At 30.9% G+C, this 288358-nt stretch overlaps 6 protein-coding genes and 3 long non-coding RNA genes across 15 annotated transcripts; 3 read left to right on the top strand and 6 right to left on the bottom strand.

The window, feature by feature from the left end:
- Positions 1-7965: 7965 nt before the first annotated feature.
- Positions 7966-11928, top strand: LOC121129143 (A disintegrin and metalloproteinase with thrombospondin motifs adt-1). The gene is made up of 18 exons (XM_040724825.2): positions 7966-8163; positions 8224-8555; positions 8630-9114; positions 9173-9343; positions 9414-9489; positions 9560-9831; positions 9904-10077; positions 10151-10315; positions 10374-10449; positions 10505-10593; positions 10654-10729; positions 10784-10857; positions 10929-11004; positions 11062-11156; positions 11230-11311; positions 11368-11465; positions 11515-11721; positions 11809-11928. Exons 1-18 carry the CDS (start codon positions 8038-8040, stop codon positions 11820-11822), a joined length of 2688 nt encoding a protein of 895 aa, XP_040580759.1. The 5' UTR covers positions 7966-8037; the 3' UTR covers positions 11823-11928.
- Positions 11929-21037: 9109 nt separating this feature from the next.
- LOC121129134 (glutathione S-transferase 1) lies at positions 21038-24731 on the bottom strand. The gene is made up of 4 exons (XM_040724817.2): positions 24004-24731; positions 21624-21824; positions 21404-21561; positions 21038-21336 (listed from the first exon to the last, which is right to left on the bottom strand). The coding sequence occupies exons 1-4, from the start codon at positions 24142-24144 to the stop codon at positions 21180-21182; spliced, it is 657 nt and encodes a 218-aa protein (XP_040580751.1). The 5' UTR covers positions 24145-24731; the 3' UTR covers positions 21038-21179.
- Positions 24732-39499: 14768 nt separating this feature from the next.
- On the bottom strand, positions 39500-41404 carry LOC121129124 (glutathione S-transferase 1). 2 transcript variants are annotated; one of them, XM_071893090.1, is made up of 5 exons: positions 41264-41297; positions 40644-41137; positions 40055-40255; positions 39834-39991; positions 39500-39764 (listed from the first exon to the last, which is right to left on the bottom strand). In XM_071893090.1, exons 2-5 carry the CDS (start codon positions 40782-40784, stop codon positions 39608-39610), a joined length of 657 nt encoding a protein of 218 aa, XP_071749191.1. In that variant the 5' UTR covers positions 40785-41137; positions 41264-41297; the 3' UTR covers positions 39500-39607. The 2 variants fall into 2 exon arrangements, with proteins under 2 accessions (XP_071749191.1, XP_040580738.1); XM_040724804.2 differs by having other exon boundaries at positions 40644-41404.
- Positions 41405-45301: 3897 nt separating this feature from the next.
- On the bottom strand, positions 45302-48883 carry LOC139907088 (uncharacterized). Its single transcript, XR_011783415.1, has 3 exons — positions 46252-48883; positions 46056-46200; positions 45302-45993 (listed from the first exon to the last, which is right to left on the bottom strand). It is a non-coding gene; the product is annotated as an uncharacterized lncRNA (long non-coding RNA).
- A 21090-nt stretch (positions 48884-69973) lies between these two features.
- Positions 69974-70511, top strand: LOC121129117 (uncharacterized). The gene is made up of 2 exons (XR_005868349.2): positions 69974-70115; positions 70212-70511. It is a non-coding gene; the product is annotated as an uncharacterized lncRNA (long non-coding RNA).
- Positions 70512-72175: 1664 nt separating this feature from the next.
- Positions 72176-74231, bottom strand: LOC121129103 (glutathione S-transferase 1). 2 transcript variants are annotated; one of them, XR_005868347.2, is made up of 5 exons: positions 73967-74231; positions 73693-73893; positions 73481-73641; positions 72425-72636; positions 72176-72370 (listed from the first exon to the last, which is right to left on the bottom strand). XR_005868347.2 is itself a non-coding variant. In XM_040724784.2 (4 exons), the coding sequence occupies exons 1-4, from the start codon at positions 74102-74104 to the stop codon at positions 72483-72485; spliced, it is 654 nt and encodes a 217-aa protein (XP_040580718.1). In that variant the 5' UTR covers positions 74105-74222; the 3' UTR covers positions 72176-72482. The 2 variants fall into 2 exon arrangements, 1 of the variants encoding a protein (XP_040580718.1); XM_040724784.2 differs by having other exon boundaries at positions 72176-72636; positions 73967-74222.
- A 5466-nt stretch (positions 74232-79697) lies between these two features.
- LOC121129082 (carbohydrate sulfotransferase 4) lies at positions 79698-231228 on the top strand. Of its 3 annotated transcripts, XM_071893118.1 has the most exons (9): positions 79698-80002; positions 94838-94847; positions 96219-96373; positions 96454-96668; positions 96736-96928; positions 97489-97671; positions 227782-227976; positions 230651-230739; positions 230797-231228. In XM_071893118.1, exons 1-9 carry the CDS (start codon positions 79869-79871, stop codon positions 231036-231038), a joined length of 1416 nt encoding a protein of 471 aa, XP_071749219.1. In that variant the 5' UTR covers positions 79698-79868; the 3' UTR covers positions 231039-231228. The 3 variants fall into 3 exon arrangements, with proteins under 3 accessions (XP_071749219.1, XP_071749221.1, XP_040580691.1); XM_071893120.1 differs by lacking the exon at positions 94838-94847; XM_040724757.2 differs by lacking the exons at positions 227782-227976; positions 230651-230739; positions 230797-231228 and adding an exon at positions 111367-111814 and having other exon boundaries at positions 79699-80002.
- LOC121129072 (uncharacterized) lies at positions 122376-130871 on the bottom strand. 3 transcript variants are annotated; one of them, XR_005868342.2, is made up of 3 exons: positions 126399-130871; positions 125694-126344; positions 122376-122743 (listed from the first exon to the last, which is right to left on the bottom strand). It is a non-coding gene; the product is annotated as an uncharacterized lncRNA (long non-coding RNA). The 3 variants fall into 3 exon arrangements; XR_011783419.1 differs by lacking the exon at positions 122376-122743 and having other exon boundaries at positions 124699-126344; positions 126399-129518; positions 129654-130723; XR_011783421.1 differs by lacking the exon at positions 122376-122743 and having other exon boundaries at positions 124699-126344; positions 126399-129518; positions 130026-130723.
- A 3061-nt stretch (positions 231229-234289) lies between the features above and the next one.
- Positions 234290-236586, bottom strand: LOC121129055 (uncharacterized). The gene is made up of 2 exons (XM_040724723.2): positions 236448-236586; positions 234290-236342 (listed from the first exon to the last, which is right to left on the bottom strand). Exon 2 carries the CDS (start codon positions 235943-235945, stop codon positions 235067-235069), a length of 879 nt encoding a protein of 292 aa, XP_040580657.1. The 5' UTR covers positions 235946-236342; positions 236448-236586; the 3' UTR covers positions 234290-235066.
- Positions 236587-288358: the final 51772 nt, after the last annotated feature.

Genomic DNA, 288358 nt, shown 5'->3' with positions numbered 1-288358 from the left:
TTAACTCTGATCTCACAAAGATTGCATGTATATACACTTATCCATTGCTAATCATCCTACGTTCAAAAAATTTATTGAGAAATACACGGCTAAACCTATCCCTTCCCAAGGAACCATCATTAAATTAATGGAGGATTTTGGTACTGATGTCATTTATAGAAATACATATAAAAATGTTTTAAGTCATCCAAACCAAATGACGATCAAGTTATGAGTAAAAAGTATAAAATATTTACTAATTTCGAAATGGGCCTCTGAATTTTGTACTATCTAACAGTAAGTATTCAATTTTTTTTAAATCTAACCATAAAATATGATTCTATTTTAGCTAAACATATCAAGACTAATAATACACAACTCATTAAATGGCAAAAACAACTGCTTAAATGGTCAAACAACGGGGGTAGTAGCTTTAGATGGTTCGCAACTAGTTTGTCTGAGACTAATTTCTTCACTTAAAGACTTGGATATGATCATTAGGTTTTCCAATATTACATAGTCAATAAATATTAATTTTTTATCACTTAATGATTAGCTATGTTTCATAAGCTCCAAGAAATGGTGTTCAGAAAACACATAAAAGGCAAAAACAACTGTTTAAATGATCACAACAACGGGGGTAGTTACATTGGGTGTAGCATTATAATTAGCAATTGTGTATATCCTTCATGATAATAGTATGTTGTTATACAAGCATAAATAACGGGGGGGAATCTTTTTTCATGCCCTTAATAAGGAGTAATATCGCCGGACATTACTACATAATTAGCTTTTGCTCTAAATCTTTACAATGGATTTTATTTCTAACATTTTTTTTATTAATATATTTAATATCTAATATTATAATCTTGTCATTTACTTTATTATTAATAATTATTAAGATCTCCTCGTTAGAGAAAAATCTATCCTGTGCACAATTGTATATAACAACTTCAACATTCTTCTTGATTCTTTTTGATTAAACTCCCCCCCCCGTCTGGCTTGTGTTTAGCAACTTAATGTTATGACATATTTATCTGATTTCGGATGTCAGAACAAGAAAATATTATTTGGATCAATCTATTATTTCAATATTCTGTATTTATAATTTATTGTTATTATTAGTTATATGATTAATTTAAAATATGATGAATTGTTTAATTTTGTATATTTAGCATAAATGTATATTTTTTAGTATGTAGATTATATTTAATTTAAGCCTTTTTTTAAAACTTGGAACTTCAAATATATTTTGAAATACTCTTCTTTGTCGTTTCATTAGTTATTATTATGAGAATATGGTTCTTAATTAATTACAATTTCATGGAGTGTGATGTTTTCAAATCTACTGTAACGGATAAAAAACGTCAAAGTCAATTATACGTAGTATATCTTCATTAAACATTTTGCTAATAAATACTTTTGTTATACCCTCAAAAATCATAATAAAGCAGGCATATGATAATCACATCAGTATTTTAAACAATGATACCATAAGTCTTTCTCCCCCCCCCCTTCTCCTTGCACGCGTTTTTCTCTAAAATATTATCAACTTTAACTATATGTTATAACACACCCCGAAACAAAAGTTGTCCAGGTGAACAACTGGGTCCCAAGGTAGGTCAAATTCCTTCGTCGCAGATTCTTGAAGCATCAAACAACTCTTTTAATATGCAAAAATACAAATCGGCCCTTACGTTGTACAGTTAAAGTACTGTACATCAAACAGTTTAAACTCCACCACCGCCACGTTTCTAAGCCTCAAGGACCCCTTAGAATACCCCCAGTTCTACAAGTTGTGTAGATGATCTCCTGGGCCACGGGGTAGGTTAAATTCTTCAGCCGCTGCTTCCTTAAGCATCCAGAAACACTTCTAATATCCAAAAAATACATCCTGGCCCTCAGTTTGTACAGTTGAATTGCTGGACCCCAAGGTAGTTTAAACTCTACCGCTGTTGCGTTTCTAAGCACCAATGGTCCCTTCTTATATGCTATGACATATCCCTGGACCACAGTTTGTACACCATCTACTTCTGTGCAAGTACTTTGTGCTTTTTTGTGCAATATGGTGTTAAATAGCAACATGTTATTCTTTAAAGTGTAGATTAGGATACCCCAACAGTCCATAGGAAGACCATGTTTTTGTCAAAGGTTACCTATAAAAAATGAAATTCTCCTTCATAGTTGAATTAAGGCTATACCTATATATCATTTAATTACATTATTATTTAGTGATTAAGATTTACCTTATTCTCTTTCAATTATAGTTATGTTAACTTTGAAAAAATGTATCAATACCAAAAGTTTATGTTATTGTACTTATTGGAAAGATTAAGAACAGACTAAAAATTTACGATTATGTTGCAAAAATTTTAAGCAGAAGGACTATAAATTTAAATGAACGTATTCTATCATGCCGTATTTGAAAGAAAGATGCAGTTCCATTAATATTTGAGGGTGTTCCAGCAATCTTACTAAAAAAAAGTCAAGTTTCAATAACTACTTTTTCAAGTTTGGCTCTTACATAAGTAAAAAAAAAGTAATTTTTAACTAATGCAAACGTTCATAGGTCTTTTTGAGCAGGTAATATTGTTTCCAATAATCTTTGCAGTTTTCAAAATGTAAAGAATTGCCACCTAAAAGCAGGAGTAACCTATTATGAAATAAATAAATTAGCATCCTTATTAGATATTAAAAAAAATCGATAGTCCTTGTTTACAGTCTGATACTCATCTTATAATATACGAACATAGTTGTTGCTTTATAAAATCCCCCAATTTATCAAACCTCTTCAAATATTTGATGAATTGTAATTTAGATTATGTAATCTTGTACAACTATAACCGAAGACAAATTTAAATATATACGTCAATTTGAAAAAATTGAAACTCTTTGAAATTTAGGAAAATTACTTGAATCTAAGCTTGAGCAGCTTATAGCAATTCTAAATACCATAGAAAATGAAGAAGATACTTTACAAAAAAAAAATTTTAGCTTTTCATTTGAATAATATATCATGTAATCAGGTTTGCTAGAATTTTCAATTTGATGTATCGTACCGACTACTCAGCAAGACAGACATATTTTGACGTCATAGAAAATAGAAAAGTACCAAATGCAAATTCACAAAAGACCAAATTAAGAACTGGGACTATGTTGTGGACCAAGAGAGAGAAGTTTGATATCTATGGAGTAATATTATTTACTTTATTTTTGAGTACTTTATTTACGTTTTTTTAATAAATATATTTAATATTATAATAATTATTATTATTATAATATTAATACCTATTCGCCAATAGGAAAAATGTATAATGTATTCTCGCTATGAAACTCTCAGTTGTGCAGTTGACATTTGTGATTCTTCTAACAACATAATTTATCATCATTTTTCAAAGGATCCCTCAAGGAGAAAAATTCGGAAAGGGGTTGTCATCAAAAGGACCCCTTCGGAAAATACCCTAGAATTTGTGATAACCATTTTGAAGGCTGCTTATAAAAGGGATTTAAAAGGTGAATTACTGTGCCTACTTTAAAAAAAAAATTGAAAGAAGATGCTATTCCTTCCAGAGGTCTCATACATGGAGCAGAATTTGAGAAAGTTAAAGGAAATGAAAATAATTAAGATTGCGTACCATTTTGAAGAAGATTCTAATCAAATATGTTTGGGTACATGTGACAAATCATCCTGAACCAATGTAAAATCAACCCAATCACTTCTGGTAGAAAAAATTAATGCATATAATCAAGTATGTGTATCCCAGATTATAAAAATTAATAGGACTTCTAATAGCAGAAAAGATCTTCTTATTTAAGAACTCGACTTACTAAGGAAACAGAATGCACATCTACACGAAGAAGTGAAAATCCTCCAATCGAAAAATAGATTGCTAAAATCCAAATCTAATTTTAAGGACGCGATGAAAGGAGTACTTGAAAAGAGGTTTCCTAAATCTCAATGCAAAATCATTATGAGTGGAAAATGAAATGAGGAGGATATCAAAAGCATACCTTTACATTCAAAATATCAATGATATTCTTCAAAATTCCCTATTTATGAGATCTCCGTTATTTTTTTTATAACATTTTGATTAATTCGGTTCATATCTATATAGATAAATTATTCATGATGTTTTGGATGTCAAGCTTTTCATACTTGAAAAAATTGTTGGAATTTTAAATTTAAATACAGGGATATGCTCTTCCACATGCACATTTCTCAAGTCACGGTCAGAGTCACTTCCTTCAGAACATCGAAAAGTAACAATATTTTGATGAAGTATGTTTTTGTGGACGCTTCGAGTTTATTGGGAGCAAGTTTTATGGACAAGATCTTCAAGGCACTTCTACAAGAACAATCATAATGATAAAGACCACGTTGTCGAAGCTGCATTTTAATTTTTCCATTTCGTTGGAAAAAAATTAATCAATGAAGCCAACAGTACCATACATATGGCAATGAAAGATCTTCATCGCATGGTCTAATTACTAAATTAAATTCAGAATCTTAAATTTTCTACTTCAATAAAGTATTAGTTTTAGAATACTTATATTCAATTAAATCAATGATCACAATGCATATCATGAAAGTTTTGAACCATATATAATTCTAGAAGTGGTTTGCTTCTAACAATACTTGTACATAGTCGTTATTTGAATTTATCTATGTCTCCTTATCACTTAAAACGCTCACTATACGAGGGTTGTTTAAAAGTCCCTGCAAAGTCTGAGAGATGGCGGGTATCGAGATTATGTTTAGCTAGTAGCATCTCTTGGACAAACACCCATCAACTTTGAGCCAGATCGCTCAATTTCTTTCTTTTTGGCATTTGTTTGAATCGAGGAATCGGCCGGAAAGATTATGGCGACGGTCTTTTGGATTCACTAGGATTAATCCTCATTGACAATCTGGAAAAAGAGAAAACTATTACAGATGCATATTATTCATTGAAAACCGAGAAGCACAATAAACACTCACGATCAGCCCACAAAAAAAGTCATTTTCCATCACGACAATCCACGAGCTCACACCTCAGCAGCTGTTGTCCCAAAATTAATGGAAATAGGGTTCCAACAGTAATAGCAGTCCCTCACAGCTTAACTCTTCTGTCAATTATTACCATATCATAGATTTTATCAATGATTTCCGGAGTAGTAACCTCAATAGGGCGTCCAGAACGTTCAGCGTGATTTGTGCCATATAGCCACTCCAAAAACTTTGAAATCCCATATAAACTGTTTTAATTGAAGGCAAAGAGCCTGCATAATGTTTATCAAGCATCTTTTTATTCTCTTGAGGCGTTTTGCCTTCCATAAATGAATGTTTAATCAAAACACGACATTATTTTTCGTACATTTTTTGAAAATAACTCCACTTCCTCGATTCAAAATAATACCAAACAGAAAGAAACCGACCGATCTGGTTGAAAGTTGATACGTGTTCTTCCAAGAGCACTCAGACAGTCTTCTTCATTCATCGCTGCAGTCCATTATGGAAAAATGATCCTCTTGAAAAAATAGACTTAGCTTCATACGCTTCACTACTACGTGAAAGATCCTCAATGGGTTTATATGCCTATAATATAATGAAAAACTTTTGAAATTGTAGAATCAAGAATTTTTATTATTGAGACATAACCGTAGAAGATGGGGTGGGGACTTCAATTCTTTGAGGTAAAGGAACATTGATGGATTTGTTAGATGATAACCTAACCCAGGAGTTGAATATCCTTCACTTTCATAGCACAAATATGGATTAATAAAATCCCAAACCACAGAGTAGATGAGGAGAATGACTGAATAGAAGTAGACACCATCAGCTAACAGGCACTATCATAGAGACGTAAGATGAAGTCAAATTCTGTATTAAGTGCCCTTTTTATATGTCCCAGACTAAAACTAAAGGACTCAAGGGACGGAGGGACAGAAAAAATATCACCAACATCGACATAAATATAACTACGGGGAAGAAAAAAGCTTCTCATCAACGTATTCAGGGAGTACTATCTGTATATATATAATAGAATTTGTATTTGCATGTCCTTTAAGGGTGCCCCCCACATCGTTGGACCTAGAAGGCTGAACTATGGGTCCATAATTTGAAACTGGTCAGGCTAAAACAGGGGTACAGATTTTCTTAAGGGGGCCGGGGGGTTATATAAGGGGTGCTTATTCTATTCCCAAAAAACAAAAATTGTTTTTTTAGCACAAGGAAACTAGATTGCGTTATAAATAAAAAAGGGACTTGCGTCTAAGAAAAAAAAATACGAATAAGGACGTTTTTAAATATATTTAAAATCAAAAAAGTTATGGGAAAAAAAACAAACAAAAGATATCAGTGAAAATTGCACGTTTGTTTTTTCTCAGGTGTGAAAAATGTATTTCCAATTGATTATTGGAAATTCTTTTTGGAACAATAAATTTGACTGATAAAAATTAATGTTTTACTAAAATATCTTTCATTTTCTGAGAAAAAAAATCTTTTTTTTTTCTCTTTTTTTTTATCAACGTCAATTTTCAATTTTAAGAAGAACACCAAAAAACGATGCATTTTGTACATACAATTTTAAACCTTTAACTTCAAAAGATTTCGATATTTTTAATTTATGGAACATTTTATTAAATAATTTTGCGCTCCCCCCCCCCATTTCCAAAAATGAAACAATTATTGATGGTTATTTTTTCGATGAAATTATTCTCCATAACTTTTTTGGTTTTGAAGGACCAAAAAAATCTTGGTAGGTTTGGATCTTCTTTAAAATGCCAATGAATACTATTTACTACTTTTTTCAAAATTAGTGCAAGACAGTGTTTACCTATTTTTTCGTAAATTTCGATTTGGTTATCTTTTTACAAAACTAAAAGAAATTGTATAATATACCTTTTCCCTTTTCTCTATCTTTGTTTCTATATCATTTCTTTTTCCCTCTGTGTTTCTATATCATTTCTTTTTCTCTCTCTTTGTTTCTATATCATTTATCTTTCTCTCTCTTTGTTTCTTTATCATTTTTTTTTCTATCTCTTATTATGACATCAATTCAAAAATGAGTTTTTTCCTTGAAATATTGTCGTGGTCTTATCTTAAAGTGACAACGATATAGAACCTTCATGGAAAAGTTCTTTTAAAAAAAATTACAATTAATCCTTTCAGCTATCAAATGCAATACTAATAAGCGTTTTGAATCTATTCGTCTTGAAGCTATGAGCCTCTGAATAAAAATTATCAATTTTCCACTTTAAACAAAGATAACTCGAGTTATCAGTATGATGCAGACATTTTCAAAATGGTTTTAGAATTTTTGAACACTCGGTTTCTAAATATATATCAACATAACTAATCCCTATCTTCCAAACTGAAGGCTTCAAACAGCTTTGAACATTAAAAAAGCCAAAAATAAAAAAAAATGTAGGTCTTTTCTGAAGGCCACAAGGCTATGAGAAAAAAAAAAGGTCATATTTGGAATTAAGAGATCAAACTCTATTAAATAGAGCATATACTATTTTTGTACCATTTTTGCTGTTAACAGTGTAATCATAACTTCCCAAGCAATGCTGTATCGCCAATACTAGTTACAATGTTAATTCATTATCTCACTCAGTTTTTAATAAGTTTGGATTGCATATCAAATGTTCAAATTTGAGGAAAAGGATCCAGTCTTTGATCATTAGTGTCCTAAAATAGTAAATCATCCAGGGAAGAATTGACAATATGGATCCTTGATATTACATTATTAAACTGCATTAAAATATACTTTGAACTTCAGCTTTATTTCTTAATTTTTGTAGTAATTTCTTAAATATAAATATTTCTTTTCAAAATGTAAATAAATGTTTATGTATAATGAACGCATTATTCAAAGTCGTAAATATTACACGCAAAGTCCTGAATAAACAAATTAAAAGAAAAAAAATGAAATATGTGAGTGGCTTGTAATTTTCAAAAAAGGCGACCAATAAATCTTCCAAACATTTTTTAAAAATCAGTTTCATTAGAAAAACATAACTATATAAGGGGATTGAAAACCTTAATTCTATGCAGATCAACAAGAGTAATCAAAGATGAGGAACTTTATAGTTTGGATTTCCCTTGTGGCATTGAGTATACTACCATATATTAAAGCAACAGGAAGAATTACTCCCTTGAGCCGTCCTGGAGCAACAGCATGTCTTGCAGAAAACCTAAGAGTAAGAAATCGATAGATTTATTTAATCTCAAGAAAATATTAAAAAATAATTTTTAAATAGTTAACAGATCGATACATTTGCGATTCGGAAGGAAATGTCATCTGTGTTGATGGATGGTCTTATCCATCTAAACTCTGTAGTGAACCTATCTGTGATATGAATGGAAGAGGATGCGTTAATGGAAAATGCATCCATCCAAATGTATGCGCATGTGAAGTTGGATGGGATGGCCCTAACTGTGATGAATGTATTCCTCTTGGTGGTTGTAAGCATGGAAGCTGTAACAAACCTATGGAATGTAACTGCCGTCCTGGCTGGACTGGAGGACAATGTAATAAACCCAAATGTGATGGATGTGTCAATGGATGCTGCCATGAACCTTACAAATGCATGTATGTAGTATTATTATTTCTAGTGGTCATGAATCCAAACTCATGATTGTATTTACGTGTTCCTTTATTTATAGTTGTGATTTTGGATGGAAAGGACCCAACTGCACAGAATGTACAACATTGTCTAACTGCAAAAATGGACGTTGCATTACTCATCCCTTCCAATGCGAATGCATCGATGGATGGACTGGTCTCGATTGCTCTAAACCTATCTGTCGTGACTCTTGCCACCCTGTCAATGGATATTGTCGTTCTCCAGGAGAATGTATCTGTAGAAATGGCTGGACTGGAAGAGACTGCAATGAATGCGTTCCTTATCCAGGATGTAAAGGAACATGTGTCAACAACGTTCCCTGGACTTGTACTGATATTGATACAATTCCTCCTGGAAACACTGATGAATGGAGTGCATGGGGTAGATGGTCAACCTGTAGTAGAACTTGTGGAGATGGAACACAAACCAGAGCCAGAACATGTGCTGATCATAATGGTGTTAGCGGAAATTGTAGAGGAAGTTCCACTGAATCTAGACGATGCAGCATTAGTAACTGCAAAATCGGTAAACACTTACATTTATTGACTATAAATCATGCAGTAATACCATTGATTATATTTAGATGGACACTGGGCTGAATGGACAAGATGGGCTCCTTGTAGTGCCTCATGTGGAACTGGAAGCAAAACACGATTTAGATCATGTTCCAATCCTATTCCTAGATATGGAGGAAAACCTTGCGCTGGACTTGATCGTGAGAATCTCAAATGTTTTACTAAACATTGTGCAATTGGTAAGACACTATTAAAAGAATTACTCAGATGTATGCTGGTTTAAATAATTAAAAATTCATCTATTTGTAGATGGTAAATGGTCCAGCTGGCAATCATGGGGACAATGTAGTGCCTCTTGCGGAAATGGACAAAGGCAAAGAGCCAGGTAACATAGAAAAAATCTCATTCATTTCTGAAAAGTTGACTTAAAAAATAAATGATTTGATATTCTGTAGAGAATGTAACTCACCTTCTCCAGCCCATGGAGGATTGTCTTGTTTTGGAAATTCTGTAGATAACCAAGTATGTAATGTAAGAGAATGTCCCATTGATGCATCATGGTCTCTCTGGACCCAATGGACATCATGCACTAAAACTTGTGGAGAAGGACGAAGAGAAAGACAACGTAATTGTGATGGAGCACTCTTTGGAGGAAGGCCATGCACAGGCAATTCAACTGTGGAAAGAGATGTAATTCCTTGCTGGATTCAAGTAGTCTGTTCCCTTGGTAAGTATTGACCCAACAGAAATAAACATTTGTGTATACTTACTTGATATGACTTAATCTTTCAATGATTAGATGGACATTGGTCTTCATGGGCCCAGTGGTCAACATGTAGTACTACATGTGGTGCTGGAAATAGACAGAGGCGAAGAGATTGTAACAACCCTGCTCCCAAATTTGGAGGCAGAAGATGTGCTGGAGCTGACTTTGAAAATGGACCATGCAGTGCTAATCAAAATTGCCCAATTGGTGAGAATTCCCTTTTTTTATATTATGTTTAAAGGTAATAACTATCACTTGATCCAACTTTATTTCAATTCAGATGGAAAATGGAACGCCTGGAATCAATGGACAACATGTAGTGCCACATGCAATGGTGGAACTCAAACCAGAGGAAGGACATGCATTGAACCACAATTTGGTGGCAAGTCCTGCTCTGGAAGTTCCAATGACGATAGAGCTTGTGGTGCCATCAAATGTCCCATTGGTAAGTCATAAAACATGATGAAATACGTCAAAGTCATATTAATCTTGTTAACTCTCAGACGCTTCTTGGTCAATTTGGACAAGTTGGAGCACATGTACCAAAACTTGTGGAGGTGGATCAAGAAGAAGATCAAGGTAAACACTACATATTTGCATTGTGTCTAATTTTCCTTTTTCTTTTATTATTCAGAACTTGCACTCCAGCTCAAAACGGTGGTCAACCCTGTATTGGAACCGCTACAGATGAATCAACTTGTAACACCCAGGAATGTATCGTTAGTAAGTAGATTCCTAATAATTAACTTGACATAGTATTCAATTTGTAACTCCATTTCCTAGTTGGCTCATGGGCTCAATGGGGCCGTTGGTCAACTTGCAGTAAATCATGTGATGGAGGCTCTAGATCAAGATCAAGGTAATTAATCAACAAGTAAAGCTCTACATAGTTATTATTCCTAAAATTCAATAGACCCTGCTCTAACAACAACTGTGTTGGAAATGGATCTGAGAATGGAAGATGCAATGCTAGGCCCTGTGGAGTTGGTAATACTAACTTATATATTTTTTAAATTGATAAAACCACAAATCATATTCAACTATTTAATTTTAACAAGATGGAATGTGGGGTCAATGGCAATTTTGGGGATCTTGTAGTGTAAGCTGCGGCAATGGTGTACAAAGCAGGAGAAGGTATTTTGTATTTATAATTATTTTTTGCAAGTTCTTTGTTTCAATCCTTTTCCATAGGCAATGTGACTCACCAAGACCATCCAGTGGAGGAAGAAATTGTAGGGGATCATCCGTGGAGAGTAACACTTGTATTAAACCTTCATGCATTCAAGGTTAGTAACTAAATAATGTTTAGGTACTGTACAATGTACTTACATCTATGTCCTTCTTGGTTTGTCTCTCTAGTTATTGATGGAAACTGGGGCCAATGGATTCAATGGAGTGGATGCAGTGCAACATGTGGACATGCCACTAGGTCTAGATCCAGGTACATAAAATTAGGCTTAAATTCAATTCCTGGTCTATTACTCCTTTTTTTTTTAGGCAATGCGACTCACCTTCTCCAATGAACGGCGGTAGCTTCTGCTCAGGAGATAATAATCAAATATCTTCTTGCCCCAATACACGTCCCTGCCCAATTGGTATGCGTCAAACATATGTTTTTTACTTCATTACAATTTTTATTTTTAGATGGAGGTTTTACTGAATGGACTCAATGGTCAAAATGTACAGTAGATTGCTTGGGTGATCGTGGAGACCAAGTGAGAAGAAGATTCTGTAGCAATCCAGTACCACAAAACGGTGGCTTACCTTGCCGAGGAGAGACTAAGGTTAAACAGTTCTGTACTGGAACCATCGCTAAACAAATCAATAATCCATCTGAAATTTGTTTCTATAGTAAGTAATAAAACAATTAAAATAAATTATTTATGTATATATGATATTATCTAACCTAACTCCCCTTTTCACTTCCTGTTTTTTCAGTTGGACAAAAATAGTTAAACATATCTTGCTTTAAAAATGTTTAAAAATTAGAAGATTGTATTATTAATTTTATAATTTATCAATTATGTATAAATAAAGAGTATTGTTTAATTTTCATAATTGTGTTCATTTATCTTCCTTCTGGAGATCTGGGAACCCCTAATTTTTAATTTTTGTTACAATTGAGGTTAAAATAATTGATATATAAACGAACATTTACTAGACTCCAGTATAAGGGTGCCTACAATTAGTTATATCTTTTCCCACAGCTATTCTTGTTTTATCAATTTAAGTCTTCAAAATGCTTATAAATCAAAAAATTGATTGTCTAATAGATTACTAAAAATATTAAAGGTCATACATAATTAAGATAAGGATCAACAAGAGTTGCATTTTTCAAGAATCTTTTGTTCTAATAACTCCTTGTTGTTTTGACTAAAACTCGCTAAATTTTAGCATACCATACCTAAATATATTTGGTATAACTTTAATAAATAAAAAAGTTATACACAATAGTTTATTCGCAAAATATATTGAAATGCGACACGTCAAATGTTTCTACTATCCTTGTAGCCAGAGACGGTTACAATAGTTTAAAGATTAAAGTCAGAAATCACAAAAACTAACATGTGATAATGCAAAAACATATAAAATACTAAATAAAAATAGAAAATAGTAGAAAAATGGCAACAGTTCTTGCAATTTTCCCCTTATTACTAAATGCTAGAATATCTTAAATTTGTCCAAAATTAGTGAGTTTTGAATTTTGATTAAATTATAGCAACTGATAGAAAAATAATCAATAGTTTTAATAGAAAGTGCACATTCTTTGGCATAGCCCTGGATACCTCACAGCACCTATTTTACGACTGCTGTATGTAAACCATACCTACATACGTGTGAATGAGAAAATTGTATTCTATGTGGGGTCAAGCCCTGATGAGAATCGTTCTCCTATAAATACTGATTTACTTGAAACAGTAATTTCCATTAAAACTAATGAGTCTGAACAATGGCCAAAAAATAAAAGAAAACAAATAAAGTTCAATGTCTAAGACAACAACTTAGGCTTCTACTTAATTTCTAATTTTCTTCCTAAATTTCTTAATAATAAAGTGTTTTTACAAGGCTTCTTGGAGATAGATTAACTCAAAAGTCTCAAGAAATCATTTTTCTTAATATTATGATATAATTTTTTGTCTGTTTCTTAGAGATGTATAAGGATACATACATCTCTTTCTACCTATATACCATCAACATGTCATGCATTTTGTCTTGGAGTTTAATTCGTTCTAAAGGGGTTATAGTTCATTTGTATATTTATATTAATTTATAAAGTTTACACATCCTTCCTATTCTGAGCCAGCATTGGACCTCAACCATCTTCATTCCACCAATATCTGCATCTTCAATCTATAAATAGGGCACTTTTCTTTTCTTTTTCTTCTGCTATATAATAGGGAATTTTCTTGTAATAAGAAGCAAACTCTCTAATTGAGCGGACACTTTTTGCCCATTTGTCAGTGAACCTTTGACGATGGAGGAAAGTGAAAAGTATTATAATAATATATCATAACAATACAGTAGAGCCAAATAAAATTGGAAATGACGTCAACTTGAAATGGGAGACTGTCACATACAACAAGTGAGATAAGAGGGTAAGGACCAATCCCACTATGGGAAAACAAAGTTCCAAAATAATTCAAAACAAAAATAACAAACTTAGTGTAAGAAAACCTAACTCCATGGAAATCAGATATCAGAAAGGGCAACTCTCTGCACATGAAAAAACTGAAAATCAAGGCCCTCAATGTAAAAAAGTGGGAGGGAGGGTCATTCTAACGAAACTCATCCATCCAAAAGGCTTCAAAATTCAAAGCAAGAGTCTGCTGAGCAACAAAAGGTTCATAATAGAAGCCTAAGCGTAAATTTATGTATGCAGAAATTGCCAAGAAGGCCACAGAAATCACCATTGTAAAAAAAAAAAAAAAAATGGTGATCATATCTCCCTTGTTGAGTGGAACAAGAAGGTAATGGAAATACTGAACACAGAATATATACGTCTCTTATCCAGCCCAGAATCCTCCACAAAATTGTTACCTAACTATGAAGGTCGCCGCTACACGAACAAAAGAGCGGTGATCTATGTCAGTGATGACGCTTCGGAACAATAGGTCCAAAAGGTTATCTTGAACGATATAACTCTCATGCCAGCCTCATGGGGAGAGGTGGAGAAAATGAAAGAGGAAAAAAATTCCAAGAAATGGCTTACTGGCATCATCAGATTGTCACAGGGAACATTGGCAATGACATACTTGCTCAGATCATTGCATATCAATGTAACTCCCTTGGTGTTAGAGGTAAGGTCGAACTGACCAAATCTGAAATAACACAGTTAGAAAAATCCTACACCTTGATGTGAATCTAGCAGCATTTGAATATATGCAAGCTATTGACTTCACCAGAAATGTGGCTTCCACAGGAAAGGTGCGCTTCAGGATCCTTGTAACGTGCCCGTAGCTCAAGAAAGTGAGGAAACTGTCTAAAAGAAGATAGACCAAGATCAAAATTTTGAACCCTGTGTTGATAACTCTAACATACACAAAACAAATACTATTGTTTATGGTAGGGCTAGTAGTTGTACGGAGTAAGTTGTAAATGTTTGTATTGATGCTGGCACTACTAAAAATAATTGTTAAGATAATCCAAAGGCCAAGGAAACTGGCAGTATTAGAGAAACTGCCACTGAGGACCACAGAATGCCAGCTGAGCCAGCAGAAGAACAGCTAAATCAAGCAGGAGGTGTTAAAGACTCTGGAAATAATTCAACTATTTACTAAAAAAGTCGTGATGGCAAAAAGCAGTCCAAAATAGATATGTTCTTCGATTTGGCTGCCAAAAACCTATTATTGGATAAACCTAAACAAAAATGATTAACTACTCTTATATCAATACAGTAAAGCAACTAATTCTTAATTCAAACTCAGAAAATCTCAAATAACCTTAATAGCAGAACCATACCTCAGTAACAGATCAATTTAAGCCTAGCTCTAATTTGGTATACTATCCACTATAAACATGGGTCAAACCCAAGATCATGCATTCGAACTGCTAATCACTATTTTGCATGGCGAGTTCCAGAATTCTCTGGCAAACATTTTTGCACAGTATGTTTAAAAACAAACGAGTCAATAACGTATATTTGTGCAACGGGTGGTAGTCCTCGAGGGACTACACCGTCTTGACCGAATTTAAAGAAGGTGCAGTCCAAGTTGTAGATCCTTCTATTAATAAATGATAAACATCCTAGTACCCTTGTCAATGGGATGCAGGATGCTATAAATTTGGTTCTTGAATGGGGGAACACAAATGGTCTCACTTTAACCAATCAAAATCAAGTGCTATAGTCTTCCCAAAAACATATAAATGAAGATCTAAATACTTTCCAAAATTATAATATTAAATATTTAACAGAAATGAAGTACTTAGGTATGGTATTTGATCAAGGACTCACTTGGACCAAACGCCTGAAAGAAAAGGCGGCGAAGTGTTCTTGTTTATGGAACACGGCAAAGGCAGTCATAGGGCAAAAGTAGGTGTTTACCTCAGATAAAATTCTCTGGCTCTACGAAGCCATGATCAGACCCATAATCACTAATGGATGTCTTGTATGGGGACACACCGTTATTTTGCAAAGAAAGGTGGAATAAAGAAATTGACTACTATTAAGAGAAAAACACTCTTTGGAATGACTCATACCCTCCGATCAAGACTAACAATAGGAATAGAGACAGTGTTGGGCATCACCCCCCTTTACCTCTCCATATAAGTGAAAGCAACAAAGTATAGATGGAGAACAATGCATTTTCTCCGGGGCACCAGGATGGCATCAGTGACCTTCCAAGGCGCCGTGGGCAACGTTTCCCTTGCGATAAAATACTGGATCAAGTTGAATTGAATAAAGTAAGTGACTATATCACGGGCAATTGTATGTGGGTCGACAACCGTCAAGTTGAACACCCTGATACAATTATCTATACAGATGGATCCAAAGATGAGAAAGGCAACGTAGGTGCGGGATAGACAATCCCTCGAGGTGACATGTCAATTCATCAATCATCAGCATCATTAAATAACAAAGCTTTGGTCTTCAAAGCCGAAATTATCGCCATCACACAATCAGTGATAATAGCTCTTCTTCACCAAGACACTCCATCAAAAAACGTAATAATTCGATCAGATTCTCAATCGGCAATTGCTGCTATTCTAAATCCGTTTACAAAAAGTGATACAGTTAAGAAGTGCAAAGAAATATTAAACATCAGAAAATGCGAAATAAACATATTTCTCGATTGGTGCAAAGGCCATTCAGGATATTTCAAGGAACGAATTTGTAGACTATCTTGCAAAGACTGGTACTGAAAGTTAAAATCGTTTGTGCCAGAGCGCCTTCTAGCTACATACAGAAGGTGGTGAGTGACTTCTTCTTCGAAGTTTGGTACAACAGATTTTTAAATATTTGAATTCTTTTTCCAAAAAAAAAAATGATTTGGTTTTAAGTAACGGCGAATTTTTTAAATTTTTTCAAAAAATCTAATTTTTGAAATTTCAAGTCTAGAGCTATTTTCATGATCGAGGAAACGGGACTTTTGCAACCATTCTATGTAATGTTTCCCTAGTTTATCTACTTTGCATCAAATGTATGACGCAATTTAAAGCTTTTTATAGATTGTCTGTCATTCATTGGAACATGTTTTTTTGTGAGTGTGATGTGAATACAAATGAGTTTTTTATTAGAATAAAGCAAAACGGATGATATTGCGACTTATTACTCCATTTTACATTCTAATAATCACATGGAAATAGTGAAACAGATGAAAGCATGTATGAAAATCAATGTAGAAGTTTTTGTACATTTTTGGGACAACCGATTCCAAGAAAACTAGACCACCTCTTGAATATTTCCTCAGTAGTTTGAGGACAGGAATATATCAACCTATTTGAACGTTTAATTGTCTCTAATCAAACAAGTTTATCAAACTTTGTCCATTCAATTTAAACCAACTTTTCTTGGAAACTCCGTTTTTGCTCTATCATAATCCAAGTTCTTTCATTTGTTTTTTTATCCTGAAAGTTAACTTAACCTATACAAAACCGGAAATTTCATATATTTAGAGAAAAAGTACCCCGTACACACTGGATAGGATGTAAAAAGAGGACATGTTTAGGTAAATGATGGCTTTTAGTGCTCAATATATAGCAACAAAACTTTTTTTTTATATTACAGTTATCGATCCCTCCATTCTCAAAGACCGTGCGCAGAGCCTGAGTTGAGAAAAGGTGCTGCAGTGAGTAAGAGGGGTACAACAGCATCTTCTGACAAGGAGATCTTAACTGAAGGGGGAATTAGATTTCATTTAATAATGTATATTTCAAATTAGGGAGAGATGAATGTATCTTTGGAGATTCTGAATGTGTGTACTGGAGGTAAAAAGGTTAAAAACCACTGCAGTAGATTATAATGTCTTTTAATTCATGTGATACGAAAAGCCCATATAAGAATGATTTTGAATTATGCAAATAGGAGAGCATTGATATTTATGAGACAATGACCTACACCCCAAATATTTCAATTTCTCAGATATCATAATAAACACGTAGGTATAAATAAAAGTTCATAAAAAATAATAAAAAGTTATTTGGGTCGTTAAGGACTTTATTCTTCTGATCCCGGAAGAGGCCTGCCACTATCATATGTGACTGCAACTCTGCTCTGCCTCTCTAATTGTGTCTGTTTTAAACCTCTTATCTGAACAAGTGAAGCCATCCAGCCATGGAGGAAAGTTTGAACCGAGATATATGTATGGTATTAGTAAATTAAGGCCATTGTTAATATCAGCTACCCGTTATGCTATTTCAAAATAAGAGGGTTCTCCTCTTCGTAGTTTTAATTAATTTTCTTCCCCAAAATCATATTAGTGCAATGAAAATATTTTAATTATATTTAGATTCATATATATATATATTGCCTTTTTAAATATAGTGTCTTCTTCTTCTCATAGCTACGAGTATATATAATTTGGGAACAGGACATCAACTCCTGAGCAACTACCCCTATCCTGTTACCCCCTAGCATATCCTTTGCTATCACTATTAATGGGGAGTACAGTTAGGAAATGAGAGAGGGACAAAATCATAAATGAATTTTGTTTCAGTCCTTATTTATTCGGTACAGTCCTGTCTTAGGACGTGTCTTATCAGTCCTTGGAGCCGGTCCTTCGGACTGTCAGTACTAGAACCGATTACAAAAAAAATTAAAGAAATAAAGTTGAGTGATGTCATTATAAGCTTTAGGACTGAACTGGACGGGACTCCAGTTTTCAGTTCTAAATGAATATCAAAAATAAATTTTTAAATTGATTAATTATATCAAATTTGAAATATATGTATTATTTCAACATCAGAAAGAGCCAAAAATAATCATACTAAATCTTCTCAAGTAATATCAACCCCATATTTGTAATTAAAAGTTTCAAGATACTAACAAAGTTACATATCATGCATATCTCATATTTGATTGAGATAAATTAAAACTTGATATTATGAGCATTAGAACAGACGGATAACGTAAAATAACAAATTTTGTTCACTCCCACCACTCCCCCGCCTTCCCCATGATTAAGACCCTAGAAAGTCATAAGTATTAATTGAAAATTGTATTATCACTAGTGGGGGTATATAGTATTCGAGACATGCGAATCAATTTAGACTTGAGTTCATAATTTGAAGACTTTACGGCTCGACCTGATTTCACTATCAATGACTCACAGTAATAAGATGACGTCAAGAGAAGTCTGATGATACATCACTAATACATACGTCATTAATGACGTGTGTACCGTTATTTAAAGATTAAAAGTTATTTAAAGAAACAAACAGAAACGGTGCTTTATATTCGATGCTGTATGCACACGCCTGCAATATATGATTACTACGACTATTGTGTTCTTTCTGTTCAAAAATATGTATATGATATACATGAGGAATCACTATATAAAGTTCACTCTGGGTAAACTTTCGGTGTTATATGCGCACGCCTGGAATATTTCATTAATACGACTACGTTGTTATTTCTTCGATCAAAATATTTTCTTGATATGTATCAAGAGGCACTATATACAGTGGTCTCCATTAATGTTTTTCATACCGACAGACATAAATACAAACGAACTTTGCTTCATTATTATGAATATATATATTATAATATCTGTCCCACTCCATATTTAGCTATGGTATAGGCAGAATTACACCGTTTTAGATCCTCAATTCTATTCAGAGTCAGTGACGTCGGAACCATGGAGGCCACATGGTCATTGGCTTTGGAAGAATTTTTATGGTCATCACAATAAAAATATGTCATATTTCATATTAAAAAAAATTAAATGTCATAATACTGGAAAAAAAATTCCAAATTTAGTCTCTTCCCAAAAATTTGAACTTTTAAAAGTTTGTTGTCTCTTCGAAAAAAAATTATTTGTCAAATTTGGCATTTATAAATAAACAAAAATACCTTGAAGAAGTTGTCAATAAAGCCCCAAAGCCGTGCCCCTCCCACACCCAAAAAAAGCAATGACTTAGCCATTTTATAATTGGTACCCAGACTTCCAAAAACATTTTGTAGCCAATACTCCGAGTCCAAAAAGGACTTACTCTTTTAATTCTGCGACAATTCTTAATTGTTACTCCTCATATTTCATGTACTAGGGATTACTTTATACTTTGATGTTCTCTCTTCAATAATAAAAAATAATTATGACAGTTATGAAATATAAAAAAGTTTTATTCAGGTTGTAACTACAAAAAGGCTTGCGCTCTTCTAATGCCATTTTTTTTAAATTATCCCTATGGTTATATTATTAGTAAACTGGAAAGTTATGAAAAGTTTCCTGCTATTAATTGAAGGATTTTATGAGTCATACCAGGGAAAATTGGCTAATTACTAACTACCGGATTCAAGTTTAGCTGTTATATTGGTCCCGATCTATATTTTTAGGTTTCCTTTCTTTTAACTCTTAGGTTTCAAGGTTTAGAGATACATTAAAGATAGATAAACATTTTATTAATTTGTATTTAAGACCATGGTTGTAAATTTTTAAGGATTTTCGGTATATAAAAAACCTAAGAAACCAAAAATTAACCTAAATTTGAGAGGAAAATCGCTTAGCTGTCATGACGTTTCATTAAATTAGGTGTGAGATTAAGGAAATAAACAATCGGCCCACTCAATAATTAGCAATGACTTTGGCAGGAATTACTTCGTTTTTTATCCTCCGTTCTACTCTGAAGACGGGTTACCACATCTATCTAGATTTTGTAAATATATGTGTATAAGCATGGAATGGACCAATAGACTATATATTTTTAAGGTCTTTCCATATTATAATCTTCAATAAAATTGTTGAGGTAATAATATTTCATTTCAAAATCTAGAGATTTTGTGATTTAAAATGAACTTTGTTTAGAGAGGAAAAAATGCCACAAAAATTAAATTAAGGTGCTTCCAAACTTAATTTTTGTGGTATTTTCTCTACTCCAAACAAGTTTCATTTTGAATCACAAAACTTCTTTATTTTGATATGAAGAATTGTTAAGGTTTAAAGATTATAATATGGAAAGGTCTTAAAAATATTTAGTCTATTGGACCGTTCCATACTCATACACGTATATTGACAAAATCTCGATAGATGTGACAGCTCGCCTTAAGTCCAACAGGGACTTATAGCTGAAACTCCCCTTACAAATCCTTAGCGTTAGTCTCACTTATTCTTGGGCACAAACACTCATGGTTACACATTATACTTAGATGTTCTCTCCACAAAAATGATTGAATGATGATAACACCTGTAGAAAAAGAAAAAAAAAACCCTGTTTTTTTGGATACAAAAATAAATTGCACTCTAAAAAATTTAAAAAGATTTACAGCACTATTTATAAAACTTCATTGAAGCTTTTTGACGGTCCACATTCGACCCTTAGTTTACAAATTCTAGCAATAAAGGCTTGTGCAAATTTAAAGATATGAATTTTAAATTTTTAAACCTATTAAGATACACAAACTGCAATTATTTATTCCATAAAGTACCACTCCAAATTTGTTGGATCAAGGTTTTTATTGTAATGTTCCGATATGTAAGTATTATCATAATAAATTACTATACTTTTACTATAATAAGGGTTTTTTTGTCTTTGTTTAATTACAATTCACATCGAGGATATACATACTACTGCATCAAATATAGGTACAAAAATATGTTGATGCATAATAAGATATTTATTAACTTATCGTATTTTGAAGATTTACTCTAGAAAGATTAGGCTTTTGTTTTGGACCTGTAAAAATCTCCCATTGCTTTTACTCCCTTTCCGTTGCACGTCTCATAATTTGGAATAAGTGCTACGCATTTGGTGAACCATGCTTCCAATTCTTTGTAAGGAAGTAAATCGACAAGATCAGCTTCCTTTATAGAACTGTATCAAGAGAAAAAACATGAAATTACAATTGTTAAATCACAGTTTAAGCAAATATTATTATTACCTGTATGTAGCCACCCAAGCGATATCAGCAATGGTCATCTCTTCGGTACCAGCAGCAAATCCAGTCTCTTTTATCATGTCATTGGCCCATGCTAGAACTTTTTTGAGTTTTTCGAATTTTTCTGCAGGAACATCCGCATTGTGGAAGACTTTTGGGTGCTGCAAAAAAAAATTCGTCGTTGCCAAAAGTATGTCGAAAGACAACAATTTGATTAACATACCACACAATCTCTAAAAGCTTTTAAAAATACTCCCATATCAAAGTATAACCGTTGGTTAACACGAGCATGGACAAAGGGGCAAGTTGGGTAAAGTTTGCCACTTTTGTCAAATTCTGAGGCCAAGAATCCAGCAATAGCTCTACTCTCGTTCATTACAAGACCCTTATACTTAAGTACTGGGATGTTGTGTTGAGGATTCAACTATAAAAAAATATTAAAAAAATATATATAAAAGTGGAACTCAAAATATTTTTATTGAGAGATACCTTCATGACCTGAATGATGACACATTTAGTGTACAGAGGGGAGTTTTACTTATTGTGTGTAAATTGCCTATTGATATTATGAATCACAAAAATTTATTCAGATTTCAATTAACATAGCTTGAGTTTAACGATACAATTCTGTCATTGGTATCAAATAAATACAGTATCCTGTTTATAGATAACAACCGTCCAATAAGTACCGATATTAAACTATAACCATGCCAGTACAGATAAAATCTCTTACTAAAAAACCAAGGATATTATATCAATGATTTTTTAACATAGAGGGGACCACAATAAAATTATCATAATTGTTTTTAGAGGCTTTTGTTGTTTGTTCTAAAATAAATAAATTATATAAACTTTTTCTATCACTTTTTTTTCTTTCTTTTTTTTAGTGGACTATTTTTATAAACTGAACAAAAACCTTGTTTTATTTTCTTTGGTTCCAATAGCTCTTATACAAGACTCTATAAAATTTGTGTTTAAAAAAATAGTTTTCCTCAATTTTCAGACATATGCGCTAAAATAAGGGTATGATTTGGTAAATTGTAGAATTTTGTCTATAAGATAGCAAATTTAAAAAAAAAAATCAATAGACTGATATAAACATTGTTTAACATATTCCTTATTGGATTTGCAAAATTATGCTTCCCAATCATAATGAATAATATACAAAATATGAAATGTGGAAGAAACATCATGACGTCATTTATAAAAAAAAAAAACATTGAATAGAAGCTGTAAACTCATACTCATATAATACGGAAGAATGTTCGTATGTTATATTTTTTTACTATAATGTAAAATTAAAATTACTATATTAGATACATATATATATAAAATAATTTATTAATAATTTGAATTCCCTTTCTAAAAAGAATGAAAGATTTTGTTGGAATATAAACAGTCAAATACACGTAAACAGGTAAATGGGGCCTGGTATAAGATTTGACATCCACTTACAAGTACAAGAACAACGGGCTTCATTTTTTAAGGACAAATGAGAAATGATATCAAGCTTTGCCCAAGAAAAAGAGTAATAACTCAGTGCGTATCCAACAAATAAAAGTCAATTAGATATCAATGAAATTCTACACTCAATACATATCGCAGAAACTTAATAAAAGTCCTTCATGAAGTTATTTTTTATTTTTTGGTATCCATTATTATTATGTAGGTATGTTAACAAAAAATCAAGAAACATTATTTTGTGCTTTTTATCAAATAATTATGTAATTTAATCTGAAAAATGCAACAACAATGCACTCTTGTTGGATATAGACGGAGTAAATTGTAATTTTTGTATGGGAAAAAATTAAAACTTTTTATTACACACAATTGTCACATTTTTTATGATTAGTTTTGCTTGTTTAGTCTATTTGATCACTAGATAAGCAAACTTAAAAATATTGTCATAATAAACATAATAACGCCTCCTTTTTAATACTAAATTTACTAATAAATTGGGCATTTGGATTTCCTGGATTGGATAATAAATATATTATGAATACATTTTTTCAGTTAATTGATAAAAGACTAAGATTTACAAGAGAAATTTCCAAAATATTCGTCAGATTAATCATTGAGGCTCGGAAATGAAAAAAATCAAAGCAATCAAGAGAAGAATTTAAAGACAAATTAATGACAAAATGGAGTAATTTTTTTTTGAAAAAACATAGCTATTCGAAAAAAATTTAAAATATACTTTTTTAGAAAAAAATTTCAATAGTCTATTCACCAAAAATTGAATTTTCGGTAAAAAAAATCCAAAATGAAATTTCAAATGTTAAATATTTTGAAAAAACTTTTTAAATATTAAATTTTTTGAAAAAGATTTCAAAAATTCATAGCTATTGTCAAAAAATTTCAAATATTATTTTGATTTTCGAAAAAGATTTCAAAAATTAATAGCTACTCACTAAAAAAAGAAATTTTTTTGAAAAAAATAAAATAAAATTTAAATAAATCCCCTCCTGCCCACCCCCTGGAGACGCCCTTCCATAATTACTTACTCCGCATATGAATGATCTTGTGCTGGGACCTTCTACTTTTTAACATACTTATATTATGTAAATGAATGTCTAGGGATCAAATCTCAATCTAATACTTACTTCAAGAAATTCAGGTGTCATGTTACCTCCATTTAAGATATCAACATTCTTAACTTCATAAGGAACACCAACAACTTCAGCGGTCATTACAGCGATCCGATAAGGAGCCGACATGTCCATTCCATAAATTTCAACACTCATTTTGGGTATACAAGTATGTATGCGAGAGCTTCCTTGATGGGGGTATTAATGTATTCCGAACTGAAGATATACTGAAATCTATTAGGCCCTGATTATATATAGAAAGAGGGTAGTGCAATAGTATTTTTTTCTCGGTAGCCGTCTTCTTCTTAACCTAACTGACGCTTTGAAAGTTGTGAGTAGTTACTCGTGGTATTTCTCTCATGACTCATGAGGCGGCGTGTGTCATACCATTCAATTTCTACAATTAAATTTCAATTATAATATTTTTTGGAAAAAAATTTCAAATGTTAAATTTTTCGAAAAAAAATTCAAAAATCCCGAGCTGTTCAAAAAAAACTTAAATTTTTGGGGAAAAATTTTGAGAAATTTTTTTCGTATATTAAATTTTTCGGAGAAGAATTTCAAAAATCCATAGCTAGTGACAAAAAATTAAATTTTTGGGAAAAAAATTTAAATAAATTAAAAAAAAAGAAATTGAATATTACATTTTTTTGTAAGAATAAAAAATTTCTTAATTTGGAGGCTACAGCCCCTCCCCTGCGGACACCCCTGTTTATATACATAAATGTACTCCAGGGTATCTAGCCCATAACTAACTCTAGTTTCATTCCTCCTCAAATCTGTGTGTATACGTAAAATACATATCTTATTTATCTATAAAATATGAAAATGCATGAAAAGAATGTTTGAGAGTGATAGACACATGTTGGGAGAATGATTTTATTTGCAGATGTAGTGATATGACAGGAGCAGAACTCGTAAATTACCCTGCGAGTTTTATTAAGGAAATAAAAAACGACATACAAAACTCGGCTCTTTGGCATAATAAGCTGAGAGTTACTCGGAGCTCGTCATAACTTTGGATTCTCTATTTTTCTTTTTTGAGCTCATTATAACATGTAAATCTTTCTAAACTGACTTATTTTCTCTATAAAAATTAGAATGTGTGTTTTCCCAGAGACAACACATGGTCTATGTATAAACAGGTTGAGGTTGCAAAGGTTACTCTTAATCACATTTTATTTGAAAAGTAATCTTTTTTTGATTTTTTTTAGGCCAGGAGGAGTCATCGACATTGCTTGGAATTAAGGAATTTTTAAGCACACGCTCAAAAAATCATTCAAAAAACTTGCCTATATTAATATAAATTAATGAATATTTCTAAATGCATGAGGAAGGGGCAACTATTAAACATAAATTTGAATGGTCAAAATTGATTTACAATCCACTACCAACTAATTCGTTTGGCATATCCCTTGAAATTGAAGTTTAAACATAATTCCCATTCCTCTAGCTCTTGCAGTATTTCAGTACTAGAGTATTATTTTAGTAACTATCATTATGTTCTTCGATTAAATAGTAGTTACCTCTTAGAGTAAACTATTTTTAAGTGAATCTTGGAAAATTAATTAGGAAAACAATTTTTATATTACAAGTTTCGATAATTTTTTAAAAAATATGATTTTTTTTTGTCTGACGAGTTTTTAGCAGCAAAATTGTTAAGGTGAATAACGACTAATTCAGGGGAGTAACGAGTAAAGCTCGTAATTCCTCGAGTTTTTTAGAAACTCGAAAAATTCAGCTCGCGGCACATCACTATGTAGATAATACTCTATGTAGATAATATGTTTTTGTCAGGCGACTCATCCATATGATGAATTATCTAGTTTTACGCAAAGAGTCAGATTTTAAGTTGTGTAGCGGTAATGAATCTTCAAGCTGTACATAAGTTATTTCGAATAAACTTTTTTAGCAGTCCAAATGTCCTTTTTTAATTATGATGAAAATGATATTAATTAATTTTGAATTCAATTGTGCGATTTGGCTTGGTTCTTTGAAAAGTTATAAATTTATGATTTCCGCAAGATTTATTTTTTCTTTTCTTTCAAAACAGTATTTTTCGATAATTTCTCTCATTTTTGGGAGGAGGAGGCTACATATTGTTTCTCCTAAAATAAAGTCAATGTAAGTTTACTATTCTTTGCATAATGCTTTGTAATTTATATTATTTAAATATTTTAATTAGCCCTCTGTAGAATGTGCAAATTATAGATAATTAATATCAAAATATCTCGCTAAAAAGTAATGTATCTATAAAAATTTGTACAGCTGAACATAATGGGAGGTGCCTTTTTTATTAATGCAAGGAATAAGAACAAGTCTTGTTAGGTCTGAGTTGAATGGAACTGCAAGTAATCCCAAATTTCACCAAAAAAACTCAAATTCGTCAATTAATTCTGTTTTGAATTAATAGAATATGGATGTGCCTCGCACAGAAAGTATCTGTTATCTTGTTCAAAATTTGTTTCTAAGTTGTTCAGAGATATTTCATATGGTTAATGCCTTTAAATTCTCAGAATTAGTTTCTTCCAGGATCGTATGTTTTTGACTAAAAATAATCCGTAATTCATACTGCAAAGATCTCATGTATCTTTACCCCGTGAGCTTTACTGGAAGAAGTTATCTTCATTATGGAATTCATTTCTGGTCGGGGCAGATTCCACTTATAGGTGATAATGAGCCAGTTAATTTTAATACTTTCTTCAAGAATAAGGACGAACTTCTGAAAGACTCTTGAATTGTGTCCAAGGGCAGCTGGGTACGTTTCGGGAGCTTCATTCAGAGAGATTTTTCTCAGAACAAGCTCAAGTTACAGGACATCATGCGTTCATATACAAACGTGTGCGTGAAAAGTTTATTTGAAATAGATACCTGAAACTGTGAAAAAGTTAATAATGTCTATTACATGTTAAACCCCAATAGAAGTGTTGTTGTTGGCAATTGTATAATATATCATTATCCCTATTGTAACAAAATACCAACAATATGATTATTTTATAACCATCCTTGAATGGAAATTTTTAAGTAACTATCTGTATTTATTAGTACATATTAGTTTTATAACATATTTATCATAATTAAAATTGCTTTTTAAAACATCCTTTCTCGAACGATTGAAAAAAACACGTGAACTTTTTAAATTTTCGATCCACACTAAAATACTGAAGAACACTTAAACTTTCTTCATGTGAGCAAATGCGTTTCTCGGTTTTGTGTCACCGGGTCAAATGAAATTGTGAAGATCTAAAAGAAGTTTATCTTTTTGCACTGTTGTACATCTGGTAACTAATGTGATTCGCTGAGCCTGTCGCTTACTTCGAAAACGGTGATACTTATGGAAAGACAAATGGTGAATTCAAAGCTGGTAAAAACTTCAAAGAATCGACTTACTCTCGATTGTGTGTATTTGTCTATGACGATGCCTTTTATTGTGATCAAAGCTTTTTTTTAAATCCCTCTTAATGGATTAATGGAGAAAAATACAACATATATATCAATAAAAAATACACCACATAAATTAATTAAATTCATTTAAAATAAATAAAAACCACACAAGAAAAATAAAATATTTGAACAATAATTCAGACTCGAAGTTTTGTCGATAGATAAAAATTGTTCCGATGAATTAATAAGTAAAATGATTATTCCATGAATACTTGTATAATGCATAACTAATCAACTTATAAAGATAAACTTTGCGTGAAATTCAATACTTTTTCCGGTAAAATACTTCTTTAAAATTAAATTCACTTATTGCGACCTAGGGCACTTTTCTTGAGATATGGTATTTCAGGGATACCCTCTTCACCGCTATTGTCTAGAACATTGCAAATTGTTTGAACGCTATCCTTAGTGTAACATTTTGGCTGTCCGGCAAGAAGCCGTACATTTTAAAAATTCATTTTTTGTTGTATCAAATAATAGAGGATATTAAGCTTAGTAATTTTTAGGATTTGTATTTAAGTTTATTACATCTAGGTAACTAGTTAGACGCCTATTTAGAAATTATTTTGTAGGAAAAATTTTCTGTCTTGACCTTTTTGTCTTTTTTTACGATCTTCTAAGATGATATCAACTGGTTTGAATCAAACAAGTCACGTATAGGGACATTTTCTGAATATGCAAAGCAGAAATTTGTCTTAAATGAAACCGATTTTTTCATTTGTTTCTTCAGAGTTGAGATGCTGGTTTGCTTGATTTATTGTAAATAAAAATTGTTCGATCCGTATTTGATGTGAAGGAATCTTTTATTTTCAATGTATAATCTTAAAAGGGTGGAGTCACTAATAAACCAATCTCGCATCTTGCACTGTTCCAGGATGTTTAAAAAAAATTAGGTACATAATGTGGCCCCTTTTGTACAATATGACAAATCTGGACAAAGTATTATTGATCTCTGCTCAAATATTAATATAAATATTCATATACGTCTGGTACACTTTCTTTGATATCCACATATATTAAGGTGTACGTTTTACATGAACAGTTTGAAATTTGAGAGCTGTATAAGATTTTGGCCCTTTTGTTTTCGTTTCATAGTATTCAAATATTATTTTTGAAACAAATAAACAAACGAATCCCAGAAAACCAAGATAATTATTTATTCATATTTGTATGTTGTCAAAAGTTACTTCATGAGTTTCTACTTACAAAACCGACTACATAATAAAGTCAAAAAAATTAAAAAATAAGTTTTTCTTTTCTTATGCTTTAATTATAATAACATTTTTTTCTTTTTTTAATTCGGCCTCATTTTAAAGTACTTCCAGAACGCTGGAACTTTGACCGGATGGAGGGTAAATCTTTTTGATGGCACAGGAAAAAAAATTTAGGAGGTCATTACCAACACCTAAACACATCTCATGATCCATTTTAATTTTGTATTGGGTCAACTTAAAAAGATAGCGAACACTCTACTGTTTAGTATAGGTCCCATACTGTTTTTAGATATTCTATCGTCTTTTTTTTCAAATGTAGCACTCATAAAAATTTGGAGTTCATCCGGACTGGGATTTTGCAAACGTAGTCTTCTTTTGATGGAACGATTTGGAACAATAATAACCACGTTCATGGGTTTAGATCTTATGATCAGGTTGAAGGAGAGCTGAAGGGAATGCTTCAGAATCGCTATTGCAGGGTGAGTAGTTGCATTGCAGTTTAAAGAATCATTTATATTATTAAGGGCCCAATTCCTCCGGATTTCCCTAGATAAGGTGATTTTTACCTCTGTATTTCCCTAGATAAGTGGATTTTTACCTCCGTATTTCCTTGAAGTAGTCAACTCGCTCTCATTATCTTCCAATATATCTTCTTGATCTTCGTTTCTGGTAGCAGACTTTCCTAGGCGTTTGATTGGTAGTGTACACGAAGTTTCCCTTACAAGCAACATACAGAGACTTCTTCTAGGAAAATTGACCTGAAATACTCTCTTATACCATTAGAAAAAAAGAAGTTTCCAATGAAGCATCATATCTATCATACCTGAACCACCTCCCCAATCACCTATGTCCTATGTATTTTGGTACATTTACGAAATCAATTTCCATGTTATTCCATTTCATGGCACACTCCTCGTTATAAGATAGACATCTTATAATGCGGGTTATGCTTAGAACTATCGTTGTATTACAATATTTGATTGTGTCAAGTGTTTCGAGCCTATGTTTTCTAATGGATAAAATCATTCATTCTATTTTATTGCCTATTTTTTGGGCATTTTTTGAGTGTCGTTTACTATAGTGATGATATTTCCTAATATTGTTGCCTCTTTTACCAGACAGGACTCCTCAAAAAGTTTCTCTGACACATCCGTATTCATCATCACTTGAGTCTTTTCGTCATTAATTTTCAAACCTGATCTTTCTTCAAATGATTTAAAGACTCTGCTGAGGTATTTCCAATACGACTTCATTGACTATTCACTCATTACGATCGTCACTTCATCTGCAAATAATAGATTTGGAACCTTTTTTACTCCTTTTTTTTTTGTTCCCACTGGATGTTTATCTATATTCGTTTATAGAGTGATGATCATTGTGGAGAAGAGAGATGGGCGGATAGGATCGCCTTGGCGTGTGCCTATCTCAATATATATTTCTGTTTCACCATCAATATATATCACTGATCTCGCTCATCTGGCATTTTATTGATTGCATCTATAAATACAGGAGGAAATCTCAAAAATTTAATTTATCTTCACTATGCCACATACTCGAAGGAATGGAATACTACCTGGAAATCCAATAAAGCAATGGCCCGGGACTTACATGGCGCATTTGTTTCCACTATTGCTGCTTTGGGGGACATAACGACATCATCCATTCTCCTATTCTGAACACAAATAGTGTTTCATGAAGAATTTTATATAAGACTGGTCTCAGTCTTTCTGTTAGGATCCCAGAGTGCCGGTGATAGGTTTTGATCTCCCTTACGGACCAGCTGTCAACCTCCACAACATGTTGGCCGAGGTATCTTTTGTAAAATAAAATTGCCTCTCTTGTGACAATTTCTTACCATTTCCGAAATCCACTTTTTCTGGGGAAATAATATAAATTAAACCTCTTATTTCGACGAAGACGAATGAAAGGAAACAAAGGATTTTGGTTCATTTATTCATTTTTCAGAGCATTATTATAACAGACAACACTTACTAACAAAAGAACATAGACTGGTCAAAGGAACCTTCTGTGTGTGTCTTGCATGACTACCTCTTTTTAGCCTGGTCAGGCTAAGACGGTGACTTAAAAGGGGGGCTTATTCTATTCGCAAAACACGGAAAATGTTTTGTAGAGATCTAGAAGACTAGATAGGGTCTTGAGTTATAAATTAAAAAATAATTGGGGTCTCCAAAAACAACTATACAAATAATTACGTATTCTAAATTTATTCAAAATCAAACAAGTTATGAACAAAAAACGAAAACGAAGAAAATTTCAATTTCGTTTGTTTCAGGTGAGAAATATGAAATTCTAATGAAATATTGGATTCCTAAAAAAATAAAATTTGTAGAAATTTGTCTAGAGATTCGTTGGCATATGAATTTGACTAATAATTATTGATGTATAACTGAAATATCTGTCCTTTTTTGAATAATTTTTCATTCTTTTTTTTCATCAAACGTCAATTTTCAATTTTTAAGAAGAAATACTAGAAACCGATGCATTTTGAACATTAAATTTTAAACCCTACATTAAACAAATATTATATTTTCAATTTCCAGAACATTTTCTTAAATAATTTTTGTAATATTTGCAAAAATGAACCAGTTATTGGTTCAATATATATATACGACAATATATATTCGTATATAAAATAGAGTAAGTGTCTGTCTGTATGCCCATTATGGATGCCCACCCCACTAGACCTAGGAAGTTGAAATTTTACAATGGTGCCCCTTGTGAACTTGGTCAGGCTAACACGGGAGTGAAGATTTTTGAAAAGGTCATATAAGGGGCTTATTCTACATACATCCGAAACACAAAATTTGTTTTTAGGCTCAAGGAGACTAGATAAAAGGTTAAGTTATAATTCAAAAAGTGACTAGCATCTCAAAAACAATTATACGAATAAGTGCATTTCTAAATTTATTCAAAATCAAAAAAATTATGTACAAAAAAAATAAATTGGTGAAAATTGCTGTTTTGTTTTTTTCAGTTGCAAAAAAATGGATTTCCAGTAGAATATTGGATTCGTAGACAAAATAAAGTATGTGGAAATTTGTATAGAGATTCGTTTGCATATAAATACACATAAAAATTGAAGTTTTACTAAAATATCGGTTATTTTCTGAATAACTTTTTATTTGTTTTCAATCATTTTTCCACTTTTTGTCTCTTTTTTTTTCATCAAACATCAATTTTCAATTTTTTAGAAAAAATACCACAATTTTTTTTTAAAATTCTAACATTATAACAAAATAATAGTTTCAATTTCCAGAACATTTTATCAAAATAATTTCTGTAATATTTACAAAAATAAACCAGCTATCGTGAGTTATTTTTTTGATAAAATTATTTTCTATGACTTTTTGTTTTTACAAGTACGAAAAAAATCTTAGTAGGTTTTTAGTTCTCTTTATAATGGCAATAAATAGTATAGACTATTTTTTTTGCAAAATTATAGCAAAAAAAGTTTTTTGTGGGACGAAACCTTCATCCATTGTTGTAGACAACGGCTCCAATAGACAAATTTAAGTACCCAAAAATGTAAGAAAGTAAATAAATATGTTATTTCAAAAAATTTTATTTTTTACGTAAATAATAGCAATATTACTTGCATGATTTATTAGAACATTTGGGACGAGTATTTGCCTTGATCTGATCTCAGATTCATCGGATATCCAAAGTTAACAAACTATTTTGAAAATGTCTCAATAATTCATCCACATATACGAGGGAAGATTTTCCCTTTTACATGAACAAATCTGTAGACATGTATTCAAATATTAGTTGTGGTATATCGCCAGGTTTCAAACTCTCCTGGCATGATGAGAGAGATTTTCTTTGACAAGTTTCACAGTTCTCAATAAACATGTCAATTATGTTGTTCATCCCAGGTCAGAATATGGACTCTTTCACTCTTCCTTTGGTTTTAGTCATTCTTTTTTTGTTGTTGCAAGAATGTCATTTTGGCACGCTTTAGGGTCGACAATCTGTGTTCCTTTCAATACTAAAACGTTTTCGATCATGTTCTTAAATAATCTTATGTAATGATTTTATACACTTCCTTTTTGTTTTAGACCACATCCACGAATTGCATGAGTTCTCTATAGTCTTCATCCGCTGTATCTATAATTGCGGATCTCCTCAATTATTGGATTGACGAAACCAATATTTCGGATTTTATCTTGTATGACCACAACTCTAATCATTGCTAATCTAATGGTCCCTTTCATTACACTCTCTAATAATTATTCTTCTCTTCCAGGATTATCTACTGGATCCCCTGATAAAAGCATTTGCAATAATATGGTACTTTCCTTTCTTCCATGACACTTTAAACTGGTTATGCTGATGGCACATTCTAATCTTCTGTACTTTGGCGTTTTCGATTAGGTTTAAACAATAGTTATAAAATAGTGGAGAGAGAATAATGATCGGCTATTACTTCGAAGTACGGTAGTCCACTGAGTTAGATATGCCACTTTTTTTAGCCCATTTAATGACAAGGGCTTCTAACTCGACATCTTGATTATGTTTATGCGATAAATCTCGAACCATATTCAATTAGTTCCCATCTTTCTCCATGCTGTTCAAATAAATTGAATCCGATACCTTTGGTTCTTGAATGTCCACCTCCTTTTCACTCCCAGGAGATGGACAATATTATAGATATTTTACTTAAGCCACCAATCATAGTACTGTTTGAATTCTTTCTTTGTCTACAACAAGTCTCTAAACCATTCGGCTAATGTCCTCAATTTTGATGTAAAAGATGTTAATTGATTAGCCATGCCCATAAATCATCTCAGTTCGGTTCTGTTTGTAGGATTTGGAAATTTGCGAATAGCATTCAATTTATTTTTGTAAACGGCAATTCCATTCGTATTGATTTTGTAACCGAATAAATCAATTTCTCCTTTTGCAAATTGAAATTTCTGTATACTTAATGGGATTTCAAATTCTTTACATATGTTTAGGATTCTTCTTACTCCCTTAATATGATTCTCAAGATTTTTGTCGTCAACGAGGATATGATCAACTACATTGTTAACATTTTGGGTGCCTTCTAGTGCCATGTCACACCGACTATTGTACGCGTCTCCTGTAGAAATAAATCTTATATTACCTTTCTAAAAGTAATATCTTCCGTATGGAGTTATAAAAGTTGTTAATTTCTGGCTTTTCTTTTCTAGGGCATCCGCTAATAACCATGCACAGGGTCAAATTATGTAAAAAACTGGGTTGATTTCAGAAACAGCTACCATTCTGTATACGTACAATAACTATGGGGTGGCACCACTCTATTATTTCATCATCTACTTTCACGATCACATCTTTTTTGACAAAATCATTCAGCATATTTTTCACCTGTCCACGATAGCAAAATGTTATTTGTCCTGCACTATGCAGTATAAATGGCTTCGTATTTTCCAATAGTTATATTTTCGTTACTGGGAAATTCATTTCTTTTAATTTATATTCAAATGAGAACACACTTGAAAATTCTTCTAATAACTGATTTTCCTCTTCCTTAATTTTACTGTCCATTATTGATCCTAAATTCTTTATAAATATTTATAACTAAAGTTGAGTTAAATATTTTACTTTTTAGTTAACAATTAATTATGTTAGATGTTAAACTAATCTATGGGAGTCTTCCGATAATGATTTACTATTTAGTCTGTAAGTCATGCAACCTGTCCTTTAAGGGAGCAGAAGAGCTTTTTAATCATGCAAAGACTCATTTTGAATGCAATAAATATTCTTCAAAAGCTTTGTCAATCTCTTCCGATAATTTCCCTGCAAGGATTGTAAGGCTTTACTGCCAATTGTCGGAAACCTAGTTGAAAATTATTATCATCATGTTTTGGAGGAGTATTCTTCCTGTCAGGAGGTTCCTGAGGAAGATGAATACTAATACTATGAAGTTGAGGAAGGAGGTCTGTCGGTAGCATATTTTCCTTCGAAGACGTCCTTTGTAAAATGAGGGTCAAATTTAAGAGACTTGTGTTCTCCTATCCTCTGGGAATTCAATTAATATTTAGAAATTCATACTGATGCTTCAAGTGTCCCGGTTTGGCATCTCCTTCTCAGATGGGAGGTTCGAGCAAAGAAAATGGTCACCAGAAGATATAAAATTACGCATCAATATGCCTAAATCCATAACTTTTCCTCATGGGATTTTATAAGTAGTGTACACGAAGATCCTCTTATAGACTACATATAAAGTATTCTCCAAAGAAAATTGACCTTAAATGTGCTCTTGTACCAGGAGCTTCTGATACATGATGTGACCGTATAATGTTTTAATATAAATCCAAATTACTAAAGAATATATTAAATAGTCATGAACGATATATCTAAGTTAATAAAAACTAAAGGAACACACCATAACCAACACTCCAGTCATAATTTAGAATACTAGAACTATTAGAATATAATATATTCTTCTTTTAACACTTGTGACTCAACTCTAGAATTATGGAATATATTCTTGATAGCTAGAGTTGAGTCACAAGTGTAGAATATATTCTATTCTACTAATTCCAGTATTATAAATAACTATTAAATATGGCTGAAGTTGTTTATTTTCTTGAAGGTAGAAATATAAACAAAAATACTGCCCGTGGCGGACAAAAAAGTAAATTATCACCAAAACATTTTTCACTTTTTTATTGTTTTCGTCCTCAGTTCGCTATTTTGTTCAATGCTAGTAGTCAAGGAAGTGGATGATAAAGCTGTTTCGCTCACGACTTTTATAATTTGACAGAAGTAATCAGGCCCATTTTATTGAGGTAACATAAGTACAAAAAAATATTGGTAGTATAAGCTTAACAAAATTTGGATGATTAACGATATGGAATGGAATATTGCAGGAATATTTTGGTTATACCTTCTGTAAAATTGAATATTCATAATTGGAATTAATTATATGACTTGTATACAGTTTCAAATTCCTTTCGTGAATTTGGGTTTTAGTGTGTTCTACTTTGAACATCTTTTGGACTATAGTTCCATAATTACAAAAATGGGATGCCAAAAATCTAGAATCCTCGTCGTAACTTCATATATTTTTACATAAATTATCAGCAATCAAATAATATTTATCAATTAATTTACCCTTTAAAAGCTATTATATAAATATTAAATAATTTTGAAATACAATATTGTTAATTAATTTTACATTTATTTTAATTTTAAACAAATTATACTTTCTTCAAAGGAAAAATAACTATTATGGGACTTGTAAGTACAATGAAAAGTGCCTTTGAATAAACAATTGATTTTTTCTTTTTAATATATGTATGTATATATATGACATTATATGATGACAATTTTTTTTATTTTAACATGCGTAAAGGAAGATTACAAACTATCAAATTAACCTAAGATCTATTTTTAGCTAGTACAGTAAACAATTTCATTTATGTTTATATGAAACTCGAGTAAATATGTGATATGAATAAAAAATTCAATAACGTTTTTATAATTTTGTTAGTCTCAACCAAGACAACGGAAATTATTTATGATGCACTTCATAATATTGAATCTGATTCTTGGCAATAACAATTCTACAATTAGGAAGAACTAAATTATTAATGATATCAACGCAAATTATGTAATAAAAACGTATCAATTACTTAGGATTCGATAGATAAACATTAAATAGCAGTTTCTTGTGCATAAAATCAACTTTCTCCATACCTTTGTTTAGAGCATTACCATTATACTTGAATTACTATGTATATGGATGAGTGGAAATTTTATAAGTCAACGTAATCTTAGAAGCTCACCTTTTTCTATTAATAATAACGCAGGAAAAATACTTTAGTAGTCCCTCATAAATACACTGAAATATGACATAAATAAATAGTTGTATTTGAATTTTAAACTGGGAGGGAGCTACAAGTCTTCCATTGGAATATTTTGGATTTAAAAAATTAATTTAAACTTTTATAAACAATATAAATATAATTGATCCTTATAAATCTTCTAAATTCATTTTTTACATTTATTTTTATAATAGTATTTTTTATAAAAAAATAGATGCCATCAACATGAATAGTTCTATTTTATAAATTGGAAAAGTTGCTTGAAAAGATGTTAAAGAGCATAAGAAGCCTCTTTTCATCGATTTCCTAGCAAAAATGGAGAGCTTTGAAAGTTGTAATTTGTGTATTGTTTTATAATAATATTGAATAATTAAATTATTAAAAAAAACTTTATTATATAATAGCTATCAAACACAACCAACAAGAAATTTTAACAATATACTTCAGTTTAAAAAAATTGTATTATAAAAGTATAAAAAGTAATCATCACCATATTATACACAAATTTTCTTACTTGGTTAGGTTTTGCTGTTTAAAATCAAATAATTAGAGACTATTTAAATAGTAGGTTTATAGTTGAATTAATATAATATTGACGATTTTAAAATGGTACTACGCTTCGTTTAATTGGACTCTATCCCGTTGTTTTGATCGTTTATAATAGGTATCCATATTTCTCAGTAGTTGGATTCTGAATTGACATCTAATTTTCTTTAAATATTGATGAAGCAACTTTCTTAATAACTATATGAAGTTCAAGCAAGCAATGAAATTGGCCAGTCACAGTGTCCATTATTTTAGATAAAGATTTCAGAAACCCTAAATCTGAAATGGAATAATCACCTTACTACAATACTTCAAAATAAGGAGCTCACAAATACCATAATCTGATAACCCTCAGTAATGGATTTTTCGTTTTTCCTTAAGCTTTAATTCTATAATATTTGAAAAAGTTGAAATGCCAAATTTATATTATTAGGAGATTATTAATCAAGACTCATAAAATATATTGATATGAGGCTTATGCCGAGTCAATGATGGGATCAACAGCAAAGGAAACGATAAAAAGAGTTGCCCTATGAACGTTGCATTTAAAAATGTTTTGGAGTCATGGCTAAAGAATAAAAGTAAGGTTTGGAATGAATGGGATAAGAAAAATGACTTAGGAGGAGTCATTGACAGGCTTATTTCATTTGTGGCGAGGAAAACCATCCCCCGGCCACCGGAAAATCCCTATAACTTTATAAGGCTATATATGAATAGAATATCTTCGTACGCTTATGCTGATAACTCTTCCTCGAAAACAGCAACGTGTTTGATAATTTATATAGATATCGTAGATATAATCCTAAATGTTGAAGTTGTAGTAAGTAAATAAGGGAAAACTGATTATCCTGAAATGTATCCGCCAACATAGATTATTATATCCTTTCTTGATGAAATTTAAGGTTAAAAGGACACATCTAAATTAATGAGAGATCAGATCAGTGTTTTTCGTATTCCTCTCATTAAAGTCCTTCCCTAAGGAGGGTGATATCCTCCACCGTTATAACTAAGGAAATACACAATGAAGTAGATACTTATCCACCTCGTTATTTGAGGTAAAAAATAATGACTCCCGAAGACTTGCTGCAGTTCAGGAACTGATTCCTTTACTTGTTACGAGTCACACATATGTAATTAATGGCATTATTAAAAGTCCTAAGTATCACGAAAGTAATAGACAATATCCTTTGAATAACTAGCTTTAGAGGTTTGTTTCATACGGGAATGTTCTGAGTTTTCTTTCTTTCTTTCGATCTCTCTCTGGGCTGGTCACAGCTGACATGACGGCAGCTAAGCTGCTCTACTCTCAAACATTCTTCAAATTGTTAATTTTTGGTTTCTTTTTTTTAACATACCGGCGGGACATAAAATATTCATCACTAAGTACATAGAAGTATTTTTTGAATATTTTTTTAATTTGTCCATTTTGAATATGATTACTGATTTCCCTTTCCCTCATTAGCCCAAGCAACGCCGTTTAATCCTTAGCTAGTTTATATATAATCATAAAATAACATGGGCGGGATAAAGAAATATCAAAGATTGCGTGACCATAAATTATAAACTTTGCGTAGGACATTGTGTTGTATTTTAAATAATGATTAGAGGGGTGTTACGACACATTACCAAAAACCTTACGAAATAGAAACCTTACTTTTTTCTTGGTTAATTATATTTACTACTCCATAGCCTCTCAAACTGTTGAGGAACCACTAAGAAACCTGGAGTATTTAATAAAATGAATGAGGAATAGGTGAAAAAATTTCAATTATTATTCGTATAAAAAACCTGAAACCTCTTCGATAGAGTGAGGGACAAGGGATATAGATGACTGATCAAAGATATTTATTATTTTATTCGGTAAAATGATTTTTGACAATGTGTCCGCGCACGGATTAGAGAATATTTTAATCTCTTTTAAGACATTATGGACTTTTTAATATTTGTAAGTGTATCTGTTTTAATTACTGTTATAGCATTTTTTTGCAAAATACATCTATATCATATATCTCAAGAGGATTTTTATTCATGCACATTATACTTAAATGTTCTATTCTCAAGAATTATTTATTAAAAAACACTTTTAGTTGTATTCAAAAACTTCTGCGCTAGAAAATGCTTCGGCTTACCAAAACTTTACTTATTTATATGACACTCCCATCCACGCTTTTTGACGGAAAACATGTGCCCCTTAGTATACACTCTCCAGCATTAAAGGCTCGTACAAATTTGGGGGTATTAGTTTTTAATCCCAAAGCCTATTAATAAGATATAAAATTTCAATTATTAATTACAAATAGTATCACCCCAGGTTTGTAGGAACTATTTAAGTTGTAGCGTTGTTATTTTAACGATTCCAATATGTGAATATTATCATAATAAATTACATTACTTTCACTACAAAAAAGAGTAGTTAATTGTCACTGTTTAACTACATTTCCAATCCAGGACATCAAATATAGACAACAAAAATATTTTAATATATTAAAAATATTTATTAACTTATCATAATTCGAAAATTTATTAAAAACTTGTTATTTCATACAAGTAATAAATAATATTGCATTTACAGTAAAAAGATTATTCTTTCCTTTTGGATTTGTAAAAATCTCCAAATCCTTTGGCTCCCTTTCCATTGCACGTCTCATAATTTGGAATAAGTGCTACACATTTGGTAAACCATGCGTCCAATTCTTTGTAAGGAACTAAGTCAATCACATCAGCTTCCTTTATAGAACTGTATCAAGAGAAAAAAAACATGAAATTACAATTGTTAAATCACAGTTTAAGCAAATAATATTATTACCTGTATGTAGCCACCCAAGCGATATCAGCAATTGTCATCTCTTCGGTACCAGCAGCAAATCCTGTCTCTTTTACCATATCATTGGCCCATCCTAAAACTTCTTTGAGTTTGTCGTATTTTTCTGCAGGAACATCAGCATTGGCAAACATTATTGGGTACTATAAAAAAAATTCGTCGTTAACAAAAGAGTGTAGAGAAAACAAAGGCTTTGATTAGCTTACCACACACTCTCCAAAGGCCTTATAAAAAACTCCCATATCGAAGTATAACCGTTGATTAACTCGAGCATGGGCCATGGGACAGGTTGGGTAAAGTTTGCCACTTTTATCAAATTCTGAGGCCAAGAATCCAGCAATAGCTCTACTCTCGTTCATTACAAAATCCTTATACTTAAGTACTGGGATGTTGTGTTGAGGATTCAACTGAAAAAAATGGATATAAGTTCAACACCATATTTCCAAATACAAAATTTTTATTGAGAGATAACCCTTCATGGCCTAGAATAATGACACATTTAGTGTTCAGATGACAGTTTTACTTCATTTATAAAAATTGCCTAGCGATAAATGATTTTAAATCACAAAAATTAATTCCTATTTCAATTAACATAGCCTTAATCTTAAGGTAGCAAATAATTAAAAAAATACATCATTAGTTTTACAGATAACAACCGGTAGAGAAATATATAAAAAATTTAATCATCTCAGTACACGTAAATCCTGTTACTGGACAACCACGAACGTTACATCAATAATTCTTAAACTTTTTAAATTATGTTTGTGAATGCCTACGGATCAATTTAATACTCACTTCAAGAAATTCAGGTGTCTTGCTACCTCCATTAAAGATATCAACATCCTTAACTTCATAAGGAGCTCCAACAACTTCAGCAGTCATTGTAGCGATCCTATGAGGAGCTGATATATCCATTCCATAAATTTCAACGCTCATCTTAGATATACTTTATGGTGCGAGAGAGCTTCCTTGTCAGGGTATTGATAACTTCGGAACTAAAGCTAGACTGAATTACATGAGGCCCTGACTTGTGGCTTTATATATAGAAAGAGGGTAGTGTAATAGAAATCTTTCTCAGTTGCCGGCTTCTCTTTCACCTGGCTGATGTTATATGCTGTGACTCACTCCCTACTTGTTATTTGTGCATTATATAGTATTTCTCTCATGAGGCGTGTATTGCATACAATTTCTTCTTTTAATCTAAAGTAATCAATAATCACTAATCTCCAGGTTCAGACTCTGAAGAAGGTATGAATACTCTCTTTAAAAAATATATCCATATGAGGTACCTACAAATTTATTATTTATAAATTTGACCTTGATCACAAAGAAGTAATGAGCAATATTGCATTAATAATATAAGGCTCATGGCTCGGACATCTAAAAATTGACATCCCCAATGGTTATATTTATACCTATAAATGACCTCCACAGTATCCAGTCCCAACCAAACTACTGTTTAATTCCTCCTCAAATCTGTGTATAAACCTAAAATGTATAACTTTTTTCTATACATTATATATGATATGTAGCTATATGAAAAGTTTGTTTGAGAAGGCTGTACATGTTAGGTGGAATGTTTTTATTGGCCAATTATGTATCCCTTGTTTTTTGCCTGGCGTCTCATTCATTTGATGCAATATGTATGCTAACACAAAGAGTAAGTTGTGTAGTGGTCATGAACCATCAAGCTATGTTGGCAGGTAAAACCATAGAAGACTAGAGTTATCTGGAAAGGAATGTGAGAAAGAGCGCGTTTTTTTTCCAGCAAAAGGTGGCCAAGTATATTTTGAAAACGTGCTATAGAAAGTTGTGCAGTTGAGACCTGGATTGAATTATTTATATATTTAATAATTATTATGAAAGGCGTCCGCAGGATTATATATATATTCTTTTTTTTTTTCGGGGGGGGAGAGAGGTAGGGGCTGGATCATAAGAATTATATTTTTTTTCAAAAATGCATAGCTATTCACAGACAATTAATTTTTTTGTAAAAATGTTTAAAATTTTTTTTTTTTTTTGGGGAAAAAAATCAAAAATTCTCAACTATTAACAAAAATTTTAATTTTAAAAATTAAACTTCAAATGTTTAATATTCATTCAATTTTTGGAAAAAAAAATCGAATATTAAATTTTTTGCTCTGCTGCATAATTTGGTCGTATAAAAATGTTTTATTCCTATTTTTGTATAAATTTTTTTCATTTTCACCAAATCAAATTCTAGAAAAGAGCAAAAATTTTTGATTTGGGGGGGGTTAAGGCCACAATAACAGTGAAAATAGATTTCCACTGAAGGATCCTGAAATTATGGCTAAATGACAAGCAAATATCTATATAGACAAAACCTCCAGAACTAAATTATATTTATCCACACAAACGCAGCAATGGAAAAACAGTTTTCCTCATCATCGATGCAGTGCACAGCTTTAAACTAAAACTATATATATTTTCTTTCAGAGAAATGATTACCATAGTTGTTTGTCCCAACATATACGTCCCAGGATAGCCATTTCTACGCCTAACTTCGCTCATATATGATAAATATATTACAAAAATTCAACCCTCTGAGTTACTTGTCATTTGAAAAAAGTGGAACATGATTCCAGACTGGCAGAGATAATCTGCTTCTCTTTTCTCGATATTTTGATCTGCAAAGCATATTCTATTCTGCTATTACATATAAATAGTTATTCGGAGCTTCTAGGTGATTATATGTTTTACAAAATATATAAGAAGCCTCATAACTTCTGTAGACTTATGTTGGAATATCTTAATGTCATTGAATTTCCCAAAACTTATTAAGTCGGGAATCCTTCCCTAAACAGCCAAATTGCTTGTCACCCTATTTGAATATTACTTTCGCAAATAAATTATTAAATGTTTGTCATACTGGCTAATGATAAGTTGTTTTTTTTACTGAAAAAAATCGTTAAATGTAACAATATAATAATACAATTGTTTTAGTATTGATTGAAAAAATAATAAAATATTAACGATATTATATTTATAAACGTAGTTTATAAATGTTCAACTATTTTTTATTTTTCTTAGAGCAAAATACAAGTACTGGCTAGAGTTTTCCACATATATGTGACGTTAATAAAATGGGCTTGCTTACTTCTGTCAAATTATAAAAGTCGTGAGCAACACATTTTTATTATCCAGCACCTTGAATTCTGAACACTACGTGTGATGGAATTTACAAATGAGCTTCTTCACTTCTCAGCAAAATCATACTTGTGCTGTTCAATATTATGACTTATGAGCTAGAATATCATACTCAAACTGTATGACAGTTCTGTTCAGACAAGAACTGAAGCTATGCTAAATAGAAAAATAAAAAGCTTTTGAATTATTTACTCGTGTCTTATATAAAAAAGTATCTCTTATATGGGAAATATATCAATATTATAACAATTACTTCGTACAAGTTATTATGCTATATTAAATAATATAAGTATTTGATTTAATAACATCAATATGCATTCGTAATACAAAATCATATAATAATACAGTATTACAGGTAATGCATGTTTAGGGCATCTTTTGTGAAGGCGTCTTTTTTCATTCCTTTCCAATAAAGTCTTTCCGTTCCTTGGTGCAACAGATTTATAGGTACATATGTGTAGGTCTTACCAGGGAATTTGTGTATCTATTTTATAAATAAAAAGTACATAAGTTATTTCAAATAAATTTTTTGTAGTCCAAATATCCTTTCTTAATTATGATAATAATAATTAACATTGAATTCAAAATATGTACTGGGTGGCCGAAATTAGAGTTTATTCACTTTAACAAGTACTGTTTAGAGTTATTGTTAACCAAGTAAAAAACATTGTACTGTAGATTGTGAGCCACACTGCAAATTAAGTGCTAGAACGGGAGAATACAATTTTGATCACTTTTGGCATTCATGTCAGGGGCGTCCGCGGGGGAGGGGCTTTAACTTGACCCCCAAATGTAATCTTGTAGATGCCCCTGCCTCTTCATATGATGTTAACCTCCTTGGCTTTGCAATGTAGAGTATGGTCGAGATGGAAGCCGATGTAAAACACAGGCTCAGCAAGGATCCTTGGTGGCAACCACGGAGGCAAACATTACGGAAGACGATGTTCGTACTAACCACAAGTCAGTGAGTAGGCGTCTCCGCCATGTTGTTACGAACAAGAGCAAGCGCATTGATCGGTCTGTTGCTGAACAATATTTAATCTGTCATAAGTTTTAATACATATTCCAATATATCATAATCTGTGAGGAGTTAATTTTTGTTTGATGGGTAGGGATGTAAATCCTAGCATATTGGGCATGAAAAAAAAATCAAAAATGAACATGGTGACCCTGAAATAAATTGAAGAATGTTTTAGAGGAGAGCAGCTGAGCTGTCTTGATGTTTTATCGTATTAGCTTACGAGAAGCTGTATTAGTAAGGAAATAAACACATGTCCGTATCAAGCCAGTTCATAGGCAGGAAATACTCTGTTTTCGATCCTTAATTATACTTTGGGTCCAAAAAGGACTTAGCCCATATTATAACTTCTCAAGTAACCCTCCACTTTACTCTCCATCATTCATGAGTAGTGGTGAAAATCCTGTTTACAATGGGCATGTTAAAAAAAGAAACCGAAAATCAACATGATAACACTGTTAATTTCAAAAACATTTCCGAAGAGAGAAAGAAGAAGGCTCAAGGAGTTTTCCTAGATTTGCTACAATCAGCTGTGACAAGAGAGGAAGGAGAAAATGATATAAACAAGGATATGTTCTAGAATAAATCCGATACCGATCCTCAAATCTACTCTGAATCCAACAAAGACTTGTAATTATAGCTCTGTAACAAATCTTTAGGGTTACGCTCCGTCTTTTATGAGCACACACGAATGTTCGATCAGGTTTTAAAACTATTTAAAAAAGGATGTTCGCTACTCAGGAATTAAATAATAATGACAACTTCTAAGGAAAAAAAAATCCATTCTTCAGATTACTAATTCCAAAATAACGGGCAAGCTAAAAATTACACCGGATTTACATCTCTGCTCATGAGCACACAAACACCCAAGCGTGGTTATACTTTATATTTATACGTTATTTCCCCAAGTCTTAATTAATAAAGATAACGGCTTGAGAAAATGAAAAACTCTATTTAAGTTGCCATCAATAACAAAACTTGCTCAACTTGCTCCCTAAAAAAATACTTTGGACTTAGAGCCTATTGGTGAAGCACTAATTCAGACAAGTCTGTATCATAGAGGGAGTACCCAAGGTTAATAGAAATACAAGGTTATGTCATCATCAAAATTGATAATCCTATGGAGAAAAACGCGGAAAGATATACTACGCATAATTGACTTAGACGTTTTTTATCCGTTACATTTGATTTGAATACGTCACACTCCATGAAATTGTAATTCATTATGAACCATATTCTCAGAATAATAACTAATGAAACGACAAAGTAGAGTATTCCAAAATATATTTGAAGTTCCAAGTTTAAAAAAAAAGGCTTAAATTAAATATAATCTACATACTAAAAAATAAACCATCATACATTTATGCTAAATATACAAAATTAAACAATTGTAATCATATAACTAATAATAACAATAAATTATAAATACAGAATATGGAAATAGTAGATTGATCCAAATAATATTTTCTTTTTTGACATGAATTGAGTTGAATATGTCATAACTTTAAGTTGTTAAACACTAGACTGAGTGGAGTTTAATCAAAAAGATCATCACCCTTTTTTCCTAATGTGGAAGTTGCTATATACAATTGTGCACAGGACAGATATATTTCTACCGATGAGATCTAACTAATTATTAATAATAAAGTAAATGTCAAAATCATAAAATCAGGCAATAAATATACTAATAAAAAAAATGTTAGAATTAAATCCATCGTAAAGATTTAGAGCAAAAGCTTTTATGTAGTAATGTCCGGCAATATTACTCCTTATTAAAAGCATCAAAAAAGATTCCCCCACCCCCGTTATTTATGCCTGTATAACAACATACAATTGCTAATTATAATGCTACACCCAATGTTACTACCCCTCGATTGTTGTGACCATTTAAGCAGTTGTTTTTGCCTTTTATGAGTTTCCTGAACGCAATTTCTTGGAGCTTATCAACAATAGCTAATCCTAAAGTGATAAAAAAGTAATATTTATTGACTATGTAATATTGGAAAACCTAATTATCATACCCAAGTCTTTAAGTGAAGAAACTAGTATCAGACAAACTAGTTGTAAACCATCCAAAGCTACTACCCCCGTTGTTGTGACCATTTAAGCAATTGTTTTTGCCATTTAATGAGTTGTGTATCATAATTATTTTCTTGATAATTTTAGCTAAAATAGAATCGTATTTTATGGTTAGATTAAAAAAAATTGAATACTTACTGTTAGATAGTACAAAATTCAGAGTTCCATTTCGAAATTAGTAAATATTTTATACTTTTTAATGATAATTTGATCTTCATTTGGTGTGGATCACTCAAAACGTTATTTTAGGAATTTTATTCAGTTCTCTATCGACTCTCACTATCTAATATTATATATACCAGTAATCTGGCTTCCCAGAATTTTCAATTTGATGTACCATGCCGAATGCTCGGCAAGACAGACAAATTTTGACGTCATGCGCATACAGTATAGCAACGGTATATTAACAGCATATAATACTATTGATTAATAGTAACAATATATATATATTTGACATTACTATTAAAAAGCGTGGTGGAAGTAAAACATCAGTCGGAAAAGCGTTATGGTATAACCTTGCATTTCTATGAAACTTGGCTGTACCTACGTGATTGATTGTAAGGAATGATTGAATACACTTGAGGCGTCGTTATTACAAATAAAACGCCATAGTCATAGTATACAATATATATTTTGAAACTACATACAAATATGCATGTAGAATGGTTGAATACATCTTAGGCGTCATTATTACACATAAAATGCCATACACATTTGCAAACTACATAGCTAAGTACTTGTATAAGTAATGAAATAATTTTCTATGCTGCATAATTAGGACTATTGAACAAGAAGCTCATTATCATCTATTAAAGAATTTCGTTATAAGTATGCAAAAAAGGACGCACTCTTTATTGAGCTTTATTGACTATTGTGAATATACGAATGTAGTTGTGTAGTTCAAACGATTATTTTCTTATTGATTTTGAGTTCCAAACTGAACTTGACAATAATAATGATTATTAATCAATAGAGCGTATTCAATGACTTTATAAATTGAATCATAATTAAAGGAGACGCCATTTTGGGGGCTCAAAGCTGATATTTTTACTATATAAAATGAACGAATTTCTAATAAACCTTGATAAAACTCCATAAATGGAAAAACGACTGAAAACCTGAATTGAATACTAGTTGATGTCAATGGTAAACACTGATATTTGAATTAAATCAAATCTACTGGATATCCCTAAAAGTGATCAGATTTTTTGGGTCAATTAAGGACAAGAAAAGTCGGATAGTCTGAGAAAAACTCAGACTTATTCTTTTCATTATAATAGTTAATTTTTATCTACAACACGAAAATAAGACTGTATAACAATGAAATAAAATAATCTGGATACATTTTAGCGTAAGATACAAAATAAACTGGGCAATTAATGAAAAGGGGTATACTTTCTTATATAACTTGGTTGTTTAGCCTCCCAAAATGGACGACATCAAAATTATGACGTCATGTAAAAACACTCTATATCTGCCAGATGGCGAATGTGTACAAATTTGTCATAATAAACAAATAACAATGACAAAATACTAATAAACGCAAGATTGCGCTACTATTTTCTGGTATCTAAAGGCTCATGCCTCATTATTACTAAGTATAAATGACTGGCGCTAGGTAATTTTGCTCAAGTAGGTTTCACCTTAATATATAAATAAATGAGATTTATAATTATTGCTCATTTTTGTTATTTTTGGTTATAATTGATGTTCCTTTGGAATTTTCAATGATAATATGTTATTTGTATTGCTATTAAAGACATTAAATCCTTGTTTTCTGTTGAAATAATGACGGAATTATGCCTCAAAATTTCAATTCATACGCAACAAAATCACATTATCTTTTGAATTCGAACCAAAAACAAAATAGGTAATAAAGTTAGTATAATAAGAAAATCAAAAATAAACAAACGATTCGAACGGAACATGTGCTAATCACTTCTTTGTTAGTAATTATCACTGTACATCATATATTATTCTGAAAAAAAAGAGTCTCATAGATTGACGAACAAGCATGATTTGAGACAATAGCATAATTCTATCATTATTCAACAGGAAACAACATTTAATGGATTTTATAGTGATAATAAATACTACATTGTTTTTATTTTTTTTAAATGTTTCTTTCATTGGTTAGGTGAAATTCACTGATTAAGTATAAGTAAAAATTGTAGTAGTACCATCTAACCTAGAAATCTTATGTGAAATACATCTACGTAAAGTGTAGTTCTTTTTCTAAGAATGACCTGGGCGCACATAGAGTTGAAAAGAATAATTTATCCCGAGCGCGTTGTCCATGAGCTAGGTCGATTACATTTTTTCATTAAAAAATTCAAATAGAACATCAATTTTAACCAAAAATAAACAAAAGCCAAGCCTTCCTTAGTCTTTTATTAATAATTTAGCTCATAAGTTCATGTGCTAGGAAATATTTACAATTTTTTTCAAAAATAATGTTTCATTCACCAGGAATTGTATATACATATTATATGTAGCTATCAACAAAATATTTTTTAAGACCTGATAGAATAAGGCACGGGTTCCTAACCTTTGGCAACTGAAGACAGACTTGCGATTGTCAAAACATTTCCAAATAACACCTTCCCAAATAAAGGATTATACAATAAATAATATAATGGGCTGTGGATATGTGTTGTGCCACTGCCAGCTGGAATGACCAAGGTTGTGTCATTATCGGTCTTGTGGTTCTAGCAGTTCCGGTGCTTGAACTGCTGGAATCAGAACTGACAAAGTCGAACGGAGACCGCAATATATGGCTTATCGGTCTTGGTTCTTGTGCTTTTGTTTTTATACAGAATACAAAGAGAAAATATAATATATATTATAGTTTCAAAAATAAAATTAGCTTCAATTAGGTTTATGCATTTTTTGGTGCATTTACATACGTCGCCAGGGTGAAACAGTTGTATCTGAGTTCGAAATAGCCAGACGATGTAAATAAAAGAGGGAAGAGGTGGGGTAGATTATGGATTCAGGTCCGCTACTAAACTTGTCGGGGCCCTATAATATGATAATTATAATATTTATTAAGCCAGGGTTTCCTAAACTTTACTATGACAAGCATTTCCTACACTAATTCATTTTTTAGCTGAGGGCCCCTTTATACGAAACATGTGTAGTATGCATGTGTTGACTGAAAGCAATCCCCAATTCACCATCTTCCTACGCTTCCCCCTAGCCTCCCTTCATGGCCCCCACGATTTTTATCAGCAACCTTATTTTTTGGAGCCCTTGCCGGAACTTGGGTCATAACGAAATCTGAGTATAAGGTAGCTGCGGCCCTGTTTGTATTGAACATAATTTCATGGGCACGAATTTTCTAGCAAGACCCCTTGTTATAAGTGCATTTTATCAAACTAAGCCTGTATAAAAAAGAAACGAGACCGGAACTGAGACCAAAACCGATTATATGAAAGAACCGATATCGGGACCGATAGAACTACTGAACCTGAACCGGACACAACCTTGGTAATGACCAAAGAACATATTCTGCTTACCCTCAGTGAGACACTTGAGCTTTTCTTTCCGAAAAAATGAGATCAAGTCGATGTATAATGAGTGAGAGACTAACAAGCTGAGTAGCATTCGAATTTGCTTACAGTTTGTTCCTTGTTTTTGATTTTGTAACATACACAATGGACATCCCTGACTCATTTATATGTAGGTCGTGGTGAAAGGCAGCATCAATTTGATTGACCGTCTTGACAGAGAGGGACATCGACTGGCCGCCAGTATCTAGAATGAAGCAAGGTTTTCTTGTGTGAGCTGAAACTTCAAACTGCTATCTGCAGATAGTTCCATCAGTTTATTTTCCAACATGGGGGGGGGGGAGGCTGGGATTAATAAAAGGGAGGACGGATCCCTTATTTTGATAATCTACAAATGGATCCGAAAGATGAGTGTGGAACAGCTGCTGCTATTTTAACAACATATAGTCTCTACGTCACTAAAACAACAAAAAGGTATTTCATAATTAGAAAAATGCAGGATTCAATGACATTATCACACAATCGTAAATAAAAATTGTGGCATTTTTAAAGAGTGATTTAGAGCTGAAGCAAAGTGAAAGAATCGTAAACTTCATGTTGTACTCCGGGATGTGAATCAGGCTATTCTAATTAATGTAAATATAATCATATTGTTTTTCACCGGCTTCTCTTTAAAAATGAAGAACTTCTTCATAGTTGGGTTTGTGCTATAAATAGAAAAAACCATGAAGCGAACAAGAATTCACAATTATGTAGCAAGCATTTAAAAAAAAGGACTATAAGGAAGGGAGGACTGATTCCAATCCTCATAGGAAGGATGAAACGACTCTTCGTCGTCGTTTAAGCCTCATGCTATTACATTCCCTATTAATAAAATCCCGTCCAGATCCGAGAAGTACAACTTCAACTGCAGATTCGAGGTCAAATTATTTACTTCTTTAACTTGTTTAGTATTTTGAAATGGATTATTTACAGCTCAAGAATTCTTGGAATTGATGTGTCCCTCATATTAGGTCATTTCTATTGTTTCTTTCAAATATATAGTAAGCCTTTTATACAACATTCAATTATATATTTCCTGGTATCAGGGTTATACTATGCTGCGTGTACGACTGATGTTTGACCTCCACCACGCATTTTTAATATTGACTTCATAGTATTCTCAAAATCTGTTTTTCAGCAGTCGGTATGATACATTAAACTGAAAATTCTAGTAATAGTGACGTCATAAACTATGAATAGTTGCCTCAAAATCTGCCTGTCTTGCCTAGCAGTATGTAAAACACATCAGATTGAAAATTCTAGCGTGCATTTCCTTTGAAGTAGTCTGTAAATATGCCTGACAAACGAGAAAAAAAAGACAAAAAGACTAACATGCTTCATAAGAGATTAGAGTCTACTCCTTCCTGGAAAGGCGATTCAAGGATCGAAACAATGAAGAGATCTATTCACGATGTGTAAGTAATTTAAATATTTCAAAATATTTAGAAATTACTTTTATTGAATTGGTATGAAGTGTGGCATTATGATATTAATTATTATTGTTTATTACGGGGTATTAATTCATTATCATGGTATTTCAATGGAAAATAATTTAAAATAATGTTTTCTTTTTTACTAATAACCACCCATAAAAAATAGAATCACTCAAAAAATAAAAAAACGAACCAAAATCCTTGGATACGCATATTTAAAAAATAAAACATGGAATATTTTTTATAATATAAGCTTGATATTCCTTATCACTGTAAATGATGAAGAAGTTATAATCATAGTAGCGTTTTATTGCTAACACAAAAATCTCCGATATATTTTGTTGGCAGCTGTCGGTTCCTTCCTCTGACTCAATACGTCATGGCTATTTCATAATTTATTATTTTTGATAAATAAACGAAGTAATAAGTTATTCATAATTATGTTCCCTTTCCAAATGGACAGGAATACAATTTCTTGTTTATCCTTCGTCTCATATATTGGCCATTTTATTATTTCGATTCAAAAACATGGGACTGAGGGACACCATACAAATATTTAAATATTAATTGAAAATTTGTAAGTCTAAAGAGTATAGCAGAGGTGGGAAAAAGTGCTTATACTGCCAGTCCAAGTCGAATCTTAAGTCTTTGATCACAAGGGCAACAACTCCTTGAATATTTCTATTGAGTTCTCAAATTTATTTTCTGTTAATAAATAGTTGTAATATAGAACCTATAGTATTAATTCTTTTTTTGAATTCAATATTTACTAGCTACGAGCTCAAGTCGAGTCGCCAGACTTTGTTATCGAGTTCGAGTCAAGTATAAGAGTCTTTGATTGTGAAATAAAGTCGAGTCTCAAGTCAAATTCCCACCTCTAGAGAATAGTAAAGTAAAAATAAATGACTACTTTATTTCCTATTGTTATAATTATGCTGAGTACTGAGTCAGATATAAATTTTCATCCACCAGGACATTTCTATACTTCGTCTCACTTGATACGTCATGGCTATTTCATAATTTATTCTTTTTGATTAATAAACAAAGTGATAACTGATAAGATAACTTATGTTCCGTTTCCAAAAGGGTAGAAATACAATTTCTTGTTGATCCTTCGATGTTTATACGAGGCGTGTTCAAAAAGTAAGGTGACTTTTCAAATTTCGCGGCTAACATAAATTTGGTATGGTCGATTTTTTAATTTTTTTACGTTAGTACACAGGCCACAAACATATATACTGTTTCAGTTATAAAATATGTTTTGTTTCTTTGTGAGAGGCATAACATTTAGAACTATTTTGCGTGTTCGGTGATTTTTTACTATTGAAAAACATGGATCAAAGAATTTGAATCAAATTTTGAATAAAAAGTGAAACTAACTGCTACAAAACACTTCTTATGCTGACAATGGCATACGGTGAAACTGTTCTGAGTAAAAAAAAATGTTTAGTAGTAGTATAAACTCTTCAAGATGGCAGGGAAGATGCAAATGACGAGCCTCAAACGTCAAAGTTTTGGTAACTACTTTTTTTTTTACTACCGTGGCGTAGTGCATAAGGAGTTCTTACAATATGGCCGTACGGACAATAAAGAGTATTCTCTTGAAGTTATGCACAGCTGGCGAGCAACAATACGCAAGGTCAGTACAGAAAGGTCCTTATAAGAAGGACTTCGAGAATTGGAAAAAACATTGGTACAAGTACATTCTATCTGAGGGGGATTACTTTATTGAGAACAACATAAATATTGATGAATAAGTCAATATTTCCCCTTAAAATACCAAGTCACTTTACTTTTGAAAGACAAGATTTGGCCATCTTATTATTTGCATGAATAAATTTTTTCTTTCAAATAGAAAAAAGGATATAGCTACGTTTTTAATTAAATATTACTAGTAATATTATAATGCAGTATTGAATAAATTACTGAGTAGGATTTAATATTATGAAATATATTTATGTAATTCATTTTAATTTTTCTGAATAAATAATATACTAGTCTGGGACATAAAAAATATATTTCTTTATCTATGGTCTGGGAGTATTTAAGAGTACTTAGCAGTTGGCCTTATTTGGCTTGAGGCTGACCAGATGATTTCGGACATTTTTTCTGCTTCTTTTCGGAAGAAAGGTTGTGTGATACAATTAAGCTAATGACGTGAGAATTGGGTAACTACCAACTAATTTTGGTATAGTTTTTTTTCTTTTTCTTTTTGGAGGAGAGGTGGTGGCATGCTAGAATAAAGGTAACAGGATGTCCATGGTTCAGATGCTGTTTTCTTTTGACAACTACATAATTATAAAATGAAGAGTTATAGTTTATCCTTTTTTTCCCTTTATTCCTTTCTTTTTATGTCTCAAGTTGACCCATCTTACTTGCCTAGATGCTCATTGTCTATGACTTCAAACACTAATATCCTCCTGCATACTTAACCGATTAACAAGTTTAAGTTCTTAAATTATCCTCAAGTAATGATAATTTAATAAAACAAAAGTATTTTAATACTTCAAGCCAATAACTTGAATGTTACTCAACATGAAAAAATTACTCCGAGGCTTTAAAAATTGTATCACAGATTAGGATAGGTAGGTATACCCACCTCACTAAAAGAGCCATAGCTAATACATCACTTATTTGGATTATTCCACTAAAGTACTGAATCTCAACTCCAAGAAACTTGCTATAAAATGAAGGTGTATCAACTAGCTCCCCTATGAATGATGAGCTCATTCCTTCACTGTTGAGTCAATTAAAGACTGAGACCCTCCATATATTAAACTTCTTGCAAAAAGAAATACATAAAGGGAAATAAAGTGTGTTATGTAATTGAACGATACATTTCATAATTTAACGTCATGAATGAGAAATTAAGTAAATTATCTCAAATTAAGGTGGGGAGAATATTTGCGTTTTGAAATTTTGTAAACAAAGTGTAGAGGAGAGTGAAGATACAGATTACAGAGGAGACATGTTACACTGACAATAAGCTCAAAATGTAAACCACACTTTTAGATTATACAATTGAATGTCTGCCTTTGTTTATCAAATCACATAAAACCCAGGTGTTGCCTAATCCCTAGAGCTATAAATAATTTCGACATTGACATTTTTGACACAAAAAGTAAACATTTTAAGTAAGTGTTTATGGAGATATATTTCTATTATAAAAAATGAGATTTTAATTTTCTTTTCTTTAATATCATAGTCTGGCATGTTTTTCAATTAATTAACATGGTTCTACTATATTATTAGTTTCAATATTCAGTTCACATCATTTATTCTGATTTCAACACTAGGCGGAGACTTCTTACACACCATTTTCATTATATAAATATATTATATTATATTTTATTTTTTTGTGTAATTTAATGTCATACTTTAATTATCAATAACAGGAAATAGTGAAAAAAAATATTTTTTTAAATTTTATTATTAACTATGCTTTATTTCTATTAATGTTTTCTTTGTTTTTCTTAAATATGTCATTATAAGTATTTACTTTATGCTGACAAACTGTAATAAAAATAAATGCTTGAATATAACAAATGGTAGTTTTTACGTGTTTCCTCCCGTTGTAACATGTCTAATTCTACACTGTACCATGTCTCCTCCTACCATGTATCAATTCTCCTCCTGGTGTATCAAGTATCCTACTTTTGGTTAGTTTCAAAAACACCAATAAATTGCTATTAATTATCGCAGTACATAAAAAAACAACTTTGGAATGATTTATCTTAGGTAATTACCTAAGTAATGTTGCCTGGGCGTTGAATAATCTTTTAAATTGTGAAACTTATGACAGTTTAAAAAAAATAATGTTTTTTTGTAACAAGTATCCTGACACTCACCCATAATCAAAATGTGAAACACATTTTGAGTTTTTGGTTAATTGAATAGTATGGATTGCACATATCAGAGGGATTTCACGTTTCACAATTTCATGATTATTTTGATGTAGTCCTTTTTGGGGGGATAAACAAACAAGTTTTATATGAATGAAAACCAACTATTGCATGTCAAAATGGGAAAGATTTAAACCGTACATTCTATGCAAACTTTTAGCGCTCAATTGTGTTGTTTTATTATATGGATGACTCTGTCATGTATTAAGAATGAGTTATACAATCTTATATTCGTATTGTAGATAAAAAACAAGAATTATAATGGAAAGAACAAAATATTTTTCTTTAATTATCCTACTTTTCTTGCAGTGTTAACTCCGTCAAGCCTGACAGGACGAACACATTTCGTAAACGAAACTTTTTTTCATGACAAAGACGAGACGAAGATGAAAATCTAACAAAAATCTTGAAAAAGACAAGACGACGAAGATGAAACTGACGAAGACGAAGTTCTGAAGAAGACAAAACTCTAACGAAGACGAAATAAAAGATAACTACGACGAAACAATGACGATGTCTTACGAGGATTATATTATGAAACTGACGAAACTCTGACAAAAATTAATTACTTACGATTATGAACCCAAAAAATATCAATGATGCTGATGGTTCGAGCAACATGCCCACATGGTCTTATAACAAACTCATAACACAAAGCTTTACTTAAAGTGTATTAAATTTCATTAATAATAAAGTGTTTGTGTAATGTGTCTGTATGTGTTAACGTCAATGTGCAAAATTCCCGATCAATTTATAAAATTTCATATAGAATGGTCAATGGTCATTTTAACTTCATTTAAATTGTCAGGTGAAATGATTGTGGTTAATTTGATTATTAATCAATTCAATGTTAAACAATTTGGTCTTTAAGAATTTGATTATGATACAATTAAATTGCTATCAATTTGATAGTCTGGTATATTTTCATTGAAATTGATATAGTCTCCACATAATCAAACGATTGTATGATAAGAAATTGTCACGAGAGACTCAACTCTATTTTTCAAAATATACCTAGGCCAACAGGCTGTGCAGGTGGACAGCTGGTCCCTAAGAGGGATCAAAACCTATCCCTCTCACTATCATTGGTATCAAGAAAACCTTCTAATGTATTATTATACACCCCGGTTGTACAAGTGAAACACTGGTCCAAAAAGTGCCTCATTATCCACCACTTCCCTGAGTATCAAGGACACCTTTTGATATCTTATAATACACCCGACCCACGGGCTGTCCAAAATTAGCGCACGTTCAAAAAGTGGATCACAGCCACCGCTTCCCTGAGCATCAAAGACCCCTTTCTATATCCTATAATTCCCCCCAACTCATGAGTTGTGCAAGTGAACACCGTTCGAAAAGGTTATTCGCAGAACTTTTGAACTTTTTTTTGGCATTATACTTAGTGGTACCTGTAAAGGTATGTATAACTTTGGTGTTGGTTTATGACCGACCAGCAACTCCTCTGCGGCCAGAGGTTCACGTGTTTTTTAATACTAAAACGTAAGCCAAAAAGGTGAGCAATTTGAATGAACGTTATAAAATTTGTCATATCAGGATGACTACATCAACAAGTAAAGATCTAATAAAAATTAACATTAGAATTGTTGACCCTATTTCATAATATTCGAACTACCCAGTTATATATTTCATATAAATATTATTATTTTGTTCAAAATAGATATAAACAATTTTTGTATAAACTGCATATGAATTCATAATTAGCAGGTGAACAAATGATATGAATATTTCTTACAAAGTTTTTCCAATCATTGGTACCGATATTTTTATAGTCTGTTCGCTTTTTTTGTAAAATCATTACGTCTCAAAGGATAGTGTACTCAATTTAGATAACACTATCCAGCAAAATCATACTTTTTTTATGCACTAGAACAGCATATGCTCAACTAAGTTCAGTTTGAAATCTTGATTCTAAATGTGGTCTTATTTTTTCTCTCATATCCTTGTGGCTTTCAGAAAATGGCCATACATTTTTTGTTATTTTTGGCTATTTTTAATGTTCAAAGCTGTTTTAAGCCCTTGGTGTGAAGATAAGGATAACTTATGTTAATATATTTTATAACTGAATGCTACATTGGATAGCTGAAAGTATGAACTTTAATTTTAAAAAAAGAGCCTCCCAAAAACGTTCTATATCGTTGTAGATTTGAGATAGGGCCCCAGCTAGAAGGATTAGATACAAGGAGAGAGAAAAAGGATTTGCTCCAATAGATCAATAGATTCTCAAATAAGAGTTTCCTTTGAAATTACAATGATTTGGTTGTGGGTTATGAACCTACTCCGGGCCAAATGGACATATTTTTTTGTACTTTAAAACCCTATTTTTCAAATATTATTATATTACTTAGAAAACATAAATCAAACTAGAAAAATTGTTTTCAATGCAGAGGAAATTCTGACAAGGACGAAACTATGACAAAGACGAAAATCTGACAAAAATCATGACAAAGACGAGACGAAATAAAAGATAGCTATGACAAAACAATGACAATGTCTGACAAAGACAATATTATGACGAAAACGAAACTATGACGAAGACGAAAGCTTTCGAAATGATGACGAAGACGAGACGAAACGGAAAATTGCTGATGAAATTAGTACTGTTTTCTTGTCCATAATTGATCTAAAAAAGGGACAAATCTGATCATTTTTAGGGATTTTCAGTACATATTACTTTGATTTAATTCAATTATCAGTATTTACCATTGACATCAAGTATTATTAAATGGAGTAGTTAAGTCGTTTTTATTTATTTATTCATAAAGCCATTTAATGGAGTTTTATGAAGATGTATGTATTGGAAATTTTATGTAGTAAACATATCAACTTTCAGCTCCCAAAATGGAGTTTCTTTCAATTATTATGCAATTTATGATGTCAATGAAAATGGTCCAGAATAAAAATTATGTAAAAAATTGAATCATTAATTTTATAAGAAAAAAATAAATTAAAAGATATTTCCTTTGCCTAATTTGACTGGTAAATGGGGGTTGTTTAGTATAAAAGATATTAAATACATTATTCTTGTATCTAGTTATTCTCTTTATTATGTAAATATGAGTTACATCATGGACTATACCAATTATGAATAGTATTATATAATTAATAGGAAAAATACACACATTCAGAGACAATTACTACGTCTATTTTTTTTTTTATTCCTTAATCAAAAAACCACAGGATGTTTTGTAATATACCGAGTCATGCGAAATGGATGTACCACTCATCAACGTGAGCAAACTTTTGCTCCTTCCGAGTCTCAGTTAAGTCAGACGTGATAAGTTACTTAAAGGCATTTATTAAGCACACAATGACAGATATTATTTATGAATTTGACATCCATTTCTCTCAATGACTGCCTTCAATATTTTTCATTGCTTTGGTTAACTCACTTTCGGATTCATACAAATTCCACTGCTTTTGCTCTGCGTAAGCACTCTAAGTATTTTATCCCTTTAAAAGTACCTCATTTAGATAAGTATAAATTGCTTGAGAGCGCTAATATCATAAAACTGTAAGCATGGGCTCGTTTGGTCAAATAAATTACTCTTGTTAAGATTAGAAAAGGAAAACGGTTGTTACGTTTCCTTTTTCTTCTTTTTTTCTTCATTATTTATTAATAATTATTGTACAACATCTCGCACCAGGCTCTAATAAAGACTTTAGCTTGCCACTTACCTGAGTGCAATATTGAGTATAATTAATTTTATTAGTCAAGTGTCTTAATGATGTTTCCCCTCCGCCTGGATTGCAATTCATTTTGATCCTTTCTTCATTTTCTGTTCAAGGGATCTCATCTCTGTGTGCCTCACTCGGTGGATCTCATCCATCTTTAGAAAGATGATTTTAATCTTTATTATATTTGATGTTTAAGATTATTTTGAAGTAAGTTTTTTGTTTTTGAAGTTTTGAATAAAATAGATATAAAATATATAACTGTTTAGTTCGAATATTATTAAATAGGATCAACGATTCTTATGTAAATTTTTATTAGATCTGGACTTGTTGCTGTAGTACCCAAATTTTATCATGTTCATTCAAATTGCTCACCTTTTTCCCTTACATTTTAATATTAATAACACATGAAACTATGGTTGCAGAGGAGCCGCATGACGATAATAAACAACATATAAAAAAGTTTTATATACTTAAACATAGTCCTCTAAGTATAATAGCAAAATAGTTAAGCCATTGAGTAATTTAAAATAACTAGGGTCCTTGATGGTCTGGAAAGAGACAGCGGTGCGATTTTTGATGCAATTATTATTTTTTAGTTTATTGTTAGAAATATTTTAGAAAATGTGGGGACGCATAAGAGTACATGTATGATTAAACAAAAAATGCAATTTCTTTGTTTTCAATCATATCATTCTTGTGAGTCATATTTAAATTTTTGTTTTTGTTTATTGTTAGAAATCCTTAAAATTTTTGATTTTTAAAGGGTCTTTGATGCTTAGGGAGGCAGTGGCGGTGGGTAATAACCCACTTTTTGATCATAAATGAGTTTGATTGTCCGAATAAAGTTGAAATTCGAATGAAAATGCACACGACTATCAAATTGTTTGCAATAAAATTGGATCTTTATCAACAAATCCTTAATGATCTAATTGCTTGCAATGAATTGTTTAAAAATCAAATTTTCCAAAATTACTTTACGTGACAATGTAAATGACAGTAAATTGACCACTCTATTGGAAATTTTATAGATTGCCCGGGCATTGTGCAAAATACCCGTTAGAGCAGGGATTTTACATCTGGCCCAGGCATTTGCACATTATCCTCTCTAACGGGTATTTTGCACATTGTCCGGGCAATCTATAAAATGCCCGATTTTCCACATTGCCCATAACATATATATATATAATTTACATTTGTCACTAATAATTTGTTGAAATTATTAATTTTTTTTTTGATATTCTATGTATAACTTCTAATAAATATTTTTTGTATTTGTTAATCGTTATTTCAGTTGTCTTCTAACTTACCAATACTTTTTAACTTAATATAATAAATAAACTTAATAATACTTTAATTAATCAATTTACTAGTAATCTACTAGTACGGCTAAGGTGTTCGCCATTAGTTCTTGATTACTTATTCTATAACATATTATATTAGCGACTTGATGAGTTTCAGGAAGTTAATCAAGTATTCGTGAATTTAAAAATTTCGACTACTTTTTATAAACTCTATTCTAGTGTGTTACGTGCAACAGCTGAAGTAAAATGCATTTTTTTTCTCCCTTTTCCTTAATTTAGTAACTCTATCTATCTCTATGGGGTACCTTAGGGTACCATTTGAATTTGTTTAGTAAAACTTTGAGTATATTCCTTGCACGTGAATACTTAGTTATTTTTTGAAATGAAGGTCTAACAAAAATATTCATTATTCTAATAAAAATTTGTGAAGTTTGATAATGATGAAGTCATATAGTAAGGATTGTTCTATATGACAGTTTTTACGTCTGATTCTTCAGATTTATGAGGAGATCGGACCAAATGTTGGAACCTATAGATCCCTAGTGTTCTCAGAAATCTATTTTTGATTTAAAATACATCTTTATGGTTTCACTATGTGTGATTTAATTACAATTTTTGAATTTGTTTGATTTCCTAATTATTTGAATGAAAGATCAAATGCTATCAATTTTCTAAGCTTAATATTACCACCATGAAAACAATAACATTGATAACCAATATAAATTATAAAAAAAGAAAAATAGACAAACTTACTTCTCAATTGAAACATAAATATAATCTGGGGCATAATTGACTCGCTAACGTAATTGATGTGTCTAAAAATGCAATAACAAAAAAGAAAAGAAAAAGAGAAAAAGGTTATGTATGGTGACCAACCACTCATTCACACCGTCCCTCCCCGAATCTGTCCTCTTTTAACATCATGTCTGAGTAAATTCACGGAATGTTCGATTTTTTGGTCAAGCAATAGTTTAATAGTAAAACTAAACCCTTTTTTGTATACAAAGAAACAGGATCCACTGATATGCGACAAATATTTTGTCCATATACTTAAATATTACTGTATAAACCAGCGTTTCTCAATCTTTTTTAAACTCAGGGTATCTTTCAAAAGTACATAAAATCTCAAGGCAACCCAGGCTAAGTTATGATTAAAAATGACACTGTCTTACTGGTATCTACCCTAACGACCTTATGTGCTGACTCAGATCTAGTGGACGAAGGCTCGTATCCAGTACGCTTAGGCTCTATTTCAAACTCAATCATGTACAGTTCTTGTGGGGTTTTCTTCTTAGAAAACGGTCCATGATTATGTTTTTTGTCCCTTGCTTTTTTTGAAAATCCGATGAATTTTCGTGGATAATGATAACACAATATGCTGATCAGTGAAGTCATGCTGACCTCAAATTTTTGTCTAAAACGAATTTTCGATTTAACTTTTTATATTTAAAAATACTATATTTATTGACTTTTTAATTAGATATCAAAATACGTATTTTTTGACAGCACCCCGGAGACAGTAAGGAGGCACCTCAGTTTGCCGCGGTAAATATATTATAACACTGCAATAAATATAACCAATTAACTCTTTTAATTGAATTAACCAGGTTAATTCTGCTTACCAAATACTAAGTATTATACGCCATGAAGGAAAATGATAAAGTGACGTTATCTGTGACATCTTGTATGGGAAAATATTTCTGGTAGTTCATGATTCTATTCAAGTCAACAATTACGTTTCACCACCTGTTTTATAGCTTTTGATCATCAGACCCTAAGTAATATTGATTTAATTTAATAAAATTATTTAGTTACATATATCGGATTCAGGCCGTTAACAAATGACTAATTATATTTTTGTGTCAATTGTATTTAATTTTTAATTTGTGGTGGATACCTATTTTTATCAAAATTCTTCATTTTTTTTAAATAATCAAAATTTACAAAACACAAACAAAAAGAGGTCAATAATTTTTTTATCTGAGTGTGTGGATAGTCAATAGAACTACTTTAATTATTCTCAAAACTCCTACAAAACACCCACAGATGATGTTCAAATTCAAAGATCTACAAAATATAAATGATAACTATTTTACGTAACTAATTTATTTGAGGAGTATTGAGTTGTTGTTTTTTTATCATATATATATACAATGTCTATGGTTGTAAATCCAAGACATTTTTTTGCGTGAGAGTTTTATTGTTGTTGGAAATCTGACCAGTGTTTTTATCTTCCAAAGCTGTTATCATCAGTAATTAATTGTTTTTATCTTCCAAAGCTGTTATCATCAGTAATTAATTTTTAAAGATAATTTTTTTAGTATTGAGTGTAACATTGAGGATTTATAGGGGAGTTATAATTAATGCAAGTCCCTGTTGGACTAGTAGCAGAATGGAGGATCAAAAACAGAGTAATTCCTGCCTAAGTCCTTGCTTAATACAAAGTGAGTCTTGTGTTTATTTCCATAATCTCACAGCTAATTTAATGAAACGTCATTGAAGCTAAACTGATCTCCTCTAAAATATTCTTCAAACTGTTAGGATTACCATTTTGATTTTCGGTTTCTTTATTTTTACACTAAAAATGCTAACGAATTACAACCTTCCCCCCCCCTCATCACAACGAGCCTGAATGCAAGGTTGAGGCCGAATTGTCTAGCGACATTCCTTATTTTAAGTGCCTGTTACCTAACTGTTCCTGTATTAAAAGAACCGAGACCAAAGTCCGGAACTGAGGCCAATAAAGCTGAACCAAGACCGTTGAAATGAAAGAACCGAGACCGGGACCTGTAGAAACGCTGACCCTGAACCGGGTACAACCTTGCCTGAATGTGGTGCCTAATATTTGTATTCGCTTGCCACATTTTAGAAAGAAATGTTCATCTCCACCTTGGGAAATCATGCAGTATTCTCATCCAAGACGTTACTGAAAGAACTATCCACCAGAGATGAGAGTATTTAATGTTTTCGAGGCTGAGTCAAGTAGCGAGTCTTTCACCTCGAGTACTAGTAGTCGAGTTTGAAGTTGGAGTTAAATGAGACTTAAGCGCAGTTTGAATATATGTGGGTATGTTCAGGTATGTCCGCAGGACTTTTATATTTTGAGGAGATTGGAGGGGGGATGGGGGCACACATTGTTATTTTATTAAAGACCTTGATGGAAGTTTTACCTCATAAAAGTTAAATAAATGTAATTATATATTTAGCCCCATGTGGACACCCCTGATATTTGCTACCCATCAAATGCCTCTAAGAACATAGGCAACAGCTGAATGCAAGAAGGACTGAGAGGTTGGTGGATATACAAAAAATCAAAGCTATAAACCCAGTGGCGAAACGATAACCACCGTGTTATATTTTTCCTTATTTAATCAGGTACGATAATTTTGTAAGAGCAACTGAGTGTGCCATTAATTACTATTTAAATATTACTAAGTTTGACGCCCTAATTAATTCAAATAACAAGATTATTTCTTTGAAGGGGAGAAACAGTTGCATAAAGTCATTTTTAATAGGTTTTAAAGGATATCTCCTCAAGCAAATAAGTAAATTTCCTCACCTTTTTATGATATAGGATTGAAAAAAATAACTTTGTATCCCATTTACTCAAGTCCCTCCGACCCAAAACCACTCAAACCACATTCCCACTATAAGTCATCACTAAAACTTATAAAAAATTGTTATTAAAATAATTGTTGTGAATTTTACTCTATATTTGGTTGTCAGCTTGTTTCTGCTTCTTTTCCCCATATCAGTGTTCTAAACGTTGGTTGCTTGAATTTGAATTTGCACAACCTTAAATTGTTTACAATTCTTCATGCATGATTGAATGATAAATTTATAGTTGGCAAGAATTGGCTACTACAAATTGGTCTTGGGGCTTTTTTCTCTCTTTTTTTTGAGGGAAGGTTGGAAGATAAAATTAAAGAAACGACGTGGTATGTTTCAAAAATTAAAAATAAAATTATGGATTATTTATCTTACATAAAGAAATGGAAATGTCAATTCAGTAAAATATATCTATTTTAAAAACACATGCTTCAGGTTATAAAATAAACGGATGCGATATAAATTATAATAAATATAACATGTGAACAAAGGTAAGTATTTAATTTTTATGTTATACCTGAATATTTTTACAAGAGTGGACTTCATTAATAAGTATCAAATATTTAGTAGTAGTTTTTTAAATAAATAAATAATAAATCGACATCCATATAACAATTTTGTAATAATCGCATTCCTTTATGATGATTCTTGATTTTATTTCCACTTTATGCTACTAGCATTAAACATTCCAGGAAATGTTTTTAAAAAAAAACATTTTTTATCATCACTCAAGCATATAGCTAAGGTAATTATTATGGTTCCTTATTACGTTAGTTCTAAGCTACTTAATACTAATAGTCACATGCAAAGAAAAATACAATACATTTTTTTGTCCTTTTGTTACCTCACAAAAACAAAAATACTCTATTTATTTTGTTGTAAACTGTCGATTCCCTATTCTCACTGGATGGTATTTCATATATATATATACAGGGGTATCCAAAAGTCTTAAACTAATTAGAATTGGCGTGCAAAATTTTGGCGGTAAATTATACTACCTGCAATCTGATATAATTATAGGACCATTAAAGATATTTTTGTTAGTCAAGATCCATCATCTAAGAAAAGCAGTAGAGAGTCTTTATGGAGCTGGAAAATCATCCCTTCAAATTTAACAGATTTTGAGACTGTTAAATATAACGTTAAAAAGATTCGAGAGACTGGAATAATTAATGGTAAACCAAGAAGTGGACGCCCAAGCTCCACTCAGAACACGAATAACGTCCAGAAAGTGAAATTAAAAACATACAGAAACCTCACAAGATCAACGTGCAATGACTTCGATGAATCGAATCATCCATAAGGACCTAGGGATAGTTTTTCTGAACTTTCGTTACGGTCAGAATATGTTGGAAGATGCACGGATGAAACATATTCAAAGAAGTTAAACGTTATTAGAACTTTGCACGCGAAGAGGAAATATTGACTTTTCGGATTAGAAAGAAATGGGACCTGGATCAAAAATCCAACCGTCAAAACGACTAAATTTTGACCTCATCCTCAAAAAATGTATTCATAGACTAAAGAACAATTCCGAAACGGGCTAATAGTCGATCCCTTTTGGTTTGGCAGGGATTTCAAGTAAAGGAGATAAGCTTCTTTTGTTGGTTTTTATTCCCGAGGGCCTCCTACATTTCATATGCTTTGGTGCCTGTGGTCCTTCCGTGATTTAAAGAAAATTTATCTAAAACAATTAAGGTGCCCTTTCAGCAAGATGGAGCTCAAATATATACCAGCGTTCAATCGCAAGAGTGGTTTAAAGCAAATATTCTTTTTTGGGACAAATTAAATATTAATAATAAAGGAAAAATATCAAACTTATAGAATATAAAAATGATTAAATAAAAACAAATCAACACTAGAAATTAAGGAACAATAAATAAAAGGTTGTATTTCAAAGGGTTTAGTTGACAGTTTTCGTAGACCAAAATTAGAAATTGGTAAAATAAGGTGTCTTATTTGGCATAAATAAACAAAAAAAGTATATCTAGTAAATATATATTAGAACCTTATCAAAGTATGATATTTTAGTAATCAAAGTGATGATAAATATTAAAATAAATATGCGTAATATGTGGTACCAAAAGAGAATATATGACATGGTTGAAAATTTGATCCCGGTTTCATTGTCAAAAGTATGAAAAAAATAATTAAGGTACAAAATAAACATTGAGAATTGTTTAATAAGTGTTTTCTAGGGTAAAAATGTCTGTAAATTATGATTTTTAAGCTTCAATCCTGTATTTTGTGTTGTTTAGCCAAGAAATTTGAATTTGGGATCAATTTTGGCCAAAAATGGCAGTTTTTGAGTGACAAAATTTTGAAATCCATTTTTGTAGACCTCTAGAATCTACAATGTACATTAAAAAAATACTATTTATGTTCTAATGATAGATAGTGGTCAGGACTTTAAAATACGAGTGTTCGTTCAGTTGTTTCTTCCATAACTTTTGTGCAATGGCTGTTTAAAAAATATGTTTTGAGTGACAATCAGAATCGAAAATTCATACTTTACGCCTACTCCCTAATTTATAGACGTGTTAAAAAAATACCGTCGGTCATTAAAATGGATGGCATATAAAAATGTTTAGGGTTAGATTCCTGAAAATTTTATGTTTTTTACCTGAAGTAGTATATTTTAGGCTGATGTGTTTATTTTTCTCCTACCAGCTGTAATACTTCCGATTTTTTTTTATTATTTACGCATTTAAAATTTTATGCAAAATTTTGCATTACAAGAGGCTTCAACCAATATACGGAATGAGCAATATTCGTGAAAACTTAATCGATTATACCCAAGTTGAGTCAAATTTTGTTTTTTACGAAGCAACAGAAACTCCATTTTTGTGTTAAATATCCATATTTCGGAACGTGTAATTTGTTGCAATCATATGAGCAGCAGCTACTTGATATTGACTAAATCATGTCCAGTTTGTGACAAAAGAACTACAAGCTCTCCAAATTACAGGTATTTGACTAATTGATTTATTTGTAGAACTTGAAAATGCTGAAGAGATGTTTTTATTTCCGTCAGATTTACCATTACAAAAATGAGTATATCTAAAAACCATTGCATATTTTGTAGTTCAGACTTCAGATTTGAAGTCTACATAAAATTTTGGCTAATAAAACATATATTACTCATACGAATTCGATACTTGACATCTTCCCAATTTTGGCAGTGAAACCGGAGGTCGAATCTCAAGCCATGTCATACATTCTTTGGCAACATATTTGGAATTAAAATAATCATAACATGAGGCAAGTTGGAGAGATATAGCTGAAATATTGTTGCAAAATATATGCTTCATTAACAATTCTTAATACAATAAAAATCCTTTAACTGGATTCAAATCAATAATTTTATTGAAACAACAACAAAATTTCCTTTTTTTCGACATTTTACAGATTTTCGAATCAAAACGCGTCCATAAAGGAACATTTTTTTTGGACGTTTGATGGTAATTTTCTTGATTAGAGGAATAAAATGCAAAATAAAAATTTCCGGCGATACCAAATTCCCAATTTTTGTCATTTCGCTACAGTCTAATGTATATATATATATTGGCAATTTTATTATTTTTGGCTATCATATACAATTAGAAATGTTAAATATCAATAAAATATTAATAAGCATTTTTATAGTACAGAATCGAATAAAATACAATGTAGGATTATAATATTATGAAATATGTTTCTAAAATTCATAATTAAAAATTGTGGATAAGTGATATGATAATGATGGACTGGGAGTACTGAAGGGATAAATAGCAGTTGGCATATTTGACATATTTAGCTAATTACCTATTGATTTCGGACCTTTTTCGGGAAAAGTAAATAATATAATTTGCAATGTCAATAGAAGTACAAGATTATACCATAACGCGTGTACGACTGATGTTTGACTTCCACCACGCTTTTCAATAGAGACGGCATATAATATGATAAGTTGCGTGTTTGTTCAAAATCTGTCTGCCATAACCAGAAGTCAGTATGATAAATCAAATTAAAAATTTTACCAATAGTGACGTTATAAATTATGATTGGTTGCGTTTTTTGTCAAAATCTACCTGTCTTGCCCAGCACTCGGTACGATACATCAAATTGAATATTTTAACATGCCAGATTACATGATGGTCTAACCTTGTATTTCTATTATCCTTGATAATTTGTATACTATTAGTGATAATCATGCAAAGTAATGGGAGTTTTCAAATACAGGAATTTTTCAAAGACCAATAACAGGAACCGATATAACCCTAATCTAAATTAATGTTAAAATTAAAGAATATACCCCGGGCCTGGAGTAGTAGAAGTCTTACAAGTGCAATACCATTGTTTTTGATATAGTTTTGGCCAGTTCTAATATTTTATCATCAAAATATTTATGACTTTGATACCTTTACGTTATATTTTTTGCAATAAAGATTTTACTTAAGGCTTATTATGCCCTAATGATATTTGCACTTATATTATAGTAAGTCAATGTGACCCAAAAGTTTGATTTTGACACAACAAAAAAGTGACTAATTAGTGGTTTTTTGTAATGAGCCAACAATTCGATATTTGAAGTTTTAAATTAGGTCCTCAATCCAAAACTAATAACGAATTTTAGTGAGATATGAGTGTAGTTTACTTATAGAGTGTTTTCACCGACGTCATAAATGTACAGATAGTGCTATCGAATAGAGAGTATGTACTAAATTTTATATCTAAAAAAATCTCCATCTAGGTGGAACTGTCTATTAATTGTGACGTCATGTGAAATTTGATAATCAGGTTGTTTGAATTACACAAGTTGTTAATGTTATTGTATCACACAACATTTCCCCCGAAAGGAAGGCCCAAAATCGCAATTAGTAGTCAGCCAATTCTTCCCAAATATGTAATTACTATTCAATAATCGTTGGGAAATTGTTCACAGCTCAGCAAGAGCTAATTTGAATTCAACCAATCACGTTCAGAACATTGATTAGAAGAAAAGTCGACAGCTGCCAACAAAATATGTACTATGTATTTTTTTGTGTTATCGAGGTAACGTTTCTCTATTCAGAACAAAATATATAAATAAAATTTAATTTTGATGGCAGTGCACCAGGTTGAAAATGATTATGAGAAAAAAAATACAGGCTCAAAAATTGGGCTATGAAAAATACTTCTCAAATGCTTCGGGGAAATATAGACATTTGTAAAAGAGGCTAATTCTCTCTTAAAAACTCGCAGTTTATAACTGTAAACAAATCATTCCTACTGCTAAAGCTGCTCCTGCACTCTATTTTCCTGCGGCTCCAATAAGTAACTCCAAAACCTCGATAATCAAACTATCCAAGGGAAATTTTATCCTTCAAATACCTCTTAATATCAACTGCCCTCCCGAAGCAGCCAATAATAGATCCAATCCAAGGAGTTTACAAGTGAGCAAAAAACCTACAATATCCCTTCAAAAACCCAAAATGGTGAAGCAGCCCTTTTTTTATTATAAAGCTTTGGTAGAATAATTTGGCTGCTATACGAAGAAATTGGGTAGATATGTCTTTGGTTTGAAGAACAAATTTGGACTATTCAATGTTAAACCATACTCATTATTTTTTGTCATATCAGCTGAGCTAATTGAATTGATTAAATTATTGGCCAAACAATATCCCGAAAAGAAGGCTGTAAGACAAGATGGTGGAAGGAAGGTGTCGCTTAGCTTCTGCATTCTGATTGGCTGAGATGAGTGACGTCCCAAATGTTGTATTCACCACCTTAGATAAAGATTCAGTTCTTTTAATGATTAAGTTATTTTGGTGAATCACTGCAGTGTTACCAGGTGGGCTTAACAAAATCAGCTAGATGTAATCCTAAAATTGGCTAAAAATCAGATAGTTTCAACAAAAACAGCTGAAAAATCGCCTAAATATTTTTTTATACTCAAAGAATGTGCATTAATGCAGAAACGTCTTCTATTGGTTATGTTATTTGTAGAGCGAAAATTGGCCAAAAATCAGCTATTATTTCCACCCATCAGCTAGATGATATTTTTTCCATCTAAACAAGTTAAAAATTAGCTAGATCTAGCTGGAAATTTCACAGGGTGGCAACTATGTGAATCAGTTCTTCTTTTTTAAGACAGTTCAGTTGGTGACTTTGCTGTCGTTCGTGTTCCCGAATTAGAGTCCACTTAAAGTATCAAGCTAATGAACTACCGTGCGATACTTGAATATATTCATATTTCATTATAAAGTCAAAGTGGGTAGAAATATTTGATTGAGGTTGAGTGACATATTATATAAATGGGAAACTGACGGAATAAACAAAGGTATCACAAATGCAACTGAGTTGGTTTAAAGCTTTAAGTCGGTTCTGTACGACACCTTAGTTTTCACTCGGAAGTGAAAACAATCATATTAATAAAACAATGTGAGTTGATAATTTATCAAGGTAGTTAAGGATATAACTCTCTTCAATGTCATGGTCTGGTCAAGTGTTTCACTCGGTGGATCCTGCAATGGAAAGATCGTTAGTTGTGTAGGTACCTCTTCATATCAGGGTCTCTGATAGTGACTTACTTCTGATCTCGTAAATAATCTTACCTATATATAAATTCCTTCTGATCTTCCACAGAATCATCGTATACTTCTACATATAAGAACTAAGGAGTTCCATAAAGTAAAAGAATAATCGACTGAGAACCCCAATGAGGAGCAGAGATAGTTCTCATCCTCCACCCACAGCTCCTTCTTTGAAATTATTCAAGGGCAACTCTGCTTCGTCTCCTACACTAACAAAACTATTCCATTAATAAGAGTCCTTCATTGTCCTGGATATATATAACACAGAAATCACTCATCTCTATCACATTTATAACAATTCCATTAATAAGTTGGACTTCGTGATATATGTTTATACGGATAATTATATAAGCTGGACACTTCAAACTCACACCTGATTGCTTGATTACTACTGAGTCACTTCTAGACTAGTAAAGATAATGTGCTTCTCTTTTCTTGATATTTTGGTCTGCAAAGCATATTCTATTCTGCTATTACATATAAATCTTCCTTTACTTCAACTTGAAGTCCTTTGTAATTAAGTATGAAGTTATGGCATTTGTGTAATTTATATGAAATAATTGTTGTTTCTTAGTATAATGAATTCGAACCGTTTGATATGTTCTAATTTAAAATATATTAAAATTGAATTAAATGCACTCATTTTACACTACTGAATGCAAAAATGCAGTACAAATTACATAAATTGGGAGGAAACTAATTTTGAATCTTAAACTATATATAGAAGATACAATTATGCTATAATATATGTATAAGGGCAAAACTTCCTAGGGCATAAATTGCTAGGGCGAAACTGCCCAGGGCGTAACATCCTAGAACCCATATAAACAGTTATTCGGAGCATTTAAATGATGATGTGTTTTACAAAATATATAAGACACCTCATAACTTCTGTAGACTTGTGTTGAAATATCTTAATACCCTTAAAATTCCCAAACTTATTGAGCTGGGAATCCTTCTCTAAACAGCCAAATTGTTTTTCACCATATAGTAATATTACTCTTGCAAAGATCTTAACACGAATAAATAAATTATTAAATATTTTCTATACTAGATAATTAAAAGTTGTTTAACTCAAAACAATAGTTAAAATGTAACAATATAATAATACGATTGTTTTAGTATTGATTGAAAAATAATTAAGTATCAATGATATTTTTCAAAATTTACATTCCATATTTATGAGTTCTCTGTTATTTCATTTTTTTATCTTATTGATTAATTTGGTTTTATATTGGACATGCAAATGCTATTTTGTTATTTTGATTGTGGTCAGGCAAATAGAAATTTCTTAATCCTTCCTATTATTAGTTGTAGAACTATTATTGGTCTGTATTACATACTATTGCAAACCATATGAAAGTTATTCAAATATTTACTAAAATATATATCTCTTTCTTGAGAGAAAAGTAAAAATCACAAGGTAACAGAGGCTTATTCAATTCATCATCTTCAGTTCTGTAAGCAAGATAAACTCTATATCAATATAAATAACAAATTAAGATCTAGTGGTAAGTTTATTTTTTTCACATGAGCGTTTTATATTTAGAAAAAATAATATCCACTTATTTTTAATATATAATTGATTTCTTAGCTATACATAATATTAACATAATGGTGTTTACCTCATATCTAAAGAAAATTGAAAAATATTCACAAATGATTAGATTTAGTTGTTCAAAGTTGCAACTACAATGGTAATAGTTGTCGATCGTATTATATTCATAAACGTAGATAGATGTTTACATATCTAAAGAAAAGCCCATTTTCTAAAAAAAAAAAAATAAGATTCCAAATTAACTTTAAATTTTTAAAAAGAGTCCTACAAAATTATCTTTATCCCTACCCCTACTCACGCTATAACTTGCCCTAATGGTAAGTTATTAACATTATCCCTACCAGATTGGAATTTGGCCTCCATGCAATCCTTTTTACATAGAACCCCCTAATATTTAAGGACGGACCTGATCTCAACATTGAAAAATAATCGTGCAATTTACCCAGAAACTACCGTAGTCAGAATGTAATGCATATTTATTCAAATGAAATGTTTGGTGGCCAAGAAGTAAAAATATTTATAAATCTGTAAAAGAGAAACTATCAAATTACCATCGTTAATTCTTCCAATTCGTTGTATTTGCCAAATATTCTTACTTCATATTTAAAATTAATAATTTCCATGAATAATTAACTATATCCATACTTGGTTTGCTATAAATAAATTATTAAAAACATTTGCCTCTTTTAAATGTCACTAGGTATTACATGAATGTATGTATAGGACTCGAAAAATCTATAAATTATCTACATAGAATATATTCTTCTAAAATCCTTTTGCTTTGTAGAGTTCTCCAAATTTAGAAGCACCTTTTTGATTGATTTGATCATAATTGGGAATGAGTAGTGAACATCTTTGAGCCCAATCATTCAAATCCTTGTAGTTATGGAGAGAAATGATATCACAGGCTTTTATTGTGCTAGAATATATTTAATGAAAAAAAAAAAAGATATTATAAATATTTGTATACAAATTTGGCATACTAGTTGTAACTTGTACAACGAAAAAATATATAATAATTATTCAATATTCAATACTCGTATATATTCATGGTATATATATATTTTTTTTATATAAAGATTTATAATTGACAAGTATGTATTCTATGACATATCATAAAATTCAAATGTCTACAGTTGTATTACTCGTTTCTACATAATAATCAAGTAACTTGAAAATAATAAAAATTACATCAATTAATGATCGATTTTGTAATATAGAATAAGGCGTTCTGGGAAGTACAATTTGTAATTTGTACAGTCTGCTTGTAAAAATAACAACTTGCGCCCAACATATAATAGGGTTTCTCTCTTGGGATCTCATTTTTTGATATTTTTTTCGAGGTTTTACACATAAGCGAATTTATTTTCTCGGGAAATACCAGATTTAATTATTCCATAATATAAGTTTAATTTAATTATATAATAATCCACCAAAAATTATCTTCTTCATATTTTACTATATGATAACTTTTTTTGCAGGATTGGATGCTGGACTCACGGGCCCTAAAAAACACCCAATCACTATTATTGATACTGATAAAAATGAAAAACATGATAATTGAGAATATATATTTACGTAGTACTAGTTTAAAATGTATTATTTCTTCATAAAATATAAAAAGAAATAATTTAATTTCATATATTTATAATTTACTAACAGGAGCCTTATATTTACCGGAATCCTCCTAAAAAACAGCTTGCCGAGAAATGAGAAACCCTGAGATAATATACAATATACCTACATATACATACTTTTAATACCTATAAGTAGCTAAAAATGATATATCTGCGATTGTTATATACTCTGTGTTTGCAACAAATCCAGTTTCTATCAACATATCATTTGCCCAACCCAAAGCTTTTTCCATAAGTTTAATTTTTTCCTTCGAAGCTTCCATCTTGTCGCCAAAAAATCTTTTAATCTAAAAGAAGGATCGTAGCTAATTGATATTGTGTAATGAGTTACAAATTACCACAATATTGAATAAACTCTTGTAAAATACCCCATTGTCAAAATGGAGTCTTTGATTGATTCGTGAGTTGACTTTAGGATCTTTTGGGTATAATTTTCCAGATTTGTCGAATTGTGATGCAATATACCCAGAAATAGCACGACTTTCGTTCAAAATGAAGTCTCCATGCTGCATAACAGGGACGTTGTGCTGAGAATTGAGCTATAATGATAAGAGTGTACATTATCTAATTAGTAATTCAAAGAGTATGTTTCAATGAGCAGATTCATTTTACAGCAAGGAATTCACGTTTTTGGGTTTCACCCTTAAATGGATCCACTTGGACGAAGTCATAAGTTGCTTTAGACAGTTCTGCAGTCATTGCAACAGCCCGGAATGGAGCTGAATAATCAATTCCGTAAAGTCGGAACATAGTTGAAAACAAGCTTGGATCAATTTAATAATTGATTGACTAAAATAAAACGTTTTTTGGATTCGCACAACGTTCACATAGTACTCAAATCCAATCTTATATTATTTCATCATAGAGAAACAGCGCCATCTCTATATTTATATGATACTACATACTGAATAATATTCAATGAGTTTTCATCATAAAGAAGTTGATATACAAGAATATATTACATAATAATTATATTCTCTATGTTAATAATATAAAAATATTAATATTACTACATTTAATCAATTAACAAACTGAACGCATTGCTTGATCTTTGAGAGGAAGTTTATTTTCTGAAATTGTTCTAGGTATAAAGCTATTGACTATTGTAGACATAAACATAGAATTACGGAATTTTGAGATATAACATAAAAATTAGAATTTTATTTAACAAATACTTGAAAGGTTGCGTGGTAACCTTGTGAAACATTCTCTTGCGTGATAGTTTAGATGTATCTCATTGGTGTAGAATTAAGAATATATAGTATTTTATGTTTAATATATATACATATATATATCGTGTCATTCCAAATCAAACTAAGTATTTTTATATGCCTTTGGCGTAATAGCCATTACTGTAGATCAGAGTGACCAAGGTTAATTCTTGAGAGTGACGAAGTTTTAATTGATAGAGCTGCAGTAGTGGATTATGAGTCAGCTGTTGTCGGGGGCAAAGTTATGTTATGAATTGTATCTTGTTAGCTATTAATATTTATCATTTACTAGTTATTAGTAACAACAAACATACTTAGATATCACATGAATGGTTAATGCCATGCTTATTCAAATTCGTCAGATCATAGATAATTTTTTTTTTTGAATAATTTACGTTTGAAACAAGGACTAAAAGGAAAAAATCTAAAATAGTTAATTAAAAAAAGTTGTAGCACATAACATTACAATTTAAAATAAACAAAAATATTTTTATCCAGTCTTAAAAAAAATTACGGATTTTTTTGAATTAGAAAAGTTGTTAATATTATGTGTATAGAAATCAATGATTAAATATCGCATAGATGGTTAATGCTAGTAGCTTTTTACAATTTTGTTCAATTTTGTTTTGTTTTGATATATTTGGGTTTAATAATTTGTGAATAAAAATTAAATATTTAAAAAAGAAGAAGTTAAATTTGTTTCTCTTTAAAATGATTGTGGTAAAGTGGTTGTGGAAAAAAACGTTGGGGTAATAATGTTGCATGTAATATAGTTGTATGCATTATCATTATGATACAAAAACCAATTAGTTCTATTGATATCTGGAGTGAACCAAGCTTCAATCACTTAACCTCATGTAGGGGGATTGTGTTATAAAAACATTTTTATTTCAGTTCAAAAATGTTGTCTTGGTGGAAGACATATTAATTGTAGTACGTGACTTCACATAGATTTTCTGATGCTGTTTAAATAAAAATGGAATAATATTGTATATGTGAATTAGGTTTTGCCTTTGATTTTTAAGCACAAAAACTACACATCCCCTTACATGAGGATAAGTGATTGACCCTTGTTTCACTCCAGATATTACTAGAATTCATAGCAAAAACGTTGTGCGTAATATCATCGTGAAGCAATTTCTTTGTAAGAAATATTGTGTGCAATTTTGTTGCAATTTATATTATACTAGCAAAGGGTTACCCGGCGTTGCTCTGCCCTAGGAGGGAGAGGGAAATCACATTGAAAATGGTCAAATTTATTGAGAAAATTAAAATAATATTAAGAAAATACTTCTGTATACTAATAATTATAATATGAATATTTCGTTGATGTCGAGAAAGATCCTGAGAATTCTAATTCTCTTGGATTCTTGACACTATATCAATCCGGTGGAGTAAGGTAATCCACAAAGTCTCATCATTGCACCCCCCTCAAAAAAAAAAAAATATTATTGCCTCTTGTAAACTTAGTATTATTATTATGAATATATATATATATATATAAAGTGTTATATATTTCAAATAACCTACCAACCTATATTGCCTAGATGAGGAGTCTATTTTTTTATTTTCTTCAAAAAATTCCCAGATCGAAATTCGCAAAAAAAAATTATAAAAAACTTTTTTCCAGTAATTTTGGGAAGAAATAGTTAATAGCATTTATTCGAATTGTAAAAGAAACACAAACCTAGCAATATTTTTTTCGTACTTGCAAAAATAAAAAAGTTTTGAAAAATACTGTCGTCGAAAAAATTATACTCGATAACTGGTTCATTTTTTCAAATATTGCTTAAAATTATGTTATGAAATGTTCCAGAAATTGAAAATACTTCGCTATCAAACAATCCGTTTGCATTTATTTGTGCAAAAAGCATCGTATTTTGGCATTTTTTCTAAGAAAATTGAAAATGGACGTTTGATGAAAAAATGTAAAAAAAGAGAGGAAAAGGCCAAATCCGTTTGATATCTTCAAAGTTATTGTATTATTATAAAAATATAAAGTATTGTATAACCACTTCATGTTTTTTTTGTTTATAATAATAAATTTGATTGATTTACTCCCCTTGACTATATCTGATATGAAATGCTGCAACGACAGTGCCCTTAAGCAATCTATAGTTATCTATGGTATTAGCTCCAAAACGGTACATAAACTACTTTTTTATTTGACTTAATCACTATAGCATCTGGGAACGTTATTAATATTTTATTTAAAATGTCATACATTTTAAATAAACTTATTTTGCACAAAAAAGTTGGACTTATAGCATTAAGCCCTTGACTGATCATTTAGGTGACTAGCTTGAAAAAGGATAGGAATGAGTCTTAGTGAGTACTTCTTCTAGGCTTTTTGAGCAGCTATCGCTTAAGAAATATCGAGTAATCACAAACTTTTTACTTATTAAATTTGTAAATTTGAGTTGTAATTGTAAGCAGGGGGATCCGCAAGGGGAGGGCTGAATGGGCCGCAGCCCTCCAAAATTAAGAAATTTTTTATTCTTACTAGAAAATGTAATATTTGATTTTTTTTCCAAAAATTGAGTATATTAGAAATTTTATAAATTTTTTTTGTAAAAAATTTAATTCTTTATAAATAGGTGTGGATTTTTGAAATTTTTATCCGAAAAAATTTATATTTGAAATTTAATTTTAGAATTTTGTTTCCAAAAAATTTCTCTTTTTTCTGAACAGCTCTAGATTTCTAAAAAAAAATTCCAAAAAATTTCTGTTTTTTCATATCAGCTCTAGATTTTTGAAAGTTTTCCCCCAAAAATTATATTTGAAATTTAGTTTTTGAAATTTTTTTTCAAAAAATTGGATTTTTTGTGAACAGCTCTAGATTCACAATTTACTTAGTAGATTCACACATTACTTGTATTCCTTTTAGTATGATGGACATGGGATAATTCTGCGTAATATCACTTTTCTAAGAATTTGTAAATAGATCTTCCCTTTTAGTTTTAAACGAGTCAGTTCATTTATTTATTTAACTATATATATATATATATATTTGTCACATATATTGTGGTGCTCAATATAAAGGGAACAGCTGTAACAACGGTTGCAATTTTCCACATATTATTTATTTTAAGTATTTAAGCTTGACAGCAAGTATGTTGGTTAGCCAGAGAAGTGAATAAAATAAATTTTTTAAAAGAATTTCTCCGATCTTGATTAAAACTTATCATATCTTAATCTACTATTATACCTTGAAATGTTTAATTATTTATTGAGCAAAAAATATTATTTATACTAAATTTCTCAATTTCTAACTCAAAATCAATATTTTTAACTGATAGTTAATCGTCCCTAGCTACTGGGGCACTAGAAACATTTAACTAGTCGCATTTAAATGTAATCTGCAGAAAAAACTACTTACTATTATAACCTTTAAATAAAGTCAAACAATATAAAACATATTAAGGTATGCTTTCTTAAAATTTGGTGAGTCTAAGCCAAACCAATTTTGAGTAATTGAGCGTAAAACGAAAAAGTCGAAGTACAGCACCCGTTCTCCCAGCTACCTTACTATACCTGAAGTTTAATCTTTTAAGTGACGTATTTGAGAATCAAAATTTTGTTATTATTGCATTTTAAAGGGTTTTTATACTGATATATAAGGATGGGCAAAACGTTGAGAAAAACAACCGTTTACAGATTAGAAAAGGAAAAAAATGTTGGTGCTATTCATACTAGTATTACCATATGGCTTTTTATGACAGGGTAAAAATAAAAATTTGTAAGTAAAAATATGTATATGATGAAATTAAGATTATGTAATCGGATATGTGAGGGAGCCAGATTCTGATAACAACCTACTAGAAGGAAGGAGAAACTGAAGCAAAATGGACTATTGAATAATCCCTCTTGGATCTTGAAAGGAATGATTTTCTATTTATGCAAAAGGCTGATGCTGGTGATGATGAAATACCTCCATCTAACAAGACTCTTGAAGAATTTCAAATCTGCTACAACTACTAATGTGGACGTTGAACGATCTTTTTGGTATGTTTAAAACCCCCAATACGGATCCAAGGCAAAAATTAATGGAAGAAAATCTTAATTTATGGATATAATATATAGCCAATATTATGAATAAATATTGGCAAAATATAATAGGAAACTAATCATTTTTTTGTGATGGGATGACTTGAATTTGTTACTCGACCCTTATAATCTTATGAATATTGTAATAAAATTATTATTTTAAAAAAATGCTAGAAAACTGAAAAAGTACAAATTGAACACAAAATAAACGTGAACAAATACATGCGGTCGGTGTAGATTTATTATTTTAGGCAAATAAGTTTTGTAAAGGGATCTAGGAAAGCTCAGACTTTCAAAATAGGCCATTGGAAAGTTTGCTGTTGGATTTTTCCCCTTGGAAAAAGCTCGCCAGGCAGAGGTATCACCTTTGTTTAATTAATGTAAATATTATTTACATTAATTAAAAGAAGGCGATTTATTATATAAATTGTACTTCTTAGAAATTTATAACAAAATGGTATTCTTTTAAATATTAAAGAATTGGCATCGAAATTGTTAACTTCTACTAAAATCGTATCGGAATTGGCATTGGATTTTCTTGTTTGAATTTCCCATCACTTTTTGTTTTAAATGATCCTTATAAAACCTTATAACTCTCTAAATAAAAATTCCTCAATTTTGATTATCTGGGTGCTCCTTTTTTAAAATTGAAGGCTCTTTTTTAGCTCATTTTAGCCATACAAATTGCTCAAAATCCTAAGTCTACTAATTACAAACAAAAATAGATTTTTTACTAAGAAAATCCTTTAAATCGAATTTGAATGCAAATGAAAAATCTCTTAATCAATATTCCATATGATGTAAAAATTATGGTAGTCTCATCAAAGCAGTCCTTAACTTAAATGCATCTCTTTAATCGAGATTCTACAGTTATTGTTGGTGTGTCCAACTCAAACACACTCTGAGAAATTAAGCAAAAAAAAAAAAAAAACAGAAATGTGTAACAACATTTACTCGTCTCCCCTACGTCTGTACTGCTTTTTGTATAGCCATGAACACTTGTTGTCAAATAAAATCCAAGTTTTGTATCTTTAACAAGTAGATTTTCTGCTTTTTTCCCTTTCTTTACTTCTTTTTGTATGTACTTATTTATTTAAAGCAGTAATGTATATACACTTGTTCCTTCCCTTGACTTCTTGAAGAATTATTCTAACTTTGTACATCATATATTATATTCTATGATGAATTAAGATACTCACAACTGATTTTTCTTTATAAACTGTTTTATACACAGAGAGAGAAGGATAAGTTGAGCTATGAAGAAAAAAATCATTTTCGTGTGTTTCAATGTGCTTGCCATTTACGTATTTTTCGATCAACTTACATATTTGAGTCAACAAATATCCAGACCTGATTCATCCATGAGCCTTCCAACAAATACAAGAAACGAGTAAGAAACATCTTAAAAATTTTCCTTTTTATAAACGTACATCTCTGCTTTAGTGTATTTTGTTGTCAGGTGTTCATGATTCTGTTTCTTTTCCTCTTATTATCCCCTTTTTGCTTGGTTCAGTTAGAAAAGTGGTTCTCCCCAAATGGGGGTATGTGTAACCCTTGGGGTACTTGAAATTTCCCAAGGGTTTACATAACTCAGGGGTGTCTGCAGGAGGTGGGATGGAGGGCCTGTAGCCACCCTCCAAATGAAGGATCTTTTGTTTTTTAAGAAGATTTAATAAATAAATAATTAATATTTGAAATTTTATTTATTTTTCTTTGAACAGCTATGAATTTCAAAAAATTTCTTTAAAAATTTAATATTTGAAAATTTTTATCTTAAAATGATATATTTGAAACTTTTTACTCAAAAATTTCATAGTTTTTGTAAACAGCTGTGGATTTTGAACTTTTTTCGCAAAAAAATTAATTTTTTGTGAATAAATATGGATTTTTGAAATTTCTTAGAATTTTAGGATTTCTTATCAAAAAAATTCAAAAAACCAAGCCCCCTCCCCCTCCAACAAACTATAATCTTGTGGTCACCCCTGTCATTAAAGCTAAAAATACTTTGTGCCTGGTAAGGGGGTATTTGGGTGAAATAAATATTTAGAAGTTAGACATCACTAAAAATAGGTTGATAATCCCTGAGTTAGAATACGCTCTTGTGAATGTCCCGTGAACAGCCCCCACAATTATTATTTTAGGGAAAATTCCTTAATTTACCTAGAATTGGCTTACTACCAACTGATTTTGGACCTTGTTTTCGTGTCTTTTCGGAGGAAAAGTTGCAAGATACATAAAAGTAACGGCGTGGCATATAGTTAGAGTTACCAATTGTCTTCTCCCCCCCCCCTTCTGGTCATAATTTTTTTTTTTATAAATGTTCGGGGAAGTTTTGTAAAGTCATGAAATGTCCGATTTTATTGGAGACACAGTCCATTATTTTTAGTTTCATATAAATTAAAATTAAATAGAAGCACAAGAATAAAAATTTAATTATAATTTTTTTTGATAATATTACTCCATTTAAAACCGACACTGAACAGTTCTTCCTTTTTGGAAAACTAAATAAATAGAAACATATGTTTATTGATTTCAATTGACATATAATTATGTAATTCCTCCTCTTCTTGACGTTATGCAAGTGTTTTTATTTGAAGAATGTGATTATGAGCAAATTGACATAGGAGTGTCTTTTTTCAAACTATGAATATGTTTCAGGGAGAAAATATCAAAACCTGCTAACAAGATTTGATAACGTAACATGCAATATATTTAATTTTTACTATTTATGACCTACAAATGATTGGTTGAACTAGTATTTGCACTTGTTAAACTGTGAACGATTACATATTATAATTATTGAATAATTGTTCAACTACCAACTGATTTGGTCTTTAGTAATCCAGAAAATTTTACTCAATCTTTATTGTTATAATCAAACGAGTTAAAATACATATATGATAAGTACTTTTGAACGTAAATTTCTCAGTCCACCCTACAATCAAGTCATAGAATTGATTTTAAGATTTTGTCGGCACCTGTTATCCTTGTCTTAGATAAATTTTTTTTTCATATTTGAGTAGCTGAGATAAAATGGAAAAAAAAATTGGGAGTATGCATTTCAAACTTTTGGGAAAAAAATTTCTGTTATATGTCTTGGGACACCCTACGGACACCCCTTGGTATATCAATTTGATCGCGGCTTAGTAATGTTAGTAAGATGCCCGTTTAAAAAAATAAGATTAATTTTACTGGAAGAAAAACTTGACAGCCGTTGTAATGAATTTATCTTATCGTGGGTTTTTTACCTAATGTAAAAACCAGAGGGGCACACTTTGTTTTGCCCATGGTTAATAGAAATGCAAAGTTGGACCATCATGTAATCGGGCTTCCTAGAATTTTCAATTTGATTTATCGTACCAACTGCTAGGTAAGAAAGACAAGTTTTGATAAAACACGCAACCACTCATACACTATGACGTTAATATTAAAAAGCGTAATGGAAGTAATCAGTCGTTGTCACATTATGGTATAACCTTGTATTTCAATTAAGTATTAACCTTGGCGTCGCCCTCTTTTTTTAGAGTAGCTGATGCATTCACTCATTAAATCTATGTGGGAGTACTCTTTATAGTTAAGATTAATAGAAATACAAGGTTATACATTAATGCTTTCCCGTCTGATGTAGGACTTTCACCACACTGTTTAATAGTGACGTCATAGAGTATAACTATTATCAAGAGTAGGTAATTATTGGTGTTGAGACTCTGTCCAGCAATAACTTTTTTTTCGGTTCAGTTTTAATTGATCTTTTCTAGACCGATTTCGATCGACTTTTCGGTCCAGACCACAGACAAACTTTATGGACCGATTTTTTTTTCGGTCTCACTTTATAGCCCGATTTTTTTAGTCTTACTCCATGGACAGATTTTTTTTGCTCTCATGTACCATAAGAGACCAAATTTCTTTTTTTTATAGGTCAACCGTTATTTATTTTTTTTAAATCTCAAAAGTACTCTATATTTAAAAAAAAATATATATACTGTATACCGATAATATAAACTTATTCATTCGATTATAGAAGCAAATCAGTTGAGTAATACGTAATAAACTAGACGTAGAAGTAATAAGAATCCGTTTCCTCTCAAATTAGTTTGTTTCGTAGACTTTTATGTTCTCCAAGAGTTATGAACAAAGGAAGATGGAGGAGATCGAAGGAAGATACTTCTAACATGATCATCCATCTCAGGAGAGGCTCGAATACTGAATTCCATATTCCACGAGAGACGAAGGGATTAAAATTCATCTGAGCTATCTTTGTTTAAACTTCGTATGACGTCATTGAACTTGAAAATACATATGATAAAAAATATAATGTTCTCAGACCAGTCTAGGATTTTTAGACCGAACCTCAACATTAGTAATTATCACATTCCTTGACTGTTACTGTTAGAGTACTGCTGTTATACTCTATGACGTCAAAATCTGTCTGTCTTGCCTAGAGTTGTGTTTGTACCCAAGAATGAATATATTAATCCATGGTCTTCGCCAACCCAACGGGTAAAATGAATTTAAGAAGAGGTGACTTCGGACGTGGTATAATTATTTAAAAAGAATAAATTGTATAGTTTTCTAATATACAACTCCTAAATACTATAAGAGGTAAGACACAGGGATGTGACCCGACCCACGGGTTAAAAAGGAGTTACCATGTAAAGTATTAACTTGATTGTACGAAATTTTAACAAAGGTACCCAATATTGATATGAAAGGATTGATAACAACTAGGTCGATGCAGTCGGTACGATACATCAAATTGAAAATGATAGCAAGCCCGATTACATTATTGTCTAACCTTGTATTTCTATTAACCTTGAGTGTATTAAGCATTCCCTTACTACAAAAATTACCAACAATATACTTTCAGTTCCTTACTTTTTTCTAAATCCATTACATAAAATATCGGAGCAATATCAAAATTTTGAAGAATGTCCTTCGATAAAGATACAATATTGGAGATATTAGATATTTTACCCGGTATATAGGTTTTATGATTTCGATCAGATATGTCAGCCCTTGTCTAGAAAGATATCAATCATGATTTGAAACTAATAAACCTATAGAAATGTCTCAAAATAACTTGGAAAATAAGATTAATTTCTATTAAATTAAAAAATATATTTAATATACCAAAAAAAAAAATACTTATCAACATTCTTCAGCTTATTTTTTCCCGACAAAATTTTTTATGAACACAGAGAGCATTTTTCCAACAATTATGTTTGCTTTGTTAAGAAAACTATGACCAAATGGGCATTCTTCTATGATAATACATTTATTAAGTCGTTTTTCTTCATTACACGGAGTAAAAGTAGCAAACAATAAAGATTCATTGCTTTCTGAATTTATAATTAATTTCCAGAGGAAGTGGTTTTCCAAATGTCTTCAAAGAAATTATTTACAAATAGAACTAGTATATGAAGTGTGTTCAAAAAGTGAGGTGACTTTTCAAATTTCGTTGGCAACTGACATTTTTGTTTGTAAGAGGCATACTGGTTAGAAGTATTTTTCGTGTTCATCGATTTTTACTATTGAAAAATATGGATCAAATAATTTATTTGAAGTTTTGTGTAAAAAATGAAATTAAGTGCTCCAAAACAGTTAAAATGTTGACAGTGGCACACGGTGAAACATTTCTGAGTGAAAATAAAAGAAAAAATGTTTACAAGTGGTACATACTCTTCCAAGATGGACGGGAAGATGCTAAGGACGACCCTCGCTGTGGACGCGTAAGCACGTCAACTACCGATTAAAACGTTGAACTAGTGAAGAAAATTGTTTCTGAAAACCCTCAAATCACATATCGTTTGGCTCGTGCCATAATTTTTTTCGAAAGTTTTGGGCATGAGATGAGTGTTAGTAATGTTTTACTTAATTTTGAGATTTTTTGCCCACAAACAACACCAGTAACATGTTTCAGCCTTCATATTCACCGAATTTGGACCAATGTAACTTTTTCTTGTTCTTAAATTGATTAGACCTATGAAAAGACGGAGATTTGTAACGATTGAGAAGATAAAGACTGTATTGGTGGAGGAGCCCAAGACTATACCGAAAAGTGCATTTGAGAATGCTTCGTGGATTGGAAAAAGCGTTGGGACAAGGGTATTGTATCTGAGGGGGATAACTTTGAAGGGGACAACATAAATATTATTTTTTTACATAACCTGGATAATTTGTTTTACATCCCGGCCACATATAACGATTTGGCATTCCCACAAAAATGAAGCCTTACAGTTTAATAAATTTTAAGATTAAAACAGCTCTTTTTTTAAAATAATATATTAACTTATTCATTTATATTACATTCAACGGAGTAACTATAAAAATGCATAAAAAGAAGAAGGAAAGAAGGATAATATATAATACATAGAAAAATATTTCTCAAGTTATTTTCCATTTTTCGTGTAATCCAAACAAGATTATCGTTCGAGCGGTTCGGGTTCTTGAACCACTAGAACCGGAACCAACAAAGTTGAACCGAGACTGCAATATATCGCTTATCGGTCTCGGTTCTTGTGATTTTGTACCTATAATATAAAGAAAATACAATAAATATTAGCTTTAACCAATAAGTCAATTTTCTGAGTTTTTTTTTTTTTGTGCAAATACAGCATTTTCCAATAATTTTTTTTACATCCCCTGGGTGATACAGTTGAATCTGAGTTCCCAGAAAATAAAAGTGGTTTTAGGCACCAGACGGTGTAAAAATAAAAAAAATGAAGGGGCGGTGTATATTATGGCTCTTGGAGCACTTCACAATGTCTATAATCCTCACCACTTTAACTTCAGCATCTAGAAGATCTGAAATGATCTACATTTTGGCTTTTTGTTCACCATGATGATGAAATGTTTATCATTGTTTGCTTATGCACGAAGATTAACTGAACCAGAATGTCAAAAAAATATCACTGAACCCTCCTTTATTAATAAGAAAGTTAACCTCAATTGACAATTCATGTTTTGCTCCAAAAAAGGTGCATATATTTCTTCGGAATGACGTAGAATTGAGATCCAAGGATTTCTCTCAAATTATATATTTCTTTGCAATTGTCATCATTCCAAATGGAAATGCTCTATTATTGTATCTCATTCGCATCATTATTCGTGATATAATTTGCGTTTAAATCATTTTGCAAATTTTAAACTATGAAAAAGAATAGAAAAAATTGTTTTTTGTATATTAGAAATTGAAGCAAATAGCGGATTTTCCTAAAAAGCACAATTTCAATTAGTTTAATTTAATAAAATATTTTGTCAAATCATTTTTGACAATATTTTTTTCGACAGCAAAAGCACGTTTCTCACTGCTGAAACGTATGATAGCAACAAACTACATTTTCAAGAAAACTTTAAAATCTTCCTTCTAGAATGAAATAACATCTACCACGTTACTAATCCTACAGCCACATTGCCACCCATAATAAAAAAGTAAGCTATGTTGTTGCAATAACTCACTGGGGAAAAATTGTTTCTAAAGTAATTATAATTATTTTTTTAGTAATAAGTATAAATAATTATTATTACAAATTATTCTTTATGACCTTGTCAAAAAATATATCATGAACATTTCGATAATTATAAGCAAATTAGCGAATAAACATAATGGTGTTTAAAAATAATACTAGTATGTATTTCTTTCGATAAGTGATTGACTAATTTTTGGATTAAAATATACTAAATATTGCAATACTTACTCTATGCAACATCCTCTTTCCCCACCTACTTAAACCCACAAAGTTCATTATTGTTATTTAAACAATAAAAACAAAGAAATGATCTTTAAAAATTTGCAATCGCAGTAGGTTTGGTCTTTAAAACCTTTTTTTTAAATCACATTCGTGAGTTTTATTTCGATTCAATTCCTTATTTTCAAATGAAATAACTATATAGTTGAAAATTTACAGAAATAACAACTGATAAAAACGTTACAGCAATTAAAAGATAAATTAATTATTTAGTAAGTTATCTTGAATAAAGTTCCTACAAAATTAGTTTAATCATACAAAAATCTAGTAAAATGAAGAATCTTATATAGAAGCTAATATTTTTTTTACATGAGCTACAATTACTTTATAATATAGATGAAACTATAGCATGAATCTTATAACTTTGAAAAGATTGTTCTCCAAAAAGGTTCGAATTTGATTGATTTTTTCAATTTAACTTTTAATTTTCTTATAGAATATTTAATTAATAAGTAATGTAAGGTTGTGTAAGAATATTTCGAAATTAAATTCCATTAAGTCAGTTATTTGAATAATTATAGTAAGTATTTAATACTTAAGAGGCAGCAAAATTAACACCAATTTCAATATGTTACATATCCAATGTATTTGATTAGTATTTATTGATAAATCGTAAGTCATATAGTCGACTTATTACAATTAATAAGCTTAATAATGTTTACTTTTGAAACTTTTTTACAGAACCTTACATTGCATATTTAATAAATATCCTATAAAAAAATAAAAGCTAAACTAAAAAAATCAATCAAAATTGATCTTTTTTTTCTCAGCAAATCTTTTCAAGTTTTAATAAAAGAAGGATTCTATTGTTTTAACTATAATATAATACAATTGAAAAAAAATATGCATTAAATATTAGCCTCCAAATAAGACCCTTCCTTTTATTTGAATTTTGCATGATTAAGCCTATTTTTTAGGTTCTGTATTGAAGATAAATTAATAAACAGTTTGTTTTTTGATTACTGGACTGCTTTTTATTACATTTCACTTTCATTTATATAGTTTTTTTATTTCAAAATATGGCTTAAAATCGAAATTTTACTTAAAAAACATGATTTTTAAAAACAAACTTTAAAGGCCAAACCTACTGCAATTGAAATTTTTTCAGATCATTTTTGCATTCTATGGCTTAAATAATATTAGTGAATGTTGATTTGATGCCGGCATTCAAAAACCTGAATTTTGTTGCATAGTGTTATCATTATAAACTATTTTTTTGGTCCATTGTATCAAGGTTAATTGGTCGAAAACGAGGCATGAAATATATTTTGAGTCTAATATATTACAAGCATAAATGTCCATTAGAGCCGCTTAATAAAGCTGTTTCATTAAATTACATAGAAATAAATAATTAGGTATACTGATTACACTCTAACACAAAAGAATATTTTTAATAAGTATATTTCGAAGAAATATAATTTGAATCATAGAAGTATGATCATAGCAATAAATATATTTTAAATTGTACTAAGAAACTGTATTAGAAGAAAAATTGATTTCATTTCTGTCATTAATGAACATATCAGCTAAAAAGTTTTTGATGATATCAAATGCTTTCTTTTCAGGATTGTTAAAAAAAATTAATAATAAAAAGAATCAATATACAATTAATTTAGAATCATGGACTAATTTAATATTCTTTGTGACGACGTGATATTATTAATAAGTGTAGTAAAAACCTCAACAAACCTTGTCTAGGGAAAATGAAATGCAACGTCATTAATTTTTGTACTTGCAAAATTATATTTATCATGGCCTTTTTGCCTCCTACAATGAAGACAAACTTTAAATTACAAAACCTATTCATTTAAAAAAGGAAGGGGGATTATTCAAATGTCTTGATAGACTCGGAGCAGAATTGATGATCAACAACAAAGTAATTACTGCCTTTGGGCTTGCTTAATACGAAGTGGGAATTGTGTTTATTTACTTCATGCCAGCTAAGCTACTCTTCTTCCAAACATTCTTCAAATTACTGCGTTAATTTTGAGTTTCTTTTATTTTACTAGCCGGCAAGTCATATTTTTTTATTACTCTATTATATATAGTTGGTGCATTAAGACATTATAGGCACACAAAAAAATCTATTAGAATAATTGAAAGTGTTGGCCATGAGGTCAAGCATTCGAAACAGTCTAAAACACACACACATATCGTCTCGTTATACAAAGGAGTTTCACCCAAATGCAAAAATACCAATGTAGACCCTAAGGTCCATCTTGGTGTGATTGATGTATTTGCCAAATGTACAACTATACAAAGGACGTGTAGGTACACGAAAATACGGGAGTATTAAATAAACTAACATCCTCTTCACAACCACTCTATCCACATCCAACATATTCATATCCAATAATATTCCTCGTTCAAGGAGATCTTGAGATCCTGGCTTCAATATCGTTTATTTTTAAGTATCACCATGATAACAACACTTCAAAGTTCAAAATCCTAGTTTCTATCGTAGAGGGTGGCATGCCTAAATATTTACGTTTTTAAATTACACATTTACATAATTGATTTTCTGTAATTTACTACATCTTGTGATATTAAACTCAAGAATTCCAAGTTTTTTGGTCGATTACAGTTCTAGCATTCGTACTTAGGACTTAAATATATCTTGAATTTTTCTTAAAAATGTTGATAGTCTATTAAGCCAATAATTGATATCAGATATGCATTAAAAACATTTTACATATTTTGAAAAAATGTTACTGTTTTCATTATGTAATAAAGGGTTTTTCATTAACAGAGCTCACTTTTTTTTTTTAAATAAAACAAAAACGGTTTGAGATATCGACGATTTCTTTATTTGCCGTTAAAATACATTCAAGTTAATTTATGAATAAAATTCGATGTCGTTTGAATGACCCCCACGTGCACGATTTACGAAGTTAAATCGTTGAACCCAATTTTCGACTACTTTTCCGCATAAATTGGCTGAAACTGCAGCAATTTCGCGTTGAATATTTGTTCTGAGCTCTTTTAACGTCAACAGATTATTGGTGTAGACCAGGGCTTTCACGCGACTCCAAAGAAAATAGTCTAGAGGCTTTAAATTGCACGAGCGAGGCGGCCAATTGACTGGTCCATTTCTGGAGATAAGACGCTCACCAAACTTACTCTTCAATAAACCGATTGCAACATTTGCTTTGTGTGAAGTGGCACCGTCTAGTTGAAACCACATATCGTCCAAGTCCATATCTTCCAATTCAGGCAAAAAAAAAAAAATCGGTTACCATGGCGCGGTAACGATTTCCATTCACAGTAACGTGGCGATTGTTATTGTCGACGAAAAAGTACGGCCCAATGACACCGCCAGCATGCAATCCACACCAAACAGTAATTTTTTGGGGATGTAATGGTGCATCATGAAATTACTTGTGGGGGTTTTCCGGCCCAATAGCGCATATTTTGCTTGTTAACAAAGCCATTGAGCCAAAAATGTGCCTCATCGCTGAAGATGATTTTACGTTGAAAATCAGGATCATTTTCGAATTTTCTTTCAGCCCATTTTACGAATTCCCGACGTTTGAAGTGGTCAAGCGGCTTCAGTTCTTGTGTCAACTTGATCTTATACGGGTGTAATCCAAGATCTTTTCGCAAAATTCACCACAACGATGTCACAGAGATGCCCAACGATTGAGAACAAATTTGGGTCATCTTGAATTGATGCGCTTGCGGTAGCAATATTTTTTACACTTTGTGCATTTCTTTGTCTCACTGGTACAGGAACATTATTTAGCGTGTATGTGGACTCAAATTTTTTCAACAAACGTTGAATTGTTGATTTTGCAGGTCGATTACGTTGACCGTAAATTGGCGTTAACGCTCTTAAAGTTTGGATCAAAGACTCACCACTTTTGTAATAAATTTTAATAATTTGCAAGCGTTGCTCGAGTGTGTACTGCTCCATAATGAAACTACAATTATATCTGAGCACAGCTGTCTAAGAAACAATGACAAATATGACGTCGTTTTCGACGTATCAACGTAAAATGTGAGCGTCCCTATTGAAAAACCCTTTATAGAAGTTGATTTTAATTTTTCTTTTTTATTATGTCATTGGCAGGCTAATAGGTAACAGAGTTACAAGTAAAAATAGGACAGATCTACATTTTCTTGGATCAGTTCAGATCTTTAGGCGTAAATTTTTGGGTACCCAAAGTTTCGGATCCATATCCAAAACCAAAATTAGACGGATACTTGTCTCGAATTGTATGAACATTTTACCCGAAGTCCAAACGTTAATAAAAAAGGATCCATATTATGGTTACATTTTACTAATTACTATTTGAACATAATTATTGTTATAGTAACCTTAGTCATGTCGTTACTCATACTATATCTCACAACTTTTCCTCCTAAGAACAACAATAGAAAAAAAAAAAGGCCCAAAATCAGTTGATAGTTTGCCAATTCTTCCAACTTTGTAACTTTTATTCAATAATACTTGATAATTGTTCATAGCTTAATAAAAACTAATTCGAATCCAACTAATAAATATTAAGATCACTGATTGAACGTAGAGAAGAAGAAATATCGACAGCTCACAACCAAATTCAGTTCTCATTTTTGTGGTAGTGAAGTAACACCGTGTTAGATAACCACGAGCACCGCGTTAACTCGCTAACACAAAAATACATCTACAGTGTATTTAATTGTCAGCTAAGGATATTTTTGCTCCTTTTTCCAAATCAATGTTTTGAATGATTATGTGTCTTTTATCTGTTTGTTTTTTGTGGGAAATGTTGAGTCATATAATAAAAGTAACAACGTGCGCGATGCAACTGTTTAGTAGATGCCCCTTCAAGTACTCATCAATATTAGAGAGGCTGCGTTCTTTATAGAAAATATCTTTTTTTTCAAACTAGGTTTAAACGATACTCTAAGGTTTTTAATGTCGGAAAAATCCCTCGGTTCTTTTTTTAAATCTGTAAAAAGTTTGAGTACCCAAAGCTGGTTCGGTTCATTTCGGATAATACATGTGTACTCATAACCTACTCGGGTACTTTGTATCTGGGGTCATTACCTCTGGTTGAAAGTACCGGTTTCAATATTAATTTAGTAAAAAATCTTTTTAAATGCATCAAATCCCTGGTACCACTAGTGTACCGGTACACCGAACAACACTAATTTGTAGGTATTTCTATAATAATATCAATCAAGTTCACTTTCATAATTATGTTCAATAATAAGGAAAATGTTGCTTTTTGCAAATACTTTTATTTCTCCTGATACATAAAGACATATTATTTATTTTTTATAGTAGTTGATAGAATTATATGTAAGGCATAGTAAGCCTTCAATTAAATAAATCTCCTAAAATATGCAGACATAATTTGAATAGCTAAGAAATATATTATCTAGAGATATGCAAAGGCAAATCCTTTCTCAGAGTAATGCTGACAATATTTCAAATAATATGTCTACACATTTATAGTGATATCTACAAATACTATTAATATTTCTGAAATATATACAGCACATACAAATCTAGAGTTGCAAATTCTTAAGCCTGTCAGTATATAAAAAAAACCCCGATATTTGGAAGGAGAAAATATTTATTAAAAAAAAATTGGGAACGCCCTAACAAGGGCTTGAGTAGATTCCTTGTCTTACTGATTCTTTTTAGCCATTGCAAAATGTCGCTTTTTATTGTACCACAGATGACACCACTGTATCATTTTATATCATGACGTATCCTATTTTTTCTTCCATTTGCAGACTTCAATTTAATTGTTGTAGTTAAAAGGGTAAATCAGGGGGTGTCCCCGGGGGGGCTGTAGCCAAAATGGAGAAATTTAAAAAAATCACTTGTATGGAAAAAAATAGCTCCCCTTCCCGCTTTTTTCTAAAAAAAAATCATTTTCTCCCGCCAAAAGCGCATAACAGGCAGCTGATATTAACAAGTGTCTTAATCTAGAAGTACCGTATGTCTTGCACCCGCATTTTCTTTGCACTCTTTGATTTCATCACAAGCATGTAAACTCTAGCTATAAGGCAATAATCAAGTGTGAGTGTCACTAAAACCACTACATCATAGAAGTATGTTCTTCATTTCACAGGTGGTTAAAGTTTTGGGAAGGAAGCATCCTAGCTGTTACGGTGTTACATCTGATTAGCTGTAAGAAGGGTAAGAAATAAACACAAATCCCACTCGGTATTCATCAAGGACGCAGGCAGAAATTACTTGGATGACGATTCCCAATTCTACTCGGAGTCATACAAGAACTTATGGTTACCATAACTACCCTAGAAATGCTCAATGTTCCTCTCTGTCTTCCATGATCACTCTAACACGCTGGTTTTTTATAGTTGATGCTTCTTTCCTTAAAAATTGAAGCATCGTGACAGCAGCGTTGAAAAAAAGAAAGGAAAAAAAACACTCTTCAGACTACCAAAAAATCTAAACGCGTGTAAATGCAAATTTACTCCTCTACACATAAAAATCAAGCTAAATTTATGTATAAATAATAAATTTTCATTTGACACTTTACCGTCATTTAATTATGTAAAGTGCACATCAAACTCAGGGTAAGAGAAATTCCTGTTAATGTTGGTGTGCACCTAAATGAATATATAGCCAGAAATTTGAGGCCAAATTATAGGGGGAGTAAATTTTTTGATTCACTGTTAATATATATATTTAAATTAAGTCTATTAAACTAAAAATTGCTCATATTTTTTGTCACAATTGATCAAATATGGATTTCTATTGATCTAAATCATATCCTGTTCATCAAACTTTTCTCTCCATCAATCACATCAAGAATTAACAAATTTTGCATTCTCCTACTTAATATTACTTCAAAATAATAAGGACAAATTAATTTTAGGAAGTTTGTACAAAAAAAGTATAATAAAAATAAGACCTCTAATTAAAACATTTGTGGCTTTCACTATTATTTTTTCTACACAATAAACTATAGACTTGGTTTTTATACTATAAAAATAATAAATTGATTCTTATTTTTGATTCCTACCTACTTTCATCTTAGGAAACCGACCTATGAAACTCAATTTGCTTCGTAAAATATTCGGGGCTAGATAGAGAAAAGGGATAACAAAGTTTGTCAAAAATTTGTAGTTATGTTTAAAAATGTTCAATATTTAGTTTAATATCCCATTTTTATTTTTTTTCAAATACATAAATTTAAAAAAGAGAAATGAATATTGTCAAATTAAAACGTCACCAATTTTTTTTTTTTTTTTTTTTTTTTTTTTTGAAAAAGAAGGAAAAAAAACCCCGATATGTCTCATTTGAAAGATTGTCTAATCAACATACATAAGGCATGACTCAAGAGGGGGAAGAAAACGTGGGATCGATCACATATGTTATTACTGAATGAAGACCCTTGTTCATATCAGTTGATAGTAATATGGTTTTGGGGAGAAAATGAATTACTGCTATAGAGAAGACCTTCAACATTTAAAATATCAGATGTGCAGGGAAATATTACAGTTATCTTTAAATTCATCTATATTTATTTTATTATACATTTTTAAATCAATTTATACCAAAGATGGGCATGAATTTGTGATGTAAATCGTGTGTATTTTTTAGCTGACCCGTTTTTTTGGAATTGGTAATCTGAAGAATAAATTTTCTTTTCCTTAGCAGTTGTCATTATTATTTTATTGATGAGTAGTGAGCGTCATTTCCTGAATATTCAATTATATTCAAAACCTTATTCAACTTTCGTATGTTCTCATCAAAAGACGTAAAGTAACCCTGAGGATTTGTTGCGGAGTTATAATTGTATGCTCTTGTCGGACTCCGAACATAATTGGGGATCGACATCAGAGTAATTCTAGCAAATGTCTTTGTTCATATCCTTCGTCCACTCCTCACTTGTTACAGATGATTGTAGCTGATCTCCTCTCAAACATTCTTCAAATTTTTAGGTTTACCATGTTGATTTTTTTTTTTTAAACATGCCCATTATACACACCATTTTCATCACGAGTGAGAATTTTTCTTTTAAAGGGTGGTGTTAACACCCCTACCACCTATTAAATAATGAAAAAAAAAAAAAAAAAGAAAAAAAAGAGCACACGTTTTTCCATTTCTAATCTGTAAATTTAGTTTTCTTTAATAGATAGATGCCTTCTTTAGGGATGAGCGTTGTTTACTTATCAGTGGTTAGTTTACATACCCGAGAATAGTGGCACCATCTTGCACGTATTAGTGTTTATTAGTAGTTTGTATAATTATTTGTATATTACAACAACTTTTTACATACGCGCCATCTGGCGGATATGGCTAATTTTTAGTTTACTCATATCTTATTGAAGTATCAAAATGAAAATTTCGCTAAGTATAATTTTTCCTGATTTATCCATCCATCTCCATATGGAATAATATGTATGTAAAGGATATAATTCGTTATTTTTTTTTCATACTATTTTTACTTATATATTATTTATATACAGATTAACAAACCAACTTAATTCAGGATCATGTCTCTTTTTTTCAGACCAGAAACAGTATGTTAGATGAAGCAAAATCTCAATTTTAATTCTAAAAAAAAACATCAATATGCAACATCTGAAAATTCTGTTTTATTGTCTAATGAAATGCATTAAATTTATTTATGAATACTTATCAACCATGACATGTTTCGGATTTTAACATGAAGGAATAATGCATTCCTGTAATTACTTGTAAATTCATTTCGAATGTTTTTAATTTTCTTGTGAATAATTGAAGTGTTGACTCAACATTCAAGAATCGACTTGGACTCTAAAGCTAAGACTAGGTATTTCACTTGGAATTGAAAGTTAAGGATTGAAACTCGATTTGTATTTGAAAAAAATAAGACCTGAGACCCTACTTTTATCCAAAATCTAAGGCATGAGATTAGTCTGAACTTTAGATAACTTTTTTAAGAAACTTTATCACAATCATTTCACTTTTTCCTTTAGATCTTAAGTAGCCTTCAAGTATCCTTGATATCATTGTATAGGGAATACATACATAGTATAACATTCCGGATAAACGATATGTTATTTAAATTTTTATTTCAGAACTTGGATTTGTATGCAAAGATTTTAAACTTGATACCAAAGTTTGACTTCGAAATGCATTATGCGGGTTTTCTCCAAATTTTAGTAAATAAAGTAAAGTATGCTAGAGTTAATTATAATTAATTAAGAAATACGAACGCATACTCTATAAAGAGTATTCCTTAATTAGTTACTATTATTTCTAAAATACTCAGGCTGTAAATAGTCGATACTTTTTTCAATAATGATTTTTTAAAGCAGGAAAATGCAGACTGTCGCACAAAGTTGCGGATAATATACTTGCTCATGCCCTATTGTCAGGGTTATCTTTGTAGCGTGGTCCTTCAATTTTCAACATCCCTCTTGAGAAAGTCTCCAAAAATAATTTCATATTCGTTATCAAAGCAGCAAAGGAAAAATGCTGAAAAATCCCTAAAATAACTTTTTATACAAAAACTTAACATGTTATTGAGTGTAATTCACATGCACACTTGGTTTGGAAGAGAGTGGATAGCTCACAAATTTGGAGGTTACGGTATGGATAAGGCAATGGTGCTGCATGTACTGGTTCCATTGGTAATGAAGTATTATACTGTTTTAAATACCACAATGGTACTATAATATTTAATCACATGATCAAAAACTCAAAATTTAAGAGAAAATAATATTAATTCGATTTAATTGGTCATGTCGATAACTACTTTGCGTAGATAGTTTCTTTATTGTACAAATTTTCAGAAGCTAAAAAACCAAAAGTATCCAATATAGTCATTTATTAAATTTATGTTGCAAAATTGTATAGTTATTTTTTTTAAGTATTGAAATTGAGATTATTTTTATCAACTCAATAAGACAACAGGTGATGATATGGATATAAAGCCACCTCGTTTTCAAAAGAAGAGACAAAAGTCCAAAGGATTGATTAAATTTGAAACTCAAAGGACAACCAAAGCAATTGAAGATGCTAAAATGCACGTAGATGCTGTGTTGAAATCTCTGGATAAAAGGTTTGTTACTTATTCTACATTTTATGAATATATTACTTTTTGTTGATCTAAAATTTGTTCCTTTAATTACATTTTCCAAGAACAAACATTTCAATGCATCATCCCAAAAGAATCGTCATTGTATCAACATGGAGAAGTGGCTCCACTTTTATGGCAGATCTTATTAATTCCCTTCCTTTAACCTGGTACCACTATGAACCATTAAATGTTTTAGGAATTAAACAGGTTCGATCAAAAGAAGAGCCTGCTGTCTCCTGGATCAACTCCTTGATTTATTGTAATTATACAAACTTAGGTAATTCAATCGGAGTTTTAAAATGTTTGAATATTTTTCTTGACTCAAGTTGTTTTTCAAATTTTAGATAAATATATAAACTATTTTCGAACAAATCCGGATTTGTATTATTACAATAAAGAATGGCGAACCATTTGTAAATCCAAATTCAACTCGGCTTGTCTACATTCCCATGTCTTACAAAAAATGTGCTCATTGTACACAATACAAGTCCTAAAGACTGTTAGAGTCAGATTAAGACTTCTTCAAAATATCTTACAGTGAGTAAACGATAAATAATATTCAACAAAGTGCAGAATTAATTTCGTCAGACAAGACTAGACGAAATATATTTGTCAATGGATGTTTGGCATGACGAAAACGAGAAAAATAATTTTTTTTTTGTTTCGTCTAACTAAAACAAAATGTTACATTTCTTGACAAAATAATGACAAAACAAAAGCAGTGAGATGAAATGAAGAAAAGACAAAATATGACAAAGCTCTACGGTAAGAAATGAGACAAAGCGAAGACGGTACGAAATGAGACAAAATGAAGACGACACAAAATCTGACAAAACAAGACTATATAGACGTAAACAAAACGAGTTTTGGAAAATAAAAAACACTGTTAGTGTTTGTAATTACAAAGAAAAAAATGCACGCCATATAGTGCTTAGAATTTACAACTCTATCTTGAGCCATGCGTTATTAGAAAAAAAAATGTTCATTGAAGAGAATAGTAATTCAATTAATTATCATAATGTTCCATCAAAACACTTCTTTCCAAATATTCAAGCACAATTAACCAATACATTTAAATCGTTAATTTTTCACGTTAGGGACCCTTCAGTCAAAATAATTTACTTGGTGAGAGATCCAAGAGGAACAATTCAATCCCGAAAACATCGAGAGTGGTGTCCAACATCTCCAGATTGTTTCAAATCCGAGCTTTTATGCTCAGACTTGGTAGATGATTATCAAACTGCTACAACACTGCGACTAAAATACCCACAACAGTTTATGTAAGATGTTATTTTATTATTTTTAATTCAATGTCTAACATTTGTGGAATCTCAAACTTGGAAAGTAGTTTCTATCATTACCGAAATCCAATAGATTGTCTCTTATACTAACTTAAATTTTTATATAGTAGCACCCACTTCACGACGGATTATTTTAGATCTAAAAGTAATTGTTAATAGCAGATACAAAGTAGGAACATAAATTAATGATATCGTAAATACATACATAATAAATATTAATGAAACAAAATCTCTTAATATATGTATACTAACATGATGACGAAATACCCTTACATATTTTACTTGTTTCAGTAGATAGCATATTATTTTTGGGTTTTTTTTAAAGTAGGAAAATTAAAAACGTCAATTTGGATTAAAAAAAACAAATCATAAACATATTGTGATGCAAGTTTTTAAAATTTCTTTATTAATTTATAAGTATTAGTTGAGAACCACTGCCCTAGCGGTTACTTGTGGCTTATCTTAAAAAACTTAATGACAGTTAAATCACTTTCTTCCCAAAACATTCTTCAAGTTGTGAGGATTTTCATGTTTTAATTCGGTTTATTATTTAGGTTACGGGGAATTCATATTTTACACAACTCTAATACTATGTTTCTAAACCGTAAAATCCTAATTTATTTGTTCCTTTTTCTTCTTTTTCATAATAATAAAAAATTATAATTTATCTCCATTAAAAATATATTAAAACTACGTATTTAAAAATATGTATTGTACAATGGACAGAAGTATGTATAGTGTATACACTATATGTATAGTGTATACACTATACCAATAAAAACGTATCTATTAAATTAACTAATGAATAATAAACGCAATACCCCTATATACACAGTATACAATAACATTAAACCCAACAATAAATTAAGAGGGAAAAGTAAATTATATCTATATAAATTTAGGAACTTAGATTTAAATTAATAAAACAAAGTTTGTCTGGATGGATGTTTGGATTGTCTAAAATTCTTTTTGATTTAAGAATTACAATGTAGTCATGTTAACACATTACATGCGATATTTATTTAGAACAGTTTAGAAACAACGCTGGGAAAAAGTTTGTACATATATTGGTAAAGGGTTAACCGGCGTTGGCCGGGCCAAGGAGGGAGAGGAAATCATATTGACAATGGCCAATGCAATTTTCTTAATGTTTAGACACCTTTGGTGTGGGTGAGCGTTCGGGTAATCTATAATCCATAATAATATAGCGTCATTATGTTATATGAAATGTACTAGCAAAGGGTAACCTGGCGTTGCTTGGAAAAGCGTTAGGGTATTCTTAAAGGTATTATAATATAGTGCCTGTATATTAAATGAATTGTATTATGATGAATTTAAATAAATAAAAAAATGGTTATAAACTTCAAATTAGATACCAACATATATGCACGAAAAAATTTATCTAAATGAGAAATCCATTTTTTATTTTTGTCTAAAAACAATATATTTTTTATAAATCAGCATGCCAGATGTTAATTTTTTAGCCACTTAATTTCAAAATCAAATAAAACTGTATAAAATGAATGTAAATGATTAAAAAATGATTTTAAGCAACATCAAGAATCACAAAAACATTTCCAATGGAAATCTTAATCTATACACTTAACCTTTTACGAGATATTTCCCTTTTCATGGAAGTTTCATTTGAACAAAACTCTCGATTTGAGCTATACTCTTGAGTAATGCGGTGCATAATTAATAATTTATACTTTTTCATATTATATAATATCAATTATTAATCTCAGACGACAGATAAACTAAAAATAATTATTATTAAATCTTGCATGTAGATTAAAAAATTCATACATATTTGTCTTGAGTTAAAGACTCATATTAATATTTGATTACTGTCTTTACAAACTCAGGCCTATATTTTTAAAAAAAGGAGAGGGATACTAAACAATGAAGCGTATTAATTTACTAAAGATTGACTATATAAATCTATGTATTATTTTTTTAATCATACTTTTTTTTAATTACAATAATTCCAAATGCTAATATTGACAATAATTAAATAAAAAGGAAAATTACCATGAAATATTTATTTGTATTACAACTGGGAGCCAATAAAGAACTAACTTAATTTAAAAAACGTCATATTAATATTAAATTATTAGTTCACGTGTCTCACAGGAAAATTGTCTTATTATACGGTTATAACTAATACATATTTTATAATTGGAAGTATTATGCTATCCCCCTTCAGGAAGAAATATGGGATGCCTGAATGAGAAAAGGAAGCTGTAAAACGTAATATGTTCAATCCTTATTTCGAGTGACGGCTCTGAAGTACCTAGGTTCCCATGGGCCATTTAGTAGAACAGGGATGGGCAACATTCATGATAAAGAGGGCCAATTTTTTTAGCACTATCATTGGAGGGCCAGATGACCACACATTTCAAATAGCTTGATATGGCAGATGCTACAGATGTATTGATATCTGTATGTTTATTGCACCACCAACATTCAACTATTTTCTGCATGTAAATGTATTTTTACATTTCCTAAATAAGCAACAAAGACAAAACATTTGATTAAAGAAAGTGCAAAAATGAATTTTAACTTCTTCAGTTAATAAAAATTCTTACAAAAACTTAGTCCAAATAGGTCACATTCAATAATGGCAACATGAATGAAACCTAAAGGGAGATACCTGTCGTTTGGCAATGGATTGGATGTCAATGTACTTTTTGGTGTCCCAAATGAAAAAGAGTATGATCGATGTTTCTCTCATTGAATTTTATGTACTTTATGTGCAGGTCACACTGAGTGAGGACGAGGGCCATGTGCAGCCCTTTGGTCTTCAGTTGCCCATCCCTGTAGTAGAAGAATAAAATATACTGACTCATAAAGAACGGCTTCCTGGTCTACTTACGTACAATCCCAATGTTAATCCTTAGAAATCGGTGAAATCTAAGGGATACGAATTCTTCCTTGATCTCTTGAGTAGGGTTATCTCCCTACTTTGCAATATATAATTATTAATAATGACAACCACGCACTTCTCAACACAATCAATCAAACAGGCTAACAAACAAAAGCAACAATGCACCATAATGGGCCATAGATCGTAAAAAAATAAACTGCACATTTATTTTTATTAATCTTTTTGGGCTGTAGTCATGTCCAAATACCAGAGCATAGTCGTTATTCAGAGTTTTAGTTTGAAGGTTGAATAACTAAGAAAATATTGTGTTCTTTATCAAGGTGATATATTTTATTAGGATATATTTTGAATGATGTAGTGTTGATGTGTTACATATCGTGATGACTCAGTTGGTAATATAAAACCTAGTTTTATAATTTAGTAAGGCTTTATGAGCCGTACAATTGGTACTTTACATTCAACTTATACATTTTGTAATTTATTATCACAATAAATTGGCATTTATTTCCTATAGCGTTGGTTTTTATCACTTACAAAGACTGCTTGAATAGAAATACATAAGAAAGGATAATAATCAACTTCCTTCGTTAAGTGGGGATAATATTCCTTGGCATATATTAGAGGATTTGATTATATCTAGCTTCACAACCAACATAAGAAAAGTATCAATTATATTTTATATTCAATTTGGATATCACATAACTAATTAATTACTATTCTAAATCATGTAAAAGATAAACAAAAGGATCTGCTGAAAAAGATCAAATTAAACTATTGCACTCCCTGATACATTAGAATTTTCAAAGTGAGGAAAAGTAGTTACTGAAAGGGTTCATATTTTACTCTTACCAACTTATTTAAATTTAGATTCACTGCAATTTTAGTTAATATTCACATCCTTTCTCATACCTCTCATTATGCTTTAAAAAAACAACCGAAAACTAACATGGTTACAAGTTAGTTCCCAAAGCTATTTTCATAATTTTAATGTCTCTTTAATTCGTCAAATGGAGTTGCACTCGTTAAGTATAACCAAGGAGTACGTTATTTATATGGAGCGAGCGTTATATTTCCTTCTTGCATGTTTGGGCCCAAATCATATTAAGTAAAGTTGTATTATTTACATAAAATAACTCAAAAAAATAGTAGTAGGTCATATTATACTTTATTGAACAATTTTCTCCAAATCATTTAAATAATTATTATTTTAATTGAATTTTGTTATTTTTTGTGTTGAACTATTCTTGTATAAAGGATATGGTTGTTTTTTTTTAGTTTTGTGAATAGAACTATTATATTCATTTTTAAAGTTTTTCATAAAAATATTTAACATAGTACCAGATATTTTGGAAATATATGTTAAGATAGTTTTTGAGTGGACAAAATCTTCATTCAAACCATTACTATAGCTCACTTCCTTTGCTGTGCCCATTTCGTCAATTAATGGATATACATTTTTCCGTATTGGATTCAAGTTTTTACTTCTACATTTCAGGTATTTAATGGTAGCCTCATTAATGCCAGTGCTGGCAGTAACCCCTCCAAAAACTCTCATCAAATGGGACACATGTGGGCATTGTAAGAATTTCTTGCATTTGAAGTTTCTTGTAAAGAGTAGGCCTGATTTTTTTCCACATTAAAAATTTGGCTAACATTTCAACCGAATATCTAAGGCCTTGTCCCTCTTTCATTGCAAGGCTTAACTGTTCATACAAAGAATTGAATTTTCCATCAAAAATTTTACTCGCGTGAATAAATTCTGCCTCACTTTTGAGTGCATCTAAAATGACTTTAAAATGAGCAAACTTTTCCAAGTTCTTTTGCTCGTCAACTATGTAGCTGTTCAAAAAAAGCTAAGATATTTAGTACTTGAGACATGGATTGGATAGTCCATTTCTTGCTCATTATATGATGCACTTTACTGAGAGGTAACCGATAATCTCCATGGGCTATGTTGAATGTCATTAGGTGAAATATTTCTAATTGGTGCTTTATAATTGTTCTTTCATGAACAGAATCAAAATTAAATCTGGCAAATTGGAGTCCATTTTCAATATCTCCAATTGATATATTGGCAGGGCGATTATCTAAAGAGAGATATTGAGCCTTAATTTCTTCGATGGAAGTAACGTTATCCGCTCCTAGAAACTGTTGGCCCATATTTTCCGTTCAACTAGAAGATAAAGTGCATAACTATTAATCTAAAAATTGTCCACCTCAGTTGGGAATATGAATTTAGAAAAACACACTCACACAAACAAGAAAATTTGAAATATTACCAATACTCTTCTTCTTCGAAACGTGCTTTAGTTGTTGATTTACTGCTTCATTGATCTAGTTGATTTCTTGATAAATAAGAAGGATAGTTTTGGAAACAACAAGGAATGACGTCATATTTTAATCTTCTATTCGTCAGTTTGGAATATTTTCGCTTCTTCATTCGGAAACTATCAGAATCTATCGATTCTGTGAATTAATCTTGATTTTGAGAATCTAAGTAGCAAATTTTAATTGTTTTAAATGACGGGGATAAATGTGTCTAATCTCTTGGAATGACCCTTTTCCACACTCGGAGTCTATCTGTATCTTTCAGATACTGATGGAACGTTATTTTGCCCTCCATTTTATCAAGGATTTTCCTTTTTTAAGGCGATACCCAGACCAACATCCAGGAATTGAGCATCCTCTTTAGCTCCACCAAAGAATATTTTTGAAAACTCAAGACATGAAAACACGTTGTAATTCTCGGCTGTTGTTACCTAAATTTATAGTAGCTTTCTTCTTTTATAACTAAATAACTTTGATTTTTTTGGCCCAAACATGCAAGTGAAAAGAATTAAATCTCTTTTTGCACGTTCCATTTAAATAACGTACTCCTTGAGTATAACTAAACACTACATTATTACAAATAGTCCATCTAATCTAGGAATTGCCCTTGAAGTCTACATACATTAGGGATATTTCCTTCTCTAGGAACGACCGAGACACGCTCATTGAGTTCAATAGAATAAATTCTCATGAGCCCGTTGTCCATTGAGCCTCGTCGTTCTATGATTCTAATATTCTTGAAGAGAGAACGTCTAAGTATAAAGTGCTGAAAGTGCCTGTGCTCATAATATTACTAAGGATTTGTTGAGGAGTTATTAATGAAAGTCTTTATTGGACTTAGAGTAGAATAGAGAGACGACATGGGAGTAATTACTGCCTATATACTTTCTAAATATGGAGTGGCATTTGTGTTTATTTCCTTTTCTCTCACGGCTGTTTGAAGCTGATCTAAGGAAACGTCAAGACAGTATTGCAGCTTTTCTTCTAATCATTCTTCAAATTTTCAGGAATAACATGTCATTTATTTGTTTGTTTTACTTTTACATACCGTCAAGTCATATTTTATAGGCTCTTGTTATTTGTTAAAGGCATCTTCTATTGGAGCTGTTGTGAATATTTAGCTACAATTCAACTCCAAAAGTTTCAAAAGAAAATATTATGTAAGATGTTGTTTGCGTAATTCAAATAAGGAAACATAGTCTATCTTCTATCTTCCATCGATGGAAATTGAAAAATAAAAGATAAACAATCAATCAAATTTTGAATAATAAATTTGCTATCTATGTATGTATAGTGTTTCCAATAATTCAGAAGTCAAAAAATTTATAACAGATAGTCCAATTTATAAGAAAATATTTTTTATTATAGTAGAATCACTAATACCAGATATATCTAGTAGAAACAAAATTGAGTCAAATTATGAGTGCAGAATGAACTTTCATTAAGTAATAAATTATCTATAATATTTTGAAGTCAAAGTATTATTTAAATAATAATTTATGCTAATTAATTAATGGAGAAAGCTATGTACTGAGTCTCTTTCTTAGGTATAAAGTGAAAATTAATTTATGTGTGAGTTAAAGTGATGAACTTCAGATTAGTTTAAATCGCTGTCTTTGTTATTAAGTGAGGAATTCATCTGAACTGTGCTGGCCTTTAACAACTTCACAAATATGTTTTTTTCGTTGAAGTTGGTTCTCGAATGACCTACTTAGAAAGTACGTAATTTTTGACCTCATAAAAAGCTAAAGTGCATATTATTATTTGGTGAGAGAGTGTATATTTTGAAGATGATTGGCTTCCTAAACAGTAGACTACGAGGATGCAACATAGGAGTCATCTCGTATTCTATGTTCGAGGATGGTTAAACAAAGAAAAGATAGGAGCAGATGTTTATAAATTATGTCCTAGAGAGCGGGAGTGGCTTTTTTTAGTTGGCAATTTAAACAGTTTTTATTTTATTTTCCAGTTTATACAGTTATCACCAGTGTGTGTGCTCATGGAAGACGGAGAGTAAAAATGAGGATTGGCTCAAGAATTATAAGTGTAAGTCCGTGTTCGGTGAGGAGTAGAATCAATGATAGACATCAGAATGGTCTCAAAAATGGTGGTTTTTTGAAAATTTATTTACGAAAATTGGATTGAATCATTTCAAAATGTGTTTTAATGCCTTCTATCTCTAAAAATGCACCAGAAAAAGTTTTTAGATAGTGTATCTACTAATGTTGAGACTTTGTCCAGCACCGAATATTTTTTTCAGTTTAGTCTTTAGTAATTTTTTATAGACCGATTTTTCGTTCCAGACAGTGGTCTCAGACCGTGGACCTATTTATTTGGTCTCACTTTGTAGACAGGTTTTGAATAGGTCTCACTTTATGGAAAGTTTTTTGGTCTTTATATATAATACAGAAAACCATTTTTTTTTTTCTAGATCAACTGTCATTCATTTTTTTCAAAAAAATTTAAAAGTAAACGATAAGTTCTAGAACATATACTGTATACATATAAGAGACGGTGGGATCAAAATTAATCCGAGCGGTCTCTATTTAAACTTCGTATAACGGTATTGTACTTGAAAAAACATATAATGTCATGTTATAAACAATTTATCTGTAAAATCGGTCTAGACCAATTATTCTGGAACCAAACTAGATCGAATTTTTTCTTTGCACCGATCTAGACCGAATTTTTATGTGAGACCTGTCCAGACCGATCTTTTTTGTTGGACGAAACTAATTATGTCTAACAAAAAATATAAAGGTCTCAGACCAGTTTAGAATTTCAGACCGAAACCCAACACTGGTATCTACCTATTAACAAGCTGAGATATAGGTAATGCTGTATGGTGAGTAATAAAGGGACGGAGCTCCATGAAATGGGATTACTCATCTTGCGTATGAGGCAATAATAACTTGACTAGAAATAAATTGATAAATAATATTAAACACAGAAAGCTATTTAAAGATATCCGACTTTTCTATCAGATAATTAATATTAAACTAAAATGTCTACCTATATACATGTATGTATATAGCTCATATGTAACTTCTCTCTATTAATAAATTTAGATGAAGAAAGTTTATTAATGAATCATGAAGTATGTTATGGAGAAAAAAAGTTGCTAAAACACTTGTAATTAATTCTAGCAATCATTTAAACTGTCTAGACAAATTATTTTTAACAACAAATATATTTTTATGTATGTAGTACTAGCAAAGGGTTACCTGCAGTTATTTGGGCTAAGGAGGGAGCGGGAAATCACATTGACAATGTTCAATATTATTTCTTCTGAATTTTTAGACCCCTTCGGTGCGGGCGAGCATTATAATATATAGCTGGAATCTTAAAAGAAGTAAATGCCCAAACACAATTAGTTATATGCAAAAAGAATTTGGTGAGAATATAAGATAATATAAGACCGTAAAATCCCCCTTCGATCAGCAGCTATTTCTCAATCTAAAGGAAGCGAGCAAGGATTTGTCAAATGTATGTGCAATAAGAAATGCCGAAATAATAGGTGCCTTTGCGTAAAAAGGAAAGTTAAGTGCTATTCAAAATGTAATTCTAGTCTTTCCTCCTACAATAATTAAACTGTATGTGTCAGTTTCTCAGAATGCAACAAGATTTCTTAATCGAAAGATGTATGTTTGTGCATCATCAGAATATCACAATAGTTTTTTGAGAATAATATAGTAACTAGTGTCATTCCAGCTATTCCATTTTCAGTCTCAGTTTTGCTATCATTTTTTTTTTCTTTTTCTGAAAAGAAAATCTATTTTTAAGGTTTATTATTTCAAATGCCTAATTCATCATAAAGTTTTCTAATCTCATTTTGTCAACATTTAAAACTTTACCTAAACAGTTACTAGTCATTATATAAAGTACCTAGGAAAAGTATAAAAAAATTTCATTAATTATATAGTTTCCCTGACACCATCAGCACTATATAAATTACCTAGGTATTCTATAAAAAATTGATTAGTAACAACATGAGAATCATACTCTGGGAGTACTTAAAAAATACGGAGAAGTTGATATGAGTGACTTATGCGATTGATTTGAGGCTATTTTTTGTTTTTTGTTTGTGTGATATAATAAAAGTATTTTGCCGTTCTTAGAAAAGGAAATATATTTTATGTATATGGAATATAAGGACAATTTTTATGTCAAATGGAGTAATGCTATGTTTACTTATACTTCATCAATGCAACTTTACCTTTTTTATAGAAGTAACTATGATTTTTTCCCTGGGTTAACTAGCGTGCAATTACATTTTTTTTCTTTAAAAAATTTAATGATTTTTTTTTTTGGTTAGATCCTCCAATTTTGAAAAAAAAACAATTCATTTAATATTTATGTTAGTATTGCACCCCTCAATAGTCAGAGGTCTAGAGGGCACATTTACAAAATCAACAGTTGTGAAGCAAAATAATTTAGAATGTGGTAAGTATGTAGCATAAAAAAATAAAATTATGTATTCTTCGCAAGGTGGTGTGGTAGTTTATATTTAGTTTGTATTCCTTTTTGATTTATTTTTCATGCGTCCCAATTACAATTTTGAATTTGAATATACAAATCTAAGTAATATTATCATTCAGAGCATTGGATTAATTTACCTCAAGCTGGCGCATCTCTCGATCGTCCTATAAAACTTATACAAAGAATCAACGCTGATACCCAATTTACAGTTTAGTATTTTGACTATTAAACAATTCATTGCAAGCATATTGATCATTAAGGATTTGATTAAGATACAATTTCATTGCAAGCAACTTGATAATCGTGAGTAGGTATGTCCAGCCTGTGGATGGTAGGCCCCATTGTGGCCTACCTAGTTTTTAGATGTCGCCCAATACTCATTCTCACTTCATGTAGTATTTTTTAACAAAATTGTCGTAAATACATCAAAACGCGTTGAACAATCATAATAAAAACATTAAAAAATAATTGACATCCTCTCTTATTTTCTTTTACCCTAATGGGGTTCCCAGTTTGGCCTTAAAAAATAACTTTAATCTTATTTTATATTTCTCTTAAAATTGAAATAAATTTGTATTTAATAGTTTTGTTTTATGAAGTCATATTTCATAAAGTTTAACTTAATAGTTTTGTTTTATGAAGTCATATTTCATAAAGTTTAACTTAATAGTTTCTGCAGCCAATTGAAATTTTCAAGAGGTCATACATCCCATTATATGAAAAGGTTGAACATCTCTGATCTAGTGCGTTTTCATTGAAATTTATGCATATTGTATTCAGACAATCAAACTATTTTGTGAAAAGAAATTGTTAGGAGATATTCCATTTTATTATGCAAAATATACCTCGATCAAGAGATTGTGCAGGTGGACAGCTGGTCCCTAAATGGGATCAAAACATATAGCTAATACAATCCTGAGTATAAAGAACCTCTTTTAATATATTATAATACACCCGGGCACACAGATTACGCAAGTGAACCACTTGTTTAGAAGGTGGATCATTACCCACCGTCACCGATTCCCTGAACATCAAGGAACACTTTTAATATACTATAATACACCATATCCCATGGGTTGAGCAAGTGAATCGCTGGTCGAAGAGCCACCACCACCACTTACATAAGTCACCAAATGAAATTATCACTAATAACTTCTGTTCAAGGAAGAATAGATGCAATGGCTAAAAACCTAAAAAAATAAATTGTACAACATTCTTCCTGCAACATAATTTAGCTAGCAGTTAGATGAGTCAATTTTACTAGGAAATGAATATGTGCTTCTTTTATATGTTTATTTTTGTTAAAGATGAAAAATTGGTTCCAGAAATGGTATTTATAAGAAATCTTATAATAAATAGTAAAGGTGAGTCGATATATATATGTTGTATAAGTTTGTTTGCACGTCTTTCTATTTTGAAATTGGAGACAATGACTTTGGATAGTTCAAATTATATTATTCCAACATTTTAATAATAAGAAAATAACTTTGTAAAGCGAAGAATATATTATTAGATTAGGAGGAGAGGGACCTCGACTTTCTCGAGATATTCGGAGTATGAGCACTTTGGGGGACCATGAAAGAAAATGGAAAGTCTCATTAAGTAAAGCACTAAAACTTTTTCTTGTATCTACCAGGAACCATTATAGTATAATTACAGGATGAATGTAATTGGTATCATGGAGAGGAACTTCTATGTCATCAAATCCCCTGTAACAGAAAATTAATAAAGACTTACATAAATAGAAACTCTGATTATTCTCTTATCCTACGTGGAAACCTATTAAAGCAATAATGATCGATCGATTGAGTCGATGGGGGGGAATTCCCTCTGGATCTACTATTATTCGTTCTGAAGTTAGTTCATTATTAGTAAAAGGTTGATAAAATTGATTTAGACTATCCCTTGTCACTGTCTCCAAATTCGATTTAGAAAGAGAAAGTATGCCGTGCCTACAAACTTTTACAAATTACCCAAGAACTACATTGAGCTAATTCCAAAGCTCGGAATATCATACCAAGATTTTTGGATACAAAAAAAAAACTATCTGATTTTGAAATATACTTTATTGCTTTATCACTATCATATTTGGTAGAATGGGTCTTCAGTGTAATTGCCTTGCTATTTTCAATCCTATGAACAAGCTTAGAATTATCAAACCTGGGGATCTAAGTACACCAAATACACCCATCTTATTATTTTAATTTTGGAAGAAAAGCTTATATGTATTTTGAGTGGCGCTCAATTGAGTGCCACATACTAATGCTTATGTTATTATGCATTTAAGAGTTATATATCTATGGGCATTTGAAATTCATGTGACGAAAATACTTATATTAGTGTAATTTGTTTTACAATAGCCGAAAATAATACCTCTAATATATTGATCATGCATAGCATTATCCCAATCCAATGTATCGTAAATCCTTAATTTACAAATTTTCATCTCATTTTTTGGTTGCAACTTGTGCAACTTGTAAACAATATATATATGCTTAGAAGAGGTACATTCATCGTCAAGCAAATCTATTAATCATGTAATGGTACTGAAAGTACCAGTCTTAACACAAAAATTGGTATCTCACTTCAAGATGTTTTTTAGCCAGAACAAGCTCATGGAGAGTAAATATCTCAGATCTATAATATAAATCTGATTATAGCGTAACAATTGAAAGTTCATTTTGAAAAGTTTCTTTATTTTATTTTATTTTTTTATGTATCCTTATAAAATATAATTAAGTTTATTTTTCTTAATTTCTTTATCAAAGTAATTTTTTTTAAATTGTTACAACTGTTACGGAAACAGTTATTACGTTTTACGGGTTGTATTCTAAAACTATTGACTCGTACAACCTGTAAGTGAATTAAAATAGTTCCAAAATTATGTAGGTATATTGTGTTAAAATTTGAGTCGTATAAATCAAAGCAATACGGAGTAATTGAGGCAATAACTAAAAGTGTTACAACATTCTGGCCTATCCTACACATTTGTGAAAATGAATTAATAGATATGAAAAATTGAAGGCCTGAGATATCAATCAATAGCGCTTAATCTTTCGTAATTAAAACGACTCAGAGACTCTGGTGATTTTTGGGCAATTAAAATCAAAACAAAATTCTACCAATGGATTGGTTTTCAATTTGCCGAACGGATCTGTATGGGTCCATCTGAAATGTTTGAAGCGGTCAAAAGACCGGGTCATCATTGGAGGAAAAAGTGCGCAGTATGGAGCTCTATCATTGAGAATGTCCTCCCTTTACAAGGGTGAAACAAACCACTCTATTATAATCCTTGACTGAACAGTAGGAGTGAGTTCCTTAGTAATGCAGGGCATTACTTCTGCAGGCCAATATATATCAGACGGGAGCCCCGTGTTGAATAACTTCTTTCTATTCCATAGAACATGGCGGATGTTCTCTGGACGAGATTTCAAAAGTAATAATCTCACTCCTCCGATACCAGCGTTCATTACATTAGAAGTCGTTCCTAGCAAAATGATAAGGCAAGAAATACGTGATAACAATGTACTATGCAAAATAAGTTCAAAGCGACGAATCCGAATTAGGGATAATGGTCTTTTTAGTTAGAACCAGCTCAAGATCTTCTCTTCATAATATGATTTATTTATCAGATCTTTGCATTTGCCGTTTTATTTTTTATCATTGTGTCGTTGACCTAATACTAATTATACATGCAGTTGTCGTTTCTTCATTTTATGTTTTTTTTTTTTTTGAATTAGAACATTTTAGTAATGCTGTCATTGTTTTATAAATGTATTGTTTAAATTGAATAAAAATATTTAACCATTAAAAAAAAAAAGAATTAAAGCTCCAAAAAATAACTTTACCTCTTTCTAAGAATTTATACAAAAAGAAAACAATGATGCAAAGTTATACGAACTGTCTAAATTAAAAATAGAACTTCTTTATAAATAATGAAATGCCTCCTTTCATTTGTTTCTTATCTCCTTTTTCAACAGAACCATACGCTATGAAGTGTTTTCCTCGGATGTTGCAAAGTCTTCGGAGAATCTTTTTAAAGATCTGGGACTCCCTTGGCATACCTCAGTAGAAGATTTTATTAAGGAGCATACAAAACTCAACTTTGGTGGTCCTTGGAGTACTTATCGTAATTCCAAGACTGCTCCATTTCATTGGATAAAGGAATTGACAAAGGTTGAAGTCAATCGCATCCAAATCCGTTGTGCCAGAACACTCAAAATGTGGGGATATAGGACTATGAACACGTCGAATCCTTCCAAGGCTCCATTTCATCCTGTGATAGACTCTTGGTCAATGTAAATTGTCAATCTTTATTGGATTTATAGTTGTTGATCTAATATATACGTAAATATTTTTATACCAATTGATCTGAAAATAATAATATATTTTCTTACAAAGATAAATAAAACATGTGTGCAATTCTTATATATATGACTCGATTATACTCATGGTTGACGTATCAAGCAGTTTTTGGAGTCTATCTCTCAGACTCAAGACAGCTTTACAAAGAATGATATGGCATGGAAATGATGACTTTGATTCAACATCAACAGTGGATATCATGAAACAAAATTAATACAAAAGATGCTTTTTAAGGGTTAAGAAAATCCTAGATATTTAGAGATTGAAGCAATATATGGTAATGTAATTACTCTTTATGACCTATACAGTGTACCATACCCCAAACTCCCTGTTAGATAGTAGCAAATATGGGTTTCCTCTTACAAAATTTGCAAGAAATCATGTACATCAAGATATGTCGCAAGTTCGTAAGGGAATTAGAAGTGGCAGAGTCTTGGACTATCATTATAGCGAAATCTTTGAGTAGTGTTGTCAAAGCAAAAATATTTACAACTCCATTCTAGATTTCAATAACTTAATTTTTTTCAACGATTCCTGTAAGGATTGAGGAAAGTTTCTATTAGTATTTTGAATTCTCTTGTTGAGTGTCCTTTGGGTTCCTTTCAACTTGAAGAAGTATCTTTTAATATTGAGGGTGGGGAGGGGGGGGGGGATATCAATACCATTTTGTTTTGCTTGCCGAAAAAAGCAAAGGTCGAAAATCCTCTAAAAATTAAACAATATATTTTGCTGTTTTGAGCGCCAAAACTCTTATTGTCAACCTATTGAAACTGTGAGAGCCAATTCATAGACAAAACTTGAGATTAATCATTTTTGTTGTCAGAAGCTGGATATGCTACATTTTCTTTGAAATTGTCAAGAATGTTTGGTTGGTGATTCCCGGAATTATTCCATTGAAATAGTGAAATACAAACTATCATAAATATAAATTTTTATCAGAACTAGACAAACTCTCAAAATGTTCCTCAAATTAAAAATATTTATATTAAGTCCAATTTCACTTTGATGCGGAGTTGTGGACTCAAGATAACTCAGGATAAAACTTAAACTCTATTTAATATTTGAAGACTTGCATATCGAATTGATTACACAGTTAAAGAATCACACCTCAAACTGGGTTCGAATTTTATTTCTATTTTTTCACCGGATATACATAAGATACTCATGAAAGTGTCTTTTAGTTTCTGAGGACTAAAGTTCGGTATTGATCCAGGAAAGTTAGGAAGTTATGAAAAACTTAACTTGACGCACAATGAAGGTCAAAAATGAGATTGACGATTAATGTAAAGTATTGTTGTGATCATAAAAATAATTAAAACTGTGTAATAAATTTGCTTATTTGGCTTCCGAACTTCAAAATTGGCCTTTAATGCTCATAATAGTAAAACCATTCATTTCAACATAATTAAAAAATATCAATAAATACATTTTTTTATAATTCATTTCAATAAATCTTGAATCTGAAACGAGAAAGAAATTAAATTATATGCTTAATTTCAAACAAAAGAAAAAATTATAAAATGCTATCGCAGTAGCTCATGGACAACGCGCTCGGGAGAAGTTATTCGCTTGAGTTCAATGTGTGTCGGCGCCCAGGCGATTCCTAGAGAAAGAAATATACTTTCTGTATGTGGATATCACTAAAAAAATTCCTAGGTCAGACGGGGTAAATGTAATACTCCGTGCAACTCCATCTGGCCAATTAAAGGAACATTAAAAAAATTAAAAAAAAAAAAAAAATTAGAATCTGTTAAATAATCTAAAGGAGTGTTTTTTTAACTTTTTGTGTAGAGCAATACAATGTGAGAAAATATAAAGATCTCCAAGAACTACTATAAAGACCAAACTGGATATACAATAATGGAGGCTTAATCTAAAGAGTTTGTCAGGAAATAAGTACTAAACATATCAATAGAAAAAAAATAACATCTTCAATTCTGATAGGTTTAATTTTTTTTTACTGCGTTATTTTCCTTTTTTATCTTGCATTATTGTTAGTGATGGGATTTTTGTGGAGAAAGGGTACAGATTTATCCCTTCTGCTCTAAGACATTATGTATGTGTGAATGAGTCAACATATTTTTTATTTCATTAATATTTCCTTTGTTTTGGCACTTTATCTTAACCCTAAGTTATAACAAGTGCGGAAACAAAGACTGACATAATCAATATTTGTCTAATATATTTGGCTACGTGATACATTTTTAGTCTGGTAGGTTTGTCAAGTATACTTTAATATTACTCTGTAGCTAACTACGCAGCCTTCATGAATTCATTCTTTTAACAAAGTTAACAAGATAAATTCTCCAAAGGAAAACAAAAATTACATCTGTTATGAGGGAACATGAGAAAAAATTATAAAGTGACGTGATCTGTGGTAGCATTAAAGTAACATCTTATGTAGGGGGAAATATTAATAAGGGAGGGAATCTTCTCAAGCAAACGGGTGATGAAAAATGTACCATGCCTATGACTTCCGCCCTAAGATAATTTAGTCAAATATCAAAATGTTTTGTCAAAGAGGCAAAATTTGTTGTAAATACAGTTTTTAATTCAAAAATATATTAATTTAATATTTTTCTTTAATGAAAGAAAGAAACGTAATGAAAATTTGTCTTCTGTAAAAAAAATTGTGATTGTCTTCAAATCCTAATGTGAGTAAAAAACTTTTAAAGGTACTAAAAATATATGTGAACAAAATTCATAATCTAAAATTGAGGAGAGGCGATTCTTGAGTCAAAAGCATCATTGATTCCGTCTAATGCTTTGTGGGAGTCTTCTTAATTATCTCAAACATCTTGGCGACCGTGTCATTTTCCTCTCCGATGAAGGATTCACGGATTGTATAGTGGCTTCACAAATAAATACTCTATAATTAATAATCCCAATATAAGGTAGTTATTTGTACAAAAAAAAACATATAAGACATTTTAAGAATTGGAGTCGTTTCTTGATAGCTTGCTTTAAAATAAGTAGCTACAGTTGATCCCAAAAGTATTCGAACCCTTTCAATATATGTTATATCTATGTATATCGGAAATCTTAAATAATCATTTTTATTTTCAATACTATTTTTGATAATAATTACTATTTATTGATTAAAAATATCAGCTTTTTATATATAATATTATGTTATGCCTCTAAAACAACTTTTGTTTGTTTCATAGTATTCATACACCCCCAAAAAGGTTAAACTAACAACCACATTTTCTGTTTTTTTATCATGGTCAAGTTTGGAAATATTAAGAGATTCTATAAAGTACTCGAGAGATCAAAAATTTCCTTGAACTATCTTTTGAAGTATAAAAGTGTGATGAGCGAATTTCTTGCTTCAGTCTTATTCAACACTCAACATGATCAAGACGAAAGAGTACAGTGAGAAGGACATCCACCAGTTTGTAGTTAATTACCATAATCAAGGTGGCAGCCTTGATGGAAAGACATTTCTATCAAGCGTATTCAATATTTGAAGAAAGCCAGAAGCCACGTCACAAAGTATTAAGTCATTTTGCTCTTTGGATACGAATACTTCTGATACGGCAAAAATGATATTTTGTTAATTTAGTCCAAAAAATTACTAAATTATTATAATTTTTTTAGTTAAGGGTAGCTTTTGTTTGACTAGGGATTTTCTAAATGATTTTTTAGATCCAATATGAACATCAATTTATATTTTCTTGTCATGTTTGTAAGGGTACGTATAGCTTTGGGCTCAATTCTATATTTGAAAGGTTGGGAACCACTGATCTAGAAAACTACAACATATTTCTGCAATTTACCAATAATGAATATAATTTATAGTCTTTAACAAGCGTGGTAATCGAAAAATATGAAGATACATTATTATGCATTAATTGAAATACTATCAAGTGCAAGGATGAACCTCACAAAGTACATTTTGTGCGAGAAAAAAAAGGTTAACTACCATGACAACCATTTCACCAACATAGCCCTTTCTGATGGTGATATCAAGCAACCTTGGACCGGTCCACACTTTTTTGTTCAGGTGTTCATTCTCAATATTTTTTAAAACGTAATGACGAACACGTAATCATTTTTTTTCTAAATATAGTCGGTTATGATATAAAAATGTTCATTATTTTTTCTACAACGATATGTCAATTTTGTAGCGAGAAAGGTGAAATCACTGAATCATTTGACGTTTGCAATTTTTTCTTAATAGAGGTTGCGTAGAGCCAAAAAAACGGAGAAAAAAGCTTTTTTGAAAAATCTGAAGATGACAGAATTGCGAAGAAGCGGTCAATGACCCGTTACACGTTGTCCAATGCTGTAAAAAGCTAGTGGCAAGTCTCTCCAACACATTGAACGACCCTTGCTTACTCAAAAATAACAACAATTGCGATTTGATCGGTGCAAAAAACTTTATAACAAAATGATCTGAGGTATTACGGAAACTAAATTTTGTTCTTTTTGGACGGGAAGACATTTACAGTGGATCCTCTGTACAATAGGAAAATGATCGGGTTGTATCTTTTGGAGAAGTCAACTGCAACCTAGGTTCGCAAGATTACAAAGCAATTAAAGAAAGCCGATTATTTCTTTCAACAGAAAGAGTACTGGCTTTTAGTCATCAACCAAAACTCTGGATTAAAACCTGATGATACAACTAACTTGCAACACTGTTGTCATTGTCAGAAGATAAATAATATTTGCTGTTTTTTTTCACCTTTTTGGTTTTGTTGGAGATTGTGCTCCAGAGACACAAATCCCCTTCTTTCTCATCCTCTTCTGTATTAGATGTTTCTGAACTTTTCCCTTCATCTTAAATTTTTGTGATTGTATCCGAAATTAAATCTGAAGAATTAAACTATTTTTTCTTGAATCTTGTATCTAATAATATATATAAAAAAAATTTATTAAATATAACCTTGACTGATTCTAAGATTTCTAAAAGCAAGTGATAGAAATTGTAATACATGACTTTACCAATTCTTTTATGAAATTAACAAATGTAGGTCTTTCCACTGTTCTAAATGGCAGTAAATCTTCGATTAACATTTCCATAAGCAATTTTCTACATTTAATCTGTCTAAATGAGTCTGCTGATTAAGGACTTAAAGTAACATCGTTCAGAAGTTGGTTTTTATTTTCGGATATTAGTTTGTTGATCCCAAATACCTCTATATGTATAGTAGATGTAGAACTCTTTTCACTGTAGCTGGTACTGCAGTGTATACAGACTTTTCTACTGCCTATTTATTTTAAATTGTCTCAAACTCACAATCTTTTAGGTTTTGTAGCCTCTTTCGAATGTATCAGCTTACATTTCTAGAGTTAGAACATGATGGAATGGCTGATAAAGTATCGTCAACCTAATAAGTTAATTATTATAAAATACATTATCCTTCAAATTTATAATCTATTTACAATAAATAATTAATAATACAACTTTGGAGACCATTAATTACACTGTTTGATTGAAAGGAACGTCTTTGTACTACCTTGTCTCTATATATATTGGTCTTAATGATAAATTCTAGCCTAGTGCAGAACTTTGCACAGCAGTTTTATACAAAGCTCGGCTCTAGGTTGGCTCAAACAGTGATGATGGCGGCTTTAATTTGGTTCTTTGTTGTGTATGGACTCCTGAAAGCTTCCAGTTGAGGGTTCCAAAAATACCAAGGTTCAGGAGGTAACAGTTGGGGTTGAGAGGAGGCCAAGAGTTTTTGTCAAAAAATCGTAGAGTCTCAGGACGGAGAAAAACTGGTTAGAGGCGTGACAACTAGCACCATCCTGCTGCCACCAACAGAAATTTCCATAGGTGTGGCAAGCATTCTGTCCTTCAGATCCAACGACAGCAAGCACCTGGAGATTGGCAGAGTTGTGCCTTCTACTGACAAAATTATCATCCTGGAAACCCCTGGACTCAGATAGTTACTAACAACCTGAGTTATTAGCAACCATTTTCCCAAGACTGATGGGATCTTGTCAAAAACAAGATAAATAACATTACTTGGTTTCTTCTTCAGCTTGTTGAGGAGGACTTTGTACCGAGATACACGCTTTACTTGATCCAAAGGGTTCAAACCCTTGTAGCAATTAAGGTTTAAATATTGCTTCAAAAAGTTGTACAAGGCAGTCTGGCTGCTGTCAAATTCATGAGAAAAGCCATTTACGGTCTCCTAGTCTCTTCTACCTTCAATGGTGCCTTTAAATGCTTCAAACAATTCTTTTGGTCTCTTTGGCCTTGATTTGGACCCTGTGAAAGTTTTTGGTGTACCATTTGCAAACACCCGGTACAAAATAAAGCAGTTACAGCCCAGTAATATAGAGATCTGTGATTGTGATTATCCTTACACGGATAGCTCCAGAATTGCAACTCTACGTTGCTCCGTGTTTTAGTTATGAGGTTCTTATTTTTCAATTGACTTTCCTTATATTTTGTCCACAGTTTCTTAAGAGAATTTTTTGCAATAACTTATTTCTTATAAACATCGAAATATAACACGCCATATAAAAAAGTATTGCATTTGGTGGTTCGATGAAGAGGAGTGAGGGTGGATTTGTAATAGTGTAAGGGCAGACAAAATGTGGATCTTCTTCTCTTCATGTTTTTATTTTTTTCTCTTCCCTTATTTTTTAATGATAAGTAATAATTGATGGGTGTGATTAATTAATAATAAGATAATAATAACTGATGAAACTTTTTAGATTATACTTTAATATTTTCTATATGTGTAGCGAATGAATAATATTATTATAAAATAAAAAAAAGTAATTATTACTTATATAACAATGTGTTAAAGAGGATTGATTATGACGTCACTTATTGATAAATTTGATAATTTCATTTGTAAAAGACTGTTGCATGGGATGATTTTTGTGTTCAATAAGGATATTAACTTAAGATTTAGGACTGGACAAGATGTCAAAATTTTAGGACCATTTCATTTTTATCCTTGTGTGATTTTTCCGAGGATAGTATTTTACGCCGTTTTTTAACCCTATTTCATTGACTGTTAATTAATGTTTATTTTCTCATTACTATGAAAAGAATTATTGATTAGTTTTTAACATATACTAATCATTTAGTCATTATATCATGAGCGGGCAACAAGCAAAAAGACAACGCTGAACTTGATGTGATGAAGATTACGGACATTGTTAAGTGTTCTAGGAGCCTGGTTTTTAAGTTGGCCATGATGAAAAAAAAATGAGGAAGACCTCTCTAGGATGTCAGGAAGTGGAGAGCATAGTTTAAAGAGGGAAAGGAAGTTCTTGTTAAGTTTGGAGAAGAAATAACTTGGGATTTATTTTCTTCCAAAAGGATCCCACTCCACCTTCTGAGAGAGGGTATGATAAGAAGGTTCAATAGGTGCAAAAAAAAAAAAAAAAAATTCACATAGATCAAGAAAAATGGGTAATACTGAAAATTTTGGAAGGAAAAAAAGTTTTTGCAGTTGATCAATTCCCCAACCACTGGAACGACTGCTGGCAATATACCGCATTTAAACCATTTTATTACGAAGTGTCTTCATGTATGAATTAGTGTTGCGGTTGAACTGGGGTACTAAGGCATGTATCAAGGATGTCTCTACTAAATAGATGAATGACTTTAAAACACGTAACTCAGAGTATAAAGAGTAAAAGAGTTCTTCTTTTACCAAATTTAAAATGTGAAATAAGTTATTATAAACTTTTTTTTTCAATAACAAAGATAAATTTATTTAATAGGAACTATTAAAATAAGAGATACTTCAAGTAGACAAAAGTAAGATAAAGTAATAAGTAATAAAAATCATATCAAACTGCATACTATATATAAGTCAGTTTATGTTGAAATAAATTACAGCTACGCAATCTTTCGTTCCTTGATTTCAATTGCTGTTTTCTTAATCGATACCATCTTTCGGCTCTCTTATGGTATTCCATAGGTGAGTTCAACAACCATGTTATTGGCCATAATATTAAAAAGGATTTGCAAAATGTTGCCAAGAATGATTGACCATTTGTCACCCTGTTCACACTCTTCAGAGCTCTCCTACATTTCTTCACAAATAGTAACAACAAAGGAAGTTTTTGGATTTGGTTTCTGATTAGGCAGTCCTTTTCCTCTTGTATGCTGGTAATGCAAGTAGATAGAGAATGAGCATTGAAAGTGAGGAACAGCATGTCTAATAGAGTTGACAACCCACCTCTGCTCTGTATGTCAATGAACTTACTCATGTCAACTTGTTCTTCTTCCGAGACTGCCGCAAGCCTAATCCTAGTGTCAAATGGAGAGTCACCAAAAGACAGAAATGATCTGCGTGATGCACATTTCAGTTTCTTATTCAGAGAAAAGACAATGCATTCCGCAACAAAATACAGGCATTGCTTTCACATGTAGTGATCATTGTCTCTAAATCCGAAGTCTGCCAATCAGTGAGGATGATTTCACCCTTTTCAATGTCAACATCTACCAACACCTCTTTAATTTCTGAGAGATATATGTCGTTAAATATCACAAGGGATCTTATTTTCTGCTTCCAGGATTACAGGGATTTTTGGATGTATTGGCGATGGTTTTTAGCAATCCCAGACTACCCCCGGGCCAATCTGAGGGCGGAGGGGTTTCAACCGTATTTTAAGAGGCACTAAACTATTTATCCCCCCCCCCCCTAACCAATATTGTCGATCCATTTCTAAGAAGATTGGATGAATTTAAAAAATTCCAAGGAAATTGTTTTGCAATTATATTAATTACACATGAAGGTACTCCCTTGGGGGATGGAACAAACAAATATATTTATATAATTGTCATAAATAATATTAACCGAATTTATAATGTGTTATTATTCATCATGAAGTTTGAAAAAAATAGGAGTAATTTTCTCCCGGGTAATTTTCCTAACTTGCAATTTTCTCCAGGGTAATCTTCCACGGGCAATATTCCCCAGGGCAGTTTTCCTAGAACCGAAAAATTTGTATAGCCCTAAAACTATGTTGAATGAGTCTATATAAAAAGTTGTATTAATTACTTTTTCTTCAAATTTCAGGAACATTAGTTTGTGTTAATCTTTTCTTTGATACCTTCCCATCATATATTGCTCATAAACATAGAATCACTGAAATAAAATTGATGAAGCTGATAAATTTTGATAACCCATAGCAAGAGATGGTTTTTTGGTAAGAGTGCAAGGAAATTAATATCAGCTACCTTTTTTATTATTTTGAAAGGAAGAAAATGAATTACTCCTGTAAAAAGGAGATTCCCCTACATTTATAATAGCATTAGTGTAGGGAAAATAGTATAATTATAATTAAGCTCATATATATTTATCTTATTAAGAAATTTTAAATCAATTTACACCAGAGATAGGTGATAATTCTTCTTTTAGGGGGAGATGTCAACACACCACAATTGATTCAATAATGAACAAAAAAGAAGAAAAAGCACACGCATCAACCGTTTTACCTTTTCCAATCGTTATACTTTACGATATTCTTTACATACATCCCCTCTTTTACCATAAGTCTCTCTCCCATCTTTTCCTCGCACTCTAAAAATATCTTACCTCTAATTATGTATATCCTAACCTTTAAATGTAATAAACATGACTAATTTTGATTATGATGATATATTGTGGATTCATTCAAGTGTTTAAGTCTAAATTTTATAATTTTTGAAATTGAGGAGATATGAACTTACAACTGGTTACACCCATTTGATCATACATCACCCTAGTTTATTATACAGCAATTCTTAGTACTCTTAGCACTTCTAGTGATCTAAAAGTATTTCAGTAGCCAAGAGAATTTGGACTAAAAATCATTAAATTCTCATGGGTTTGCCACTCGGTTTATCAGATTTAGTCTTACCCAAATATATTTGTGTCTTGTTTCCTTCAAGTGATTAATTTTGAGGGGATTATAAATGTATTACTGTAATAGAGGATAATTTTTTTTACAACAAAAAAAAAACATTAAAGAAGGGGTAATATTATAATTAGGGATATGAATATAAGCTATACAGGTGTGTGTGTCTGGATGTATATCATCAAGAAAATATTTTTTAGAGTAAGAGACGAAGCATTTTTGACTTAAGAAAAAAATAACTTCATAGTTTCAATAAATACACCAATTCATTGTTACAAACCCCCACAAAGGGTTTGGAAAACGGGATCCCAAGAGAGAAATCATATTATTTAGAAACGAAATATAAGTTTAGATTCATGAAATCACATAGTATATAAAAATACCTAGCTGACCTATATATATATATTTTTTCGTTAACTAGTATAGGAGATTTATTTCGCATTATCAGTTATTTTAATAAATGGTAAAAGTATATCCCTGTACGTTGTACAAATACAATACTCTTAATGACCTTAGAGATAATAAAAGAATAAATAACATGCTAGGTTATTTTATTCGTATACTTGCTAAATTTTAGACTGATTTGTTCAACCATTTTGGATATGATAACACTAATTCATAAAACATTCTAAGTACACTATCATTAATGGTTGGACCAAGCTTAGACCTTGAGTCGAAACATTGATCCAGGCTAGTGGAGAACATATATAATAACTATAGTTTAAAATATATCACTTTAATTTTGATATGCCTGTTAAATAATAAGTTATAAGCCTATAAATAATAGGTTTTATGTTTAGTTTGAGTACGCACTCTGTACATATATTTAAGGTACAATTTTACGAATTTTAATAAAATATTTAGAGGGATTAGTTAACTAACAACACTAAATTAAAAAAATGTTCCTGTTAAAAAAAAAATTCACAAAACTTAATCCAAGTATATTTTAAAAGTGCAAATACAATAAGTTTCCCTTTGTTTTCATTTTGAGTCAGCTGTTGGGATGGAGAAGCTTAGAAGAAAAACGATCACCGAAGTATTCCACACGGCCCACGAAATAAAAGCTTAATCAATGTCATTTTTTCATTTTATCATTATCACTAATAGTGCATTGATTGTTTGTTAGAGAGAGCCATTTCATTTTTTTTGGAATTTCTTAAATCAATATCCGACCTGACAAAAAAAAAAAAAAAAAAAAATAGTAAGTTATGAAGGACATAATTTTTCGTGGATTATAGTCCAATTAGATGAAACTTAGACCTAATCCACACAACAACGTTTTGAAAAACGTGTTAGATTTCACTTTTTCGGATTTAAAAAGTTTTGCTTCCTCGACAGGAAGAAATGTACTTCATTTGAGCCTGTTCTGAACTTATACAAGTTATTTTACACGTAAACAGTGTTCGCCTCTGGACACCGTTTTCAAAAATATCGTTTTAGGTTAAAGGGACAAATATTTTATATTTTCCTCAGAAAACGTTTCCTTGTGAACAGGAAGACTTGTATTATGAAACTAGCGGTAGAATCTGGCATTGCCCGTTGTGATTAGGTGTAGACGATAATATGAATTTTGTTTTCATAATATTTTAGATAACGCCCCAACAAATCATTAGTGTTACTCTCCGCTTTTCATGTGCACGTAACTACTCAATACTTTTAATATCTCATATATGTTCTCTCCTCAATAATGACAGAATAACAATGAGAGCCGGAGAAAAGAAATTTATGTGTGAAACTGATCTGTCAGGGAGTACTTTAGTATATAGAGTACTCACTAACAAAAAAGTGCTGCTTTTATATACGCTCAATGCTAAATGCATGTGAGATTTTATTAAAATGACTTTGTTGAGACAGACAGACCGATAAAGTTTGCTTTATAGATATGGATAAATAACTGTCGGATTTCCAGTCGCATAAGTATTCAACCCCAAGAAATACCAGCAAAATGCAATCCCAGGATGGAAACCCTAGTCTACGTATACACTTTTTAAATGTAGCTAAATGTTGCATAATTAATTAAATCAACATATAACACATAACCACTTTATGTATACATCATTTTTAATTTATTCTGTTCCTTTATTTCACAGGTTGTGTGTTTATTAATATTTTTTGTTTATGCGTAATTACTTTGACATTCAGAATAAATTCCTAGGATTAATGCTTAATGACAATTTATTTCCCTCAATATATTTTTATATAATGAAATAGGCAATTAGTAATCTCTAGGTCTCAGAGCAATTAGTAGTGATGTAAATGAGAATTCAGATAGAATTGAAAAATTCATTGCTATTGATTGCTCTTCCGAAATTAGCGAAGGGATTCCACCGACAGAGAGCATATGTATTTGGATTTAGAGATTTTAAAACAGACAACAGTCGCCTTGTTAGCAAAATAGATCCATCCAAACTCAAGAATGCGGCTATTAATAATCTGGCAGCTGAAAGGTATGTAAGTTCAATTCAATATGAGTTATCCATTCGCAGGGCTTGTAATTTGATTTCTGCGAGTAACAACCTCGTGTATGCAAAGTAAATTGACCTTATAGAATTCAAACCAGTTGATAAAATGAATAAACTCCGTAGTCTTGTATGTCAAGATAGCGTTAAAGAGGCACAAAATAAGGATTTGGATTGAAAACGAAATGCAGACTTACACTTATTTGAGTCTAAAAGTGATCCCTTCACAAAACCAGATGAAGTAGATGAATTTACCAATTCTAACATATCAGAAAAACTTAAATTGAACGGCTCAATATACAAATTCGATAAAATAAGGCTACCAGTCTGTCTATGCCAAGAACATCATCTTTATTCAAATTAAAAGAAAATTACAGAATTTTATCAGTTGATGGATATGCAAATAACTTAAAAACATATCTATCAAACATATGCTATAAAGCTAATTTAACATAGTATTATTTTGATGTAGTTATAGATAATTTATCTTAATAAACTTTATATAACATAATTAATATTATTTTAGTATTGATATTTAAATTGTATAATTATTTTTAATAAGTTTTACAAAACAACATAACCACTTAAGAATATAAAATTGAGAAAACATGACCTTTTTGTGACCTTAAAAATATATCTCCTCAATTTATAGTTTTGTAAACCTATCGCTTTTATTGTAAAATTTAATTATTGTCTTAAACATATGCAAATTTCTCCCTTTTTCTTTGGAAAAAGGTAAAAATAAGGGTTTTTAAAGGTTAAAAAAGTAATTCTTTGGAGTAGTAGGGGGGTGGCCGGTTTGATTTTTTTTTTTGGCCAAAATGATCATTAGAAATACATTTATAGGAAAAGTTGGGCTAAAAGTGGGCATCATCATTTTGATAAAGTAACACCCTCCTACTTAAAGATGAATCAAGCCTAAGAGTGTTTCTATGCAAAATTGAGGTTCTTCTACCTAATGAGTAAGTATTCAGAACTAGCTTTCCCCATCTGAAGGTTTTACAATTCTCCTCTTTTTTGGGGTTGAAGATGGTCGTCTCAGGAGAGGGAGACCGCTATAGAAAGAAACGAGACACAAGTCCTTCCAAATTAGAAAATCTGAAGAAATTTTAATCATCCCTGTAGCTGATTCTCCAAGAAAAAAGTCAAGGTTTGGAATACAATTATTATTCCAAAGGTTATACATCTGCTGAAATTCGTTCCATATAATGAAGTCGCCTGTCCAAAAATAAATTGTATTCGTGATGACTTCTTCTGGAGTAAAATAAGACATTACATATCAAAATCCCAAATTCTGACTTCAATTCACGATTGGGGTTTGGAATGTCCTAAAAATCTTTAAATTATCTGTCCTTTTTAAGGGTGTAGGAAAGATAGGACTTTTAAACTTTAAGGATATAAAAATTACTTCTGGGACCCTACACTCTGGATATTATTGCTCTATCTACTTTGTGCAACAACAGTTAGGAGAGCTGTTTCTAGAAAAGTTCTTGAGAATAGCCCGAGATATTGAATAAAAAGACTTGTAGATCAGTAAGGTATCACCCCAACCACCCTTTTTTAAATAATAATATTCTGCAAATTCCCTTCACAAACTCAAAACAAAAGTGGGTTCTCTATTAATAGCTACAGCCTCCTTATTTACAAATAATAATACATCGAACCTGCTTGAGAAATAATGCAACTATCGTAAATTCGAACTTGAGTCCTCTCACCATCTATTCTAGAGTTGGCCTACAGTAATCCCCCTCTCTAAGGCAGCAGTAGGATTAGTGTTCAGCACTTTTGGAGTGATGTTCTCGGAGAGCGACTGGTTCATAATGATGGGCCCGGTAGCGGATGAAAATATTAAGTTGGATTGCATTTTTTCCATTAGCAGTTCTTAATTTCAAGGTACGGACTTTCCCATCATGACCTATAATTTTCTCAGTGACTCGAGCCATGGGCCAGTCCTTTTGAAGTATGCTGTCCACCGAAATGAGGACAACATCGTTAACATCAATTTCATTTGTGCGATTTTTCCAACAGTTTTTCCCATATTCTGAACTTGAAGATGTTGGACTCATGGAATGGCGAAGACTTCACTCCATTTATAACGGACGTCATAATGAGGATCCACATGAGGATTGTTGTACCTCCAAAGATATTGTTGAAAACGATAATCATTCAGAATAATCTTTGTACGACAAAATATTTTCTCTATATCAACCATAATCACAATTTTATTTAATCAAAAGCGAAGTAAAATTTGTCCAATATGGAGTTGAAGTCACGAGCCATTTAAAAGACAGCCATTCAACAAATTCCGCAACTATCTGGAAAAATAGTATTAAAAACAGGACGAACTTTCGAAGTTCTTTTGTCCTCACGGATCACAGGATGATGAGGGGAATAATACTGAGAACCATAACAAAATTCTTGAAGTTCTTTGTGAGTGACCTTCCGGGCGGGCAAATCCCAACTCTTTGTATGATCTTATGGCCCTATCATATTCCTCCTTGGGTTGAGGTGTTCTCGCAAGTCTAAGTTCAAGAGAAATCCATTTTGATTTAATACACTCATAATCTGATTTTAATGTCGGAACATTATTTTTAAGAGGCAACGCAACCTCATATCTACCACTTTATAATTATATTGAATTTTTTAAGAACACTACGTCTTGCTCTTTAAGGGATCGTTGAGAATCTAAAATGGCAATCAATTCCATAGACCAAAATTTATCAACTGAATGATTTAACTCAGCTTCATCTCTAAGCTTTAGATTTAAATTTAGAAGGGATTTTATATGAGTTAGGTACGAATAGAACATAACCCAAAAATTGTCTCTAAAGCCGCAAGCAAAACAAAACTATCAGGATGTTTTATAACCTTCCCAGTAATAACGCGAAGATAATTATCTATATCAATTAGAATGCCAACCTCCAAATGGGAATTGTCTTCCTCAAAGGGACTATCCATTTTTTTTAAATGCAAGTATTTGCTTCAATTAATTAACAAAGTTTCGAGGTCCGAACAAATTCTATCATCACTAACAAGGGCATTTGTAGAATAAACATCAAGCGAACCCGGACCAGACAGTCCGAATGAAGCAATCGAAATTTTAAGATTTGACTCTCGATTACCGAAACCACAGACAGTAGTTTAAAAAGGCTTGCGACTATGGAAGTGCATCTCATTAATCACACACTTTGACATGCAGGTTCCTGTGACATTGTGTGGAAAACAACCCGTACAGGTATACGATGGTCTTTAGAATCAATCAGACCATGTAATGCGGAATGCATAATCTTAGTGACATGGGGTATATTGTAGTCGAAAGAATGTGAGTCGAATTGTAAAATAACAATAGTATATGGACCTGATTGTTCACTTTGTAATTTATTATCTGTGTTAGAATTCTCAAAATGCAATAACGAATGATGAGTTTTTAAACAACCATTCACTTCACATTTCCCAAAGTACTTTATTTTAGGATGATGTTCATCCAGATATCTAATACACAAATTAAGTTTCTTAGCCAAATTCCAACGGGAGGAAGATGGCTCCTGAGCAAAGCGAAAACATTTTATTAAGGAATAATTTGAAATTATACAAATTGGAAAATAGGTTGAAAGGAAGTAACATAAGTATTGAATTTTTTTTTCTGTCATCCTTTAATGACGGATGAGAAGCTTCTCGACCAGATATCTCCCTTGAGAACCAAAGTTTGTATTTTTCGACTGAAGGGAACTTCTCTTTGTCTTCAATGAGTTTTCTCTCCCGGGACTGCTTAAGCTCAGAGAGAAGCTTTGATTCTAAAAGACGTCGAAAGGGTCTTTAGCTTCCTTCACAAAACTTTTCAAAGTATAAAGAATACCAGATGTTAAATCTAAATATTCCTTCATTTGTTTAGTATCAACAGAACTCATCGGTTTTAATTTCATGAAACCTTTTATTATATTTCGAACCATATTTCTTGGCTGTCCTAAGCAATTTTTAACATACTTAGTGGCATCTTCATAATATTAAGTTAAGTTTCCTACCCGAAAATGAAAGCTTTTGCAGTTGTCTCGGAGAATATTTGACAAGCTAGCCTAACCCTTTGGCGACAATCCCTTTGCACTCAATATGATTTTCAGTCAATTTCCAAGCAACTTTAAATACACCACAATCAATATGCATGAGTTCTTCAAAATGTTTTTTTCCGAACCTCATTGATTTCCCGTTATAATTGGGAATGATATATCCTTTGTCAAGAAGGTGGTTTCGGGCTCGTTTAATCAAATGTGGGACATCAGGAAATCCAAAAATTGTCCTACTTGGATCATGAGGGATTGGAAAAGTAAACTGACTAGGTTTGATGAGCCCAAACTGACTGAGGAATGTCTTATTTCCGAGATCGAAGATGACGGCAAAGATCTTGATGCCACATACTTCAATTTCATTGATAATCTCGAATAGTCTCTCTTTTGTCATTGGAGCTTGAAATGAACAGGGTGTTTCCATGACTTAAAAAGACCTCGAACCATTGCAGCTTGGGACTTTCTTGGAGTCACCAAATATGGTTTTAGTTTAAATTTCAAACCGATTCTTTATATCAACCTCGTCAACAGAGCGAGCTCCAAAGCAGTCTTCTTCATTTTCAAAATTAAGGGACATTTCCTGAAGAATTTGTAAGCAGTCATTCTGAATCCCAGGGAGAACATTAAAACCTTCGGTCCACCTATCAACAGTTTGGCGACTTTGCATCTGGGCCGTTTGAGTTCTTCTCAAGTATTCAAAAGTCTTACAGTTCATCGTCTTCAGAACTAAAACTTTTGTAACATTATCTCTATCATAATGAAAGCGTCGTTCCTTTAGGATTCTTTTGACTTGAGCTGGAGTTTGACTCAGTTTATGAATATATTGGAGGGGATTTTTTTGTATTTTTTAGACTGCAAACGATGAACCTCTTGCTTCTGATTTGAAGTCTCCACTTTTGACAATTTTAGCTCTTCCTGCAGTGTGCGAATTTTTTTCTTTCAGGGCTAGTGTTTCTTTTTTCTCGGAGAACATGTAACATTCAACACCAACATTAGAGACTTGAACTAGAGGGATCATTTCACTCGAATCTAGATGCTCTGTTGCCAATAAAGGTTCAATAGTTCGATGGATCCCCCTTTTCCAAGATATCTTTGCTCGCTCAGAAGGTATAGTTACGCATGAAATCCTGGAAATGTATAAATTTGCTGATGGAACAGATTTTTTCTTAACCAACTTTCTAGTCGAAGTAACTCATTACGGAGATCTTTTTCATAACAGTCTTGGTTGAAATGATTGCTCCAGATGCCAGATTTTTGGATCAAACTTTTGCAAGACTTTACCCAATTTCGGAGCAATGTAGGATCCTTTGGGAAATTGTAATAGGATATATCAGCTGGCGATGGACAAGAGGCCACGGCACAGGTAGTACAAATATGATATCGTTTCTTTGACTGTAGTGGCTTTGATGTTTGTTGAAATTCGATTTCCTGGAAACAATAATAAAAATAACTTGCAGTAATATATATCCTTTATCAAGTCTTATGACTAAATCTAAACCCGGATGCCCACTTGTCCAATCAATAATATTTGAAAACCCATTTTTTTGGCATTAATTAACCTACTGAATTAAGACATTGTTTGCTCGTTGAAAATTGAGTTTGACACGAGAAGGATATTGTAGGAGCAGATGGCGGCACAGATGAGGATCTCGATGCAGACAAGTCTGTATAAGCAGTAGAGAGATTAATGGAGGTAACAAAAGTTGATACAGAAACCAGTGGGGATTCGGGTGCTGATGAATACATTGATGACTTTTCCATGCTAGAGACGCTATTTGAGTTCTGATTTTGTTCAGTGAAAGGAGTCTATAAATCATCAACTCACGCTGTTATATTACTGTTTTAATTTCTAAGTGAATACAACATTTATGGCGTCACTCAGCTCAGCCAATCAGAAAGGCAGACGCTCAGCGACATATCTATATTATTTACTACCTTGGAATGAACTAAGGTATCGAAATCCTCCCACCATACTGAAAATTCTGCGAGTTCGATGTAATCGATGACGGTAAAGATGAGTCCTTAAGGTTTCCTTTCATTGATGACATTTTATCAAGGACATTGGAGAAGAGTGTAAACAATGGATCCTCAGAAATAGTATTATTTTCATAACCCGTTTTAGAGAGTTGATTCTTTTTGCAAATCTAACGAAGTTCCAAAAATTTATAATCTTTCATGTTTTCCCGGGATGACATGATGCAAATTCAAAATTAATATAAACAAACAATGACAAAATAAATAACGATGACGACACAATTTGGTGATAACGAAGGTTGACGTCAGACGAACGATGATCATGTAATCGAAATAGTAAGCGAAAATTTAATGACGAATAATATTCTGAATGTTACGGCTGTTGCACAAAATCCACATTTTCTGGAGAAATAGCATAAACTAAACCCCTTATCTCGACGAAGAGGAATGATATGAAACGAAGGATTTTGGTTCATTTATTACTTTATTTTTTAGAATATATAGCGGACATTACTTAGTAAAGAACGAACAAAAACTGATCATGAGAAAAAGGAAATAAACTATACATAAAAGAAGGAATGCCAAAGGGGGTCAGATGAAGTTACTGACTGACCAGCAGCAACATCTTCCTTAGAAAAAACATTTGAAAATTACATAACGTGATTACCTTTCTTTGAGGCACTTTGCTTGTCTTCTTTTATTGTCTTATTTTATAATATGTATTTTACACACTTTGTTAAATCAAAAGTTCTACATGTTGTTACTTTCTTATAAAATACAAACACTTTTAACTGAAAAAAACCAAAAAAAAAACCAATTTCAAATGGAGTTAAAATAAATTCAGTTTTTATAATTAATAATAATTAAATATTTCATAACCATTGTTTGTTTTTAATTACAAACCTGTATAAGGGGAAATATTTAGAAAGAAGACAAATAATAATAACGAATTACACTCCTAGGAACTATTAAATATTTATGATGATGTCATTTATAAACTATGAACACGATAAATCATATTTGTTTCCAATTCATCACTAGTCATCTCCACTACCGACTCCCTGATCTTCCCTGTACTACATTAGGTAGTGTAGGGATGAATTATTCAAGGGAAATATAGATTCATATCTAATTATAGTAGTTCTTGATGAAGATCTGTAATGAGCTTCTTTTTTTTTTTTTTTTTTGTTAAAATCCAGTTTTTTGAGTTTTTCTAAGCTCTTTCTTAGTTTGAGACAACTTTCAAGTAAGTAAATATTATTAATCTACACTAAAATAAAATTATTATTTGCAAAATTGTATGATAATTTAAAATATAGGCTTATACATTGTATTGGTCATGGGACGACTAAAAAAAAAAATCCCGATTCCAGTGCTGATTGTTATATAAATTCTTGACTCTGATTCAACATCCCATTCCATTATCTATGATACTACTACTTACTACATTAGAGTAAAGTTTTTTCGGCAAATTCATATTTTTTAGAGTGCTACGAATATGATCTGTTATCCGAAAAATAGGGCCGAAATCGAAGATAATTTTGGTTTACGTTTAGTTTGTGCTCAATTGGTTTCTTCAAAGTTGTCGAGCATTTCCTTATCATGAATTATTTTATTACGGAATTTTATAAAATTATAAGACTAAAGTCGATATGCATATAGTCCTTTCCTGTATTTCAACGGAAATATTTCATTTTTTTCTTTTTCAGACTTAAAAATATTATTAAATAGTTAAATCCCAGTAATAAATAATAATAGATAAGTATTGGAATAGGAAAATAGGAAATTACACTTTATTTTTCCAAAGGCAAATTCTAAAAAAAAAAATGGCCAATTCCCGATTTCGACTAATTATTTCGGGATTTTTGAAAAGTTTTGAGTCTCTGGACAACAAATGATCAAAATATTAATTTTTTTGAATTATGAAAATTATAAAAGAGAGTTAGAATGATTATGCTCAAAATTAAGTGTGGATTACATTTTTATTCTTCAAAGAATTACTGTCAATTTTTTTTTCGACAAAGTTATTGATACTTTGCGTGTGTTACAAATTGTATTTAAAGTAACCAAATTTGATCGTCACAATGAACAAAAGAGAAATTGATAGATTTGATATGAAGGGGGGATATCAAGGCCATTATAAGTCTTTTAAATGAAATAAACATTCTATACAGTGTCCAGCAAAATAAGTTCCCTTTTCCAAATGACAATATAACAAGTTGTATAAATCAGATCAATTTTTGTTTCATAACAATGACTCACATTAAACTTTATTTTACACAGTTTTGAAAGAAAAACAATGTACCCCATTGTCAATAAATTGAATAATTCTGTATAACTAACCCATATTTACTATAGCAATAAAATATTTTAATATAAACGTGTGTTCAATGTACACATCCCAAGTTTGGTACATCAGGCACACAGACATGTATTATTATATGGTCAAATATGTTACATAGGGCATACAAATGCAAAGTGTCATACTATGTATTTATTTGTTGATAATACTTAAAATAATGATTACAAGAGAGGACATACATAGCTCATAGGATTCATAGACCAAAATTGTTAGAGCAGATGAGGAGCAATCAAAACACGTGCATCGTGCACAACTATCAATGTTTAGGTGTAACTGAAATACCACGCGTGTTTTTGCGTAATACAAAGTGTCAGTGTTGTTCCCAACGTGTACTTAACCGGTATGATCAGTTTCTAACAGATGCATTCACAGTTATTTGCTTTCTAAGTAATTTTCCAATGACCCAATTTGGCATATTAGGAGGGGTAATTGTCTTGTACAAAAAGATGTTAAATATACTAGAAAACATATTTTACTTCAAGATCGTGGATAATAAGTTGATAACAGAATTAGACATTGTCGTTTTTGCTAAAGTCTTAAAAATATATGGTTCTCTAGAACAAATCCATTTTCAATTCTCCGAGTTAAACAAATAGCGCGATTTAGAATCCCTTTCTTTGATTGCATCTATTATAGCTCTCTAGCATCGTTATCTGTGAAGTTATCTGCGTTTAAAGAATTTTGCAAATTTCAAATTATAAAGATGAACTGAAAAATGATCGTTTTTTTGTATATTAGAAATTAAAGGAATGAATAGATCCCCATAAATCATGTCAATTAAAAACTCAAAATCTGTGTTCTAAGACCAACACATGATAGCCCCTGACAGTAGTTTCAGGAAAACTTTCAAATTTTGCCTATTGAAATAAACCACGCCTACCCTCTACTACTTCCTTAGCCGGATTGTCACGCCTTATTAAAAAGGAAGCTCTATTCTTGCATCCTGTATAGCCTGTAATTATATGTAAGTATGAGCAATTTCTAACAGATGGGCTGAAATGTCCTGGGCTTTACAAAAAACACACTTTTTTTTCCCTTCAAAATTGGCATTTTATAAATTATTATTTTTAATTTTATTTATCTATTTTTTATTTTCTTTATGGAACAGAGTCCCCATAACATCTTTCAAGCCATTGCTTAACTTGAACAGTATTTTTTTTTCTTTATGAAGCAGTATAAAATTAAAGCACGATTTTTATCCATTGTTATTGAAATAACAAAAGTCGCACTTAACAAAATAACTCACAAACTAAAAAAACAGATTGCCATCAAATTTTAATGCTGTCTTTTGAAAGTTGTTATAAAGTAAAAACGAGGTGAATTAAAAAAAATAATAGAATATTTATGTGTGAAGCTCCGGAGTTTTCAGCCAGTCGTTTTATAGAAGTCATTTTATATTATCATTTAATATATGCCACCATTGTAAGTATCAATCTAACTTCAATAAGGCTATTTCAAATTAAATCTTATACATATGTACTACATACGTATAGAAGTGTTTCTAATTAATGCAAAAATATAACATTTTTAAAATCCTAGTCAATAAAATCAAAATATTTAATTAATCTGTTGCAGAATATTTTGTATTTAAATACAATTAAAGTGATTAATTGTATTTTGACAAAAGATTAAAAAAAAAACAATTTTATTTTGTCTTTTTTTGTAATATCTCTGATATTATTAACATAAATTTAATCGAAGTTTTTGAAAATAAAAATTATTTGTTTAGTTTGATAATTAATTGATTATGTTTAATAATATCGATAAGATGAACAAAATATACTAGACATTAAGGTTGGTTGGTTTAACCAATTTTTGTTACATCATATACCTAAGAATGGGGAAGAAATTTTTTTAATCCATAAGACAAATATTTTTTTTGAGGAAATTGACTAAAAGATCCAATATATACCCAATAATACAGGAAATATATATAACTGAAATATCTCAAAAAGGGGATAAATCTAAAATCAAATCTATAATTATATGCAAATTTTTTCTGTCTGTATCTTTGTAGAGCCATAATTTTTGAGTGTGCGTTCAATGTTTTAAAAACTACCTATGTGAATACTTGATCTAAGAAATAACATTGTACGCAGACAAATAGCGTTTGGAGATAAAACTCAGCTTGTCATATTAAAGAAGAAAGTGGTAACGGTTTTTTTTGGAGTGGGAAAGAAATCTGAACAAAATGTTTTATTTCTATTGATATTGTCTTTATTATTTAATTCTTGAAGGTAGAAATTATGTATAATGTATCAATGAATAACTAGTACGTGTGACAGCTAAGCCTTTCTCTTCCAAAACATTCTTGCAATTGTGAGGATTACCAAGTTCTTTTCAGTTTTTTTAATTTTTACATAACGGTCGGACATATATTATAAATCCCTGATTACACATTGGATGCTAAAGTGTTGATGATAAAAAGGGTTTATTGACCTTACTACAAGACCAAAGTACCAAAAAATATTTTTTTAAAGAAGTCCTTTAGTATATGTGGCTGCTATTTGTAATAACTTTTTAGAGTTTTATATTCAATATTCCTTAAATTTTCATTCAATAATGATTATTTTTGATTAAATGCTGATATAGAACTGGGGCAAATCTATATTAATAAAGGAAAGTTTGTCTGCGGAGGCCTCATTTTTGTATGTTCGCTTAATATATTAGAAGTGGTTGATTACTTTTTCTAATAAATAGCAATGTTCCAATGAGCATGCGTAGCTAAAACTTAGCGCGTTCTATTAAAAAGTAAAGAAAAGGGAATTCTAAATCTATATTAATAAAGCAAAGTTTGTCTGTCGGTTTATTTAAAACCTAATAACTCGGAAGAATATCAGCTACTCCCACTAGTAAATAACAAAATTATTTCAAAGCTCAAACTCCCTCTTTTTGTAGCACGTGTGAAGATTTTATGCACCTAATGAGTTTTTAATACTTAACCTAGATTTATTTGTTCATAAAATGTTCATGAGAAACAGCTTACCATTACCAAATTTTGTTCTTTATTGTTAGATTAATAATATAATATGTGAAGTAAACATGATGCCAACAAGGGAATTTTTTGGTTTTTTTATGATCACCGAAACATTATATTTCAAGTCAAAAGACTGTGTTTTCCCAGATATAATACTTTTCTTGATATAATCTTTCTCGTAGTGTGAAGGTCCATATTTAAAAAAGTAAAATGCAAGGCATAGGACAAGGGCTCCCAATGCCTTAAAACCGGTACTGGGTAGATGCATATATTTATAGGACTTTTAAGACAAGACAGGTTGAGGTCCCTTTGATATGTTATATGGGAACTTTGTTCAGATACATTCAGTTTAGTTTAGTAATTCTACATGGCGTGTTCCTTCATTAATATATATTGAAATATATTTTCCTTCAATTATTTCCTAGTCCCTCCATGTATAAAAGATTAAATTTCCGTTTTGATCATAAAAAGTGGATACAGTAAAATCACGTTTTTCAAAATATTTATATGTTATAAATAATGAAGGTACAACAACCTTTTTATAAAAAATAAATACAATAATATACTTATATTTTTTATATGTATAAAAGTGAAAGCTCTATTTTCGACTCATCTACTTCAGATCTAACGACTGTTCTAAATTAAAAACCAACATATCATTAAATCCAAGAAAATTGGACTTATAAATCCTTTTTAACTATGCTTAGTTGTGATAGAGGTATTACAAAATAAAATAATTTTCTTCTACGTCAGATTTTGCTTTATAATTTAATATAAACTTTTATATAAATAAATTCAATTTATGTATGAAAAAAACGTATTTAATTTAAAAAAAAAGAAGAAGAGTTTTGTTAGTTATGTATCTCAGTATAAGTATGTATCTATATTACAAAATACTTTTAAAGAAGGGAAAGAACTCTTCAATTTTAATAAAGGTAACATCAAGGGGATTTTTTTTTTTTTTTTTGTAAGCCGAGGGATTTTAATAAACATTTGAGAAAGGAGTGTTAAGAAGACTTTTGTTTCAGTAAATCTTTTGTAGAAATTCCCAATTTATATTAGTTTATGGAAGAGGTTCCGAGATTTTAATATATATTTATTAAAATTAAATTCAGACTATTGATACTCGAAAATCTACAGGATCTTTTAAGCATAACTGGTTTTTTGGTGCTATAAGAAATCATATGATTCGTTGAGTATAAGAAAGTTACATTAAAACTCTTTTTCATAAAAAACTACTTTTACTTAATAAAGACAGGCTCATCTGCCTAACATTAATCTTTTTTTTTGAAAATGAACGAAAATCTAGTATTTCAAAAATATCATTTGGAAAATGTAATAAATACAATCAATGGACTCCTTATTTACTTTCTCTATCTATATAGCCAGTTTTTTTTTTTAGCCTTAATAACCAGTTCCAGCTTAGTCTATAACTTTGAAAAACAGTTTTTTTTACAAAACTTAGCTCTAGGTTGGCTCAGGCAGTGATGAGGGCGGTTTTGTTTTGTATAGGACTCCTGAAAACTTCCCCTTGAGGTGCCTAAAAATACCAAAGTCCTAGGAGAACACCCAGGCCTCACGAGAGACCAAAAGTCTTTATCTAAAAAAACTGGAGTCTTAGCACGGAGGAACTCCTGGTCTGGTTAGAAGTGTGACAGCTGGTACCCTCCTGCTGCGATCACCAGGAATTTCCATAGGTATAACAAAGCCATGGAAACACTTTCTCATTCATATATTTCCAAAACGGATCACCATTAACCCTCTCATTGGACTCCAAAAAGATTAAGTAACACTTCGGTACTTCAGATCCAACCACAGCAACCACGTGGAGATTGGCAATATAGTGTTCCCTACTTATATGGACAACGTCATCATTCAGGGGCACCCCTGTACTTATCCAGTGTCATTAGCAACCATTTCCCCAAGTTTAAAAGGGGTCTCATTCAAAAACAAGATGACAACATTACGTGGTCTCTTCTTCTGCAATTTGAGGAGGATTTTGTATGGGGTCACGCTTAGACGCGATAGAAATTGCTTCAAACTCTGACAATGAATGGAAGCAAATAAATAAATAGGTATAAAGGTTTAAGTCTGGATTCAACGAGAGATGAATGCTGGTCGGGCTGCTGTAAAATTCACAAGCAAGGCTATGACGGTCGCCTTGCCTATTCTGCCTTCAATGATGCTTTTAACTACCTCAATCAATTCTGTTAACCTTAATCTGTCCCTTTTGAAGCTTTTGGTGTGTCTCTCACGGTGATCTGGTACACAAAAGAGATCTTTGATTGTGATTTTCCATGTGGTCATACTCCAGAATTGCAGTTCTGCGTTGATTAATGTTTTTGGTTATGACCCTCTTATTGCTTGGTTGACTAAAACTTTTTTTTTGTTTAGAGTATCTTAGACAATTGTATACCATAATTTATTAGGGCTACACATCGGAATAAATACAACTAGGACAAAGGCGCACTAATAAAAAAATAATAATTGTATTTATAGAGAAAAGAGCCTGTATTTTAGCACTTGACACTTCACATACTTCAAATTAACGGATTTTTTTATTAGTCAATAATTTCATTATTATTTGTGTCCATTTTATTAATAACTAACGCACATTTGAAATCGATATTCAAGAGCTGTTCCAAAATATTAATGAATAAAAAAACATTTTAATTTTTTTGTTTAAATGTCTACCAAAATCCTGTGGCGCACAAAAAAAAATAACTATACGAAACAAATAAGTATTCCACATATCTAAAACCACAAAATACAATGTAGTTGGTATTTACTAATCAAATCAAGTTGATATTTAATGAATTTTGTCTAGTTGGTATTTAATTAATCCAATAAAGGAAACATTCAGAGTATTCGCCATATTATGAGTTTTTGTAATTATTCGTATGTAATATGAACTGATTAATATACTTACATTTTCACATCTCTAATAATGAGTAACATTATAGAAATATTGTACCTTCATGAAAGAGTACTTTTTGGGTAAATGTAAAGAACACGACGTTTTCTCTCTCTTCTCTTCAGCCATTATTATTATTATTTTTTTTTTTTAAATTAACTCTCTGACAAAAAACAATTTATGTTGTTCAGTAGTTGTATAAAGTAGTTATTTGTTCGCTCATACCTTCAATAGCAATATAAGAAAGATACATTTGAGCCGTGACTATCGATAAGTGTTTGGAAAGAAGAAGAAGAAGGTATCCTTTTGAAATCCTTCCGGATTAACAAGAATCTTATACAAAAATATAGGCAACAAGTAAGCTTTCCAACTATCCGTTAAGTTACAAGAAATAGGAAAAGATAAACAGGTAAGTGAAGGCCCACTTGTTGCTTTCTTAAAAGCCTCTCCGTAAATTCCTTATAAGAATTAAATTAATTGTTGTACTTAATTAAAGTTTGTGGAGCCTTTGAAAAGTAGTTTATTGATATAGGGTCTGAGTAAAGCCCCATACAGGGTCTTGCACTGCAATTGGAACAAATTTGTACTTCATTCCGATCCTGAGCCATTGCATTTTGATGCATTTTTGAGTTTTATTCATTAGCATAAATGGTAATAGCATATTAATTTGCAATATGCTCTCCAATCTCCTAAATCACTGCCTTAATTATCCAACAGAATGCTCGGCAGGCTTTGATGATGACTGCAGAGGAAAGCTTTATAGTCAAGCGCTTGATGTCAGTATTGAGGGACTGTTGTATGAAGTAGTGACACAGGAAAACTTCTCCAACTCTCCCTAGGCATACAAGTCCAAGGGGTTCAGGTCAGGCGAACCTTGATGGATTTCTTCAGCCCTGTCTTGAGGATAGAAGTCGCTTTCTTCAACCCGATACTTGTATTAGAGTTTTATAGTGGTGTAACTGGAGGTTTCTAGCTTTGTAACAAGTATTTCTAGGGTAACCAGTGAGTTTGGTGATGGCTTTTGCTTCGTGTCCTTTGTAGAATAATTCGGCAATCGTGTTTTTTCTAAGCTCCTCCATCTCGACAACTGACTCAAAATGAAAACAAAATAAATTTAATGCTATCAGTCGCGTATAGGAACAGGAAAAACTTGGCCATGATTTACTCATACGGGGGTTGTTCCAATTGGATTACAAGAATGCATAAAAATTATAATAATATATACAATAGTAGCCTAAATAACAATGGGTGTAAAAACGTTTTACAAACAAGCTAAAGCATAGCTAACATTTCTTTGATTTCGACTAGCCTGTAGTCAAATACTATATACCAACCCAATGTTTTCTAGGATAATTATTTAGATAAAATGCTAGATGCTGTTCGTTTCACATATAGACAAATACTATGTACTTAGAAAAATTGAGGGCGCTGTTGTCGCAATTATTTAGCATATTAAGTAAAAAAAAAAAACAGCTGCCGGCCATATAAAAAAGTTGGGTTTTAAAAATATATAGTATTAAAAGTTAAGACTAAATTAAATTTCATAAGTTTTGTAGTTAATTTTGTATGTATATTCTATTGTATTTTACCTAATAATATCAACTTTTTAGTGTTGTGACATATAATATACCCAGCATTAATTCATGCAAAGAACTTGAGCCTTTTCGCAACTCTCATATTTTATCTTAAATTTTAATTGCAATTTGAGTAAAAAAAAACAGCTACGGATATTTTATTCGCCCCGGAAAAGAATTAAAAATGGAATCTTTACTCGTAGTGCGGCACAATTGCGTAACAATTTCCTTCCAATAGCTAAGTTCGACCACGTCAATATTTATAAGGTAAGAACTCTAATCAAAGCTAGCTTAAAATATATGATTCAAAATGAGAACTATTTAAAAAAATACTCTGAGTTTAAAGGGCAAATGACTGCAATTGTGAGTTCTCACGATCCGTAGGGGAGTAGCTACAGATTCTATTATAACTCTGGGAAGAATGTTGTAAAAAACAGAAAAAGTTAGAGAGGGGTGAAATTAAGAAAAAAATAAGAGAAATTACTGAATTTTATTTCTTGGTTTACACGGGATTCATATATTTTCAGATTTTAAACAAAACAGATAGAGACACAAACAATTTGAAATATGTAAATGGATTAATAAATAGATATGTACATTATCCCCAATTTAATATTGATAATTATATACAAAATATAATAAGTACTATAAATATTTTAAAACACTCGTGCACAGCTTTGAAATTTTAAAAACTCCTCTAGTATCTTTCTTTTCTCTTGTCCTTAGAGCGTACAAAGTTTGATGTGTTTTTCTAAGGGCAGCATTAATTTTTTGACTGTCTGTCCTGCTAAACAAAGTTAAAAAGTAATCACTCTGGAGCTTGAATCTAAAAGAGTTATCTAAAACCAAAACAAAGTCTCTATATATTATATTTAAAATAGAACATTCCCATAAGAAATGATAAGTAGTCTCAATTAGACAGCAAAGAGGGCATTCTCTACGTTTGTCTTTGTAAAATTTACTTCCAACTTCAAGGGTACCGGATAATTAAAACATTTTTCTACTGAAGTCAGAAGAAGTTTACTACTAAAGGCATCCATAACTTCAAGATAAATTCAAGAATGTTCATTTTCAAAAAAGTTATTTCAGTTTTGTAAACAGAAAAATTAGACTTTTTTTATCTTCATCTAAAAGAAAAATAATAGTAAAAAAAAAAAAAAAAAATTCTAGAAAAAAGGTGCTTACTCACTAATTAAGAATCATAATTTCTCCCTTTTTATTGGTATTCTTGCACTTCACTTCATAATTTGTTTTGGAAAATTAAAAAGTTACTACATAAGGATAATTATAGTTATAAAAAAGGAAAAATAAATGCGTGTTAAATTATGCGTAGGCATAACAGTGAACCACCTTTATTTTATATATGCCTTTTATATATTAAAAAAAACTGTTATTGTAGAATCATAGAAATTCTCCATCTAAAAAAGCCCTACAAGTTTAAAAAATTGACTTCTTTAAAAAAAAAAAAAAACACTTTCAAAAGAAAATAAGTATTATTATATAAAGAAAGGTCCTTAACTTTCCGTTTTGACTTTTGTTACCTATGAAACTAGGTAGCAAGCTTTGTTTTGTTCGTATTTAGTGTTATTTTCTGTGGGAGTATTTATTGGAGTAGTTTACATTAGATGAGATTAGAAAGATAAGATTTCGAAGTAAAAACACTTTTTAAACAGTTTTCTGATTGTTTGAGTCAGTATTGCTTGAGCACGTGTCAAATATGCACGCCAACAACTATTCAAAGCCCCCCCCTCCTCTTAAAAAAAGATGAAAAATAGAAACCTTCCTACACAAAACTAGAAAGAAGATCTCTCAGAAACTGTCCTAAAACCTTTTAGAAAATCAAAGAACTGACTTCTACTTTATCATTTATATCAATATTATTTACAAAATGTTACTTTCAAAAATGGCACTCTGTGTCTTTGATATCAATCCTTTAAGTAATTATATAGCAAGGCAATACAATGTTCAATCATTATTTGAAATTGGATCTAGGGTTCCTAAGTATCAGTAGAAATTGTAAAAGCCACCACAAATATGGTGCGACAACAAAAAGTATATTATCACTAATTATGTTCTTACATGTTCCATTTCATAATTTGCTACATCACGCTAGCTAATAAATGTGGTTATTTCATAAGAGTCAAAAGTCTTCTAATTACTTTGATGTATTAGATTATATGGGTCTTGATAATTAACACATCGTGTGGACTGTTTTTTTTATAAAGTTATTAAGTCAACAATATGATATTGTACATAATGGAAAAACTAAGGAACTACAGATCATTGTCAAAGAAATTGGATTGAGTATGCTTTCATTTGGAAGCTCCTATATTATTACAAAAATAAGAACACATGTATCAAGAAAACCGAAAGTAACATATGTATTTAAAAGTTTTAAATTATGAGATGCTAATAAAACTTTCAAACTTTCCACTGGATTAGGAATGGCTTATAGGTACATGAAACAAATTAAATACAAAAAGTCATCATAAAATGATTATCAGTTGACTCATAATACTCAATTGGAGACCGATTTTACTCCGGTTTGTGTCTTCAGTGATCTTTTCTGTACCAATTTTGACCTTTTATATTATTACAATTGATAACTTGTCAGCCAATTCTTCCCAAATAGGAAACTATTATTTAATAAATCTAAGCTATTCACACTAAAACATTGACTGAGAAATTTTAGCTGATTGAGTCAAAGTATGACTTTGAAGCTGTAGCTGATGGAAAGCAACATTTTAGAAGATTTGACGTGAAGCAAGACGATGAATTCATTGACATGATGGACAAAAACCCTGGGCAGTCCATGAGAGCCCTGGCAAGGGAGATGAACATCAATGGCCATCAAAAACTGTATGAACGAAGACATTAAGTACAAGTCAAACAAGATACAAGAATGTCAGAAAAAAAGATTGCTGACAAATTCTTTATCTTCACTTCCCCTGACGTTGGGTCTTCTAACATTTATGTAAAAACAATCCAGCAACTTTCAACATGTCTGCAATAATTTTGCTCAAATGTCTGGCACATATCATCCCCAGCACTGCATGCCGTTTACACTCATAGGGGTAAGGTAAATGCATCCATACTACTGGGCTGTGGCAACAGACTGGCAAACCTCTACACCAATCAGCTGATATAGTTTATATAGATAATGTGTCTTTGGAATTTGAGCTGCCAAATATCCTCCACAACCTTTATTGATTTCTTTATCAAACCAAAAAACCTATATCATGTTAGTCTTTTGACCAATATCCTAACCACAAATGTCAAAAATGTAGTGTAGCTTTACTCATTTATTAGTTAATATAAAAAAACCGGAAGAGATATGAAAATAATTAAATAATGTGTACACATTTTTATGCAAACTTGGTTAAGTTTATAAATTGAGAAGAAATTATCATATTTTTCCAGTTGAAAGGCATAATCAGAGTATATCTACTTTATATGAAAATTTATGCAGAGTCAAAGAAGTGTATAATATAAAATTTTATGCATTTATGAGGAAGGAATGTACATATATAGTTATGAAGTTATTATTATCAAATATTCTTTGAGTCTACTAGGGATGTGTTACGGATATTTCATAGAACTTTCTCACGTACAGAATAATACAGTAACGCAACTAAGTAATGCTGAAAGTTACCGTTGTGTATAGATTATATTTTTGATGAGGAAAAAAAAATAGAATTTTGTGATTAAAAAAAGGAAAAACTGTTTGTTTTATTGCTCTTAAAAAAAGTTATGTTCATTTTTTGATAGATCGTCGTACTGTAAATGTCTCTCTTTCGAAGCTTCTTTAAGTAAAAAATTAAACTAGAAAAAGCTCTTACTAGAACACAAAACCTCCACCTAAAATCAAATTGAGCTATGTATTTCAATTGATTCCAAAGCTATACTCGATTATAAGTTACTAGAGAGCCAAAATTAGTTGAGTAATTATACAGTTATTTTTCAAATATAGGTTGGATAGAGGAAAATATCCTTTAGAAAATTTGTCTAGATAAATTATTGATTCCATCAAGATCCAAGAATAATCATAGAGGTCAAGAAAAGGATAAATATATTGTATTAAATGCATAAAACCTCAGTTTTTTATAATCTTTGTTCATCTCATTTCTCGAGAATTAATTTGTCAAACAAATAAATCATTCCATAATGAAGGGTGGTTCATCTAAACGTTTGCAAACCCAGAAAAAAAAGTATAACGCGCTGTGACATTATTTCGTTGCCGATTTAATTATAATTTTCACAAAAATCAATATTATAATATAAATTTGTTATTCAATTAAAAAATACTATTACCTTGGACCACACCATCTTAACGTATCTGCAAATGTCTCACTGCCTTTAGAACATCTTACTGAGTAAAGTCCAGAATGCCCTCCATATTCCAGCTCTCAGCGATCTTCTGGTACTGTGGAGACATTCATCGGAAAGCCGTTCAAATTGCTCCAGATACAATAGTCTAAAGGTTTCGATTCCAATTATTTTCGAGGCCAAGAACTAGGTGGGACGTACATCACATTCTCGTAACCAAAAATATTGAATGTTCTCGGCGAGTTAGTTCGTGTGACACTTTTCTCATTTGTGACGTACATTGCTTATGTTGATTTCAAATCTAAAATTGGATAAAATTTCCAATTAAAATAGCATAATAGGTGGATCAAAGACTTTTCAAACATACCCTTCCATATAAAACAAAGCCTTTTAATCAGTTAATTGGAAACCTGTTTAAATTGGCGCAGAAAAAATAGATTAAAGGGTTTCATTCCAGTGAGTTCGGAGGCTAAAAACCGGCGGGACGTACATCACATTATCAGAATGAAGAACATCGAGCGCTCTTTTGCTGGCGTCATAGGGTGCCCCGTTTGGCTGTGGATGTGATATCATATATGAGTATCAACGTGTGAATAAGAAGTATATGTAAATATGTATTAATACATGAAATAAAGAAATTAATCTGCTTGAAGTGCTTGAGGGGAATTCTTGGATGATGACCGAAACATAACATCTTCCAGATCCAAGGTCGATCTTTCATAGTGCTGCAGTACCAGGGAAAAACTTGGGTGTGCAGAATAACGATTTAGACTCCAGTGTTGGCATTCAGGGCCTCTTGAAGATGGAGGGTGTGATATCGTGACCCTCACTGTGAAAAAAAACAAAACCATGAACCATAACTAGCTGTGGGACTTCATGATCCTAGAGACATTATAATAACTTTTTCGCAACCATCTATTGTTACTTGAGTTATGCTTCTAGGTTTATCAGAAATTTTTCTCATTTTAGAGGAACCAGAAAAGATCTTTTAGGGGAGACTTCTGTTTAGCTTGATTGGTTCATGTGCCCCTTTTCTCATTTGCAACGGGCATTGCTTATGGGAAGTTTTGAATCTAAAATTGGATAGAACTCTGAATTAAAATTGTATCGTAAGTGGACTTTTCCATTTATAACAATGCCTTTAATCAGTCATGAATTTACTTTTTAATTCACAAATTTTCATGGGTTGATCAAATTTCCCTGGCTTAGAGCTTTAAAGTTAAAAACATAGTTTAAATTATATGTATCTATTTCATCAGAACGACAGAAAAATATAAAACTCAAGATTATTTTACATTGTTCAATATTATTAAGTAAAAATCACTCACCATTTTTATCGGAAAGGCAATTAAATAGAAATTTGGAAAATGCTCAAATTGTTCAAATTTGTGTTTTGGTGTTAAAAATCCCTCCGAAAGTATTTCTGTCAGGTTCTGAAGGGGAAAGTAACGGTTGATTTACGATGTTATTTTTTCATCATGATTATAAATTTCATTATTTTGGAAGTAATAATTACTCATGTACCTTCTCGTACTATAATACATTTAAACAGTTGTTTGTTTATTTGGACAGGAGCTACCTGACGGTGTTAAAAACATATAGGTATATAACAAACATGATTTATGATTGTTTAAAGTATCGATGCCAATTAAGGGAGAGCATGAACAAAGATTTCATAGATGAAAGAGCTTCGAAATACCCGGCACGTTTTACCATCGTTTTGTTTTTGTTTTTTGTAAAGCATCCTAGCTGTGACATTAATTTTACCACCATGACCATGGAGCAACAGCAAAAAATGTAACACGTGGCCAATCTCCTCCGCACCAGTGTCAGTTCCTAGAAAGCTCCAGTGACTGTTGGCATCTCCATCCAGACTTCTTACAACATCAAAAAGTCCATTACAGCTCCAAACAGTCAAGAAGAACCAAAACTTCTGCAATAGCATTATGGCTGACTTCCCCCAAACTCCATGTGCCCTCCTTTAGCTCTGCCATTAACCACCTAGACTTTGCAGTTTAAATTCTTGGAGAACAATGTATGTCACACCTCTAATTCAAATTTGGAGTCACTCCGAGCTGCCACCAAGACAGCATGGTACACTATGGACACGTCCTTCCTCGTCATGATTTGTCAATCTGTTTGCAGAGAAACTCACTATTACAAATTTCTTCAAGGTCATACATAATCTGTTTAACAAACACATTTGCTATGAAACATAAAACAATACTAAAGAATATACAGTACGAGTAAAATTCTACATTTTTTTCCAAACAACCCCCATTAACGAACGTTGCAACACCTTAAATTGATCTCCATTCAGTGAGTTGTAACTATCAATGGCCCCTCTTACCTATCTATTCTAATTGGTAGTTGGAAAACTTCCATGGAGAAATTTTTTTCTCCATGGCAGTTTAATTAAGTAAATATTATAGTACTATAATTACTTCTTACCACAAAGGAATGGTCCTTGATGTTCACATAAAAAGTTGTAAAAAAATAACATTAGTACTGTAATGATTATTTTTATATTCTTGAAGAGAAAACATATAAGTATCTATCATTCCTGCCTATATCATTGCATATATTTATTCATTTCATCTCAAAGCTGCTCTCAGTTAATTTACTAAAACGTCAAGACAAATTCAAATTGTCTGCAGGACCCCGTTAGATTGCTGGTTTGTTTATTTAACATACCAGTGTTTAATATTATTTGAATCTCTATGGATTACCAAGTTGAGTTTTGGTTTCTTTTTTTAGAATAACCGCAGATCATATTTTCTACAACTATATTCATATACATAAGGGATATATTTTTTTTCTATGTAAAAGCCACCTTGAATTGACTGAAATTTTCCCAAGAGTGCTGTCCACTGTGCTACGTAATTCCATAATATGGCCACTTGTAAATAAAACTCGTTTATAAAAATAAATTTTATTCATTTTTTGTTTTTTGAATAAAAAAGCAATTTCTGATTAAAAATAAAAAAAGAATATTGCTTAAATTTACTTATTTTGCAGAAATTTTCTAACTTGCTGCCTCTTGGAATATTAGTTTCAGGGAAGAACACGCCCCCCCTTGCTTGTCCTGCTCGATTGTCTCTCATGCAAATTTAAATAATATACTTATAAATCACTTATTACTACAATGAAGTACAAATAAAAATAAAATAAAGATATCTCTTTGTGCAATTTTATTGCTGGATCATATTCTTTTACAAAAAAAAAAAACACGAAAATTTACAAGTACTGTTGACCTATCTTCTTAGTGATTAAATCATATTTTTAACTCAGTATACGTATATCTACTTATCAGAGGTATTATTAAGTATATAATTTTAGCTCCAAGTAGTTTTCATCAGTTTATGTATTTTTAATATCAAACATAATGAAACAGTCATTAATCATAGCCTTCAGAAGATAAGTATTATAAAGGCGTATATACATATGTATAGAACTAGTTTTTCATATCTCAATCATAAAAGATTTTTAATATCTGCACAAAACGTAATAATAGGCTATTATCAAGGAGGCAAGATATTTTTAAGAACCGAAATCTAATTTGAATATGTTTATGATATATCAATTAAAATTTTTACTGAGAATAATATAGTCTCTGAGTCAGAGGCTATTCTCAAATTATTTCATTTCATTACCAGAAAATAGTTGGTTCCCCTAGAAGTGTTTTCCCGAGATCCAAAAAAGTGGTGAATTGCTTTGTGTTTTCTTATAATAATATTTCTAAATATATGAGTGTATATATTATATAGATAACAAAGGAACTAGTCCAGATAATATAAGAGCAAAAATCTTTAATTGATGTGTTTATTCCGTATCATCTTAGTTTTTGTACTCAAACAGAAAGAAAATGTAGACTTTTTGCTGGACTAACACGGAGTAGGATATCTCTCATTCCAACAAAGGGCGATGGAACTAAGATTGGTCATTGGAGACCTCTAACGATTCTCAATAAGTCTTATAAAATAATAGCAGGAATGTTGGTAAAACATATTTCTGATGTTTCCAGAAATATTTGGTCGACTATTGAGTCAACAAAAGAAAGGAAACAATTTGGAGCATTAATTGCAATAGATTTCATCAATGCGTTTAAAAGAGTGTTTCCTAATTTTATCCTTTCTTGAGTGAAGAAATACATCAGGAAAATATTTTTCAATCTAATCCCATCCCGTCTTTATAATGGGACTTCAAATATTATGTTAGATGGAGAATAGAGTGGCCAGATAGTGCTACGTAAAAGCTGCAGACAAGTATGTCCGGTCTTTCCTTTACTTTTGTTACTCCAATGGAGTATTTAAATTAATCCTTGAAACGCAAGTAGGGAGGCTTCGGAATCTATTTTGGTGAAAAAGACACTTAATAGGCATATACACGGATGATGCTACTCTAATGGTAGAAGAGAATTCTAAAAGACATCCTCAAGAAGAATTGAAATACTTTTGTCCTATTTTGATAAATTTTCAAGTATTTCAGGACTTAAACATAATGTGGAAAAACCTTATATTCTCCTTTGTAGGTCAGTGATTTCCTTTACTTTCTGATAATGTTGGTGGATGCAAAGTTTTAAGTAATGTAAAAATCTTGGGAATTCAGTGGGACAACAGCGGACCTGCTCTCTCCAATTGGCAAAAGTTAAACTCCCAGTCTCAAAAAGTGGTGTCAAACATGGCGGAGCTAAAATTTGTGTAAAAGAATTGATATATATTTAACTAAATTAATTGGATATGTATAATATGTGGCTACAGGTATCCCTTCTATTGCTGAAAAAGTGTAAAGGATAGAGGAAACATGATATTGTTTGACATAGCTACATCAATACCTTAAATAGGCCTCGCCAATAATTAGGAGGAGGTTCTTTTGTCTAATATTCCGCTAAAATTTACCTCAAGATTTTTACCAATATTATGGCTAAATCATATTTAGAATGGAGGAATGTTATTAGTAGTTATTATTAAGTTCAAATCTATCAAATGATGTAATTATGAATTTCTCTAGTGAATGGAAAGCTGCACATATAATTGTATGGAATAAAATACCTTTGTTTGACTCTAATAGTAAGGTAGACAATACTCGCCAATATTCTCACAAGAAACCTTTTAATAAAATTTGGGTGATCTAGTAGAGTTGGAAAATATTGCCATTCGGGATAACTTTCTAACACTCAATCACCTTAATAGAAACTCTGTCTTCAATACTGGAAGATTTCTCTTCACCCTGCTTAGAATGTCGAACTTGCTCGTTTCTCTGGTGCCGTGGTGTCTACAGAATCGTGGGATGCGAAACTAACTTCCAGGAGATATAGTAAAGCTTTGGATCTTCCTCATTTGTGAGATAAAATAATTAGTGGCTTTTTGAGAGGTATTAATGATGGAAAACGTTTACATCCCAGTTTCAGATATCTGCGTGCATTATAAAATCCTTACTACCGTGCAAAGCCTGTGGCCAAATATATAATAATATTATACTTCGCCTTTTTTGACTGCCCACCGTTCGGGTTTTTATATTAATACACCAGAGCTACATATGAGATTTTGAGCCTTATTTTGAAAAGGCTATTTTTCTGTTTAATATTTCTACTCACCAGACGCGTCGTTCGGAGGACCAAAACAACCCTCAGCGCTGCTTTTGGTAACTGTAAAACTTTCATAGCTAAAAGTATTGCAGAGGATGAAGTGATTGATGGGATGGATCTGAGGCGTATTTTAATTTATACTGTTACTAGACATGCAGCTTTTTCTTTGAAAATTTCCCAGCTGCATGGTATTTCCTGGAATTACGCTTCCAAAATATTACCCATCTTCTTCAATAATATATGAAAAGACTTTAAGAACCATTATCAGCATGTACAACATACACTGGGGATTTTGTTTTAATATTTTTTCTCACTATGAGGCCTTTTAACTATCATTTTATTAGTCTTTATGCTAGGTACTACTTTTTCTGATTTCTGTTTAGGTGTTTCTTTTTTTTATAATTGTAAGATTTTGGAGGTCTAAAGATAAAATTAATTTTAAACTATAATGTTTATTTATGTTTTATTCTAAACACAATTTTTTTTTATTCATTTACAAATGTGTAGATATTTTATTTTGTTAGTGTATGTGTACATGTACTAATAAATAAAGACATAGTTGAAGAGAGAGAAAAATTAAATGGAGTCCTGCTAATAGGATCCTTAAAGAAGCAATTTACTCTTATTAAGGAATACTCTATACATTGGACTCAACTACATTTGTTCTTTTTGACAAAATTTAAAGGTATTTTTTTGTTTAATAATTTTTTTTTTTTAATTTGTCATTTTTGACAAAACGAGAGACAAACTTCACTTTAAGAATAATTATTAATATATTCTTAAGGCTGTAAATGATTACTTAAACTTAGGAATTTACATCTCTCGTGATGAGATTTAAGAAGGATATACATATACTGCATTATAAGGAAGGCCAATCAAAACTGGGGAATATTAAAAGAAGCTTCGCAATTCGTAACCCTTTGTTTATGGTAAAACTTTATAAATTATCCCGATTTTAATGTACGGATCTGAGATTTGGAACCCTTCAAGAAACTCCTTGATGAAGTCCTTAAAATAGGTGCTAGCAATGTTTGTATCATTTTTTTAATCATTGGCAGATAACGAGAACTATGAATGCAAAATCTAGGCCTCATCATTTTGTCTCATAGACGTGCTATTAAAGTTATAATTACGCTCCACCGAATTTTAAACAACACCATGGATACTCAATAAAGACTAGTTCTTCCACAAAAAGAGACTCTCCTCTCACAATAACATCCGCCTACCAAAACCAAAGAATACCATCTTTAAGTATAGTTTTTATTACAGATCCACAAGTCTTTGGAATATAATACCTTATTGCTTTCGCCAGGGAAGTGAGGCAAGCAATATTTGAAAAATACTTTTTTGTGTGACACCAGTATATATATATATATTCTTTAAATTTGTGGCTCACTCTATTATGTATCTTTTTATTACTTACTGTTTTTCAATCACACATTGTTTATCAATACTTATATGTTGTTTACTTAAGAAAAAAAAATAAGAAGGCTTGAGAAAAAACAACATCGTTCGAGTTACCAACACCAACAAAACTTGTAAGTAAAAAAATTCTTCGGATTTACAACTTCTAAATTAGAGGTCGGCAACCCCCGGCCCGCCTGGCATATCGACCCGCTAGTGAATTTTGACCGGCCCGCCATCTTATCATGAACAATCATCGAAATATAGGGATACTACTCCATCTTCCATTATACTACGGCCCCTACTCTCCAAAAGGTTGCCGACCCCTCTTCTAAATATATGTACTTCACAAGGTTAATAAAAATACGAGTACAAGGTTAGAGAATCATCTAATTGGGCTTGCTATAATTTTCAATTTGAGATATCCTACCCACTGCTGGGCAAGACACAAAGATTTTGACAAAATACGCAACCAATCATAGTCCATGACATAACTATTGTTCGAATGTTCAATTTGATGTATCGTACCGACTGCTTGTAAGGAAGACAGATTTAAAAAAAAATCACTCAACCCCTCTGACACAATGATGTCAATATTAAAAAGCGTGGTGGAAGTCAAACATCAGTCGTACACGAGTTATGGTATAGCTTTGTATTTATATTAGCTTTGGTACTCCCTGTTCTTTTATCCTTTAATACAATACATGGTCCCTACACACGCTCGTTATGAATTATTCTAATACAAATAAACAAGAGCTAACGAAAATTTACAAAAGTTATGTTTTTGCCTCAGTTTGTTTGTTAAAGTCCTAACGCACTCATTACACATATTCCTTTTTATTGTTATTATTGCAATTCATTTCCAAAAGAAAAAAGTTAGTGCATAAGAATAATAAAAAATAAAAATAAATGCGTGCTAAATGTGCGTAGGACTTCAGTGAACCCGCCTCTAGTTTATTTTTCTGTTGTTCACCAGGATTATAGGAAAAGTTACTTGTCAATTTTGGTTTAATTTGGTACTAATATTGTCACAATTAGAGGTTATTCAATTTTTAATAGGTCAAAGTAGTACAAAAACGTTCAAAATACATTATCGAACATTACTCTCAAATTTATTGAGGTATAGAGCTAAAATTGGTGTTTTTATGCAGGTTTAACAAAAAAAGTTCATAGTTGAATATATACAAATTCAAAAAAAACTAAAGTAGATTTGCCCAGCGTCGCCTGGGACATTTAGAAATTAAAATTAATTGAGAACTCAAATGCTAAATATCAAACAAAAAATGAAGGCCGTAAAATTTTAATAATTATTCTCATTTAGGTAGTTTGAGTCTACAAATATATAGGCACTCTTCTTTCACGCGATAAGGAAGTAGCTGCTATTTCTGGTCAGACCCCAAACTCGTAGTCTCGCAGCCGCTTCCATCAGCGTCAAGGGTAATCCTAATATCCCCAAAATACACTCCAGATCTCAGGTTGTAATGGTGAAGTACTGGGGTAAAATACAGTTTAAACTCTTCCTCTGTCGCTTTTCTACGCGCCAAGAAACCACCCTTCTAATATGCTATAATACATTCCTGTCCACGGGCTATGCAGATGAATTGCTGTCTCCAGTCATACTAAATTTCTCCACAGCCGCTTCCCTAAGCATTTAGAAGCCCTCAGGTATCGGGCCTCAAGGTAATTTAAACTGTACCATCACCCCATTTCTAAGCACCAAGAACCCCTTCCAATATGCTAGAATACACACCCGCCCACGGGTTGTGCAGGTGAACTGCTGGCCCGAGTCTTGTTAAATTCTTCACCCGCTACTTCCCTGAGCATCAAAACGCCCTCCTAATATCCAAAATACACCGGCTCTCAGGTTGTACAGGTGAAGGGTTGGACCAAAATACAGATTAAACTCTACCAGAACCGTGTTAGAACACCTTCAAATATGCTAGAATACACCTCCACACACGGGTTGTGGGATGCTGGTTAAATTCTTCCACCACTGCTTCCCTAAGCTTCAAAGAACCCTTCAAATACACCCCGACCCTTGGATTGTATATGAAAAGTGCAATAAAGACATTTTAAAGACCGCCATGGCTCTGAGGATCCAAAAAAAAAAAAAAAATGCTACCTGAACCGTTTCTGGAGCCATAAAAACGTACATTAAAAATTTCACCAAAATCCATCCATTGGTTTGGCCGTGATTATACTTCCCTTTCTTTTTCTTTTCTTACTTGAATCTGTATTTAAGATACAAATCCTCGCTATAAAAAAATGTGTCTTCCCACACTAACAAACTGTTTTTTAAATGATTTTTTCCGGCCTTTTTAAAAAAAAAAATCCTTTGTATATTTCATTAATTATTGGTTCTTTTTAGAAAGTAATTTTTCTTTTTAAAACTGCCTTTTTTCTTTTAATAAAGGTTAGTATTATTCTTTCAAAGTTCAAGAAAGACCATCCCACTATTTTTGACTCAATAAGCAATACCTTTCTTTAAAGTTAGACATTTCAAATATTTTTACACTAAATAAAATAATATAAATATTTGACTCAAATAATGGACTTAATTCAATGGACATAAGAAAAATATTTTCATTCCTGAAGACATTAATTACAATTACAATAATTATACTACTCCAAAAAAAATTGGACTTATTTGGTCATAAAAGAAAAGGGTAGAATAAATACGTGTCTTTTCATGTATAGAATATTCCTTGGCCTTATTAACCATTTCATTAAATAATAAAATACTTTATCATGATGTATTATGACACATTCAATTTGCATGGAGTATTTTTATTTGATATATTAGTTCTATATTTTGGAATAATTAAATAAAAAACTTTTAATAGAGTAGAAGATAAATTAATGTCTATTTTGTTTTATTAAAAAACTCATTAGAAGTGACTTTTATAGAGTTTTATCCATTCTACGTATATAAAGGGTAGGGATTTGAAATCTAAAACAAGTTTAACTTCAATATCATAGCAACTCTGAATTTTTGTATATAAAAGTGTACTCATCAGTAAACAAAACTGTATTTAAAAAATATAAATACTCTATTGCATAGAATATTATTAAATATGATCACCTAAAAAAAAAAAATTAATCCTACCAATCGGTTTGTAGCCCTTTTTAAAATCTAAACTACTATGTGGTGCTCACATATTGAAAAACTTTAATACCTGATTTTAGAGGTCATACTTATGAAGGAAGTAGGATTTTGGTATCAACTTAAGGGTTTTTCGGGGTGAAGAGCTTGAATTTTATGGTATAATTAGTGAAAAACTAAGGGGAAGTAGTGATTTTCTATGTTTTAATGTTTCTAGAGGTGATACCAGAATCATATGTCTATCTTGGTTGGCCAATTTTAAAGTTTAAGAAGTGTAAGTTTAACTGCATATATACCATTTTCAAATATTTTTTCACATAATTCAACCATGGGTATATGTCATTTGTTGAAAGATAATGTAAATACCCTATGGCCATTATTGTATGCCTCCGTGTCTGACCCACGGCAAAGGATGCAAAAAAAAAACCTCCATGGATGAGGATGATGTTAGACAGCTTAAATTGACGATCCAGTGTCACGGTAGAAATTTAAATTGTTGCAGTTTTTCCAAATTAGGTAATTGGAACAGGATTTATTCTGGAAACCCCATCATTTTTAAGACCTTGATCCCTTGGGAAAAATAAATATGGGATCCTAGCTCTCTGGATATGACCCGTTGTACTTTTATGTATTTTGTAAACTGTTCTCTTGAACTCTATGTACATGGGGTCTTCGATTCACGGTCACTCCTTAAGAAAATTGTATTATGTATATGGACTTCAAAGACCATTCCTAGGTCAGATGGAGGGATTGTTATACTATTATGTTTACGCATACTTAATCAGTGCCACTCTACCTGACCAATGTTAGGAAAATTTAAAAAAAAATATATTTTTCTTTATTTTTGTTCACAAGACTTTTTATGCTGACGCACCACAAGTGATCTCTTAACTTAGGAGACTTCCATAGAAAAATCTGAATGTTGGCATACATGTCTCGAAGTTACTGGGTCTGTTTTTGAATAACTAATAAACTCATAAATTACTGCAACAGTTTTTTAGAGTGTATTATATATAAAGATCATGTTTTATTGAAGAAAATAAATGAAATGGGAGAAAACTGCTTATAAAAACGATTGTTTCAATATTCATGACACTAAATGATATATTAAGTGCCTTGAGAATTGTGAAACATATTAATGTCACATAACCACTTAAAATTATTTGATATTTATCAATTGTGCATTATAGTAAAAATGCAATGACTAAATCATGTATATTGATGCTCCACTTAATTCTATTTTTTCTCATAAATGTTAGATTATAATTTATTCATTTTCGACAATGTATACTTTCATTTACCTATAAATATTTAAAAACATGATATTTTTTCCTAATAGCAAAATATGTGTTAGTAAATAAGAAACTGATCACAAATATGTAAATAGAGTTTTTTTTTATTTAATCCGAAATTTTAAAATTTTTTATTTAATATTTTTGAGTATTTTTACACTTTTCATGGATTTAAGTCAACTTTTGAATAACAAAAAAATCAATAATCTATAAGTGGAAGTTACTTTTTCTTTTGACATAATTTTATGTTAATTTCAAATATACGATTACATTTTATAGAAAATGATGCAATATTAAGAAAACACATAATGTAAATACGTATTTAAAATTGCAATAAAGTGTGTCAAAACTTTTTTGTGAGTTTTGGATTTGTTTTTCATATTCTAATGTTGGCTCAACCCTATGGAAAGGGTAAAAATACATTCTCAAACATTCTTCAAAAACCTCGATGCCATCATTAAAAACAAATGAGAAATAGCTGTTTAAAAACATGGGTGCTGGCGTCGAGGCTTGAACTTTGGGAGCCTCTAACTCCTGATATGGAGGTCAAAGAAAACTAAAATTTTGGATTTTTGAGTTTCTATTGAATATTAAGCTATATGCAAAATTCTACAAAAATTGGAGATGGTGCCCTAATAAATGTCCCTTTTTTGATCAATTTCGCGTGGAACGACCATAGTATTAACGAAAATATGGAAAAACCATTAATTAGAATGAATAAGAAAGGTTCAAAAAGTATACGAAAATTCAATAATAGAGCTGGAAATAGGGTTTATTTCATTAAGAATATACATTAGATATTATTCTTAAGAACAATATCTATATTCTTAATGAAACCATTAATAAAAAAAATCAGACTGTCTAATCTTATAATATAATTAATCATTATAATATTAGTTTTTTTTTACTAATGTATCAAGAGTGCCTTGTGACAAACTAATATAACTTACTGCATGATAATATTATTGAATATATTAATACAAAGAGCAACAACAAAACTTTCCCTTTTGCAAAAGGCAATAAAATAAGTTTTATATACATATGTTAAAAGTTTTTTTGTTAAATGATGGTTAACATTAAAAGTTTTGTTTTACACAGTTTTAAAAATCATATCAGATAGGTGACGTTCTCATTGTTTATACACAGTGGCCTCCCCACGTGGAGGGCTGGAGGGGCTGAGCCACCCCCCAAATTGAGGAATTCCTGCTTTTTTACTAGAAAATGTAATATTTTTTTTTTTTAAGATTTAATGTTTGAAATTCAATTTTTAAATTTTTTTCTATAAAAAATAATTGTCAAATTTTGTATCAACAAAATTAAGGTTTCTCAGAATAGCTATGGACTGTTTAATTTTTTTTCCAAAAAATTTAGCATTTGAAATTTTTTTCAAAAATATAATTTTCTTTTAATAGCCTTTGATATTTCCTTTTCTTTTTTCAAATAATTTAATATTTGAAATTTGATTTTTTAAATTTATTACCAAAAAATTTTATCATCTGTGAATAACTTTAGATTTTTGAATTTTTTTCCCCCTAAAAAAATAATGTGGACGCCCTTGATACATATCACTTTTGTATTTTAATACCCGGTGATTGTTTTCATTTTTTTGAATTAATTTTCACTAAGAATTTTTAAAGGGACATTTATACTATATGCGAAACTGAATTATAAACATATTTCATGTTCTAATTGTGGATAATTGATTGATTAGGTAATTGGTTATTGTTGATTATACAAAGATCTTATAAATGTTGTTTTTTACAGAATACATCCGATTTGAGTTACTTAATTTGAACAAACTGCACAAATTTAAAATCAATTTTTGGTCTCTAACATAATTTCAATAAGAATTTGGCAAATTAAAATATTATGAAAAGATTTAAATTGCAGCAAATTTAAAACGCAGGAACTAAATTGTAATTATTTTAATTACAATAAACTATTTTGTCAAATAACTTATTGGTAAATATATATATTTGACAGCAAAATGCACGTTTCAATGCAGGATACCAACATACTTTTTTTTCAAAAAAACAAACTTGAAGAGTCTTGCCTCTAGAATTAAACCACACTCACACGGCTATTACATCTGTAGCTTGATTGTCACGCATAAAAAAAGGGAAGTTACCTTGCAGCAAACTGTTTTATGCATTATTTGTAAATTCGAATTCATAATTATATTTTGGGAAAAAGAAATTAAATTTAACAAATAGTTTTTTGATGTTTGAAACTACATTTATTTATTTTGCTCATCCCCATAATATACTTATTGAATAAGTAAGAGCAGGAAAATTGTTTTAGTCCTCGTAACGTAACTCCTCTCACATGCTTACTCTAGTTTTAGTGTTCATTTATTTATATGGTTCATCAAGGTACAAAAAAACCATTTTAAAGTGTAAATTTATTTGTAATCGTATTCAATGCTATTAGTTACAAACATTGATTCTGGAAATAATAAGTAACGAAATATGTTTAAAGTGGATAAAGTTAGTTAAAATGTTAATTAAAAACATTCATACGATGTGTAAGCCTTTGTTCTCTTCACTTTATTTTTCAATGAGTCTTTGATCCAAAAAAAGTTAAAAAAACTCTATTAGTTTAATTCGAAAACAAATAAAGATTTGGCGTTGTTGAAAAAAAAAAAAAAAGAATACTTTATATTCACAATTTTTATGACCATCAATGTACTCAATTTGCTACCAATTAAAATATACCCCCCTCCCCTCCTTAACAGACTGCTTCTGATAATACCCACATAAAACGGCAAAAAATTGGATTAAATGTCAAATTGACCGTAGTTTCTAATTCTTTTTTACTAAATGATAGTAGTTATTCTAATTGAAAGTGATGACAATCATGTGTATTTTAGAGACGTTAAAAAAAAGAAAGCAAAAATCAACATGGTAACCCTCAAAATTTGGAGGAGAGAAAGAATAATGCTCATGACGTTTCATAAGATCGGCTACAATCAGCTGTAATAAGGAAAGAAGGAGAAAAGGATGTAAGCAAGGACATTTGCTAAAATTACTCCGATGTCGATCCTCAATTCTACTCCGAAAATTCTTCAGATTACCAAAAAAAAAAAAATGCTCAAAAATTCACTGGATTTATATCACTACTAATCGGTTTCATTTTTTAGCTCACCCATTATGTTTTTGTTGCTTTTTAGTTGAGAACGTGAAGAGAGAATTTTTTTCCCCCTTAGTTGCTATAATAATTAATTATTACATAATTTTTACTACATAAAAACTAATAATTATCTATACGAAACTGGATTGAATATTGCACGATCTTATAAAAGATGTAAAGTAACACTAAGGATATGTTGCAGAGTTATAAGTTAATAATAAGTTCTTGTTGGACTCAGAGTATAATTGAAGATCGGCATCCGAGGCGTTCTTGTCTTTATCCTTGTTTATTTCTTTCTCACACCTACTTTTTGCAGACTTAATGAAACATCATGGCAGATATGTTAATTTTCGGTTTCTTTATTTAACATGCCCAAAATACTACTGATTAGTATCACTAATAACCCTTTGTTATTTCTCAGATGTGTTTTTCCACCCCGGAGACTAAAATCTATTTGTAATATTTTAGATGTATCATATTTTTGCTCCATTGTTTATTTGAATTCTTAATTGATCATATACCGGGTTGAAACTTGAAATTTAATCACTCAAATAATTGAAAATTCTCAGAATTTTAAGTGAATAACTTCAAGAGTTCCGAATACTTATTGTTTCTTTAAAATACCAGTCATCAGAGGAAGAAACATGCTTAGAAGGATCCGCATTAATTTGTACAGGCCACACCCCAACTTAAATTTCAAAGCTTATTGGATTCTCCAGACAGACTGTCTACAATGTGAAAAAGAAGTTTAAATGTGATAGTAACTTTAAAAGGAAGGGTGACTTTGGTGGAAACCCCCATAATAAAGCATTAATCCGCAATTTCTGCATTAAGGGAAACCCAACCAAGTCAATAATAAATCAAACTAAGGATCTTTCACATTGGAGATAATAAAATAATATATGCAAAATTTTGAAATCCTTGGTAAGGTTGGAGAGGCCTATACTTACGAAACAGCAAGCAAAAAACAGACCATTCTACAACATTGCAAATAAACTTTTTAATAATCTCAAATCTGCACCAGCTGGAAGAGGTGTCATCTTTTCTGATGAAAAAATATTTGATATAAACCCAGTTTATAAGGATCGTAATTCCTGCTTTTAAAGTTTTATGGAGATAAGTGATACTGAGAGAATCATCATTTCCACAAAAATACATGTCCATGACAGTGGCCTTCCATGCATCAAGTGGGATGATGACACACCTCATTAGATTCTCTGGGGGGGTATAGGTTGAATGCTAATTACTACATTGAAGTCCTTCGAGACAATTGCTTTCTTGGGTGGCAAAACATTTATCCGAAGGTAGTCTAAAAGGGTCGTTCATCTAAACGTTCGAAAGCCGAGAGAAAATAGTAAAATGCTTCTATGGATTTGTTCGGGAGGTATTAGTAAGTAAAGTCCTTGTTGGACTCAGAGATAATTAATGATCGACATTGGAGTCATTCCTGATTGTGATTATTTCCTTCCAGTAGGAAGGAAATGATTTTTAGAGTGGGAGTTGTTGTTGTTTGCAACCTGAACAGTATTTTTTTTTAATTTTCTAAAGCTATCATAACTATTATTATTTCACTCTTGAGTAAAGAAAATCAAAATATAGAGTTTGTGTGTGTGCTCATTAAGGACAAAGAGTAAGGCTGATGAATTGTTGGGGGTAATGTCATTGTAGAATAGAATTAATGAACGACAAAGTATTCATTCCTGCCTTAGTTCTAGCTAGCTACAAAGTGGGATTTCTATTTATATCCTTTATCTCAGGACCAATTGAATGGAACGTCATGACAGCTAAGCTGCTATCCTTTCAAACATTCTCCAAACGGTCAGTTTTTATTTCTTTTGTTTCTTCTTTTTATATGGCAAAATACTTATAATGCTCATGCAGTCCGGGCTATATTTATGGATTAAAGCGAACTTGTTGACCTTACTGCGTATCCTTTAAGCTGAATATATTTTACGCATTTAGGGAAATAAATTATGATGGTGATACGTAATATTAATGATATAATTACTTACGTACATAAATCTCTTCATAATTACGGTGAAGGAAGAAAAGACTAATCCAGCATGTACCTAAATAAAAAAACTAATTTGACGAAGCAATGAAAAAAGAAAAGTAATCATAAGTCAAACACTATAAATTATACAAGGGAATTTTATTACTTTTTTATTTGCTTGAGAGAACATAAAAGACTTTCCACTCATAAATTGGATTCTGAGCTCATTTGTTGAGCACATATATGTATAGTAGAGCAGTTTATTTTTCAACTTTTTTCGAAATTTGATTTTGGCCAGTGTGGACAGGATGTAATATGGTTTGAAAATTAACTATACAAAATTACATTTTTCGACAAAGCCATCTTTAAGTCGCACATCTTGATCCAATTTTGAAAAAAGACAAAAATTTTAAATGGATACCAAGAAGACATTTTTTGTTATTTTGTATGAAATAAAATTTGATAGATATTTTGTTAACCAATAAAAAGTGTTGAAAAAGTTTTTTTTTAAATACTGCTATGGAACTAGATCTGCTACCTTTGGATGAAATTGTAGGTATAAGAAATTTTGTTACGTTTTTTTCGTATCATATCACAACTTTTCCGTGATCAAAATTCCAAAAAGTTGAAAAACAAACCGCCCTAATGTATAGCTAAAAATAAAATAAAGTTGGAGCATATAAATAAAATTAAGAAAAAAGAGTTATTGACCGCGTCGTTACCTTTATTGTATCACCCAACCTTTCCCCCGAAAAGAAACAGAAAAAAGGCCCAAAATCATCTGGGCATTGACCAAATAAGTGCAACACACCAACTGCCAACTGTCTTGTGTATACTCCCAGACTATCACTCTCATATTATTTTTCCACTATTTTTAAATTGAGTTACATAAAATTAAAATCTACATAGTATTTTATTCGATACCATATTATGATATAGCTTTGCATTATTCTATTAAAAGAGTAGTTATTAAATTATTTCTATTAAGAAATAGCCAAAATTTATTTATAAAATAATAAAATGGCCAATATATACGACGGGGGATCAACAAGAAATTGTATTCCTGTTCTTTCGGTAACGGAGCATAAGTATAGAATATCATACTACTTGGTATATTTATCAAAAATAATAAATTATGAAATATCCATGACGTATCAAGGGAGAAGATAAAATTTTGGTTCACAAACTCAGACTGCCTTATCGACAGAAATATCATCCTTAAAAAAATCATTGGACAAAATCTGTATAGACTGAAATGCAGAAAATTTTTAACATGCGAATTATTGAACTTTGATTCTTACTAACATAATTTTGGGTCTTTTTTTCCTGTTTATTTGCGTAAAAAAGGTTGCGAGAAATAATAAAGGTATCGATGTAACAGATAATTAAATAAATACTTTAAATAACAAAACAACACATAAAAAATTTTTATATACAGGGTGAGGACTCAAACATTAGAATCTTCTTCGAGGCTTTCTAGCCTCAGTTCTAAAATTCTGACAATTTTGTATTTGGCAGCATTCGAAAGAACTGACAATACTACAATATGATGTTTCTTTTGTTTTTTTGCGATCAAAAATGTTCAAGCAACAAAGGCAGATGGTGTGCAATCTCTGAGAAGAAGATCATCACAGTGGATACTGTTCTGAACTGGAAAAAGGATCACTTCTTGGCTGAATCAAGAGCTCAGATCGAGGGAACCTTCAGGGCCAAACATCCTCTCAGATCATGGTCCTCGGCGTCGTGGCGTCCGAAGGCAGCAAGATGCCTCCCTACTTCTTCAATGCCAACAAGATAGTCAACACTACGTCTACTACAAGGTCATCAGATACCATGTCTTGCCATGGTTAAAGAGTACCTTTCCCATGTCCACAACTAAGTGTTTACACAATACGGTGCTCCGGTACACACGTCCAAGAAGGTGCAGCATTTTTGCAGAGAGAACAGGGCTGCTTTCTGGGTGGTAGATTTTTGGCCTTTGTTCTCATCCGACGTGAACCCCCTGGACTTTGCTGTTTTGAGCGTAATTGAAGGTAAGACGAACAAGACTTTTCATCCGACTGTTGATCCCCTGAAGGCCTTGATCATGGTGGAGTGGAACTTCTTGTCCTCAGTCTTCATCTAGGCCAGCTGTCATTCTGTTCGTCCCCGTATTGAAGCCATCATTAATCCTGGAGGAGATATATTGAAGAATTAGGGTAGAAAATGGTTGACACCTTTCCTTCAAAAATTTGTTATAAAAATATGTAGAATTGAAAACGGCTGTTAAAATTTTATAATTTTTGAATCCTCGCCCTGTAACAGCGTGTATTTGATTCTAGATTATATTTGCATAGGGCTATATCGGGACCAATATATGTTCCTTAAATTAATTACAGGTTCTAAAGTATAGCTATCTAAATTAATCCTACAAATTTGAATAGAGAGTCTATAATTGACTCAAATATGTCGTTGAAATATTGGTCTGGTTGCTTATATAAAGTAAAAAAATCATTTGGGTTTTCTTATTTTCTTGAGTTGTGTTCAAAATTGTTTTTATGCTGGCGTACCACATATGAAAAAAAATAAATAGTTAAATCCATGAGTCTTCATTGTTTTTATTATTTCTTAATGGAAATTATGCAAAAAAGATTAGCGACAATAAAATAAATATGATTTCATACTTTAACTACAAAACGGAAGGATTTAACTAATTTATATTATAATAGGTATCTTGAAAGTAAATGTTAGCTTTTTTGACATCCGCTTAAAAACGTTGGAAGGATGACAAATGGGCCAGGATATTTTATAAGAATAATCGTAATTGTTTTTAGTTCTGAGCAGCAGTTCATTTCATTTTCATTTTGTGTGAATGAGGAACATTCTATGCTGCAGTTTTTGAGAAAAAGTGTAACTTTTAAGGTAAAAAACTTATTCTTGGTTTGAAGATCTAGTGTACACATAATGTATGCCTATAAGTTCATAAATGTGGCTCGTCAATATAAAACCGAAAATGTTTTTTCTCAAAACTACATCTAGATTAAATTTGTTTTCTTTGATAAATTATCGTCAATTTCTATTTACAAATTATTTTGATTCATCCCTGCGGTGAACTGCAAATAACACATATGGTAACAAAAGAAATAAGTTACAATGATTTATCTATGAATGGATACATTTTATTTACAACACCATTTCCCGATCAAATTAAGTCGTAAAAATATTATGAAGAATTTAAATTATCACAAACATTATTGGGTATCTTAGCTCATGAAGACAAAACCTTTAAATTGTCCAAAATATGAATACTATGTATTTAGTATGAATGATGAAAAAAATTGGACAATTCTCCTCCTCGAGATTTTTGTGCAAGATTGTCGTTATGTTAACTCCCTATAATTGTCATTAGAACAGTCAAAAATTACATAATTAGTTAATATATCGACCATCTAATTAAGTTCAATACTTGAATTATACTCATAAAATGATATATACTTCATTTAAAATACTTGGTAACCTGTTTTTTAAAGTGAATTGGTTAAATTAGTTATTAACTATTAGTTCATAACATTATTTTATTGTTCATATGAACTGGGGTCACTAACGACATTTTGATGCTTTGTGACGTCATTTGACTTCTATAATCAATATGAGCAACGCTCATATTGATTTCAAAAAAGTGATTTTCCAAAAAGATAGAATAACTCTAAGCTACATCCATTTCACTTTGAATATTAGAAAAAATGCGTTTTTTTCTATATTTTCCAGTACTAGCTTATTTAATATAATTTATAGACATTCATATTAAAGGGAATATAAAGGTATTGTCCTTGATGTGAAGCGTTCAAATATGAAGAAATTTTAATCCTTAAATCATTCTAATCTGCACTTTAAAATAGATAAATACGCAGTAATTTCAAAACTGTTTTGTTTGGAGAATACTTATGAACATTTATCTTTATTTATTAATTAACCTATTTATTAATACATATTTGTTGATGCTATAGTTTGTTAATTTTGATTCTAAATATATATTAAGAGAAACTAAATATGACAATCCAGAATAATTTTTTAATAAAAAATTTTTGCTTCATTATATGATTAAAATATTTAAATTACATTTGAATCAATTAACGTGTTTCAACTTTTTCTTTCAGTGTATCTTTCTTAAAATTTAACTAATTTGAGAAGGAAAGAGGTTTTGCTTGGAGTCATTCTTTGAAATATCTCTCCTGCTAGCCTCTGATTTCCTATTTGATCCATCTCTCTTTTCTTGTGAGAAATACTATGAAGAAGTTTCTATAACAATTTTAAAAAACCCTCTTGCTGTTTATATAGGTTTCTTCAACTCGGAAGTTGTTCAGGAGAAGTTAAGAGGTGGCTCTGACGCTCCTTCTGACCAGTTGATCAGGTCAATTATGCTAGAAGCCCCGCTGTTTAGAGTAAATGTTTTTCTTATGCTGACATATAGACGACCCGATTGTCCGTTGAGTCCACTTTCTCCCTGATAACCAGGGTTCGTTCTACATTTATTATTATCTCCTTCTGGTCATCAGAGAAAACTAAAGTGCCATAGATCATTTAACTCTGAGCATACCCAGCAGATCTTTTCACTGTTGACATCACGAGTTCACGCATTTATTTTTCGGGGACTTGACACTATTAACTGAAATATGACGTACATTGACAATTCTATCCAACAGTACTTCCCCTTGGTATTGAACCTAGAAGGGTTACATATACACACGAATGATAAACTTCACTATGAATCGCAGTTTTTTTAGATTTTTTCGCGTTAGTCCATGCTTTGATACTGTTAGCCGTAGTGAGCTAGCGGCTGTAGTAAACAGTTCCAATCTCCAAGAAAGCTATCCTTCTAGCAAAAACTCCTTCCCTGATAGTGCACACTATCATATAACCGTAGTGTTATCTGTATACAAAAATTGAATAACCTCATCACAAACCTTCACTAGTGGTGGTCCAATAGATATTCAGGGAGAGTTTGAATTGATATCCAAGCCTGTAATCGAGTCTAGCAGCTTTCCTATTGGTCCAGATAATCTATTATCTAGAGAGTTGGCTGGCATAATGGAAATTTAGTAATATGCAGACTATGCACCAACCAGACCAGTTTTCTGCCAAACTACATTTCAAATTTTTGGATAAATCCAGTATTTGCTCAGTGTTCAAATTTGTTGAGTCCCCTCTGATGGTCATATCTGTTTTATCAAAATTCCTCTCCTTTCACCATTTAAATATAAGCTTTGTAATTTGTGTAGCGTGTGATTCTTCCTTGTTTGCAATCTCTGGTATAAAGGGGAACAAGAAATTAATCTCAGGCTCGATAAAATCACTATAGTGCTCTTGCTTGATCCAACCCATAAATGACTGTTCAATGGTCATTGCTTCCATTACCATATAATTCAAGTCGATTCTTCCATCAAAGAGAATACAGGAGATTTTTTCCTCCTCTACAACACCTCTTCTCAAACTTGTCTATCATCTTTTTCATCAACTTCTCCTGCGCCCTTCTAATCTTATTTTTGTCAACGATTTATGTTAACGTTTTATTAAATTGATTCATGACTCTGTTATTATGTGTGCTAACTAATTAAAAGTCTATATAAATTATGTAGAATTAGATAATGGGAAGGAATTTATAAGATATTTAAAAGTTAATTTAAACTACCAATTGGACTCAATTATGACTTTTATATCTGCACTATAGTGTCTTCAAATCGTAAACATACTTAACTTAGTGTTAAGTGATGATTAAAATTTCTTCATATTTGAACTCTTCACACATATATATTCCCTAAATATGAATATCTATAAAGTACATAAAGAAAGCCAGTACTGGAAAATATGGGAAAAACTGCATTTTCTTTAATTTTCAAAGTGAAATTGATGTAGCTTAGGGCTATCCTATCTTTTTGAAATTTACATTTTTGAAATCTAAATGAAAAAACACAGTAAAAGAAAAACACTACCAATTTTTGAACTTCGAAAATATGGAAAGTACTACCCAGCCTAACGAGCATGCAAGTAACGTCATATGTCATATCTCTGAACGAGATTTCAAAAGTAATTTTCTAGGTCTTCCTATCCCCGTTTTCATTGCTTTGGAAGTCATTCGAAAAAAGAAGAAGATTAAAACAGGCTTCCAGTAATAGTATTGTAGTAGTGAAGTGAATGACCCACCATTTATCGCTAGGCGAAGGTTCGACACACTTAAGTTGGGGTTACGCTACGGCTTAAGATGATGCGTCGTGTCACGAAGTATCATCAAGCTCTAATACGCGTTGTAGAGTTGATAACTTGCGCAACGTACATAGACAAAGCGAATTTATTTCTGTTACGCAACTTCAAATGATAATCCCGATTAAAGCCATTTTTTTTCTATGGCACTAATTCACTCACGAACTCCGAAAAATTAATTGACTCTATCAAAGGCTTTGAATTCTTATGGAATATGAGTAATCCAGGATACAAAATTGTCAGAGAAGGGCAAACTCTTAGAACCAATTTTCGAAAATGATAAATAAATATCTTAGAAAGGGCATGGAAAATGCGGATCCAAATATCATTTTGAAGAGTCAATTCACTAATAAACGTCAAAAATGACGTTCTGTATTTTTACAGACAAGTCTAGAGTAGATCCTAATTTCTAAAACGAGCAGTAGACTTCGTTTCATCTATTCTACGAATGTGTAAAAATTACACCAGTCCTCAAGATAGTAGAGGAAAAAATCTTGATTAACTATGATCGTATTTGTTCATTGTTACGTCCCCACGGTGTAAAGATAGTTCGATAATTGAGTAGCCCATCTCCAAAGTACAAAGCATAATATAGACAGTGTTGGACAATAAAGCCAATTAAGTATATTTCCAAATTAATTTGGGTGTTAGTAATAGTAATTATGATTCAAACAGGGAATTTATTGTTGATGATGAGATTACAACGATATAAACTATATATATAAAACACAATTTGAGGTGGACAAAAACTGCTCAAATGAGGCAACAACTGTTCATTTACTTGCTCCAACTATTTTAGGGGATATGAATGAAAATACAACCCTTTGTGTTTGTCTTCGAAATAGTTACTGGAGTAAGTGAATATATACACATAATGGTTGACTAAATAGCCATATATGCCCAAAAAAAATGTCAAAAACTTTACAATTACCTAGAACAAAATGTGTGTACTGCACAAGAAAAAATCAATAAAATAGAACTTTTGTTGTATGTAATTGGGACTTGAGTTTATTTTTAGTACATACAAACAACGGATTCAATTAAATCTTAAACAAATGTGGCATTAGATAGGTAAAAATTAACGTTTTTCCGGAGTCAAGACAGTATCAAAATCAACCAAAAGGTTTATTTTGAGTTTTTGAGGTTGAATATTTATCAGATATCTTAAAAATTGTTCCAATTCCAAATCAACAGAAAAACACTTGCATTTAACCATTTTTCTGGAAAGATGGATAAGGACAAAGTATGCTTCTAAGGTTGCAGAATAATATATATATGTTCAATTGCATGTTTACTGGTGACAAAAATTTTAAATGAAAGTGCCTCAAATATTTCAAGTTCATTTTGTTTTTTATATATATATACCTATATGTTTTTATGTATATTTATTCATAGAAAAGTATCTGAATTTGGGATGAAGGCAAAAATAATAAAGAAATTGAGCACCACAATTTTTTGTAGTATATTTGAGCTCATTAAAATATATTTATTTATTAAATGATTTGACTCATGGCTTTTGAAATGGGAAATTCTTATGTAAAAATAAATGCAAAAATCAGTTATATATAAGTTCAATGAGAAACTCTTATTTGAATGGAAGTACATCAAAGAAGTAAAATTAGTAGATACCCCATTTGATATAACAAAGAACCAGCTATATATTTTTATTTAATACAATTTAACGCCTATTGACATCGATGTAAAAAAAAAAATATTTATTCGATGATAAATAAAAACTGCGTCTTTTTATTTAAGGGTAAGATTTCTATTCATTTAGCCTCTCCTATAACAACAACATCTTCCTAAATTGCTAGTTAGTATAAGTTGGTTGCATGCAGCTAATCTAACGAAATGTTAGGAGAACTAAGCTGATCTTATGAATTATAGTAATCGGAAACATCACTAAAATTTTAGAACCTATTAGCTAAATTCTTGAATCTGGCTGCTAGAATGAAACTGTACTCACGCCGCCACAACTTCTACAGCCTGTCTTTGGTCATGTTATAAAAAGAAACCAAAAATCACCAGGGTAACTCTGACAATTTGAAGAACACATTGGATGAGAGGTACTTAGCTCTCATAACGTTTCATTAGACCAGGTCCAAGATGTCGGGACGTGAAGAGAGGAGGAGATGGAAATAAACAAGAACGAAGTGCAAGAAATTTGAAACTCAATTGAATGCTTTATAATCATAAATGATTTTTTTCCCCAATGAGTAGTATCCCATTACAATTATTCGGTAATCGAAATAAAATAGATTTTTCATGTACCTAGAACATAATAATAATTGTGCTCTAGGTGCATTAGGGTGTTTTTTTTCAATTTTTTCCAAATTTGGATTTTAAATAGTCCTGAAAATCTGTAATATGGTTGGAAATTTACTATGCAAAATTAAATTGGTGTTTGAGGTCATCTTTATGTCGCACATATCCATCAAATTATGGAAAAAGACAAAAACTATTTATTTCGTCAATATACATACTAAATACTAAGAAGACAGTTTTAGTTATTTTGCATTACACAGTTTTATAGACATTTTTCTAACCTATCATAAATATCTGAAAGTTTAAAGAAAATTATTTTTTGTAGAAAAAAGATGGAAAAATTTAACGATCCTCTTATAGCGTCCACCATTTGTTTTTTTTTTACATTTAATAAATTAAATATAAAATTTAATTTATGTTATTCTCTTTTTTTTAGATCATTTTCAGAAAACCTTTATAAAAAAATATTTAAATACTGTTTATAGGTTCGAATAATGTAAAACATAATAAATTTATGTAAAATAATTATTAATGCTATATTTTAATCTTTCTGGACGAAGTAAAGAACTTTTGTCTCCTTTCAAATTTAAAACGATATGTACTACCTAAGGATTATATTGTAGGGCAATAAAATTGTTCATAAGTTATTTTCTTACCAATTGAGAACCTTTTCAAACTATTTTTAATCGAAATTTGAAAAAAGTTAAAAAACAAACCACCCTAATATCCATGTCTTTGAGTCAATTATAATTAAATAATGATTTGCCTATAGATTTATAATGGTGATAAGCTCGTTATGACACATAAATATTATGTATGTAGAGATAATTGAATAAATTTATGACGCTACTAGATTGTGGCTCAAATACTCAAAACAATTTTATGATAACATACCTGCTTTAGCTTAAATTCATTTCAAGGTTATAATAATCAATATTTTTTCCACAAATGAATTGGAATGCGACTCGTTAAATCAAACAACTGTTTTCCTAGCTAGTGACAATTGTAACAATGAAAAAAAAATCAAATTTGAATTATTAATATAAAAAAAATTAAACACAATTTTTAATGAATAAATTTATTTTTATTGTGCGGAGTTATTAATTTGCAAAGTATGGTAGAAGATTTAGTGCAATACATATACAATCAAATAAGTTTTATAAATGATAAAAGTTATATTTTGTTTTCCAATAATCGTACCCATTTTAAGTTTTGTCTACACAGTTTTGAAAATCAGATTGGATATTTTATACCAAGAAAATGATTTTTTTAAATTGTTAATATATCTAATTGGTTAGTTGTGTATGATTAATCGATAATGTAATTAGTTAGTGGGGATTTCGATAAAATCTTATAAAATGTTGTCGTTTTTTTTTGTTTTTTTTTCAGAATAAATCCGGTTTAGATTACCGAATATGAACAAATTGTACTAATTTAAAATATGACACCAAATCTGATGGCATCATTCTTTGATATCGAGCATGATTGTCCGTGAAGTTACTTGGGTTCAAATAATTTTAAAAATTTCATTTTATGAAAACGGATTGAAAAAATCGTTTTTGTACAGTAGAAATTGAGGCAATCATCTTATTTTCATGAATCGCACCAATAAAATCTCAAGACTTCAATTGCAATTATTTAAATTTTTAAACTATATTTCGTCAAAAAAAAAGTTTTTAGTAATGTTTACTTCCGATAGTAGACTCAAAATCCTCATTACTCTAACGGTTGAACTGACTGTATTTCCGAAATAACTATCGAATTAAACCCCGGCCACACCAATACTAGATATACAGCCTGATTGCCACTCTTTATGAAGAAAGAGGTCGCAGCCTGTATAAGTAAACAACATTCATGCCCATTGTTATGAAAATATTATGGTTGTAGCTGTTTTAATGTTCGATAAAAAGGGACTTTGTAATCGTTCCGTGTTGGAAATGTTCCAAGTCTTCCCTAGGAACAAAATAAAAAGAAAAAAAGAGAAAGGAACAATTAACGACTCTTCCTTTCACTTCCAATAAGAAATTTTTATATCCTTCATTATATGATGAAATTTATACCTTCTCCTTTATATTAATGTTGGAGCTCTAATTATACAAGTATGACTTATATAAAGAAAAAGAAAATTTATTTAAATAGTTGTGAAAATGGTAGAGGGAAAATTACCAAAGGAGAAAATTGCCAGTTAGGAAAATTGCACCTATTTTTTCAAACTACCTGATGAATAATAACACATTATAAATTCGCTTAACATTATTTATGACAAACATCTAAACATATTTGTTTGTTCCATCCCCCAAAGGAGTACCTTACAGTATGAGTAAACAATTTTCTTGCAATTTTTTAAATTCAATTCAGTCCTTTCAGAAATAGATCGAGAGGATTGGCAAGGAGGGGGGATAAATAGCTTAGGGCCTCTTAAAAAATTCAGCGCTCAGATTAAACAAATCTTTAAATTTTTTCTATAATTATGAAACAAAAGTAAACTTTTCTAATTTATAAAACTTGTTTTATTATATTTTGAAAAAAGGCAGTTATGCTGTCGCATCCTGTACTTATATGCCTATAAACATACATGTATTTATATGTATGTATTTACTTAAATAAAGCTCGTACAGAAATAGGTATAATGTAATCAAAAGCATATATTTGAGGGTTTCAAGCATTTTCCTTTGAATAAAAGCAATGAACAGCTTTCTAAAAATTAATATGTATTATTTGTAAGAAATTCAATATTATTCGTTTATTTAAAAAAAGTCATTCTATGTAGAAAATATATATTTATACAACATATTCGAGTCCATATTTTGAATATTCTCAGACTACGATGAATGAATACATCATTTTCTTTTCTTTTTTTCGGTTATCAATAATGTAATTTACGTTGATTTTTTCTGGTTTGGTGCTTCTCTTGAATGACTGTTAGACTCCCTAAGTGGGTACACCTCACAATTATAAAATTGCTGCTCTAGTTCCAACACTTCAATATAAAATGTTTTAACAAATGTTCTTCAGATCCGTTTATGCCCATGGGGTTGCATAGGGAGTGGAGTTTATCTCCCTTTTACGGAAAAAAATAATTTAAGATAGAACCACATAAATATATTTGTATAATAAATAGGCAACGCGCTATTATTAGCAAATAATAGCGGTTAATGTTATTTGAAATGAACTTGAACGAAATATAACTTGAGACTTGAGATTCAAAACCAAGGATTTTTGAACTCTAATTAAGTCAACTCAATAAAATGGGAAGTTGATTCGTTCTTTTTTTAAATTAATCGAACTGAGTTGATAATTGTTTGAATTAACATTACACTAACTTAAGTATGTACATTAAAGTATGAAATTCAATTACGAAGGCTAACTTTTAGATAAGGCTCACAACTAAAGAATATACTTACAATCAAATTATGAATGTTAAGTAAAAGATGGGATATATTTCAAATTAACTTTAAAACGTTTTATATAAATATAAAACTTGTCAATAACTTTTTATTTTATAGTATAAAGTCTAAGAATAATCCTTTATTGCAAAGTTATTATTCATAAAACACTTTAATCTTGGAACTTGTATGTTGAGTATATATCTATGTAGAGTTGTTCCTCATTTAAAAAGTTCCTTTAAAAAATTCGTATTGAAATCGGTACTAGTAGTAGAATTACTGTATATAATATTGAACCGACGAGTATGGAACCCTAAAAACTCCAATGTAGTCATCTCTAAAACAAAAATGAATATTGTCCAAAGTAGTTGTCTACGCAACACTTGTAATAATAATTTGATTAGGCAAACAATGTCGGAGAGTGTTGGGACTGTTTAACGCAGAAATCTGAGACCTTTTGGATGATAATTAGAGCTTCGAAAGCAAACCTAAAAGTGCTAGACACAACAAGTAGAGAACAGCATATCTCCTGCCCTATATCACAAACAGCGTGAGGAATCTCGTCAAGAAGTTCAATGTGATTAATTGGGCAATCAGATAAATGGTAGAGGACTTCAAGAAGTCGAAAGTCTTCAAGAGCATAGTTTTTTTCAATCCCATTAATTAATGAGACCCCCATGAATGCCAAACTGGAACCCTTAAATTTGGGGTGCCGTAGAAATGAAATCAGACTACCAATTACCTCTAAGCCGTGGTAGAGATAGTGTGAAGTAACAAGTCTATTTTTTTTAAAGACGTGCAAGGTTAACTCACTGTAGATCGTGGTGATGGAAGACACTTTTCAAATAGGTAAAGTTTCATTCTTGTATCACTTTCACTTTTAGTAAATCTATATAAAGTTGTGGATATAAAAAATATCATATTGTGTTTATCATATTATAAAAATAGATTCGTCTAATATTTGTACTCGTGAACTCGTATATAACAACACAACAAATCACCCTATAGACTAAACCTTAACTACACAAAACGTAACAAAAAAATTAAGAGCAGATGAAAAAATTTGTTTGTAAAAAACAACTCTGATTCCTGATCTTATTCTTTTAATCAATTAATTATTTATAGCATATTTCATGATTTGCATTAAATAACAAGCTTGAAATGGTAAATACCAAACAAAGAAACGGTTAGCAATTTTTTTGTTTTTGTTGATGGATATATATGTTACGGGCAATTTGTATAATTAAGCATTATTTAGAATGACTACGTAATGCATATAATGCCTGATGGTGTCAGGCAAACTATATAATAAATGATTTTTTTTTATGCTTTTCCTAGGTATTCTATGTAATACCTAGGTATTTGATATAATGACCAGTAACTGTTTAGGCAAAGTATTAAATGTTGAAGAGATGGGATTATAAAACTTTATTATGAATGAAGCATTTGAAATACTAAAGCTTAAAAATGTACATTATATTCAGACAAAAAATGATAGCAAAACTGAGACTGAAAATGGAATAGCTGGAATGAAACTAGTTACTACATTATTCACAAAAAACTATTCTGATGTTACACACACATACATCTTTCGATTAAAAAATCTTGTTACATTTGGAGAAACTGTCAAATACAGTTCACTTATTGTAGCAGGAAAGACTAAAATGACATTAAGAATTGCACTTAATTTTCTTTTTTTAATCAAAGGCTCCTATTATTTTGGCACTTTGTACTGCACATATATTTGGCAAACCTTACTCCCTTCCTGTAGATTGAAAAATAGCTGCTGATCGAAGAGGGATTTCACGGTCAGAAACATATTCACTTCTCACCAAATTCTTTGTGTATACAGTGAATTGTGATCAAGCATATAGTATTTTTATTATTCCTTATGTAGTTCTAAGCTTTTAAAATCCCTCTTCCGTTACGTTCACAACAACAGCAAAGAGGTTACACGATTCATCCCGTCCTTTTTTGTCTACGTCGGTTTTTGGATCTCGTACCGTTGCATTCAAAGGCGCAGGAGGACCTTTTTTTGCAAGACTCTCTTTTCATTTTTTGTGCCTGCATCTCAATGTTCTTTTTGATTCCATTTTAAGGCCTTCTCAATATTCTCAACATCATAACATGTAATTATTTTCTACTTTTGAGCAATTTCTTTCAACATTTTATCTCTTCCAGCATGACCGATAGCCAAATGGGTTTAATCCAGAATGAGAAATAACTCATAGTCTGAGATATAAAATGGAATATTACTCGAATTTTCTTTCAAAGGATAAATTAATTTGGTCTTATTCCCGAATATCATTAGTTCATAGTGTTTAAGAAGCCAAATACTCTCGGTGTCTTCCTAATGATTGTCTTTGCTTCTTTTCACTTCATCATTTGGTATCTAGTTTAATAAAGAGAGACATTATTCTTAGTAACGTTGCCTCATACTTGAGACAATTCATGTTAGAAGCGTTGTTGTGTGTCAATTTGAAGTGGTGCATGCTCTGGCACTACGCTGTCTTCTGACATACGGGCACTAGAAACCACGGGGGAAATGTTCACAAAATACTTTTTCAATAAATGATGAAAATAAATATATTGCGTAAGTTCCAGATAAACAGGCCTGGGGGCGTAGTTGCCTAAAATGCAATCGTCCCCCAAATACTATTTCAATTATCTGGTTCCTTTACTTTATTCTTCTGATAAGCCAAACAAAAGAAACCTTTATTTAATCTTGATGCATAATTTCTAGAGATGATAGGCTAATAAAACAATGATACTCATCATTTTAAAACTCATCAAATATTACTTCATTATTATGACGTCATCAAAAACAGATTCAAGCCCGAATGACCTATGTTGGTCATATAAACTTCAATTTGTGCGGTAAAACCCCCTTCTTGCATCTTCAAATATATTTAGATCTTTATATGCGCAACAATTATAATTTGAAAGTAATGCCCTCTTTCTCCAATTCAAATACTTTAGTGCATGCCAGCTTGATGAGTATGTAATTGAAATATATTATTAATTCAAAGAAATAAGTTAACGTGCACAAAGCACAAGTACCTTTGCACTATGCTTGACTTTGGTTCATTATTTAGAGTCTGTAACTTACATGTATTAATTACTTTTCTGACATGAGATCCCAGCATTATATATAATACCTAGGTAATGTATAAAATCTCGATTATTATACAGTTTGCTTGAGACCATTACGCATTATCTACATTACCTAGGTATTATATATAATGCCGGATTCTCATACATTGCCGGTAACATATACAATTCAATGGGAGGAATGGATACGACATGTTAAATATATTACATTTCAAAAAGTCAAGTTGAACCTATGATTAAAAAACCATACTTCAATTATTAAGGTGCTGAAATACACATTTACAAAGATTTATTGGCATACACACATATTGCTTTTCCTCCTCTTCGAAGCAAATATTGAGTTCTCTCTGCGGAGCTCAAATAATAATAAATCAATAAATACTTATTACTTAACTATAAATGTTTATACAGGTAACTATAAAAATAAGTAATAATATTTCCCCCTTCTAACTTTTTTGTTCGATTCTATTGTGCCAATGCATTTATGAATAAGTAAGAAGATTTAATAATAATCTTTACTTTGTAAGAAATATATTTTTTAGTACATATTATTTGACTTTGTCGCAAAAGCCCTTCTTAAGGTCTTTCAATTATATAGCTTTTTCATCATTGTATGTGGGGAAGAGCAGGAATTGTTGTAAATAGTTTTGAATCAATTACTTGAAGCTGCTACGACTTAGCTAGATCCAAACAAAATTTAACACAGCATATGTATAGTTTAAAAAATATCAAAATTGAATATTGAATTGCAATATTTTTTTATTTTCCAAAGCTGTTTCATTTTTCTTTTACTTTTGAACGGGAAATAGCTAGTATAAAGTAATCACAAGTGCGTTAAAGACGAAGAGTAACTATGAGGATTTGTTGTGGAGTTATAAGTCTAAGTCCCTGTTGAACTCGGAGTAGAATTATTCAGGATAGACATCGTTGTAATACTTGCCTATATCCTTGCTAGATACGGAGTAGGTGTGTTTCTTTTCTCATCTCATAGCTGCTCTATTGCCGAATAAAAAATGTACAAAATATGTGTTGTTCATAAAAACTAAATATTAATTTCTAACCCGAGACTTAACTATGGGACAATATGAGGTCTAGAAATAAATCATCAAAAAACTAATATACTGACAAATTAAGAATATAAACGCTTTAAGAAAGCAATACAATATGTTCTGCAGTTTTAGATTAAAGAATTAGAGATTAAGAGAGTTCTTAAAAATATTAAAGTACGTGGAAAGGAGATTGAACCAAGGAATAGTTCTTGTTTTTTTAAATTCATAAAGGGACTGGGAAGTTGAAGGATTCGGAGATTATAGGTCCTTGGATCTACGAAAACACATCATATGAGATTATTAAACTAGAAACGGGAATAATAAATGCCATAAATTGTAAAAGACTGGGCTATTATATGTATTGGTTCATTTACAGAACCATAACAAATACATTACCGTATGGAAACACATAGGGAAAACACGGGAAAGGAGACAATGTTTTTCTGTAAAATTGAAAAAGGGGCCCCTCTACATTTTTTTCTCAAAATGTAAGCATACTGAAGGGATAAGGAGTCGAGTGCCATAGATATTACATGGGAGATATAGAGTTACATTAAAAGCAAATCGTTATCGTTTCATCCATATCGGCATGCATCAAAAGGATATTAATTTAATGATAATGAAAATTACGTACATGCTTTATAAAATTAGAAGTAAATACAAGGACTCTATTACCAAGTAATATTTTAGATTTTCTATATACCATAAGATTTGTGATATGCATTAGATTTAGAATTACATGATTTAAAAAGAATAAAATAATAATCTATAAAAAAAAGTTTTATTAGAATAAAGTTAAAACTGTGCAAAAAAAAAAAAAAAATCTTACGAATAAACAAGGATTTTTTTTTTTAAATCACACATTGGGTTAAGACCGAAATAACTACCGATTAATTCTAACAATGAATCGATAAATGAGTATTCCTTTTACAGATACATGTAATTACTAACTTTGTAATAAACTTTTAAATTTGATTAAATGTGATCTTTTTTGTGTGTTTTTCCATACGGTTTAATCAACTTAATCGACTTGTTGACTTTTAATGGGCGTCTTATATTATTAAAAAGAGACCCCTTAGTTGCTCATAAAATGGATAATGATCGCATAGAAAAGTTAAAAGGTTTTTTTAAAGATTATACATTAGTTAAAATATCGTATAAAATAATTCACTGAATATAAACTAAAAAAAAATGAGCGTCGTTAAGAAAAAATTTTAAAAATAAATAAATATTAATGGCCAAATTTAATGATAAAACTAGTTTGAGTAATGGAATGTTGAAAGACAACAGTGGCATTAATGGGAAATAAATTTCAATATAAATCAGTTTTGAAATATTTTTAAATTTTTTCAAAATTTTAATTAACTTTTTGTTGAATGTCTATTTAAAAGAATTTAGTCTTATATTTTCCTAATTAAGAGAATATATACAGGGTGTACAAGCTACCCGTACTACCAAAATGATTTTTTTTCAAATAAAATTTTCTGTCCAACCAATTAACAGATTAAAAAATAAAATACGATTCTGAAAGCTTCATGGGTCTTGTTCTATTTTATTCAATAAAATCACTTCCAACTTTAATTACGATCTCCATACGAGGCCAAAAGTTCAAGCAGGCCTTAGCCACTTGGTCCCTTTGCAAATTCTGGAATTCCTTCTTGACCTGACTGATGAGTTAATCTTTGGTGTTGCAGGGTGTTCAGATGGTTTGTCGTACGATAATGCTAAAAAAAAATCAATTCAGATCTGGAGGCCAAAAGTCGTGCCAGAAGAAGTCTGGTATCAAAATTGTCTGGTAGACATTTGATACTTTTTTTAAGTATGGTAATTTAGGAAGTAAACCAGTCCCATTTATCGGACCTTCATAGGTGTCCCAAATTTCAAATCCCCCAATTTGAGGAGTATTCCTATATTATTGCTTATTTGTACATCTGGAGTACTTTAGTTTACAATTCAAATCCATATCGTATAAGAACAATCCTCATACTACAGTTATTAATTATAATAGTTGAAGAATAATTAGTAACAAATAATTTTACGCAATACTTACTTTGTAGTTTCCTTAAAAGTTAAGTAGCACGGATAATAATTTGAACAAAGATAGAAAGGATATATAATACTGGAATATATTTATTTAATAATGGAAAAGATATGTAAGATCACAGTTTATTTAAGAAAAGGATTGTAAATATCAAAGTACAAAGACAGAGAAAATCAACACGATCTCAAACAAAAAAAATTATATCAAATTTACTAGAAATAAATTGCCTTCATTAATAATGGCTTTGTGATTTTTCCTATATCATCATTTTGAATTAAAAAGAGTATTTAGGAAACCTATTACTATAGGTTAAAAAAAATATTACTTTTTTGGGAAAAGCATGCATGGCAGACTAATCTTTTTTCGAGGTTCTACTATACTTTAAAAGATTTTATTAAAAAAAGCGACAAACGACACTAAGTATGAGTCTGGAATTGTATACTGTGAAATAACGTGTCACACTGTAGGTAAAAGACCAGAAATTATCCATTTTGCCAACGACTACCTTCTAAGGATTCTTCCAAGTGATGATTATAAAGAATTTTTGAAACTCTCAAAAATATGTCTTGCCGGTACAACAAACTGTGGAATTAAATATATGTTACCCTTTCCAATTCACCACGCTCGTTGGCTTAAGAATTTGGATATTAAAGTTGTAATTTAAATTAACTTTTAAAGTGGAATGAGGATATTGGTATCTTTATCGTGCGAATATATTTGGAAGCATAGATCTATGCACCAACATGGTGAGGATTCAAAAGTTAGAATAATCTTCCGGGCCATCTAGCCTCAGTTTTAAAAGTTTGACAGTTGTATAAGAACTCATAAAAAGCTACAATTTTATTATTGTTTTTTTTTTTGTTTTTTTTTTGCACGATCAAAAATGCCCGATCACCAAGCAAAACGGTAGATAGCGGTAAGATCTCTTCTGCCCACATGTCGATCTCTGGCAAGAATATCTTCACAGTGGACGCTATTCTGAACATAAGAACGGATTTTTTTTTCTTGGCTGAATCAAGAGCTTAGGTCGAAGGAACTTTCAGGATCAAAAATGCAGCTGATGGTATGGTCTTCAGTGTCGTGGCGTCTGACGGCAGCAAGATGCCTCTCTACTTCTTGAAGGGCAATGAGAAAGTCAACACGGATGTCTAGTAAAAGGTTCTCAGGTGCCATGTCTTACCATGGTTGAAGAGTACGTTTCCCAGGGACAACTATGAGTTTACCCAAGACGCTGCCCCGACACTCACGTCCAATGAAGTGCTACTTTTATGCAGTGAGAAACTTGCTACTTTTTGTGCTCACCCGACGTGAACCCACTAGACTTAGTTGTTTTATGCGTCTTGGAGAGCAAGAAGAACAAGACTTCTCACCCGAATGTCGATGCCCTGAAGGCTGTGATCATTTAGGAGTTGAACAACTTGTCCTCAGACTTCATCTTGGCCAGCTGTCCTTCTGTTCGTTCCTGTATTAAATCCATCATTCAGAATGGATGGAACATATTGAATAAAAAGTGGAGAAAATTGTTGAATTACCACCTTTATTTCAAATGTTTGCCATCAAAATGCCACAAAATAAAAATATATAGAAGTGAAAACTTTTTTTAAATTTTCTAATTTGTGAGTATCTGATGCTACATTTACTTATTTGAATTTGGTAAAACCACTACATAATTATTCTAAAATCCATAATCTAATTTCAAAAACGGTATCTCAAAAACTTTCTAAGCATTTATGGTAGTTATCTGAAGAGGTTCTTGGTTTGACTATATTTGATTGTCGAGTCAGTTTGCCTGCTAAGAAGAAAATATTTTTGTAATGAAAAATATGGAGAAACAAGACTTAAATTTAAAGGAAAAATTTATTCCTACATAAAAAATTTGAAGACTTTGCTAGAAACAATATCATTCAAATATTGAAACTCCAAGAATAATTTTTAAAAGTATATCCAAAATCATGGCAAAGTGACTATGATTATAAGAAATACATTAAAATAATTAAGCTTTTAAAGTTATCAATGACCAAGCAAAACGAGGAGTATCACTCATTTAATAATACAGTTGATCTTTAACAACTGACGAATCCCAGCTTCAATTCTTGTTACAAGTAGTTGAAGAGCATCAAAATCGGACTTGAAAAAAATATTTATATGGCGGCTACCTTAGAATTTCCGAAATATCACTAAGAATAAAAAGATAACCATTTATTATGTACGTATGTGTATTGTATAATAACACTTTATAGATTAGAAATGATTATTTTTATGTTATAGATTATATTATGTTAAAAAAATTATAAAAAAATAAAACATGAATCGTAAAAAACACAACAAAAATGATTGATGATAATTGAATATAAAATATTTGGTTATAAATTATAAATTTTTAAAGCTGTTAAACTACCTCTAAACATAGCTCAATTCGACATACAATTGATGATATGATTACAAACTAGTCATATTTACAATGATAATATCACCTAATCGTATTTCCTCTTGCACTTCCCTTTCTTTAAGTTGAAGTATGCATTGGTTAGATACATTTCTAAATTTGTTTCCATATTTTGTAATTCTATATTTTATCCTACTTTAATATAATAGACTTAATTTTAGAAGGTATAACGCTAAAGTGCTCACTTTATTAATTTCTGAAATATAGTATCACTCACTATTCTGGCCTTTATTGTTGCTTTACACATTTGAGCAAATTGTAAATGATAGCTATCCAAGTAAAGTAATCAACACATTTAATGTGGCCTTATATATTACTCTTGGCTTTTTAGTTATGATGTTGAAACAAAGCGTACATGAGCATATAATTCGGTTTAAGGATCTCCGAATATATATATATTTTTTAATAAAAGCAAATGTTTGTAGATAAATACAGAAAATGAAATAAAACTAAAGAAGGATTTGTAGGAATGTAAAAGGTGATATTTTTTTTTTAGAAAAGGAGACTAAATTATATATTGTGTCAAAAAATAGCAAAAAGTCTTTCCCATAGGTGAATTCATTTTATATTCCAAATGTCACACTATGTTTTGTTGTCAGTTGTGGATGTTTCTGCTTCTTTTTCCCTAATCAGTGTTCGGAACGTTGATTGGTTGAATTCAAATATGTTGCATTTTCTGAGAAAAAGGCTGCAAGATGCAATAAAAGTAACGATGTTTGCAAAAAGCAATTAAACATAGGTAATAATAGGTACACATAGTTGTATAATTATTAATTAGAACTAATTATTTCATTATAAAAACGTTTCATCTGTACAAAAGAGGTCTATGAATCTACCGGATTGGCCTTAATAGGGCAATTAAGGAGTGGATATTTCACCCTTCCATGAAATATTTTATACTCAAAGTAGAGGATCATCCAAGACCAAACCGAAACATGCCCTCCCATATACTCCATTAATTCTGTTGACCATTGCCTTATAATACTTTAGAATAAAGGACATTAATAATGCCATTTTGTCAAGGGCAAAATCTTCAAGTTCTCACAAGATTGTAGCAGAGTGAGCCAAAAAACTTAGGATATATCTAGTGAACACCTGTGAATACATGACCAAAACAAATATGCTGAACCAATTCATAGAGTACAGAAAGAAATGGTTTTTGGGATTGAACGTCCACTTCCTCATTATTTCTGAATAATTCACTCCAAGATCCAAGGAAGATAACATGTTCTCAAAATGCTCAAAAATTTAATGTATTCTAGAGAACCATTTTCACAGTTTACAGGGTGAAGGTAGATGTCCTAGACTGGTTCATAATAACGTCGAACCAGCACTCAAATTGTAGAAATATAGAAGGTTTAATTGTAAGCCTCCTCTCAATCCTCTACGCATTCCAATGTAAGGGAAAGAGGATCACTTGGGGTTTTCAGAAATATATAGAGTACTCGGGCTCTTTTCTCGGATTGTTCACAGATCATGGAGCATGGCTCAGAGAATTGACGGGCAGAGATGTGTTGGGAAGAAAGGGTAGTTAACACTAGAACGACGATGCTATCATTTTTATACCCATTTGGGATTCAATGAAATATTGTGAGAAATTTCTTGATTGTATTTGTTCATAAGTTCTTGGATTTTCCTAACTCATTTTATTAACCACAAAAAAACAAAATAAAAATTAAGAATGTATATGTAATAATAAGTTAAACTAATTATTTTATTATATAAACATATTCTAAATTTGTTTTTGTTTTTTACAATATGAATGATTTAACAAAAAAAAAAAAATTGTACCTACTAATTATATTTAATGTTTTAGTAATCAGAGAATATGAAGAAATTTAATATTAATTTATTGTAAGTGGGGCCAATGTATACTGAAAATGTGTATACTGAGAATTATATCAAGGCAAAGCTGACAGGTAAAGAATTTGGTAATACTTATTTAACTTCTTGAATCACTAAATGCATTATTTTAAATTGGGTAAAAAACCTGTAAATATAGCTCTAATAAAACCAAAATTGTAAACAGTAGCTACTCTACAAAAAATTTAATACTTGAAGCTAGCATATAGTTAGCTTAAGTTTGCTGAGCTAGTGAAAGCTAGTATATCATTATCTACGAGTACTTGCTTGTGTTGAAGCGCTGTTCAAAAAACTACTAACCATATGCTAGCTATTTGATTACCGAACATATACAAAAATAATAGTAGAAATTAAAATAATCTAAATTAGATATAGCTGTAAGATCAATGTACAAACATGCTATACTTGATGTTTTACATAAAAAAAATATTTTTACACTAATTATATATGAAAAAATAACGCAGAATAAACATCATAATCTTTGAACTAGAATAAACAAATTATTGGGTTACCCAAACTCCATATTATATAAATCTTCTTTGGTGAAGCTAAGTCCGTCTTCTGGACTTCTAATGAGCATCTTCAAAAAATTAAAATACATTAGATAACATCATAATTCCTAATTATGTCTCCAAATAATAACTAAACAGTACATCTAGCGAAGAAAAAAAGTTTCTGTGTACCAATAAATTTTCACCTATTGATCACGTGGGTCCTCATTTCACTCCTTGGTTTCATGCTTTAGCCTGTCCCATTCTGACTTTATTTATGCACTATGAACATTCATCTCTTTCACGTACCGTCCCTCACTAGGAGAGAACGCAACGCCTTGCATAATATGATCATTGATCAATTATCATTTATCCTCACCAGTGATTAATATTATTTGTCCCAACGGTATGTTAAAATAAAAAGGGAACAGAAAATCAACAAGGTAATCCTGACAATTTGAATAATGTTTTAGAGGAGAGGAGCTTAGCTCTCATGACGTTTTATTAGATACTGTGATCAGCTCTGAGAGAGTTGGAAAGGAAGTAAACACAAACCCCACTCTTTCTATAGGAAGAACATATGCAAGAATTACTCCGATGTATATCCTTAAAACTTTACCGTCTTAATTTTGTCCAATGAAATAAAAATGTTCATTTGTATAAAATTTCGTAGGCATTAGGATATAATATAAATGAAAAAACATTAAAAATATATTAACAAGACTGTGAAATCCACTTGGTCACATGGCATATTTCTGTATCCTGTCTTTGGGTGAAATGACGACAGTATAAAACCCCACATAGAGGTTAGAAAAGAGGTGTCTACTCCAGAGAAGAAGTTTGCAGAGTTCCCCTATTCCATCACAGGATAATAGTAAACAAGAGCATGGATTTCCTGAATGATACAAGGCCAATAAAACAGACCCCGCTAGAGATATGCATCTATCAACTCTATCCCAGAATCCTACATCAATCCCTGAATGACTCCCCACGAGCATTTGCTCTCTGAATGGCACTGAAAAACGTGATGGTCAGGATGGGAACTTAAGTACAGTTAATGAAGCTCCTCCGACAAATAAGACAATTTTTACACCAACTAGTAGACATTCCCTCCCTGGAAAAGGGGGAAACCTTCAAAAAACAGTTATAAGTATACAGTATCTAAGTCTTAAACTCATTTTTTTAAAGTTTTATTACATTAAAACAATAATTTTAACATGGGTTTACTAATGACCTTTAATGTAAACTTAATATCTTTAAGTGGCAGAGCCGTAAAAAATTTATAATCTATCAAAGTTATTTCCTATCCAGATGTCATAATTTTAGTTGACACGAGACTGGAAACTACCAGAGTCAAAGTTTTACTCGCACTTCTACCCGAAGGTAAATAGAAAAACGTCCCACCCTTCAAGGGATTAATAGTCCTAGTTAAGAACGCTCTTGAACCCCAGCTGGTATTTTCAGACCCAGAGGGTAATTATATCGTAATAGATATCACATTCCTGGAGAAAAGAATGACATTCTAAACAATATATGTAACCAATTACGATTCAACTTGTTGGTTTTGCAATGTAGTAGAAAAGTATCCCTCTACAAAAGGTAGCAAATGTATCTAGGTTAGAGACCTAAACATCACAAGAAATTCATGCAGAGCCGCACTTGGATACAAAGGATCCCCTAATATTAAAAATGCTAAAAATCTTAAAAAAGTAATCAAAGATCTAATCTTAACGATGCCGGGCTAGTGTTTGACAATGCATCACCAAAAATGACCTCTGATGGAAGAACAAAATATGGTTATAAAATTCAGGGACGACTAGACTATATTTTCATACACCAGAATGTAACGGACTAGCTGGAACAATTTCAGGTTTTGTCTTCTTATATTTCAGACCATTGTCCCATTTTAACATCTTTTAAAAGTCCAACAAGGCCCAAAAAATCCTTCTGGAAACTTAACATCTCCTTTTTGGAATCAAAGGATATCTGGGATTAAATTTTCAAATTAATACAAGGTATAAAATCAAAACTGGATTTAGTGGAAATAACGGCGTGGGACGCCTTAAAGAACATTGAAAAACAATCAAAAGTAATTTTTGCCCAAAAGAGAAGAGAAATGGCAAAAGATACGTAAAATATTATGTACCAAATAGAAGCATTGAACAACATAACTGCAGATTCATACTCCAAGTTAAAAATTTTGCTAGCATATGAAAGAAAAAATTTAATGATAAGGTATAAAACCAACCTGGTGGACCTCAACATTCGAGGTAAGTATTCTTTCAAATATTTGGAAGACCTACGACACACGAAAAAGGGGCATCTCTAAGGATGCGAACAGGGAGAATAACGGAAGATCCCATTGAAATTGCTGAAGAAGCATGTAATTTTTATTCTAAGTTATACGGCTGCTTTGAGTGTCCTACGGACTCCCTGAATAAATTGTGTTACATTTGGTGACTCATAAAAGATCACTTAAAATGGAAATAATCTATAGAACGCTTCTTGGGACCTAAATACGGAGAGACAGATAATGAAATTAGTTATAAATTTAAAGGCATAGACGATCCAATTACACAAATTGAGATTACTAGCTTTATCAGGATTTACAATAAAAAATATAAGTCTCCAGGGCCCTCGGTTCTGCCCTTTGAATTTTATAAATCTTTTAATACCCAGCTAACCCCTGTTCTTCAAGCGGTCTATGAATATAAATTTAAATGGGGATTCGTTTCAGATTTCATCAGTATGGCATTGATAATAAAGACAAACCGCTCAGGGGAAGAAATAAAAAAATAAAGACCTATATCTCTTCTAAATACCTCCAATAAAATCCTGACTGGTGTTTTAAATAAAAGAATGGCTAAATTCCTTCCGCAATTCATCTCTCCAGTCCACAAAAAGTTTCATTAAATCCAGGCTCCTAGAAGGTATTCCTCACTCAATCCAAGATGCTATTGACTGTTTAGAAAATAAAGAATTTTCAGGACTAATGTTTGACTTTGAGAAAGCATTTGATACTGTCTCCCACAAATTCATAATTGGACAACTATATAAATATGGATTTCCAGATGGATTTATAAAAATTATAAATATCGTCCATAATGAGGAACATATCAGGTACCAAAAAAACGTTTATTTATAATTGCCATAAACGACATATATGAGAAAATCCATAGTGACCCTAGAATTAAGAGAATAAAAATAAGTAACCATTTATTGTCAAAAACGGTTCAGAGGTTGATTTGCCTGGACTTAGAGAGGTTTTGGTAGAATTTTGCGAAATAATTGGTGATATAGAGGATGTGTCATACAATGTGACACCTGAAAGGGATGACGATATTAAATATTCCAAAGTTTTGAGCAAAATAATGTCCAGTCAACTGAGAATAAAGTTTAAGCTCAAAAGAAGATTCCCAACCTTTCTACCCGTTAGAGGAAAAAAAAGTCGAATTAATATCTGATGTGCAGCTAGTACAATGCTTTAGGTGTCTTAAGCCAGAGAATACCAAAATCAAAGTGCCCAGTAAGTAGTAAAACTACGTTGAAAAATATTTTAGGAGATAATTGGGTCTACCGCTGAGAATTGAGGAAGGTGAAGAGAGACTGATGTCAGAGAGAGAGAGAGAGAGACACGCCAAGAAAAACTAAAGGAAGAGGATTTCAAATATATGACCAAAAAAACATAAATAATCGTATTTTGAGTCAGAGCAAAAATGCAAAAAGAAGACGATCTGGTAACAGTTATAATCGAAGGCCCCAAAAGTAAGACGAATGACAACAAATTAAACCAAAATGAACTTCCATTGAGAGAGGATTTGAAGCAAGTATTGAGAAGAAGGCTGATAGAAAATAAGAATAAAGAAAAAAACAATCAATCAAAAAAAATCAGTAAAAGAATTTTGGAGAGCCCATAAGATGAATCTAAGAAAAGAACACGGGAAATCAACTAACAGCACCTTGAAGAGAAACCTCCTCACAAGGAATAATTGAATTTAAGGAGTTTAAAATCTGTATCTACAAATTTTATTCCGGTATCAAATGTCATGAAACAAGAAATAAAGTTTGCTATTAACTTCTGAGTATATTTTAATATAAAATGACATCTCCTAACTGTGTGCTAATAAATCTAGGGAAAAGAAGTTTGGCAGGATATGAACTATTCAAACTACTAAATGAAAAAAAAAAAACCATTAAAATTGCAGTGATAACAGAATTTCCTATGAAAAAGGATAATTTTCAAAATATTAATGATGGTTATAATGTATTTACTCTCAGGTGTCCAACAGCTGTGAGGGTGAGCATAATTGTGTCAAAGGATCAGGATGCTATAGAGCTTTTGAAATATGGAAGTCAAGATATTACCCTGAGAATTCAAGAAAAACAAGTAATAATGGTATTGTATTAAGCAAATATAAAACTTATGTGCAGCTTGCATATACAAGAAAAACTTGTAGCTAAATGTAAGGCAGAAAAAATACCCATAATAATAGGTATCGACACCAATGCTCACAGTTCTTTGTGGTGCTTAGAAACGACCAATAGAAGAAGTGAGCAAATAGGAGAAATGTGTGCCTCATTACAAATAAATGTTTGTAATGGGCGTCGAAAATTCACATTTGTTGGAGGGGTTGGATCATCGATTATAGATGTAACCTTCACAAATGATTATATGCTTCCTCATATATCATTATGGGGAGTTTCTAATAAGCCAGCTATGTCGGATTATAAATATATTAAGATCCGAATGAAATTAGGAATGGAGCCAGTTCTAATAAGAAACCTCAGGAGTGTCAAATGTCTTGGAGAAGCATATCTCTCTTCTAAATTTTATACGTAATAAACACACTCTTCATTGTCATATCTGTTCGCCAGCATATCGAGGATGTTATTGTTTGTGACAGAGAACATATAAAATTAGGTGCGATTAGTTTTTCTTGATTCCATAAATATTAAATATATCTTAAATATTTACGCTTCAAATGATGAATCCTTTGGCTCCTATGAACTAATTGAAACATTATTCCTTAAAAATACCACACATTTAAATTAGGTGATTCTTAAAGTGGGTTGACTGAAGTGCTTACACACAATTTAGCGCGCATATCTTCTTCCTTTTTATTATTAGATTATCCTTATGTTGAAACTTTAAAATTTTCAAAAAAAAAATTATGAAATGAAGTGAAGGTATTAATTACCTTTAATATTTAAGTTACATTTTTCTTAGGAATGAATGATTTCATACAAAATATAAGCACATCTTATAAATTGACATAAAAACTATGTTTGGGCTCTCATTCTTCATTTAACGTTTATATTAATTTATTAAAAAGCTATTATAACTACAAAAAGATAATAATATGAGCTTAATAAATAATCTGATAATATTATAGGTACATATATTTTCGGCCATTTTGCTATTTAATAAAATAAGGAAGATAGATAATGTGAGCTATGATTAAAAGGTTTTAATTGTTTTCTTTCATTACTATTTCCTTTCAATCTAAGAAAATACTTAAAGAAAATACTTTTAAGATAATTTACTTTTGTAAAAAAAAGAATGAAATAAAATAAATAATATCTGGGTTTGTTTGGAAGACATTCAAGAAAAAGGATTTTTTTTTGGAGAGAAGTGTCAATTTTTAAAGCTACAAGGCCATTGCGCGATCTTTAAAACTTTTTATAAGTTGTTCAAAATTTGTAAGTGATATATTCTGCTAACATACAAATTGTAGACGTAAAAAAAAGTTAGAAATGGACCAATCTGTCTACCCTTACTTCTTAAACGTAGCCTTCTAAAATTTTAATACGTGGAATTCTCTTATTGAATTGTATGTGAAAGGGAAACAGTTTATTTTATAACAGTTTGAGATCATGACGTAATTAATAAACTCCCATATGAGAAAAGTTGAGACATCTCTAGGATACATTTATTCATTAACGATTATAAATCAAAAATATATAATGTGTATTGTTGTAGCTAAAAAATATCCTATATAATATTTGATTTGTGATCCTTTATTAATTTGCAAGCATTTTAACATTTAAGGCTCATGTGCTGTTTTCTACTGACAAAAAATTAGAAAAACAAAATATTCTTCCTTACATATACATATTGTGTATGTTCCCAGTTATCCCTAACTGGTGTGTACCAACTTTTCACTAGCTACTGTTTGACTTAAAAAAATACAGTGTTTAAAAATGAGATTTAAACTCATGCACAGGTAGGACGCTATTTGTTGTTTTAACGGCTTACCAGAAAGGTTTTCCGTCATGGAAAAGGTAGAGTGTCCTTGTTGTAATTCAGTATTGAGATTACAAACTTATTAAACCTGGACACATGATATACGAAGTTACAGCTGGGAGGCTATTCGTCTCGTAACAAGACTTTGCTCCATACTACACTGCAAAGAAAACGTTGACCTGGTTGCCAGATTGAATTTTTGACTTTGTAGGACCCTGGGCCTCTAAGCTTACCGGACCTCAACCTGCTTGACTTCTTTGCCTTGGGTGCAGTTGAGCGACACACAAAAGGGAGGAATCCCGTGATTTGCCAAAGGAGACTGTCATCAAGACCTGATCCAGTCTCGAGGTCGAATTGAGGGCATTATCGACACCAAGTTATATTCAATATTAATATTTTTTTAATTTAAAAGAAAATCAATTTTTAAAAAAACCGTGTTGGTGGTTAAATAGAGATCGCACTCTGTATCATTGAATATTTAACGAATTATGTTTTTTACCCTCGTAATCCGCCATAAGTAATAATATTTTCATGTAATAAAAAGGGTTAAATTATATGAACAAAATTTCATCGGGGTTGTGTCACACCCCTGGGTCGGGTTTGCTCACTGCTATGTTTTGAACAATCTAATAATAAAAATGACAGTAAATTTTTTATGTAAAGCTACCATACTATATTTATTAGGATGGTCAACTGTTTTCTCTTGTCCAAACTCTTTTTAAATCCTGTCCGAGGCATTCACACACTTTTTATGAATTAATGAAATTTCTGATTTTATTTCGAAAAAACAGTGGAAATTGATTTAAAATAAATGTAAAATTACAATAAAGAAAGATTCAGATAGGAGAATTTTTTTTTTCAAACAATTACCCACATCTCTTAGTCGGGCTGGGTACTTCTAGGACTGCATTTATATGGAACACATTTAACTTCACATAACGTTATTTTGCCGAGGCTCACAATTTTAAAACAGATATGAGGACATCAATAGTTCAGATATAGTCAAATAAGTCAAGACCGAATTTTTAATGGGACTAATCCATACTAATTTTTCTTTTGAAATTGATATAGACTGAATTTTTCTTGAATATCTATCGAGACCATACTTCTTTTAAGTTCTGAATAGATTTGCTCCACTAAAAGTCATAACGGTCAGATTGATCTAGGGTTTTTTAACCAAAACCCAATACTTTTGTCAACAAACTACACTTTCCCTTAAATTATAGATAGCCTGTTTTAAATTACATATATTGAACAAAAAGTTTGTAAGTCAAAGATAGGTAATTGGAAAATGCCACTCTGTCTTGATTAATGATTGGTCTCATCCATCAAATTATTTATATTAAATTGATTATAAATTTATGTCGTATATGTATAGTTTATTAATTTATTATAGATTAGTTACACCTAAATACTCACATTCAGCTCGCTAAATAATGTAAGTACTATAGAAAAAAGATTTGACAAACTTTATTATGTATTATAATATGAAAATTATATATATTTTACCTGACTTTGTTTGAAAATTTACTTAAATAAAAAATAAAAATTTATTAAACTATCTATGAATTGTGTTCATCTTCCCCATTAAAGCAGAATTTAAAAATAAAGGACTCGTACATTTCAAGATAAATAATCATTATCATTAATCATTTGTTCGATAATGAATAATATAAAAAAAATGCCAGTCAACAAAATTTTAGTTTAAAAAAAAATAATAATAATAAAAATCAATATCTAATTACTTAACAAGCTGATCACGAGCCTGTAATTAGTATTTTTACATAGTTTTGTTTGAAAGAAAAAATCAAATAAGATTCCAAAATTGTGACATTCTGTCTGCTCCTGTTCTGCATCTTTAGAATGGGTCCAAATCATTTAGCCGTTATTTTCAGTTCTGTGCTTCCGCTTCTCGGCCTAATGAGCCATTAGATTTCAACACAAGACACAAGTGTTGAGATGAGTTTGCCTTGGAGATCGAATTCCTCAGCCAGGGAGAAGTTTGCTTATATCACTTCATACTATCCTGGTGGGCTAAAAAAATAAAGTCACACAGCCTAAGAGGGGTATGTATCAACTGGGCCTCCGATTCAATTTTTTTTTGCTTCGAGCTCTCTGAAAAATTATATAATTATAAGAGCCGTATAATTTAGTCAACAACGTACTGACCCTGAAGTCCTTGTGAGAAGAAAAAAATGGTGGAGGTATACATAAATTTTTTTTTGATTAAATCTAATTCCGTAAATACCGATTTTATTACTACAATATTCAATATACTTATCTCCTATTTTGTTTAAATTTATGGAAATTTACAGTTGAAAAGGCTCTTACTTCTCCATCACCAAGTCAGTCGAGCCTCAATGTAAAGAAGTGTAATCCAAGATCAAGAAAAAACTTGAGGGGAAGGACGTATTTTTTACGTTTGGCGAAACTGCAGAAACACGATATCAATCCATGACTGTACTGTTGGTTGGTCTTTTAGATGGTTATTTTTGGGTAATCCTTATCTCATTAATTTGGAAGATGTAATGAAAGCCGAAAATAAAACAATTACAAGTGTTGTTGTAAAAAATATCATCAACATTAGATGAACAGCAGTTGCTGATCCATAGAATCTACTCTCTCCATGCCTTTTCTTGAGCGCAATACCATAATAGGACAAAACACCAATGATCCACATTGGGTAGTTTTCATCTTATTTGAACATTTGGCAAGCTGTTCATTTTTTTCCCCCTGTTTAGTTTTTTAATTCAAGACAATAGTTAAGCTCTTACAAAAATACTGCTACTATTCGATTAGACAAATTTTATAAAATATTCATGGACACTCCAATTTAATGCAGCAACCCTTGCACATAGCATACACCCCAAAAGTTGAGGTATATTTTATATCAGAATTCAAACATCACATTGTTAGGAATAAAATAAAATCCCAAAGGGACACTTATATAATAGACTTAAATCAAACACCACTTCCAAAACAAAATATAAACACACCATAATGAAAATAAGATCATCCCTTAAAATAAAAATCAACACACGTAATGTCATTTCATTGATGCTGTTGGATCTTCCTTGATGTTGGCCTCCATGGACTTGAGAAATATTTCATCTCGCTTCAAACCATTTCTTCCACTTCCTGCCTTCCTTTTGACTCCTTTCCTATTCACTTTGGCCAGCCTGATGTTCCAGACTGTGCTCACAGTCACGTTGACAATTTCTGAAACTCTTTTTGGATCAACGTCCGTATCGAGAAGATCCGAAACCTTTTGTCTTTTTTATTCCTGATCACTCATTTTTCGTACGATTTTTATCAAATCAAAGAATGGGGAAGAAAAACAATGTATGCACGTTGCTTGAGATTACACCTGTAACCTTAATTTAGTGCAAAAAAATAATTTTAATGGCACAGAAAAGTTACCTGTGGCACTCTGTAGTATATACTAGAATATGGAGCTTGAAGTATTTTTGAAAAAGTTATATTTTATTGTTAATTAATCTAGAATATAATTATAATAAATTATGCAGTATTCATTCTACCACTAATTAAGCCAAATTTTAATCCAAAAAACTTAATAAGGTCAAATAAGGGGAATCACTCTGTTGAATGAATCAATACCCGTTTCTTTATTAATAAATAAAGATGTTAGTATAAGTACAAATACTCTTTCATTTATTACGAATATATTTAATTAATTTACGTAATATATTAGGATTATTTTTTTTTGTAAAGACGTAGTTTACATGAAATGAATAAAATTATAAAGATAATAAAATAAATTTGCTAACAAAATTAAGTACGAATTGTTTAAAATTATTTTCACTGAGATCTATTTGGATAATGAGAGGAGAAACAAAAGACCTTAATGAGAGAATAAATTAAGTTTGTTTATTACTTCATGTAGATTTGTTAACATCTAAGATAAATAATTTGTTTTCATATTTAAATTAAATTTGTTCAACTTGAATAATAAAAGATATGTATAATCTTTAGCCAATTTCATTTACCATATATGAATAGAGATGTGATAAAATACAATATGAGATTAAAAACTTGGGTAGTATGATCTCTCTTTAAGATGGGACTAAAAATTGATCACGTTCTGGCTATTCTAGTAACTTTTATTAGTTCTAGAACAGTTCCAAATTTTAAGTACCTCTTATACGTTGAGCTTTGTTATCCACTCTCAGCCCCAACTGACAAAAAAAAAAAAGGAAAAATTTGAAGAAATTAACTGGTAGCTAGCCTTCTGTATTTTTTCATATTGCACCCTGTTAATTATCATGAGAGGTTTTACTATTTAAATATTATCATTAAAACAGTTTTAGCAATCTAACAATATTATTTGTGGAGATATTTGTGTTCTAACCATTATTATTAAATTATGAAAACAAATTTAGAAAATCGTTTTTTGTACTTTAGAAATTGAAGCAATTAGCTGACTTTCATAAATGTCTCTGATAAAAATGCAAAAGTTATATCCCAATTAGTTGAATATTATAAAATACTCTACCAAATCATTTTTTGGGATATTTATTTTCGACGGCAAACGCATGTTCCTCACTACTCTAACGTATGATAGCAACTGTCTCTATTTTCGAAAAACTTTTAGAATCTCGCCGCTAGATTAAAACCACGCCCATTCCGCTACTACTTCTACTGCCTGATTGCCACATATTATTAAAAAAAGAAGGATTATGTTGCTACATCCTATAAAGGTATCGATATTGTATGCCCTTGATTTATATTAATTAATATAAAAACAAAAATTCTATATAACACCCTTTTAGATTTCATAGTAGGTTACTTTAAATCATAAAAGAGTCAACTCATAAAAATTAATGAAAACAGATGGAAAGAAACTTCTCTAAAACTTTGTTTATTGTAAAATACTCACCATGCTGCTATACATCATTTTCACTGATAGTATCGTTAAGTATGTCAGTTTTTCCAATTGAGTTAGTTTAGTGAAACACCATTTCAACTTAAATTGAAATTTGGAACTTACGACGTTAATACATTTCAGGGGACTTTGATTTAAGCTTAAGTAGGGTTTAGATCAAAGTTGTGCAACTGGGTATATTTCATGCCCAAAAATAGTATGTTTTATTCTTATTATTCCACTAGAAAATACCAGCAAAAAAGTTCAAAGTATATGTTAATTTCTTACCTATACCTATAAAATATAGACCATCCTAAAGAGACTGAGTATTACTAAATACATGAGCTTTTATTTGGGATCTCATAGAACTAACTTTGCTAAATTACGTCATCATAGGTAGATGTTAGTTTGTAAGGTCTTTATCGATCAGTCTTCAAACATTTTTATAAGAGTAATAAATACTTAACAAGTTTATTTTCATTTAGTATAGTTGAGAAAATATTAGTTAGTCCCAAAAAAATAAGCCATTACCACTTGCAGATCATATTAAATACTAATTAGTAATCACGGATCAATTCTTTTTGTAACAAACTACATGTAATTCGTAATTGTGAAGTTATCCAAAGTTGTGTGGAGGTTATTCTTCTATCCTTGTTTGTTTGTTAGTCACCACAAAACAAAAAATACATAATTGACCATAACTTGGGAACAAAGTAGTCGGTTCCTGTGAGTCAGTACCCGACAGGAAACCAGATGAGGAGAATGGTCTTGCCATCTGAGACCACAAAGTCCCGGAACATGACAAATGCAATAGCGTTTTGCGGAAGTGATAGTCCCAAGCGACTCATCAACCTCCCAATAGGACAAATACCTGTCATTTTGGCGGTTTCACATGGGGTCCACTGTCAATGTCTTCTCATCACGGAAGATCCCTACCCGACTTGTCTTGGTCTTATTGAGGTCATTCAACAGTTATAGAAGTGTTATTAAATAAATAACCCGTTAATCATTTATGGTCTCCTTGAATAGTTTCATAATCAATTCTAACACTATCAACCAAATGTAGGTCTTGGAATGCCCGCAGACTGAACCCCACTATTATTACTATTATTTAAACCGTAGAACACGAAAATGACCATTAAAACTTTGAATCTCTAAAGTCTTGGCCTTTTTTATGGCTTTTTAAAAAAATCAAATTTTTAAGCTATAACTATGATTCAGTGCGATATTTCAACTCGAAATAACTATAAACATGAAAATCAAAGTAAATAACAAATTGATAAAAACATTCAGCATTTGAAAAAGAATTATTTATTACTTTAATTTGATTATATTTAATAAAAGATGTATATAAACACTAACAAATCGACTAAAATGAAGAACCTTACTTAGAAGCAAATATATTTTCCATTTTTTCTTCAAGTCTTGCATATCCTAGCTGAAGTTATAGAATAAACCTTATATTTCAATTTTTTTTAAATTGCCTTTAATAAGGCACGATTTTGATTAATATTTGATCAATTTAGTTTTTAATCTTTTGAATTTCCGAAACTATCTATGTATGTCAGAACTCTTATTCACAATATCATCCTTCTATAAGTGGAGTGAGAACACTCTTTAATACTTAGAAGGTGTTAATTGAGGGGTTGGCCAATATCCTGAATAAAATTTAGGAATACAACTTTTTTTTGGGTCATGATGAGTGATGAGAAAAAAAATCAAATGACTGAAATTTGGAATAAACAGAATAACATTATAACAAATAAAACATAAATACTTTAGCTTGGATGCTTTTTGTGATGTAATAACAATCATTACTCCCATACATTAGAATGTTTAATTATTAATTTTTTATAAAGAATAGATGCTTGAATATACAATTACTTAGAATCAAAGGGTTTATTTGAAGTATTATAACTCCTAATTTGGTAATCGAGAGTGATAAAAACAATAACTTATAATTATAAATATCCTGTTTCTTTCAAATGTAGTTCAAATTTCAACTGTTGAATAAACCCTTCCTTCTTTTCTATCCCTAAACAGCCAAAACCGTTTCTTTTTTTCCGTTTTCATTTGAGGAGGGGATTTTAAAATAAAAAAACACGATTTCTCACGTAGAATTTGTCTTCCATATGACATAAAACAGCGTTTCTGAATGATACCATGGGATAAGGGGTGTCCACTGACCGTGCCTGGGGTATTGCCAAATATATACTTGTCTTGTAAATAAATTGAAAATATCTAACATTGCATATTTAAGAATAATTGAATACATAAATACATTTTTTTACAAATGCCATGATAAAAATATGAATTCATTCTAGATAAATATATGTATATTATTCACAAAGAGCAAGGAACAAGCAGCAACAACCTTATGTTATCGTTGTTTTTTTTTTAAAGAAAAGCCCCACAAGAACTGGACATGATTGACTGTAAAACGGGGTCTCTGCCTAAATCATGCCATTCTTCGTTCACCGACTCTGAGTCTGTACCAAATATCGTTAGGGTAGATAAAAGTAAGACTAGTAAGAGGACATATGTATCTCATACAACAATTACCTCAAAGTTGGCTTCATCATTTCATTATTTACAGTTCATATTATGCATTATTTATTAAAGCCTCGTCTAAATAAATAGGCCATTTACATTAAGGCTATGCAGTATCATTTTTATTCATATTATGGCTTATGATTTTATGCACTTTTAAAAAGGTGCCCTAACTATTTTTTTTTAATTAGATCTAGAATTCCATGGTTTGAACTAGCCTTTAACTATGAAATCAATTAGAAATTCAATTGAAAATAAAATTACTTAGTTTTAAATTTACTTTTAATTTTCAAAAGGTATTCATGTTTTATGTGAGACGATTCAAATGTTTTAAAAAAAGTAATGCAGATATTAATAAAAATAAATTATTTCAAGGTTTTTATTTTCATTTATTGATAAGTAATATTAGTTTATTTGAAGTACGATAAATAGATTATTTATGTTCAAAAGAATATTTGCTTATAGATTAGAGGCAGAAGGGATTAGAGACATCTTTCTCCTCCTTTTTTTTTTATATTTACAAAGCATCGAATAAACTGAAAATGCCACAAGTATGCTAGAAAAATAGAAATAATTAATTTTTTTTTAAAACTATACAGTTGTTTACATCTTCGTCAGCACTTTTTAAAGTAAGAATAACTTATTTGTTTAGAATGAAAAATTAGAAAATGTTTTGTTGACACAAGATCTCTAATAATTTGCTTTACTTATTATTCTACGTCAACAAACATCTAAGTTATTTTTAAATAATTGAGCTGCAGAAGAAAGTCTATGTGTTAATGCATAGAACATATCTAGTCAAGAAAACTTTGTGTATTTTGGAATTGTTCAAAAAAGAAGCCAAAAATCAACATGGCTATTTTAAGAGTGTTTTGGAGGAGAGGAGCTTAGCTGTCATGACATTTCATTAGATTAACTACAATCAGCTGTAACAAGGGAGGAGTGGGAGAAGGAAATACACAAGGGCATTCGCAAGAATTACTCCGATGTCGATCTTCAATTAAATTTTAATTCAACAACCCCTCAAGAATAGTCTTTGTCTTTTATATGCGCACGCAAATGTTCAATCCAATTGTTTATATAACTCAATGCAGTAGGAAAGGACGTTTACTACTCAGGAGTTAAATATTAATGACAACAGATAAAAAAATGAAAATACATTCTTCAGATTACCACTTACAAAAACGGGGCAAAACTGTTTAAACAGTAAAAGCTTAAAACAATAACCAATATAATTTAAACAGATGCCTACATGTGTACAGGGTTGATTTTTAAAATTGTCCTATAATAAATTCCTCTAAATACAAAAACTAAAAGTCCAATTTTATTGAAATCTTTTGAAAAATTTAATTTAACTTTTACAAATATTTAAAATATGAATCTGTTCAATTTGGCCACCTTTGTCGTTTTGACAGCAACCAATCTCTTCCCAACCGCATTACAACTGACACGTACTACATCATCTAAAATATTTGGTGTCATTTCTTCTCAAAGGTTGCAATGAGAGCATCCTTATTTCTTGAAGGATAAGCATTGAACTTTCTCTCCAAAATTCCACAAAATAGAAAAGTTCAGGGGATTTAAATCAGATGAAGAGCGGGTCACATTTACTTTTCCCAAAAATGCTGGATTTTTTTACACCAGTTTTGAACTGAGTGGGGACCGTGAGCTGGAGCTGAATCCTGAGTTAAGTGAACTTCTTGACGTGGAAATGTTGTTTCAATCCAGGGGTTCACTTTTGTCTTCAAAAAGTATAAATAAACTTTTTTATTAATTATTACGCCATCCGGAATATAAGTGATTTTGTCCCATTCGAAGTCATAGCAACTCAAACCATACCATAATTAACTCTGGTTTTTGAACTTTGAAATTAATGTTGTCATAAGTATTTGCCAAGACTCTGTCATTTAAATTGTAGAATTTCCGACTTACAGAAAAAAAAACTTTTTGTCAAATTAAATAATGATGACATTCTTATGTACTGCATGCCAGTTGAGCAAAACTTTGCTTCTTTTTCTCTCTCTTTGTAATCACACCCTTTGATAAAAGATAACAATATTGAATTTTGTAAGGTTTGACTCCAATGTCATCTTAAACAATTTTGGTTATAGTCGTTATGCTTACAATGTGATCCTGGGCCAACTTTTGTATGGATCTTCGTGGAGTTCGCCGAATTTTTTCAGAGACAGCCTTAACCGACCTTGGAGTTCTCATAATTTCGGTTGTTCCGCTCCATGACCTCCTATCAGACTCAATTCCATCCTCCAATCGCTTTTTGCACCTGTAAAAAATTTACCGATTGATTTTTTTGGTAATCTTCTGGATTGACTTGTAAGTGTGCCCAGCTTTTAATAGAGAAATAATCTGTGCCCTTTGGGATTTTTCCATTATTTTGAATAACAAAACCTCTTAGAGAATTATTTTATACAATACAAGTCTTTTAAATATGGAGCAATTTTAAAAAGCATCCCTATGTATTCAGATCCTTTAAGATTAACCCTTAGTTATTTTATTTTCAAATCCGAACGTAAAACTTTCTTAGGTTTTTTTTATGACCACAACATCTATGGTATGGTATCTACGTATATAAGTTTTTTTTTTCTTACAAGATATTCCAGATTAATTTATGGTTTTCAATAAACAGTTGGAACATTTTTAACTTTATGTTTTACTAATTTTTGGTTCAAAATTTTGTGTTTTTTTTTTCATTTTATTATATCGATCAACTATGAGCATTACTTTTGCAGTGGCCTTAAATGTAATATTTTTGTGTTTTGTATGAGAAAATAAATAAATATTATTAAAACTAGAGCAAAGCAAGCAAAATTTGATGAGCACTTGATTAATTTATGAATTAATACATTAATTGTTAAATGTTTAAGATATTTTGTAGTCATTACGTTTTTTGTGTATATTAAATTTGCCATTCCCCGGGGAATTATCTTAGAGCATATCCCGTCAGAGAATAAGGAAGACTATGAAATTTAAGTATTTTTTAATAAAAAAAATGAATGAAACTACCATTTTAATAACTTCAATTTTCTTAATTTTTATACACGTTTGAAGTTTCCCAATGAAAATATGAACGAATTTAAAAAAAGAAAATTGGCTTGTCTTACCCATTATATGTTGTCAATTCTAACTTCCTTCATTTTATATGTATTACTTATTAGAGTAGATTTGCTTGTCGTCGCCCGGAAAATTAAGAAACAAAAATTAATTCTAAACTATTTGGCTTCATTGTAATTCAAAAAATAAATACCGTAAAATTTTAAGAATTATTCTCGCTGGATGTAAGTTGTATCTTTGCTCACTTTTATAATTATAAGGTTTAGAGAAGAAAATATATTTTATTTGCACATTGTCAAGAATCCTTTCACTTATTTTCTCTTCTTTGTCTTCTTCTATAAACCTTATAATCTCTTCTTTTTTTTTAAAGTGAGCAAAGATAAATACCATTATGCAGCGAGAATAGTTTTTAAAATTTTACGTTTGTTTTCTTAGAGCCTACGTCTATAATTTGGCTACCGTAATAAATTAATAAGTGATCAAAGGGTTGTTATGTGATGGAAATGGATGTTGTATAATTGTAAATTACACAACCCAGTCTGTGGGCTAAAAGTCGACTAGGTACGCATAACTTCTCATTCTTAGCTAATAAAAGAAAGTTGAACTACTGAGTATTTATCATAACATCAACTCTGCTTCCTTCAATCTAAAAGGATCTTCCATTAAGGGAATTTTGGTATTTCATTTAGAAACTATGAGATACAATTTGATTATTCCGTGATGAGTACAATTTGGCTGAATTGAGGGAAAAATTTGTTCTTTTCAAAAAAAAAAAATCTTGCTAATTCTCGTGAAAAATTATTTAAAAAGTAAAAGTATGCGATTAAAAAATAATTCTTATTTGTATGAAAAGGCGTTACCCGGTACATTCTATATATTTCTCTCTTTTTAATGTTTATTTTACAGCTGAGTATAGTTGATCTTAATGAAATGTCATGAGAACTAAGTTGATCTCCTCCAAAACGTTCTTCAATTTCTCAGAGTTACCATATTAATTCTTTTTAAGGCCCAAAAACTTCAGATTTCCATCACTAGAGATAACTATAACAACTATACTGCTCTTTACTCGCTAATACCTTTGAATTTTCAAAGTAGGCAGAAATAGTTAATAAGAGTACTAATATCGTGTGATGTAAATCCAGTGATTTTTTTAGCTGGCCCGTTTTTTGGAATTGACAATATAAAAAAGGAATTTTCTGTGTTCATAAAAGATGGAGTGTAACCTTAGGATTTGTTCCCGAGTTATAATGTTAGTCATTGTTGGAATCAGAGTAGGATTTGGGGATCAATATAAGTAATTCTTGCCAATGTCTTTGTTTATTTCCCCCTCCCCCTTGTCACAGCTGATTACAGCTGATCTCCTCTAAAACATTCCATGGGTGGCCATGTTGTTTTTTAGTTTCTTTTTTATTAACATGCCCATTTCTACACTGGATTTTCATATCTCCTTACATTTCTTCAAGCCTCACCTAAGATGATGACTATGAGTAAGGTGCCATCAGTCAATGAGCACTTTATAAATAGACTCGTGATCCCAGATCTGTGACTCCTTATAAATACTAGTACCTCCTTATATCCTCACTATTTCTCATTTTTCTCTTTGGATTTATCTATAGTTGACATACGACAATAAAGTTGGAACAAATAATATGAAAACATAACAAGGTGGCGAATATGCAAGTTTTAGAACACTATATAAAAAGTCACTTTGGGGAATGTCATTTTTCCCAATGGAAACTTTGCTATTTAACAACATTGCCGAACAGATACTTTGCTGAATGAAGACTTTACAAAAAATATATATGTATATATTATGATGATTCATACGTAGATAGAATATATTATCCATTAGACGACTCCAATGACAAAAATATCTTGATAATTAAGGAATGAGAAATGACCTTAGAATAGAGAAGTGTCGATATGAATTTGACCTTCGTTCATAAGAGCTTCATCACATTCGGTCTAAACAATTAATCACTTCACATTGTCCATTAAATCTCAATAATTGATTGATTGACTCCTTCTATTTTTTAATCATATTTTATCTTTATAATATTTGTTATAAAGGTTATATAAACTTTTATCTAACTTTTAAAGCATTTGCATAATGCAATCAATTAATATTAATCAATCAATACTGAATTATTGTAATTGGTGGTGAATAATTAAACAAATATCTTTTAAAATCGGAGTAACATGAATGGGAATAATAATGACATAGTATTGCAGTATGAATCATTATCAAAATTATTTATTATATTTTTATGTAAAGTGTCTGCTCGTCAAAGTGTCCAGTTCGTAAAGTTATCATTCTGGAAAGTGTCTGTTAGACAAAACTACAATAGGTAAAGTGGCTTTCGGGAAAGAGCCTGTGCATACAATATGCCTTGCAGCAATATTGTCGTCAGCAATAATGTATGCGGCAAAATTACCGGTCACGAGAATCCTTGAATAGTTAAAAAGAAAAGAATAAAAATATACATTTCAATCAAAAAGGAATATAATATTGTACAATTTGAATAAATTGCATTAACAAAGTTTTCGTTCATTTATTCATTCAATTAATTGGGTTGGATATTGATATTTATTTTTATTATGACTTTATGCATTGAGTGTATAAATTATTTTTCTACAAACGTACATCTCTAGAGTATCAATTGTATTTAATTTCATTTACGTGTTGTAAAAATGATTTTTGACAAATATTTGACGGAATCGTTCTTTATGTTTTTTGTTTTTTTGAGACGACAAGTTTTGGCGAAAAGCTTATTAAAAAATTTGTCCACTATTTTTTTTTAAAGAGACAAAATTTGAATGCAGGAAGACCAATTCGTCAAAAAAAAATATTTTACAAAATTTGACGCAAGACAAAAAAAAGATACTTTCAACATGGTAACAACTGAAAAAAATTGTGAGTGAACTATTGGACAAAAACAATCTTGCCAAAGGACATTTGACAGAATTTTTTTTTTGCCAAAGGATAGTTTGCCGAACGGACATTTCGCAAAAGGACCATTTGGCCAAAAAAAGACAGGTAATATATTGATATACGAGTATGCAATTGTATATTTTAGTTCAATTTAAAATGACCATGTGATTAATAGGTATTGTTCATATGTTTTATATATGTAATATAAGTAAATTAATTTGTGTTATCTTGCAAAAAAAACATTTTTAATTAATTATATTTATTTAATTGTTCATTATATAAACACAACACAATAGTATGTGGCTATAATGCTGTTCGAAAATTTACCGTTATAGTAATTTAAATAAGTTAAATAATAAAAAACATGAAAGCAATTCGAATGGAAGAAGTATTAATCATTTTTACGTTATAACTTGACTTATTGAACTATTCATATTGGAAAATACTCATGGATTGACTGACAAGCATTATACTTTGCAAAGTCAGTGATTTTCCGTTCGTTATGATGCAAATATGGCAGAAGAAGAGGCGGATAATAACATTTGAATATGTAACTTCATTTGCTATCATTGTCTGAATTAGTATTTATAGAAGAACATGAATGTTACCTATAACTCTATCTATTAATTCAATCCAACTTACTATTTATAATAGGACTTCGACGACAGTTTCATTAATTTGTAAATGTTATATTAATGGAAAAATTTTTGTTAATGTTTACTTCCATCAATTAATATATTTATTGAATAAATGTATATACATTATACATATTTTATGACTGAAGAAACGCTCTAAAAAAATATTTGACAATAATTTGATTAATTGCGGTACGTATAGCTGGGTCCAATTCTATGGAAATTCCACTGCTCTTGTCTGATATTATACTTGTTTTTCAATCCATGAGTCTTTTTTCAATATGAACTATCCATCAAATCGAATGATAATTAATTGATAAGGGAGATATTGTTAGGCCTCCTATTATTCGAATCGCTGTCGTGTTTGTCTCTTATTTAATTTATTTAAAGTGCTACAACGGTAAAAACTCAAACTACACTCGAACCCCTAACTATTGTATTGTGTTTATGTAATTGTCATAACTACGATATTATTTTTGGAAAATCAAAAAAATTATTTGCATATGAAATATATATCATATGGACAATACCTATTCATTATACTTTCATTTTAAATTGATTTATAATATACAATCGCATATATTAAATATCAGTTTTCCACAAAATGATCCACGTGCAAAATGTCTGCTCTGCAAATTGTTCATAATTTTCTAAATTATGAACGGTATTATTATACTATAACATAAAATAAGTATTTGATTAATTTTTTGTATATACAAAGAAAATATTACTAAATTAAAAAAATTGACAAAAATAATTTAATCAACTATTAAATTTTATATGACTTATAAAGCGTGAACCATTTTTTTTTTGGAATTGGTAATCTGAAGAATGATTTTCCGTAAGTCCTCAATGTGAACTTCCTTTCCTACTTCATTCAAATATATTCAAAACCTGATTAAAATTTAGTGTGTGTTCATAAAGACGGAGAGTAACCCTGAGGATTTGTTGCGGAGTTATAAGTAATTGTAAGTCCTCGTTAGACTCAGAGTAGAATGGAAGATTGATATCGGATTCATTCTTGACAATTTCCTTGTTTATTTCCTTCTGCCCCTCCTCCCTTGTCACAGCTGATATAATGAAACCCCATCACAGGTAAGATACTCTCCTCTGAAACATTTTTCAAATTGTCAGGGTTACTATTTTGATTTTTAGTTTTTTTTTTAACATACCTAAAATACACACGATTTTCATCACTAGGGATAGTTTTCCTGTGGGATACGTGTGCAATTATTAAGAGAGCTTTCAATTTTAACATCACTAGTGTATTTTTAGGTATTTTTCCAAGGTGTTTCACAAAGAATAATATACTAATTCATACGTCATTTTTAAGTCAAATATTCCCGACTCATTCACAATTACTTTTTAGCAATTAGTATATTTTTAAGGTATAACCCATTATTTAAAGCACAGTGCTCTCAAAGTATTTGTACCAACGTGTATGGCTTGATAATCACATTTAGGGATTCATTATCCTTCAAGTAGAACATGTATTAAAAAAATAAAACAAGTAAAAAAAAAAACTAATTAAAAAACCCAAATATTAGTTTATAATTTTGGATTAGGAAAAATAAGAGCTTTTTCTACATTAAAGTGCTAAAAACTCATTTCTTTTTCTTAGAAATAATAAATGTTTTATATTTTTTATTCATATAGTAGAAAACATAAATTTTTATAACTTCAAAATCACAGTGAAAAGGAAGTGCGATATCACGAGACAATTCAGGTTATTTTATACATTCTGCCAATTCTTATAAAAAACCGTGTGGAAAGAAATATATTCGTGTTACAAAAAAAATGTAATTAAATGTTTTTAAAGTTTTGTTAAAAAATTAAGATTTTATGATATAAAGTTTGTTTAAGTGTTCAGACTCAGAGTTGTATCATCTAAGTATTTTTTAAATGACAGATTTATGTTTTAGCAGTCTGAGCAGTATTTTTTGTTAACTAAATCTCTTAAGAATATTTTTTTTTCTTAAGGAGATAAGAATCTTAGTATAAAGTAAACACATATTGGTGTGTTCAATAAAGACGTATGATTTGTTGGAGGGTTATCAACATATATCCTTGTTGACTCAGAGTAAAATTTAGGACAGACAGTGAATTCATTCCTTGCCTATGTACTTTCTTGATATAGGGTAGGAATTTTGTTTATTTACTTTCTCTCATAGCTAGTCTGATAAGACATCATGACAGCTAAGCTGTTTTCCTCTAAAACATTGTCAAGGTTAACTTGACAATTGTCCGTTTCTTTTTCGTTTACATAGATATACACCTCTACACATATCAGTTCACACCCACCATAATTACTGCATAAATTCATTTTGTCCTGAGGATATTTTACCTTAATATAAATAAATATATGAGGATCATATGTACGTCGTTATTGTTTATTTCTGGTTGAAATTGATGTTCACTTTGAATTTTTAAATCAAAATATGTAATATTTATTCTTTTCAAATGCATTAAATAATTGTTTTCTGTTGGAATCATGATGGAATTATGATATTGGATCATATTATATTTGTTAGTCAATCCATGAGTTTTTTGTAGTATGAATAATCCATCATGTATAATGATAAAGACTAACGGAGAAGTGATTAGCAATTCTTCGTTTCGAATCGTTGCTGTACTTATTTATTTTTGTTTTTCTTATTTTAATAATTTGATTAAGTATTTTCTCTCTGTTTCGATCTCATTTCATAGTAAGATTTTGTTTGTGTATGCATTTAAATTTACTACACATACCTGTATAAATTTGCCATACTTTTCCCCCTTATTTTATCCATTTTGCACCCGCAAATAACAATTAAAATGCAAAAAATACATGCCTAAGTTCAAGGGAATATATCTTGACAAAATTAGCTTTGAGATCTTCAAAATATATAAGATTTGTTAATATTATAATTAGAACTTTACAATTTCTTACTTGACAAAAATACTTTTATATAATACTAGACGAAATATATTCGTGAACGGAGGTTTTTTTCGCGATCAAGACAAAAAGAAACAAGGTTTTTTTCTGTTTCGTCCAATTTAACAAAAAAAAATAATTTCTTGACAAAATCTGAGAAAACAAATCGAGACAAGACGAACTGTAAAAATTTGTGACGAAATTAAAATTAGTATTCACAATTTTTTTGTACAAAATTGGTAGTCCTTATTTTCGATAAGGTTTGTGCCTCATATATAAAATAAAGACTTATATTATATCAGTAGCAATGCACATACCTTAAATTAATCAATCTTATTCATCGAAACCTTGCTTAAAAGTTGCCAAATATACAAAGAATTCCTAGAAAATGCTTTATTATGGCAAGAGCAAAATTACTTTTATTCGGAATAGACGCTTTAAGAGCAAACTAAAAAGAGCTAGCAATAATCAAAATATTTTTTTAAATTAAGATATATTTTATAAAGTTATTTTTATGGTAAACTTATGATGCTTCAACATAAAAGCAAGCATAAATCAAGAAAAGAAGAAAATTCCAATATATTAATATTAAAACAAACTACAAAAACTATTATATTCAATTTAATCGTCTTTGGCATCAATAACAGTATTGACTCGACGTCAGAAATGGGAGCAAATCTTGATCAATGTATCCATTGTCAGATTCCGTAATTCCTTCGGATTCTAGAGATCAGTCGTTGGTGTGTCCCTCGACTCAGTCCAAGACAAAGAAGGCTGAGATACAGCGAGTATGGAGGCAAAACAATGGGTCCAACAAATTCAAAAAAATATGAACAATCAGGTTTTCGCATACTGTATGATTATTTTACAAATCAATTGACATGCACTTCGTGATCAGCCTTTCAGAACAGTTGAGATCCTTGGCAATGGCCATCATCGATTTGAAGGGTTCATTATGAATATATACATATATATTTATTATTTTTTTTTTTTTTACAAATTTGCAACGAAATCTTGAGCCCTCGGGCAGTATGGACTCATATTATGATCAGTACGCATTACGCTTTTTATCCACTCATCACGTCATTATATTTTTTGTATCACACAACCTTGCCTCAGAAAATAAAATCTATATTAATAAAGGAAAGTTTGTCTGTCGATCACTCTGAAAACGAGTAACGGCAGGTCTCCCACTAAAAATCCCTACATTTCCCTACGCATACATTATGTAATATGTCATAAATGTGTTTATTTGTTGTTCACGTAGAAAAAAAATTGCTCAAATATTTAAATTACGCCCGCACGTATATAAACAGAAACTGTAATATTTGTATGTCCCAAATAATTGAATATTTAAATTATACTGTTAAATACCACGGAGTTCTAAGTGAATGGAAGACTGAAGACTTCTTTTCCCTAAAAAGAAAAAATACAGTCCTTAATGAGATTGAGTGCTATATTTTGGTTATAAAACTGATTCCACAAATATCTCCTGATCACTTAATTATTTCATCCAGGACGAATATTCCAAAAGTTCCTGGCTAAGAGTTATTTTTAGATGACGAAGTATATTTTTGATTATTGCTCACTCCTTTTTGAGCATGATGATTTATCTGTGAGATTATTGACAAATGAAGGGATTTCGATAATACAAGATACATCCACAGGGGATGGGGAACAAACTTCAAAAACGTTATATGGTGCCTGTTGCTGTTCACAGCAAATCTTACAAAATAAATCTCCACTCAGGCAAGGAAACGTCAAAGATACGTTGTAAAGCCACTACATCTACTAGTATATCAAGTGGAAATGAAGCCATTATTCAAACAGAGTAAGCTTTTATTCTAAAAAACGGTGTCATTGATTTCAATAACTGTTCAAATTGTCAATTAAACACATCCAAGTGACATACATTCAATAATAAAACTGAATACTTACTTTAATTTTACACGCTGTTAGAATTATCTCTATAATTCATTCCAATCTTCTTATTTTATTTTTTTTTGTCAATGTTAAGAAAGATCTGTTCTTTGTATCGTAAAAGACTTAAAAGCAAGCCTCATACTTATCCATGGCATTATAACAGAAAAAAAAAACCCCGAAAATTTACTGAGAAGATATTTTCACTGTTAATAAAATTATATACATCATCGAAGAAAAAGAGTAGCATGAAGAATTTACTTTTACTGAAATTTCCATTATGTTCGTGGTTTCTGTCTATGTAGCCAAATCACTGTTCTGAGACTAAAATGTAACTTCCGAAGCTCGTGCCTTCAAAAAATTTTCCCTCAACCAGTCAATAAAAAAAACTTTTCCAAAACTAAACTATTTAACAAAATTAATTGTAGCGTTAGTTGGAGTAATGTACTCTATTTTTTATAACGTTGTGTAAATATACCTTATCCATAATCTCATAATGAGGTTATAAAATTATTTCTTTATAGCTTGTGGTTTACTTCCACAAGTCATCAAGCAGTAATGTGCAAAAAACTAAGCTAAATGTAAAAGCAAATTCATTAATATATTGATTTAAAGAATTCAGAGGTATACTTTATTAATTATTTTGCTAATTTAATTTAAACAGTATAATAAATAAATAAGTATATTTTATTTATATAAACATGATAAAGAAATTTCAAAAACAAAATAAAGAAATTTGAAACACAAAATAAATAAATTTAAAATTAAAGAAATAATTATTTTAAAGTGTATCTATAATTTAGACTAGAAGAGATAGAAAATATAAAGGAATCAAGAGTATTTACCCGAGTAATATACCTAGGATGAATATTATATGTACGCTATGTGAATGAATGAATTATAGATCCTATTATTAAAAACAGCTACTTTAAGTAATTAGAAAGAACAAATCAAAAGGTTAATTGTTAAGGTGAGCTTTGATAATTATTGTCTCAGGAGTCAATAGGATGGAGGATGGATGTTCTGGGAGTAGAATGTTGGGGTAGTTTTTCCAAATTAAGAGATAGTTGTCACTTTAATTATTATTATTAAAAATAGCAGAGTTAGGAGATAGTTCCTATATTAGAATAAAAATAGCACTGGAGTGACAGATATATTCTTTCTCGAGACAGGTTAGAAGTCACTATCACGATCCTTGATTTTAATTTGTATCTTCATAAAAAATGAACGATGCTTCCATTAAAGAAGATGATATCCAAAGATTGAACCGTGATATCTTCCTCCAAACCCTGTACATTAAGGCAAGAGATGACTGTCTAGAATATAAAATTGAAAAGTAATGAATTAATTAGAACAATGAGTGGATGCAGATACCTATACTCTAATTTACCGAAGAAAAATCCATCTACATCAGAGATAAACTAGAACTACCGAGTAACTTTATTGAAACTCTTTCCTCAGATATGACTTATACTTACATTAAACATTCCGCCATCTAAATGAAATTGATACCACTTATCATTCTGTTAGAGATGAGTAATTTGTTTATGTTTATTAAAGACAAATCAGGGTTCCTTCAAAAGAGTAGAATACAAAATAGAGGTGAATTTATGATTAATATATTCAGGATTTTCAATAAAGTAGCCTTGAATAGAGGAAGATAACTCCCTGGGATTCTTATCGGGTCTATTATTTAATTATTCTTGCACTATATAGAAATTCATCAGTATAAGAGGATTCCATAAAAAAAACATTGAGCAACAGATGTATTTTTGAAGTGATGATCTACGAGATTGGAAGTCACCATACCGGGAATTTATGTAAGATTCTTGCTTCGAAGGGTCGAGATCCTGAACATCTAAACATCTTCTTTGGATATTTAAATGATAAATTATGGATTCATTGAAATAAATTTATGGATAAAGATCCATTAAACGAATGTTCTGTAGAACCTATTTATATAAATCACCGATAAAACCAAAACTACCGAACCACACAATTAAAACTCTTCCCTCTCATAGTTATGTTATGATTTATGAAGTATGTTTATCCTACGAGGTTCCGTGGGGATTCGCATTCGTAGTTACTAAAGAAAAAGAAAAAATAAACTTACTTAGGTATAAGGGAAGGGAATTATTTTCCTTCAATAATATAACTTATACCTACGACAGATTAAATTCCCTACGAGTGTCAGTACTGAGTAACGGGTGCACTGTATGAAGTGCCCACTTATGTATATCAAACATGTTTTGATATATCAAATAATAATGTAGTCGTATTAAGGAAATCCTGCAGGCTTGTGGATGTAGCATCTAATATGTAGTATTGTTTTTGTTATTGCTCTCTTATGTATATCATCATTTATATACATTTGCAGAATATGTCAAGATTTGAATTAGAAATAACCCCTATTATGTAAAAATGAATTAACTCGCGCAGGCATTTTGTATTTAGCAACCAGTGAAAAATGTTTATTTATTTTTTTCCGTTAGTGAGCTTTCGAGAAAGTAGAATACTCATCAGTCATCCCATCATATTAAAATCATACTATGTGCAAAAAAAAGAAATCGGTGAAAATTGCGATTTTGTTTTTATTTTTTTCGGTGCAAAAAAAAACTTCCAATGAAATATTGGATTAGTAAATAAATAAAGTTTTGTAGAAATTGTCTGGAGATTCGTTTGAATATATATTTATCTCATAAAAGTTTTTTCTCTTTTTTCCTCATTTTTCATCAAACTATTTATAAATATTGAATTTTTGTAAAAGAAATTCCACAAAACGATATATTCTGCATATATAATTTTATTTTTTCTAGGTTGTAGCTTCAGTATTTTCAATTTCCGGAACATTTTATTTCATAAGTTGTGCAATACCATTTATCGAGGGTTATTTTTTCGACAACATTATTTTTCGTAACTTTTTTGTTCTCGTTATTGCGAAAAAAAATTTTTGTAGGTTTGTGTTCCTTTTTATAATTCCAATTCACGCCATTAACATTTTTTTTTGCAAAATTAGTAGAAAAAAGTGCCTTGCAGTTAGTTGTCTTCGTGAATTCCGATTTGGCACAAAAAAATTATCCATATATGTTATTTCAAGTTTATAACAAATAATAAACTTATAATAATACAAAGGTTACAAGAGCCAAGAATAAGAGTGGGTTTTTTTATGTTTTTTTTTTTGCAGAGGGCCATAGTAACTAGTACCTAGTTTTCTCTCAATATTTTTTTTAATTTTCTCAATTTATTTGACTCTGTGATTTCTTTCTCCCTCTTTAGACTGAGCGAAGCCGGCTGAAACTTTACTAGTATTTTTATAAAAAGGTATTCTCTGTTCTTATCAAGGCTTTCCCCATTAAGTGTCGAAAGTCATAGCCAGTTATTTACATCCTACAGAGGACAAACTATAAGCCTATTCTTACATATTTTTAACTCAAACTGGGGCTCTACAAAAAATAATGGGTGAACTTCTTTCAGTAATCAATATTCTAAATATAATATAAATACTTTTTTATTTTAAGAGATGGTGGAAAATAAAAATACATCTTAAACACTCATCATAAACAAGGGATGAAACTTTTTAAGTCAGTGTCATTATTTAAACCAGTGCTTCTCAAACTTTTGACTATTTCTACAATCATTTAATTTAATTAATCAAGGGATATTTGGAATATCTTTTTTGTATATTGTCCTCCAAACATATAGTTAGAGTTGCATTAAATATGACCTAAATGCATGCCAGTTTTTTTCTAGTTAGTAATCGGAATAGTGTTTTTTACACAATAGTGAGAGTAACACCGATGATTTTTTGGGGGAGTTATTAGTGTAAATCCTTGTTGGATTCAGAGTAGAATTGATGATTGACATTGAAATCAATCTTCCCTATATCATAGCAAGATACGGAGTGGGGTTTGTGTTTATTTACTTCATCTCAAAGCAGCTTGCACCCAATTTAATGAAACGTCGTGACAGATCCGCTACTCTCCTCCAAAATATTCCTCAAATTCTCTGCATTAACAGGTTTTTTATTTATAAATACCGGCAGATCCTATTTTACACAATTCACAGTTAATTCACATCCCGCAGTTTGAGAAACACTGACTTAATCAATCAATTTTTTTTAAAACTTAATTTTTTTACAAGGTGCCTTTGCTCAGAATTGTTCATTACAACTTATTTAAGTTTAACAGAAGTATCTGGCATGGCTTGGAGTTATTATGTATCCTCAAGCAGTCGCACTTTGTTTTAATAATATACACATTTACTCCTCTTTTCTTTCTTAATATGACACGCTGAGCTTTAGCTACACACACTCATTGCCACATTGTTATTTATTATATCAAGTATTCTTGCTTTTCTAACTTCTAAGATATTAAGCTCACTTTAAAAAAGGATTCCTCATCTGACAAACTTTGCTTAATTCATGTAAATTGAATAGATTAGAGGAATCAATTAGTATGTGTCTTCCATCTTTTTTGTCTATCTGCACACAATGTTTTCCATAAAACATTAGCAACTCCTTTATCGACTTTCGATTTTTTTAATTATCTTGCCTTTTATTGATGTTCTAAATGTTGATTAATTGAACTTGAATTAGTTGCTTAGAAGCTGCTAACAATTTGCTACCTTTAAATGAATATTTCTCAATGCCTCCGACTCTAAAACCAGCGGCATAAATAAAAACAAATGTTTCAGAAATGGGATTTGGTCTGAAAATCTTAGACCGGTCTGAATCTGGTTATTATTTTAGTGGGCCAAAATAATTCGGTCCTTAATAGAACTACGATCTTGACCAGTCTTACCGAAAAATTTGTTTTACATCGGTCCCAAAGAAAAATTCGGTCTGAATCTGTGTCATTAAAAATTTGGTCTAGACTGATTCTATGAATAAATTGTTGATGACTTTATGTGGTTTTTTGTGATTCAAAATTGTGAATATCGGTACAATAATATTCTATGAATTGTAATGTGTTGCACAAATCCTATTTCGAGGGGTGAGGGTCAAATTGTCGTAACTTAAAAAATAAAAATAATAGTGTTACTGTTGATAGTTAATGTAGAAGTTTAATATTTAGTGGTAATATATAAAAACAAAAAAAAAATCAGACTTTTGAAACACATTTCTCAGATCCCTTTTATTGTAAAAATTGGAAAATAGTAAAAACGGATTTTCCATGCTTCATTATGTACAGAAATTTGTGAGTTAGAGCAATTTGACTATCAGCCCACAATTTGTAAAACTCATCTATAAGGACAGGATAAAAATGATTCTATAGTTTGAGATCGAAAAAAATCGGGGTTTATATTTGAGACTGAAAAAATCAGTCCACTTTTTTATATTCTAGGCCAGCATTAATTAGACTTAAATCGTAGGACATAGGAAATAGGAGTAGGAGTTGAAAATTGAACTGTCATACACGTAGGATTATAACAATATATAGGCATGAGCAGAACTTAAATTAATCTTTGTTACGTCGGCGTTGCTTGCTTTGTTCAATGCTGACGTTATTTTTGTAAGGGCTGTAATTGAAACAGTATTCTTGACATCTGACTCAACAATGCTGGAACTTTTAAGAACATCATTAGGCCAGAACCCTGTAGATCCATATTTAGCAATTCCAAGATTTTTTTTTTTGACCTTGGAAAATAGTTGAGTTGTCAAAAAATATGATAACAGAAAACAAAGAAAAAATGATTTTTTTTTTGCAAAATAACAGTGTTTAAAAATCAAAATGTGCCAACGCTAGTTATTCATCAAATTTTATGAAATTCTGCATTTAGCCTCAGTATATCAAACCTCAAGACTGAACAAATGGGTAGCAAGATAGAAAGAGGTTGGGAAAGAGCGATCACCCTAATATATAGTGCTCTCTGATGTATATGAAACATATTTTGATATTAAAAATAATAACGTTGGGTTATTGATGAACTATTGCAGACGTGTACATATTCAATCGAACCTGTATACAAGGTACACTGTATATATTGTGCTCCTTGATGTATATTACATACATATTTTGTTCTGAGAAATAATAATGTAGTCGTATTTATGAAATATTGTGGGCGTGTGCAAGAATCAATGTTTCTATTTGTTTTTGATATTGCTCACGTTCACATATCATAAATGATGTAATGTTAATATTTGAATAAAATATCAATCCTGGTATGTCAAAATGAATGTGGTATCGTGTTATTGTTAGTGAGCGCTCTAAAGACTAAAGTCATCGCATCATTTTAGAAAAATATCAAACTCTTATTATTCTTCTTTCATTCTTGAGGAGGTCACATATATAAATTAATTTAAAGATTGAGTTGTTACGTATGAGTGTGCTCATGAAAAAAAGCACAGTAGCCCTGAATTTTTTTTAGGAATTATCTTCGATACTAATAAAACTAAATTTGTCGCTTAGCTGACACCTAATTACTCCGGGCAATGGTGGATACAAATGCTTCCACACAATAACCATCATAACAGCTAAGCTGCTCTCCTCCCAAACACTCTACATTATTATTTTTCATTTTTTTGTACATAGCAAAAATGCTTACAATTTACAACTCTAATTATAGGTACATATAAATTTAATAGGAAATTACATTGTTTTTTTCTTTTCTTTTCAAAGTATATTTCGTTTCATTATTTGTAAATCAAAGCAATATTTAATAAAAATATACTATAATTTCCGGTGAGTTCGTTAGCATAAATTGATGTCTTTGTGGGAGCATATAATTTACTAATAGAATGTATTTAAAAACCTGTTTCCCTTCAACCCATACATAAATAATAAGATACCCAATATAAGTGTTGAGACATGGTTCAGGTCATATCGATCCTCGGGACCTGCCCTTAAAACTCTTTGTCCATGAATTTGTTCTCAAAATGTCGTTGTTTTATTTAATTAAAGAAGAGATACCAGTAGGATGGGATTTTGTAAGGAAATAACACTGCTTAGTGATTAGAAAAGCAGAAAACGGTTGATGTTATCGTTATTTTTTTAATACATAGTCTAAACTGTGAAATAATAATTGTATATATACTTCCCTTTGGGGGTAAATTTTTTTAGTAATGCATATTGAAATATGCGACAGCATAACTCCCTTTTTCTTCTTTCCTTTCTCCCTGTATAGTCGAAAACAATCAGTCTGTAGAAGTAGTAGCAGGTTGTGTGTGATTTCATTCTAGAGGCAATATTTTAAATTTCTCTTAAAAATACAGTTAGTCCCTATCATTAAAAAAAAACTGTACACAACAAAAAGAGGGAAAGCTGCAAACTTATTTGCGCCCACCAGTGAACCGACTTTAACATAGACAGCTGAAAAATTATAAGCTCTTAATTTAATTATATAGTAGTTACAGGTAAAAATATAGTTTTTAATTTGAAATAAACTTTACTTAACTTATAGTGACGATTGGGATGCATTAAATATTTTTTTTTAGCATTCAATATGTTAGGTTTAACGGACTGAATTTATTATTTTTTTAAGTGATTTTTTTACACGGATTTGGTCCAATATTTCGATCCAGACCACGGTCTTTAACTGCAAATAGATGTATTCCCCTACTCAGCCAAGAAAGAACTCATTTTAAGATCGAATCTTAATATTTCTTACAACAAATTTAAAAAAAAGTATCACACTGATTTAGGATTTCCAGATCAAACCCCAAAGTTAGAACAAATGTTCTTTGGGGTTTTATTAACAGTTGAAACCATACATATTTGTTAGATCTCTCAAGTTGTGCTGTGAATTCAATCTCAAGGGTTGGTATTATATATATTCACCAAACCACAAAGTCATATTTTTGGATAGAAAAAAATTGAACTTATATACAAACTTTGTTAATTATATATTATTAAGGTCTACTCATTCCATTAACCAATTGGTTGTTCCGTAAATAATTTGTGAAATAAATACGACAACAGTAAACTGGATTTCTCTAATTAGAAGTTATCTATGATTAAAATCCTGTAAACACAGAATCCTTTAGGATGTTGAAATTTTCTTTGATTGATTGAAAATTCATCATATAATTTTTCAATATATATTTAATAACTTATGGAATTAAAAGAATGCAGTTAAAGGTCGTCCGGATTTACTTGAACGACCCTGTAAGCTAAATTAGATTTTTTAAGGCATGTATTCATTTCAGCAAATGTCATTTCAGTGGCTTTTATATATAAGGAAATATAAACCAAGAACAATGACTTCTTATTAGATAACAGCAATGGTTCCTCGTATTGCCTGGAGTAATTGGGCATTTCCATAATATAGAAGATAGCTCCTTAAGAAATCATCAATGTTACTCTCCATTTTTCATTAGCACACTCACAAGTAACTACACAATACTTATATCAATTCATATGGCGAGTTCTCCCCTCAAGAATGAAAGAAGAAGAGTTTGAAAAAAATAATGTGATTGGATGACTAATTAGTACTTTCATGCCTATAACAAAAACGTTTCTAACGTTTCGTCCCTCGTTACCCTTGTCCTCAAATGATCTAACTTGTCATTTTTATATACAAATGACTCATACTAAGTGTATTTATAAAACTTCTTTATTTTACAAAAGTATCTCACTTATTTTATAAAATTTAGTTGTTTAGATTTTTTTTCTCAAGCAAAGGTCATAAAAATATCATTCAGGTTAAAGTCATAAATATCTTCACTTTTTTGTTGATCTAAGTAAACTAAATATGTAGTTGCAAATTTTGCTATGCATCAGTTGAATTTTTTTGCTGTGACACGCTAAAGGGAAGACTGATAGGCGGAAAGCTATTATTTATCCAACTACAAACATATTTCTTTAGGAAACGTAGATAAAGAATTATCATAAGCATTAAAAAATTAATGTTGACAAAAATTTTATTCATCTAAATTTGTTACTTACTGGGCTCAAAAAGCTGTAGTGTGTACTATATAGTTGACATCAAAAGAACAACATATCTTTTTCTAAAATAGAGTAAAATTTCTAAACTTTAGGAACATTAAGCTACCTCTAAAAAGTCTTCAAAAAATTTCAGAGTTAGCCAATGATATTTATAAACTAAAAGAAACCTTTTGGGCCATAAGTATATCATTTTTCAAATTTGAAAAAAAATAACATCCAGTCTAGTGTGGGACCTACGTTCATCCAATAACAGAAGATGATGATTACCTCAGCATCAATAATAAAAACTTTATGAACTGATAGAAAAGATTTTTTATAAAAGGAGTGTCATACCAAATAAAGAGCTCATTAATATAATTCTACAATTTTAATTATAAGAAAAGTTGGTAAAATGAGAATTGATGAAAAAAACTTGCCCGAAAAACTTATTACTGAAACGTGTGGACACGATTATTGAAATTTTGGAAATTCCCTACAAATAATATAAATTCCTTATATTTTTATCTGATTTTAGCTTAAAACATAAATCTTAATATATTTGTGGTTCTTTTGATTAAAACTGGAGAGTATATCGAATTTCATATATACTCGTTCCGTCGAGTAGATGGTCGAAAAAAGGGATCCAATTTCAAAGAACAAATTATCTTTGAAGATTAAAAATGTTCATATTAATTTATTTATATAGCAACTCACCTCATATTTCGTACATTTTTTATTTAATTAATACTAAAATTTAAAATTATTAGTATATGGTAGTTAGCTAATTATATCATTCTTATCAACCGTTGGAATATTGGATTTTGTATTAAACATTACATATTTTAAGAAGGTCGAAATCCTGGTAAGCCTAAAAACCATGCGTGAGAGAATGTCCTAGAAAATATAATAACTATAATCTAATGATATATACTGATAGACAAAGATTCAAATAATATTAAATGTTGATATGTTAACCGAAAACCGGAAACCAAAAATTAACATGATCACACTGACAATTTGAATAATGTTGGGGAGGAAAGCAGCCTAGCTTTTATGGCGTTTTATTAAATTAGCTGTTAGTCATGTTCAATTAACAATTACAAGAAGAGTTCAATCTTCAAATTTCATACTTTTCTAGCCTCTGCTAATAGAAATAACGATATACTATGGTCAAGGGTGAAAATCAATTTTGGAATAGGCATGTTAAAAAAAAATAACTCGAAAATCAACATGATAGCCCCGACAATTTGAAAAATGTTTTGGAGGAGAGAAAGAATAATGCTCTGGGTGTTTCATTAGATCAGCTACAAATACTTGTGACAAGAGAGGAAGGAGAAAATCATATAAAGAATTTTATTTGCTAGAATGTCGATCCCAAATTCTACTCAGGGTCCAACAAGGACTTACAATTATAACTATGCAAAAAAATGCAGTGTCTTTTATGTGCACACACGATAGTTCAAACAGGCTTTGAATATCATTGAATCTATTTAGGGAAATATGTTCACTACTCAGGAATTAAATAATAATGACAACTGCTTAGGAAAACAAAATTCTGTTTTTATACTATCAATTACAAATTAACGGGCCAACTAAAAATCACAGCAAATGTAAAATTTTTACGAACAATAATATATTGCAGGTTACTAACACACACTTTATTTTTTACACTCGCAAGGATTACGACCCTTGTCACATCTCTAATTAGGAAATTTACAACTTAGGAATATATAATTTGTGCTCATTATATCAACATTAGAGTGTTCGCTATTTTTTAAAGTTGACCAAATTCAAAATTATCATGGATCATGAGATGTGTTTGTGTGTTGGTAATGACTTCTTGTGCCATCAAAAACCGTTACCCTCCCCCTGGTCAAAGTTTCAGCGTTCCAGAAGTACTTCAAAATGAGGCCAAATTAAAAAAAAGAAAAAAATCTTATTATAATTAAGACATAATAAAAGAAAAACTTATTTCATAATTTCTTTGAATTTGCTAGTAATTTTAGTGTGAGAATTTAATATCTGAGAACTGTGTGATCTATGAACTAACAATGCGGCAGAGAGGGTGTGTAGCTAAAATTCACTGCGCCATATTAAAAAAGAAAAGAACAAAGTAGTACATATACATATATACTATTAAAGCAAATTTCATTAACACCTATTAACTCCCAACAATACCGGATATTCCCGCTATTAATAGTAAAATAAATTGAATTGAGGAATAATGGTCTGCTTTTGGGGTCTTTAATTTATTTTTAACCTTTCCTTAAAAAAGTCCCATAGCTAAAAATTTAAAAATTAAAGAGGAAAGAGTGTCAAGAGGTCTAAAACTGACTGACAAAAATATTTTATTCTTACTAATTGGATAACGTTTGCTTATTTGTGTTTTTAATGTTGATTAGAGTGTTCGCTATTTTTCAAGGTTGAACAAACTCAAAATTATCATGGATTAGGATATGTGTTTAGGTGTTGGTAATTACCTCCTAATTTATTTTTTTCGATGCCGTCAAAAACCTTTATCCTCCATCCGGTCAAAGTTTTAGTGTTCCGGAAGTACTTCAAAATGAAATCAAATTAAAAAAAAGAAAAAAATCATGACCTAATTAAAGTATAAGAAAAGAAAAACTTATTTTATAATTTTTTTGAATTTGTCAGTAATTTTTTAGTAACTATTGACGGCATTCAAATATAAATAATTAATTATGGATTTTCTCTATTTATTCAGCTATTTATGTAATTAAATTTTTTCAAGAACAAGATACAAATAGCAATAAATATAAATAGTTTTTAAATCTTTGAATAATCAATAAATTAATTCATTAAATAAGACTTTTAAAAGTTTTTATTCAATTTTGATTTTGAGTGAATTGTTACAATTAAATTTTTTGTGTCTTTTCTCTTAATCATATGTTTTCTAGGATTCCTTTGTTGCTGATGCTATATATCTTTCAAGGATTTGAGAATCATAATTTAAATCTTCACCTTGTGCACATTTTAACAATTCATTTTTTGTTGTATCAAATATTAGAGGATGTTAAATTTAGTAATTTTTTGGATTTTTATTCAAGTTTATTAAATCTAGGTAACTAATTAGCTATTTTTTGTTGCACAAAATAATTTTCAGGCGCTTTTTGATAAATAAAAAGAGTTTTCAGCCTTCAAACAGCATTTTGCAGATCCCTCAAGCCATTAAAATCTGAACAAGGTACTCTAACATTGACTATTTTTTTTTTTTTTTGTGCAAATAACAATATATATAAATTAAAAATGCCTATAAAGGAGGTATTTTAGGGCGAGAATTACGAATGTATTCATTATTCCATCGTTTGTTCATCGACTATTAAAATTCAAAATTGAGTAAAAGCTTTAGGCCCTTCATTAGCCAGTGTTTAAAAATGAAACCATTAGGTTTTTTTTTTGCAATTTAAGGATCATATGATCATATGATCCATCATTTGATTGAGTACTGTATCTTTTTGTAATTATGGAAGGTGGTAACATAAGATAAAGTATAAATGTAGAGGACAAAACAAAAAAATTCCGGGCTTTTGATCGATCTACTTTAAATTAATATAAAATAGTAATTTTTAAAGATTTATGCAAAAACAAAAACTGAGCTGCAAATATGATCATTAAAACATCTGTTGGACTCAAATACAGCCTCGATTTGGGCCCTGAACCGCACACACGTCCTGGAATCTATAGCTTGACCTAAATTTTTGCATTCCATGGCGAAGGAGTCAATCTGATACTTCTTAGTGGTGTGAGGGCCTCTGTTGACCTATGAATTCAGGTAGGTCCTCATAAAATAATCCATTCGATTATGGACAGGGGAGCCCGATCTAAGTTGTTGCATTCCAGGACAATTGAGTCGATCAGGGAATTCTTAGTGGTGTGAGGACCTCTGTTGACCTTTGACTTAGGTTATCTCATCCTGCTGTGATCGGGTACCTCCTCTATTGTGATCACTTTCCAAAGGTCCTAGGTCTCCACAAGATCCCTTCCCAACTTTACAACCCTTCTTCTGTTGATCCATGTTATATTTGAGACCACAGTATTGCTTGTACTGAGATTGTTGTCCCTCAAAATTATCATAACACCGCACCTTGTCTTCTGACTCTGAATATACAATAGGCTTGAAATCTTCTGTTGTTGACTCCATGGAGGTTTTTTGGCTACTTTGTGAAACTTCTATATTTATACTTCACCATAAAAAAGGATTGGAAAATTTCTTCACCATATATGTCGGAAAATCTGGAAATCTAAAGAGCTGAATTTCGTTGTTATACTCTGTATATAAAGGAATATGTCACTCAATTTTGAGACTCCAGTCTTCAAACTCATATTCTAAAATGTTAAAAAAGATATTTTTTTAACATATTTTTTCATGTAAATTCATATAAAAAACTGAAAAACTGAAAAAAAAAAAATTATAAAGCACTCTTTCATTTAAATTGTATAAATATTTTTTTTTTTTTTTTTTTAATAAAAAAATGAATACTTGTATAGTGAACACCTAAAATACCCCTTAAAATTATGTTTTAAGTATACGTCCAAAGTTATTATATTGTAAAATCTTTGACTACATTTTTAATTTGAATAATCGTTTAACAAACAAAGGAAATATTAACACATTCGAATTTCTTCATTCTACAAAAAAATTGTTTGTATAGAAATCAACCTGTCATCTTATTTATAATAACTGTTTCGTCGTTTAAAACTGAAAATTATTTAGTCCTTTACAGTTCAGAGTGTCCTAAAAAGTTACTAAGTTCGGTCCTCAGTTCGGGTACTGTCACGGATATTTCTTTTACTCAGTTCTAGTTGTAATATACCTTAGGAAAGACAGTCTTAAGAAATAGTCCCCGGGACTGATTGGACGGGTCGTAAGACTGGACTCGACTGTACCGAATATGTAAGGACTGACAAAACAATAATATGTATCCTTTAAACGGATTAAAGTTATTTAGTTGGAGGTTGATAATATTTCCTCTAAGGTATTCTAAAAATTATTAGAATCTAGAGGTATTTCCCAGAATTATTAAGCGTCGTCGAATTGATCAATTTCACCTAAAAATATAGAAAATAACTACCAAAGAAATCCTCAGTAATGCTCATTGTTTTCAATGACTACAATCACACGTAATTTGTCATTACATAGATGTTCTCTCCTCCAGAATGTAGGATTATGAGGAACAGCTTGAAAAAATATATGATGTTATGCCTGATGCACCAGGGAATACTTTAGTTTCTAGAGCACTACCTGGCTTAGCTTTAGCTATACACGCTCGATGATACATGCAAAACACCTGCAAAATTTCATTTATATGTCTATATTATTATTTCTTAGATTAAAAAATGTTCATGGTATACATCAGAGAGCACTGCATGAAGTATACCCTGTATACACATTCAATACAAGATACTTTAAGAGATTTGATTAATATGACTATATTGCTAGATGAAAAATGCCTTCTTTTCACTCAAATATTTATACATACAGATAAACTTTGCTTTATTTATATAGATGATCTAAATTGAATGTTAATTCTTATATTTTCAATTTTTTTAAACTAGAGTCGCAATATCACGATGTCTTTTACAAAACTTCCGTCAGTTGAAGAGGAATCCACGGCCCCAAAATCCAACGTTAATAATAATTTGAATATCAACAATAATGGCATCCGACACAACCTATCCGTTTCTGCGAGTTCGTCTAGTGAGAAAATATTTTTATCAAAAGATTATCAGTACTTTTCCTCGGGAAAGATTAGTAACACACAAAATTACTCTACTCGTCCTAAATATTTCCGCACGTCTTCATGCAATTTGGAACAAAGAATCGGCAACATGAGGGAGAGGCGTCTTAAAGGGATGCAATCTCTAAACAGATCTTCTTCTTCGCCAACCACATCCAATGGAGAAACAGAGTGTAATTCAGAATTAGATCTACGCAAATTTGGATCCTCTTCCTCAAATCAACTCAATTTTACAAGACAAAGCTCAATCTCAGACTCAATTGATCATTTCTCAATTTTATTTTCCATTCCTCAATTACTTGTTTGTTCAAATCTTCAAGACATGATGGGAGGATCAAAAAATAGCTCTAGACCCTACATTCAACCAAACGAATACATGGACAATATACTCTGTAATATTAGTCTTGTTATGAAAGAAAGGTAAAACTATCATAACGTCATTTATAATAAATCATACAACAAAATAATTATTTTCTCTTGAAAGTCAATGATGAAACTTGTTTTAATGCCCAAAAGCTTATATATAGTTCATAAATTATTACACAACGTAAAGATGTCATGTTTATATTCAAAAAGTATATATTTATGGATTTTATAAAGCAAGAAGACGGAAAAATTGAAACAGTTCATAATTGATTTTACAATTTATGGCTCCTTTTCAACTGATTTTTTGGGACTTTACAAGTTATATATTTTGAATAGCCATCTATAGCTTGATTAATAAAGTTAATCAAATTATTTTTTTTTTTGTACCATTCACAAACGACGTGCTCACATACGGGAAGTTGTCCAGCCTAAAACTACGTCTATCCTCGTTGGACAGTGAGGGTCAACTCAAACACCACCTAGACCTCCATAACGAGCCTAAATGCCTTAAATGCCGTCACTAGGAATCTGGTCGTAAATAAAGAGCTTTAACAATCAATTATATTACTTCTGTAGAACCATTTGAACATATGATTTTTTTTAAAGTATAGGAGCAGAAAAACCTCCCTTTCCGTACTCCTGCAAACAAAATAATCTCACCAAAGTTTCAAAATTATGCAAGGAAACAAAATAATAATTTTTGAGAATATTTGGACCATAGAGATAAAATATATAGACTGATGATGTGAAAAAGTAGTTGAAACCGTCAAAAAATAAGAAATAGTTGACCAAAACATTCAAATTGTTTTAGTTAGGTATGTTAAAAACTAGTGATGGAACAGTTCAAAAAAATTTTAATGCTCATTCCAATTCATGAATAATTTAAATAATAGTCGAAAAATACCATTTTGCTATAATTTTATAAGAGTTAGAATTGATAAAATAAATCACCTTCCCTTATTTAATGTAAATGGTATTTATAGTGATGTGCTGCGAGCGGAATTTTGCCGCATGAGTAATTTTGAGTTTCTAAAAAAAATCTCTAGGAATTACGAGCTTTACTCATTATTCGTTTAAATACTCATTAATCACCCTAACACGTTTGCTCATATGTCAAAAAGTTTCATTGATTTTTTAAAAACAATGAAACTTGTCATTTAAAAATTGTTTTCCTCTTCGGCTATTTCAATAGTGCAAAAAAAACAAATGCTACAGTAATAAAGTATGTCTGCACCTTAATAGTGATAAGTTTAAAAAGAGAAAATGAATAACTAAAAAAATATAATTATATATTTATGAAAAAAATGGCTTTAAAATCCAATTTCATTTACCTATCTACATTAAGAGCACTATATTTCTCTCGATATTTTATAATATAGGGAATAAATTTTTATTTTCAAATATACACACTTATGTTTTATCTATATTGCAATCAATCATGAATATATGCAAATTCAATTTTCTTAAAAAAAATAATATTACATATACATATATATAGGTAATGAGGAAAATGAAATACTTTTTTATCAAGTTACTTTAACACTTTATCTCCTTAATTCTGTATGGCATCTCGAAACATCACGACGAAAAAAAAAACCCCAGAAAAATGGCCAAAAGTAAATTGGTAGTTTGCTTATTCTTCTTCACTATGGACATATTATTCATAAAAAGGGGATCCGTGTAAAGAAAAAACTGAGTATGGCAATTAAAAAAGGAAAAACGTTTGATCCGTTCTTCTCTTTTGTTCATTTTTAATAAATTGTGGGGTGTTAACATCTCCCTCATAATGAAAAATTATCTTTGATGTAAATTGATTTAAAAATACAGAAAAAATACATATATGATTTTAAATATAATTATAATATTTTTCTTGTACTAATAATATGTTTGATGGAGAAGGCTCTCTTCTTTATAGGACTTATTCATTTTCTTCCACCAAAATCCCAAAACAGGCAGATGATATTAACAAGGACCTTAATTAAGCAGTACTAAATGTTTCTCTCCCGCCTCCTCCTTGCCCTCTTAGACAAATCCCATCACAAAGTATTTAATACTTGCTCTCAGTTTAAAAATACCTCATTTTTATTCAACCAATCAATGTTCAGAACACCTATTAATGAGGGATAAGTCAGAAGCATACACAACTAATAACAAAATTAAATGTCATTTTTATGTCAGGGAAGTAACATTGTGTTATAACTAGGGATGGGGATTTGGGAGAGCGCAAGGAAAATGGTTGAGGAAGACCAATACGATCTTTAACGTTAACACCTGTTATATTATTTTGGAGGAAGAAAATGTATTGCTGCTAAACCTAAAATATTTCAAATAGTTTTAGGGGGCGAGGGGGCGAGGGGGGGAAATATTGCAAAAATATATTTAAACATTTATATTATCATTTTATTATATATTTTTTTATTTCACGGTAATTCATCGTTTATAACACAGGTATTAACAACACAAGAAAAATATTTTAAAGAATAATAATAAAATATCAATATAGCCAACCGTTTTTCCTTTTTATAATCTTAAATCTTTTATTTGTCTCTACAATTTTCCAATTTAATAATAATAATTTTTCCAAGAACTAACTCAGAAGGTGTAAATTATATATTCCAAAAAATTACATTTTTTGGGAATAGCCGTGATGTTTGAAATGTGTTTATCAAAACTTTAATGTTTGAAATTTTTTACCAAAAAATTAAAGTTATGGATTTTTTAATGCTTTTGAAAAAAGTCATGGATTTATTTTCCTTTTTTTTTTTACAAAAACTGTGGATTTTTAAATTTTTTTCGAAAAAATACCAAGTTTTGGATTTTTTTCTAAAAAAAATCTAAAAACAAAGACCACCCAAATTATAATACAGTGAAGACCCTTACTATTATAAAACATTGATCCTTCAAAAAAATTACTTTTAACCCTCAAAAACAGTTTTTACTTTATACTTCAAATAAAAGTTGACAAAAAGGATGTTTTTCCCAAAAATAATTGTCATTATATCATAAAAACTAATGTATCAATATTGTGTCAATACTTTTTTTATGTTCAAGACATATGGCATGTCTCATCTTCCTCATCCCCCTCCCTCTATTAAAAAATAATCAAAAATAGGATCTGACAAATAACTTAAAGTTGTGATTAAACCAGTTCTATGATGTTTGCAAAATGACTTTTTGCCCTGGGAACATTCGCCCTTTTTATTTATTATGGGAAATATATTTCCCATAATAAATAAAGGTTTAAAATGGGTCCCTCCAACCCCACTTGAAGTCATTTTTGTCGGAGAAAAATTAAACAACACAACCGATTTGTGTTTTTCCCACAAATAAAAGAGTGATGTGGCCTTTGTCTCCTTGGAATTTCTAAATACAGAGTCAAGTCACAAAATTCCTAAAAGTTGAAGAGACAGCAATGACTGTGTTTATTCAAGCTTATTTGTTTGTATTTTTTCTTCTTCTTTTTTCTCCGATAAAGTACAGCGGTAAAAAAAAACCCCGGTTCGAATTCTTTATATAAAGAAACAACATTCATTTAACATAATATTGAATTAAAATACCCTCATTTTAAGTTATTCCATGTAAAAAAAATGAATTACAAAGGAATTCAAATGAAGGAAACCCCATTTTAAGCCCAATATAATAAACACGAAGAAATATTTATACTTTTATAAATATACGGGGACAAAAATTCCTGAGGTAAATCTTCCGGGCACTGATTGAATCTATGTAGATTGACTAATTAAAAAATGAAATAAAAATTACAAATTGCATATTTAAAAAAGGAACTCATTTATAGTATCCTATATTTCTGTGGAGTGTAATTTCTTCAAAATTGAACCTTACAATAGATTGGGATCCAATTTTGAACTGAAAAAGCCATATCGTATATGCCCTAATTTTTTTTTTCTTGTGTGGGCTTCCTAGATCTCCCCTAAATATTATTATAATTAATCATTGTTCTTCTGATGTATATTGTTCTTCCATCTTTCAATACTAAATATAAGAATAAATCATAAAGACCCTTTCCTTTCGCAGGGGTTTAAATCAATTACCTCTTCCTGATCAAGACATTGGTGTGGAGTTATTTGATGGACAAATGACGGGGCTTACAAATTTATCACGACGAGGCAATGCTATTCTTCACGCAGAAAAGGACCAAATCATACTTAGTTTCACACTTCAGGCAAGGGATTTACGGGCAGCCTACTCATGGAAGAAACAAAGATTAAAGTAAGTAGGAAAATGCTTAATGAAATTAGACTTATTTTTAAATTTAAGACTCATGTTTTTGATGTTTTCATAGGTAGTTGTAGATTTATGTACCTTCATATGTTGTCATTACTATTTGTTTGTTTTTTTACTCAAGGGATTTTTTTTTTCTCTTAGAAAATGACTTAGTACAAACAAACATTCTATACATTAATAAAGGTAAAGAGTTCACAAAAAATGTACTTAATAAATGAAGATACAACAAACTGAAGGGATGTATAATAGTTTCTCCGGAAATTATTAATAAGCAGGATCTCAGGAAACCTATTTTTTCCCGGTCAATATCCAGTCTACTAGTAAATGATAAATACTGTAAAGTTTTTCAAAATATGATTTTTGGGTACCTCAAACCCTTGCCTACAAAATGACATATAACATTGTTACTCACAGAAAGATAAATTCACATAGTTTTCATCATGTGTTCAGTGAGTCCAAAAAACTTGTCCATTTCCGTAACATCCGTAACGCTGGGTATTTTGTCACTTCTCTCAAAGTCCATAGGCTCAAAACATTTCATATTGCAGTCTTATCTTTATACCAATTTGTTTAACTAAAATATGTATATTCCATTTTCTAATTCAAATCAATAGCTGTTAAACTTAGTTTCCAAACTTTTCTCCGAATGCAACATCTATAACGCTGGAATTGCTCATTTACAACTTTATTCATCATTGCCATCTAATGGGTGTCAATTTATTGTTAAGATGTCAGAACTAGTAATCAGCCTTGGTTTACGAGCACATACAAGAGACGGATATTGCTCTTAATTCAAATTATTAATGTATTATAACAAAAATACAAGACAATTCTAATGATTAGTATTTGAAAAAGCTTAAAATAAATAATTAATTTTATTAGTAATTGTTATTTGACAAATTTAAAAAAAAAAACTTTTCTTGGATTATAATTGACATTGTTTAATGCACTTATTTCTTTTATTTTTGCAACAGTTGGCATAAATTATTTATAAATGTTTATTTTATCAACATTATTTAAAAATATAAATAATAGGTGTTTAAAGGTAGAATGTAGTAGTTATACCATTATGCAATTAACAATGGGATGTAGGTTTTCAAATATGACACACAGGAACCCCCATAATTATTATTCCGCCTTATATACTTTTAGCTCTCTATTAGTGATCTTATTGAACTAAAATCGACACCATTTAAATGACAAAGTTTGCCATGAAGTATTCTCCACTTGCGGCCAGTACCTTTCTCATCCTCTCTCTGACTTTGGGACACGCCTCCTTGATCTTGGATGTCTCCAAGATAGTGACCCAGGTTATGCAGAAATTGTCCTTAAAACCCTGAATTTGACCAGCTTATTTGAGGGTGTCATCCCCCCATTCGGTTTTTCCACCGTTGGACTTAAGGACCCTGATCATCTTCTGAATTATCTCCATGTGAGGCCATATGTCCTTGCCAATCACTTTTCCAAGCCTAATGTATGGCTTTGATGACTTTACTGCAAAAGCTTTGGTGTTATTGCTATTGGAGTTCACAACACGCAGATGCCACGCTAAAAATGACCAAAATCACTAAAATGTTTGCCCAGGGCGTAATTTTTGGTCACCTACTAGGACTCATTTGAACGCTATTTTTTTTTCTTTTTGTTCACCCTAAATTCTACTCTGAGTTCCACAGTCACCACAATAATAACTCTGCAACAAACCATCAAGATTACTCTCTCTCTTTTAGAGCAAACAGAAATGTTAAATCAGGTTTTGAATATAATTTAATGTTGTCGAAAACAAAAATTATTATGAATAATAATGACAACAACTTAGAACAAGAAAATTCCCTCTGCAGATTACCAATTTCATAAAAACGAGAGATCTAAAAAATACACCCAATTTTAATCACTAACTATATATATGGATTGATGTTAATTGGTTATATTTTGAATCTCCCCCCATTTTTATGCCACTGACAACCAAAAGAGGGAATTTTCTTCCCCTCAGCTGCTGTTATTATTATTTAACTCCTGATTAGTAAACATCCTTTTGTACTACATTCAATTATTTTCAAAACCTGTTTTTTGAACATTCGTAATTGCTCTTAAGAAACGGAGAATAACCTTGAGGATTTGTTGCAGAGGTTATAATTGTAAGTCCTTGATGGACTCAGAGTAGAATTGGGGATCGACTTCGGAGTAATTTTAGCAAATGTCCTTGTTTATTCCCTTCTTTCCCTCCACTCTATTCACAACTGTTATGGCTGATCCAATTAAAGGTTTTCATAGATAAGCTGCTCTTCTCTAAAATATTCTTAAAATTGTCATGGTTACAAATGTTGATTTTCGGTTTCATTTTTTAACATTCTCAAAAGGCTCACATAACTAACCATATATTCAAGCTGACATAAGTGTATAACTCAGTTTTTATAAATTAAATTAAAAAATATTTTTCTTTGCCTAATGCCTTTACTCAAAATCTAACTCAAACTCGACTCAGTGTTCAATTAATCAAATTCAACCGATCTCGATCGGTATAACAGGAATCCGTTACTAGATCGTACCTATTATATAATTAGGTCACGTTGAAAGAAACTATTATTTGTAAAAAAGGTTTATTTTCAAATTATAGGTATATAACCTCAGCTGACTGAGTTCTTTTTTTTATTTCTTTCAGAGGAAAAGTTGTTGCAATATTGAATCGAACCATCCTGAATGTACAGATCAAACAGTGCTTCTCCTCCACAAAATCTCCTAAAATACATTGTTAATAATACTTTAATTCATTTCAAAAACCATACTAAATATATTCTTCTATATCAGTGTTTCAGGTTCAAGAAGTAGATGGCATTCAAGTCACAATTTGTGGACTAGGACCCCTTAATTGGATAATCAAAAAAGCACTTCGATCCCTCCTTCGGAGACACGTTCGATCATGGATAGAAAATGACTTGAAAGAAGTATTACAAAGAGAACTATATAATGTGTCCATAGGTGATGAATTATCATGTGCCTTGTTCTACAATAATGAGTCTCTCTATCATCCAAACAAAAAAGTTGTATAAACGCGAACTTTGTGCAAACTATTCATATTTGAACTTGCAACTAAAAGCATATACATACTTTTCATGGTAGGATGTCCATCAAAATATTATTGGAAATATCAAAAATTATGTTTATATTGTTAAATTAAAAAGTATTTTGGTAGAAATATATTGATCATAAATAAAATAAATCTATTTAGAAATGTTATAACATCTTTTATAAGTAGTATTGATTTTGAATGCATATTGGTGTAGCTCGACCCGGGGTTTTTACATCTATGATAAATTCCTGGCAAATCTTACTTTTAATTATTTTCTAAAATGTCACGACGGTACCTCACTAACAGAAAAATATAATTGTGTTTTGTTCTCAGCTGTCGACATTTCCCCCCTTACCAGTGTTCTTAACATTAATTGAATGAATTCAAATTAGCTCTTGATAAGCTGAGAATAATTCCAAACAATTATTGATTAATACTGAGGGGGAATAGAGTGAAGCTTATTGTTTAAATGTTCGAAATATGAAGTTTTTTTGGGCCTCAAAATGTAATTTGTAGTCTTTAAATATTACTGGCTAAAGTAGAACCATTTTGAGAAATATTTAGTGGAAGCTTAATGGTACAAAAGTTTTGAGCCCTTGACAATTTTTCAGAAAAATTGTGATTTTGTTTTGATATAATTTAATTGCTACACGTTAGGGTCGTAATGGACTTCTTGATGTTATAGGTTTCTTGGGACTGATACCTGCGAGGAAGAGATTGCACTGGCATTTCCTTTTTTTTATTACTCAGAGATTTCTACACATAGAGACATGGGATTAAAACAAAACTTGTTTATTATGGTTTCAGCTGTCTTTAAGTTGCGTAATGAAACCTCTTACTTAAAAATAACTGGATGAAGTCTTAATTGAATGCTACTACAAGTTTTGGGTCCTTAGTTGGAAAGAATGGACTAACTGCTACCAACTGATTTTGGGTCTTATTTCTGCATTTTATTTATTTTTTTGGTTAGGAAAGGCTGTGAGATACCATAAAAGTACTGAATTAATAAGCTTCCTTTATATAAGTACTTATATGAAGAGTTGAATACATATTATTGAAGAATTACTTATTGGGATAGTTTTTATCAATTTATGATACTGTTCACAAAAAATGATACCAAACAACTCACATATAACATAGGGAACATATGATTATTTATTTATAACTGCACCTTGGAATGTAGGATTGAGGATCTATCACGACTAGCTTAAAATTTATTTATTTTTTTTTTTAAAAAATCTAAATTTTCATAGTTACTTACTATCTCAGATTTTCCTGGCACCTTTTGAAGGACAATTTCCTGGGAAATGAGACATGCTACTTGCTCCTCTTTGTATATGTGTCTTTTAGAACTGAATCGATCTATATACCATTGATTTTTCTATTTGAATCCATTTAAAACACTTTTGATGCTTACATATATACATTAAGTGTTTCTTATATTTTATTTAGTTGAAATCCGTTCCTTTTGATAAAAAAATACAACTGGGAAAGTTTGAGCAAAATTAAACAGTGTTTAGAGGTAGCTCAACGACCTCAAAGATATCAATTCACAATACAATTTTTTTTTGTTTTACAGTTTTTTCAAGATGATGTAATTTACTCTAAGAAATATTATTGTTGTTCTAATAGAAAAAATATCAATAATGTGCATTACAATGCAAAATAATAGAAGAGAAAACAATTACATATATGACGTATTGCGTGAAATGTTTTTGTACTTTCCACATTTATCTCCAGCAAGACAAGACTCTTGTCTTTTTGTTGTGGCGTTCCTTAATTTCGGGTGCAAAATCTGTCCCATTTATTGGTCCTTCAAATCCCAAATTTTAAATCCCCCTATTTGAGGTATTATTGCTTATACGTACATCTGGAGTACTTTTATTTACAATTCAAATCCATTCCGTATAGAACAATCCACCTACCACAATTATTAATTATAATAGTGGAATAATAATTAGTAACGAATAATACTACACAATACTGTGTAGTTTCCTTAAAAGTTAAGTAGCACGGATGCTAATTTGAACAAAGATAGAAAGGAGATATATTACTGAAATATATTTAATAATGGAAAAGGTATGTAGGATCACAGTTTATTCAAGAAAAGTAGTGTAAATGTCAAAGTAAAAAGACAAACACTACATATATCATAATTTTGAATTAAAAAGAGTATTGAGGAAAAATCAATTAATACTATAGGTAAAATAAATATCAAGTTTTTGGGGAAAAGATGCGTGGAAGACTAATCATCTTCCGAGGTTCTGCTACACTTTAAAAGATTTTAAAAAAGTGCCAAACGACACAAAGTATGAGCCTATTATTATTATTGTATATTGTGAAATAACGTGTCACACTGTAGATAAAAGACAAAAAATTATCAATTTTGCCAACGAATAACTTCTAAGGATTTTCCAAGAGATGATTATAAAGAATTTTTGAAACTCTCAAAAATATGTCTTGCTGGTACAACAAACTGTGGAATTAAATATATGTTACCCTTTCCCATTCACCGTGCTCGTTAGTTGTCTTCAAAAGTTGTATAGTTTCAAAATTAGGATATTAAAGTTGTAGTTTAAATTAACTTCTAAAGAGGAACGAAAATATTTGCATCTTTATCGTGCAAATATATTTAAAAGCATAAACCTCTGCACCTACAGCCTTAGATACTCCATTTAATTATTTGAATTTGATGAAACCGCTACATAATTATTATAAAATCCATAGTCTAATTTCAAAGACGGCATCTCAAAGACTTACTAAGCATTTATGGTATTTATCTGATGAGCTTGTTATGATTCTATTTGTTAGTGGAGTCAGTTTCGCATACAAAAATAAAATATAATTTCAAATGAAAAATAAGGAGAAACAAGACCAAAACTCAGAGAAAAAATTTATACATAAAAACATGAGAAGACATTGCTACAAACAATATCATTCAGATGTTGAATGTCCCAGATGAGTTTTTAAAATTTAATCCAAAATTATGGTTATTATTAGTAACTATGATTGTATGAAATATCTTAAAATAATTTAAGCTTTTAAAGTTATCAATGACCAAGCAAAACGAGGAGTATCACTCATTAAATAATACAGTTGATCTTTAACAACTGACGAATCCCAGCTTCAATTCTTGTTACAAGTAGAAGAAGAGCATCAAAATATATACTCGGACTTGAAAAAAATATTTATATGGCGGCTACCTTAGAATTTCAAACATATTACTCAGAATAAAAATTATAACCATTTATTAATATATTATGTACATAAATTGTATAATAAGGCATTCATAGATTAAAAATTATTATTTTTAATCTATGAATTATCTTATGCTAACAATATTATAAACTAATAAAATACGTATCGTACAGGATACAACAAAAAAAAATAATAATGATAATTGAGCATACACTTTTTTTTCATAAATTATCAATTTTTAAAGCCATTGAGATACCTCTAAACATAGCTCAATTTGACCTACAATTTACCAATTGTATTTTTTTAATAAACTAAGACATTGAAATTCCACGAAATAAAAATATTACATGAAAAAGCTGTATGTTTTGTAGTGAAAAAAAGGGAAAATATAAAAACAATGGTCGCAACACGTATTAGTTTTCTCTTCAACTATTTTGAATTGTAATTCACTATATATATTTATTTTTTTCCGAACGACAATAATAATTCTTAGAATGAGTTAAGTGATCTTGAAAAAATTATAAACTAAAAAAGACTATATCGAGAACTGTTTTCATGTTAATCGAGAAAGAAGAAAAAAAGGACAATTTTCACAACTTTGAGGTCGTTGAGAAAGTTTTATTGTTTTATCAAAAGAAACGGATCTCGAACCAGCAACCTGGGCATTTTAACAAAATAAAAAGCACCTAATATACATATTTATATTCTACTAATATAATCCTACATAAAAAAAGTTTAAATTTATAGCATTTTAAAACTCAACAGAAATGTATATCAATCACCCCTCCCCTTTACAAAAGTTCCAACTAATTACAACTTCTCTATGACATCGTACTGGGATTCCAACTCAGGGCTTTTACTTGAGTGAAGACATGGTTTTTTTATTTCCACTTTGTGCATTTCTTCCATTTCAAATATGGCTAATGATTCCTTCTCCTTGATCGTGTCAAGCTTTCTCCGAGTGGAAGAGTTACAAGATGAGGCATTTGACTTTAATGTACTTCGATGTACGTCATCAAATCTAAGAGATGATGACTCTCCAATTGAGTTATTACGTGAACAAGTCGTGCTGCCCGAGTCTGAATGCATAAGGAATTTCTCAGAGTCTTCTATTTTCAATCTTTCAAAGAAGGAAAGGTCATGCTCACTATAGCGAACAAAGTTAGGATGCTGTCGATGGGTTCGACTATAAATTTTATCACGGCGAGTAACGGAGTTGACGCTCTTTTTATTTGTTCTTTTGGACTGAAAATATATACCCAGACCTAGAAAGACGATGAGGGATATCAAGGAGAGGACTCCTCCTGCCAATAAATAATTATTTTCCACAATTTTGACGGTAGGCTCAGGAATGGATAAAATCCGTGGTCTTTTAATGTTCAAAACGATTTGTCTGGGCTCGTTGCTGATATCTACAAAACGATGCACGCGTTGATCGTTGTAGGGTTGCTGGTTATATAAAAGGAACTGAGTTTCATCAGGGTCTAGCGTATATGGTCCAAGATTTGTTCCGATGAACAGTTCCTTGTTGAAAGCTTTTGTAAGATTGTCGACTGAGGAAACGTCTTGAACTTGATTAAAGGAGACATCAAAATCCACTGTCACATGGGTTTTAAAGGGACTCATTATCCTTGTGATGTCCAAATAAGACACTTCAACATGGATCCCTCTTAGTAATGATGATATCATGTCTACTAGACTACTAGAAATAGCTTCAAATCTATGTGAAAGATGGTTTTTTTAATTCTGGCGTCCATGTTAAACCCCCTATTACACGGATACGACCAGTGAAATGACAAAGGTCTCGATCACAGTTTCCATCATCTGCTCGAAGGTGTACTTTTTTAGACTTTTTTATTATAGAGTCCATAAAGTCATCAATGTTTTTATAGTTGTCTTTGGAGTCATTCCAGAGGTTTTTAAAAAAAGAAAGAATTTTTTGATCATTCACCAATGTGTCATTCTTTTTTGACTGGTTATATGATGAAACTTGCTCCTCATTCAGGAGAGATGGCTCTTTCATTATATCATTAGAGACGTCCAGATCATCCATCATGGGAATTTTGCGAATCAAAGGAACGGGTCTCTGTTATAGAAACATAAAGGAGTTAGATAATATAGAACAATCTTTCAAGGGATATCGCCCACAGAAAACAAAATCATGTCCTTTTTTAGATGTTGCCTCACTTACCAGTGATAGATGAGAAGTCGTACTGTCCAGTAACTCCGCCCCAGATGAGGATGACAATATAACACAAATCCATAGGTAAATAAATAACAATCCACAAGAATAAAATCTGAGGTTCATGGTTTTTAAACCAGATACAACTAAATTTCCTTCTCATCCTGGGTAGTGAAAAAAATAAAAAAATAACAATTTTCACCCTCGCTTTTTTCTCTTTTTGTTATCCATTTACTGTTGCTACCCTCCAGGGAAATATCATCAAAGAACAAAAAGTTAAAATGGCGAGAGTGAGGGAGCAGAATATGGGACTTTGAGTCCTTAATAAATGAGATGGGGGAGGGATTGTAAAAAATGTTTCTTTCTGTTTACCTGGTTTTCCTTCCTCATTTAACAAAAAAAAATTGCTCAAAATGTTCTTAATGAACTAGAAGTTATTAAAAGAGAGTTGAAGAGAAAAGAACAATTGGGATATTATTTTTTTATAGTCCCTGAAAGATTAAATCCTTTGACGACAATCAATTCTAATAACTAGGACTTTTTTCCGGGCATGTCTTTTTTCCTCATCCTGACTCTGGAATTTTTTGGAAATGAATTATTTGTTCGGTTTTATCAAGGACAAATAGCAGATATTAAAAATCGATTTAAATAGAACGTAAATTTTAATTAAATAAATATGAAAATTCAAAGTACAAAATGTATTTTCTAAAATTAAAAGAATCATAAATACTTTTATGTAGCCAAAATCCAAATAAATTAACAAATTTTGGAATAATCTACGTCCGTTAACAATGCAAAATTTATATTTGTTACCTATTTTCTGAAATTTTAACGGAACGTCTATCAAATTTATTTCCATTTATAATCCATGAGACAAAATACAGCACTGGAACCATTGGCCCCAAATTTTGTAGAATTTTTAAATTTATCTCAATAAAAAATATATAAATTGTCATACCTTTTAAGTTAAAAAAGTAATGTAATTTACTCTAATTTCAATTTTTCTGAAAAATTGAGTCTGTAAAATTTGAAAAAAAAAATCTGTCTTATATAAAAAAAATATTTGTCAAATTTGCTATTTATAAAAAAACCGTTTTCTGTCAAAAAAGCCCAACGGCCATGCCCCGCCAAAAAAAATACATCTGATAACGTCATCAATATATAATTTGGCCTCCACTCGAAAATACATTCCGGCGCCGGTGGAATACGGGTTCCTGAAGAACCGATCAGTGGACAATGTCCCTTTTAAATTCAAAACACGAAAAGACACCGTCTGTTCTAGCCCGTGGCTTTGCCAAAGCCTATCACACGATGTCTCACTAACATATAATTCCCACGGTTTACAGGAAAGGTTTCGGAAATTACATAATAAGAATGGTAGGTAGAATTATTTCAAGATCCATAACTATGAGAAGACATGGGCTGAAAAGTTTTTTTTTCGAACAATTTTTTTTGTTTTATGGAGTCCCCATAAGACCTTCAAGGTTAAATCGTATTTTTTACATCAAGAAGCAGTGTAAAATTGAATTACTATTTTTTTTTATCCATTGTTTTGGAAATAACAAAAGTAGCGTCACGCTTGGCACAAACTAGTCACTAAATTTTGAGGAAATTTTGACAGCTGTCTTTTTTAAGTTAGTACTAACAGAAAATTATATGAAATTTAAAAAAATAGCATTCTATGTGTGAAGCCCAATTTTTCTTAACATATAATGTGATATATTGTAAAAATCAAGCCTAATTACTTTATACGACTACTAATAGATATGTTAAAAATCAACTTGAAACTACAAATCAAATCCTATAGAACTTCTCTTAATTAAGATATATCTATAGTGCAAATGTATCTTGTATAAAATTCTAAGTGTCATTGTATCGGAAACTAATTTCATTGTAATATTCTCTGGATTTAAACGTGCCTGTATTAAGAAGGTGCATTATGTAATATAGGCACAACGGTCTTCACTAACCTCAGACACTCTATAAGCTTGTCCAATTTTCAGATCTTATATCAAAGTTTTAATTTGTTTGTGGCAATTTGTTCTTTTTAATTTACCTAACTTATAAGAGGATAATATGTACGTTTTTTTATTGCAGCTATATATATATTTTATATGTGTTCTATGGAATGTCAAAAATATGTAGTCTATTCTTAAATTTATTAATATCTAAAATTTAATCTCCCCCTAAATCCAGATAGAACTTTCTTTATTTTCTTTGTTGATATTTAAAATATATGGCCCGTTAACACAAAATCAAGCTTGAAACTGATCATTACACTAAATGAAAGATAAATTGATTTAATTTATTTGAAAGAGGCCATATTGGGGCGAATATAAACCTGTAAAAAAGATAAAGGTTTTAAAGTATAACTAAAACTATAGGCTATCTTAACTCATACAAGAAATTATAATAATATGTCTCTAACAGATTCAAATAGCAATGTATATGAAATATTGGGCTCTATGTACAGCGTGCGGTCGTTATTTAACAACGATGTTTGAGCACCTACAAAAGCTACGATACACAGGTAGGATACCGTTTTTTGTTTTGCCGTCAGTTAAAAAAATGGCATCGATCAACAAACTATTTATTTTGCAATTGTGGAAAAGGCAGAATGTCCTTGTTGTGATCCGCGCCATACGAAACAATGTTGAGATTGCAAACTTCTTAAGCCTATAGAAGTCATTTGTCTGGAGAGTCAGGAAGGAATTGAAAGAGTCTGGAGATGATCATAAATCAACAGTAATCCATGCCACACTGCAAAGAAAACGTTGATCAGATTGTCAGAATTATTTTTTGACTTTGTTTGAACCAGTGTTTAGCCTCCAAGCTCCAGCTCAACCCCATGGATTTCATTCTGTGGGATACAATTGACTAATACACCAAAAGATCTTTCACCAACAAAAAATATGAGCTGATGTCGAGGATCTAGAATGAATTCCTGAATCTGCCAAAGGAGACTGTCATCAAATGCCTACTCCCGTTTCCAAAGTCGAGTAATTGACGCCAAAGAATTGAATTATATTTTTTTTTTTTCATTTTTTATTTGCCATTGGCTTTTATGGAATCGGATGCTTAATTTAAGAGAAATACTTTTTTTTAATCGTATAGTTTGTTAAATAGAGGTTGCACCCTGTATATATAAAGTAAAAAAAAAAGGAGAATAGGATTTATCCTATTCTCCATTTTTGTTCTAGATTATTTTATGTTGACATACCATCCTAATTACTAACCTCCAATATTAAAAGATGGGTAAATACGTTTACAAATATATAATGATATTAAAGATAATAAAATTACATGTAACCTTTGTGCTAAATGCTTTTGATTTCAGAAGAAAAACAAGTACCAATATGCTCACCTATATATTACCTGTGTTCTTATATTTCATAATTGTTTCTCTTGAAAACAACAAACAAGTTTCTCCAAGTAGCCATTGTGTTTTATCTAAGAAACCAAGAGGATCTGAGAGTACAGTTAACTATTATCTATGTGCGAACAACATTGAATAACTTTCCATCATCTTTTGTGTTGAATGGACAAACATAATATGTTGATTAAAATCAATGTGTTACTTAAGTAAGCTTAGAACAATTCAGATTTTTTCCGTTTATCCGTTCATTTCTGAAAATTTTACGTTGAGGCACTAATCCAAAAATTTATTTCCATACATTTTTTTTAAGCAAAAGGATAATTACATGATTAATTTTTGTCTTAATTTATTTGACTACCTAAAATTTTTTTTCTCGCAGGACTTTTGATGTACTACAGGTGTCCTTTTCTGGTATATAATTCTCAGAATCCCCAGTGTGAATTTATTGAAGAGTGTACTTATACAAGACATAAAATATTATAATATGAAATTGCTTGGAGGAATTGCGTTTTATTAAAATAAGTAAATATAAGTCGTAAAAAAACAATCGCACACTAAATAATATAAAAATAAACCCATTAGTGTCCCTCGATTAAAGTGTTCATACCTCCGGATAATTGTTTTTAAAGTAGCAATATATCTTGTTGAATCTGACAATATCAATAATCACCACCCATCCTTTGTATTTTCAATACAAAAGCTCCATATCCTGCTGTAGAGGGCAAAGCTCTAAGAACGTGGTCATCTTTCTGCCAATTAGTCATCGCTAGAGATGGGATTTGTTTAAGAGCACGAGGAGAAGGCGGGGGCAACACATATGGTATTTTTGAATTTAGAACCTTTTTAATATCAACTCCTTGTTGTATAATTTTGGGAGGGAGAAAATGAACTACTGCTATAAAGAGGAAAATCTTCGAAATTTACAACATAATTCGTACATACAAAATATCGTAGTTATATTTAAATTCAAATACATTCATTTTATTATGCATTTTTAAATCAATTTACACCAAAAATAGGTGAGGAATATGTTAACACTTATTAAATAACGAACAAAAAAGATAAAAAGCACACGCATCAAACTTTTTCTTTTCTAATTGCTAAACTTAGTTTTTTCTTTACACAAATCTCTTCTTTAGTTATAACTTTAGTCCTAGAGTAATTGATGTCTTTGAATGTAGAAATAAACGGTGTTCAAAGATTTTTTCCGTATATCTTTTATTTTTTTTTAATTCTTTTTTGTTTCGTTCAGTCACTCAAAAATAAACAGACAGCATAATGATTTTTTGCGTCTTTATTTATCTAGAAAAGTTGTATCTCACATAGATATAAAGAAACATTTTAGTTTAAAATTACTTTTGTGAAAAAAAATGCAGTCAAACAAGCATGTTAAAAACGATGACAAGAAGGACTACGAAGAAGTTAATACAAATTTGAAAAGCATCAATACAACGAAAAAACAAACAAAGACTATTTCAATCTAAAATTGTGAATAATCTTATATAAAACCATCAAGTCTCTCGCTCAGTGTGAAGGATTATATTTAATCGGATCTCCCACAAACTCCCTCAAAGTTGAGCAGTTATTATCTGGAATTGTAATCGTATAAACAGAAGAGGGAGCAGCTGCAGTAATGGGAATCCCTCTTAATATCCCAACTTTGATAGGTTTCAACTCTGTGAGTTTTCCGCGATAAGAACTTTACCATTAAAAAAAGAATGATCCACTACTGTAGTCTTTTCTGGAACATTAATTTTTCAACCCGAAAATCCAACAGTCGAACTGGAGAGACCGCTTTTTCTGTAATTCTCTTTAAATTGATCAAAAGAAATTATTCCAGAATTTGAATAACCCGGCTATTGCTAAAAGTAGGGATCCCGTTGTTAAATAGTTTACCGCACTCCACAGTTTTTAAAAGGAGAATTGAAATACATCTATTTTTGTGTCGATCGTTATTTAGGAACTAAAGACTGTAGTCCTGTCAAGTTCAGTATTGTTTCGGTCCAGTTCATATGTACATATCAGTTCTAAAACTTATCAAGTTCTGTCTTTCATGACTCCATTCAACTTTATTTATTCTTTCTTTCATCAGTTTTAGTACTGAGAGTACGAAGGGCTGATAGGCTCAGTTCTAAAACTGGACTGAAGTAGAGCAAATAAATATGTAATGGCACAACACTAGGATATTTGACTTTGCCACGACTCTAAAAACACAAGGATATTTAAAAATCCGTAGTATAGTTTATTCATCTCATCAACATCAGTCGCTGGATGTTAAATTTCTTCTCAATATACAGCCCTGGCAAATAGATATTAAATCACAATAGGTAGTCATGTCTATATATTAGTCATATAATATGATATACAAGTTATGTGAAATTTGAAATTAAAGATATGAAATCACTTTGTCAGTAATGCTTACTAAACAAGTTGGAGGATGTCGACCACATCTACAACTCTACGTATTTTTAAGAATAATTTAATGTGATGCCCTCAAGAACAAAAATCGACATGGATTAAATGTGCAACTACCAATGAAACACAATTTAATGCCTTTTATTAAGAAGGTAAAATAATTCCTCATCTTCTAAAACAAGTGACGAGCCAGTCAGAAAATTGAGCATTATTTCCTACATAACGCTGAACTCTACTCATGAAAGTCTTCAGTCTCCACAGTATTCAATATTAGAGAATATATATATTCTTGTAAGATTTGGAGTTAAATGAATCCAACCCCGATTGATATCAATCACAGCTACAGAAAAAAATAATTGATCTTTTTTTTTAAATTTCTTCATATTCAAAAGTTCAATGACATAAATTGACAAATTTATTTTTATAAAAAGAATATTTAACTTCTTCTAAAAGATTTTATAAAATAATTAATATATTAACAGGAATAGATAATACTCAAAGGACGCCGAAGGGATCCATCACTCGTTACAATTTACACCCTAATCTGTAACCTACTTTAGTATTATTTATCACAAATGTAGAGAGAGAGAGCTGCTGGTAAGCTAAGAAAAATAACAGCAAAACTCAACAATTTAAGAACGTTTTAGGTATAGGAGGGCTGCTCAGCTGTTTTAATGTTTTATTAGATTAAGTAAAAGCAGGATTTCCTTTGGGGAGGGGGGGATTTATAATTAAAAGTATTTTGATAAATAATTTGGATCAATTTTCGATCGAATGTTTTTTTTATAATTTCATAGACTAATGTTTAATTTTATTACTCTTTAAAGATCTTTCTAAAAGAAATAGGATATTTCTTGAATTCATAAGGCCTTCATTTTAATTGTTTTCAAGTCACTATCTAAATGAACAGGTGGCCCACCGCCCGAGTCTGAGGAGCAAAAATTATTTAATCAAAATAATAGAATTGAAATAAATTCACTTGATGTTGATATAATTTGCACTGCCCAATAATCTCAGGAGAGGGTAAATCAATTCCCACCAAATGTTTCCACCGGCGCTTAATTTTATCACACGCCTTAATATTAATTAACATTCCCTCCACATTAAATTATTCACTAGAAAAATTGATTGAACGACCGATTTCAGTGCTCCTCGGTTAGATCCTATATTTATATTTATTAAGGATGTTAGCTTGTTTGTCTTCTCGGAGACGAATGTGGGGAGAAATAAATTGTGTGGATAGTAACTTTAAAAGGACAGATTAAAATTCCCGAGAAAATTAGACTCATAGGGCTTACAATATATATCGAAAACAAATTATAATTAAAGCCAATATTGCATTAGTGTGGCCTGCAATATGATTGATTTGTTTCTTGTCTTTGATTTAACCCAAAAATTGTTTAGAACCCCTGACTTAAATTATAAAAAATTACGAGTGACATCTTATTTTTTTCGTCTCTGACACTCCATGGGGGTGAACGTCACAATGTCTCTGACAAAAAGTTATGAGAGGAAGTAAATAAACACAAACCCTACTGATATCGATCCTAAATTTTACTTTGAGTCTAACAAGGACTTATACTCATAACTCCCCGACCAAGTCATTTCCGTCTTTCTTGATCACATGCAAATATCGTTACTATAGATCTTCCGTCAAGAATGAAACAATAATGATGGCAACATTAGAGGATAAAAAACTGCTTCTTTTGCCAACTACTAACAATTTAAAAAGGGAGCAAATGCTTAGAAGTTACAACTTTGATATCAAAGTAGGAATAATTATTTAACTTTACAGTTTCCTCATGTCACATTATTTTTAATTATTTTTTTTTTTAAGTTGGATTTTAAGGTAAGAAACGATGGCATCCTAATTGTATCTATCCATCTTTCCTCCACAAAGAAAAACACAGAGAAAATACACTAAATTAGTTGAGTGTGAACAAGAATTTTATCAACTCTGGGGTTATTCTTCAATAATAGTAGGAAATTGTTCACAGGGTAAGAGGAACTAATTCAAGTTCAATTGTTCAACGTTATGAACAAATTAAAGTAATATATTTTTGTTTCTTACTAGAAGCCTTAAGATGTTAAAAAGACGTCTGTCTATGACTTCAAACTAATTTAAAATAAAAAGGATTTATTTTCCTGTAGCTGGTACTGTATGACTTTATTGTTTTATTTGTCGATATTATAAACTAAAATTTTAAGTATAGTAGCATAGAGTGTATACAGGGTCGACGCAATATTTTTTTTTGACACATTTCAAAATATTTATAGAACAATCCTTAAAATCTTTAATAATTCAAAAACTATTTGAAGGGTGTGCTACGGAAAGGATCTAAAGAAAAAAAGGTATGTACGAAGAAGAAAGGACTTTTATAAGGTTTTTAGTTTATTAAATGAATAGGAAAACTTGTGAACAGGGCCTAATACTGTGCCCTGAAAAAAAGTCTCCAAAATATATTTTTTTATTTTCTTTATTTATTTTTTTCCTTCCTTATTTTGAATTTAACTTTTATTTTAATTCGAATCAAAATTGACTTAACTCACAAAAAAAATAGACTTATGATCAACTTATAAAGAAGTCCCCGGATGATCTTGACAGTATATAAAGGGAGAATATATTATTATTAGAGAAAAAGAAGACGGTGGGTCGGACATCCTAATATTCGCATCGTATATGAACACCCAAAACAATTCAAAAATAAATATGAGCGAGGCCATTTTATTATAAAAAATGACGTCACTTCTTGATACCATCATGCAATAAGTTGTAATTATTATTTGTTCATAGTGGGAAGGGCAATGAACAGTGTTAATTTGTGAAATGATTTTCCATTTGTATCATTGAACCACTTTTTGTCTGAACTTCGCCATGTCGTCTCGCCTTTTATTATTTATCAACACTAAACAAAAAACCCAATTGTTTAACTAAGTTTATTAAGTACGCCTATTATAGCTCGTGTTCGCCATTTCAAAAAAATGGCGCCCTCTCCTACCTGCGTACGTACTTTATACAAAAGCCTCATTTAACTTTTTAGACAAAGATCACAATAACAAAAAGCACCAGGACGTCATTTTATTAATTTTTATTTTATTTTGGCGACTATATTTACTCAATGACGCTTGATATTATTATAATGAATTATAAAGTTAGAAAATTTACCAAAAAACCTCTTTTTGTATTAGTTAGTCATGCATAAATTTTCCAAGTATATTTAATTTCGACTTCAAATTGACATCCTGGTAGTGACTGGAGGCCACATTTACACCCGAAGCTTCTAATTTTATGAATAAAGTTTTAATATATTTAAATAGGTTATGGGAAAAAATTTCCCACTTCCCTGTTTCATTTGTACATATTATTAATGCATTACACAGGGTGCGACAACATACATTCCTTTTCCCAAAAGGCAATCAAACAAGTTTTATAAATCAAAGAAGATAGAAACACTGTACAAACTGAACTTCAGAAAGGAAACACTTTCTGAATGTTTGTTTTTCATTTCTCTTTAAATAACTTTTTATTGAGAGGTTTTAGATGGATTTTATACAAAAATATGCTAAAAGTAACTATCAACATATTTATTTGCAACTTGTGGATTATTAGTAGATTAAGTAATTAGATATTTTCAATTCCACAAAAGACTTTAAAATGTTGATATTTCCTGAATAAATTCGGTTTTAATCATTTGAGTTAGACATATTCCACTAATTTAAAATTTATTGTATGATATTGGATTTGATGCTACAAATTTTAATTCTCAAGCATTATTATTCGTGAAGTTCAAAGAATTATACAAATTTCAAGTTATGAAAATTAATTTACAGATTTTCATAAGGAGCACCTTTAAAAACTGCATAGCTAAATTGAAATTATTTAAATTTCATAAGATATTCTGTCAAATAATTTTGACGACAAATGCACGTTCCTTACTACTCCAAGCCTTGATGATGACAAATGGTATTTCCAAGAAAACATTAGAATCTTGTTATAGAATGATTTCACGTTCATATCGCTATTTCTTCGTCAACCTGATTGCCACCCCTAATAAAAAAGAAACTATGTTTGTCACAAGCAGTATAATCCATGTTTGACACTTGGAAAAAGGAATAGGAATTTGTTAACTGTTCCATATCTGGACAAATATTTCTTAATTTGAAATATAATATGTGCTTTTTGAGCAGACTAAAAGATGAGACATCTCAGATTTCGATTTTTTTTTTAAAGAGTTAAACGGATTTTAGTGCTGCGCAAATTGACTTTTAGATCGTGGGTGGTCGGGCAGTGTATTTCAAAACTATACAATCTAAAAAATTATCTCTTGCATCAATTACTCTTTATGGTTTTTTGTTTGTTGTCGGTCGAATCGAGTAAGAAATTCAAAGAAGTTCTGCCCACTTGCTCTAAATAACCAACCTACGCACCATTAGTGAGAAGAATTAAAATGAGAATAGAGAATGTCATGATGGGTAAGCCTAGCTTAAAATGTTTTCTTTCTTCTTAAAATAAAATAATAAGTTTACAATATTTATTATCAACTAACTAATTTATAAAACGGTAAATAAGATATTTTTTGGAGTAGTGCAGTAGGGTCTCAAAAAACCATGACAAAAGACTTAAAATGGCGATCCTAGAAGTATCCTATTCAGCAAAATTAAACAATTATTTTTTTGGAATTTAAATTTCAACATAATCTTCTTTTTGGTTTTTCTTTTTTGAAAAATAAAATTATCATATATTTAAAAAAAATAATTAAATTTCATAAATTCGCCAACAAAATTTGCTTTGTTGCTATGAAACTTCCCTAAACACCAAATTAAAACTTCTTCCCTATACTGTTTTTACTCTACATAGTATGAGCCAAACCGGCACCCATCTTGCACACCGCTTTTTCATGTCCAAATTTTGATATGAAATGCGTTATACATGGCTTTTTGAAATGTCGAATATACTTCCTCGCTCGCGTACTTTCAGTCGACAATCCAGCATTGCCACTTTTTGGATTTTTTGCACAATATCTGAAGTCCTCACCTCATTTGGGCTATAACTGCGATTATCATCTTAGCAGCTCTTACAGCCTCGTCTAAACCTAGCTAGCAAATATTTTACTTTTGTAAACGAAGGAGCAGACTCATCCAGAGTCGTATCCAGTTCAACTTTTATATTGGTTGAACTGAGGCCTTTCAAATAAATGTATTGTATTGCATAAATATGACCAATTTTCTCCATTTTCACAAATTCACTTATAACGTTTATGGCTGCTCAAAGAATAAAAACTTCATACTGGAATCCTATGCTTTATAGATTGTGTACAGTAGGTAACACCATCTGTTAGTTAGGACGAGGGGCTCCAAGACTGCCATTGTTTTGTTTATCAATTTTTCTTTTCATGTATTACAATAGGGTACAAATCCTTAAAATATCACAGAATAAGGATTTGGAATCTAATTTTGTTATTTTTTCATCAAAGGGATTTCAAATATATATTTTTATTTTATGTTAATAGAATAAAACATTTTATGTAAATTTATAACAATAAAAGAGCTTACATGTTTGATATGTAATATGCATTAAAAGAAAAGTTACCATGGTCGAAAAAAACCCATCATTATTATTTATATTAGAAAACTAATGCAATTGATAAACGATTGGTTTTAAATTTGAAGAAATCATAAATAGTTGTCTTCAGATCCAAGAAATTGAAAATTGTCTTAAAAACGATTCTTTTAAATTAAATACACTAATTATTAGAGTTGTAATTAATATAATCTGCTAGTATACTAAAAGAAGAAACCAAAAATGGACATTTTCACCCTGACAATTTGAAGAATATCGGAGTGGAGAGTAGCTAGTAGTCATGACATTCATCTCCGTCGAACGTAATATTTTTACCATGTTACTTTTAATGATTAATCTAATGTATACTTACAGGGGCGTCTGTAAGGGGATGGCTAGAGGGGTTGTAGCCTCCCCCTCCGAATTAAGTATTTTTTTAATTCTTACTAGAAAATATAATATTTGAAAAAAAAAAATTTAAAAATTTAATTTTAAATTTCAGGTTGTTCTGAACAGCTCAGGATTTTTTAATTTAAAGAAAAATTAATTTTTCCTGAAAGGCTATGGATTTTTGAAATTTTTTTCCAGAAAATTTCTGCTTTTTTAATCTGCTCCGTAATTTTTGAAATTTTTTGATAATAGCTATGAATTTTTGAGAAAAATTCGAAAAAAAATAATTTATTTTTAATAGCTGTATATTTTTGTTTTTGTTTTTTAAATTCCAAAAACCAAAAACTTATAAAGGATCCTGAATATACATTTTTATTAACAATAGGAATGGAGTAGTCAAAAGCTCTAAGACTCGACTACGTATTTCCATCAGCATATTTGGTCCCGAATATTAGTCAGTGTAAGATAATACTACCGAAGGAATTGGACCATTCACCCGTTTTGGTAAACATTAATTATCCCCCAAAGCACCTGAAGAAGACTTGGAAGCTGAATGTCTCCCTATTAGAAGACTACCAAACAGATGCAAGGGTTCGGGAAATCATTATGGATATATCATCAAAACTACAATTCAAAATATTCAAAAGGGCTTCTCATGCCCTTAAATTAATCTTAGACAGCACTAGGAGAGAATACATGAAACTAGGAGTTAGTAAAAGTGAGAAAATAGGAGGAAGAATCTTCGAACTAGAGGAGCTGAATAAAAGTAAATATAATACTACTAAGGAAGGAAAAAAAGAAATAAAAAAGGACATTTGCAAGAATTACTCTAATTTTAATTCCCAATTATAATGCTAAGTCCAACAAGGACTTAGCATTATAACCCCGCAATAAATCCTCAGGGTTATGCTTCATCTTTTATGAGTACATACGAACGTTCAATTAGGTTTAGAATATAATTGAATATATTTAGAAAAGGATGTTCACTACTCAGGAATTAAATAATAGTGACACCTGGTGAGAAAAATAGAATAATTCCTTTAAACTACCAATTACAATTTCACGGGCTAGATAAAAAACACACCGGATTTACTGATTGATAATCATATACGATATCAATATAGAATAATAAATTTCTTACAGTAAGAAATTTTGGGCCTGCGATTGGATTGATTCTTCAATATCTTTCAATATTCGTAGATAATTGTGGGCGTGTAAAGTATTGATATATTATAATTAAGGTTGACAATTTTGGTAAGAATACAAAAGCGTGCGAGGAGAAGAGAAGAAATACTTATGGCTTATACTTAGTTATATCTTCTATAAAGAACGTTAACATTCCCGCCTTTATTATTCAATATTAATATAGTATTAGATGCTGATAGTCGATAGAGAACTTAATAAAATTCCTAAAATAACATCGCCTTCTGTCTGAATTTCTAAAAATGGAGGCACAGGAATTTGGATTATATTTAACGAATGAGAAACAGATGGCTTGTCGGATTTGTCAGAATTCGGATGTCAGAACAAGAAAATATTATTTGGATCAATCTATTATTTCAATATTCTGTATTTATAATTTATTGTTATTATTAGTTATATGATTACAATTGTTTAATTTTGTATATTTAGCATAAATGTATGATGGTTTATTTTTTAGTATGTAGATTATATTTAATTTAAGCCCTTTTTTTAAAACTTGGAACTTCAAATATATTTTGAAATACTCTTCTTTGTCGTTTCATTAGTTATTATTCTGAGAATATGGTTCTTAATTAATTACAATTTCATGGAGTGTGATGTTTTCAAATCTACTGTAACGGATAAAAAACGTCAAAGTCAATTATTCGTAGTATATCTTCATTAAACATTTTGCTAATAAATACTTTTGTCATACCCTCAAAATCATAATAAAGCAGGCAGCTGATAATCACATCAGTATTTTAAACAATGATACCATAAGTCTTTCTCTCCCCCCCCCCTTCTCCTTGCACGCGTTTTTCTCTACAATATTATCAACTTTAATTATAATATAATAATATCTTTCCATATCTAAATATCGGTGTCAGGAAAAAATGGGAATATTATTTTAAACTGATATAATATATATCACCAATGGAGTGCTAATCTCGGTTATAGATGTAACTTTTGTGATTTTTTATTGATTTTTTCCTATGGAATAAGATCTAAATTACTTGAAAGTTACGCATTTTTTAAACATCCATAAGCCGAAAATAACGATTGAAATTACTAATTTGATGATATATATTTTATTAATAAAACGAACTTCTTAAGAACCTTTGAAAAAATATTAGTGTATTTATGATCAAAAGAAGTGGACTAATACCCACCATGATCAAAAGAAATAAAAAAGATTGTATTTCTATGTAATTGAAAGGTAAACCTTATTTAAATAGACACAACACTTTCACAAATGCCAATCTTTTAAAATACAATATAGTTAAGAGAAATATAAGGCACCTGAAATCTTTGAGGGCCTTAAACCTTCCCATAGAGTTGGGTCTAACTATACGTACCTAAATTAACCAAATTAGATAATTACATGAGTGTCAAATAAATTGTTTTAGAGCCGTTTCTGTCGTCATAAAATATGTATTTACATTTATTCAATAAATAAATTAATTGATGGAATTCAACATTGACAAAGGAATTTACATTAATATTTGTTTTGGAAGTTTTAATGAAGTTGGAGCTGGATTCTCATTCTAAATTGAAATGAATGAATATACAGAGTTATAATATTCATATTCTTTGATAAATATCACTGAAGACCATTATTATTTATTACAAACGTAGAGTCATATTCAAATGTCATTGTATCATACTAGAAAAATACACTTCAAAATTCGTCCAAAAGCCCTATAAGTCACTTTTTATGGTTCTCATAACACTTTTCCTTTTTTTTATCTTGCCATTTTTTCTGCGGCAATTTGATCCTTGACATTTTTTCGTTACCATTTTTCCCGTTGGCATTTTTTCCTAAAATCCTAAATATCGTATCATGATACAATACAAGTATTGTTGAAGCCCTAGTTAATACGTAGAGGCTGACTGATCCGAACTGGTCTTAATAATATTGCAAAAGAGCATGAAATTTTGAGCGTATAAGGAAAGGGGAATAATATCAGATGTCAAAGAAGGGTATCAACTTGTTGATCGATGAATGGTAAAAAAATTGAAAATCAGATATATATTAACCAAGCAATAACTAATTACTACCAGTAATTATTTACATGTAAAACGTTAAATGATATTTGTGATCAATTTAGCAATGTTACAGTAGGTGACTATACTTGTGAAAATAATACCTTCAAATGCAATACCCAAAGCCTTCCCCAATTATTGCATCCTATGAGGAAAATTTTAGAATAAGAAATAACGGAAAGGGAAATTGAGGATTATATAAAGATCTACAACAAAAAGAATAAATCTCCATGACCAGATGGGTTCCCAATGGAATTTTATAAGAAATATTGTTCCTTCTTAAGTCCGTTGTTAAAACAAATTTATATAGAAGCAATCTCGCGAGGATTTTTCGATAAGTATATTACATTAGGAGGGCTTACATTCATTCCCAAAAATGGAAAAGACCCCAGTTGTCCCCAGGGAGGTCCCTTGTCTCCCACTCTATTTATCTTAGTAATAAACCAACTAATCAGGAAAATTCACTTAGCAGATTCGATAAGGGGCATCAACTCTCGGGTTTCTGGACACAGGGTTGAAGCTTTTACGGACGATTTGACTGTTTTGTATTCTAGGAGATTAGAAGTCGTCCAGAAATCTGTGAGTTGTACACTAGAAATTATTAAAACTTTTGGAGAGTGTTCTGGATTGAGAATTAATTTCGCTGAGTCACAAATTCTAAGCAACATAGAAAATATCTTAACTGGCCTAGAAATACAGATAGTACCTAAAATAAAAATCCTTGGAACTATAATATCTATAACGAAGAACTTGAGAGAAATCGAGGAAAAAATAAGGAAAATTTCTGCTAGATATGTATACATATTTTGTTGGGAGGAACCTGCCTGGGAGAATTAATATTTGGAACTTTCTTATCTTTCCTAAAATAACGCATCTGTTAAGAATTACACCTTATAATAAGAAGTGTGCAAGCATGATAGAAGAGTTATGCGCGGATTTTCTGCTTTGGTGCGACCGGAGAAGGATAATGTGTGGAAGGTAATTGAATTATTTGTCCTAAAAAGTATGAAGAATTGGGTCTAATCTCTTCTTTTTTTTGGATTTATTCGAACTGTATTACTAATTATCCTCTATCTGATGTATGTAACCTACTATTTTTGTTCGATGAATATTCTTCATGCAAATATAAAAATTTTAAAAACAGAGCCTGTAGTAATTTTCAAAAGATCTTTTCCACATTCAACACAGACTAAATATTTTCTTCCCTTTCACCGAATGTAATCTACTGGGTACACAATTTAAACTTATCCATTCCTCGGCTAACTTTCTAAAAAGTATATTTGATGAATAAAATTTTAATCAATCATCTCAACTTTTAAAGAATTTTGCAAAATAATCATATACAATTTCTCAGAATGTTAACTAAATTAATGATTTAAGACATTTGCTCAATGTAGTCTTATATTTCAATATTATCACAGGAAATATCAGTATTAGAAGAAAAGTTATCAATTTGCTGCCTTCCACAATCAGTTTTACATGAAACACATTGGATTTTTAGTTGCAAACAAAAAGGAAAAAATATAGTATTACATAGTTTCTTCTATCTTTATCAGAGACATGGTTCAGACGTTTGAGGAATGAAGAATGCACGTGCATCAAAACAATTAAGAAAAAATATAGAAGTAGAGAGTTACCTTCATTTGACGAATTTCGAGAAAAGGGACCAAAAGAAATAATTGGGATCTTAAAATCACAAGGGGCTTTTTGGAACGAAGTTGCGAAAAAAAAGCAATGATATCTGTACGGAAATACTTCCCTTAATGACATGCCAGGAACCTATATTAAATAATCAACGTTTTAATATTTTCTTATGTTGTATGTCCATCTAGAAAAAGCTTGACTTCACTGGAGAAAATTTTAATACCGAACTCAAAATGTCCTTTGCTGAGGAAATGGAACGGAAAAGAATTTTAAAATTAATTACGGTGAGTAGAAGACAAATTGGTCAAAGGGATTCCTTATTTAACGTTATGAGAGGAATGACCAACAAGTCGATTCGACTTATACAAATTGATGATAACGTCAAAGATAGAGGGATTCATTTAGAGAGAAGGCTCACATTTACGAGATTTTTGGGGCTATGTCTAACAATTTGTTCGAGTTTTCAACATATGTATTGGTTCTGATACAGGGTAATAACAAACACACTTACTATGGGAAATATTCATGGAAGTACTCCTGAAGATAGGGTTTGCTTCTTTTGTAAATCCGACAGGGAAACTACAAATCATTTTTTGTCTGAATTATGTGACACGGAAAAATACAGAGATAGAATAACGCAAATAGTATATAAAAAATATAGAATATTTTCAAGAACTAGTCATTTTGTTTTCTTTATATTGACCCCCAACCAAAACAGTCTTAATTATTTTATTTTAAAAGTGTTTATGGTTTTTTATATGTTTAAATTGACATGCTAAAATATGTAAAAATTATCATTTTGATTTGTTAACTTTGGAGGTGTTATTACTTTTTTGTTTTTGTATCAAATGTTTGTACTTTATTTAGAGAAATTTAGTTAATTAGAGTAAAGTTGTTGTAGTTCTGTACAAAAAAAAATAATAATAATCAATATCCGCAAGATGGCGCAGATGTACTCAGTTTGTCGTAATAAACAAATATAAAGCAAACTACTAATGAATAATTTCAAAAAGACAAAGATGGCGCCAGTAGTCATTTTTCTTTTATTATATATAATAATAAAGCAGAGTAAAATAGGCCCTGAATATATTGTGTTTAACCTTCTTCTGACATAAAAAAACAACTAATTACTTACCACAGATATCGATTGATATGTTTGTGTACAAATAATTGCCAAAGGAAAATGTATCTAATTACAAATATAACACTAGGAACTATATGTGTATAAAAGTTATATAAGAAGAAAGATCTATGACTCAAGTATGTGGGGGGCTGAAAACAAAATGACTTCCATGTATAATATTACCATAAACAACCATTTTATTTTAGAAATAACTTCAATTCAATATTATACTATATAGCAAATGGATATGTCTTTCTATATGGAACATTCAAACACACCTGCATTAAATTTAGGAAAAATAGTTCAAGCAGAAACTTCATGCAGCAATTGTTCTGTCTTAGTCACATTTAGTTTGGCCTTCTTTTCGTCAAGCATTTTTTTTTTTTTGTTTTAATCAGACGAAATATTAAAAAGAAATAATTCATTTAGTCCTGCGAAAAGAAAATACCCATTCTAATGACCCTTTGTCCTTTCTAGGTTCCTTCACCACTAGTTATACATTAAACTTTAATCCCTCTCTCAATCCTTCCTTCGAAAAGAGAAATATAGAAAGACCCAAAATCGTATGATACATTCTCAATTACAAGAGTGACCCTATTTTTCTTTCCAAAATATGAGGACCGATTGGTAACTGACTTATGGAATTACATGTATTTTGACATTAAAAATAATGTATTTATAAAATTGTGGTGTATTTTCTGGTTTTTGTGCTAGAATTTTTGGTCTTTCCTAATTTTTAATTTGACTTTTATTTTTAATCGGATCAAAATCTCCTTAGCCCACAAAAAAACTGTAGGTACATATCGGAATACATTATTATTTTCCTGGACGCTTCGGCCAAGATGAAAAAAAAGGCATATCCAGGGGATAAGAGGATGGTTGTTCACATACCCTATTCATTACGTCATTATCTAAAACTCTTTCTCTTTAATATTAGTAATATTTACAAATAAGTAAAATAGATATTGAGCACAATGTAGCCTTGTTTAAAACATTAATAAGTGAAGGGGGAGAGTAGATAAATCAACAACTGAGAAATAACACATACTGTTGTTCTGAGTACTTGTATTATACCATTGTTATGTATTTATGAATTATAATAACATAAAACCAATAAATAAGATAAAAATCTCCAATCAATGAGTTTATTGAAATAGCATTTTAAAATTATGTTTATCAAAAATACTTTCTAAATATTATTATGTCATGGAAATCAAGTAACTTATGTTCTAAAAAATATATTTAAAAAAAAGCTAGATCATTATTTATTAGACACCAGCTGGAAGAGAATTACTACTTTTCTAGACGTTTAATTTACTCCCACGACTAATCATCTTATCTTTTAAAAATGATATAGCGCTCATGTCTACATCAGTAACAATTAATAGAAGACACCTGTAACTACATACAAATCTTCTAGTTTCGGTAATAATATGGAGTCTATTAGGCATTCATGTTTATCACTTGTATCAAAGGAAGATCTCTAATAACACATAAGAATTGTCGGAACTTTTGCTAGAAAATTCCTTTGAAATGTAAATCATATCTTTCGACATCGAAATATTTATTTTTAACTAAATATATTAATAAATTAATATATTTTCCACATAAGACAGAAATGTTACTTTTCCACTTTCCTCAATAGATCATAGCAATTTTTATTACCTGATATTCAATTAATTTTTTATTTGTAAACATTAAAAATACAAAATACAGTTGGGGGTTAGAAAATTGTAAAAAAACCGCTTTAAGTTTCTCAAAAAGTAGAGACAGTTTTGTTTTGATGCATAATTATTTTTCAAAGTGGGCTCCATCGGTGTCAATCATGGCCTCAATCGGGAGTATATCGTCCAAGGTTTCTCTACAATAGCTTTCAAGTTTTCAACACTTGGTTGTGGAGTTTAAGAGAGTTCAGTCTAGGATAGAGGGTTGCAACATTATCGAAAGCTAAATGTTGGCCAAGTTGTTGCGACACCGTGTCTAGGTCGTCATGACCTAATGCCTGGGTGCCGAGTCCGGCTATCATACATAGTTACCCTGAGAATAATTTGACTTCTGCTATGTCAATACCACCAATATTAAGACCTTTACGTACTCTTTGGCTCAGATCTTGACGCCCTTAGGAAACCAATGGGATGGCTTTCTTTTGCCATCAGATCAAACGATCCTGAGCATCATGACAGAAGTGTTCTGCATTGTAGAATTGATGGGAGCACCGTATCAACACAGTAGGCTTAATAACAGTCGTTCTGTGCTTTTCCGGACTGATCGACAGTACAGAGCTTATTGTTAGAGAAGATTCGGACAATGGACGGATTATGCTTCATCCATATGAGAAGAAGCTTTTCCATGACGGCACTAGGCCTTTTGCTTGTACGGGGCAATAGCTATTGCTTTTTTCATTGGAGAACGGCCCTTTATTCCTAATGGCTGTTCTTCTAGCCTTTGGGTCCATCCTGAAGTTTTTGTAAAAACTCATCAACGTAGATGTGGGAGAATTCTGAATGACAGCCTTGATGTGGTCCATGGACTCCGAAGTCCTCTTTTTATTGTGCCCATCCGAGCCAGACTTTCTTCCAAGTCTTTGGTTGTCATCATTCAGATTTTTGACTTGGGATACGAGGCCTAAGGACCAGATAAAGAGACCAGCAATTTCAGATTATTCCGTTCCGGTGTCAAGAAGAGCTCATACCCTATTTTATTTGGCTTCCATCTCGCAAATGGTTGTTCGTATCCAAAACTTTATAGACAAAATTTGTTTGTTTATGTTTGTAGATAACTCCTGAAGATAGTAAATCTTTGAACCATTCTAACTGCTCTCACTAGAAACCTTTGCCTTAATTTTTACAATTAGGTTTCCAGTCAAAGTCAAGTCTCGACCCTTTGAGTGTGTTATTACGTCGAGTTTCAAGTCTTTAGACCATCTGACATACTGTACGTTTTCTTACTTTTTAAACCATATCCTGTGTAACAATTTGTTATTCTTATTTCAATAGTTGTTATTCTAACAATACATCGGGAGGAAGTAAAACATGAAAATTTATGTTAGGCTTTATAGTCAGAGTAACTTGAAGAGGTTTACTCCGGGAGAACATTTTAACAGTTTGCTTCCACACACTGCAGCAATTTTAAACTGGATTAAAATATGCAGTCAAATATATCATTTTTTGGCAAAATGTGTGAAATTATCCTTCGTCAAATTAGTACTTTTAATATCGTAAATAAAATGTAATTGTCAAATTTTGGATAACAGCAAGTTAACCTGACTATGAATGTCAAACATTGAGTCATCCTTCTTATTTTTATACAATCGGCACAAGGATATCGGTAACTGTCATGACCGGAAGTTACACCCTGTGCAGTTTCGCCTTGGAAAGTTTCGCCCTCATACATATATTATAGCATAAATATATCTTCTGTATATAAGTTAAGGTCTTCCTTTACTTCAACTTGAAGTCCTTTGTAATTAGTTATGAAATTATGGCATTTGAGTAATTAATACCAAATAATTGTTGGTTCTTAATATAATGAATTCAAACCGTTTTTTCACCTGTGTACTTAAGCTGATGGAAAAGAGGAAGAAGGAACACAAATAAATAATTTTGAATGAACATAGACATAGTAAGTATTGCTACAGGGAGGATTTTAATTTTACATGTTCTTGAGTATTGCTATTAACAAAATTGGGCATATTATTGTTGTGTTGAACACAAATAATAGACTAAAGAATATACATAATATATAAATTCGCCATACATCTTACTATGATGGGAGTTTTATTTTCCATAATAATATGAACTCGACCTCTACAACCATCTCGCTCGCATTTCCAATGAGTCTTGTGCGATATTTTATAAGCTACTCTATAGATGTGATTGCAGTCATTCACCAGCTTTAGACCGCCTCTTCTCGTTTTTATAAGGTACCCATATCACTTACTCCACTTATAACCATGAACTAACCAGATTGTTTGGTTATCATTAATAATGTATTTGAAATGTACTCCACTTTAGGATGGTTCCTGTAGAACATAAGTCTAACTTATGGTCAATAACAATACATAGCAAATATTGAATTTGTGAGCTCTGAAGCAAATAATTGACTGCCTTAAATTGAAGTATTTTACACAGTTATAATTTTACTATACCAATTAAATAATTGGCTAGATAGTGGAAGAGGATCCCGAAATAGCTGAATCCATTACTACTAAAAATATAAAAGTAAAGAAAAACCATGTTTTGATTGCAGATTTCAAAAATATCTTAATACCATCAGACGAAAAACGTCAGTTATACAATAAGCAAATCAAAATGTTCCAAAAATTCATCTGAAGATGATGAGGAAAATAAAGAAACTTTAATAATAGTTACTGAATGAAAATATAATAACTATACCTGCATACGTATTACTTTTGCAATTGTAGAGCAATTAAAATGAAAATAAGTTTTATTAAGATTTTAACAAAAGAGTCCACCTTATTCATTAAGATACAGCAACAATTTTAAGCTCCGTGTCTCCGGCTATTGATAACTTAATTACTCCGACTAGGTGGAGTTAAACATATTTGATCAGAAACATTCGAATCCAACTCCACACCTCTGACTAAGTCATCTAACATTTTGGCTTTTTTTTTGATAACGCCAGTTCTATATGAACGATTTTATAACTGGATTGTACAAACTAATAAAAACAACCATTTCAAAAAATTATTTTATTAATAGGAGTCCAATGTAAACGATGCAATTACATTTCAAGACCTAACGATGGAATGAAAAGATGTGTTTGGATTTAAATCCTACATGACACATTTTATGAAAATTGTTAGTTCTGAACCAATTTTAAAACTTTAATGATTGTCGGGAATAGGCAAAGAAAGAGGAGAGGAAGATTGATTGCGTTGTCTCAGGGAGCCCATGTGAATGTGAGCACTCTTGTTGGGACCTTTTATTCAAGCCGTAGATGTAGGAGTTGAGATGCTCTAGAATCCGAGCTTTATCTGTGGCTTGAAACACCCCTCGCCTCCTCCTGGATGAAGACGAACAGGACGTGGACAATGCCAGTTATTATTTTTACTATAAGATACACGTCCTTGGGATCCTACACAAGCCACCTGTCGTCCATATGACACATTGGCTTCCACGGAGATCTTCTCTTCCTAAAGGAGACACAACCTGCTGGAGCGTCAAGAAGAGGCACAAGGACTTACTGGAGTAGCGCTTCTTAATAGCCTCAAGAAGCCCTGCTTCAGCTTTAACTCGTAGAAATTGTACAACCGGATCTGTTGTAGAAGCCCTGTGGACCAGTCCGAGTCATTGATGTGATCACTGATAGTGGTCTGTTGCTTCACGAAGAAGTGCATAATGCAATTTCTGGTGCCAGATCTGTTGTACTCCTTATTGGTAGAGGTCCTTCCTGAAAAGCCTCCCATCAGCAATCTTCTGCCCGATATGATAAATTAAGACTTCATCTCATGATTATTTATTTGTTGATAGAGTTTCTTCTTCCTTTCTCTTGTATCAGTAGTATAACGGTTTTAAAAAAAAACTAGGTTCGAACTCTTTTTAGAAGGTGCAACTAATGAATGCAAAAATGCATTACATATGACTTCAATTTGGGGGGGGCTCATTTCCAAAATCTTAAATTATATGTGGAAGATACATGATACATTTATGAGGGCGAAACTTCCGCAGGGCTAAACTTCTACAGGGCCAAATTTCCCAGTGCGAAACTGTCCGGGGCGTAACATCTTAGAACCGGTATCCATATCTCAAGGGGTAAAAGTGATTATATTTGTTGAAACCATCTCATTTACAATTTTAACATGTTTCAATTATGTATGACAAGTTTTGTCGTATGATTAGTGATGTCATGGCGACGATTATAACAAGAAAATTAATTAATGTTCAGTAAATATTTGTGAATAATTAAGATTCAATTATGATATTTTTTTGATGAAAAATAAGCTGATTAATGTTCAATGAGGCTTATAAAGTACAAATTGTCATATTTATATAAATTTTTAACATACAGTGAAAATTGTTCTTCTGGGTTGTTTTTTAGAGTAAGTTTAAAAAGTAAACATAAAGTCTGTTTATTTGGGACAAATAATGATGTCCTATTAATCCGGCGAGGGAATAATTTTTTCAACAAGAGTTCATTTCCTGAAGTCACAACCAAAACCTATCAAAATTTAATCCAAGGATGTAAAAATTTCGTCTAGTCTTCTTTTCGTCGCGATTCATAACATCTAGTATCACCTTTTTCTCTTGAAGAAGAAAGTTGTTTTGTTTCAATCAGACGAAATATTAAAAAAATACATTTTGTCTATCCTAGAGAAAAAGAAAATACACCTCCTAATGACCCCTTGTCCTTCCTAGGTTCCTTTCTCCACTAGTTATACATCCTTCCTTCGAAAAGAGAAATATAAAAATACCAAAAATCATATGAGAAATGGTCAATTACATGAGTGACCTTATTTTTCTTTCCAAAATATGAGGACCGATTGGTAACTGACTGATGGAATTGCATGCATTTTGACATTAAAAAGAAAGTATTTTTAAAATTGTGGTGTATTTTCTGGTTTTTGTGCTAAAATTATTGGTCTTTCCCAATTTTTAATTTTAATTTTATTTTTAATCGAATGAAAATCTCCTTAACCCAAAAAGAAGTGGACAAATTAGGAATATATTGTACTTTCCTGAACGCTTCGGCCAAGATGAAAAAAGGACATATCCGAGGGGAAAGAGGATGGTTGTTCAGATCCCCTTATTGTTTTTTAAAAGATTTTATACATACGTTATCATCTAAAACTCTTTCTCTATTTAATATTAGTAATATTTACAGATAAGTAAGATATATATTGAGATCAATGTTGAGAAGATGAATAAGTAAAGGAAGAAAAGTAGATAAATCAACAGCTTACAAAAAACACATAGGAGTTACTGTTGTTCTGAGTACTTTCATTATTTTATATTAAAAACTATATTTTCTTAATTATAATATAGATTATTATTTATTAGACACCAGCTGGAAGAGAATCACTAATTTTCTATACGTTTAATTTACCCCCACGACTAATCCCCTTATCTTTTTAATTTATATAGCACCCATATATCAGTAAGAATTAGGAGCCTGTAATAACATACAAATCTTCTAGTTTCGGTAATAATCTAGAGTCTATTAGGTATGATATTTTTATTGATCAAGGGAAGAAGATCTCTAATAACATATAAGAAATGTCGAAACTTTTGCCAGAAAATTCCTTAATGCTGTCAATCATATCTTTTGACGTTGTAATATTTAATTTTCACATGAAATGAAGGGATAAATCAATATTCTTAGACATAAGAAACTAATATAATTAGTTCTCCTATTGTCAATAGATTAAAGCAATCTTCATTACATGACATTTAATTATTTTATGCAATTAAACTTTTTTTTTTTGTTAAAAATTAATAATAAAATATACTTTTAAAATGCTGGCCATTATGCATAAGAAGAAGAAAATGTTGAAAAGAACATTTAAAGGTTCAAAAAAGAAATAAAAAAGACAACATACGGTATGTAAGAAAGTATTACAGAGATGGTAATTTGGACTCGATACTTGCAACTCGACTCGATTACATAATCAAAGGCTTTATATTAGTCTTGGTCTCGTATCTTGTATTTTTTGAGGACTTGAACTTCACTCGAGGAAAATATTCAAGGAACTAGATTTGTAAGCAAAACTTTATACTGTTTCCTACCCTGGAAATGATGCAAACTTATTTAGATACTCAAATATCCAGTAGGGTTGTTTTAGTTCCTAACATGAGCTTAAATACATCTTGTACCGTTCTTGTTATCGATCATTAAAAAAAAAAAACCAAATTTTACAACGCCGTCAAGACAACATCATTTTCACTAATATTATTGTAAAGCACCTCCGTCCTCCAATCCAATTATTATCATAAACATTAGGTCCAAGATAGTCAACATTGATTGATGATAATGTCATTGGTTCATATCCATATGTATATTTAACAAAGATCGTTCTGTGGGACGGCTTTTGTGATCATTCGAACTCGTTTTTTAGATTTAGAACGGAACATGACATCAAATTTTTAGATCCACTCATCCCTAATATTTGGAGATATCTTTTGCTTGAATATTTACGGATAAGAATAACAAAATTAATTTAATGAGAACATATGGCTGGTCTTTTTTTTCTTGAACTACAGTACATACTACGTCCAATCAATCAAATCTATCACACTAATGCCCCTCAACTATCTCGCACGTTTTTCCTATTATTCTATGGTCCTCCTTACCATTGCTTTAAAACATAGTACTACACATGTACATAGAACAAAAGTTGTTCTTGTATATACTAAAGCTGTAAGAAGAAAACAGTTTACAAATGACATACACCGATCCTGTGCGAGTTAGCATCGACTCATTGTCGAAAATACGGTCTTTATCTTATAAAAAAAGGAATATCGATGCCGGAAAAAGTAATTTATTCATTTAAACATCATCCGTTGTAAGCAGTAGTCACGATTAATATACATAAATATTTAAAATCTCGAAGAAAAAGCTAATTTTTAAATCATGGATAAAAGCAATGTTACGTGACTATGGACCAAGGTCGTTTCTAGGATTATTCGTTGGGGGAGGGGATTTTCACAAATGTTTAGCAATGTGTTTTTTTTTTATAAATGCCAAATTTGACAAATAAATTAAAGAAAAGTGACAAAAGACAAAATTATACCGTTTTGAAAAATGTTAAAGTTAAATTTTTTTGGAAAAGATTATTACGTCAATGGTGCAGAGGTATATATGTATAAGGTCAATTAGTCTCACATTATCTATAAACAAATTCAAGCCAAAAAAGGAATTTGTCATTGAAAGCAGAATCCAAAACTGATCTCTGTTTTTTGCTAAGTCATCTGAATTCTGAAATATCTGGAATTATATTAATTCGGGAAAGATATTTCAAAATTCAGGTAACTGAGAGAAAAACTGGGACAAGTTTTAAATTATCCACTCATAAATAAATTCAATTATTGTCTTCAATTCATTTGTATTCATTCCACAAAAATAATGTTCCTTTGTTTTCCTTATTGAATAGTTCTATTTTTAAATAGTCAATTCATAAGAGTTCCGTTGAGTTTTCATTGAAGGTTTTTGGTGGTAAATTCGGTCATTTTTTAATCTTTTTTCTTTTGATTTTCTTCCTTTTTGTCTGAGTAGGAGGCTTTCCTCTATCTTTGATTTCCGAATCAGCGTGCTCTCTTTCTTAGTTCATCCCACTCCTGAGTCTATAAATAGCATTGTCAACACTTTTACGATCGAGAATTCCTCCTTTTCTTCATGCAATTTATTGATATGAAAGAAACCTCTAGTAATAATTATCGCCCAGCTGATTCCTCAAGGGCAGATTGTTACCTTTATTGTATTACACAACCTTTCATCAAAAAGAAATAGAAAAAGAGGTCCGAAATCATCTGATAATTAGCCAAATAAGTCAATTATACCAACTGCCATTTATCTCTTATGTACTCCCAGACTATCACTCTCATATTATTTTCTTCGCCATTTTTAAAATGAATGACATAAAATTAACATCTACATAGTATTTTATTCGATACTGTATTGTAATATTGCTTAGTAATATTCTATTAAAAGAGTAGTTATTATATATAGTTCTATGAAGAAATAGCCAAAATTTCTACATAGAAATAATAAAATGGGCAACATATATATTATATAAACGACAAGGGATCAACAAGCAATTGTGTTCCTGTTCTTTTGGAAACGAACCATAAGTATTGAATAACTTTGTTCATTTATCAAAAATAATGCATTATGAAATAGCCATGCCGTATCAAGCGAGAGGAGGGAATCGATAGCTAACAACAAAATACATAAGGTATTTTTGTGTTAGCAACGGTAACGCAGCGAGAGAGGTAAATAAGCACTGACGTAAACCTGTTAATTTTTTAGCATGAACGGTTTTTTTTGGAATTGGTATTTTGAAAAATGATTTTTCTTTTCTTTAGCAGTTGTCATTATTATTTAATTCCGAAGTTGAAAACTTCCTTTCCTAAATGGATTCAATGATATTCAAAACCTGACTGAGTATTCGTGTGTGCTCATAAAAGACGGGGAGTAACCTTGAGGATTTGTGTCAAAGTTATAATTGCAAGTCTTTGTTGGACTCAGAATAGAATTGAAAATCGACTTAAGATAATGTCCTTGTTTAAATCCTTATCTCCTTCCTCCCTTGTCACAGCTGATTGTAGATGATATAATGAAACGTCATGAGCGTAGTTTTTTATCTCCTCCAAAACATTCTTCAATTTGTTAGGGTTACCATATTGATTGTGGGGATTTTTTTTTAACTTGCTCATTATGTACTAGATATTCCTCATTATAAATAAGACCCCTTCTCGAGGGTAAGGACAAGGACACGGTTTTCCTTAGTTCCTTAGTTAGAATCGCTGTTGCCAATAAGATAACGGCAAATAAAGTGAAAACAATGTCTTATAGTAGTGTTGTAAAGACAAACCTAAAGGAAGGTAATGTTAATAATGAAAATGATCAACCTTTTATATCATATAGTGGACCTCCCAACTCAAATTTAAAAAAGACTTACGATCGTATTTTGAATCTATATCAGATAGGACAGTTAATGAATCTAAAGGATGGAAAAACTTCTTTCTATTTGCTCAAAGAATTGATAAAACATGTATGTTAAGTAAAGACCAAATGCATCCAGGCCATCGTGCTTTAATTACAATAGAGGTTTTGAAATTCAATCCCAGTGAAGTACACAGCATTAATTTGGACAGACCTTATCGTCCACTCATTATAACTAAATGACAATCCGTTCAAAGTTGAAATAAATTGCCGCAAACTCATCCTTGCTAGAGATGGAGACCATTTTTTCGAAATAAAACTCAAGTACGTCACTGTAAAAGTGTGTGAGAACGGAGTGCAATATATATGTTAGAACTTTTTTGTGAGGCCAACTCTTTTCGCATTGTAAATTTATCCACTACTTTAATGATTCAAGATTTAAGCATTGGAATTATACAAGTTTGGATTTAATCATCAATGTAAAGGGAAATCCATTAATACCTTAAATGCAACAATTTTGTTTGGCTTGTCTACAACGCAAATACGAAAAAGTGCAGAAAATAGAGAACGCATTTCGTTCTTTTGAGTGCCATGGCCCTTATTGATAATAAATTTGTAAGTGGAGAACCAATTCTTAGGTAAAAACTAAGAGCAATAGTTTTGTCTTTTACAGCAAGATATGGAGCTTTTGTATTGAAAATACAAAGGATAGGTGGTGATTCCTGGGACCTTGTTATTGATATTGTCAAATATAAATTGTCAGATTCAACAAGATATAGAATTACATTAAAAACAATTGTCTAAAGTTATAAACGCTTTCATCGAGGGAGAGCAATGGATTGATTTTTATGTTTTATAATACTTAGTGTATGATTGTTTTATGCCTTTTTGATTGTCGAAATGTTACACTGATCTTAGCTAGGAGTATTAATTTTATACTAAAGTGCTTATTTATGTTAATACAACACAATTCATCCTAGCAATTTCAAATTATAATATCTTATGTTTTGTATATATGTGTATAAATCAAAAAAAGAAAAAAAAAGGAAATCCAAGTCCCGTCCCTTCTTTGATACATTTAGTGGCGGAGATTGAATCATTAGAATTCCTCAGAAATGTGGAAATTGTTTTATGTTAGGGTATAGTTCTGCTTGCAAGGAAAAAACAATGTCTGTTGGCTACTATAAGTCGTGGATGATTTCAAGAATCGGGAGATCCGAACATGGAGGTAAAATCTTGTTCACCAAAGACTGTGATAAAATAGCTGATAGTGTTACTTCCCTGTTCCTGTTAATTAATAATGTGTTCAAGAAAGTTACATTATTGATGATAATATATAATTTTTGTCGACAAAAACAAGCGAAGAAAACTTGCTCATAAACGAAGCAGCAGCCTACATTTCTAATGGTTGTGATAAGGAGGAATCAGAAGGTGTTGATGGGAAGGTTACCTTGTATGTTGATGGGTTAAAGTCATCTACAATTATTCAAGACACTATTAAGCTTAAAAAATCTTCTCTAAAGGAGCATGTGGTTTCCTTGGCTCGAACCAGATCTCAATCATTAAACAAAAGGAACATACTTTATTCAAATAGCATTCCAATTTCAAACCTCAATACTTGGAACCAAAGGGAGAAGACGAAAAACGATTCAACTCATTAAGTGACTGATATTCAAATGAAATAGTAGTTTTAATAAATGCAATATTGAAAAGAATATGGGCATTGGAAAGATCTTGTCGCTAAATACGAGAGGGGCCAAGAATCGCTTATCACACCATGCTTTAATGAAAAGATTATTATCATTTTATCCAAATACTATATGTCTTCAGGACATTAAAGTATCCTCGTCATCTAAGGATGATTACAACTTCTATATTGCAAGACAGCTTAACTATTTTTTTATCAGCTTGGGTTTAAATAGAGGAGTTCTGTCCTTGGTTTCTAAATCTCTTAAAAATCTTATCTACATATAAATAAATAAAAACCCTCATAACTAATAACCCTTTTTTTTTTTTTTTTTTTTTTTTTTTTTTTTACAGCAAGGTCTTTATTTATAAATATTTTTCATGTACAAAAATGAAAAAAAATAAAAGGAAATTTGCGTTTGTTAAAAAAACATCATTTAACATTTTAGTTAAAAATTAATTTCCCTCTAAAAGACCTACAAAATCAAAAACAATTAAATAATCAAACTAACAAAGAATACGTCTCACATAATCACATATACATAATCAAATACTGTAACACAATGTACTTAATAAATAATACAACAACAAAAAAAAAAACAAAAACAACCCAAATAAATAAAACAGGAAAAGAAACACCCAACTTAATCCATATTTTCATTCCTATACCTCTTATTTTGCCGAATAATCATTTTAAGGGTACGTTCATACTGAAGTGATTCGATGGAAAATATCTAATTAATTCGGCGGCATAATTCCGCGATGAGTCTTGCGATTGGGGTATCCCCAGAGATAAAGCGGTGTATCTAGCTGCAGCCGATATTAAGATAATCCTTATATTTCTTCGGTCAATTACCCTATCTTCGGTGAGCTGTTGAGCAATAAAAGCTTTGCAATTACTGACAGCCACACTAATTGTTTTTTCCTCTTCCGAACTCTGCTTCCTGTTAGAAGAAATACCAAATAGCAGAAATGCTTCCCAATATCTTGCCTCAAAATTTAAAATATACTCGGAATTAAGAAATATAAAATCCTTTATAATTTTCAAAAGTGGGAAGGAAACAAAAGCGTGTTTGACATCGTTATATATTCTTCCACAGTCTTTACAATATTGATAAAAACTAATTAGCCTAGTCGATATCTGAAATTGTGAGGTGAATTTTCGACCGTCATTGATACCTTTCAGAGAACGCATAATCCTCCTCTCTCATGTTTGAGGAAGAACTAAGCTCCTTATATATTCCTTAGTTATAAGACACGCAACAGGAGATTTAAAAACTTCAAAATTAAATTTCAAATACAAAGGAGTAAGCGGAAGATGCCACTTTGATGATCTTTGCAGAGGGTAGTAAAATCTTCCAGTGTTCAGAATAGATTCGTGATTCATATCATGAAATGTAAGAACGTCCTCACTGATGGCAATAGTTTCCAGCTCTCTCGGTTGTTTTTGGAGGTTCTTAAAGAATGGCTTCTTGTTTGCATTTTGGCGTATGACATCAATTGTACTATTGGAATCAAACACAGGTGATTTACTCCATATAATTTTTTGTGCAGCTGCCCAGTCCATGGAGTGCAATGCCACTGCATCGATGGAATAATCCGTACCAAACATCAACATCTTATAGACGGATGACTCTGTGATGAATCTCCTCCATTCCAACTGAGGTTTGGACGTGAGGTATATGAAAATCTTTATATAAATCTTTGGTAAAATATTTGAAAGTAGTGCTAGTCCTCCTCCTAGTTGAGACCGAGGTCTCTTCAGGGCAGGTACGTATCTTTTATCAAATAATCTATACAGCCACCCTTCCTCTTCCTTTAAGAGCCTCTCGCCTACCGATGGTAGAGCTGTGGCCACCTAAATCATTTGAGCAATTAATTTGGTGTTGTATAGGTCTACTCTCTTTTGCAAGTTAAATCCTCTCCAGGCCTGACACCACTTGTGGGCTTGAGAGTTTAGCTTCACAAAGTTAGATAAAGAAGGTTCATTTATCTCCCATTCTATTCCTAAAATATTTACTCTTTCAACTACTTTACATCCTCCAATCGTTATGGGAGGCCCAGCGCACCATCTACCAATAGGAAGAATGGAAGTCTTTTCCGAATTGATTTTTTCCCCCGAAAATAGAGAAAATTTATCAAAATAGAAGAGTAAAATCTCGATTCTTTTCATTACTTTACTGAATTTCCCTCTACCATCAGTGTAAGATCATATGCATAAAGGTCAATTAAACGTTGTTTACCTCCAATGGAAACACCCAAAAAACTCTTTTTTAAATTAGAGAATCTCTTTCAGATATCTCTTTGAAAAATGTGTTATAGACAATATCAAAGTCTGCATATAATACAAAAATAACTCTGTTACAGACACACCAGATCCCAAATGAAGTGGTTCAACCTCAAAAACATTTTTTGTTTTAATAGTTTCGGTATTATCTTTGAATGTAGACTCTTTACAAAGTCGCAAACGGAAATTTAATCTGTCCTAACCATTGAAGTTTCTAGATATCCCTGATAAAATTGTATTTTTTTGATACTCGATGTAACTTGTAAAATAATTTTATTTTACCGGATAGTTATTCATCTTTTAATAGTTACTTAGTGGATCAGAATTGAGGAGTGACTATTTTGATCAAAAATAAAATGTCTCCAAGTGTAGAATTTTGGGTCCAAAGATTGAAACCTTATACCTGCAACAGGCAAATTTTTGGACACTCCTATTGATAGTCAAAAAGTTAATGCTATCCATACAAAGGCAAAGCATATTTTGTGAGTCCTAAGGTCAAGGAAAGAGCAAGACTAGTATGTTTTCATATAATTTTCATTATCCTATGGTGGAAAATGTAGCATTTATTGTTGCATTTTCGTGGGTTTTTTTTTGTTATATAACATATGAATGCCAAATAAAGGCCAAGAAAAAAAAAATTCTGAAATTTTTTGCAACAACAATTTTTTAGGTGAGAAGATAACATTTTTGCTTACTTTTGCAAAAACAACATAACTATATAACGGCACTTTGACGATCTTATTGGATGGAAAAGAAATCCAGCCAATCATTTTAGAAAAGATGCTCCTCAGCTCCACTTCTTTTCATAGCTGCAATTGAAGAACTCGTTTTAGTTGTTACAAAGAGGTACAGAGGCTTTGGGATTAGCTTTGAGGGATCTCAGCATATTATTGATATGTATGCAGATGATGTAAGTTTAACCGTAGAGGTTAAATACTGAGTCTCAGCTAATGAAAAAAAAGGACTGGCTATGAATAAACATAAGACCTCTAGTTTACCTTTAGGCTCCTAGAACCCAGAAGAGTATCTTAAAGTCGGAAGTTGTAAAGTTAGAAATATGGTGGAAATTTTGGATATAAAATGGAATTGCAGTGGTATTCATAAAGATAACTGGTACGAGATTCGGACCTCCGTCAACAAAAGAATTTCTTATTGGAAAAGATTCAACCTTCAAAAAAGAGTTAACTTTTATAACAATTTGGTAGTACCTTTAATTTTATATAAGGCTACAGCAAGTCCGGAACTAGCTGAAAAAGCTTTTTTTGAAGAAGACAAATGGCTTAATAGTTTTTTATAAGAAGCAATGAAAAGACCAAGATCCCATATATGTGGTGGAGTAGCCCAACTATCTCGTATCGTCCCGAAAATGTACTCCAACTCCAGAAGTATAGTGAACCGAGAACTGTACATTTGGGTTATGATGAGGACAAAATTACACCTTTAATCTCTCCAGTTTGGGACTCAGCTCAGAGAATAATTTGGATGCTCACCCCAACATTTATAAATGTCTTAACCATTGATAAAATTCGACAAAATATAAATAAAAAGTTATTTTTTATAAATTTAAAGGACCACTCAATTTTTGATAAACAAGCAATCGCACGAGATATTTTAAAAGTTTATAATTTTAATTCAGAAGAATTGCTCGACAATGGTAGAATAAGATTTCCACTTGTTAATTCTTCAATATATTCTTTAATGCCATGCCCGTGGCACGTTAAGATGGTCCGCCAAAATTTTGATGCAGCTGTGAATAGACTCTGGGAGCTGCATAGTAAGGGTTTGGGCCTCCCTATGGGTTGGAAAAGCAAAATAGGGTCTTCTCTGAGGGAAATAAATGAGAAGTTTACCGTGCAGTTGCAAATCTCCACAGATAGTATTAAAGGGTTGACGAATGGGGAAGAAAAATATGTTGAAGGTCTTGTTCTTTTTGGAATTTCTAAGAAGAACCGTGGAACCTCTGAAGTAACACGGGCTCTGGACTTTGCAATTCTTAATTGTAAAGCCCTCATCGCCAGCCGACTAACTAACTATCCGCCTATTCAGGAGGATGAATTGAGAGGTATCATCTTGGCAGCTTCAGCTCGCTAGGTTTCCATCACAATGAAAATTCCTAAATTAGGATGTGAGTGATGGAATTTTGCAGGAGAAGAAATTCTGCACCTTCCATCGACTTCACGGAATCATATGAGTATTTTAAAAAGGGTGTTAAGAAATTTTAACAAATATTGAGCATGATTGTTAATTTGCATGTTTACTGTTGTTTTTTTAAAGATTGATTTTTAGAATATTAGTTGAAATTCTACACAGGAGCATTAAGTATAAACTATAATGTTTATTTATGTATTTTTTACGTAGTTGCTCGTGTTTATTTATATATGTATGTTCTATATAATATATAAACCAAATAAAGAAAATTGAAAAAAAAATATATATATATTTTAAAGAAAGAATCAATATTTTATAAGTAAATGTTGGCTGAAAAATGCAAAGGCCAAATCAGGGGTGAGAAAAATCTTCTTTCTTAAATAATAACGGGAGTATCTACTTGTATAGTCCTTCATTTTTTTTAAATTTTAATATGCTATTTTTCTATTATGAGGAACATCCTGTAACTTTGATAGTACAAATACAATTTAAATACATTTTTTTATTTGAAACGATTACTTTCACACAGATCCGAAAATGATTTGTTTACAAAGTGATGACTCAAAATTTGTTGTAGCATGACAAAATTACGAAAAGTGGGATTTTTATGGAACTACAAAAATACAACTCAAACTAATTTGTGATATAGTTAATACTACAGGGTCCACAGAAAGTTCTATTAAATGTTTATTAAAGTACTAATGATATAACTAATTACATAATTATAGACATAGGTCGACACAAGCTCCAAAAAAATGTGATATTATTTTAATTCGAAATGGTCACTCTTAGCCTTGACCATAGTCCGAAGTCCCTCCGGAAAGGACTTGCATGCTACTCACACCATTTCCACGGGGATTGAGTCCCAGGCAGCAACAAATTTGGCCTTCAGGTTATCCAAATTCTTGCTGGGGTTCACACAGGCTCTTCTCCAAGAATGGACTAAATTGAGTAATCCATGCAGTTTAGCTCGTGGCTGGAGGGGGCCACACTTTCTAGTCTTTGAAGCCACTCAAATTGCCCTCATACCACTAATACGTCTTTCTGGATGTGTGGGAGAGGGCACCATCCTGTTGAAAGGTCTATGACTCATTCTGGAAGTGCTATTGGCTCAGGAACAAAACCTTCCTCAAGAATGGTGCTGATGTACTCGTTGTTGTAGATCTTCAGCCCGGCCGGCACAAACACCAAGGGGGTCTGTCTTAGTCACGCCCGCCCAAAGCCATCACAGACTGTGGCTTCTGCACTCTGTTGACTCCACGGTCACCCTGCTCACCTTTTTTGGCCAGAATCCGATCATATTGGAGGTTAAAAGCCAGTTTCACAATGAAAATTTTATAATGACTGAACACAATGTTGGGAGCCGTGCTAGTCCTCAGCTTCTGAAGAATAAAATTGATTTTCTCATGTCTTTTAGCCTTGAACATGTTTCACAGGTGCTGTTGCCTCTTCAATATGTAGGGATACATCCCTAGGTCATCTCGGACAAGGTATCTCATTGTTGTTGAACCTATGTTGAAATCTTTGCCCATCGTGGTGAGGTTCCTGCCGGGATTTCTTGCAACCCTTGTCTTGACAACTCCGGGGTCCTTAGTATCTGGGTCTGTCCTTAGTAGATTGAGTCCCCTCGTACCTCTCAATGGTTATCTTGATGAGCATGGGTTGAAATCCAGGCTCTTAAGTTTCCTCAAGATGACTGGACAAAATTTGCCTTTCATGTACTCCTTGATTATAGCCTCTTTCTTGGTTTTCATTGTTGTTAAAAAAAGTGGTTTTTTTTATCTAGTTTCTACCCAACTAGAGTTTAAGTATAATATATTGCTACCTTATACATAATTATATTATAAAAAGTTAATTTAACATGACTTTCCGTGGGCCCTGTATATTAATCGATATTTTATATTTCCTCCTTTACAAGCAATGGCAGCCTTGACATGCCGGCGAACAGATTAGCAGCTCTTAACGATGAAGGCCTTATCCATGGCGTACCACGATGGCATGATAGCAGCTGCGGTAGATACTCATCTCCAAGACTCCCATACTGCAAAGTCCAGGAGGTAAAGCTGGAGAAGGGTCACATGGACACAGGCCATAATTTAGTTATATTGTTGTGGGCGAGTTTTTGGATCTTTTTGGTTGTATGGGCCTTTAATTGACTTCTTAATGTTGTAGGTAATTCGAATGGAGATACCAATGGTCCTTGCAGCCTTCTCAATACTAACAACCGGCGTGGAGGAAGTTGGACATGGGTTGCTTTTTTTGTTATTGCAACGTTTGTTGTTGTTGTTGTTTTCGAAACTTGTTTATTTTTGTTTCAGCTGTCATTTGGTTGCATAATGAAACCTCGTAATTAAAAGTAGCAGAGATCAAATTGTAATTTCATATTACTGTAAGTTATGAGTCCCCACTCTCTAAATCAAGAGGAATAAACAGGAGTACCTTTCATATATTGGATGTAATTAGCAAAGTAAATATTTGAAAAAGTAAATAAAAAATGTGGATATTGCATAAAAGTAAAAGAAAAAATTATAAAACCATTTCTAACTTCTTCACAACTGACTTGATTTGATGAGAGGTATGCCATGATATGATAAAATCCAAGGTTAATAGAAATAAAAGGTTATACCATAAGCATGTACGACTTATGTTTGACTTCCACCCCGCTTTTAATATTGACGTCATAGTAGATAAGTGGTTGCCTGTTTTGTCAAAATATGTTTTTCTTGCCCAAAGTGTCAGTACAACACATCAGATTGAAAATTCTAGCAAACCCGATTAAATGATGGTCTAACCTTGTATTTCTATTACCCTTGATAAAATCTATATTGAAGATTAAATTAATTGAACTAGCTTCTACGATATTTAATTATTACTTTATGTTTTTACTTGAAAAAAAAAAAATTAAGCTTCGTAACATATAATTAATTTGTGTATAAAGGAATATAATTTTTTTTTTTCTGTAAAAACATGAATTAGTCAGATGGTTCTATTGACATAATTATGAAATTGAAAACTTAAATTGAATTTCACTATTAATTCTTAAGAATCTAGTTTAATTTATTATTATGTTTGCTATATTTTATTACCAAACATGAGAATTAATAATCAATATCAACTAAAAATACAACATAAACTTTTATGTTTTAGTGTATTGACAAGTAAATTTTCTTAAATCAATTAAGAGGTTAATATATTCAGAGAATTTTAAAGAAATCATCTCACTTCGTTACATTACCAAAGATTAAATTAAAATTTCTTGTAAAAACTCTACGATTCATTGTTTCATCCATATTTTCGTTGTGATGCAAAATTTCAAAATATATTTTTTGTAAAAACTGTATTAAGTTAAAAAATAACTAATTATTACTTTTTTTTATTTACGAATATTTTTTTGTTTTAATGAAAAATTATATTATTTCTATTGAGATGTAAATAAGTAATGAACTGTGTAATTTAGTCTAGGACAATTTAGTTTTACTATCTAAAGAGTGATGGTAATTTGAACATAAAATAATTATTTTTGTATTCATTTTTCATGGTTCATAAGTTTTAATTTTGTTATTTGTTGCCAAACGTGTCAACTATTTACAGTTAAGTTCCATGTATCTACTAACTAGATTAATGATAGAATAATAGTTATCCTATTTTTCAAGCAAACATTAAAATTAATTTAATTAAAAATGTAATATATAGTTGAAGAAGAAATTATTTTACGTATTATTTTAATTAAAAGTATATCTAAATTTGTTGAACCCGTTACTTCTGATGTTTCTGATCCGTCTGAAATGTGATCTCCATGTCAACTAATATATTCTGTAATTACCTGGAAAAAAGCTCCAATAAGAGTGTGGATGTGTTAAAATAATACATTTGTATTTCCAAAGCTGAATTGTATTCAACAAAAGTGAGATAAAGTATTATACTGCAAGTCCAAGTCGAGTCTCAAGTCTTTACCCAAAAGTCACACTATAATTTTAAATTTGTGTATTGTGTCCAAGCGGGTAATTGCAACTGGATTTATTCTGGTAAAACATTATTTTATAACTTTATGTTTTGAGTAAAGGAAATCCTAGTTCGCCGGATCTGAAACCTTGAACAGGGCATCTTTTGAGAGAGAGTCCAATAGACGTGCACATACATAAACCTTTTGACTCCTTATGGGATTCCATTCTCGAGGCAATGGCCAACATGAACAAGGATTTCCTCAGGTTTTGGCCTGAGATAGGTTCAGGGCCAGGGTGGAGGTTGGGGTTGAAGCTGGATTAAAAATGGCGTCATGATATATCTTAATAGTGAGTAGGAATGGTAAATAAAAGTACATCTTGGGATTATACTTCTTCTTCTTCTATTTCCTAAATACCAAAAATAATTCATATCCTTCTCCCATCCATCAGAAGTTATCGATGACTAACCTCTCATCTCCAGTGCCGACTGCCAGCCCTCCCTCTACACCCCTGCACAAAAACTATTAAGGAGTTTTGAAACGTAAACTGTATGACGTACAATCATACACTGACAAATATATTTTTAAGGAATTAATAAGTAAAAGGTATAGGTACTTCGTTCGACATCATTTATTATTAAATTAAGCTTATATTATGAAATAATTGAAGCAAAATTTCCCAGAGAATTTTTGTTGATGTAAAAACCCAAAATCCCAAGAAAACGGGAGATACCCCCTGTTACGTATACTTATACCATAATTTGTATGGCTTTCTCATCTACGGAGTTACAAATGCGCTTTTGTCTACTCAACTTACGGGGTCACCTTTTGGCAATTCTCCAAATTCACTTACCTAATCTAAAAAGGAAATGAAAAAGAATTATTTTGTTTCTTTAAAAAAAACATTTAGTTTCTTCATTCCAGATGGAGCTTAAGTTCTAATTCAGGAATACAAGCAGTAATCTTAATCTAATATTTAAATACTAAACAACTACTCAATCATGTTAAATAAAAAATGTTGGGTAATATCATATCTACATTTCTTCATATTATAAATAAGGCTTAAATTGTATTTATACCTGACTAAAGAGGTTGTGAACATGGTTTAATTTGCTTTCAAAAAGAGTTTTAAGCAATATTTAAACAACCTCACACTCTTCGAAAAATTTACAAATTAAACCATTTATTTAAATTGAATATACTGTTAAATTCTTAATGAGATTCTTATTCTATTAAGAATCTTAAATACTAATATAAAGTAAGTACTCGTATCATTGATTGTGTATAATGAGGCTCTAAATTAGTGGTTCTAAGTTTTTCAGAAACCCTAATTCGTAGTTATCTTTGGAAAACGAGGTGGACATGTCCCTTTTAGATTTTTGACCCCATATTCTTAATTTACAATACATAAAAAATCTATTTTTTTTTTTTTTTGAAAAAAAGTCATAATTGAAATTAATCTATATTAGATAAAAAATTGTATGAATATATTTTCGTAAAAACAAATTTTGACTGTCTGTGATTCAATAAATATGTTACATATATATATATATATTTGTTTCATTATTATTTCCATTGTCTTGTCATCTCTTTAATTTGAGTCTCTTTCTTCATTTGAAACATTAAAGGTTTCACACTTAATTAGTCATGCAAGAGCTCTGAGTATTTCTAGTAAATAATGTAGCTGTTCTAAGTTCTTTGCAGACTAAATCTTCAATTAAATTACAATTCAAGGTACACGGAAATCTCTGTTAAATGTTTATTAATGTACTAATGATATACCTAATTACATAATCTGCATATAATTATAGATACAGGTCGACACAAGTTCCAAAAACATGTGATATAACTTTCATTCGAAATGGTCACCCTTAGCCTAGAACACAGCCGAATTATCTCTAAAAAGGACTTACATGTTGCAAATACCTTGTCGACGAGGATGGAGACCTACGCAGCTACCAGTTCGGCCTTCAGGCCATCCAAATTCTGGCTGGGGGGGTCACACAGGCTCTACTCTCAAGAGTGGACCACATGGAGTAATCCATGACGATTAGTTCGTGGCTGGTGGGGGCCAGGCTGTCTTGGCTTGAAGCCACTCAAATTACCCTCACACCCCTGCTGCGTCTCTCTGTATGATTGGGAGGGGTCACCGTCCTGTTGGAAGGTATATGACTCATTCTGGAATTGCTGTTAGGCCCAAGGAATAAAATCTTCCTCAAGGACCCGGCTGGCACAAACACCAAGGGGGACTTCCCTGTTTCAGTCACGGCAGTCCAAACCATTACAGACTGTGTTTTCTGCACTCGGTTTACTCCATATATATTCACCTAGTTCACCTTTTTTGGCCAAAATCCGATCCTTTCTGGGGTTAAATACAGGTTCCACAGTGAAAATCTTATAATCACTGAACACAATGTTGGGAGCCGTGCTAGTCCTCAGCTTCTAAAGAATGAAATTGATTTTCTCATGTCTTTTAGCCTTGACCATGTTTCACAGGTGGTGTTGCCTCTTCAATATGTAGGGATACATCCCAAGGTCATCTCGGACAAGGTATCTCATTGTTGTTGAACCCATGTTGAATTCCTTGACCATCTTGATAAGGTTTCTCCTAGGATTTCTTGCAATCCTTGCCTTGAATGCCTTGTGACTGCGGCTGTCTCTTTTGACCTTGGTGTTGCTGATTTGAGTCTGATCAGGCCCACAAAGGTAAAAAAGGATGGCTGCAGTTGTCAAGACAGTCAAGGCAAGATTGCAGGAAATTCCAGGTGGAACCTCGTACCTGTCAATGGTTCTCTTGATGAGCATGGTGTTGACCTTCAGGCTCTTCAGTATTCAATATTCACGTACCATTGCTTTAAATATTATCTCAACGATTACTTAACATCTGGATATACATACGTAAGAAACACAACATCGTTATTAAAGCCGTGGCAAATAAGTAGTTCTTCCATTAAAATAAGACATGTAGAAGAGAAAAATTAATTCGTGTTAAAACGTAATCAAACATGAATGCAGAGAGAGGGACTTATCCCACTCTCCATTGAAAACCTTTATTTGTAATCTGAGTATTTAATCATGGAGAATCTGGTGAAATATTTTCTTGAAAATTGTCATTTTTTGGAGGTGTAATTTGAAAGGGTGCACCTAAAGCAATTATCAAGTATGATTCAAATTGTGCGAAGAAAGAGATAATTTTTTATATAGGATTTATTTCTGTTACTTTCAAATAACTTCTAATCGCAGTTCTCCTTTATTAGTAATCATGGAGAAACGAACTCTTCTTAAAGCTCATCGAAGGTTTTTTATGAAAGAATCCCCCTGACATAGTTAGTATGGTACTAGGAAAACTGCGCTGGGGATAATTGCCATGTAGGAAAATTGCTATTTAGGAAAATTGTCGAATTTTGTTCAAACTTCATGATGAATAGTAGCACATTATAAATTATCTTCAAGTGTGAGTAATATTATTGAAATATGGGAGGAGGAGTGGGAGAATAAATAGCTTAGAGTCTTTTAAAATATGGTTGAATACTCTCGACCCTCGGATTGTCCAGTGTCCCGGAGATAGTGTGGGGTTGTTAAAAACCCACGCCCAACCTGAGGCTTTAAAACTATTTTTTGGTATTAGATAGATTCCTTACATGTATGTGATGCATTGGCGATGGTTTTTAAGGATCCAGGGGTACCCTCAAGTACCCCGCTCAACCCAAGGGCTTTGAACTATTTTTGAAATAACAAGGATTACTTAGATGTATGTGATACTCTGGAGATGGTTTTTTAACTATCCCACACTACTTGATGGATTTGAACTATTTTGTGGTATTATAGGGGTTACTTGGAATTATTGGCGGTGGTTTTTAACATTCCTACAGTATTCCCGGGACACTGGCCAATCTGAGGTCGGAAATTATTTAACCATATCTTAAGAGGCCCTTATATATTTCTTCCCCCGCCTCTGTTTAGATATTGGTCATAAATAATATTAAGCGAATTTATAATGTGTTATTATTCATCATGACGTTTGAATAAAATACGGGTAATTTTCTTCCATGGCAATTTTATCCAGTGTAACCTTCCACGGGCAATTTTCTCCCAGGCAGTTATTATTTATTAGACTGTTAGTTTTTTTTTAGTGCATCATATTTATCCTGCCTTGGAGAAGATCATCTCTTGATGAACCTGTTATCATCTACAGATTACTTAACATTTTTTAATTAAGTTTTCATGTTTCGTCTTTAGTAAAATAGATTTAATTTCCCTTTTAGGTATACCTTAAGAACTTGATTTTTTTAAGGCTTTAAAGGGTATACCTTTACAGGTTGAAAGTTTTAATGGTAATATCCATATTCTACGGCTTAAATAACGATAATAATTGTGGGTGTAACCCTGCCACCATTCTGAGACCTTCATTTTGTTGCATAGTGTTATCGTTCATTTCTATCAACAAATTATTCTTGTTAACACTTTGGGTATTCTGCAAATTGTACTTAAAATAGTCTAAATTGATCAAGGTTGTGGAAGGTGCATTGCTTAGACCCTGCATTCTGATTTGCTTAAATAAGTGACGTCACAAATATACTAGTAATTTACAAATGAAAACAATACTATAACAACTCAATTTTCGGTAAGCCAACAATGGCTAATTCCTTAGGATAATTAATACCAAAAAATGATCTTTTAAATATTATTGATTAGACAAATGGGCAGACAGAGTTTGGAGTTATTCATTGCTCTGGAATTGGGTGAAGACCTACAATAAAAAAAATACAAGCTCAATCCAAAACATTTTGTATCTACAGCAACAATTTCAGCCAAGACTGTATTAAAAGAGATCTATGTAATGAGTTACTTGGACAAGCATCACGAACGTTGTTCAGGAGAAGAACTTTTCCAACTTCAAATTTAAACACCTCCAGCATTTCAAGCTTAACTATACCTTCTGAGCGAACAGAAAGTTCTCGGAAAAGGGAAATCCACCAAATTATTCAACCTTTATTGGTAGTGGAGCATGTAAATTCGAGTGAAAGGATCCCTCAAGTTCAAGTCTCTAATGTCAGTGTTATTTTTGAATGTTATATGTTCTTACACAAGCTCTAACTCTCAAGTTTGGAGTCAAATATCTCCTAAAAAAGTCTCAAATTCCTAAAAGCGTACATGAATTCGAAACAAAGCACTGAACATTAAATTGAAAACATGAAGGAAATTAAGAGTTTAAAATAGCTTGTACAGTTATCAAATTGATCAAAATTTCCGATAAAAAACATAAATAAAAACATAATGCACTTACATGTAAAATGTGTATACATGTTTTTACAATATGATGAAATATCTGTCCAACAAACCGGTTCTACTATTATAAATTTAAATAAGTTATTAGATTTTGATTTGATTTGATTTTAAACTCCTACACTTGATCTCGACATATCTACGATATGTTATTATAAATATATTTAAATCAGTGAGTTGTCTTCATACCAATGGCTTATGCCCAGTTTACAAGTAGCAAATCTTACATTTTGAGTTAGATTCCTTATAATCTTAGAGTAAAATACAAGTACGGGCCAGTATTTTCCATATATTTGTTACGTAAAATAGACTTGCTTACATTTGTCAAATTATAAAAGTCGTGAGCGTCACACCACCTTGAAATTGATTGATTTTATTTAAAAAACAAAATCGTAGCCAATATAAGTGTTTAAATCAAATAAAAGGCTCTTAACTATAGAAATATTATTTTTACTGCACCATTTTTTTTTTTTTTTGTGAGGGCTTTTTAAAAAATCATACGTATATTTTTATTTAAACTGGAGTCTTCACTGTATTATTATTGGTTTCCATTGATTTATATAATGTTAATAAATTATTTTCTGCATTATATATGTTGTTTTATAAAAGTCCTATACTTATTCTAAGAACATAATCTCCATGTATATCAAGATATTGTTCCTATACTTGTTTCCAAATCATACAAAATATGGCATCCCCCGTTCAATTTTGCGTTCCGTTCACAAGCCTGAATGTTTGCATTTTATTGATCAAGGATACCTTTAATAACAGAAAAATATAACTGTATACAGTTGCCAACGTAATTTAATTTTCAAAATCTTTTCAAAATGTAAATATAACATATTTCATCTCAAGACTCCGAATTCTCAAACATTTATTGTTGATATTGTTTATTTAATACCAATGATGTCATTGAATTAATTAGTGATGATAGGATCCTTTATTATTCAGTGACTTTTGATTAAAAGAAGATCCAATCTGGAGTTCATATGATAGAAGGCATTTATGTTTTTATTAATTTGTTAATGATCGTTTTAATAGACTAATTTTAGTTCTTGTAATTAAATTATACTACTATAAGTAATAAGTATATTTTGTGTGCTTGGAATTATTTTCTAAGAAAACATATAGGTCTGTGATGACATTTAAAAAAAACTAAAATTAAAACCGTTTAAGATTCAAATATATATAAATGACATCGAAAAGAGCCCTTGTAAAAAGATGCACGTCTAAAAAAAGTACAATTAAATATATGAATATGCATTAAATTGCACCTTGATTGGAAAAAATGACGATATTATCACTTTAACAAAAAAAAAGTTGTACATTTAATTAAAAACATAGAAAAGAAACCTCTATACCTACAAATAAATAGGTGTCAATATTTATGAAATGTCCTAATTAATACAAAATGAAGCATTATAAAATATTTTTAATTCTTTTTTTTCATTATTTTTTTTTTTTGTTAATTTAATGAACACCTTAAATAATTAATCTTATATAATTAATTCTAATATAACATCACTAATACAAATTATTACAAGGAAAACGTCAAATTTATATTTATTTATTTTAATTAGTATGTTTATCTAATGAATACTTAAACAACAGTTGTTAGATATTATTGGTTTATCTAATCTTACTTTTCTTTTTAATAGATATTTAAAAATACTTTTATAGATGTAGAAAATAAAACCACTTGTAAGGTCACAGCGAGTTATTATTGTATTATGTTTTAACCAATTGCAATATTGAATATATTTTGAATAACTAATAAAAACAATATTTGTCACTTAATATGAAAATAAATAGGCTTGTTACAATCTCTATTAAATAAATCCTTTTTCTTAAATATCTTTACAAGTAAGCTATCATAGTAAGATTATTTACTCATTTTGATTATAAAAAGGAGTTTATGCGGTGTTTAATTTGAATTTCTTTTAAATTGTGCCATATTTATTAGTTGAAAACCATAAAAATAATCAAATAGAATATCCAACATAAAAGAGCACTAATCATAAGTTAATTGACCAACATTAAATTAATGATAGTTACAAGGAATAACACAAATTCCATATCCCATTTCATAAATATACGGATCATTTTACACATTTAGACTAACACACGCAACCTCTTTTTTCTATAAACAAATATCTCAAATTTGTAGTAAATTTTCTATATTACATAAATATTTGAGACGTCGTTACCTTTATTGTATCACGCAACCTTTTCTTCAAAAAGAAACAGAAAAAAGGCCCAAATCATCTGGCAAATTAGCCAAATACTTCTATCATACCAACTGCCATTTATCTCTTATATACTCCCAGAATATCACTCTCATATTATGTCATTTGTAAAATTAATTAATATTAATAAAATCTACATAGTATTTTATTCGATACCGTATTATTCTATTAAAAGAGAAGTTAGGAGTAGTTATTATATTTTTTTCCATGGAGAAATAGGCAAATTTCTTTATTTCTTTAGGCAACTTTGGATATAAGTATAAGTAAAGTTGATAATATTGTAGAGAAAAACGTGTGCAAGGAGAAGGGGAAAAAAAAGACATATGGTATTATTGTTTAAAATACTGATGTGATTATCATCTGCCTGCTTTATTATGATTTTTGAGGGTATAACGAAAGTATTTATTAGCAAAATGTTTAATGAAGATATACATAATATAATTGACTTTTTTTTATCCGTTACAGTAGATTTGAAAACGTCACAAAAATTGTCAACATTAAAAATTAAGGGTGATAAAAAATGTACAGGAAAAAGGTAGGAGAAAAAAAGGAAAAGTGAGGAAAAAATGGAGAAGAAATACTTATGGAACATCATTGTCCATTAAAATATTACATAATTATCAAATATAATATCATTTGAATGGATTTATCATAGTCGACAAGACCCTCCTTTATTATTCACAAGTATATTAATATAATAATCAGGATTTGGTTATCATCCAGGAAAATGGATAAGAAGAGGTCGGTTGGCAGTGGAACTGAATAAAATGAAAAATAACGTTATCTTATGATCTCATTAAATGGCAAAAACAAGTTTAAATGGTCACAAACAACGGGAGTAGTATGGTCTGACATGAAAATGGAGGCCCAGGAATAGTACTTGTCGGAAAGATCGAGTCGTCGGAGAGTGTTGAGGAAAACTGTAAATTCAGATACAGTTGGAACAATCTGAAATTGCAATAGAACGATGGTCTTATTCTCTTGATAAACCCTTACTTTCTTTTCCCTGAAAAAGATAGAATTTTCCAACATTTTTTTTTTTATCACTAGGCTGCATTTGATAGTCCAAGAAAAGGTGTTTCATAAAAGGCAAAAACAACTGCTTAAATGAATTCAATTCCTTCATGATAATAGTATGTTGTTATACAAGTATTATCTATCTTTTTTGATGCTCTTAATAAGAGTATATCTACATATTAGCTTTTGCTCTAAATCTTTAAGATGGATTTATTTGTAATTTTTTTAATATTTATTGTCTAATTTTATGATTTTGACAACTTTATTATTAATAATTAGTTAGATCTCATCAAGAAGAGATTATCATTTTAATTAAACTCCACGTCTCGCTTGTGTTTTGCAACCTAAAGTTATGACATATTTAACTTTCCGGTGTCAGAACAAGAAAATATTATTTGGATCAATCTATTATTTCAATCTTCTGTGTATATAATTTATTTTTATTAGTTGTATGATTCCAATTGTTTAATTTTGTATATTTCACATAAATGTATGATGGTATATTTTTTATTATGTAGATTATATTTAATTAAAGCCTTCTTTTTTAAACTTGGAACTTCAAATATATTTCGAAATACTCTACTTTGTCGTTTCATTAGCTATTATTCTGAGAATAAGGTTCATAATGAATTACAATTTCATGGAGTGTGACGTTTTATTCTACTGTAACGGATAAAAAACGTCTTAGTCAATTTTACGTAGTATATCTTCGATAAACATTTTGCTAATAAATACTTTCGTTATACCCTCAAAAGTCATAAAAAGCAGGCAGATGATAAAAACATCAGTATTTTAAACAATGATACCCTATGTATTCCTCCCCCCTTACTTGGTGTATTTACCAAAAAGAATCAATTATGAAATAGCCATGACGTATCAAGGGAGAAGAAGGAATCGACAGCTGACAACAAAGACAAAGGGTATTTTTGTGTTAGCGAGGTAATGCCGTGTTGACATGAGCTGATGTCAAAATATTTGATGATCCGATATTGATCTCATATAACTTAAAAAATATTCTTCGATCCGGTCCAATATTTTACAAATGATTGGATTACCCGTCCAAGAAATAAATAGATCAGGGGCGTTCGCAAGATTATATTTGGAGGGAAGGGGCTTGGTTTTTGGATTTTTGTCGAAAAAAAAATAAATAATTTAATCTTTCTGAAAAAAATTTCAAAAATTAAATATTTTGGAAAAAAATTCATATAATTAAATTTCAAATATTAAACAATTTCGAAAAAAAATCAATATCCACAGCTGTTTTTATTTAAAACAATTATTTGATTTTTTTTTTAATTTACTACTGTTTCACTGTGACTGTGACAAAAAATTGATTTTCCGGGAAAAATTTCAAAAATCAAATTTCAATCAAGTGGCTAATTGGAAAAAATTTTTAACATCTAAATCTGAAAAAAATCTAGGGGAGTAGATTTTTTTCTCGAATATGACATGAATACTGAATTGATAATTTTCGTCCTAACCGTTTCCTATGCTTATGTACTGTATATCTATAAAAATGATGTAACATATTCAATGATTATTAATATCTGAAAAGCAAAGTTGATCCCGGTTCAGCGGTTCTATCGGTCCCGGTATCGTTTCTTTTGTTTCAACAGTGTCGGTCTCGGTTCAGCTTTATCGGTATTGGTTCCGGTTTTTTGTCTCGTTTCCGATTCCGGTTTTCGGTATCAGTTATTTTTGATACAGAATTCGGGTCCAGGAAATTATATTAGATACAAACTGGACCGTAACTAATTTTTGGGGCTTTATGCCCCAAGTTCCAGCAGGGTCCCCGAGAACTAAGGTTGCTTACGACAATGGTTTTCAAAGTGGGTGCTCTGATGGAGGCCATGAGGGAGGTGGCGCAGGAAGATGGAGAATTGAGGATTGATCAGTCAACACATATATAATACACATTTTTCGTATAAAATGGCCTCAGCTAAAAATGTATTAGTGTAGGGAGCTCTTGCCATAGTAAATTTTTTGGGAAACCCTGTCTTAAGAAATATTATAGGGGGCCGTCAAACATAGTTGTGCACCTGAATCCATAATCTGCCCCACACCTTCCCTCTTTTATTTACTCAGTCTGCTGCCTAAAACCAGATCCACAAGAAGTCTTTAGCTATTTGGAACTCAGATACAACTGTATTCCCAATGGTGACCTCAAAAAGTTATTGGAAAATGCTGCAATTGTACATTTAAAAAAATCCAAAAACTTGACCTATTCATTAAAACTAATTTATTTTTATTGTATTTTCTGAATATATTATATATAGGAACAAAAGTACAAGAACCGAAACCGATAAGCAATATATTGCGGTCTCGTTTCGACTTTGTCAGTTCCGGTTCTAGCGGTTCAAGAACCAAAACTGCTTGAACCACCATACCGATAAAGGTACAACCTTACTGAAAAGAATAGGCTATCAAAAAAGTCAATGACTCTATGAACTAAATAGTCCACATATTTTAAATATGAGGGATAAATTACATATTAGTTATCTGATTAAAGGATTTTTTTTTTTTTAAATAGTTTAAACGTTAATTTTATTTTCAGTGTCAATCATGTTGGGAATTACATTTGAAAAAGATTTTCATAGTTTAATTAATAATAATATTATTAATTTTTTATCTCTAATTGATACCTAGCTTGTCAATAGTGATGTTTTTATTCAGGTAGTACTTGATTTTGTATTTACTGTGCACCTATAAAGAAATAAATATATTGAGGCAAAAAGATGCGCCACAGATTCAGCAAAGGTATCAGCTGAGAAAAGGGGCATAGTATGACCTCACATTAACTCTCATGGGGTAATAAAAATTAACCAATCAACTTCCTTCCTTTAGCTAATTCGTTACATCAATTAAATCAAAGTTCTAAAGTCAAGGGCGTCTGCATGATTATTTGGTGGGTTTTTTTGGGGGGGGAGGGCTTGGTTTTTAGAATTTTTGTTAAAAAACTTTCAAAAAAAATAAATTTTTGCTATAGACCATAATTTGATGGAATGACCACTTTTTTTTAGTCGTTTGATCATGATAATTTTGTTTTCCTATCCATAATTTTTCAAAAATTCCTTAATTTGGGAGGGGACAGCCCCTCCACCCTCTCCCCCCCCCCTTCAAGCGCACCTGAAAGTAAACCATGAGTCAAATGATATTATTTTTTTAACTTCCTTGGTAACATATGCTAATTTTTGAAATATAAAAAGAGCTTACATAAATTCTAGTCATAAAGAGAAATATGTAATTAGGACAACAATCTTTTATCATATCCTATTTTCCTATTTTTTCCTATAATATTTACTAGGTTTACATTTACTGGTGTTGCATCGTTCCTGCTAGTAGGACCAATATATAATAATAAGTAAATTTTTCCGTCCAGACCACAGTCTAGGACCGTGGACCAATTTTTTTCAGTCTGATTATATTGTCCAAATTTTTTTTTTTTTTTTGTTAAAATATTGTCTTTTCTTAAAAAAAAAAGGCATTTTTAAAACATCTTGTCAAAAATCTCATCAAAGGAAGAAAAGTATTGGACCTGATTAAAGTGTCTGTTGACATAACCGAATAAACCTATCATTAATCCTTTTAATTTGAGACTACGATATGTTCTTTTAAAAATGCTTTAGAATAATATAGCATCATTCCACGTAGAAAATATATGTATACACATACAAAGGTAATGATGCCGGGTAATAAATAAAAAGTTGTAGATTTGTATATCAAAATGTATTTTCATCGTTGACAGATGGATTGGAATCGAAGTCACAATAAAATAATTTACATCTTAATATATTTGACTTTACAAGTTGTACAATTGCAACAATCTATGTTTTTGCATATTTTTAAAATATAAGAATCCTCAAAAATTTAGTGTTACCCCTCAAAATGAGCTTTTATTCAATATTTCGAAAAAAAAGTGGATAAAATATTGATATTGCGATGTAAATGGGATGTCTGTAGTTTTTGATATATAAAAACCTGTCTCCCCTATTCAAAATAATTAAAATGCTAGGTATGTCAAAGTTCATTTATAATTTATATTCAATCATTTACTGTCATTGTAGTTTGTCCAATGATTTTTGAATCAAACTTAATTATAATAGAAAACATGTAATCGATATCTAGTCCATCTCCCTATCTAGATCCTCAATTTAATCAAACTCAATTGGAAGCATTCCAATTTTGGATACCTATGTAGTATATACTATAAACATTAAAGATTTCTGAAGAGCAGTCTATGTATGACCTTATGTGTAGTCAATTATACTGCCTCTTATTTCTGTAAATGAAATATTTCAAGAATATGCGGAAAAGAATTTGAAATATCTCTGGATAATTCGTTCATTTTCTTTTATACTACTATAAGTAGTTAAGTAATATAAGGAAAATAAAGTTATAAGTTTAACGCTAGATGGGAGTAATGAAGGCAGTGAATGAAAAAGGTCTCATTCCAAGAGATTTGGATACTAACTCCATAGTAATCCAAAGTCAGTATATTCTTTGAATAGGTTAATAAAAAAACACTTGTGATTTTATCTATCACCTTATTAGATATATTATTAATGGGGTACTTTTTTATTTAGATTCTGGAGCAAATGTAATTGTATTTATTAACACTTGGACTCCAGTTTTTGATTTTAAAGACTTTTGGGGAAAAAAATTTACTGAAGAACATAAAGAAATACTGAGTTTTTTATATAGGTGTTATTCACCTTAAAATAATTATATAAATTACAATAGGACAAAAGATCTTCCAGCAATTTTGCTACAGAGGAACAATTGTCTTTATTACACTAAAAATATACATCATTGGCGTGAGACTCACGCATTTTCAATCAATCTTACACTCGCACGCCACATATTGCACTTATCACCAATCATAAAAGTTATAAATAGCTGATTTTGGAAACACTATGTTTCCGAATCAGCTATTTCCATCATTTATCTCTTAAAA

Source organism: Lepeophtheirus salmonis, chromosome 1, assembly GCF_016086655.4.
Source record: "Lepeophtheirus salmonis chromosome 1, UVic_Lsal_1.4, whole genome shotgun sequence".
Lineage (NCBI taxonomy): Eukaryota > Metazoa > Arthropoda > Copepoda > Siphonostomatoida > Caligidae > Lepeophtheirus > Lepeophtheirus salmonis.
This window is presented reverse-complemented; position numbering and strand designations above follow the sequence as displayed.

Coding starts and splice junctions, on each gene's coding strand:
- LOC121129143 (XM_040724825.2), top strand. CDS start 8,038: ATGAGGAACTTTATAGTTTGGATTTCCCTTGTGGCATTGAGTATACTA. Junction 9,344..9,413: donor TACTAAACATTGTGCAATTG/GTAAGACACTAT, acceptor ATCTATTTGTAG/ATGGTAAATGGTCCAGCTGG. Junction 10,858..10,928: donor TGCTAGGCCCTGTGGAGTTG/GTAATACTAACT, acceptor AATTTTAACAAG/ATGGAATGTGGGGTCAATGG.
- LOC121129134 (XM_040724817.2), bottom strand. CDS start 24,144: ATGAGTGTTGAAATTTATGGAATGGACATGTCGGCTCCTTATCGGATC. Junction 21,562..21,623: donor AAGCTTTTAGAGATTGTGTG/GTATGTTAATCA, acceptor TTTTTTTTGCAG/CACCCAAAAGTCTTCCACAA. Junction 21,337..21,403: donor GCTTGGGTGGCTACATACAG/GTAATAATAATA, acceptor CTCTTGATACAG/TTCTATAAAGGAAGCTGATC.
- LOC121129124 (XM_040724804.2), bottom strand. CDS start 40,784: ATGAGCGTTGAAATTTATGGAATGGATATATCAGCTCCTCATAGGATC. Junction 39,992..40,054: donor AGGCCTTTGGAGAGTGTGTG/GTAAGCTAATCA, acceptor TTTTTTTTATAG/TACCCAATAATGTTTGCCAA. Junction 39,765..39,833: donor GCTTGGGTGGCTACATACAG/GTAATAATATTA, acceptor CTCTTGATACAG/TTCTATAAAGGAAGCTGATG.
- LOC121129103 (XM_040724784.2), bottom strand. CDS start 74,104: ATGTTCCGACTTTACGGAATTGATTATTCAGCTCCATTCCGGGCTGTT. Junction 73,894..73,966: donor AAAAACGTGAATTCCTTGCT/GTAAAATGAATC, acceptor TTATCATTATAG/CTCAATTCTCAGCACAACGT. Junction 72,637..73,480: donor TCATTTTTAGCTACTTATAG/GTATTAAAAGTA, acceptor AATATATTCTAG/CACAATAAAAGCCTGTGATA.
- LOC121129082 (XM_071893118.1), top strand. CDS start 79,869: ATGAAGAAAAAAATCATTTTCGTGTGTTTCAATGTGCTTGCCATTTAC. Junction 96,374..96,453: donor TTGAAATCTCTGGATAAAAG/GTTTGTTACTTA, acceptor ACATTTTCCAAG/AACAAACATTTCAATGCATC. Junction 97,672..227,781: donor AAATACCCACAACAGTTTAT/GTAAGATGTTAT, acceptor TTCCTTTCGCAG/GGGTTTAAATCAATTACCTC.
- LOC121129055 (XM_040724723.2), bottom strand. CDS start 235,945: ATGATATCATCATTACTAAGAGGGATCCATGTTGAAGTGTCTTATTTG.